General features: G+C 50.0%; 4 protein-coding genes across 12 annotated transcripts in view; 2 read left to right on the forward strand and 2 right to left on the reverse strand.

Moving 5' to 3' along the window:
- Positions 1–9,600: 9,600 nt before the first annotated feature.
- gmip (GEM interacting protein) lies at positions 9,601–98,523 on the reverse strand. Of its 5 annotated transcripts, none has more exons than XM_067973172.1 (22): positions 97,789–98,523; positions 95,049–95,195; positions 56,616–56,709; positions 52,996–53,071; positions 51,351–51,420; positions 45,884–46,006; positions 37,848–37,912; positions 36,722–36,832; positions 34,442–34,522; positions 32,838–33,032; positions 28,988–29,125; positions 27,885–28,075; positions 27,661–27,767; positions 24,476–24,577; positions 22,441–22,533; positions 20,845–21,008; positions 19,242–19,430; positions 18,110–18,247; positions 16,588–16,808; positions 14,813–15,110; positions 11,826–11,946; positions 9,601–10,806 (listed from the first exon to the last, which is right to left on the reverse strand). In XM_067973172.1, exons 1-22 carry the CDS (start codon positions 97,940–97,942, stop codon positions 9,917–9,919), a joined length of 3,768 nt encoding a protein of 1,255 aa, XP_067829273.1. In that variant the 5' UTR covers positions 97,943–98,523; the 3' UTR covers positions 9,601–9,916. The 5 variants fall into 5 exon arrangements, with proteins under 5 accessions (XP_067829273.1, XP_067829272.1, XP_067829274.1 ...); XM_067973171.1 differs by having other exon boundaries at positions 45,884–46,009; positions 97,789–98,522; XM_067973173.1 differs by lacking the exon at positions 22,441–22,533 and having other exon boundaries at positions 45,884–46,009.
- A 7,487-nt stretch (positions 98,524–106,010) lies between these two features.
- trappc5 (trafficking protein particle complex subunit 5) lies at positions 106,011–111,312 on the forward strand. Of its 4 annotated transcripts, none has more exons than XM_067973176.1 (3): positions 106,011–106,110; positions 108,023–108,133; positions 108,953–111,312. In XM_067973176.1, exon 3 carries the CDS (start codon positions 108,959–108,961, stop codon positions 109,523–109,525), a length of 567 nt encoding a protein of 188 aa, XP_067829277.1. In that variant the 5' UTR covers positions 106,011–106,110; positions 108,023–108,133; positions 108,953–108,958; the 3' UTR covers positions 109,526–111,312. The 4 variants fall into 4 exon arrangements, with proteins under 4 accessions (XP_067829277.1, XP_067829279.1, XP_067829280.1 ...); XM_067973177.1 differs by having other exon boundaries at positions 106,035–106,102; XM_067973178.1 differs by lacking the exon at positions 108,023–108,133 and having other exon boundaries at positions 106,022–106,110.
- An 11,155-nt stretch (positions 111,313–122,467) lies between these two features.
- mcoln1a (mucolipin TRP cation channel 1a) lies at positions 122,468–190,309 on the forward strand. 2 transcript variants are annotated; one of them, XM_067973180.1, is made up of 14 exons: positions 122,468–122,652; positions 131,308–131,540; positions 151,769–151,936; positions 154,897–155,053; positions 158,312–158,393; positions 161,887–161,983; positions 163,956–164,055; positions 168,118–168,227; positions 170,237–170,386; positions 174,507–174,608; positions 175,353–175,475; positions 176,136–176,342; positions 188,637–188,767; positions 189,724–190,309. In XM_067973180.1, exons 1-14 carry the CDS (start codon positions 122,628–122,630, stop codon positions 189,758–189,760), a joined length of 1,722 nt encoding a protein of 573 aa, XP_067829281.1. In that variant the 5' UTR covers positions 122,468–122,627; the 3' UTR covers positions 189,761–190,309. The 2 variants fall into 2 exon arrangements, with proteins under 2 accessions (XP_067829281.1, XP_067829282.1); XM_067973181.1 differs by lacking the exon at positions 122,468–122,652 and adding an exon at positions 126,586–126,765.
- Positions 190,310–230,360: 40,051 nt separating this feature from the next.
- LOC137304313 (uncharacterized) overlaps positions 230,361–237,321 on the reverse strand; it is a 10,316-nt gene continuing 3,355 nt past the window's right edge. Inside the window, exon 2 of the mRNA XM_067972854.1 lies at positions 230,361–231,367. Coding sequence (XP_067828955.1) covers positions 230,618–231,367 — 750 coding nt within the window. The 3' untranslated portion in view covers positions 230,361–230,617. The remainder of the gene's footprint in view (positions 231,368–237,321) is intronic.

Below are 237,321 nucleotides of genomic sequence, written 5' to 3' on the forward strand. Positions count from 1 at the left end.
TACAGGGGGTGCTGGGGTACGGTTCCCTGGGTACAGGGGGTGCTGGGGTACGGTTCTCTGGGTACAGGGGGTGCTGGGTACGGTTCCCCGGGTACAGGGGTGCTGGGGTTCAGTTGCCCGGGTACAGGGGGTGCTGGGGTTCAGTTGCCCGGGTACAGGGGGTGCTGGGGTACGGTTCCCTGGGTACAGGGGGTGCTGGGGTACGGTTCCCTGGGTACTGGGGGTGCTGGGGTACGGTTCCCTGGGTACAGGGGGTGCTGGGGTACGGTTCCCTGGGTACAGGAGGTGCTGGGGTACGGTTCCCTGGGTACTGGGGGTGCTGGGGTACGGTTCCCTGGGTACAGGGGGTGCTGGGGTACGGTTCCCTGGGTACAGGAGGTGCTGGGGTACGGTTCCCTGGGTACTGGGGGTGCTGGGGTACGGTTCCCTGGGTACTGGGGGTGCTGGTGCTTTCACAGAGGGATTTTCTCTCCAAGTGTAGCAACAACCTCCCCTAACCCTCGCGAGTCAGATCCTGCTCGAACCTACATTCTCACCCATTCCTCCCAGACTAAGGACAACTAACTGAGCAGAGAGCAGCCTTGGAACCTGGGACCTTTGTAGTCCATACTCTGTGTAGCACACTTACTCTCAGTTCTTTCAAAGGCGCTTCACTAAATCCTTTCCAATCACAAGTGTGATCTGATTGGCTCTCTACTATACATAAACAGGTGTCTCTTGAAATCTCAAATCACATGACCCTCATTAGCTCGCGCCCATATACACTGGCTAACACCTCAACATGGCAGATGAGAACTCTGGCCTCTTGTGCACCCTCCCTTCCTTCCACCATTGGCGGTCGTGCCTTCAGCCATCTAGGCCCTCAGCTCTAGAATTCCCTCCATAAACCTCTCGGCTTCTCGACCTCCCTCTCTACTAAGACCCTCCTTAAAAAGCATCTTTTTGGCCAAGGTTTTGCCCACCCCTGATATCACCTCCTTTGGCTCGGCGTCCATTTTTGCCTGATTAGACTTCTGTGATGTTGCTTAGGACGTTTTTCTATGTTAAAGGCACTATATAAATGCAAGTTTTTGCTTGAGTATTTGCCTGAAAAATGCAAATACAGAGAATAAGATTCTGTGCACAGTTGTACAGATTTGCACTTGTGGTTTTCACACATGTATTGAATGCCCGCAGCTCTACATTGATGGGGAGGAGGAAGTAACAGATCGAGTTGTCTCTCGGCCCAAATCCAAGCACAAGCCGGGGGGGGGGGAAGGGGGCGGTGGTTAGGATCAGGGCTCGTGTTAAGGCCTATTTTGCTGCTAATGGAATTCCATTGAAAACCTCAATAATTAATAAATGGCTAGGAACAGGAAGGTTAGAGAAATCAATGCAAATCATAGGGATGGTGTAAGGAAGAGGAATTCCACTTTGTTGGCATTCGCACCAATTCAGGGTCAGATGGGAGTTATTCTGCAAGGACGAGCTACATCTGTCGAGGGAGCGAGCTGATGTACTAGCAAAACGGTTAAATAGGGAAGTGAAAAGGTGTTTAAACTAGGAGAGGGGGGATGCTGGGAATATAAAACCAAGTGGGATCAACTAAAAGTGAAGGTATGCAGAAAACGATTTAGCAAGAGGGATATGGAATCGAGGAATACAAGTACCTGGACTGGTTATAAACGGGGAAAAGACTGAAGTAAAAGTTGGCTGTGGTTTAGACAAAGATAAATCATGGGAAATGGAGAAGTGTTTTAAAAAAAAATGCATTTATTGTCATGTGAGAAATAAATTGGGGGAACTGGAAGTAATTATTTAAAAGGAAAATCTGGATGTAACAGCGTTTACACAAACCTGACTGCAAACTGGAGCAGAATGGAAAATGAACATTGCGGGATGTAATGAGGGATAGAAAAGGAAGGAGGGGAGAGGCAATAATGATAAAAGAGGGACTGTATGCTGTAGAGAGGGGCGATGTAGATGTGAATGGGTACAGACTGAGTCAATATGGTTGGAGCTCAAAGATTTTTTAAAAAAGGCTTGGGAAAAAATTTGGAGGGCTATGGGGAAAGAGCAGGAGAGTGGGACTAATTGGAGAGCTCTTTCAAAGAGCCGGCACAGGCACTATGGGCCGAGTGGCCTCCCCCTGTGCTGTACCTCCTATTACACCATGTAGTAGGGGTGTATTACAGGCCTCCAAACTGTGGGAAAGAAACAGAAGATGAGAGGGAAGAGTAGGAATAAGAAAATGATTGTTCTGGGAGATTTTAATTGTCCACTAATCGACTGGCACAGAGAGGAAGTAAAAGGGAGACAAGGGGATGGAATTCTTAAAATGCGTACAGGACTCCTTCCTCAAGCAGTGTGTTAGTCAGTCTACAGGGCAGAGGTGGTGCTAGATCGGGTGCTGACCAATGAAATAGATCAGGCCGACGAGCTAAATGTGGGTTAGCACCTTGGGGAGTAGTGACCACAATATGATACAGCTTAAGATCAAACTACAAAGAGAAAAAGTCATTACAAAATCTAGAAGACTGCACTGGATTAGGGCAGGTTTTTTTTATTAAGAAAGGTGAGGAGTGAGCTTGCCGAGGTGAAGTGGAAGCTGGAAGGAGAATTTGGCACACAGGACTCAGCAATAATGGGGTGTTATTGACAAAGAGATTGCAAAGGTACCATAATAAGTATATTCCATTGAAAGAGAAGGAAGCTGCTTATAGTTTTAGGATGGATAAATAAAGAGGTTAGAAACTAATTAAAATTAAAGATTATAAAAATAACAATTTAAAGGAGAAAATAAGGAGAGAGATTGAGCGGGATAAAGAAAGCCAAGAGACAGTGTGAGGGAAAAAAATCCAAAAGCACCAAAAGGAAGTGTCAGTAAAAAGAGAATTGCTAAGGTCAGGTGGGACTTCCAAGAGGAGAGAATTGCCAATTTATAGATGATCAAAAATGGCAGAGATATTTAATAAGTACTTTGCATCAATCTTTTCCAAAGAGAATTTGGCGAGATGAATCCTGAAGAGGTTGAAAGTGAGATGAGTGATATATCCTGATGGATACAAAGGAACATTTTGGATGTTAGTTAGGGTAAGGGAAGCCAAATCGCCAGGGCCCGATTGGACACATCCTAGAATCCTGAGGGAGGTGAGGGAGGAAATTGCTGAGGCCCTAGAAATTATATTCCAGGCTCTATTTGAGTGTGGATGTGTGCTGGAGGACTGGAGAGTGGCCAGCGTAATATCCATTTTTTAAAAAAGGAGGCAGAGCTAATCTGGGTAATTATAGTCTTTAACATCTGTGGTAGGGAAAATTTGAGTCTTTAATTGAGGAGGAAATTACCACGGGCAAAATTTTAACATGGTGGCGGGAGCTCAGCGGGGGGCGCACGGTCGGATGGGAAACCGGGAAAAAAAATTCCGTGAGTCAGCTCGAGCGATCGCGAGTAAATTGAAGGCCTTTGATGTAACTTGCAGGTTCGCGTCTCAAGCTGTGCAGCGGGCGTGCTGTGAACTGGAGTATTTAAAGGGCCATCGCAACCACGGATTTTGAGGGTGAAAGGAGGAATGTGCAGAGATGCAGCATCGAAGGAATAAGGCAGCACCCTGCTTTAACGACCCTTCTACTGACTGGTGTGAGGAGCAGGAGGGAGATACTGTACCCGGCTGACCGGAGGAAGCACCCTGCCTCGAGGTGGCAGAGGAGGTGAGCAGCAGGAGCGCTGTGGTCATGGGTGCAGGAAACACTTTAATGACCTCACCAGGTCAGGAAAGGTGAGTACAGTTACTGATTCACCCATATCCTGTGGTGTGCATTACCACTCCCCCCTCACTCTGTCTTGCCAAGCCTACTCCATCACATCACTCCTCACACCCACTAAAGTCTCATCAACAACTGACCTTCACTTTCTGTGCATTTACTCACCTCCCCATTTGTGAATCCACCACTCCCACTCACCCCAATCCTGAGGCAATGTGATGAATCTGTCTGATAGTCACCCTCTGATGCATCTGCTTCATTGTCAGCCTCACCCAAATCAATGCACCCATCGGGTGACCACATTATCTTCACTCACTTACACGTCTGTTCTTTCTCCCCTTGTAGAAGAGAGTGCAAAATACATGGGAGAGGGGTAGGACTGGAGGGCTGCCACCATTAATAGTGTCCCTGACAGAGGCGGAGGAGGCAGCCTTGGAGCTCAGCCGCATGGTTGAATGCCTGGCCGTCTGATGGATCAATAATTTACATTTAATGTAACAAAACATCGCAAGGAGCTTCACAGGTGAGGGTCAGAGCCAAGCAAGGAAGGAGTTGGGGAGGTGGCTGAAGGCACACTCAAGGAGGTTGATTTTAAGGGAAGGTTTTGAAGACGGGGAGAGATGTAACCAGGTGAAAGGGATTGGGTGGGGAAGTTTGTAGAGTGTGAGACTGAGCTGGCTGGGGCCTCTGCCACTGGTTAGAGAAGAGTGAGGGGGAAAAAACATACAGCGAACCAGAGCTGGAAGAGCAGAATGGGATCAGCGATGTGGGACTGTAGGAGGTCGGGAGGGGAGAGGCCGTGGAGGAAGCTCCAGACAAGGACGGGGATTTTAAATTTATTGTGGGGCAGGGAGGGGGGGGAAACAGGTCATCGGTGAGCAAGACTTAGTGCGGGATAGGAGGTGGGTGATGGACTTCAGTTGGAGTTTGCATGGGTTGAGGAAGGCAGTTCTGGAAGTGAAGAAGCCGTGGATGAGGGTTTCTGGAGTAGGGATGGAATGGGCAATATTTCAAAGGAGGAATTAGGCTCCAAGTCACAGGCAAGGAAAACAGAAGGACAGTTTTTTTAATGTATTTTTGATGGTTTCCGTCTACAAACCGTCCTTGCAAAATTGATTTAACTACAGATAATTCTATGCTTACCAGGAACTGGGCTGAGACTGCCCAACCTCATTTCACACAGGATACGTACATCCAGCAGAGAGAGAAAACTTCCATCCTTTGCATCTGGGCTGGGTTTGAGCCAGGTCCCAGATGTGAAAGGGTCTTTTAACTTGAGTAATTTTAGTGGGTTGTCTAACTGTGACACCCAGCCTTTCCCAAACACAATCAGCGACTCTGGACAATTTTGATCAAACTGACGGCATCTATCGACATGGCAACCAGTTAGGTCTGCGCCGGCTTGTACGTGGGCGCCCGTAGCAGCAGCGATGGCAACTGCCGAGGATCCCACACCGTCCCCCACCCCTCGAAACAAAAAAAATACTGACAGAGAGAACGTCACAGTCCAGAAGGAACTGGAAAATGACGAACATTTTTTTTTAAAAAAAGGAAAGCAGCTCGATGTTGGTCTTTAATAGGAACATAGGAACAGGAGTAGGCCATTCAGCCCCTCCTGCCTGCTCCGCCATTTGATAAGATCATGGCTGATCTGAGATCTAACTCCATATAACTGCCTTTGGCCAATATCCCTTAATACCTTTGGTTGCCAAAAAGCTATCTATCTCAGATTTAAATTTAGCAATTGAGCTAGTATCAATTGCCGTTTGCGGAAGAGAGTTCCAAACTTCTACCACCCTTTGTGTGTAGAAATGTTTTCTAATCTCACTCCTGAAAGGTCTGGCTCTAATTTTTAGACTGTGCCCCCTACTCCTAGAATCCCCAACCAGCGGAAATAGTTTCTCTCTATCCACCCTATCCGTTCCCCTTAATATCTTATAAACTTCAATCAGATCACCCCTTAACCTTCGAAACTCCAGAGAATACAACCCCAATTTGTGTAATCTCTCCTCGTAACTTAGTCCTTGAAGGTCCGGGTATCATTCTAGTAAACCTACGCTGCACTCCCTCCAAGGCCAATTTGTCCTTCCAAAGGTGCGGTGCCCAGAACTGCTCACAGTACTCCAGGTGTGGTCTAACCAGGATTTTGTATAGCTGCAGCATAACTTCTGCCCCCTTGTACTCTAGTCCTCTAGATATAAAGGCCAACATTCCATTTGCCTTATTGATTATTTTCTGTACCTGTTCATGACACTTCAATGATCTATGTACCTGTACCCCTAAGTCCCTTTGGACATCCACTGTTTTTAACTGTTTACCATTTAGAAAGTACCCTGTTCTATCCTTTTTTGATCCAAAGTGGATGACCTCACATTTGTCTACATTGAATTCCATTTGCCACAGTTTTGCCCATTCACCTAATCTATCAATATCGCTTTGTAATTTTATGTTTTCATCTACACTGCTTACAATGCCACCAATCTTTGTGTCATCGGCAAAATTAGATATGAGACTTTCTATGCCTTCGTCTAAGTCGTTAATAAATATTGTGAATAATTGAGGCCCCAAGACAGATCCCTGCAGGACTCCACTAGTCACATCCTGCCAATGTGAGTACCTACCCATTATCCCTACTCTCTGTCGCCTTTCGCTCAGCCAACTTCCTAACCAAGTCTGTACTTTTCCCTCGATTCCATGGGCTTCTAACTTAGCTAACAGTCTCTTATGTGGGACTTTATCAAATGCCTTCTGGAAGTCCATATAAATAACATCCATTGACATTCCCCTGTCCATTACTTTAGTCACCTCTTTAAAAAATTCAATCAGGTTTGTCAGGCACGACCTACCTTTCACAAATCCATGCTGGCTCTCTCTGATTAACTGAAAATTCTCGAGGTGTTCAGTCACCCTATCCTTAATTATAGACTCCAGCATTTTCCCCACAACAGATGTTAGGCTAACTGGTCTATTATTCCCCAGTTTCCCTCTCTCTCCTTTCTTAAAAAGCAGAGTGACATGTGCAATTTTCAAATCTAGAGGGACAGTTCCTGAATCTCGAGAACTTTGAAAGATTATAGTCAGGGCATCTGCAATGTGCTCACCTACTTCCTTTAAAACCCTGGGATGGAAACCATCTGGCCCTGGGGATTTGTCACTCTTTAGTGCTATTATTTTCTTCATCACTGTTGCTTTACTTATGTTAATTTTATCGATTCCCTGTCCCCGATTCAATATAAGTTTTCTTGGGATTTCCGGCATGCTATCCTCTTTTTCTACTGTAAATACTGACGCAAAGTAATTGTTCAACATGTCCACCATTTCCCCATTGTCAATGACAATATCCCCACTTTCAGTTTTTAAGGGGCCAAAACTGCTCCTGACCACCCTCTTTTTCCTAATATAACTATAAAATTTCTTCGTATTGGTTTTGATATCCCTTGCCAGTTTCTTTTCATACTCTCTTTTTGTAGCTCTTACTATCTGTTTTGTGACCCTTTGTTGATCTTTGTATCTTTCCCATTCGCCAGGATCTGTGCCATTTTTTGCCTTTTTGTATGCCCTTTCCTTATGTCTTATACTGTCCCTTACCTCTTTAGTTGTCCATGGCTGTTTTTTTTGGCAAGTAGAGTTCTTGCCCCTCAGGGGTATAAACTGGTTCTGTATCACGTTAAATATTTCTTTAAACATTTCCCACTGATCATCACTAATATCTTATAAACTTTGATCAGATCACCAATTAACCTTCTAAACTCTGGAGAACACAACCCCAATTTGTGTAATCTCTCCTCGTAACTTAACTCTTGAAGTCCGGGTATCATTCTAGTAAACCTACGCTGCACTCCCTCCAAGGCCAATATGTCCTTCCGAAGGTGCGGTGCCCAGAACTGCTCACAGTACTCCAGGTGCGGTCTAACCAGGGTTTTGTATAGCTGCAGCATAACTTCTGCCCCCTTGTACTCTAGTCCTCTAGATATAAAGGCCAGCATTCCATTAGCCTTATTGATTATTTTCTGCACCTGTTTATGACACTTCAATGATCTATGTACCTGAACCCCTAAGTCCCTTTGGACATCCACTGTTTTTAAACTTTTTACCATTTAGAAAGTACCCTGTTCTATCCTTTTTTGATCCAAAGTGGATGACCTCACATTTGTCTACATTGAATTCCATTTGCCACAGTTTTGCCCAATCACCTAATTTATCAATATCGCTTTGTAATTTTATGTTTTCATCTACAGTGCTTACAACGCCACCAATCTTTGTGTCATCCACCTCGTGCACCAACACATGGTTCTGGGCACGAGTAACCATGCTTGGCATGGGGCAAATTCAAACAGTAAACCAGATCATCGTCATGCTAAAATCAAAATAAAAACACCCGCCCCCCACCCCCCAGATAGAGTCGCCTACATATTAGAGGGTTGGATATATTCTCAGAGGTTTCCTCACATGACTCCCGCCTCAAACTAGGCAAACAGCTACTCCCCCCCCAATCTTCAATATTTTTATAATTAAGTGTCGAAAAAGAAGCACAATTTTCTCAATGCCCCTGTGATTTTTGTCCTGAGTTGTTCGCGGCAGTGTCCAGGGGATTAATCTTTCATTCCTGGAGACTCCAGGACAATCCTGGAGAGTTGGCGACCCTACCTCTGTGACATCGCACGTACGTGATTGGTGTTCATTGTTACTCATTGGGGACAGGCAAGGTCTGTTTATTTTTTTGGGGTGGGGGGGAGGGGAAGGTTTTACCAAAATGAAGTTCTCCCTTTATGTTCTGAATTTGTTTTACGTCCCAGGCTTTATTGACCTGAAGCCAAGGAAATGGGGCAGACATTCAGGCCTCTTCCAAGGTCACTGGCAAAGCGTCTCAAGGAGTCACTATTGTCCCCATCCGAAGTTGTCCCACTGCCTGGTGAGAGAAGAGCAGTCTCCACTCAACGGGGGAACTGAATGGATTGCAATTTAAACCCCTGGTCTTCCCCACCCTGCAGCGCACTGACCCTCTGCCCTGCCCGTGTGCCTTCCTTTTAGTTACCACCTTTTCCATTGATGCCAACAACTTCCTTAGTTTTAGAATAGAATCACAAAGGTTACAGCGTGGAAGGCCATTTGGCCCATCGAGTCCATGCCGGCTCTATGCAAGAGCAATCCAGCTAGACCCACTCACCCGCCCTTTCCCCAACTCTTTTTGCCTTTCAAGTACTTCTCCAGTTCCCTTTTGAAGGCCATGATTGAATCTGCCTCCACCACCCCCTCGGGCAGTGCATTCCAGATCCTAACCACTCGTTGTGTAAGTTTTGGAGAGAAGCCTCCCGTCCTATGCCTGGAACTGGCGAGTTACTTCACGTAGAATTTTTTTTCAATTCATTCTCGGGATGTGGGCGTCGCTGGCATGGCCAGTATTGTCCATCCCTAGCTGCCCCTGAGAAAGTGCTGGCGGTTTTGATACAACTGAGGGTCTTGCTAGGCAACCTCAGAGCGCAGTTAAGAGTCAACTAGTGGTTGGTGTGGGACTGGAGTCACATATAGGCCCAGACCGGGTATGGACGGCAGGTTTCCTTCCCTAAAGGACATCCTCACAGTTTCATGGTCACTTGTACTGATGCCAGCTTTTTATTTCCAGGTTTTAAAAACTGGATTATAATTCTCGAGCTGTCCTGGTGGGATCTGAGCTCGCGTTCGCTGGGTTATTAATCCAGTAACACAATCATAATTACAACAGGGAAACAGGCCGCTGAAAACCAACCAGGTCTACCCTCCACATGAGCAACTTAAAACAGCCGTGGGTGAGTGGAGTCCCATTAATAATTGCCCAGACTCAACCGGTGATGTCAACATAATATAATTAAAGAAAAGCGGTTAAATCTTTTTTGAAATTTATATCGATGCAATATAAAAAAAAAACACAGCTTGAGGTAAAGCGTTGGAAACATGGCACGAGAGGAGAACATTTGAGTCTTTTAGGATAGAAAAGAGTTTGGAAAAATATACATGAAATACTTTGACTGGGCTCCTGAGAAGCGTCTTCTTCACTGTTAAAGACGGCGTCCATTTTCTCTTCTCCCGCTGTCTCAACCGTTCTTGCAGTTCGTTGGACAGTCGCCATGATGAGGTCAGAGGTCAGCAGGTGACAAGAGGTCGGCGCGCTCACGAGGCCCCGCCCCCTCCCCACCATTCACACAAAGTGGGCCTCCCTTGCCTCGAGGCTCTGCTGATAACGCAGCACGTGCAGCGCCCGCCCTGCCTCCTCGTGCTGCGGGAGCGCGCGCTCGCGCCACACGTTGTTTGATTGGTTCGTGTTGCGTTGGGCGGCCGCGTGCTGCGGACGCTCCGTTTCCGGGCCCCCCGGCCGGTCATCGGCGGCGGCCGCGTGCTGCGGACACTCCGTTTCCGGGCCCCCCGGCCGGTCATCGGCGGTTGCTGCGGCCGCGCGCTCCGTTTCCGGGCCCCCCGGCCACTCCGCGTCGTCAGTTGCTGCGGCCGCGTGCTCTGTTTCGAGGCCCCCCGGCTGCTCCGCCGCGGCCTCACTGGCTCTGTCCCCGTCCGAGGCGCGTTGGAGCCCGGCCGCCGCCGCGCCGCCGCCGCCTTGGGTCGCGCCCCCACTCTGAACCGCGACGGTCTCGTTGCTCTCCACCCGCCTCCTGTCTTGCAGCTTCGACACGAGCCTGGCCGTCCCGACCGTCATCTCGAACCGTTTGTGCTTGCCGCCCGATCGCCGCAAGGTGCCGCCGTCCGGCGACGAGCTGCGGCTACTGCCGGCCGTTTTACTCCGCGCTCTCCTCTCCGTCTCCGTGCCCGCTCCCGCCGCGCCGCCATTAGCCGCGTGGAGTTCGGGACACTCCTCCTCCGCCGCCGAGGGCACGTTTGCCGTGATGTTGGGAAGAGCCGAGGGCTTGGGGATGACGGGCCGGGTTTTGGCCTGGCCGTACCGCTGGTATTTCCCCAGCTGCCGACTGAAGGTGCAGCGCGGCGAGGGGTCGGCGTTGCTGTCACATTCCGAATCCTGCCCGTCCAGGGACTGCGAGTCGTCCGAGACCCTTCTCGTTGCATCCGCCGAGCCTGCAGCTGAAGGAAGGGGGTATTAATGGCGGGTCTTCAGGGGGGGGAAGAGCCCCAGAAACCAAAACTGTCAACAAGGACCGTAGGTCACACAGGGTGAGAGGGAGAGAGGGGGGGGGGGGGTGTTGGAGGTAAGAAGGTACCCGAGAAAGAGGGGCGGGCAGCCGTGCCTTCCGCTGTCTGGACCCCACTCTCTGCAATTGCCTCCCGAAACCCCTGTTCCTCTCCACCGTTAAGACCTTCCTTAAAACCCACCTCTTTGACCAAGCTTTTAGTCATCCTGCCTAATCTTTCCTTCTTTGCCTCTGAGAAGCGCCTTGGAACTTTTTTCTTTCAACGTTAAAGGTGCTACAGAAAGGCAATTGTTACTGTGCTTGTCCCTGAGCTCCCAGATCCTCCTCTCTCAGTTTAATTTGAAATAGTGTCCTAGCATTATCTTTCCTATACCATTTACTATTGTGTATCTGTATATTACTGTTATGATTTTTGGTCACATTTTTATGTCAACGCTTAATTTTGTATTTAGAATGGAATTCCTGTATGTAAACAGTTGTCTGTAACAATGAAGTTACAGGCTCTGGCCATTTGGTGGTGCTGCAGAGCACGTTTCTGAATTCTCTCCCAACTCCGTTGCCATTTTGTATATTAAATTATAACCTTTCATTTATTCACTGACTGCGGGCGACACTGCAGGCAATGTACTATTTTAAGGTCCTAACTGCGGCCTCCTTTCATGGCTGAAAAGCCGAAGTTTCTCAAGTGTGCCCTCAGTCCCTGAGACTAGTGATCAGCCTAGTCATTCTTGCAACTGCCTTTCGGATCTGAATGACTCCTTTTATAATCTAAACCCGGACCCAAATGTGATTCTGACACCTCCCAACACAGCTCTCTTTCGGAGAATATCCAAGACTGGAACCCACATGCAAAGCTCTTGATCCCCAGATTCACTGCCCTTTACCCTTCTGTTTGTTCACTCTCACACTCACTCACTCACACACAGTGAGAGCCGAGGCTCCATCACACACCTGCCGTGTCACTGCTACCAGAGCTCTCTCTCCGTTGGTCTCGAGAGTCATCGAGCGCTTCGTTCGATGAGGATTTGTCCGACACGTACCCTTCACTCGAATGTCTCTTCAGAGCCAGACTCTGCAGCAGGAGAGGTGAAGCAGTGAACACAAGGTGGACAGCAGTAGTCACCCAGATTTACCAGTGACGTTCCCCATATACCCAAGCCGCCCCCTCTCCCCTATATTCACTGACCAGGGAGGATCTACTTTCCGTTCCCCAGCCTGTGTCATGAACAGGTGCAGAAAATAATCAATAAGGCAAATGGAATGCTGGCCTTTATATCTAGAGGACTAGAGTACAAGGGGGCAGAAGTTATGCTGCAGCTATACAAAACCCTGGTTAGACCGCACCTGGAGTACTGAGAGCAGTTCTGGGCACCGCACCTTCGGAAGGACATATTGGCCTTGGAGGGAGTGCAGCGTAGGTTTACTAGAATGATACCCGGACTTCAAGGGTTAAGTTACGAGGAGAGATTACACAAATTGGGGTTGTATTCTCTGGAGTTTCGAAGGTTAAGGGGTGACCTGATCGAAGTTTATAAAATATTAAGGGGAACAGATAGGGTGGATAGAGAGAAACTATTTCCGCTGGTTGGGGATTCTAGGAGTAGGGGGCACAGTCTAAAAATTAGAGCCAGACCTTTCAGGAGCGAGATTAGAAAACATTTCTACACACAAAGGGTGGTCGAAGTTTGGAACTCTCTTCCGCAAACGGCAATTGATACTAGCTCAATTGCTAAATTTAAATCTGAGATAGATAGCTTTTTTGGCAACCAAAGGTATTAAGGGATATGGGCCAAAGGCAGGTATATGGAGTTAGATCACAGATCAGCCATGATCTTATCAAATGGCGGAGCAGGCACGAGGGGCTGAATGGCCTACTCCTGTTCCTATGTGTCAAGTTAACTGAGGTGGCTGTGGAGCTACTGCATTTGGCCTCAATGCCTTTGAGCTCGGGGAGAGGTGGGAAAAACAAGTCATCCAGAGGTCTCGCACTTAGTCACTCCCATTGGAAGTGCAGGTGTGCACGTCCATCGTTGTGTGGATGTCAGATGAGGACGGGTTGAGGCTCGGCTGTGATGCCCCTCACGGACGCACAGCCAGCATTCACTGAAGAATGGCCACTGGATAAGCTATTGGGCAGAAGCTGGGACCTGTAGCCCAGTGAGAACGAGCACCTTTGGGGTTGAAGACATTGATTACGTTCTTCTGTATATCATTATCCTGTAAATTCTTTGAATCTTACAAGGGATTGGTTAAGGTGCTCGGGTGGGTCACTGCACAGGGCGATACGGGAAAGGACGAATGTGCATTCATATAGTGTCTTATCACACCTCTCACACGTCCCAGGGTGCTGCACAGCTCATGATGTGTAGTCACTGTCGTTATGTAGGCAAACGTGGCAGCCAATTTGTGCAGAGCAAGATCGTGCAAACAGCAGTGCGTTAAAATAATCTGTTTGCAATGGGATTGGTTGAGGGATAAAGGCATGTCAGGATGTGAGGAACTCCCTGGTCTCCAAATAGAGCCATGGGATCTTTTACATCCACCTCAACAGACACAGAGGGCCTCGGTTTAACACCTCATCGGAAAGAGGGCACCTCTGACAATGTACTGCACTGAAGTGTCCGCCTCGATTGTAAGCATCTGACCTGTGAGAACGGGCTTCGTACCTTCTGCTGCTGAATACCTGACATTCCTTCACTGTATCTGGAGGATAAATGTCGGTACTTTAAAGCCTGAAGGGGAAAATCAATGTGTTTGTGGCGCAACATGGTGCATTTTTAGGGGGGATTGGGGAGGCTCACCTAGAAAATTTTGAATTTTTAAATTAAAAATTATGGACCCTGGTTAATTTTAAACACTTTTTAAATGGAACAATTAATCTAGAAAAAGGAAAAACACAGTGACATCTGGACTTCCAACAGCCCAACCAGGCTATCACTTCCCCAAAAGTTACCTCACGCTCACTCCAATCTCTGCACCACCCCAGACACTGCACCCATCTAACTCCCCGTTACAGATACTGGCAACTCTTCAAACCCTCCACTCAGGCAAAACTGATGCTGGCACCCGGCACCCTCCCATCCCCCCCACCCTCCCATCCCCCCCACCCTCCCTCCCCCACTTCATGCTGGCACCCTCCCATCCCCCCCACCCTCCCATCCCCCACTTCATGCTGGCACCCTCCCATCCCCCCCACCCACCCTCCCCCACTTCATGCTGGCACCCTCCCATCCCCCCCCACCCTCCCTCCCCCACTTCATGCTGGCACCCTCCCATCCCCCCCACCCTCCAACCTCCCCTAAAGCTCTGCTTCCACTTCTCCTTTTCCCTAAAAGCATCACTTCCAACTTCCCTCTCCTCTTCATTCCCATTATTCCCCCTTCACTCTCCCCCCTTCTTTCCCATCCATTCCACCTTCATTCCCAACTATGGCCCCTGCCCCATCTTTCCCATCCATGCCCCATCTTTCCCATCCATTCCCCATTTTCTTCACTTCTTTCCCATCCATGGCCCCTCCCCTTCATTCTAATCCAATGCCCCTCCCCTTTATTCCCATCCATTCCTCCCTTTCCTCTCCTTTTCCCCCCTCCTTCATTCCTATCCTTTCCCTCTGCCCTTTCATTCTCAGCCAATTCCCCTTCCCTCTCCTTTTCGTTCCCATTTCCCTCGTCCCGTTTCCCAGTCCATTCCCACCTATCCTCTCCTCTCTCCCCCCTCAGTGCCATCCCTACAGGAGTTCTGCTGCCAGCGGAAGTGATTCTAACCACTGTGCACTGTTGATGGGAACTGCTCTCTCCAATGTTCCACCCACAGGATGCAGTGATTCAACCATTTCCACCAGCAGTAGGACCAGGATAGGGGGTGGCACTGAGAGGAGTGCTACCCACTGAGCCAAGCTGACACTTTGTCCTTATTGGGTTAATTCGATAACACTGTACCTCGGAGGATTTGCACCTGCCCTTTGCTGAGCTCAGTTCCTCCTCCGCTTGGTTTACCATAGTTTCCAACGGGGAATTCTTGGGTAAGAGGGGCCAAGACTTGAGGCCTTGCTCGGTCTCAAAGATCTGATTGTATTGCATGATGAGGAAGTCTACAACTTGAGCCTGGTGCTCAGAGTTCACCAGGGAAATCATTGAGATTGTACCCTCCAGAGCCTGCGGCCTAATCAGCGTTGGGCCAAAGATTATTCCCAGGTTATTAGATGACATCTTGTTTTCTTCGCATCGTTCTGCCACTCTAAGAGAAAGAGAGATCGATTTTGAGGCAATCAACACAGAGGTTTATAACCATTCCCCCACCCTACACACAGGGATGGTTTTTATAGGCACCCACTGCCCTCTGGGACCTCACTCAAGTGGCCATTCTTCACGCGTGAGCCCAGACGGATGGTGTTGGCAGGCTATTCGACCGTAACGGACTTCACAGCTGAGCCTGCAGTCCTGTCCTCAGGCAGACGCCACTTTCCAGCGGGGGGCAATGGGTAGCGATCGGGAGCTGATTTTTAACCGCCTCGGCCCGGAGACCAAGTGTAACTCTTCTGCCCGCCCCCACCCACCCCACCCGAGACCAGCTAACTCGTTCCACAGGTTAGTCAGTTGGGGAAGCCCTGCAGAGGCCTCTCAATAGGCATTCAAGATTCAGAATTAGACACCCATTGTGCCCAGACCGATGCAGGTGGCTGTAAGGTGGATTGTGAGACAATTTGGTGTCCAAAATGGATGTCGGTCTCACTCGACAGTTAAGGAGCCGGTTAGCTGGGAATCCAACAACCAAGCAGAGGCTCTCACCCAGACAGCAAAGACACCACCTCCCGTTAACCCACTGCACTCTCTGCAAATTGAGTCTCAACTAATATAAACTCTTAAATCAGTGCTGGTTCAACAATTGTAGACCTGCAGGGAAACCCTTTACCGCCTTACACTGGCATTCAGCTCCTTCATGGAACTGGTGATGGGGCAGTGTCCTGGCAGACTCAACCTGCAATATTCCCTCCTTCCACTCAGTCTTTATGTCACCGAGCTCACCCCCTCACCCCCACCAGCTTCCACTACCCCAACGATGGCACAGCAGAGATGAGTACCTGGTCAGGGTGGCACCATGAGAGCAGACTCTGGCACTCTGTGCCACAATGCGTTAGTACAGCCTTGCCCATGTCCCCAAGGACAGCACTCAATATATCAGTTTTTCCTCTTATAAAGGCTGTCCTAAAGGAGCTGACCTCTCGATGGGGTATGGGTTCCATAGCGCTCTTTATGCACAAGCCTGGACAGTGGCGGTCAGCAGGCTGACCCTCCATGGAAGGCATCGCAGCCAACTTTGAGCTCACCTGCGAGGCCACGTTTATTACACCGAGCACATTAGCAGTCAACCACATAGTGTGGGGTTGGAATCAGGTGTAGGCCAAACTGGTTAGAAATATCCCTCCCCTCAAGGACATTAGTGAACCGGTTGCCATGGTGGAATTGGAACTCACAACTTCCAGTTTTCTGGCACCATACGGGGATCAGACAGGAAAGCGGAGCTGAGGTCGAAGATCAGCCATGATCTTACTGAATGGCGGAGCAGGCTCGAGGGGCCGTATGGCCTACTCCTGCTCCTATCTCTTATGTAACACTACCAAACCTGTTACGATCCCTTGCATTTTATATCCGTTGAGTCCATAGTGAAGAGAATTGCCTCTCCCCACTAAGTGAGTAGCAGGCCCCGGGCCTACCTGTGGAGGTGCCCAATGATGTGCTCCAGAGTGTTGTAATTGGAGGCCGGGAGATTCTGCAGCAATGCCTTGGCCTGCTGGATGAGCTGAGCCACTTTCTCGGTGGCCACCAGCGTTCCCTTGGCCTGACCGTCCTTCAGCTTCTCACAGGCCTGCTGTAACTCTTTGGCAAATTCCATAAAATCGTCGTAGAGGCTGAAGAGAACCACCGGCTCGGGGAGCTTCAAAGAAAAAAAAAATTAAAAAGCACAATCTTAAAACAATTTTTCACTAACATCTCCCTGGCCCTCCCCCCACCATTTGCTGGTACTGCCCAGTATTGCGGCTAAATTGCCAACTTAATGAGCGGGCCTAGACCGCGCGCGTCAGCGGGATATTCGACTAGGTGAGGGGGCCATCACGGCTCAGCCTAATCCCAACACCCGCACTTCCAGCAGGAGTTTCGGGAAAGCTGATAAACACCCCCCACCAACCTCCCTCTCCCCCAACCTAGGAGAGGTACCCCCAAGGCTGAAACCAGCTGACTCGGTACAGAGTGGACCTCCTGGTCTGTGTGACTCAGTACCCCCGTAAGTCTACAGTGGGAGCTCCAACATCATTTTATTCTGACTTACAGCATTTCATCAACACCAATAATTTGATCTTCTCATCTGTTGTCAGTTTGTCTCTGGCTGGTGCAGGAGTGCCCAGACCTTCTTGTCTTTAGGAGGCACTATAGAGCTTCAGGGGCCTAAATAAAGTTTATGTCCCCGTCGCCATTAATTCCCAGGACCTCAAGTTGCTGAAAGTAACGGATCTTGGTGTTCTGATTTAGGATTTATTTATCAATGAAGCAACCGTGCCAAGATTAGGCCTTTCCAAACCTCTAGGCCCATGAAATGCAAACAACAAACCAGCCAGTAAAAAATGAGTAGGGGTGACTCCGCGACGGAGATGGAAAATCACAGCTCCGCACCCGCGATATCCCAAGAGGCGTCCCTGGGGGTGTGCGACTGCCCGCAGTGCTGGAGCGTGGCATCACCCTTTATAAGAGCAAAAGGACTGAGTTGTCACGGTTCACGGGCCCTGGTTTAACTCCCACTCCCCGTGTGAGTTCATTCTAGTGCACATCAACAGAACGGGCATTCCTGCCATTAGGGCAAAAAAAGCTCGTGCCGTCAGCCCGCCCGGCGCCCGGCCCCCAGATCTCGCGCCCTCATCCCGCCCGGCCCCCCGGAGCTCGCGCCCTCATCCCGCCCGGCCCCCCGGAGCTCGCGCCCTCATCCCGCCCAGCGCCCGGATCTCGCGCCCTCATCCCGCCCGGCCCCCCGGATCTCGCGCCCTCATCCTGCCCGGCCCCCCGGAGCTCGCGCCCTCATCCCGCCCGGCCCCCCAGAGCTCGCGCCCTCATCCCGCCCAGCGCCCGGATCTCGCGCCGTCAGCCCGCCCGGCCCCCCCGGAGCTCGCGCCGTTATTTCCCCGGATATGCCGCTTTGAGGATGATGGATCGGACTGTGTGTGGAAGCTCAGTGTTGCGGCTCACCTCTCGAAGGTACAGGGTTAACACGTTGGTGATGTCGTGAGGAGAGTTCTCGGACATGTCAGTGAGATCCCTCCCATTCTCGAAGGACTGGCGGAGTTTGGAGATGCGTATCTTCGACCCGTTCACCCGATAGATTCCCTGAAATATCAGAAGAGGAACAAGCTTTGTACCACAACACTCCGACATCAAAATGGAAATTACTGAAAGGAGAAAACAGCTGGACAGTCAGAGTGGGGTGTGATAGCAGGGGGTCGTGGAATGATGGGATGGGGCAATGCTTTCTTATGTAACTGAGGATGGGGAGGGAGACTGGTACAGTCACCCTGGGGTGGGGGGAGGGTTGACTGGTACATTTGCCCCTTGGGGGAGGGGAAACAGGTACACAGCTCTGGGGGAAGGGGAAGACTGGCACACTTGGCCAACTATCATTGGTGGTGGTAAGTGTCCGCCAGGCTTCCTCTCTGTAGACTCAGTGCCCGTCTCCCTAGCTCCGTGCCCCTGCCCGAGGCACCCTACTTGTAGACTCAGTGCCCGTCTCCCTATCTCCGTGCTCCTGCCCGGGATGCCCCTCTCTGTAGACTCAGAGCCCATCTCCCTATCTCTGTGCTCCTGCCCGGGATGCCCCTACCTGTAGACTCAGTGCCCATCTCCCTATCTCCGTGCTCCTTCCCAGGATGTCCCAACCTGTAGACTCAGTGCCCGTCTCCCTATCTCCGTGCCCCTGCCCGGGATGCCCCTACCTGTAGACTCAGTGCCCGTCTCCCTATCTCCGTGCTCCTGCCCGGGATGCCCCTACCTGTAGACTCAGTGCCCGTCTCCCTATCTCCGTGCTCCTGCCCGGGATGCCCCTACCTGTAGACTCAGTGCCCATCTCCCTATCTCCGTGCTCCTTCCCGGGATGTCCCAACCTGTAGACTCAGTGCCCGTCTCCCTATCTCCGTGCCCCTGCCCGGGATGCCCCTACCTGTAGACTCAGTGCCCGTCTCCCTATCTCCGTGCTCCTTCCCAGGATGTCCCAACCTGTAGACTCAGTGCCCGTCTCCCTATCTCCGTGCCCCTGCCCGGGATGCCCCTACCTGTAGACTCAGTGCCCGTCTCCCTATCTCCGTGCTCCTGCCCGGGATGCCCCTACCTGTAGACTCAGTGCCCGTCCCTCTATCTCCTCTGTGCATTTTCTGATGATGAAGGGCACCTCATCAGCCGTCTCCCTCGGAGCCTGCGCCAAGTCGACTCCAAACAGAGACACCTTGTTCTGCAGCTTTCGATGCCCGCACAATATGGCAACCGACTCGAGGCATTTCCTGTGACACGCCAGGTAGCACTGTGAACAGTAAACACCAGAGTAAGGGCACAATACAGCAACTCAAACACTCAGCACGGGCCAAGCCCCGAAGTCTGCCACCGAGGAATACACAGCTTGGAGTGGGATTAGCAGTACACAAGTTTGCTTTCAACAAAGGCCTCTAAATTCTTCTTGTACGTGCCTGGAGAACACTCCGTTACTGGCACAAAGGGACTAATGATGCTGCATCATTGCGGCAATGTAAAGGAGGAGGAGGTGTCCCCAGCTCTCTAGCCTCAGGTTTGCCAGAAGTCTGGTACCAAAGTCCACCTGGTACCATCCCCAGACCTAATGGTCTGAGAGAGCAGCAAAGTGAGGCGGCTCTCAATCTAACAAGGGCCCATCAGATCCTCGGGGCTGGAGGCCTTCGGGCTCCTGCATGTAGACAGCAGCTAGAAGATCCCAGACGCAGCTCCCACCAGGGGGTGGGTTCTGGGCCGAGGGTACATCAGGAACATGTCAATAACCTGTACCCGCAGCAGGGAGAAAAAGCTACAAGGGCAGAATCTCAAATCTTCAGACCGGTTTCTTCCCCTCTCAATTTTCCTCTGAAGGCCCCAATTCTCGGCTGGAGTGCAGTTCCTCGGGCGCCCGCTGGGATCCCTCCCGAGCAGCCATTTATTACACGACTGCTGGCAGGCTATTCTATCGTGAGGGCCTCGCGGCAGAGCCGATCTTGCTCTCACCCAGCATCCGCACACAAACACACACACACTCCAGCAAGGGGAGAAAGTCACCAGATAGCCAGTCAGGAGTGGAAGCCTAGCGCAGGGCAATCCAACCCTACCTGGACAGACTAGATGCAGGCAGGATGTTTCCCCTGGCTGGAGGGCCCAGAACGAGGGGTCACAGTCTCAGGATACGGGGTAGGACATTTAGGACTGAGATGAGGAGAAATTTCTTCACTCAGAGGGTGGTGAACCTGTGGAATTCTCTACCACAGAAGGCTGTGGAGGCCAAGTCACTGAATATATTTAAGAAGGAGCTAGATAGATTTCTAAACACAAAATGGGGGTATGGGGAGAGAGCGGGAATATGGTATTGAGATAGAGGATCAGCCATGATCATATTGAATGGCGGAGCAGGCTCGAAGGGCCGAATGGCCTACTCCTGCTCCTATTTTCTATGTTTCTACCACCTTACTAGCAGAGATCAGCTAACACAATACAGACCAGGGATGGTTCTGGATTGGGACCACCCTCCGCTGTTCATTTATACCCCCCCCCCCACCCACCCCGAACCAGCAGTGACTCCTTTCCTCAAAGTTTTCAATCCACTGATCCGAGTTCCAGTGGAGCAGGATTAAACGACCGAAGCCACGGGTTTGTGCCCGAACCTCAGATTGCTCTCAGCCGTGCCCGCGGTCAGTACTAACTAACCAGGTGGCTCTCACCTCCTCACACTCAGCGCCATTCACCATGATGCGGCCGTCACACTCTCGGCATTTGGTCGGGGCTTTGAGTTTCCGTAGTCGGTGTGTCTGTGCTGCTTTGGAGAGTGAGACATTCTTGAAGGGCCCTGGTGTTCCAGAACTTTCATTGGTCAAGTCAGTCAAGTCTGAAAGAAGTTTTTAAGATAAATGGAGTCTTGATTTATATTCCTCCCTCCTATTTCTTTCCCTCTCATTCCCTCCCTCCCTCTTTGCCATCGCTTTCACCCCTCTTCTCTCTCTGTCCCTCTCCCTTCCCTCGCACTCCTATCTCCCCTCTTTTCCTTCCCCCTTTCTCTCCCTCTCTCCATCTTGCTAAGACCCTCTCGTCCATCATTCTCACTCAACCCCCCCTTTCCCCTCCCCTCTGTCTCATCCCCTACTTTTTCCCCTTCTTTCTCTCCCACTCCTTTCTCTCATCCCCTCTTCCCCCTTACCTCTCTCATCTCCACTCTTTTCCCCTTCCTAAGAACGTAAGAAACAGGAGCAGGAGTAGGCCATACGGCCCCTCGAGCCTGCTCCGCTATTCAATAAGATCATGGCTGATTTATCTCAACTCCACTTTCCTGCCCGATCCCCATATTCCTTGATTCCCCTAGAGTCCAAAAATCTATCGATCTCAGCCTTGAATATACTCAGTGACTCAGCATCCGCAGCCCTCTGGGGTAGAAAATTCCAAAGATTCACAACCCTCTGAGTGAAGTAATTCCTCCTCATCTCAGTCTTAAATGGCCGACCCCTTTCTCGAGACTATGCCCCCTAGTTCTAGACTCTCCAGCCAGGGGAAACAGCCTGTCGAGCCCTCTCAGAATCTTCTATGTTACAATGAGATCACCTCTCATTCTCCTAAACTCCAGAGAGTATAGGCCCATTCTACTCAATCTCTCCTCATAGGACACCCCTCTCATCCCAGAATCAATCTAGTGAACCTTCGTAGCACTCCCTCTAAGGTAAGTATAACCTTCCTTAGGTATGGAGACCAAAACTGTACACAGTACTCCCCTCTCTTTTCCGCCTTTCTCTCATCCCGTCTTCTCTCTCACCTCTGCTCTTATCCCCTTCTGTCATCCCCTCTTTTCCCCTTTCTCTCCCTTCTTTCCTCTTATCCCTCTCCCCTCCCTCTAATTTCCCCCTTTTCTGACACACCTATTTACCCCTTCCCCATTCTTGATACCTACCTCTCTCCCTCCCCCATCCCTCTCATCCTCCCCGTCTTACGCAGGGGAGGTGCTGCCGAGCTGCCATATTCACTGGTGCCTCCCCCCATTTCTCCTGTGAGCCCAGACAGCGAGTGTCAGCGGGCTGTTGGGAGGGGGGGTTGCTGGAAAGCAGTCTGCCCCAGGCTGGCTGGAAAATGGAGTTTTCCTGCCCAGGCCATCGGCAAGTCGGCTTTGATAACATCACACAATTTGCACCAATTTTCTCCAAACATCAGGCGCGAAGCTCGACCACCTTCATTTAGACATTTTGTTATGAATTTAACAATTAGAGATACTCGGAGATCCAACCTGATTCGATTTTCAAATGCCTTATCCTTTAAAATTAGCCCCTGTTACATACCATTATCCTGCAACTGGTTCCCATCCCCCTCTTCCAAATCATCTGGAGACATCCCTGAAGTTATGGCTTTTGGTAATTTCCTACCAAAGTGAGCTGAGAAGGCAAAATACAAAGTTTTTTTTAAGCATTCAACCATGACTGAAGCAAATCCGATTCTGATGGCCAGCTGCACTATCGCATTCGCGCCAAGAACTGGGGCAAAGCTGGAAACTGGGTGGCCCAATCGCCCCTCTCACATCTCAAAAGGGACAGGGCAGCACCTCCTCAAACCAGCGCCCGAGGGGGTAGACACTGTCAAGAGGCAGCTGGACATTACGGTGTGGGGACGATCCGAGGGATGAACCAGTTCTCATTTGTGCTCATCTTTTCATCCCTGACCCTGAACCCCCGCCCCACCCTGGCAGGGTTTGAACCCAGCCCTGTTGATATAGGAACAGGAGTAGGCCATTCAGCCCCTCGAGCCCGCTCCGCCATTTGATAAGATCATGGCTGATCTGTGATCTAACTCCATATACCTGCCTTTGGCCCATATCCCTTAATACCTTTGGTTGCCACAAAGCTATCTATCTCAGATTTAAATTTAGCAATTGAGCTAGTATCAATTGCCGTTTGCGGAAGAGAGTTCCAAACTTCTACCACCCTTTGTGTGTAGAAATGTTTTCTAATCTCACTCCTGAAAGGTCTGGCTCTAATTTTTAGACTGTGCCCCCTACTCCTAGAATCCCCAACCAGCGGAAATAGTTTCTCTCTATCCACCCTATCCGTTCCCCTTAATATCTTATAAACTTCGATCAGATCACCCCTTAACCTTCGAAACTCCAGAGAATACAACCCCAATTTGTGTAATCTCTCCTCGTAACTTAACCCTTGAAGTCCGGGTATCATTCTAGTAAACCTACACTGCACTCCCTCCAAGGCCAATATGTCCTTCCGAAGGTGCGGTGCCCAGAACTGCTCACAGTACTCCAGGTGCGGTCTAACCAGGGTTTTGTATAGCTGCAGCATAACTTCTGCCCCCTTGTACCCCAGTCCTCTAGATATAAAGGCCAGACAAACAACCCTGCCCTAATTAATAGACCTGCAAAGGGGGTCCTCCGTGCATCTCAAGTACAGTGGACAAGTTTTCAAGTCCGCCTCGCCCGCAATCTCCTGACGCAAGTGACTGGTGGAGAAATGTGCCTGCCTGTACAATCGGGCCCAGTAGTGTAACATATTCCCCCTCTCATACCCTGAATGAGGCCACCGTATGGTGACTGAATAAATCACATTATGTTTATTGCAGGACGTTACCCAGTATTTCGGAGTGTGGGGAGGCGGGGGGAGGTTGTGTTCCGCAATTTATTCCCATTTTCCCATGAAAACTGCAATCCAGTGGGCCCCAAGACGTGCCAACGCACTGGAACTTTGGTGCAACTTTACAAATCATTTTTTAAAAGCAAACAAAGTTACAGTGTTAACACTTGGTCAGCGTACTCACAGGGTAGCCCTAGACTCTGCCACTCCTCGTCCTGCATATCTGAGACACTACAGGATCTCAGACATCCATGTTCTTTTAAATGGGAGCTGGACTGGTTTCCAAGAGCTCCCTACATGGATGCTCCTCTCCTCCCAAAGATGCCGACTCTCGCTGGGCTACAGGTTCCACCGTTCTCCGATCCCACAGCTAAGTGCCTGTTCCTTGTGTTTTGAGCCCAGAGAGTGTGCCGGCAAGCTATTCGACAGTGGGTGGCCTAATCCTGTCCTCAGCTGAAATGCATTCACATCCACTGCATATAGATCAGGGAACAGGCTGATTCCGAAAACAGGATGCTAAACTTCAATTGCATTGCTCCCAACCACCACTCCCTGTTGAGCTCAGCGACAGACCTGAGGCCTTCCTGCTCTGTGTGGCAAGGTACCATTAACCCAATGAACCAATGGTGGAACCTGCCCGAGGTAAGTTACTGAAAACACATGCTGAGGATTTATTAAAATTTAAATGCTGTAACTAAGTCCCCACAGCACCTGCTACCAGACGACTCGCGCTGACACATACCTGGACTGGACATCGGGGAATCAAAGGAGCGCAGCTCACTGTTGGCTCCCGTGGTTTCTGAATCACTTAAGCCAGGCTTGCTCCCGGCTGCGTTACGAAACACTGCAATAATAAAAGAAAAGCACAGAATGGGGATGAGCTGCTGGGGGCATGGCGAGAATCGGAAGAATAGATTAATAACAAGAGCCATTACACCCGCTCCAGTGGTCTCAATAACCCTTCTCAATCGCACTGATTATAGTTGAGTTTTTTTTATATTTGTTCATGGGATGTGGGCGTCGCTGGCGAGGCTGGCATTTATTGCCCATCCCTAATTGCCCTTGAGAAGGTGGTGGTGAGCCGCCTTCTTGAACCGCTGCAGTCCGTGTGGTGACGGTTCTCCCACAGTGCTGTTAGGAAGGGAGTTCCAGGATTTTGACCCAGTGACGATGAAGGAACGGCGATATATTTCCAAGTCAGGATGGTGTGTGACTTGGAGGGGAACGTGCAGGTGGTGTTGTTCCCTTGTACCTGCTGCCCTTGTCCTTCTAGGTGGTAGAGGTCGCGGGTTTGGGAAGTGCTGTCGAAGAAGCCTTGGCGAGTTGCTGCAGTGCATCCTGTGGATGGTACACACTGCAGCCACTGTGCGCCGGTGGTGAAGGGAGTGAATGTTTAGGGTGGTGGATGGGGTGCCAATCGAGCGGGCTGCTTTGTCCTGGATGGTGTCGATCTTCTTGAGTGTTGTTGGAGCTGCACTCATCCAGGCAAGTGGAGAGTATCCCATCACACTCCTGACTTGTGCCTTGTAAATGGTGGAAAGGCTTTGGGGAGTCAGGAGGTGAGTCACTCGCCGCAGAATACCCAGCCTCTGACCTGCTCTTGTAGCCACAGGATTTATATGGCTGGTCCAGTCTGGGGGGTAAAGCAGCAAACCTTGTGTCAGCTTTGGCTCTGGGGGCACTCTCGCCTCCGAGTCAGGTGGTCCTGGGTCCAAGCCCCACTCTCGGACTTCAGCTCATAATCTAGGCTGAGATTTCGGTGTAGTACCGAGGGAGTGCTGCACAGTCGTCGGGTGAGGCGTTAAACTGAGGCCCTGACCACCTTTTCAGGCGGATGCTGCAAATCCAATGGCATTATTGGAAGAGGAGCAGGGGCCTTCTCCTTGTGTCCTAGCCAACATACATCCTGACACCAACACCACCAAAAACAGACTAATTGGTCATTCATCTCATTGCTGTTTGTGGGGGATCTTGCTGTGCACAAATTGGTGCTGCATTTGCAAATGTAACAGTGAGCGTGCTTCACAGTAAGTTATTTTTGTGAAGTGCTTTGATATGTGGCTCAGCGGGCAGCATTCTTGACTGAGTCAGAAGGTCGTGGGTTCAAGACCCACTACAGAGACACGAACACAAAATCTAGACGGACACTCCCAGTGAGGGAGTGCTGCACGGCCAGAGGTGCCGTCTATCGGATGAGTCGTTAATCTGAGGCCCCGTCTGCCCTCTCAAGTGGAGGTAAAAGATCCCATGGCACTATTCGAAGAAGAGCAGGGGAGTTCTCCCCGGTGTCCCGGCCAATATTTATCCCTCAACTAACATCAGTAAAGCAGATTATCCGGTCATTATTTCATGGCTGTTTGTGGGATCTTGCTGTGCGCAAATTGGCTGCCGCGTTTCCTAACTATAGCAGTAATTATACTTCAAAAAAAAAGTACTTCATTGGCTGTAAAGAGCTTTGGGTCATCCTGAGGTCGTGAAAGGCGCTATATAAATGCAAGTCTTACTTTCTGAGATTTGATAAGGCATTATAAAAATACAAGTTCTCTCTCTTCTATAGGATCATCGAATGATACGCTCAGAAGGAGGCCATTCAGCCCATCGTGCCTGTGCCGGCTCTTTGGAAGAGCTATCCAATCAGTCCCACTCCCCTGCCCTTTCCCCAGAGCCCTGCAAATTTGTCCCCTTCGAGTATTTTCTGATTCTCAAATGAAATTAACCAAAATTCCCGAACATTCAGCCCCATCTCACCCTGCGTTATTCAGCCTTCTCCTGCTACAACAATCCCCACCGCAGCAGGACAGGAGTCGTTGTGCGTCCAGTCCTCTCTCGGTCTGTACGTTATCCGTGTGAAACTTCCAGTGCCACTATCAAGCAGATACCTGCCCAGCTCCTCTTCGAAGGAATCCGTTGACGAATTCAGCTCTTTGTGCCGAGACACCGCTGTGTATCAGTCCAAAAGGAAAGGCAGAGGCGCAATATCGGGGCTGCTCAACAAATTCCTGCCCGTGAGTGGTGGCGGTGGGAGTACTGCCCGGGGCGGGGAGGCGATCGATGTGGGGGTGGGGACGGGAGGGGCGAGAGTGTCGGCAGGCTCACCCTGGTCTCCTGGCGCTCTCCCAAAAGACTGCTCGTCCCGCCCCAACTGACCAGAGCCGGAAAGTAGCTCTCCCCAGGCTGGTTGACATGGGAGATGTGTTGGAGGGTGGGACTGGGCAATACAGATTCCCCCCCACCCCCCCCACAGCAGGGTCTACAGGTCTCTCCTGTCCCCTTTTCCCAACAGATTCTCGCGGAAATTTTCGATTGGAGAAACAAATTTGAGGAATAAGCTGCAAATTTCAACGTGGAACCAAGTTCTAGAACCTTCTTATTTTCGAAGGAGTTCAATCCCTTCTAATTGGTCCCTTCACTGGCCCATGAGGACTCCTCTCCCGTCCCCTCAGAGATTGGGTCGACTCGGCCTGTATTCACTCGAGTTTAGCAGAATGAGAGGGGATCTCATTGAAACGTATAAAATTCTGACAGGGCTAGACAGACTGGATGCAGGGAGGATATTTCCCCTGGCTGGGGGGGTGGGTCCAGAACGAGGGGTCACAGTCTCAGGATACGGGGTAGGACATTTAGGACTGAGATGAGGAGAAATTTCTTCACTCAGAGGGTGGTGAACCTGTGGAATTCTCTACCACAGAAGGCTGTGGAGGTCAAGTCACTGAATATATTTAAGAAGCTAGATCGATTTCTAGACACAAAAGACATTAAGGGGTATGGGGAGAGAGCGGGAAAATGGTATTGAGATAGAGGATCAGCCATGATCATATTGAATGGCGGAGCAGGCTCGAGGGGCCGAATGGCCTACTCCTGCTCCTAGTTTCTATGTTTCTATAACTCAGGCTTCCCTGCTTTTGAAAACCGCTGTCATCAACTTACTGAGTTTGCTTTCAGCCTCGTCTGTCAAACTCGGGAGGTCACTGGAGGATGTTGACGATCGATGGAACAAGATGGCACCACTTTTCCTTCTTACAGTAGGGGAGGACCTGAAAGTTTAAAAAAAAAATTAACATACAGTTTACCAATGGACCAAACCCTCCCGTTCAACCCCACTGTACAGAATCCCAATGGGCCAAACCACACACTCCGACTGCATCACTGACCTCCTGCTGGGTGTAGCAAACTCCTCAAATTCATACGTCTCCACCTTCAGCACCTTCTTGTCCAGGTTTTGAATATACTCGAGATATTTCTGGCCGGGTTCGTAAGGTTTGATATTCTCGTGCAGTGACTGAAAGGCAAATGGCGCTTGCTCGATCTGCTCCTGCTGCATTTGGAACAGGTTCACAGAGACCTGGTGAGACCAATATAGGGAAGGTTAGATTTGGCTGATCCAGGTCTGTAACCATAGTAATTCAAGATCCCTTGCTTCCCAGCGAAATCAATGAGTTGAGGGACGTCTGTGTGAAGGATGGACCAATTTCCACTTCAGGCACCAGTGCAGGCCGCACTGTCCCATCAAATACCTCCTTGCCTACACAGTTCCACAATGTATTATATGTGAGTCGAGACAGTGGCATGCTATTTGACCACTGTAGGCATCACAGCTGAGCTGTCATCCTGTCTGATTTATTTATCTCACCTTCCCCAACACAGGGGGGCAAATCCCAGCTCTGGTCAGCGAACTCCACCCTGGGCACCATACAGGATGGCTCAGTGGTACATTAAGCTATTAAGAAGGTGAGTAAGAGGTAAATTTGATTACATGTTCAGATAGCTTCAGATCTGAGCTCACCGCTCGTTATGGGTTCAGTGCCCAGAGTGGCCTCAATCGGGACGACATTTGCCGAACTACCAGATGGGCTTTGTGACTGAGCACCTTCTGTTAACGGGCCGAGTCAGGAGACAGTGTTACTGGTGGAGCCCCGTGGGAGAAAATCGACCTGTCCAGGTGACAGGGGCTGTTTTTGAAAGTGAACCCTCGCAGGAGGGCCAGGGAGGAGCGTCAGAGTACAGAGGGGGACAGTGACAGGATGGAGAGATAGCGAGAGGATAGAGCGGGAGATAGAGCGTGAGAGAGAGAGAAAGAGACTGACAGAGTGAGAGACTGTCAGAGAGAGGGCAAGGGTGGGAAAGTGAAGGCGAGAGAGAGAATGTGTGAGGGTGAGGCAGTGGAGGAGAGTGCGAGTGAGAATAAGGAAGGAGAGAGCTGGAGAGTGAGTGTGTGACAGAGTGAGAGCAAAAAAATGTCAGTTGTTGGTCTCACCGCTTTCAGTGTGAGGTCGCCCTGGTCAATGAGTTTGCGAAGCTGTGTGATGATCCTCACTTTCATCCTCTCCAGCTCCTTACGCCTGAAGTTGGCCTCGATGACACAGCTTTTGTATTGATGTTCAGTCTCCTGAACCTAGCAGGGGAGGGGGAGGAGAAACACAGCGAGCTTAGCACTGAAAAGCCGTTGGGATGAATACGTCGCCAGGTACTGTATGGTGTAACTGAGTGGAGCACCGGCTTGTCCACTGTGAGACTGCACTTCAGTTCAAACTCAGCGCGATGCAACGTGCTTTCCCTCTCTGTCAGAGGCCCAAGAGAACGGCCTGTGGAGCAGAGACCCTCGCCCCAGAAAACTGGCCTCCCAAGGCCTCTGGAACCCGATCCGGTAATTGACTGAGAAAATAAAACCCGAGGGGCCTCCTGTACACTGACCAGAGCTGTGGTTTGCCCCCCTGGGTTGGGGAAGGGGAGATAAATAAATCAGAGAGGTTGACAGCTCAGCTGTGACGCCTACAGTGGTCAAATAGCATGCCACTGTCTCGACTCACATATAATACATTGTGGAACTGTACCCAGAAAGGAGTAAAAAACGAACTCACAATTGAATCTGCTTCCACAGAAAAACGTCGAGAGGCGAGAGAATGTTACACAGAGAAAAAAAGATAGATAAAGAGAGGAACATTACGTGCATTTATATAGTGCCTTTAAAGATGGCCAATGTGAACAAATAGCGGAGTGACTGGGATCCAGAGCTGGAACAGGCCAAAAGGGCAGGGCCTGTGATGGAGGCCCTTTTAATTTATTTCCACAAGAGTCAGAAAAACATTCCAAGGTGCTTCACAGAGCTGTAGTCAGACAATGAGGAGATATTAGGAGGGGTGACGACAGGTCTGGTGGGAGGGGTGCATTTTCAGGAGAGTCTTAAAAGGAGGAGAGGGGTTTCGGGAGGCATTTGCAGAGTATGGGGCCTGTGGCTGTAGGCTGAGTTGGAGCAGAGGCAGGCGGATAGAAAGAAAGAGTGAAAAACAATTACAAATGACTCTCGTGGAAATAAATTAAAAGGGCCTCCATCACAGGCCCCGTGGGGCGCTTTTGGCCTGTTCCAGCTCTGGATCCCAGTCGCTCTGCTATTTGTTGACATTGGCCATCTTTGAACTGCAGGTTCCGCCCGCATGCAACCCCCCCCACAGTGATAGTTTTGATTAATTTGGTCACCAGGCAACTAATGTGGCCTCCCACAGCCAGAAAGGAGGTGCTGCACTTTAATAGTGAGTGGCCGCGGTGGCTCGATGGTTGAATACGCCGCCCAGTGTGGTCCTGAGCCGCACAGACCCAGGAGGTTCCCGGCCTGCACAGGGTTAACTGATCTCATCTATGGCAGCGGTGGGGTTGCTAAATTTGGCCGAAATGTCCCTCGGCTGCAGGGGGCAGCGGGGCAAAAATTAAATTAGCCGCCCTTCCCGCCCCTGATTGTCACCCACTTCCCCTTGTGATGCCCCCCAAGGTCAAATAGCTTGATGACATTCACTGTGTGGACTCACACATGGAGAATGGTGATTTGGGCGAAGTAGCATTGTCCGTGGATATTCAGAGGCCAGCCAGCGTCTGCACTTTATGGGGGGGGGGGCAGAGGAGGAGGAGGAGGAGGAGGAGGAGGAGGAGATAGAAGATAAAACATCTGGGCTTTCCGGATCTTTCCACACAAAGAATTAAAAAAAAATCAGCACAGGCTGAGGGTTGAACGCAGGAACGTTCCTGGTCTGTTTGGCTCAGTATCCCACACTACCCAGTGCCATGTCACATGGCACCTCAAATTCAAACACACCCACCCCCAGTAAAAAAAAACTCTTTCGTTTCCTGGTCAACCACAAAAGATTCCTTGTCCTCCAGGCCTAAGTCATGTGGCCGCAGCCTATCTACTGCTTCCCAGCATTGGTGAGCCTCCCACTAGAAACGGTGACAATTCAAAGGTGCAATTATTTAACCCATCGACTGCTAGGGTTGCCAACCCTCCAGGATTGTCCTGGAGTCTCCAGGAATTAAAGATCAGTCACCTGGACACTGCTGCCAGCAACACCCAGGAGAAAAATCCATCTCTGATACTTTCATTTATTAGTTATATAAATATTGGAGATGGGGAAAAAGGCTGTTTGATTGGATGGGACAGTTGGAGACGGGTGGTCGTATGACGAAGACTCCAGCAAGACTTAGCAATCCTATCATTTCGGTGGGAAGGATGAGGAGAGGCAATATAAACTAGAGGGCACAACGCTAAAAGGGGTACAGGAACAGAGAGATCTGGGGGTGTATGTACACAAATCATTGAAGGTGGCAGGGAAGTTTGAGAAAGCGGTTAAAAAAGCATACGGGATCCTGGGCTTTATAAATAGAGGCACAGAGTACAAAAGTATGGAAGTCATGATGAACCTTTATAAAACACAGATTTGACCACAACTGGAGTATTGTGTTCAGTTCTGGGCACCGCACTTTAGGAAAGATGTGAAGGCCTTCGAGAGGGTGCAGAAGAGATTCACTGGAATGATTCCAGGGATGAGGGATTTTAGTTACGTGGATAGACTGGAGAAGCTGGGGTTGTTCTCCTTGGAACAGAGACGGTTGAGGAGATTTCCTCTTGCAAAATTCTTATAAACAAATTATTTTCTCTCATATTAAAAAAAAGTTTCCTCCCCTTTAGGGCTTCTTGTATCAGCCACTATTCTCTGACAGAAAGCAGGCTGAACATCCTACTGCTAGGCCTCAAATATTGCTGTGCTATAACCAGGTGTTGCTAGGATACGATGCCTTGTTCTGGAGAAGGATCTGCCCTCTGCTCAGAACCTTCCCAACAAGGCCGAGTTAGCAAACTCGCATCCTACCACCACATGCTACAATACTGCCCCGTACTGCTACTGGTCAGACTGCCGCTGAATCTCCCCCCTACCCCCATGTAAGGTCGCCAACCCTCCAGGATTGGCCTGGAGTCTCCAGGATTGGCCTGGAGTCTCCAGGATTGGCCTGGAGTCTCCAGGAATTGAAGATTAATCTCCAGGACACCGCGAGCAAACACCCAGGAGAAAAATCATAGGGGCATTAAAATAAGAGTAATTTCTTTCATTTTCTTTGAACACTTCTGTTTATTAGTTATAAAAATATCGGAGGTTGGGAAAACAGGTTGTTTGACTGACAGCCAAGAATCATCCAATTGGGTAACGAAGAGTCTTTCCGCTTTCCAATTGGCCACGGGGCACCGTGAGGATGGACGTGTCGGGCGACCAATGGTGGGGGCGGGGCAGTTGGAGGCAGGAGGTCATGTGATAGAAACATAGAAAATAGGAGCAGGGGTAGGCCATTCGGCCCTTCGAGCCTGCTCTGCCATTCAGTATGATCATGGCTGATCCTCTATCTCAATACCATATTCCCGCTCTCTCCCCATACCCCTTGATGCCTTTTGTGTCTAGAAATCTATCTTGCTCCTTCTTAAATATATTCAGTGACTTGGCCTCCACAGCCTTCTGTGGTAGAGAATTCCACAGGTTCACCACCCTCTGAGTGAAGAAATTTCTCCTCATCTCAGTCCTAAATGTCCTACCGCATATCCTGAGACTGTGACCCCTCGTTCTGGACCCCCCAGCCAGAGGAAACATCCTCCCTGCATCCAGTCTGTCCAGCCCTGTCAGAATTTTATACGTTTCAATGAGATCCCCTCTCATTCTTCTAAACTCGAGTGAATACAGGCCGAGTCGACCCAATCTCTCCTCACCCGACAGTCCTGCTGATGAAACTTCCAGGAATACATTCAGCCAGCCCCCTAACCCCCCCACCCACCGCGAGGCGCCCTCGCTCACCTTCACCTGCGCCTCGTCCTTGGACCGCCTGCGTTTCTCCAGGTGTTTGCTGGTGTTACCCGGGCTGGCGCCGCTCACGCTCAGCGACTGCTGCTCCTCCTCGGCCTTGGCGCTGTGCAGCTTCGCCTTTTCGAAATCCTCGCAGCGCTGGAGGTACGCCTGCTTCGACTTCCGCAGCGCTGTCAGCGCGTCATGCTGCAGAACGGAACAAGACGACAGGCTCAGGTCACCAGCCACCCCGCTGTACCTCCTTCACTCATTCAGCTCCATCATTGCCGACACGCCGACGTTTTTAACGGATTGCCTTGCTCTCTCCTGTGCGGGTCAGTAGGTGCGAGCCAACAGTCCCGCTTTTATATTGCATCTTATCACGTCCTCAAAGTGGTTCACGTAAGCACTTTTTGAAGTGCAGTTACTAACGTAATGTAGGGATACGCCTCAGTCAATTTAAGCACAGCAAGATCCCACAAAGAGTAAATGAGATAAACAATCAATGAATCTGGTTTTTGTTGGCCAGGACACTGGGGAGATACAGTGCCCCACGTGATGGGGCAGACAGGGGCCTCATCTGACGTCTGAATCCTCCGATCGTGCAACACTCTCCCAGTACTGTACTGTCAGCCTGGATTATGTGCTCCAGTCCTGGAGTGGGACTCGAACTCACAACCGTCTAACTTAGAGGTGAGAGTGCTGCCAACTGAGCCAAACTGACAGAGACAGGTTTGGTCCCAGTCTGCGCTGAGTTAGTTGATCTTGGGAAGGGGCGGGGCACTGCCAGCACAGTTGGGCAGTGGGACAGCGGCACAATTTACCGACTGAGCTCTCATGGGAGCTGTGCTTTTTTTTAAAAGAAAGCTTCTCCCTTTAACTACAATTGACCTCAGTGACTATTGGGCAGCGGGGGGGGGGGCAAAACAAAATCAGGCCTGGTTCCCACTCTCATAGGTAATGCCAGCTGAAGGGTGAGTGTGTGTGGATGTCGATGTCGGCACTTGTCCATGACGCAGCCTGCGGGCACGCTCTTGGGGGGGGGGGCGCAGCCTGCGGGCACTCTCTTGGGGGGGGGCGCAGCCTGCGGGCACTCTCTTGGCGGGGGGGCGCAGCCTGCGGGCACTCTCTTGGCGGGGGGGCGCAGCCTGCGGGCACTCTCTTGGGGGGGGGTGCAGCCTGCGGGCACTCTCTTGGCGGGGGGGCGCAGCCTGCGGGCATGCTCTTGGGGGGGGGCGCAGCCTGCGGGCACGCTCTTGGGGGGGGCGCAGCCTGCGGGCACTCTTGGGGGGGGGCGCAGCCTGCGGGCACGCTCTTGGGGGGGGGCGCAGCCTGCGGGCACGCTCTTGGGGGGGGGCGCAGCCTGCGGGCACTCTCTTGGCGGGGGGGCGCAGCCTGCGGGCACTCTCTTGGCGGGGGGGCGCAGCCTGCGGGCACTCTCTTGGCGGGGGGGGCGCAGCCTGCGGGCACGCTCTTGGGGGGGGCGCAGCCTGCGGGCACTCTCGGGGGGGGGGGGCGCAGCCTGCGGGCACGCTCTGGGGGGGGCACAGCCTGCGGGCACGCTCTTGGGGGGGCACAGCCTGGGTGATGTACTTTGCCAGCAATGTTTGACTCACCATTTTGCGCTGTTCCCTCTGCCACTGCTCCTTGCAGTCTCGGCGACCTTTCTCCACCTCGTTTTTTCTCGTCATCAGAGGCTGTTGGCACAAAAAAAAGGGAGAATCTTGTTTTTAAAAATAAACCACAGCTCCCTAGAGGGCTCAGTGGGTGAATGTGCGACCAGTTTGTCGTGGGACGGAGCAGGTCTAAAGTTAGCTCTAAATCCCAGTCAATACAGATCTCACTCACGAGGCACTCGGGGTGCTTCCTACAGAATTCCTCACCTCCCGCAGTGACCCTGGGTTAGGGAGGGGGTAAATCAGCCAAGGGCCCCGCCTAGCTCTCCTGATTACTATCCAGTGACCCCCCCACCCCGCTGCAAGGTGCAGATTGGATTTCTGTTTGCACTTGGACAGAGGGCCTCAGACAGCGCCTGGCTTATTTCCCCTGTAGGCGTTCGAAGCTCTACGGCAGGATGCTGAATCTAGCAGTGGTTGATTGGACATGTCGTGAGGATAGAATCAGGCACCTGCGATGCCCACTATGGGCGAAAAGGTAACTCGGGCTAACACATGGCCATTTTGGAGAGAGCACCAGAGGGAGAAGTCAGTGTCTCCAGGAAGGAACTCCTCACCTCTTTCAGTCTTCCCTTCCTCCTACAGGCTTTTAAAACCCAAGCACGACGTCACCGAATCGTTACTTCCCGACTTACCTCACCTCTGCTGCTCTTTTTAGCCCTTCGTGCCATCCTGTACTCTGAGCCTTGACCCTTCACCCAGATAGATCAATTCACACCTTACAGGCCCTCTGCTCCAACCAGTCACCTTGAAAATGGAGGCTTCATTGACCTGACCCCCATTGAGTCACTGGCACCCACAGTGTGTCACTGGGGACCGACACGCAGAGGTGGCTAGCCAGGCAAAGGAACAGCTTTCACATCCTCAGGATATCCCAAAGCGCAATGAACTACTTTAAAAGGTAGCCATTGTCTTGTAGGCAAATACAGAGACCAACTTGTGCACAGCCAGGTCCCACAAACAGCAACGGTAGATGACCAGTTAATCAGTCTTTGGTGGTGTTGTTTGAGGGACAAGACACAAGGAGATTTCCCCTGCTCTTCTTCGAATAGTGCCATGGGATCTTTTACATCCTACCCGAGAGGGCAGCATGGCCTCGGTTTAGCATCTCATCTGAAAGACGGCACCTCCAACAGTGCAGCACTCCCTCCGTTCTGCGCTGACACGCCAGCCCAGATTATGTGCTCGAGTCCTTGAGTGGGGCTCGAACCCATGACCTTCTGACTCACAAGGTGAGAGGGCTACCAGCGATCCAAACTGATTCTCAAATGGGACAACGTTCAAAGGAAGCAGCTGGAGTGACCGGTGGTGCTGAAACAGGCCCCAAATTATTATTCTTTGCGTTGAGGGAAAATGACTTGTGACATTGTGCAACACATGCTGTGAATTTCTGCACTCACCACATGAAGCTGCCCAAGTACTTTGGAACATAGGAATTGCTAGACGAGAAAAGACCAAGGTCCATCTAGTCCCCTTCTACCATCCTGGTGGTCCCATGATACAACGATAATGGAATTGTTGACTAATCAGAGCAATCAATCTCGATCAATTAGTCTCCAACAGACCCAGACATGAGGTGAGGAAAACCCCAGTGATGGAGAGATTTGGGAACCATAGGTCCAAAGCCACCTGTTCCTCCCGATCCTGTTACACTCACCACACGTCACGTCTCAAATTACTCATATACCACATCCCAAAATGTTATTTGCTGAATTACTTCAGTTCGACACAAGAACGGGCTGCGGCTCTTTCCTCTAGAAAAGCAAAGCTGAGGGGTGACCTGAAAATTATGAAGAGGTTTGTAAGGGTAGATGTAGAGAAAATGTTTCCACTTGTGGGGGAGACCAAAACCATAAATATCAGATAGTCGCTAATAAATTCAATAAGGAATTCAGGAGAAACTTCTTTACCCAGAGAGTGGTGAGAATGTGGATCTCGCTACCACAAGGAGGCAAATAGAATAGATGTATTTAAGGGGAAGCTAGATAAGTACATGAGGGAGAAAGGAATAGAAGGTTATGCTGATAGGGTGAGATGAAGTAGGGTGGGAGGAGGCTCGTGTGGAGCATAAACACCGGCATAGACCAGTTGGGCTGAATGGCCTGTTTCTGTACTGTAAATCCTATGTCAAAGACTCAGGCAGTTAAAGACGCTGGTTTCTGTGTGATATTAGACCACCTGCCCTAACTGCAGAGCGAAACTCGTCACCACAGCTCTCACCTGGATGTATTTATTTTGCTGGAGTGAAGTCCCGGTTTCAATCGTCCTTTTTCCGTGTTGGATGTCATGCTGTAGGGCCATCGTATAGACGTATAGGAAAGGCATGAATTTCTGTCCGAACAAGGAGGTGATGAGTTATCCGTAAACATCTTAATCACTCCCTGCAAGCTCCAGAATCTTTGATATGCCACAGTATTCTGAACGACTCACCCTGGCAAAGGATCTGTTCTCAGAGAGTATTCTCTCCATTTTATTGTTCAGATGCGGAGAACCTCTCTGCCAGGCCTCGATTAGGAAAGACCCCGACCACAATGCACTGACGGGCTGGAATTTGACGCGGCACTCGAAAGGGGCGGTGTGAAGAAACGGCAAGTAAGCCAAATTTGCCGCCTCGTGCCTGCTGTTAGGTCATGGGTTCAAGCCCCAATCCAGGACTTGAGCATGTTACCCAGGCTGACACTTCAGTGCAGTACTGAGAGAGTGCTGTGGTTTAATGGCAGGACAACCCAATTGAAAGGGGACAGTCGAGAGGCGCAGCTCGTACAGACCAGATGACCGCCTGTTGTTGAGCTGCTTGGAGGTCTCACATCCTCTCCTATTCTGGGTGTCAAACCTTGGCACTCGAACCCAAATCCAAGTTCAGACCTGACCAGGGTAGACACATAGGGAAGACCGTGATGCTAACCTGGCCTCAGCAAGAAAACATCTCAAAGTGTTTCTCGTACAAGGAATCATTACTCTTCTCTGTAGTCACATCACAAGATCTCACAAACAGCAGTGAGACGAATGGCCAGTTAATTTATTCTTGGTGCTGTTGGTTGAGGGAGGAATGTTGGTCAGGACACTGGGAGAACTCCACTGCCCTTCCAATAGTCCTACGGGAGTTTTTACATCTACCTGAACCGAGGGGGCCTCCGTCAATGTCTCATCCAAAAGACGGCCCCCTTCACTAATGCAGCACTCCCTTGGGCCTTCTTGACTCAAGAGGCAAAATGGCACCAACTGAGCCAAGCTGACCTTGAATCCCCCCTTTCAAATAAAGGGGGAGGAGGTATACTGCCTCACCAGGCCTAAAACAACCAACTAAACACAACACTGTTCGATGTTATACCATGGAACACCTTACCTCTTGGCTGATCACATTCTTGGCCGACTCGGCCATTTTAATCACGTTCTTTGAGAATTCATTCTCTGCAAAACAAGGACATCACTCATAGACACTTCTGGAAGGAAATAGATTTCCAGCCACTTCTGTTCTAGAGTTGCATTATAAAGAGAGAGAGAGTGGGGGCTGGGATGGGGTCAGGGATACGTGTAAGAGGGCAGATAGTTCTGTGCCTGAGAGCCATCAGCATTGAAAGAACTGGAATAAAATAGAATGTAACAAGACAGATAGTGAGGGCTCCCCCAATATTATATCGAATTTTACACACAGAAAGACAGAAACAGGCCCAACTGGTCTATGCCGGTGTTTACACTCCTCCCGAGCCTTCTCCCACCCTATTCCCTAACCCCATCTGGATATCCCTTCTATTTCTTGCTCCCTCATGTACTTATCTAGCTTCCCCTTAAATATATAATTTAATATCACCAAATGACTCAGCCAAACAGCGCAGAAGGCATGAGCTTTCATCCTGGTCTGTGCTGAGTTACTGATCTCAGTTGTGGTGACAGTAGGTACAAGAATTGGTGGTCGGGTGGGAGACAAACTCAGCCAGGGCTCCTGATTGCTATCCAGTGACCTCTTCCACGTTGGGCAGGGAGGTGGGACATTTGAGGACATTGGGTTAGGACAGAATCAGCCTGAACAGGCTCGGCTGTGATGTTCACCGTTGTCAAATAGTCTACTAGCCTTCACGGTCTGCCTTGGACACAAGGGAAGCCAGCAACTGCTGCAAATTACATAGAATTTACAGCACAAAAACAGGCCATTCGACCCGACTGGTCTGTACTGGTGTTTATGCTCCACCCGCGCCTCCTCCCACCCTAATTCATCGACATAAAAACTGGGGAGGGATGAGGTACCAGAGCATGGTGGAAGGGCCCAAACCCAGCGAGAGCAGGCACTAAGGATTACACAACTGTACAGAAAAAAACCAGAATGACTCCACACCAGGTAAACACAACTCCCCTAGTCGCTCCCCAATAAACGCCACCATCCGCATGGAAAACATCCCCCCCTCCATCATTTCCAGGTGAACAAGCCCATCCCACCCCCAGGGAAACTCGGGCCCCACCTCCCCCAATCACTTCCGGGCAACCGGGCCCTGCCAGGATGTCAGCACATCTGCTTCCTCACCACCCCTTCAACCAATATCAACCGCCAGAAGCCCAGCTGGGCCAGACTGCCCTCGGCCGCTGCCGTCTGCAACCGGGTCCATAGGGGCTCGAGTGCCCAGAAGTCACCAGCCACGAGCATCTGAACAGCAGCCTTCTCCCAGCTCTGCTGAAGCCGCCTGGGGGAGCACCTCATGGGAGTAGTAGAGTTAGGAAATTACAAAGGGATATTGATAGATTAGGTGAATGGGCAAAATTGGGGCAAATGGAATTCAATGTAGGCAAATGTGAGGTCATCCACTTTGGATCAAAAAAGAATAGAACAGAGTACTTTCTAAATGGTAAATGTTAAAATCAGTGGATGTCCAAAGGGACTTAGGGGTTCAGGTACATTGATCATTGAAGTGTCATGAACAGGTGCAGAAAATAATCAATAAAGCTAATGGAATGTTGGCCTTTATATCTAGAGGACTAGAGTACAAGGGGGCAGAAGTTATGCTGCAGCTATACAAAACCCTGGTTAGACCGCACCTGGAGTACTGTGAGCAGTTCTGGGCACCGCACCTTTGGAATGACATATTGGCCTTGGAGGGAGTGCAGCGTAGGTTTACTAGAATGATACCCGGACTTCAAGGGTTAAGTTACGAGGAGAGATTACACAAATTGGGGTTGTATTCTCTGGAGTTTCGAAGGTTAAGGGGTGACCTGATTGAAGTTTATAAGATATTAAGGGGAACGGATAGGGTGGATAGAGAGAAACTATTTCCGCTGGTTGGGGATTCTAGGAGTAGGGGGCACAGTCTAAAAATTAGAGCCAGACCTTTCAGGAGTGAGATTAGAAAACATTTCTACACACAAAGGGTGGTAGAAGTTTGGAACTCTCTTCCGCAAACGGCAATTGATACTAGCTCAATTGCTAAATTTAAATCTGAGATAGATAGCTTTTTGGCAACCAAAGGTATTAAGGGATATGGGCCAAAGGCAGGTATATGGAGTTAGATCACAGATCAGCCATGATCTTATCAAATGGCAGAGCAGGCTCGAGGGGCTGAATGGCCTACTCCTGTTCCTATGTTCCTATGAAACATTCCTTTAAGAAAAGCAGTGAGTGTTCATTACTTGGGTGGCAGAAGAATTCACTACAATATTGCTTTGTATTAAATATCATTACAATCACACACCAGTTAAACATTGATGGCATGGAAGGCCGTCCTGTTGATAAAAGCTACTGACCCGTCTTCTGGAGTCCTGATAGCTACAGCAGACAGTCTATTCTGCCCTGGACACAAGGGAAGCCAGCAACTGCTGCAAATTAAATAGAATTTACAGCACAGAAACAGGCCATTCGACCCAACTGGTCTGTGCTGGTGTTTATGCTCCACCTGAGCCTCCTCCCACCCTAATTCATCTCACCCTATCAGCATATCCTTCTATTCCTTTCTCCCTCATGTGTTTATCCAGCTTCCCCTTAAAGGCATCTATACTATTCGCCTCAACTACTCCTTGTGGTAGCAAGTTCCACATTCTCACCACTCTCCCGGTGAGGCCTGACCAGAACTGGAATCAGTGCCCACAGAGCGGTCTGACCAGAACTGGACCCAGTGCCCACAGAGCGGTCTGACTAGAACTGGACCCAGTGCCCACAGAGCGGTCTGACCAGAACTGGACCCAGTGCCCACAGAGTGGGGTCTGACCAGAACTGGACCCAGTGCCCACAGAGCGGTCTGACCAGAACTGGACTCAGTGCCCACAGAGCGGTCTGACCAGAACTGGACCCAGTGCCCACAGAGCGGTCTGACCAGAACTGGACCCAGTGCCCACAGAGCGGTCTGACCAGAACTGGACTCAGTGCCCACAGAGCGGTCTGACCAGAACTGGACCCAGTGCCCACAGAGCGGTCTGACCAGAACTGGACCCAGCGCCCACAGAGCGGTCTGACCAGAACTGGACCCAGCGCCCACAGAGCGGTCTGACCAGAACTGGACCCAGTGCCCACAGAGCGGTCTGACCAGAACTGGACCCAGTGCCCACAGAGTGGGGTCTGACCAGAACTGGACCCAATGCCCACAGAGCGGTCTGACCAGAACTGGACTCAGTGCCCACAGAGCGGTCTGACCAGAACTGGACCCAGTGCCCACAGAGTGGGGTCTGACCAGAACTGGACCCAGTGCCCACAGAGTGGGGTCTGACCAGAACTGGACCCAATGCCCACAGAGCGGTCTGACCAGAACTGGACTCAGTGCCCATGGTGGGTCTGACCAGAACTGGACCCAGTGCCCACGGTGAGTCTGACCACAGCCCTGTACAGTTTGATCACTGCCTCCTCTGACTTGTATTCTATTGGTTCGATGATGTAATTAAACCCCCTATTGGCTTTGTTCATTGCTGCATTGCATTGGTTGGATAAGTTGGCCTGGAAATTCGTTCACGCCCGTTATCAGGCACGAACTGAGTGGTGGCAATGACCATTGGACCTAAATGAACGGGCGAGAGAACAGCGTGATAATTGCCCTTTTGCATCATCAGGAACGCCTGAAAGCAGCACAGTCCAATATGGCGACGGCCATATCAGTCACAAGACCCTGGCACACAATATTGGACCCTTCAGTGCCCGTTTTTTGCCCAAAAAACAGACACTGAGTAATCCGACTCCTGGGCCATTGAGTCTACTAAAGACTCCTGGATCGAATTCAACTTCATCCCTACTTATTTCAACAGCCATCATAAAGTATGTGGGTGGTCTATTTCTCCTTCCTATGTGTAGCATTTGACATTGGTATGTATTAAACACCATCTGCCATAGTTCTGCCCACTTACATATTTTAACCACCACATTCTGTAATTACTGAGCTGCCTCCTCAGATTCCATTGCCCCTCCCAGTTTGGTGCCGTCAACAATTTTGACCACTTTGCATTGAGTTGCTGAATCGTATAAATTAGGAACGGTTACGGTCCTAACCTCGAGCCCCCGTCCCAAAAATAGTGTCTTACCCCCCACCGCCCCGCCAAAAAAAAACAGCAACAGGTAACAGCGGTCCATGCCCCTCTCACCCCCCCTCCCCACACTGTGAGGAATGCAGTATGTCTTGCCTTAGAGTGACACTGCAGGAATAGCAATGTTAATTGAGAGCTGCATTAATCCCAACTCAGGCCGACAGGCTGTTAAACAGACCGAGTGGAATACAAAACAGCCAGACCCAAAGAGTGAAACACTCCCCAAGAAAAGATCAAGAACACAGTGTGCAGACAGGGGCACCAGCTCAGTGGTGAGCTGGGTTTTTCAGACTCTTCGCTCCTTGGAGGCCTAGTCTATTTAATGGACATCCACCCCAGTGTTATACAGTGACAGACCTGAACCCCAGTGTTATACAGTGACAGACCTGAACCCCAGTGTTACACAGTGACAGACCTCTACCCCAGTGTTACACAGTGACAGACCTGAACCCCAGTGTTATACAGTGACAGACCTGAACCCTAGTGTTATAGAGTGACAGACCTGTACCCCAGTGTTATACAGTGACGGACCTGTACCCCAGTGTTATACAGTGACAGACCTGGACCCACCAGTACTGTACCCCAGTGTTACACAGTGACAGACCTGGACCCACCAGTACTGTACCCCAGTGTTACACCGGTACAAAAAAAATCTGCCCAGTCACAGCCGAGGTTAGGAATGATAGAATCTAGCATCGTGCTGCTGGGTCTTTATCCCAGAACGAGTGGACACTGTGTGTAATTTCCATACGACGGGTAATTTTGTGATCCCGCACTCCAAGAGAGGAAACTGAATCAGAGGGAGGACACGGGGGAGGAAATAACAACCTATTCTCCGACCCGCGAGCCCTGTGAGTGCAGCTCCCACTGAGATTACTCTCATCATTCCACAATCCTGAAATCCCAGTGACAGTACAGCGGCCCCAGTAACACCAACTCCTGAGCACGCACCCCCTCCCAGCAATCATAGAATGATACAGTGCAGAAGGAGGCCATTCGGCCCATCGAGTCCGTTCCGGCTCTTTGAAAGAGTTATCCAATTAGTCCCACTCCCCTGCTCTTTCCCCATAGCCCTGCAAATGAAAATCCTAGTAAGTGAGAGGGCAGAGTGATGCAACAGATTGGTACTGCTCATCCACAGTGCAAATTTGGCTGTAATCAGGCACCGTGGGCACCCGCCACCAGAGTCCAAAAGGATGGCGAGGTGTGAGACAGGGTAAATGTCACATTGTCGGAGCACAGCAGAGGGGAGTTGGTAAAACTTTACAGCCGGCAGTGCTGCACCTGGGAGCGGCCGATGCTGATACCTGGCACCAAAATGGGGAAAAAAAAGTCCTCCCTCCCCCCAAACAACCGACATCACAACTCAAAACATTCACCGAAAAAAAATGCAATAAGACAAAGGTTCAGAAAGACAACATGAAGAACTAAAAGTGACAAATTTCTGTCATTCTGTAGGAGTCATTTACAAGCCTGACTCCTACTCCTCACTTCACCGAATGGTAATTTAGGTTCAAACAATTAACCTGTACAACATACGAACATAAGAATTAGGAGCAGGAGTAGGCCATTCGGCCCCTTGAGCCTGCTCCGCCATTCAATAAGATCATGGCTGATCTTTGACCTCAACTCCACTTTCCCGCCCGATCCCCATATCCCTTGATTCCCTGAGATTCCAAAATTCTATCTATCTCAGCCTTGAATATACTCAACGACTCAGTATTCACAGCCCTCTGGGGTAGAGAATTCCAAAGACTCACAACCTTCTTTGTGAAGAAATTATTCCTTATCTCAGTCCTAAATGGCCGACCCCTTATCCTGAGACTATGCCCTCTAGTTCTAGACTCTCCAGTTGGGGGAAACAGCCTCTCAGAATCTACCCTGTCAAGCCCTCTAAGAATTTTATACATTTCAGTGAGGTCCCCTCTCATTCTTTTAAACTCCAGAGAGTGTAAGCCCATTCTACTCAATCTCTCCTCATAGGACAACCCTCTCATCCCAGGAATCAATCTAGTGAACCTTCGTTGCACTGCCTCTAAGGCGAGTATATCCTTCCTTAGATAAGGGGACCAAAACTGTACACAGTACTCCAGGTGAGGTCTCACCAAAGCCCTGTACAATTGTAGTAAGACTTCCTTACTCTTGTACTCCAGCCCCCTTACAATAAAGGCCAACATGCCATTTGCCTTCCTAATTACTTGCTGTTCCTGCATGCTAACTTTCTGTGTTTCGTGTACAAGGACACCCAAATCTCTCTGAACATCAACATTTAATAGTTTCTCACCATTTAAAAAAATATTCTGTTTTTCTATTCTTCCTACCAAAGTGAATAACCTCACATTTCCCCACATTATACTCCATCTGCCACCTTCTTGCCCACTCACTTAACCTGTCTATATCCCTTTGCAGACTCTTTGTGTCCTTCTCACAGCTTACTTTCCCACCTAGCTTTGTATCGTCAGCAAATTTGGATACATTACACTCAGTCCCTTCATCTAAGTCATTAATATAGATTGTAAATAGCTGAGGCCCAAGCACTGATCCTTGCGGCACCCCACTAGTTACAGCCTGCCAACCTGAGAATGACCCGTTTATCCCTACTCTCTGTTTTCTGTCCTTTAACCAATCCTCTATCCATGCTAATATATTACCCCCAATCCCATGAGCCCTTATCTTGTGTAACAACCTTTTATGTGGCACCTTATCAAATGCCTTTTGGAAATCCAAATACACAACATCCACTGGCTCCCCTTTATCTACCCTGCTAGTTACATTCTCAAAAACCTCAAATACAATTTCTCTTTCATAAAACCATGTTGACTCTGCCTAATCATACCGACACTGAGATGCCCCCCCCCCAAGGAATACCAACAATGAAGCCCTCTCCAATGTAATACCGACCCCTGTGCACGCCCCCCAACATTCAGTAATACCAACACCAAGAGCTCCCCCTCCCCCATTAATACCAACACCGAGAACTCCCCCTCCTCCAGTAATGCCAACACCGAGAGCTCCCCCTCCCCCATTAATACCAACACCAAGAGCTCCCCCTCCCCCATTAATACCAACACCGAGAGCTCCCCCTCCCCCATTAATACCAACACCAAGAGCTCCCCCTCCCCCATTAATACCAACACCGAGAGCTTCCCCCTCCCCCATTAATACCAACACCAAGAGCTCCCCCTCCCCCATTAATACCAACACCGAGAGCTCCCCCTCCCCCATTAATACCAACACCAAGAGCTCCCCCTCCCCCATTAATACCAACACCGAGAGCTTCCCCCTCCCCCATTAATACCAACACCGAGGGCTCCCCCTCCCCCATTAATACCAACACCAAGAGCTCCCCCTCCCCCATTAATACCAACACCGAGAGCTCCCCCTCCCCCATTAATACCAACACCGAGAGCTCCCCCCTCCTCCATTAATACCAACACCGAGGGCTCCCCCTCCCCCATTAATACCAACACCGAGGGCTCCCCCTCCCCCATTAATACCAACACCAAGAGCTCCCCCTCCCCCATTAATACCAACACCGAGAGCTCCCCCTCCCCCATTAATACCAACACCAAGAGCTCCCCCTCCCCCATTAATACCAACACCGAGAGCTCCCCCTCCCCCATTAATACCAACACCGAGAGCTCCCCCTCCCCCATTAATACCAACACCGAGGGCTCCCCCTCCCCCATTAATACCAACACCGAGGGCTCCCCCTCCCCCATTAATACCAACACCAAGAGCTCCCCCTCCCCCTTTAATACCAACACCAAGAGCTCCCCCTCCCCCTTTAATACCAACACCAAGAGCTCCCCCTCCCCCTTTAATACCAACACCAAGAGCTCCCCCCTCCTCCAGAAATAGTGACTGCACCTTTACCATTCCACCACTCACCCACAGAGATCCGCCTCTCCAGCCATGACAGCAGGTCCTTTGTGTACTTGGCCCAGAGCTTGGCGTACAGCAGAGCCGACTCGACGCCTCCTTCACACTTCACCAGCATTCCATCAGCATCTTCTACTGTAGAGAGAGTGAAGGGAAATGGGATCATGAGGTTGGACGAGCAGGTCCTGACAGGCAACTCCAGGCCCCTCGATGAGCCTGACCTTGGGCGAGGCCGTCAGGAGATTAACAGCACTAAGTAGAAACATTGAGATGACTGTCAGAGGGAGGATACTGAGGAAGGGATTAACCAGCAGACTGTCTGCAAAACACAGCAAAAGAGAGACACATACGGAGTGTGTGTGAAAGACAAGAGACAGTACGTGAGAGAGAGATCAACAGAGATAGGGAGGACAATTGTAAACAATATTACAACACCAAGTTATAGTCCAACAAATTTCGGAGGCTTCCTCCTTCCTCAGGTGAACGGTAGAGACACACATTATATTTGTGAGACAAAGAGAGAAAGAGATAGGGAGAGAAACACACTGTGAGAGAGTGAGCAATAGAGAAGGGGAGGGTGATGCATACAATGTGAGAGACAGCGAGGCAGAGACCCAAGGGCCGATATTAACTCCCGGTGGGAGCGAATGGTAAACCTGCCTGGGAGTGTGAGTCAGAGACTGGGTAAATTTTAACTGCTAGGCGGCATTTCAGTCCCACCAGTCAGCTCTTAGCCATTTTCGGTGGAAATCGGCAGCTGCCCACTGGAAAAGGACAAAAATCAGGCTCGACACTGTCCCATCAAACACTCCCATGGCAGGGACAGCATGGGTTAGATACAGAGTAAAGCTCCCTCTACACTGTCCCATCAAACACTCCCATGGCAGGGACAGCATGGGTTAGATACAGAGTAAAGCTCCCTCTACACCGTCCCATCAAACACTCCCAGGTCAGGTACAGCACAGGTTAGATACAGAGTAAAGCTCCCTCTACACTGTCCCATCAAACACTCCCAGGGCAGGTACAGGGTTAGATACAGAGTAAAGCTCCCTCTACACTGTCCCATCAAACACTCCCATGGCAGGGACAGCACGGGTTAGATACAGAGTAAAGCTCCCTCTACACTGTCCCATCAAACACTCCCAGGATTAGATGCAGTATAAAACCCCAATCTGAAAAGCATGACCCCCTCCTGCCACGGCTGAGAATTTCCATCTCCCACACAAGATGTACTGTCACGTCCCTGAGTGAGATTCTCTGAGTTTTGAATTAGGAGCTGATTTGTGGACCAGCGCCTTCAAAATAAATTCTTGTACAACCAACAGAACCAAGAGACTGCCATCCCTTCAGAGTGGGCCGAATTTGAGGCCAGGCTCTCGGGGACGGGAGTCTGAATGAACTTCTTTGGGCTCCTGCTCTGTAGATGAGTGTGCATTTTGGTAGCCGAACCCAGTTAGCTCGTGTGCAAGAGAGTGTCAGACGCTAGCGAGGACCTGACCCACTCGAAACAAGATGTTTTACCACATCGTTCACCTGAGGAAGGAGGAAGCCTCCGAAAGCTTGTGAATTTAAAATAAAATTGCTGGACTATAACTTGGTGTTGTAAAATTGTTTACACTCGAAACAAAGCAGGAATGTGTCTGGATTATTGTTCTGCTATCTGTCCACATCGCACTAACGATGAGTATAGTGTCTTGTTACAGGCCACCACATTGGCTCCAGGCTGTGGCTGGCGTGTGCTGATTAATTCCCAGATACTGCTGGACTAACTCCTCCCAAAACCCTGAAACACTCATTAAAAATGCAGGAGAGCCAGACAGCCCAGTTCAGTCAGTAACTCTCATACGAGGAGCATGCCTGTGTCAGACAAAGGAAGCCTCTGTAAATCACCGAGGTGACTATCTGATGGTTGGTTGAGATTAATTCATTAAGTAGATCATCAAACTCTTTAGCAAAAGCAAAATACTGGAAACCTAAAACGGAGTTAATGTTTCAGGTCGATGACCTGTCGTTAGAACTGTTCCGATAAAAGGTCATCGACCTGAAACGTTTGTTTTTCGCTCAGTGGATGCTGCCTGACCCGCTGAGTGTTTCCAGTATTTTCTGTTAGCATTTTCTGTTTTAATTTCATCAAACTCTCTCACCGATAGTCTGACGCTGCGTGCAGATTAACCTCTGCCTACACTTCGTAAACACTTTTTCTTCCTTGTTTTCAGCTGATACGGGGAATCACAGCCAGACTGGTGCCAGGCTCGCCTCCAGTGTTGGGTTCCAAAGTATTTGGGCACTGATGGCATCGCCTGTCTGGTTCCAGAGCGGTGGGTGGTTGAAGCTGGCGATACATTTAGCGGGTACCCCAGCTCTACACTCACCCACGACTGGACAGGCTCCTGTGTAGATCTTAGGCTGTGATAACAGGTACAGAGTTAGATACGGACTAAAGCTCCCTCAAACACTCCAAGGGCAGGAAGAGCATGGGTTAGATACAGAGTAAAGCTCACTCTACACTGTCCCATCAAACATGCCCAGGGCAGGTACAGCACGGGTTAGATACAGAGTAAAGCTCACTCTACACTGTCCCATCAAACACTCCCAGGGCGGGTACAGCACGGGTTAGATACAGAGTAAAGCTCCCTCTACACTTTCCCATCAAACACTCCCAGGGCAGGTACAGCACAGGTTAGATACAGAGTAAAGCTCCCTCTACACTGTCCCATCAAACACGCCCAGGGCAGGTACAGCACGGGTTAGATACAGAGTAAAGCTCCCTCTATACTGTCCCATCAAACACTCCCAGGGCGGGTACAGCACGGGTTAGATACAGAGTAAAGCTCCCTCTACACTGTCCCATCAAACACGTCCAGGGCAGGTACAGCACGGGTCAGAGACATGCATTTAAAGGTATTAAGGGATATGGGCCAAAGGCAGGTATATGGAGTTAGATCACAGATCAGCCATGATCTTATCAAATGGCGGAGCAGGTATGAGGGGCTGAATGGCCTACTCCTGTTCCTATGTTCCTACGTTCCTATTTACTGTGTACCCTGTATTCCTGCCCTTCCCCCGGTCTTTAAAGGGACATGCCCGTGTTCCCCTATTGTTCAGTTGGTAAATGCACTGTCCATTTGTAACGGTGCCATTCAGGGCAGGACAGCACGAGTTCAATCCCCAGCCTGTGCTGAGGTCATTTCAGCTGAAGGTGCAGCAGGGTCACTGCTAATGGCCTCGGCTGATGCTCTAGGCACAGAGATGAAGAATGGGCCCCTGAGCAAGGGGTTATCAGCACTCTTGGGATCGTACAGTGGAGAGGTGACATTTTCTAGAGTAGGATGAGAGCAAGATGGCAAGAAAATAAATTAGACACAGTGTCCAGCACAAAATGGGACAGTGCCTGCCTTCAATCCACTCACACTGAAGGCTGGAGGGAGAAAAGGGGTCGGGAACGGGGAGGGGGAAGAGGAGAGGACAGAGTAGTGAAAAGAAAAAGGGGGAATTTTGGATAGGGCGGGGGTAGTGCGATCCGCTATTACCCCGCGCCCGATGGTCCCTGCGCAGGCAGGACGAGACTTTGATCAGGCCTGAGGACTGAGCTACAATCTGAGTTGGAAATCAGTGTTGAATGAGGATTCCATGCAATTCGCACTTTCCAGCAGCAGGGGGAGCTTCAATCTCTTAAAGGCAGGCTGTCTGATAGAAATCTCTTAAAGGTAGCTGGTACCTGTTATTTGTCTGCACGGAGATCAGGCATGGCACACGTAAAACATAGATGCAGGTCCCGTCCCTATGTTTACAAACTGATAAGTTATGTTAATAAAGGTTGCGCACCACTAAATCCCACATCCTCCAATCTGCCGATTTGAGTTTGAACCAGGCCTGCAAGAGTCCGTGCACCTGAGAGTCCGTGGACAGAAGGAGGGACATCCTATATCTGCGGGGGGGGCCCAAGAGGCCCTCCAGACATATACCCAAAAGGCAGTGGGAGGCATTAGAGGACGAAGTCAATGCCGAGCGCACAGCATCATGAACATGGATACAGTGCAGGAAGAAGTTCAATGCTTTGACATGAGTGGTCAAGGTGAGTGAGGTCAACTGTCAAGTGGTGTCTCCTACTAACTACACCACACACTACACCCCCATCACCCACATACCAATAAACTCTTTCCATCAGTACTCAACTCTTCCAACCAGATGCTTCCTCTCACCCTCACACATTGCCACTGTTTCAAACCGCCCACCCACAACTCTCAGGCCACACACACTGGCAGCTATTCAACCACGACAGGCACATCACCCAGACACATGTCCCGCTTTCTTGCAGGAGAAGGTGGAGCATGTCAGGAGGCAGCAAGTGGCAGTGGCATTCAATGAGATCATGGTTGACCTGTGACCTAACTCCATATATCCGCCTTAGCCCCATATCCCTTAATACCCTTGGTTCACAGAAATCTATCAGTCTCAGATTTAGAATTCACAATTGAGCTAGCATCAACTGCCGTCTGCAGAAGAGCATTCCAAACTTCTCCCACCCTTTGTGTGTAGAAGCATTTCCTAACTTCACTCCTGCACGTCCTGGCTCTAAATGTTAGGCTATGTCCCCGCGTCCTAGTATTCAAGTTTAGGAGACCTCCAAAAACAGTTACAAATATCTCAGCAGCCAGAAGCAATAATCCAGCCACTAACTTGTAATCCTGCATGGTCCCTTTAAATAGCACTGGTGGGGGTCCTCCAGGCACTTTCAGATGGTCGGGGTTAAGACTGTGCGTTGAGTTGAGCGTTAAATCCCAAAATGGTGTCTATCACTTTAAATCAGCGTTGCACACTGATTGTATCCATTTTCTCCTTACTTTACACAATTCCAGCGTGCGTTATCTGCTCCTGCTCTAACTGCTATACCAAGATGGCGTCCAGCGCATGTCACGCTGGAAACATGCGTGCGCAGCCAAGACGCCATCTTGGCACTTCGGGAGGCCGCGGAGTGCCGAAACAACGGGCGCCAGACGGCCCAGTTTAGCGCCCAAAGTGTCTGCGTGCAGATCTCGCACAGGATGGGAATGGGTCAAAACCGACAGAAATTTAGAGAACCGTTCACAAAATACTCGTCTCAATTTTCCCCTCTGCATTTACCTCCTACTCCTGAGAGTTTATCTCCTGCTGGAGTTCAATGGTTTGTTTCCCCCCCCAATCTTCTCGGAGTCAACTGTTGCTAGCATACAGTTCCACCAACTCCAGAGCTGTGAGTGGTGGGCTATTCGCTTCTGGGGCAGAAGGCGGCCTCACACTTTCCAGCAGGGGGGCACTGTCGGGGCTCGCCTAGGTGGGCACGGTTCAGTTACTCACTGGGCGATGCATTAATTCACCGTGCCAAGCCGGGCAAGGTGGATCCAGAAGCTCTGCTGTATCAGCTTCGTCCCATCCTAACAGCCCTCCCCTCCCCACCAGTGCCTGGAACGAGCCGTCAGGCAGTCAGGTTCTGTACCGGAAGTTTGGAATTCATCCTGCTCCTCGATCATGTGATCGCGACATTCCGTGAAGAAATCCTCGTTCGCCTGAAGGAAAAAACAGAGAGAACGTGAGTCGCTGACCGAAACTTTGTTCTCCAGGTCCCACAACATCTTAGTTAAGTGATACTTAGCCTCACAGGCCTCAAGGTTCGATCCTTGACGTGGGCGGAGTCTGCTGATCTTAGCCAGGGCAGTAGTTGGGAGGGGTGGGGGGCTCGGGACTACAGTTGGGCTCAGTACCCTTGGACTAGGGAGTAGGGAAGAAAAATAAGTATTAACCATGATGCCTCCCAGGATGGAATAGCCTGTTGACATTTACACTCTGGGATCGTACACTAAAACTAGATGGGGGGGTGGGGGTGGGTGAGGGCTGTTGGTGGCGTGGAACTGTACCCCGGCAAGTCAGTAGCTTTGGACGGGACCAAAAGGGGATGGAAGGAGGGGGAATGGATGGGAGAGGGGAATATGGAACACAGAGGGTGCCTAGAGTCCCAGAGCGGGTGAAACATGAGTCCCGTCAAAGCCGTTGAGCTGCGTGTGCCCATTAGCGGGCGCGAAACGTTGGGTCGATCTCCGCTCGCCCGTGGAGCCTCGCTAGCGGTGAGTACGCGCGAGGAAAATGGTGGCTACAGTGGTGGTGCCATCTACATTATCATACCTCGTGCGGGGCAGAACAATCCATAATGGCACCCAGAAGGATCCGTAGAGGATTCAGGGCAAGGGTTGGCACGATGGGTAAGTACCGCCCCCACCTTAAAGAGGCAAACACTTCAATGTCACTGTAAGGGAGGTGCTGGGGGCATGATTGGAGGTGGAGCAATTGCCTCTTTGGCTGTCGGCAGGAGAGACTGAATGAAACTCTCTCCAAGCTGTCCATTCCCTCCTGAATATTTTTTCCCCCATTCCCTCGCCCCCTTCTACTCTTGCTGGGCATGGCTGCCCTCACGCCAGCATTTCCCCCTCGCCACACCCCCTCCTTCCCCACAACTACCTCACCCAACTGGCTATTCATCACGAGCGAGATTGTGGGGGAGGGCATCACAGCCGAGCCCTGACCCCGTCCTCACACTTTCCCAGGAGGATGGTGATCCGGAGCGGGCTCCGTGGATAATTTCCTCCCCCCCGCCCCCCCCCCCTCCAAAATCTGGGAGCCCCAAGGCCAATTGTAGCTCCCTTCCAGCATCCAGCTGGGATCAGCCAACTCAACCCCTTCTGGAGATAGAAACCCCACTTTCCTCATCAGTGTGCCTCAGTACCATTCTGGGCACCAATCCCTTTTACCACCCATCAAATCTTTATTTTTAAACAGTTTCCCGTCTAATATTTTAATAAAAGACGTCAGATTTGAGAGGCAGCCCCTCCCCCAGCGGTGACATCATAGGTCGCCCAGTGGTTCCAAATATCGCACAGTTGAAATCAATTCCATAACCCCAAGGCCCAACTGTTTCTTACAGGCTCAGCCAGCGGTCAATATTGGGCATTATTGTGTCTTTGAAAAGGTGCCATCTATTCAGACTCCCGCCTCCAATATCCAGGAATCTGACTGTGGGCACAGGGCAGGAATGCCGTGTCCCGGTCTTCTTGGCAACGGTGATTATGACGGAGACACTCGGGACTCACCGGAATCACTTCATCTGGAGATGGGTCTGGGGAAATGAAGCTGTTTCCCGTTTCTGTCATGAAAAGGTCGACTGTGCTGTAAGAGAGAGAGAGAGAGAGAGCCACGGTGTGAATCTATCAGAGATTAAGGACTTGTCGACAGTTACTTAGGATGAACCAGACGCTCTGGTTTGAGGGAAGGGAGGAAGTTGGGGGGGGGTGGGGATTAATGATCTATAACTTCCCCATTTTCAACTGTTGACGATTAAAGATGATGTGGAGATGCCGGTGATGGACTGGGGTTGACAATTGTAAACAATTTTACAACACCAAGTTATAGTCCAGCAATTTTATTTTAAATTCACAAGCTTTCGGAGGCTTCCTCCTTCCTCAGGTGAACGATGTGGACGATTTCCACATCGTTCACCTGAGGAAGGAGGTAGCCTCCGAAAGCTTGTGAATTTAAAATAAAATTGCTGGACTATAACTTGGTGTTGTAAAATTGTTTACAAACGACGATTAAAGAGGCTGGGCACAATCTAACCCATTACTCACCTCCACAGGGCGGGGTTTTGGAATGCCCCACTCCAGTCCGGTTTGGGACTGGGTTAAAGGCCACTCTTGCATTCACTTACTCCAGAAGCAGCACTTGATCTGAGAATTGGAAACTCCCAAAGCAAGTCCAGCTCTACTCAACAAGGAAAGGAAAATGGCGTCAGCTAGGCTTTCAAAAGAGAGTAGAGCTGTTGTATCTGCAACAGAAGGTCCATTAAACCTCTAGTCTTGCTGGAGCAGTACTCTGGTATTGTACACTAGTTGGGGGGGGGGGCGGGGACCATTGTCATGGAGCCTCTCCTTGGTCGCAGGTTTGATCTTCTCAGCTCCTGATCCCTTGCTTCACCTCCCTATCTGCCCCCAGCAAGGGAGAACGGCAAAATCAGAGGGAGAATCAGTGCCAGCTCACTCTGGACCGCTGGCGTCAGGGCAGCAGAGGGGTGGTCAGCAGCTGGTGGTGAGTGACACCGAGACCCTGCCCACCCCCGCAAAGAAAGAGGGGCAATCATCTCACCATCAACAAGGCACTTTGTGAAAAAAGCCTCCATTACCATGGTATAAATAAGGTGCCGATTTTAGTTAAATGGCAGGGACGACATGAACATGCCCGGTTTGGTCCATCGGGTATCAGAGGCACCCCCTGGATCAGCTGGTAAATGTGATGCATGCGAACCAGAGCAGAGCCTCACAGACCAGAGTGCTTTGGATCACTGCTCCATACTGAGTTAACTGGTCTCAGTAAGGGGGCGCCACACATGGCATCATTATCCCCCCCGGGAATGGGCTTTTTAAAAATTCATTCATGGGATGTGGGCGTCGCTGGCGAGGCCGGCATTTATCGCCCATCCCTAACTGCCCTTGAGAAGGTGGTGGTGAGCCGCCTTCTTGAACCGCTGCAGTCCGTGTGGTGAAGGTTCTCCCACAGTGCTGTTAGGAAGGCAGTTCCAGGATTTTGACCCAGCGACGATGAAGGAACGGCGATATATTTCCAAGTCGGGATGGTGAGAGACATGGGGAGGGGAACGTGCAGGTGGTGTTGTTCCCATGTGCCTGCTGCTCTTGTCCTTCTAGGTGGTAGAGGTCATGGGTTTGGGAGGTGCTGTTGAAGAAGCCTTGGCGAGTTGCTGCAGTGCATCTTGTAGATGGTACACACTTCAGCCACAGTGCGCCGGTGGTGAAGGGAGTGAATGTTTAGGGTGGTGGATGGGGTGCCAATCAAGCGGGCTGCTTTGTCCTGGATGGTGTCGAGCTTCTTGAGGGTTGTTGGAGCTGCACTCATCCAGGCAAGTGGAGAGTATTCCATCACACTCCTGACTTGTGCCTTGTAGATGGTGGAAAGGCTTTGGGGAGTCAGGAGGTGAGTCACTCGCCACAGAATACCTAGCCTCTGACCTGCTCTTGTAGACACAGTATTTATGTGGCTGGTCCAGTTAAGTTTCTAATCAATGGTAACCCCCAGGATGTTGATGGTGGGGGATCTGGTGATGGTAATGCCATTGAATGTCAAGGGGAGGTGGTTAGACTCTCTCTTGTTGGAGATGGTCATTGCCTGGCACTTGTCTGGCGCGAATGTTACTTGCCACTTATCAGCTCAAGCCTGGATGTTGTCCAGGTCTTGCTGCATGCGGGCACGGACTGCTTCATTGTCTGAGGGATTGCGAATGGAACTGAACACTGTGCAATCATCAGCAAACATCCCCATTTCTGACCTTATGATGGAGGGAAGGTCATTGATGAAGCAGCTGAAGATGGTTGGGCCTAGGGCACTGTCCTGAGGAACTCCTGCAGCAATGTCCTGGGGCTGAGATGATTGGCCTCCAACGACCACTACCATCTTCCTTTGTGCTAAGTATGACTCCAGCCACTGAGGAGTTTTCCCCCAGATTCGCATTGACTTCAATTTTACTAGGGCTCCTTGGTGCCACACTCAGTCAAATGCTGCCTTGATGTCAAGGGCAGTCACTCTCACCTCACCTCTGGAATTCAGCGCTTTTGTTCATGTTTGGACCAAGGCAGTAATGAGGTTTGGAGCCGAGTGGTCTTGGTGGAACCCAAACTGAGCATCGCTGAGCAGGTTATTGGTGAGTAAGTGCCGCTTGATAGCACTGTCGACGAAACCTTCCATCACTTTGCTGATGATTGAGAGTAGACTGATGGGGCGGTAATTGGCCGGATTGGATTTGTCCTGCCTTTTTGTGGACAGGACATACCTGGGCAATTTTCCACATTGTCGGGTAGATGCCAATGTTGTTGCTGTACTGGAACAGCTTGGCTAGAGGCGCGGCTAGTTCTGGAGCACAAATCTTCAGCACTACAGCCGGGATGTTGTCGGGGCTCATAGCCTTTGCTGTATCCAGTGCACTCAGCCGTTTCTTGATATCACGTGGAGTGAATCGAATTGGCTGAAGACTGGCTTCTGTGATGGTGGAGATATCGGGAGGAGGCCGAGATGGATCATCCACTCGGCACTTCTGGCTGAAGATGGTTGCAAACGCTTCAGCCTTGTCTTTTGCACTCATGTGCTGGACTCTGCCATCATTGAGGATGGGGATGTTTACAGAGCCTCTTCCTCCCGTTAGTTGTTTAATTGTCCACCACCATTCACGACTGGATGTGGCAGGACTGCAGAGCTTTGATCTGATCCGTTGGTTGTGGAATCGCTTAGCTCTGTCTATAGCATGTTGCTTCCGCTGTTTAGCATGCATGTAGTCCTGAGCTGTAGTTCACCAGGTTGGCACCTCATTTTTCGGTACGCCTGGTGCTGCTCCTGGCATGCTCTTCTACACTCCTCATTGAACCAGGGTTGATCCCCTGGCTTGATGGTAATGGTAGAGTGAGGAATATGCCGGGCCATGAGGTTACAGATTGTTCTGGAATACAATGGATCCTGCCCAGTGACCTGCGACCGGAAAGTAGGGGCGAACGAATGGCGGGTCAGCAGAGGATTGGGGCCCTCTGACACCAGTTGACGCTCCCTTTCCAGGCTCACACATGTGAAGAATGACCTGTGGAATTATAACCCAGGAGTGCAGCAGAGAAAACAGAAAGAACAGTTTAACGCGGGGATCTGACCAGCCGTTACTCACGAGTTTCCAAATGAAATTTCTAGCGCGTCGAGTTCCCGGAATATTTCACTGTAACGTCTCGGCTTTTCATTTTCTTCGCTTTGAGCATTTAGACCTGTGTAGAGAATTGAGTTCGTTAAATGAGGGAGGGCTCTACAATTTTTTTTTCTACTGTTACCTTGTCCCTCCGAGGTCCTTTGCCCTCATTTTCCTCAGCAGGGAGAGCTGGTGGCTACACTGACTGGATCCCAACTGCTGCTCATCCCTGTCAGACCCAACTGGCTCCGGACGCAATGGAAAACGGAGCAGTGCGAGTAAACTGCGCTTATATACGAACTCCAGCAACACAACAGGGTACAGTATTATAACGGTTACAGTACTGGATTGGCAATACATTGATTATGAATTCAAATCCTGCCCTAGCAAGTTGGATTCAATAAATCTGGTAATTTGTGAGCACCGATGAAAGCTGCCAGATCATTGTAAAAACCCAACCAGTTCACTGGTGTCTTTCAGGGCAGGGAATCTGTCGGCCATACCTGGTCTGGCCTATACACGACAGATGGTTGACTCTTAATGCCCTCTGAAGTGGCCTAGCAACCCACAAATTGTGAGATTTTTCATTTTCTTTGAACGCTTTTGTTTATTAGTTATAAAAATATCAAATAGCCTTCTTTACCATCTCTGACAGTGAAGAATCATCCAATTGGGTAACAAAGAGTCTGTTCGCTTTCCAATTGGCCTTGGGAAGACGGTGTGCTCTGAGGATGGACGTGTCGGGTGACCAATGGCGGGAGTGTGGGGGTGGGTCAGTTGGAGGTGGACGGTCATGTGATGACACCTCCTGGAATACGTCCAACCAGAGTTGGCAACTCTAACTCCAGAACCTGAGTCCTTAACCTAGTGCTGCGCTGTCAGAGGTGTCGTCTTTCAAACGAGGTGTTAGACCAAGGCCACACCTGTCCTCTCAGGTAGATCCCAGGGCACTATTCGAAGAAGAGCAGGGAGTTTCCTCAGTATCCTGCCCTTCCTTTATCGCCCAACCAATATCACTAAAGACAGATTAACTAGTCTTTCATCACATCTGCTGTTTGAGAGACCTTGTGCAAAATTTGGCTGTCATATTTGCCTACAAAACAGGGACTATACTTCAAAGAGACCCATAGTTTGTGAAGCGCTTTGGGGGGCTAGGTCTTTGACGAATTTTTTGGAGAATGCATCCACAATACTTCTGAACAAACTCCTTCTCAAGGATTTATATTTTCAAGGGGTATATTGTGGTAGGCAGGTGCCCCCCAACCCCCAGTGTTTTATGAATGTGTGAATTTGTTTGATTCTGATTATCCTGAGGCTGGAATCCATTAACCTCAGCGCTGGAGCACTTGGTTCATTGTAGTACTTTTGGGATACAGTGTATGAGTAAATTGAGACATGACATGTGGTGAGTGTCCATGCTTGGTGGGGAGGTGGGGAGCATGCGGGAGGAAGGGGGAACAAGTGACTTTGGACCTATGGTTCCCAAATCTCTCCATCACTGGGGTTTTCCTCACCTCATGTCTGGGTCTGTTGGAGACTAATTGATCGAGATTGATTGCTGTGATTAGTCAACAACTCCATTAACGTTGTATCAGCGACTACCAGGATGGTAGAAGGTGAACTAGATGGATCTTGGTCTATCTCATCCTGCAATTCCTATGTTCTTATTAAGTGAGTCATTTGATGCAAGGCTTGGAATTAATCACCGCTCCCTGTTCCCATTCCAATGATCTCTGAACCAGCCACCTCACGGAGCTGTTTTGTTTTACATCCCAACTCTGAACAGTGTTCTTCTCCCCATTACCTCCCGTCGATCTTGTTGAATGGGGGAGCAGGCTCGAGGGGCCGTGTGACCTACTCCTGCTCCTTTTTCCCTTCACATTCTCCAGTTGCCTTTTGAACCCATTTATACAGTGGTTCCCGAGCAACTTCCTGTCCGATTCTAATACCCCTTGTGTTAAAAGGAAGTTACCCCTCCACTAACTACACATTAAAATGCCGCACCAGCGTACAAGACCTCAGCACCTCCGTCTGAAACCCCTTTGCCCATTAATTTAAGGGAAGAGTTTACTGAACACCTCTGTTAAAATAGCAAAGAATTTCTGACAAACTCGTTAAGCTTTTGCCCTCTAACATTCACATAACCAACTTCAAGCTCTCTCTTTTTAAAAAAAAACTCAGGTCTCCTGCTTTGAACACTCTGAAATGTAAACAATCCGTTCAAACCAACTTTATCTGTTCCCTTTCTACAACCCGGAAAATTTCTATCCGGTTACTAAAAGTCTCCTCTTTTCCAAAGATCCAGGTACCCAACTTCCTTAACCTTTCCTGGCAGGTTAAATTGCTGCCACCTGGCATTGCCTGGGTTGCTGATCACTGTGCCAAGTGCAGCAACACTGTCAGCTGTGGCTCAGTGGGCAACTCTCTCGCCTCGGAGTCAGAAGGTTGCGGGTTCAAGCCCCACTCCGGACACTTGAGCCCATGATCTAGGCTGACGCCCCAGTGCGGCACTGAGGGAGCGCTGCACTGTCGGAGGTGCCCCCGTCCTTCAGATAAGACATTAAACCAAGGCCCCGTCTGCCCTCTTAGGTGGATGTAAAAGATCCCATGGCACTATTCGAAGAAGAGATGGGGAGTTCTCCCCAGTGTCCTGGTCAATATGTATCCCTTGCCAATATCACTAAAACAGATTATCTGGTCATTTATCTCATTGCTGTTTGTGGGATCTTGCTGTGCGCAAATTGGCTGCCACATTTCCTACATTACAACAGTGACTACACTTCAAAAGTACTTCATTGGTTGTAAAGTGCTTTGGGACATCATGAAAGGCACTGTAGAAATGCAAGTCTTTCTTTAAGTAAATCACCAGGAAAAAATTTGGAGAGTGATACATCCAGCAGTAAACATCCAATTAGCGAGATGAACGCAGCACCCCAATTACTAACCCTCTGACTCAACGCAATGAGACTCTCTCATTATAAAATGATACCTGTGTTCGAAGTGCATTCTTCTTACAAACGTCAAGCAATCAAAATGTACAAGGTCTTCATGAAATATGTACGTGAATGTACACTTAAATATACAAAGGATTTGTTACAGATCTGTGGGAAGGTGTCAGCCATGGCTCAGTGGCAACACTCTTGAGTCAGAAGGTCATGGGTTCAAACCCCACTCCAGGACGGAGATAGCAGAGACACCATTACATATATATAAAAATTAGTTAGAAAGGGAAATAGTGCCTGAGGACTGGCGGACAGCTAATATTATTCCTATATTTAAAAAAGGGAGATAGAACAAGTCCAGGGAACTATAGACCAGTTAGCTTAACATCGGTGGCAGGAAAGATAATGGAATCTTTACTCAAAGATGTAATAGGAAAACATTTAGAAAATGAAAATATAATAAAGAGTCAGCACAGATTTCAGTACAGAAAGTCATGCTTGACCAACCTCACTGAATTCTTTGAAGAAGTAACAGAAAGAGTAGACAAGGGTAATGTAGTAGATGTAATATATTTGGATTTTCAAAAGGCCTTCGAAAAGGTACCACATTGTAGACTCATGACTAAGGTCAGAGCCTGTGGAGTCAGGAGACAGGTAGCAGAATGGATAGCAAGCTGGCTACAAAACAGAAAACAGAGAGTAGGAGTTAAGGGTAGCTACTCAGACTGGCAAAAGGTGGGAAGTGGTGTTCCACAGGGATCGGTGCTGGGACCACTGTTGTTCACAATTTACATCAACGATTAGGACTCGGGAATCGGAAGTACAATGTCAGAATTTGAAGACGACATCAAATTGAGGGGTGTAGTTAATACAAGGGATGAATGCATCAAAATGCAAGACGATATTAATAAACTTGCAGAATGGGCGTGTAATTGGAAAATGAATTTCAATATAGATAAGTGTGAGGTGGTGCATTTTAGTAGGAAGAGTAAGGAGGCCACATACTGCTTGGATAATAAGAGTCTAAATGGGGTAGAGGAGCAAAGGGATCTAGGGGTAGGAACATAGGAACAGGAGTAGGCCATTCAGCCCCTCGTGCCTGCTCCGCCATTTGATAAGATCATGGCTGATCTGTGATCTAACTCCATATACCTGCCTTTGGCCCATATCCCTTAATACCTTTGGTTGCCAAAAAGCTATCTATCTCACATTTAAATTTAGCAGTTGAGCTAGTATCAATTGCCGTTTGCGTGAGAGAGTTCCAAACTTCTACCACGCTTTGTGTGTAGAAATGTTTTCTAATCTCACTCCTGAAAGGTCTGGCTCTAATTTTTAGACTGTGCCCCCTACTCCTAAAATCCCCAACCAGTGGAAATAGTTTCTCTCTATCCACCCTATCCGTTCCCCTTAATATCTTATAAACTTCAATCAGATCACCCCTTAACCTTCGAAACTCCAGAGAATACAACCCCAATTTGTGTAATCTCTCCACGTAACTTAACCCTTGAAGTCCGGGTATCATTCTAGTAAACCTACGCTGCACTCCCTCCAAGGCCAATATGTCCTTCTGAAGGTGCGGTGCCCAGAACTGCTCACAGTACTCCAGGTGCGGTCTAACCAGGGTTTTGTATAGCTGCAGCATAACTTCTGCCCCCTTGTACTCTAGTCCTCTAGATATAAAGGCCAGCATTCCATTAGCCTTATTGATTATTTTCTGCACCTGTTCATGACACTTCAATGATCTATGTACCTGAACCCCTAAGTCCCTTTGGACATCCACTGTTTTTAACTTTTTACCATTTAGAAAGTACCCTGTTCTATCCTTTTTTGATCCAAAGTGGATGACCTCACATTTGTCTGCACTGAATTCCATTTGCCAGTTTTGCCCATTCACCTAATCTATCAATATCGCTTTGTAATTTTATGTTTTCATCAACACTGCTTACAATGCCACCAATCTTTGTGTCATCGGCAAACTTAGATATGAGACTTTCTATGCCTTCGTCTAAGTCGTTAATAAATATTGTGAATAATTGAGGCCCCAAGACAGATCCTTGCGGGACTCCACTAGTCACATCCTGCCAACGTGAATACTTACCCATTATCCCTACTCTCTGTCGCCTTTCGCTCAGCCAACTTCCTAACCAAGTCCGTACTTTTCCCTCGATTCCATGGGCTTCTAACTTAGCTAACAGTCTCTTATGTGGGACCTTATCAAATGCCTTCTGGAAGTCCATATAAATAACATCCATTGACATTCCCCTGTCCACTACTTTAGTCACCTCTTCAAAAAATTCAATCAGGTTTGTCAGGCACGACCTACCTTTCACAAATCCATGCTGGCTCTCTCTGATTAACTGAAAATTCTCAAGGTGTTCAGTCACCCTATCCTTAATTATAGACTCCAGCATTTTCCCCACAACAGATGTTAGGCTAACTGGTCTATAATTCCCTGGTTTCCCTCTCTCTCCTTTCTTAAAAAGCAGAGTGACATGTGCAATTTTCAAATCTAGAGGGACAGTTCCTGAATCTAGAGAACTTTGAAAGATTATAGTTAGGGCATCCGCAATGTGCTCATCTACTTCCTTTAAAACCCTGGGATGGAAACCATCTGGCCCTGGGGATTTGTCACTCTTTAGTGCTATTATTTTCTTCATTACTGTTGCTTTACTTATGTTAATTTTATCGATTCCCTGTCCCCGATTCAATATTAGTTTTCTTGGGATTTCCAGCATGCTATCCTCTTTTTCGACTGTAAATACTGACGCAAAGTAATTGTTCAACATGTCCACCATTTCCCCATTGTCAATGACAATATCCCCACTTTCAGTTTTTAAGGGGCCAACACTGCTCCTGACCACCCTCTTTTTCCTAATATAACTATAAAAGTTCTTCATATTGGTTTTGATATCCCTTGCCAGTTTCTTTTCATACTCTCTTTTTGTAGCTCTTACTATCTGTTTTGTGACCCTTTGTTGATCTTTGTACCTTTCCCATTCGCCAGGATCTGTGCCATTTTTTGCCTTTTTGTATGCCCTTTCCTTCTGTCTTATACTGTCCCTTACCTCTTTAGTTGTCCTTGGCTGTTTTTTTTTGGCAAGTAGAGTTCTTGCCCCTCAGAGGTATAAACCGATTCTGTATCACGTTAAATGTTTCTTTAAACATTTCCCGCTGATCATCAGTTGTTTTACCCATTAACAGATTTGCCCAGTTTACTGTGGACAGTCTCTGTCTCATCCCATTGAAGTCGGCCTTGCCCAAGTCTAGAATCTTAGCAGCTGATTCACTTTTTTCCCTTTCATTGAACTCGATCATGTTATGATCACTATTGGATAGATGTTCACGCACAGTTAAGCCGTTAACTAAATCTGGTTCATTACTCATTACTAAATCTAGTATGGCTTGCCCCCTTGTTGCCTCTAGGACATACTGCTGTAGAAAACTATCCTGGACACACTCAAGAAATTCACTACCTTTCTGACAGTTGCTAGTCTGCTTTTCCCAATCTATGTGAAGGTTAAAGTCCCCCATTAAGACCACTATGCCTTTCTTACACGCTTGTCTAATCTCTGCATTTATACAATCTAGCATTTCAGAGCTGCTGCCAGGGGTCCTATACACAACTCCCACTATAGTCTTAGATCCTTTCCTATTTCTCAATTCAACCCATAAGGTCTCTGTTGGCTGCTTACCTCTCGTACAGATACACAAATCACTAAAAGTAGCGACGCAGGTTAATAAGGCTATAAAAAGGCAAACCAACCACTGGGGTTCATTTCTAGAGGGATAGAATTGAAAAGCAAAGAAAAGTTATGTTAAATTTGTATAGAACCTTCGTTACACAACTCGTGGAGTATTGTGCACACTTCTGGTCTCCATATTATAGAAAGGATATAGAGGCATTGGAGAAGGTGCAAAAAAGATTCACAAGGATGATACCAGAACTGAAAAGATATATTTATCAGGAAAGACTAAACAGGCTGGGGCTCTTTTCTCTAGAAAAGAGAAGGCTGAGGGGTGACCTGATAGAGGTCTTTAAGATAATGAAAGGGTTTGATAGGGTAGACGTAGAGAAAATGTTTCCAATTGTGGGGGGAGACCAGAACTACAGGTCATCAATGTAAGATCATCATTAATAAATCCAGTAGTGAATTCTGGAGAAACTTCTTTACCCAGAGAGTGGTGAGAACGCAGAACTCGTTACCACAAGGAGTTGTTGAGGTGAATAGCATGGGGGCATTTAAGGGGAAGCTAGATAAACACATGAGGGAGAAAGGAATAGAAGGATATGCTGATAGGGTGAGATGAAGGAGGGAGGGAGGAGGCTCATATGGAGCATAAACGCCGGCATAGACCAGTTGGGCTGAATGGCCTGTTTCTGTGTTGTAGACTCAATGTAACTCGATGACATGAGCACATAATCTAGGCTGACAGTCCAGTGCAGTACTGAAGGAGTGCTGCAGTGTTGGAGGTGCCGTCTTTCAAATGAGACATTAAACCGAAGCCCAATCTGCCTGTTCAGGTGGAAGTAAAAAATCCCATGACATTGTTCAAAGACGAGCAGAGTTCTCCTGGTGTCCTGGACAATGTTTATCCCTCAACCAACACTACCGAAAACTGATTATCATTCTCTGCACAAATTGGCTGCTGCATTTCCTACATTACAACAGTGACTACATTTCAAAAGTACTCCATTGGCTATAAAATGCTTTGGGATGTCCTGAGATTGTGAAGGGGGCCGTCTTTCATTCTTGTTCCCTTGCTGTTTGCACCATTACTGGCAAAGTGTCAGCCACTCAGTGGTTGCACTCTCGCCTCTGAGTCAGAAGGTCGTGGGTTCAAGTCCCACTCTAGAGACGGAAGCACAAAATCTAGGCCCACACTCCCAGTGCCGTACTGAGGGAGCGCTGCACTGTCGGAGGTGCTGTCTTTCAGATGAGACGTTAAACCGAGGCTCCGTCTGCCCTCTCAGGTGGGCGTAAAAAATCCCATGGCGCTATTTCGAAGAAGAGCAGGAGAGTTCTCCTCAGTGTCCTGGCCAATGTTTATCCATCAACCAACATCACTAAAACAGATTATTTGGTCATTACCACATTGCTGTTTGTGGGATCTTGCTGTGCGCAAATTGGCTGCTGCATTTCCTACATTACAACAGTGACTACACTTCAAAAGTACTTCATTGGCTGTAAAGCGCTTTGGGGCGTCCTGAGGTCATGGAAGGCGCGATATTTCTTTCTGCACTTGTGACCCTGTCCCAGCCCTCTGCCACTGCTCAGGCATCGAGAGTGCTGTCAGGCTGCCTCTGCCTCCAATTCACCCTCCATGTGGAAGGGGTGGGGTGGGGGAGGTGGCCTATTGGTGTGACTCGTGTGAGTCAGCCCAGGGACTCCATTTAGAGAGGAAGGTGGACACAACTATTCGCCTCTCTGCTCGGAGCTTCCCACAAAAAGGCAGTCAAGCCAGAGTTGAAGTTTGAGTGATGGATCAAACCCATGTCCCACCCTGTTTTCCAAGACCCCGCAGCGAAGGATTAACGCGTTGAAATGTGAGGCCTAAACATCCGCTCACTCTGCCACCAGTGAGTGCACAGTGGCTGCAGTGTGTACCATCCACAGGATGCACTGCAGCAACTCGCCAAGGCTTCTTGAACAGCACCTCCCAAACCCGCGACCTCTACCACCTAGAAGGGCAAAGGCAGCAGGCACATGGGAACAACACCACCTGCACGTTCCCCTCCAAGTCACACACCATCCCGACTTTGACATATATCGGCCCTTCCTTCATCGTCGCTGGATCAAAATCCCAACCTAACAGCACTGTGGGAGAACCTTCACCACACGGACTGCAGCGGTTCAAGAAGGCGGCTCACCACCACCTTCTCAAGGGCAATTAGGGATGGGCAATAAATGCCGGCCTCGCCAGCGACGCCCACATCCCATGAATGAATTTTTAAAAAAAATCTATCTTGCAGTGCACCAGGAGCTTCCTGTTTCCTGTCAGACTAACGCAGCCACAATCCTTGGTTTGGGGAAGGGATCTTTGTTTGTCCCTTGGCATTTTATTTCATGATGTGGAGATGCCGGTGATGGACTGGGGTTGACAATTGTAAACAATTTTACAACACCAAGTTATAGTCCAGCAATTTTATTTTTAATCCCACAAGCTTTCGGAGGCTTCCCCCTTCCTCAGGTGGTGTGCAAATTAAAAATAAAATTGTTGGACTATAACTTGGTGTTGTAAAATTGTTTACAATTTTATTTCACGGCAGTCTCGCACACTAGGTCCCATCAGCAATGGACTTTCAACTTCACTCCCTCCAATTTCTCTGCTCATTTGCCCCCAAGAGCAGCAGTGCAATCTGGGACATAGCTCCATGAGCAACTGCTTCCTCACCCAATTGACTGTTCTTCAGCGTGTGAGCCTGGTCAGTGGGCTGTTCAACCGTGGGCGGGGGGAGGGGTGGGAAGGGGGTCATAGCTGACCCCAATCTTGCCTTCACCCCAACACCTCCTCCCAACAAGAGTCACTGGATTGCGACCAGAAGCAACAACCACAGCTGATTTTTCCTCCCCACCCGCCCCCCCATACGCACATCTGGACTTGGGGCACTGAGGCCAACTGGCACCCCACATCATCACCCCATTCAAGATCAGTTAACTCAGCACAGCCCAGGGACTGAACCTGGCACTTTTCATTCTGCACGTCTCAATGCCTGATTGACACCCAAATTTTACCGACTTCAAAACCACTGGACATATTTTCCAATCTTTGAAGTTCAGGTACAAACGTGGCCCTTGTCCTGCGTTACGTGCTGCGTTACTCTCTCGGCTGCCGTCCATGCAAATAGCCCAGAATTTGCTGCCAAAGTAATGGCGACTTTAATGGCGCTCGCCGTCATTAATATCTAAATCGTCCAGCGACTTTGTGGCGAGGAAGAGAAGCCCGGTGAGTTGCGAATCGTTACAAGTTGCTGGCCGACTTGCGTCGCTCCACCGTTAGCCCCGCCAAAATGGCGGCTCGCCCTCAACCTTCCCCGTGAGTTTTGTGAAATTGCTGCATTAATTACAAATTAAACTCACCACAGAAAGTTAGGGCTTGTACTCAACAGCGTAAGGACCTTTTTAAATGACGAGATTTATGTTCCTGCAATGCCACTCAACCTCTCCGGCCCAGTAAGGGAACAATTTAAACTGTGGTCTCATTCCTACAGGTAGTAAATTGTTGTTAGAGATTTTTAAAATTTAAAATGTTAAAAAAAAAATGTTTTTCTTTCTGTCTCTCTTTTTTCTCTCTCTCTTAATCCAATCTTTCTTCCCCTCCCTTTATTTCTTTTTCTGTACCTGATTTGACTCTTCCTTCTCTGTCGTTCCTCTGTTTCTTTCTCACTCCTATAAGGAGTGTTCCCGCCATTAACTGAGGTTCTAGATGTCCAGCTATCAGCTCGCACTTCCAGCAAATTACAGGAAAACTGAGGGAAAAAGTTTAACGAGCAGGTCACGCTGCGAGATCCCCTGTTCCATCAAAATCTGGGCCATTAACTTGCAACCCTCACGCCATCCCGAGCTTGTTATCTGCAGTACAACTGCACCAAGTGTTTGCAGCTAAACCTCACCGATGGGATAATGTACCGTCCCCAGTACTCGCTCCCTGAATCCTAACTTCCTGCCACCACCGAGGGTTTGTGCTGCCAGTTAAAAGCCAACGCAGCGTTCCGGATCGGAGTTTCGGAGCAGCTCTCTGGTTTCCTGCAAGGCGCAGACAGAGTCTAACCACAAACGGATGCGACGTTCGAGCAGAGAGGAAGGAGGGCTGAAAACCCGGGCTGCAACAAACCGCTTGCTTGCTGCTGCTTCCCGTTTACAGCGCGGAGACGGAGAAGCTGCAGGGCGGCCGGTCAATCAGTGCAGTCGGCGGCAGCTCTGCGGGGGGGGTGGGGGGTGGTGGTCGCGTGACGAAAAGCCGGAGAGATCCCCTCCCCCTCCAGAACCACGCTCTTGACAGGAGCGTCCCAGCTGGGGATGAGGGGGGGCCGGGGGCGATGGTGGGGTGGGGGTGGTGAGTACACGCACACACGACCAGTGACCTACATAAAACTTCTGCTTCCTCTCGACTTCAGGTCTCTCACACACACAGATCACCACAGATCCTCAGAAGTAGCGAGCAGAGTGGGAAGGGAAGGAAGTTTTTACAAAAACGTTTTGAATGCTCTCCTCGTTTCATCCACTGTTTCTATCTTTCTCTCTCTCTTTGGCGGTTGAATGAGGGTCACACGGATTACAAAGGCCCAATATGGTGATTAGACTCACGACCAGGATAAGAAATCCATTAAAAGCCTCTGTTCCTCCCCCAGGGGTTGGGGGGGTTCATGGGGTTCACGGGGTTCAAACACCACCCCCCCCACTAAAATGTCAACGATTTCTTTTTATTGAGCCGCTCCTTCAAGAAGAACGTGCCCGAGATTATTTGATAGAACTCAGATAAAGCAGATGTTCATCCACAGCTGGGCAGTTGCACAGTCCGACCAGTGAAAACCCAGTTTGTGCTTCTGAACGTTCCCCGGGATATCGCAGTGAATCGTACTGAGATTGTTGATAAACGAGCAACACATAACCAGCACTTGGTCTTCACGTTTTAGAGCTCTTGTCTGAAAGGACTGCCTTTCTTTTCATTTGCTTTATTCAAGTTGTAATAAATTTCTATTTGAACCTTATTGTGACATTCCTATTTGAGAACGACCTACTGAAGTAGTTTCGTTTGCCCTGCCAAGCTCATATCCAACAGCCCCCCAACCCCTCGAAAAGATCCTGCCTACACCACAGGAACAGGAGTAGGCCATTCAGCCCCTCGAGCCTGCTCCGCCATTTGATAAGATCATGGCTGATCTGTGATCTAACTCCATATACCTGCCTTTGGCCCATATCCCTTAATACCTTTGGTTGCCAAATCTCAGATTTAAATTTAGCAATTGAGCTAGCATCAATTGCCGTTTGCGGAAGAGAGTTCCAAACTTCTACCACCCTTTGTGTGTAGAAATGTTTTCTAATCTCACTCCTGAAAGGTCTGGCTCTAATTTTTAGACTGTGCCCCCTACTCCTAGAATCCCCAACCAGCGGAAATAGTTTCTCTCTATCCACCCTATCCGTTCCCCTTAATATCTTATAAACTTCGATCAGATCACCCCTTAACCTTCGAAACTCTAGAGAATACAACCCCAATTTGTGTAATCTCTCCTCGTAACTTAACCCTTGAAGTCCGGGTATCATTCTAGTAAACCTACGCTGCACTCCCTCCAAGGCCAACATGTCCTTCCAAAGGTGCGGTGCCCAGAACTGCTCACAGTACTCCAGGTGCGGTCTAACCATTCACATTGCCCACCTCAATGACTACGAACTACTAATGGGCTATGAGGTCCAGGCAAAGGACCCAGTGTCAATCCCTGATCTGTGCGGGATCGGCTGAAGATTTGGTGAAGTGGTACAATTGGGCCTTGGCTTCCCTGGGATAAGGAAGGGGAGAAAAAAATTAAATCAGCCGGGGATCCCGCCCCAGACGGTGACCCCCCCAGCTGGAAAGTGTGTTTCGGTGCCTGGTGCCGACAGGATCGGGCTCAAGCTCGATGCCTCCACCCTCTCCCGCCCAAGGTCGAGCAACCTGCCAACATTCACACACGAAGACCGGTGACCTGGATGATCGGGCGAAGAACACTCAATACTCCAACTGCTTTATCCCAAAAAAATAATCGATGGTTCCATTGGGACAACCCGCATCAAAATGCTGATGGATCGATACGATCCCAGATCAGACCACAGGGTCATCAAATCCTCCTCAATTTTCATCCTCCTCAATCCATCCTCAAGCAGCCAATTCGTTTCTTGGGAACATTATGAACAGGAGTAGTTGATTCAGCCCCTCGAGCATGTTCTGCCGTTCAATTAGATCATGACTGATCTGTATCTCAACTCCCATCATTTACCCACCTTACCCTCCCGACCTTTCAAAGTGAAATTTTGTTCACCTCCCCCACTTCTCAAAGCATGGTTTATTCACGCCAATTCTGATGGGTAATTGACACAGGAAGGGTTTGGATAGGACATGATCTCACAGCACATAGCTGATGAAGATGGCGCAACAAACAACACAGCCCAGCTATTTTTAAACAGAAGCAAGCAGTGTTTTATGATCACTCTCTAATCCCCTCCGAATGCCATATGCCAATCTACGTCCTGAATGACAGGCGGATGACCCAAACTGCCAATGGTTCTCTTGACCCAGAAAGTGTCTGGTAACCAGTACCAGCTCTTTCCTCACAGCTGGGACAACTCTCCGCGATCGAACAACCGAACTCACAACACAGGGGGGTGATCACAACGAGGAACTGACTGGGTACCAGACGCAGCACGGTGGTCATTTGGTCAACCTGAAGCCAGACTCAAGAAAGCTCAGTACTAGTTTCTGAACAATACAAGATACACAAAGCACCGGGTGTAGGTCACAGCTTACACTTTGTACAGACAGGCTTGTGGTTTATTAGCTTTCGTTAGCACAACTCAGTAACAATTAACCCATCGTCTGCCATTACACAGCCACTAAAACCTGGTCAAAGGAGCTGACAAGTGAAGATGGAAATGGGGGTCAGTGAGGCCTGATACGAGGTGGTCACTAGATTTACAAAAAAAAAGCAGTAATTGGTCACTCCACTCATGCTAGAGGCTCCCAAACTGGGGGGGGGGGGGGGGGGGGGAGACACGGCAAGTTATGGGAGGGGGCACGGGGATACATGGGGCTTTGTCCCTCAAATTACCGAGATTACCGGTGCATAGTGCCAAAGCATTATTGACCAAAGATCTTGGGTTCAGTTCCTAATCCGTGCTCTGCGGTAGAATAGCCAGCACACTGCCTAAGGCTCATGCATGATGAACGGCCACATGGCTGAGGCACCGGAGGGCTTCCAGGGACTGTGAGGTCCTCGGGATAGGAGGAGAGAAAGTTGGGGAGAGGGGAAAGGACGAGAAAGGAATGAAATGGGACTCGGTTAGGCTGCCCCTGGGCCGCGGCCCGCTCCCAATCACTACAAGCCAAGAACTGCCAGAAAATGCGTGTCTGCGCACAAAATTGGGCCCGGCCGCGATGCCTCGTGTGGTCGAATAGCCGGCCACTACTCACATAGGAATTATGGTCGACGGAATCCACAGAAAGGTGAAAGGAGAGTGGATCCAGTTTTGGCATTCTGTGGAAGGATAGGGCCCAAAAGAAAATACTGCAAGGCAGGTCAACCTGCACCTGCCTCCCCTACGCCCCTCCCCAGTTCAAAGGCTCACTGCTGGGATTCAGAACAATAGCGATTCAGGGCTGCGGCCTGCGACCCCTCTCTCCCCAACAGGACGAGCTGCTCATTCCATCAAAAGTCGGCACAATAATTGGTTCTTGGCTCACAGGCCCCAATCCCCTTTAAAAAGGTGGTCTCGTTAGTGATTAATCAAGTTACTTTCAGGCCCTGCCAAAAGACGTCCCAACCCTGGTATTTATAACAGAGCCCAGTCAGCCAGAGGTGAACATGCACCTACCTGAGCTGCTCCCTCTAACATACCGCCTCACATTCTGTTCATTCCTGCTCCTCACGAGCCACACGTACCACTTCATTTCATTCCTCGTCCTCCCCACCCCCCTCCCCCCTTCTCTCCTGACTGCACTGACTCTTGCTGCAGTTTGTGGGAAGGAGAGGGGGTCTATTGGAGAGTAATAGCAGACAGGAGTCACTGTCCAGTGGCACTTATTGCAAAGGCCAAAGTGTGCGGATGTTGGGTGAGGCCAGATTTGGACTTGATTTCCCCCCGTGGTCGAACAGCCTATGGTTGCTGAACAGTCTAGAATCTCACGTGAAGATCGGCTATTTGGGTGTGGTATTGGAGGGCTGCTAGGACCCCATGAGATTCTCTCTCTCTCTCTCTTCTTTGTGTGTAACAGCCTCAAAGGAATTGAGTTTGGAGCAGTCTCACCTACAGCTGACTCTGCCTCCACTTTTCCCCCTCCCTTTCCCCCCCTTCTCCTCGGGCTCAACAACCAGTGACTAGTTGAGTCACACAGACCAGGAAGGTCACGGGTTTGACCTTTGCTCTGTGTCGAGTCAGCGGATCTTAGCCAGCGCAAGGGTTGGGGTAGTTGGCCTCAGTGCCTTAGTGGGAGGGGGAAATCAGGCGGAGTTCCTGCTCCTGGACGTCACCCAGTGGACGCTGCTGGAAAGTGCGAGAGAGCATGAGCTTGGATGTGACGTCGCAGGTTGAATGGCCTGCCATCGAAGCTAACTAGCGAGGCCCACTCAGCGAGGATGGGCCACTAGAGTTGGTATCAGATTGGTGTCCATGAAACATATCCCAGTGGGAGTCAGCACCTTCAGGAGAGGGGAGGGCAAAACGGGAGAGAGTAAAATGCAGGCCAGAGTTCCCCGTGTAACATGGGTAAACAATCTGCTGGTATTTGCGTCAGACGTGATTCACCCTGTTCAGCCACACTTCCTCCTTCCATTACTGTGCATCCTAATATTACAGTCAGGCAAAAGGGCTTCCAGAATGAACGTGAGCCTGCGTCACAATCCCAAGGAGTTGTACGAGCTTCATCTTTTAGGTTTCTATTTAAAAATATTTCAACAAGACGTGTGTTAGAGGGGTCGCCCTCCCCCGTGAGGTCAGATATCGGAGGGGTCGCCCTCCCCCGTGAGGTCAGCTATCGGAGGGGTCGCCCTCCCCCGTGAGGTCAGGACTCGGAGGGGTCGCCCTCCCCCGTGAGGTCAGGACTCGGAGGGGTCGCCCTCCCCCGTGAGGTCAGGACTCGGAGGGGTCGCACTCCCCCGTGAGGTCAGGTATCGGAGGGGTCGCCCTCCCCCGTGAGGTCAGCTATCGGAGGGGTCGCCCTCCCCCGTGAGGTCAGCTATCGGAGGGGTCGCCCTCCCCCGTGAGGTCAGGACTCGGAGGGGTCGCCCTCCCCCGTGAGGTTAGGTCTTGGAGGGGTCGCCCTCCCCCTCGAGGTCAGCTCTCGGAGGGGTCGCCCTCCCCCTCGAGGTCAGCTCTCAGAGGGGTCGCCCTCCCCCTCGAGGTCAGGTATCGGAGGGGTCGCCCTCCCCCGTGAGGTCAGGACTCGGAGGGGTCGCCCTCCCCCGTGAGGTTAGGTCTTGGAGGGGTCGCCCTCCCCCTCGAGGTCAGCTCTCGGAGGGGTCGCCCTCCCCCTCGAGGTCAGCTCTCAGAGGGGTCGCCCTCCCCCTCGAGGTCAGGTATCGGAGGGGTCGCCCTCCCCCGCGAGGTCAGGTATCGGAGGGGTCGCCCTCCCCCGCGAGGTCAGGTATCGGAGGGGTCGCCCTCCCCCGCGAGGTCAGGTATCGGAGGGGTCGCTCTCCCCCGTGAGGTCAGGTATCGGAGGGGTCGCCCTCCCCCGTGAGGTCAGGTATCGGAGGGGTCGCCCTCCCCCGTGAGGTCAGGTATCGGAGGGGTTGCTCTCCCCCGTGAGGTCAGGTATCGGAGGGGTCGCTCTCCCCTGTGAGGTCAGCTATCGGAGGGGTCGCCCTCCCCCTCGAGGTCAGGTATCGGAGGGGTCGCCCTCCCCCGTGAGGTCAGCTCTCGGAGGGGTCGCCCTCCCCCGTGAGGTCAGGTATCGGAGGGGTTGCCCTCCCCCGTGAGGTCAGGTATCGGAGGGGTCGCCCTCCCCCGCAAGCCCTTTTTCTATTTTGTGAATTATGTTTGAGGTCATAAGAACATAAGAATTAGGAGCAGGAGTAGGCCATACGGCCCCTCGAGCCTGCTCTACCATTCAATAAGATCATGGCTGATCTTCGACCTCAACTCCACTTTCCCGCCGATCCCCATATCCCTTGATTCCCTTAGTGCCCAAAAATCTATCGATCACAGCCCTGGATATACTCAATGACTCAGCATCCACAGCCCTCTGGGGTAGAGAATTCCAAAGATTCACAACCCTCTGAGTGAAGAAATTCCTCCTCATCTCAGTCTTAAATGGCCGACTCCTTATCCTGAGACGATGCCCCCGAGTTCTAGACTCTCCAGCCAGGGGAAACAACCTCTCAGCATCTACCCTGTCAAGCCCCCTCAGGATCTTATATGTTTCAATGAGATCACCTCTCATTCTTCTAAACTCCAGAGAGTATAAGCCCATTCTACTCAATCTCTCCTCATAGGACAACCCTCTCATCCCAGGAATTAATCTAGTGAACCTCCGTTGCACTCCCTCTAAGGCGAGTATATCCTTCCTTAGATAAGGAGACCAAAACCGTACACAGTACTCCAGGTGAGGTCTCACCAAAGCCCTGTATAATTGTAGTAAGACTTCCTTACTCTTGTACTCCAACCCCCCTTGCAATAAAGGCCAACATTCCATTTGTCTTCCTAATTGCTTGCTGTACCTGCATGTTAACTTTTTGTGTTTCTTGTACCAGGACACCCAAGTCTCTCTGAACACCAACATTTAAAAGTTTCTCACCATTTAAAAAAATATTCTGTTTTTCTATTCTTCCTACCAACGTGAATAACCTCACATTTCCCCACATTATACTCCATCTGCCACCTTCTTGCCCACTCACTTAACCTGTCTATATCCCTTTGCAGACTCTTTGTGTCCTCCTCACAGCTTACTTTCCCACCTAGCTTTGTATCATCAGCAAACTTGGATACATTACACTCAGTCCCTTCATCGAAATCATTAATATAGATTGTAACTAGCTGAGGCCCAAGCACTGATCCTTGCGGCACCCCACTAGTTACAGCCTGCCAACCTGAGAATGACCCGTTTATCCTACTCTCTGTTTTCTGTCCTTTAACCAATCCTCTATCCATGCTAATATATTACCCCCAATCCCATGAGCCCTTATCTTGTGTAACAACCTTTTATATGGCACCTTATCGAATGCCTTTTGAAAATCCAAACATACTACATCCACTGGCTCCCCTTTAACTACCCTGCTAGTTACATAGAATCATAGAAAGGTTACAGCATGGAAGGAGGCCATTCGGCCCATCGAGTCGACATGCTCAAAAAACTCTAATAAATTTGTCAAACACAATTTCCCTTTCATAAAACCATGTTGATTCTGTCTAATCATATTATGATTTTGTAAGTGCCCTATTACCACTTCCTTAATAATAGATTCCAGCATTTTCCTGACGACCGATGTCAGGCTAACTGGCCTGTAGTTCCCTGTTTTCTCTCTCTCTCCTTTCTTGAATAGTGTGGTCACATTTGCTACCTTCCAATCCGCTGGGACCGTTCTAGAATCTAGGGAATTTTGGAAGATCAAAACCAATGCATCCACTATCTCTGCAGCCACCTCTTTTAGAACCCTCGGATATAGGCCATCAGGTCCAGGGGATTTATCAGCTTTTAGTCCCATTAGTTTCTCCAGTACTTTTTCTCTACTGATATTAATTGTTTTAAGTTCCTCACTCTCATTAGCCCCTTGGTTCCCCACTATTTCTGGTATGTTTTTTGTGTCTTCTACTGTGAAGACAGATATTTGTTTAACACATCTGCCATTCCCTGATTCCCCATTATAATTTCTCCTGTCTCAGCCTCTAAGGGACCAACGTTTCCTTTTGCTACTCTCTTCCTTTTTACATACTTGTAGAAGCTCTTACAATCCGTTTTTATATTTCTTGCTAGTTTACTCTCATATTCTATTTTCTCCCTTTCTATCAATTTTTTGGTCGTCCTTTGCTGGTTCCTAAAACTCTCCCAATCCTCAGGCTCATTACTCTTCTTCGCAACATTCTAAGCCTCTTCTTTTAATCTAATACCGTCCTTAACTTCTTTAGTTAGCCACGGGTGGATCATTTTTCCTGTGGAGTTTTTATTTCTCAATGGAATGTATATTTGTTGAGAATATTGAAATATTTCTTTAAATGTTTGCCATTGCTTTTCAACAGTCATATCCTTTAATTTGGTTTCTCAATCTGCCTTAGCCAACTTGCCCCTCATACCTATGTAATTGGCTTTATTTAAGTTTAAGACTCTAGTTTCTGACCTAAGTACATCACTCTCAAACTCAATGTCAGTTCACAGGGATCATAAATTGCACAATAAATGGGGCTTAAAGTCTTTAACCATTGCTCTGTGGCAGCAACGTGTCTATCTACAGGTCCATGAAACAACCAACTATTATGTGGGCCCCATAGATCTGTATACAGTCAATCCCAGAGTACAGGACCCTATAGATCTGTATACAGTCAGCCCTGGAGTGTGGGCCCTATAGATCTGTATACAGTCAGCCCTGGAGTGTGGGCCCTGTAGCTCTGTATACAGTCAGCCCAGGAGTGTGGGCCCTATAGATCTGTATACAGTCAGCCCAGGAGTGTGGGCCCTATAGATCTGTATACAGTCAGCCCAGGAGTGTGGGCCCTATAGATCTGTATGCAGTCAGCCCAGGAGTGTGGGCCCTATAGATCTGTATACAGTCAATCCCAGAGTACAGGACCCTATAGATCTGTATACAGTCAGCCCAGGAGTGTGGGCCCTATAGATCTGTATACAGTCAGCCCAGGAGTGTGGGCCCTATAGATCTGTATACAGTCAGCCCTGGAGTGTGGGCCCCATAGATCTGTATACAGTCAGCCCTGGAGTGTGGGCCCTATAGATCTGTATACAGTCAGCCCTGGAGTGTGGGCCCTATAGATCTGTAAACAGTCAGCCCTGGAGTACAGGACCCTATAGCTCTGTATACAGTCAGTCCCGGAGTGTGGGCCCTGTAGCTCTGTATACAGTCAGCCCTGGAGTACAGGACCCTATAGCTCTGTATATAGTCAGCCCTGGAGTGTGGGCCCTGTAGCTCTGTATACAGTCAGCCCTGGAGTGTGGGCCCTATAGATCTGTATACAGTCAGCCCTGGAGTGTGGGCCCTATAGATCTGTATACAGTCAGCCCTGGAGTGTGGGCCCTATAGATCTGTAAACAGTCAGCCCTGGAGTACAGGACCCTATAGCTCTGTATACAGTCAGTCCCGGAGTGTGGGCCCTGTAGCTCTGTATACAGTCAGCCCTGGAGTACAGGACCTATAGCTCTGTATACAGTCAGCCCTGGAGTACAGGACCTATAGCTCTGTATACAGTCAGCCCTGGAGTACAGGACCCTATAGCTCTATATACAGTCAGCCCTGGAGTACAGGACCCTATAGATCCGTATACAGTCAGCCCTGGAGTACAGGGCCCTATAGCTCTGTATACAGTCAGCCCTGGAGTACAGGACCTATAGCTCTGTATACAGTCAGCCCTGGAGTACAGGACCCTATAGCTCTGTATATAGTCAGCCCCGGAGTACAGGACCCTATAGATCTATATACAGTCAGCCCTGGAGTACAGGACCCTATAGATCCGTATACAGTCAGCCCTGGAGTACAGGGCCCTATAGATCTATATACAGTCAGCCCTGGAGTACAGGGCCCTATAGCTCTGTATACAGTCAGCCCTGGAGTACAGGACCCTATAGCTCTGTATACAGTCAGCCCTGGAGTACAGGACCTATAGCTCTGTTTACAGTCAGCCCTGGAGTGTGGGTCCTGTAGCTCTGTATACAGTCAGCCCTGGAGTGTGGGTCCTGTAGCTCTGTATACAGTCAGCCCCGGAGTACAGGACCTATAGCTCTGTTTACAGTCAGCCCTGGAGTGTGGGTCCTGTAGCTCTGTATACAGTCAGCCCTGGAGTGCAGGGCCCTGTAGCTCTGTATACAGTCAGTTCTGTTAGTCCAGTTGAAGCCTCCGGCCCATCGTGAGGCTCCAGTTAAAATCTGTTGTTCGCCGGTGAGACAGCCCCCGGCCTTTGATCATTTTTGTTTCGAACTCTCGTGTCTTTTTTCATTAAAAAAGGTTGAACTTCTGAACTTGTTCAGAAACCCGAGCCAGCAGCAGCAACGATCTACTTACTCAAAATACCGTGTCGCTGAAAAATTTGCCTCCAGGTTCAGTGACCTTTGGGCTGGTTGGGGGCGGAACAGTTCAAACCTAAAGAACAAAGGTTATTCTGGGCACTCTCCGGACCCCAGCGGCTGCCTGGTTATTTCAGTGGAACACGAGAGCCACTGACCCTCACGCTGTCCACACTCTCCGGAGGTAAATGTGACCTCACCCCCTTCCCGGAGGCAGTCTGACACAATCCGATTTGCCGCCTTTGACTTCAATGGAAAGTAAAAATCGGGCGGCTGATCTGATCGTGTCAGTTTCCCACCGGGCGGATTAGGTTAAAGTGACCCCCCCCCCCCTACCTCAGATTACATTCTGGCCCCTCACACAATGGGGCTCATTTGTATACCCGTGAGCCTAGATCTCATCTGAAAGACGGCACCTCTGACAGTGCAGCACTCCCTCAGTACGGACACGCCAGAGCGCCGCACTGTCGGAGGTGCTGTCTTTCGCATGAGACCCTGTCCGCCCTCTCAGGTGGATGTGAAAGATCCCACGGCCACTATTCGAAGAAAAGCAGGGGAGTTCTCCCCGCTGTCCTGGGCCAATATTTATCCCTCAACCAACACCACTAAAACAGATTATCCAGTCATTATCTCATCGCTGTTTGTGGGATCTTGCTGTGCACAAGTTGGCTGCCGTGTTTCCTACATTACAACAGTGACCACACTTCAAAAGTACTTCATTGGCTGTGAAGCGTTTTGGGACGTCCTGAAAGGCGCTATATAAATGCAATTCTTCCTTCTGAGTGTCGGCAAGGTATTTTACCATGGACGGGATCAGCCAAACGCAACTCTCCCCTCAACCAACAGGGCACGCGGGCTCACACTCTCCTGCAGGTGGTCAGCAATCGGGTGCGATCCCTCGGCCGGGAGCTCGGAGGCCAATCGCAGCGGCCCCTTTTACTGCCCTGGGTAGACGTGCAGCCCAGAAGTTCCTGTTCTCAGTGACTCAGTGCCTTAAGGGGAACTAGGGCCCAGATTTAGAGCAGTTTCCGCTGAGCTGAATCCTGATACTGTTGTTTCCTTTTCAACAACAGCTTTTCAAATACAGCACCTTTAACGTAGTAAAATGTCCCGAGGTGCTTCACAGGAGCGATTATCAGGCAAAATTTGACACCGAGCCACATAAGGAGATGTTAGGACAGGTGACCAAAAGCTTGGTCAAAGTTTTAAAAAACGTTTTTAAAAGGAGGAGGGAGAGGCGGAGAGGTTTAGGGAGGGAATTCCAGAGTTTTGGGCCTAGGCGGCTGAAGGCACGGAAAAGAAGGTTGGGAGCCTTGATTCCGTTTTGTATTTGTTTGTCTCAGTTTGATCAGATTTCTCTCTCTGGCACCGACCCTGTTCCTTTTTTTGGAATCAGGAAGAATCTCAGTCCCTTTCGCTCTTCATTTCCTGTCGCCTTTCACTCACGTCAGCTGATTCCCCCTCCCCCGCCAACCCCCGACGTCTTGTTTCTCAACTTCCCTTCTCGTTGTTTCTGTCGCCAGTTCCCACTTGCTCGTGCCAGGGGACGGTTCCATAGCGACCAGCCGTCGCCCGGGTGAGCACTGATGCAGCAAGTGTCGGCTGGCTATTCGACAGCAGAGGGAATCGCAACACCGTCTTCACGCCCATGTCCCCCCACACACACACACACACACACTTGTATCGAGAGTCTTCACGATCAGGAGCAGGGTACCCTGGTTGATTCCTCTCCCCATCCCCCTCATTGGCCCCTGAGGCCATTCGTACCACATTAAATACTGTTCCGGCTGAGACCAGTTGACCCATCAAAGGCCAGCAATTGAGCCTAGGCTCTTCCTGCCTCCGTATGGCACAGTACCGCACTGACCTCACACACTGAGCAGTCGGGGCACTTGTTTTAAGAGTCAGCAGGACAGTGCCAGACTTGACCTGTGCTGATCCCGGCCCGGGGGAGCTACACATACCCCACTCCCCCCCTCCCCAGGAGGTTAACGAGACTTGCTGTGCCTCCCACCGACTCCTTATCTCTGTGTGGAAGTGTGGCTGAAATCTTCAGCCCGACTCACTGTCCGACAACGTAGAGCTGTAGAACGTTCCAGAACGGACACTGGCCATTCGGCCCATCAACGTCTGTGTGGGTGTTTCTCTCCGCACGAGCCCTCTCGTCTTATCCCACACTCTGCTCGCTCCCCGCACCCTTCTGTGTTCCTTATTTTTCAAGCAACTAATTCCCTTTTAGAAGGAATTCCAAAATCACCTTTAATGGCAGTTTGTGGCAGGGAATTCCACATTCTGGCCACCCTCTTATGTAAATCATTTTCTCCCCCCCAACTTCCCCTTTAACTCTTTCTGGGATTACCTGTGCCCTCGTCACCGACCAGCGGAAACTATCTCTCACTAGTTACCCTACCGTGCCCCACCGTAATGAAGCAGCACTCTGACCTCCCCCGCAAAACAGACACCAGCTCGCAGAATGCATCGTCCATTGTGAATCCACAAACCCTTCCGATTTATTAGAATTTACAGCGGACGGGAAATCATCAGGTGACCCAGGTATTATCGAGGCGAAATCTCCAAATTGTTTTTCGCAATAAAGTGCGGAACATTTTTTGTGAAAAAAGGCACATTGCCAGCAGCCTCGATGTACGAGACGAAGAATATAGTGGGGGGAGCTATCTCAAACATTTTTGTTTATAAATCACATTGTCCATCCCTTTCCACTCAGCATCGTTAATCCAAGGCTCCGTCTACCCTCTCAGCTGGACGTGAAAGATCCTAAGCAGATTCACCAGTAACTTTGAAAAGGGAATTGGATATATATTTGAAAAGGAGAAATTTTCAGGGCTATGGGGAAAGAGCAGGGTGGGGGCAGGGGGAAAGAGGACTATGCCCCTCCCACTCACCCACCCTGGGCCCACCCCTCCGTCCCTGCCCAGCTCCATTAATTCCGTTTATTTTATTCAGCTCCTTCTACCCTCGCCCACGACTCCAGCCCCTCCCCGACTGCTCGCTCAGGCTGAACCGTACGGCGTGCAGTCTCCGTTTCCTCTTGAACTCTGACCTTCCACATCCTCTCCGTCGCCAAGACCACTTCCGCAAAACTGCCCACCTCCTCTAACCTCAACTTCTCCAGTGTCCTGCTCCACAGCCTCCCAAACTCCACTTATCTAAATCTCCACCCCCAAAATCCTGGCTCGTGCGTGCCCAGAATCCCTGTTCTCATTTACCCGTCCTCATCGTGTCCTTCTTTGCATGAACCATCGCCCCCACACTGCTACGTTACTGTGTCGACACCTTCAGTGCTCTCACATATCACCTGGGAAAGTCTTCCAGACCCAAATCATCAGAAATATCCTCAACTTGGAACTTGCTTCATTCAATTGGCCAGAAACGCAAGATCACAACTGACCTGCTAAACTATTTCGCATTTGCAAACTCTACCTGAATTTCCTATGGGATTGGAAGCTTAAAACGTTCCTTTTTAAAACCCAACTGGGATCCAAACAAGTTCACAGTTCACCGATCTCTGAGTGCGTAATTATTTTGTGACTTCCAATCATCACTCTATCAAGCCCTGTTTTTAAGTTTGCCTGCAGTGCACAGTGTATACTTTTCTGTATGGGTGTATTGCTGATCTGGGAATCCCCAGGCAAATGATTCATGCTTTTATTTCTTTATTAAAAGTGTTCCATACCCTATGTCACTTTGAGCCTTTACATCGAGTATCCATTCACTAGATCGTATTACTTGCACACTTCCACTTTTCAAGGCTGTAGCAGCCCTTCTGATCTGCACCACACTACTGATCATCTCAACCGTCTCTTGAAGCCGTTTTGCTCTCAGAGAGTTTGTTATCTGACAAGCCCTTTCCTTTATTAGTGACGCTGTTGGGTTGCAAAATTCACCGTGAGTCTTTAATTCAGTTGCATGCTGATTAATGGTCTCCTTGTGTGAAAAAGTCTGTGCCTTTCACACATCACATTTGTCAACGTCTGCAGTGTTTCTCAGACTTCACAAAGGAGGGGTTGTGGATGTAAAATTCATCGCTTCTTCCTCAGTAACATGTAGAAAAATGATGGCTTCTATCTTTTCAGTTTTTCTCCCCCAATCTGCTCATAACCGGCGTAAACAATTTAAAACTGTCGGCCAATTTTCTGCAAGATTTCCACTCACCTGCAGTCTAGGTAAAGTTTGCAATTTAAACATTTTTTTAAGCCCATTCCTCGAGCACCCTAACTCCCACTGAAGCCCATCCCTCTAGTACCCAAATTCTATTGCAGCCTGTCTCTCTGGTACCCTAACTCTCCCATTATGGTATCCAGCCTGCCTTTGAACTTCTCTGAACCTGATCCAGCTCAGGGACAGCAGTCCCGTTAGAGAGTACAGGCGCCAGAACAGCTCCAGCAGGGGCTGAAGCCCTGGGTGTGACTGGAACAAGCACCCAGAGGATATAGAGCAGCAGCAAGCGCAAGAGTGCAGGCCTGTGCCAGCTGTGACCGTGAGCACGCTGCATGTCTGTGCTCCCAAGAATTGCCACTCACGAGCTGGTGCATGGCAGCAGTTCAGCTGCAGGCCAATAGTGAGTTAGACTCAGTCCAACTGGCAGATGTTTATTGCACATCTGGCCTGAAGTGGCCTGGTCATCACCAGTGTAAAAATATAATTTGAAGGGGCAATAAAATGAAACATTGCACCCCACCCTCCAAAAGCTGTGAGCGGAATAAAAATGAAGGCGTGCCTCTCCTGCGGTGCCAGGATTGGGTATTCCAGCAACAGGAGGCGAGAGACAATTCGGATTGACGCACAACTGGAGGAGCCTAACAAACACATCCGGAACGACAAACGGTCATTCGGCCCATCAGTCCCACTCCCCCCAGAGTCCGTGTCCAATTATTCTGTCATGGGTTCTCCCTCACCTGTTGACCCATGACTTTAATGGCCACTAATCTTTGTGTGCCCGCCTCCCCTGAAAAAGGATTATGACCCCTTAATCCTCCATCTCAGTACATATCAATCCAGATCCTTTATGAAAGACGCTAATCAACTCTCCACAAGATAGTGGGGATGTGGAACCATATCTGGGAGTCTGCTCCACCATCCCACAGAGAAAATAGCCTTCATCATCTCTGACCTGTCACTTCTTCTTTTCAGATGTTGATAGATCAGCTGTGGTATTTTCTGTTTTGTTTCATTGACAGAGACGCACAATAACAACAAGAGTTAAAGGTCAGTGCCCCATAGTCACATGCACTTGGGGTGCTGCTGACTCCACTTTCCATGGTTGAATAGCCTAGTCAGGTAGGTTCACCTTCATCATAGTGCAGCACAAACTCTCCTCCCCCGCCCCACTTTCTCCCCCCTTTCCTGACTCTTGGCTTGGGGGACTGTCCCACTAGCGTTTGAAGTCCTCTGAACCCCCAACCACCCACCCCCATGGTCAGTCTTCATCTTTTAGGGTAGACTGACTTGGCAGGCTATTTGGACATGAGAGGCATCATAGCCGAGCCTAATCCTGTTCTCACCCAGCGCCCACTTCTCTGTCATGGTTCAACAGCGATCGGGAGTGGGACCTCCCCCCCACCAGAACACCAAGGAGAATGACAGCGCTCTATCACCACCTCGACGGAGATCAACAAACTCAGCACAGGCCTGGGATTGTATCTGGGACCTTCTCGATAAGTGTGCCTCAGTGTCACACTGGGCAGTGCAGGAGGACATTGGATGAAGTGGATGGAAGGTCAGGTAAGTTGGGCAATGGAATGCACTCCAACTTAAGGCATTTAATACCTCATTGGGTAACAAAAAGAGCTGAATGGGATGCATCAGTGAGCATCTCCAACCAGCGCCAAGCAATAAGACCTTTCCGATTGATTGTCACAACTTTTTCCACTATAAATTCCCGTGTCCACCTTTATAATGGAAACTGCCTATGTAAACTTGTCACACTGCACTTACACCCTCCCACCAATGGAAGTGCTGCAGCAGCACCACTGGTAGAAGGGTGTAATGGCAGTTTACATAGGCCGATTCCATTATAAAGGTGGCCATGGGAATTTATAATGGAAATATCAAAATAAGGCAAAATGGGAACTGAATTACATCTGCACCTTCTGGTCCTGCCCACTAACTCTGACCACACTTGGACTTTGACTGTCTCTGTGCAACGCCATAGAAGAGTGACCAATATATTATTAAAAATCCTGCATTGGGCACAAACTTACTGTCCACCAGCTCTACTTCCTGTTGTCACACTGCTCTTAACATTTACCATTGTGAATTGCTATGTCAACATTTCCCATTCAATTTTGCTGTCAATTGTCACAATATATAATTGCAGGCACTAGGTGGCTCTGTGGAGCGGCTTTGGGAAGGCTCTCTCCCTCAACTCTAGCACCATATATAAAAAAAATCTTATATTCATCAACTGACCGTGGGTAACGCAACAGGCAATTTATGAGTGAATGTACATTAGATGTATGGGTGTGTAAATGCCTTATGCCTCTCCACCTCCCATCTCTTAGCCTTCCTCCTATTTTAATTTGGTTATGGACATTTTGCAGAACTTCCCCTCGACAAGTGAGATGAGCTGGTTGGAGTCCACGATCAGGCGGACTGTCCCAGGTCTGTGAACGGCGCTGACCTATAGAGTTTGAACGGCTTCTCACCCCATGCCCACTTATTCGCTCCCACTTACAAACTGCGCATGGGCCCGACTGCAGGAGCCCTGTGGGCGAGCCCTGCAACAGTTACCGTGCAAGGGGAACTCTGTGGGTGAGTGCGAGTCAGCAACGGGACAGAAGGAACTCGATGGTTAATCTGACGGCAGTCGCTCATTTAGCTTCCTCGTTAACAATACGTCAGAACACGCCAAGGGCGTAACAAGACTGGTATTTCAGCACGATGAAGATATTTCTGGAATATATACCCATTGTTCAGGATGACAACACTTTTCGTCCAATGACAGATTCAGTCCTACAATCCCAAGGCCGTTGCCCGAGCAACCAAGCGATGACCCTTCACCTTATATCTATTACTGAATGAGGTCTGGCCTGGTCCTTAAAGATCTATTTCTCTCCACTCTCTAACTCTGGCATAACTATGGACAGCATCTTGGTGGAACCCGGTTGCTGATGTAGCCCCATCTTCTCTATTGTGGAGAACTTTGATTAATTCCCACAAGACCGTATGTGGTCTCTCTAAACCGTTTGCCTGTCGGAGTGTTGGGTGAGGGGTCCTTACCTCCATCTTCAACAATTTGCATTTATATAGCACCTTTAACGTAGTAAAACCTCCCAAGACGCTTCACAGGAGCGATTATCAGACAAAAAATTGACACCGAGCCAAAGAAGGAGACATTAGGACAGGTGACAAAGAGGTAGGTTTTAAGGAGCGTCTTAAAGGAGGAGAGTGAGTCGGAGAGGTTTAGGGAGGGAATTCCAGAGCTTAGGGCCTAGGCAGCTGAAGGCACGGCCGCCAATGGTGGAGCGATTAAAATCGGGGACGCGCAAGAGGCCAGAATTGGAGGAGCGCAGAGATCTCGGAGGGTTGTAGGGCTGGAGGAGGTTAAGGAGATAGGGAGGGGGGCGGTGAGGCCATGGGGGGGATTTAAACACAAGGATGAGAATTTTCAAATCGAGGCATTGCTGGACCGGAAGCCAATGTAGGTCAGTGAGCACAGGGGTGGTGGGTGAACGGGACTTGATTCAGGTTGGGATATGGGCAGCAGAGTTGAGTGCTTTCAACACTATCTGTCAAGGCTGAAGCTCTTTTGGTGAATACACTGCCCGGTGTGGTACTGAGCCACACAGGCCAGGTACTTCCAGGGTTCAGAGGGCACAGTATCAGTGATACAGTTAGTCTCAGTACCCCTGGCTTTGGGGGGAAGCGATCAGCCAGGGTCCCCCATACTGCTCACTACCCAGTGACCTCTGCTTGGAAATCCACAGGTGTGGAGGTCGGAGGTTAATAAGAGGGAAAGGTCAGATTGGGCTGAGCGGTGATGCCCCATGTGATTGAATAGCGGGCAGACACTCACCGTCTCGACCTCACACCCTTATGTGAGATGCTGGGGAGTGAAGGTGCCTGTGAGACTGTACCCAAGGTTGAGTCAATGACTTACAGAAAGGAGGAGGGAGCGTATGTTATTCCGTAATCAGTCCACAGCAGGTTCACTCCGAGGGGAAGGCGAGAGGTCATTTGGTCGCAGGATCTGTGACTGTCAGCCATGGCTCAGTGGGCAGCACTCTCACCTCTGAGTCAGAAAGTTGTGGGTTCAAGCCCCACCCCAAGACTTGAGCACAAAATCCAGGTCGGAGGTGCCGTCTTTCGGATGAGATGTTAAACTGAGGCACCGTCTACCCTCTCAGGTGGTCGTAGAAGATCCCACTATTCGTAGAAGAGATGGGGAGGTCTCCTGGCCAATATTTATCCCTCAGCCGACATCACTGAAACAGGTTATCCTGTGGGATCTTGCTGTGTGCAAAATGGCTGCCACGTTTCCTACATTACAACAGTGACTGTGCTTCAAAAGTACTTCATTGGTTGTAAAGCGTCTTGGGACGTCCTGAGGTCGTGAAAGACGCAAGCTAGCAAGTGTATAAATAGGAGGATAGAGCAGATGAATGCGTAGCTGGAGAGATGGTGCAGGAGGGAGGGCTTTAGATTCCTGGGGCATTGGCACCAATTCTGGGGAAGGTGGGACCTGTCCAGGCCGGACGGGTTGCACCTCAACGGAGCTGGGACCAATGTCCTCACGGGGAGGCTCGCTAGCGCTGTGGGGGGGTTTAAACTAATTTGGTGGGGGGTTGGGCACTGGAATGTAGCATTAGAAAGAGGAAACAAGGGGGCACAAAGGATCGGGAGAGAAAGATAGCACTAGAGCAAGAAATAGTACAGTATTAGGTGGGATCAGACTAAGAGAGAGTACAAGAAAGTCTAAGACTGGTTTGTGTGTAAATGCACGAAGTGTGGTAAACAAGGTTGGTGAGCTGCCACATGGGAATATGATGTCATGGCGATAACGGCGACCTGGCACAAAAAAGGGGCAGGATTGGGTTCTAAATATTCCTGGATACAAGGTGTTCAGGAAAGATAGGGAAGGAAAGAAAAGAAGGGGGGGCAGCAGTATCGATTAAGGAGAATATTGCAGTACTAGAGAGAGAGGATGTCCTGCAGGGGTCAAGGACAGAATCTATTTGGTTAGAGTTAAGAAACAATAGAGGTGCCATTGCACTACTGGGTGTATTCTATAGGCCACCAACTAGTAGGAAGGATATAGAGGAGCAAATTTTCAGGGAAATTACAGAGAGGTGCAAAAGCCATAGAGTAGTGATAACTGGGGACTTCAACTATCCTAATATAGACTGGGATAACAATAATAATATAAGGAGCAAAGAGGGGGAGGAATTTTTGAAATGTGTTCAGGATAACTTTCTTGACCAGTATGTTTCTGGCCCAACGAGGAAAGAGGCATTGCTGGACTTGGTTCTAGGGAATGAGGTGGGCCAAGTGGAGCAAGTGTCAGTGGGGGAGCATTTAGGGAGCAGCGATCATAGGGTTTAGAATAGCTATGGAAAAGGACACGGACCACTCTAAAGTAAAAATACTCAATTGGAGGAGGGCCAATTTCAGTGGGATGAGAGCAGATCTGGCCCAGGTAAATTGAAATCAGTAAATGGGTAGTAAGAGGAGGGGTGGGGCCGATTAGGGACTATAAAGGAGATCTACTCATGGAGGCAGAGGGGATGGCCGAGGTACTAAATGAGTACTTTGCATTTGTCTTTACCAAGGAAGAAGATGCTGCCAGAGTCTCAGTAAAGGAAGATGTAGTTGAGATACTGGATGAGCTAAAAATTGATAAAGAGGTACTTGAAAGACTAGCTGTACTTAAAGTAGATAAGTCACCTGGTCTGGATGGGATGCTTCCTAAGTTGCTGAGGGAAGTAAGGGTGGAAATGAGGTACTGGCCATAATCTTCCAAACATCCTTAGATATGGGGGTGGTGCCAGAGGACTGGAGAATTGCAAATGTTACACCCTTGTTCAAAAAGGGTGCAAGGATAATCCCAGCAACTATAGGCCAGTCAGTTTAACCTCAGTGGTGGGGAAACTTTTAGAAATTATAATCTGGGACAGAATTAACAGTCACTTGGACGAGTGTGGATTGATTAGGGAAAGCCAGCACGGATTTGTTAAAGGCTAATCACGTTTAACTAACCTGATAGAGTTTTTTGATGAGGTAACGGAGAGGGTCGATGAGGGCAATGCAGTTGATGTGGTGTATATGGACTTTCAAAAGGCGTTTGATAAAGTGCCGCACAGTAAGCTTGTCACCAAGATTGCGGCCCATGGAAAAAAGGGGGCAGAAGCAACGTGGATACAGAATTGGCTAAGTGACAGGAAACAGAGAGCAGTGGTGAAAGGTTGTTTTTCGGACTAGAGGGAGGTGTACAATGCTGTTCCCCAGGGGTTGGTGCTGGGACCACTGCTTTTCTTGACCTGTATTAATGACTTGGACTTGGGTGTACAGGGCACAATTTCAAAATTTGCAGATAACACAAAACTTGGAAGGGTATTGAACAGTGAGGAGGATAGTGATAGACTTCAAGAGGATATAGACAGGCCGGTGGCATGGACAGACACATGGCAGATGGAATTTAACGCAGAAAGATACATTTTGGTAGGAAAAATGAGGAGAGGCAATATAAACTAGAGGGCACAATTGTAAAAGGGGTATAAAGGATCAGAGAGATCTGGGGGTGTACGTCCACAAATTGTTGAAGGTGGCAGGGCAGGTTGAGAAAGCGGTTAAAAAAGCATACGGGATCCTGGGCTTTATAAATAGAGGCATAGAGTACAAAAGTAAGGAAGTCATGATGAACCTTTATAAAACACTGGTTCAGTCACAACTGGAGTATTGTGTCCAGATCTGGGCACCGCACTTTAGGAAAGATGTGAAGGCCTTAGAGAGGGTGCAGAAAAGGTTCATTAGAATGATTCCAGGGATGAGGGACTTTAGTTACGTGGATAGACTGGAGAAGCTGGGGTTGTTCTCCTTGGAACAGAGACGGTTGAGAGGAGATTTGATCGAGGTATTCAAAATCATGAAGGGTTTAGACAGAGTAGATAGAGAGAAACTGTTCCCATTGGCGGAAGGGTCAAGGACCAGAGAACATAGATTTACTGTGATTGGCAAAAGAACCAAATTGCGCCTGTAATTGGCTACGCACCGGGGCCCAGCGTTGCCGTGGACACATGCTGAATGGGATCCAATCTTTGACACTGCAAGAGAGGCAGAAACTCAGAGGGCCCAGCTCCCACAACAGTCCCTCGTCCTCAGTCCTATACTGTGTTGCAGGCCTGGGATCAAGGCTCGACCTGACTGGGGAAGGTGCGGGGGAGGGAAAGGGGCACAGTGAAGGAGGAAAAAAAGAAATCTGTGAAAGGATTTGACTTCCACCAAAATGGCGACTGGTTTCTTAAGAACCAGAGAATGAAACAGACTAGTCAGCAGTTCGATGGAGGTCCCCCACCTCCCTGTGCCCTCACATGTCCCCCAAGCCCACTCCCACCCTCCCCCAACCCCGGTCCCACTCCTTCTTGTTCCTCCCCCCTTCTGGTCCATCCCCTTTCACCTCCCCCGCAACGCCCCCTCCTCCGGTCCCACCACCCCACGCCCTTCACCGGTTAAATCAGGGACACCACGGTGAGCAGATCTGGTGAAAACCCCCCCCCCCCCGGTCACCTCATTGAAAGGGGAGTCAAGATTTTCTGGACGAGAAACAAAAAAAAAAAATCACTTTTGCCAAAAGCACCAATCTCCAAAGCCCCAGACACTCTCACACTGTTCTATCAACACAAAGACTGTCACAGGATGTGGTCGGCATGACCTAAATGGAGACTAGAACCCAACATTTGGAGGAAAAAAACCTACGATCATTTTATCTCCGAACAGACACACAAAATCTGTTTGTAAACTTCAACAAGAAGGTCTAAGTTACAAGCGTCAGTGATTTCAGGCCATTGTACCCTTACCGTTCTCCTCTGTATCCTCCATGTCGATGTTAATTCCAAAGCCCTTGTTGTCGGTCGCTACAGCAGGCTCTCTGCCCTCTGTCTCCAGCATAGGAACCGTAACAAACAGAAAAAAAGGGGAAGTCTGGGACGGGGCTCACGGACCCTGGTCGTTGACGGCTTGGTTCCTCCGCCGGCCGTCGCTGCCCAGCTGTGAGCGAGGGGCAGAGCAGAGGCACTCTGGCGCTACGTACACCTGGGCACGCGAGCATTAACCACCGCAGGGGGGCCAGCTGCACCGTCTCGCCTGTCGTCTGTGACATCAGCAAAGCTGCAAAGCCAGTGCGCTTCCTGCTTGCAAAACGCCTGTGAGGTTTTAGTCACTGCAGAGTCCTCGGTTCAAGCCAGACTGGGACCTTCCAGTAAGGTCCCACTTATATAAAAAGGGGCAAACTGAAGGGTAAGGAGGATCTGTGAGCGGGGAACTGTGCGTAATCTGGTTTTCCAGGACTTTGGAAAATTTTGCGCTTTTCGATTTGTTTCCCTCTTTGCCCCAGATGTTTACTATCCTCCCCCCACCTCCCCTCAAACCCCCCCCACAAGACCAATCCCCCCAGAGACTTTCAGGCCTGTGTCTTGTTTTCAAATCCTTCCATGGCCTCGCCCCCTCCCTATCCCTTTCTATCCTATGGATAGCTCTTTCAAAGAGCCGGCGCAGGCACGATGGGCCGAACGGCCTCCTCCTGTGCTATACCTCCTATGACCTCTGTGACCTCCTCCAGCGAGATCTCGGCGCTCCTCCAATTCGGGCCTCTACAGCATCCCCGATTTCCTTCGCTCCACCATTGGCGGCCGTGCCTTCAGTCACCTAGGCCCTAAGCCTCTAGAATTCCCGCCTTAAACCTCTCCACCTCTCGCTCCTTAAAACCTACCTCTTTGACCAAGCCTTTGGTCACCTCTCCTAATCTCTCTTTATGTGGCTCGGCGTCAATGTTTGTCTGATAATCGCTCCTGTGAAGCACCTTGGGACGTTTTACTATGTTAAAAGGTGCTATATAAATGCAAGTTGCTGGCGACTCGGGATTGCAATGGGTGTAGGGTCGCCAACCCCCCAGGATTGACCTGGGGTCTTCAGGAATTGAAGATTAATCTCCTGAACACTGTTGCGATCAACACCCAGGGAGAAAAGTCATAGGGGCATTAAAAAAGTGGGACTTTTTTGCCTCCTTTGAACACTTTCATTTACTAGTTATCAAAATATTGGAGATGGGGAAGAAGACTGTTTGAAGTGGGCGGAAGTGGTTGGAGGCGGGAGGTCATGGGGGGGGGGGGCAGGGTCGAAGAGGAATTTTCCAGATTTTGTCTCCCCTAATTGTCTATGGGTTTTGAATCTGGTTTTTTTTCACCTCTCCCAGGACCCAGGGGAAGGGAATGTCCTTAATTGTGGGGCATCGAGACTATGAGGGGCTGGAGAGCAAATCCAGTCTTTCCCTCTCTGGCGTTCTTCAACCTGTTCATACGCGATGAAAACCTCCAGGAAGAGTTGGCAACGCTAAATGGGTGGCCTAATCTGCAACCGAGCCATTGGGGAGGAGGGGAGCAAGGTCGGGGGGGAGGGGATTTAAAGTGTTAAAACAGTTCCAGACAGATTCAATAGAAAGGCCACTAGCAACCCATGAGCTGCCAATTGATAATCTCAGCTACAAACTCAGTCCAAGCTCCTGAAATCTGCTGTTGCACCCACAAGACCCTCCCGCCCACCCCACTACTCCCCGCCTCAAAAGACTACACAGATCTGGGCGGGAACGATAGTTCAGTGGTGGTGATGCTGGACTGGTAATCCAGAGAACATGAGTTCAAGTTCTGAGAATTTGAATTCAGATTTAAAAATTTTTTTTTAAGAAGTAATAAACTTGTAGTAACCAACTGGTTCACCAATGTCCTTTAGGGAAGGAAACCTGCCCACCTTACACCTATGTGACTCCATTCCCACACCAACGTGGTCAACTCTTAACTGCCCTCTGAAGCGGCCTAGCGAGCCCCCTCAGTCGTAACGAACAGAAGGCCCACCACCACCTTCTCAGGGCAACTAGGGACGGGCAATAAATGCCGGGCCTTGCCAGCGACGCCCACATCCCGAGAAATGAATTTTTAAAAAAACTATCCCAGTCAGCGTACATGTTTCTTTCTCAGAAGCCTCTTGACGGGAACAGGGAGGGGGGAGGTTGTGCAGAGGCACGAGGTTTCCTGGCAGTTACTATAAACAGAAATGGTGCAGTGAAGCCACAGCGAGGAGGCAGCAGTCACAGGGAGCGAGCAACGAGGGAAACACCGTTTTAACCGTCACACACTCCTCCGATATTTAAATGCCAGGGTCCTCTCCAGCATTCCCAATCCCTAAAGGGAGCAAAACTCCTGATGTGTCGGTCAGTCACCAACAAGAAAATCACGGCATTTTGACTGCGTGATGAGTCGCTGGATCAAAACTTGTCTTCCTTCCTCGATATCCCTCCTCAATTTCGCCCCTCGTCCCGAAGCAGCTAGCACCGCTCCCGAGTGTGGTTTCACAAGCCCCCTCTCCCCGCCTCCGGGGTCCTCCAGTTCCTCACCCAGGTACCCATCCTTCATGGCTTTTCCCCTTCCTCTGAGGAGATGAGGAGAAATGAGGAGGGTGCTGAACCTGTGGAATTCTCTACCACAGAAGTCAGTGGAGGCCAAGTCATTAGATGTATTCAAGAAGGAGATGGATATATTTCTTAATGCTAAAGGGGTCAAGGGATATGGGGAAAAAGCGGGAACAGGGTACTGAGTTAGACGATCAACCTTGATCATTTTGAATGGCGGAGCAGGCCCGAAGGGCCGAATGGCCTACTCTTGCTGCTATTTTCTATGTTTCAATGGCTTGACAGTACAAGGTTATACAACTGTGGTAGGCATCACAGGCAAACCCATTCCAGCCTTCAGCCAAACACCACACTTGCAGGGGTCACTGGACAGCTATAAGGAGCATGAACTCTGGCTGACTCCCCCACTCACCCCCCCCCCCCCAAGATATGGGCAATGAGGACAATTGTAGATGGGGTGAGGAGGAAGGAGAAAAAGGGGGAGAGGGAGGGGAAAAGGGGGAGGGAGCGAGAAGGGGGAAAAGGGGGAGGGGCCAAGGAGGAAGGAGAAAAGGGGGAGGGGGCCGAGGAGGAAGGGGGAAAGGGAAAGGGAAGGGGAGCGAGGAGGAAGGGGAAAAGGGAAGGGGAGCGAGGAGGAAGGGGAAAGGGGGAGGGGGCCGAGGAGGAAGGGGAAATGGGGGAGGGGCCGAGGAAGAAGGGGAAAAGGGGATGGGGGCCGAGGAGGAAGGGGGAAAGGGGGAGGGCCGAGGAGGAAGGGGAAAAGGGGGAGGGGGCCGAGGAGGAAGGGGAAAAGGGGGAGGGGGCCGAGGAGGAAGGGGAAAAGGGGAAGGGGGCCGAGGAGGAAGGGGAAATGGGGGAGGGGCCGAGGAGGATGGGGGAAAGTGGGAGGGGAGCAAGGAGGAAGGGGAAAAGGGGGAGGGGCCGAGGAGGAAGGGGGAAAGGGGAAGGGCCAAGGAGGAAGGGGAAATGGGGGAGGGGGCCGAGGAGGAAGGGGGAAAGGGGGAGGGGCCGAGGAGGAAGGGGGAAAGGGGGAGGGGGCCGAGGAGGAAGGGGAAATGGGGGAGGGGCCGAGGAGGATGGGGGAAAGTGGGAGGGGAGCAAAGAGGAAGGGGAAAGGGGGAGGGGCCGAGGAGGATTGCGGAAGGGGGAGGGGAGCGAGGAGGAAGGGGAAAAAGGGGGAGGGGAGCGAGGAGGAAGGGGAAAAGGGGAAGGGGAGCGAGGAGGAAGGGGGAAAGGGGAAGGGGAGCGAGGAGGAAGGGGGAAAGGGGGAGGAGGGGCGAGGAGGGAAGGGGAAAAGGGGGAGGGGAGCGAGGAGGAAGGGAAAAGGGGGAGTGGGCAAGGAGGAAGGGGAAAGGGGGAGTGGGCGAGGAGGAAGGGGAAAAGGAGGAGGGGAGCGCGGAGGAAGGGGAAAAGAGGACGATTTTTATCACAATCAGTCATCGTACCTGACAACCAAGCCTGAGGCTCCCCGAGAAAAGTTTGTTTTAAAAGTTTCTTGCAATACCCATGGATTCATATAACCAGGAGAACAAGGGCTGGAGAAAGGATTACTGGGGCCAGAAGCTGCAAAATGCACTGGTAACCAACGGACATTCTGCATTCGCACGTACATCACCTCTCTGTTCAGCACGGCAGTGTGATTCTCTCTCTCCCTCTCTCTCTCTCTCTCTGTCTGTCTGTCTCTCTCGCGCCCGCCCTGCCTCTCTCTCACCACCTCTGTCTCTGTCTCCCTTGCCCTCCATCTCTCTTCCCCATTCCCCACCCTCCCCATCTCCCTCAACTTTCATTCACCACAGAAATGGTTTCACTGAGGCCAGCCTGACTCGACAGATACTGAATAAGCAGAAACTAGAGAGAATGCTGCTGCAGAATGACAGGATGTGATCCGACCCAGGGTGCCTCGCAGTCAGTCACCAGTTGCTGCCGTCCTTTACTGTTGCGTTTTTAAGGATGCAAAGTTTTCCCAGTAACTTCTAAGGCCCTTTTCCCTCTGCTTCCCACCCCAGCCGACAGCCGGAGCTTCCAACCTCGCTGTTGGGATCGGTGGAGTGCATGGGCCGGGCTCCTGACACGCGGATCTCGGACAGTCGGCAGCAGAAACTTGCTCGATTCAACAAGGCCGCCCGCCGTAGAAGGCCCAGGTGGGCAGCAGGACACTCGCAACATCGGGAGCAACCCGACACTGGCCCCCGGCAAACCCGCAGTCAGTGCACCTTCACTGGGTCGCCTGTATCTCAAGCCACAGGTTAAACATCTCAGCATCAAACATCGAATTCAAGGAATTGAAAGTCCCTGTATTTATATAGTGCCTTTCACATCCTCAGGACGCCTCAAAGCGATTTACAGCCGGTGAGTTAATTTTTGAAGTGTAGTCACTGTTGTAGTGTAGGGAAACAGGCAGCCAAATTTCCGCACAGCAAGATCCCACAAACTGCCATGAGATAAATGATCAGATAATCTGTTTTTTAGTGATGTTAGTTGAGGGGTGAATGTTGGCCAGGACACCCGGGAGAACTCCCCTGCTCTTCTTCCAATAGTGACTTGGGATCTTTTACATCCACCTGAGAGGGCAGACGGGGCCTCGGTTTAATGTCTCACCTGAAAGACGGCACCTCCGACAGTGCGGCACACCCTCAGGACTGCACTGGGCCGAGATTTTGTGCTCAAGTCTCCGGAGTGGGACTTGAACCCACGAGCTTCAGGTGAGAGAGCTGAGACTTTGCCACGGCTGAGATATGACGTAGAAACACCAGCTGCCAACTAACCGTTAGAATTCCCAGCTCAATTTCAAGAGCGGACCGTCAGGAAGCAGAGTCACGTCCCCAGGCCTAGGCCAGCTGTGGATTGTAGCCCGCGTGGGCCCCACAGTTTGCGCTCCGTGTAAAGCCCGCCGCCCGCATTGTGTCAGCGGGAAACCCGAACTCTTACCGTGCACCTTATTCGCAACCACGGCCGCAGCCTCCACCAGGGAGTTGTTGGGATTCAGCGACGGGTAGCGGCCAACGATGAGCTCCACGGCCTGCAGCACGGCCGCCAGCCTCTCCCGAACCAGCTCCTGATCCACGGGGACATTGGCTGAAAGAGGAAAACACGCCCGTTGGTCACTAGGGGGCGGTGCAGTGGGGGGGGGCAGCAAAGCGGGCACCGCGCAGACGGTATGGCAAACCCCCGCCCCTCCCCCTCCCCCACACCCCCCACCCCTCCCCCCGCCCCCCCACACCCCCCGCCCCTCCCCCAACCCCGCCCCCGCACCCCCCGCCCCTCCCCCACACCCCTCCGCCCCTCCCCCACACCCCTCCCCCCGCAACCCCCCGCCCCTCCCCCACACCCCACCCCCCGCCCCTCCCCCTCCCCCACACCCCCACCCCTCCCCCGCCCCCCCGCCCCGCCCCCGCACCCCCGCCCCTCCCCCACACCCCTCCGCCCCTCCCCCCGCAACCCCCCGCCCCTCCCCCACACCCCTCCGCCCCTCCCCCACACCCCTCCCCCCGCAACCCCCCGCCCCTCCCCCACACACCGCCGCCCCTTGGGCGAGGTGGCAGAGCGGGACCTGGAGCCACATCCCAGCTCTCCGGGAGAGGCCGGTGGGAGGGAGGGAGGGGCGGGGAAGGAAAACCTCTGGGAGGTTACCAGAGGCCCTGGGCATCGTGCGGACAACTTACAGACTCGGGACAACATTGTATTTTTGATAACAAGAGGTGAAAATAATAAAAGGCTCGTTTCGGGCTCTCCTCTTTCCCCTCCAGTTCTCACTGGTCGTCTCTTGGACACGTTCAGGGAGAGCGCACTGCACAACCTGCTCTGCCCTATTCTGGGTCAGGCACTACATGGAGCAGGTCCCAGAGCAGATTCATCTTCCAAATGCGTCTCCCAAAATACTGCAGAGAAGGTCGGGGGGGGTGGTGGGAAGGTGCGGAGAGCTGCGAACTGGAATCGCTCTTCAGTGCTGTTTCCCGATATAACCCCTCTCTACCCGTGGTGACTACCTTAACCGGGCATTAAAACACCAATTTGCATTTATATAGCACCTTTAACATAGTAAAACATCCCAAGGCGTAATCAGACAAAATGTGACACTGAGCCACATGAGATATTAGGACAGGTGACCAAAAGCTTGGTCAAAGAGGTAGGTTTTAAGGGAAGTCTGAAAGGGGCAGAGAGAGACGGAGGGGTTTAGTGCGGGGGAGTTCCAGAGCTGAAGTCATGGCCGCCAATGTTGGAGTGAAGGATATGGGGGATACGCAAGAGGCCAGAATTAGAGGAGTGCAGAGATCTCGGAGGGTTGTAGGGCTGGAGGAAGTTCCAGAGATAGGGAGGGGCGAGGCCATGGAGGGATTTGAACACGAGGATGAGGATTTTAAAATCGAGGCATTGCCGGACTGGGAGCCAGTGTAGGTCAGTGAGCACCGGGGGTGATGGGTGAACGGGACTTGGTGCGAGTTGGGATACGGGCGAATTTTGGATGAGCTCAAGTTTACGGAGGGTGCAAGATTGGAGGCTGGCCAGGAGAACATTGGAATAGTCGAGTCTAGAGGCAACAAGACAAAAACATGTCAAGTAATCCAGTAAAAATGTGAACAATGAAAACCAAATAAGAATAATGACAGCATCTGACAGAAAGCATTGAGACACAACTCGCTGGGAGCGACTCACGTCACTCGCCTGCAGTTTGTACTTAGCCTGTGTTGTTACTATATTCACAGGTATATCAGTAATGTCATAGGTCACTGACGTACCAGCCACAGGTTCGTTTAAGTCAAGAAAGTACCATTTGCAAGTTCGGCCTGCCAGTGTTAACAGGCCTGTACGACGTCATTCACCGCAGCTCTTAGTCAGTCTCAAATAAAGAGTTTCAAGACGTTCGATTGTGATAACTTGCTTTAAAAATTATAATTAGACAATTTCAGTGCAATTTTTCATTCCATGACATACACAGGTCTGTCACTGTATAACACTGGGGTACAGTACTGGTGGGTCCAGGTCTGTCACTGTATAACACTGGGGTACAGTACTGGTGGGTCCAGGTCTGTCACTGTATAACACTGGGGTACAGTACTGGTGGGTACAGGTCTGTCACTGTATAACACTGGGGTACAGTACTGGTGGGTACAGGTCTGTCACTGTATAACACTGGGGTACAGTACTGGTAGGCACAGGTCTGTCCACCAGTACTGTACCCCAGTGTTATACAGTGACAGACCTGTACCCACCAGTACTGTACCCCAGTGTTACACAGTGACAGACCTGTACTGTACCCCAGTGTTATACAGTGACAGACCTGGACCCACCAGTACTGTACCCCAGTGTTATACAGTGACAGACCTGGACCCACCAGTACTGTACCCCAGTGTTATACAGTGACAGACCTGTACTGTACCCCAGTGTTATACAGTGACAGACCTGTACTGTACCCCAGTGTTATACAGTGACAGACCTGGACCCACCTGTACTGTACCCCAGTGTTACACAGTGACAGACCTGTACCCCCCAGTGCATCAATCAATACTCCTTCAAATCACAACCCAATTATGGAACGACTGAATCTGTCACTGTTCTGCTGGATGTTTTTCACAGTTGAAATGGACACAGTAGAAACGTTTCACTCAATGTTAACCCCTCATCGAAACCACCGCACTAACACTGTGTGACAGCCCGGAGCAGGACCTACCTTCGATGAGAAGTGCGTCTTTAAACAGACCCAGGGTAGCTGCGAATTCCCTGACCAGCGCCGTCAGCTGAGAGGTCCCTCCTGGACCACATGTCTCCCAAGCCCCAGGAGGCGGCTGTTGATCACTGGCAATCTTCCCCAAGCTCCCATCCATGGCCTTCCACTATTCCAGTCCAGGAGAGAGTCAGAGAGTCACATCAGCAGTGGGAGGGAAGAGAAGAAACACATCCAGAGGTGGAGTCCTCAGTCCTGGAACATCTTGCCTACAATTCCCAGATCCATTGAAAGTTCCTCAGTCCCAAAGTCATGAGCAAGTCCCACCTTGAACAGATCCTCCTTCACCTGTTCCTTACTTCAAGTCTTCAGAGCTTATGCAACGTTTAAAATATTAAATATCATCACATAAAAACTCAACACTTCCACATCAAAAATAGTTTTGGTTTCATTTAAGGGCCATTGGATTTTCTCTTACACCTGCCAAAACTTTTCTAAAGTTTCAGTCACTGTTTGTTTTATTTTGTCACGGCGCCTTTCTTCAACAGAACCTGTCCAAGAGTTTTTAAAAACTAAGTTTCATTCACCTGGAGCACTTGGCAAGGTTTAAACTCCCTCAAGCCTCACCCTCTGATTTAATCCTCATTCATTCATTCATTCATTCCCCTCCTTTACTGTCTGAACCACTGGCATCAGCTTTGGGACAAGTTGCAGACTCGCATTCCCCACGTATCCGCAGACAGCAGCAATTCCGCACTTTGCACAACCCACACCCCTCCTTTCAGGGTGTTTAAAGGGAAAGGTGCGTCCCCGCACATGGAGCCGACACAAAATGCTACTGAGAGCACGGCTGCCCCCTGCTGTCCGGCTGCAGCATCTTCCGACCGTTTCCTTCTTCCAGAGGGTCACCTGTAACCATTGCTCAGTCTTTATTGTGCAAAGTCTCCAATACTTTAATGTTCTTGGATTAAAGGGGGCATTACAATGTGGGGGGTTCAGTGCCCCTGGGCTCCGGAGGAGGAAAATCAGCCGGGACCCCTACTCCCAATCACTATCCAATCACCCCATGCCGGAAAGTCCGTGTGCAAATGTCTCTCGGGGTTCCCAACCCTCCAGGATTGTCCTGGAGTCTCCGGCAATTAAAGATTAATCTCCAGGACACTGCCGCGAGCAAACTGGGTGAAAACTCATAGGGGCATTAAAACAAAATTGTGTTTTTATTCATTTTCTTTGAACTTTCGTTTATTAGTTATAAAAATATCGGATCGGAGTGGAGGGGGGCGGAGAAAGGCTGTTTGACTGACAGTCGAGAATCATCCAATCGGGTAACAAAGAGCCTGTTCGCTTTCCGATTGGCCGTGGGAAGGCGGGGCTCCGCGAGGATTGGGCGTGTCGGGCAACCAATGGCGGGAACCTGGGGGGGTGAGAGGTCATGCGACGAAAGCTCCAGGAATATATCCAACCAGAGTTGGCAACCCTAACGGTTGTGATCAGATTATATAAATGGGGTAGAGCGTGCCGGAGTGAAGGGTAATGAGAAACTTGTGCGAGGCAGTGTTTGTGTCACAGAGTACTGTGTGCAGTTCTATAGAAAGGCCATTAAAGCCATTGAGAGCAAGAAAGAGGCTGTTTCCAGTGACTGGGGGCTCTCGAATGAGAAGGTATTGATATAAGATTAAAGGTGAGAGATTAAGGACAGAGAGCAGGAGAAAATTTCTTCACACAGAAGGCTGTGGAATGCACGACCGGAGTTAGTGATTGAAGCAGAGACCGTCAACACTTAAGAATGGGTCAGATAGCCGGCTGAGGAAAAGGGGAATACAGGGATATGGGAACGTGGCGGGTACATGGGATTAGCACACTGCTTGTCTAGAGGATAAACACCAACATGGACTGATTGGGCCGAATGGCCTGTTTCCATGTTGTAATTATATATCATTCTACGTGGAGCGTACAACATGTATTCGCCAGGGATGGGCAACTATAGTTATGAGGAGAGTCTTGAGGTACTGGGACTGTCTCCACTGGAACTCAGTAGGTCAAGAGGAAATTTAATAGACTGTTTTTAAATTATGATGGGTTTTGAGAGAGTGAATAGGGAAAGATTTCTTCCTCCCCCCGGATGTGGAGAAAATTATGAGGGTTCGTCATTTTAAAATGATCACTGAGAGAGTGAGCGAGGGGTCAGGAGACATTTTTTTTTCATAGAGGAGATTGTTGGAGCTTGTGTAGATAGATTGAGGGATATGGGGAGAGAAGGTGGGTAGGTGGGATTGGGGGATATGGGGAGAGAAGGTGGGAAGATGGGATTGAGGGATATGGGGTGAGAAGGTGGGAAGATGGGATTGAGGGATATGGGGAGAGAAGGTGGGTAGGTGGGATTGGGGGATATGGGGAGAAGGTGGGAAGATGGGATTGAGGGATATGGGGAGAAGGTGGGAAGATGGGATTGAGGGATATGGGGTGAAGGTGGGTAGGTGGGATTGAGGGATATGGGGTGAAGGTGGGTAGGTGGGATTGAGGGATATGGGGTGAAGGTGGGAAGATGGGATTGAGGGATATGGGGAGAGAAGGTGGGAAGATGGGATTGAGGGATATGGGGTGAAGGTGAGTAGGTGGGATTGAGGGATATGGGGTGAAGGTGAGTAGGTGGGATTGAGGGATATGGGGTGAAGGTGGGTAGGTGGGATTGAGGGATATGGGGTGAAGGTGGGTAGGTGGGATTAGGGATATGGGGTGAAGGTGGGTAGGTGGGATTGGGGGAAATGGGGAGAAGGTGAGTAGGTGGGATTGAGGGATATGGTGAGAAGGTAGGTAGGTGGGATTGGGGGTATGGGATGAAGGTGGGTAGGTGGGATTGGGGGTATGGGATGAAGGTGGGTAGGTGGGACTGGGAGCATGGGGTGAAGGTGGGTAGGTGGGATTGGGGGATATGGGATGAAGGTGGGTAGGTGGGATTGAGGGATATGGTGAGAAGGTGGGTAGGTGGAATAATCTGTCAAATATTGATGGGTTTGTTGAGCCAAATGGATCTTCCTGATCCTATAAACTGCTCTGATCACTGTTCACTCCCGACCGTAAGGAGTTGCAGAGATTGACTGGGTGGCATCAGACATTCCACAAGTTCCTGCTTATAATTAGGAGGGTGGCAGCAATAGGAGAGGAGGCAGTCTGTTTGAGACTGGAGGTTATTCCCAGGTTATGTACAATCTGCTGGTAGCAGTGAGACAGTGAGGTGAATGTTATTACACAAGATAATGGCTCACGGGGTTGGGGTAATATATTAGCATGGATAGAGGATTGGTTAACAGACAGAAAACAGAGAGTAGGGATAAACGGGTCATTCTCAGGTTGACAGGCTGTAACTAGTGGGGTGCCGCAAGGATCAGTGCTTGGGCCTCAGCCATTTACAATCTACGTTAATGACTTCCATAAAGGGACCGAGTGTAATGTATCCAAGTTTGCTGACGATACAAAGCTAGGTGGGAAAGTAAGCTGTGAGGAGGACACAAAGAGTCTGCAAAGGGATATAGACAGATTAAGTGAGTGGGCAAGAATGTGGCAGATGGAGTATAATGTGGGGAAATGTGAGGTTATTCACTTTGGTAGGAAGAATAGAAAAACAGAATATTTTTTAAATGGTGAGAAACTATTAAATGTTGGTGTTCAGAGGGATTTGTGTGTCCTTGTACATGAAACACAGAAAGTTAACATGCAGGTACACCAAGCAATTAGGAAGGCAAATGGTATGTTGATCTTTATTGCAAGAGGGTTTGGAGTACAAGAGTAAGGAAGTCTCGCTGCAATTGTACAGGGCTTTGGTGAGACTTCACCTGGAGTACAGTGTACAGTTTTGGTCTCCTTATCTAAGGAAGGATATACTTGCCTTAGAGACGGTGCAACGAAGGTTCACTAGATTGATTCCTGGGACGAGAGGGTTGTCCTATGAGAAGAGATTGAGTAAAATGGGCCTATACTCTGAAGTTTAGAAGAATGAGAGGTGATCTCATTGAAACTTATAAGATTCTGAGAGGACTTGACAGAGTAGATGCTGAGAGGTTGTTTCCCCTGGCTGGTGAGTCTAGAACTAGGGGACATAGTCTCAGGATAAGGGGTCGGCCACTTAGGACTGAGATGAGGAGAAATTTCTTCACTCAGAGGGTTGTGAATCTTTGGAATTCTCTACTCCAGAGGGCTGTGGATGCTCAGTCGTTGAGTATATTCAAAGCTGAGATCGATAGATTTTTGGACTCCAGGGGAATCAAGGGATATGGGGATAGGGCGGAAAAGTGGAGTTGAGGTCAAAGATCAGCCATGATCTTATTGAATGGCGGAGCAGGCTCGAGGGGCCGAATGGCCTACTCCTGCTCCTATTTCTTGTGTTCTTAAGTCACAGAGCCCTCTGCTGGCATCAATAGCTCCAGAAAGTCTTTCTCTGCACAGAAATCAGGTTCATACTGATAAACAACCCGTTTACAATCACAGCAGACATAGGAGCTCAACCTGCCCCTCCCCTAGAAACAGGAGTAGGCCATTCAGCCCCTCGAGCCATTCTATCAAATCATGGCTGATCTGTACCTCAGCTCAATTTACCCGCCTTTGCTTCATATCCCTTGATACCCTTACCCAACAAAAATCTATCGATCTCAGTCTTGAAAGCTCCAATTGTCCCCAGTATCTACAGCGTTTTGGGGAAGAGAATTCCAGATGTCTATCACCCTTTTGTGAAAAAGTGCTTCCTGATTTCCCTCCTAAATGGCCTAGCTCTAATTTTAAGGTTATGCCCCCTTGATCTGGACTCCACCACCAGAGAAAATAGTTTCTCTGAATCTACTTTTATCATTTTTAATGCCTCAATTAGATCATCCCTCAACCTTATAATCTCAGGGGAATACAACCCAAGTCTATGCAACCCGTCCTCATAATTTAACCCTTTTAGCCCCGGTACCATTCTGGTGAATCTGGGCTGCACCCCCTCCAAGGCCAATTTATCCTTCATGAGGTTCAGCGCCCAAAACTCAACAGTCTCCAGATGGGGACACAGAAATACTTGTTAATGGACCAATTTAACAAAGAAAAACATAGACGACGGGCTGGACTCTGATTTTTATCTCTGGAATCAGGCCCTGCCTAGACTGTAGGGTGAAAGACCGCACTGAATAATGACCCACGTATACTGTCGGAGCAGACTCCAGCTAAACCCAAACTAATTTCCACCCCCTCACCCCCCATCTCTCCTGAAGGTGCTGTTTCATGCAGGCTGCAGGCCTGTGAGCATCAGGATCTACAGTGAGAAGGTGGGTAGGTGGGATTGAGGGATGTGGGGAGAAGGTGGGTAGGTGGGATTGAGGGATATGGGGAGAAGGTGTAGGTGGGATTGAGGGATATGGGGAGAAGGTGGGTAGATGTGATTGAGGGATGTGGGGAGAAGGTGGGTAGGTGGGATTGAGGGATATGGGGAGAAGGTGGGTAGGTGGGATTGAGGGATGTGGGGAGAAGGTGGGTAGGTGGGATTGAGGGATATGGGGAGAAGGTGGGTGGGTGGGAGTTATCTGTCAAAATGGGATGGCCTTGTTGGATCTACTGACTTCCTGTTCCTGTAATCTGTTCTCTTCCACGTTCAGTCTGGACAGCAAGGAGTTTGCACAGACTGTTGAATTGGCACCAAATATTGTGGGTGGGAGAGGTTTGGACAAGTTGGAGCTTGTGTAGGGTGGAGCTCGAGATGCCAGTGAGTTTTGAGGCTATGGTTTCAGCAGCAGTGGGGCTGAGGTAGGGCCAGAGGCACGCCGTGGTTTGAGGATTGGAAGTAAGTGTTCAGTGATGGACAGGAACAAGGAGTTTGAAACTCAGCCCAAGGTTAATCAGGCACTGAGGTTATGCACCATCTGGTTCAGCCTCAGTGAGCAGCTGGGAGGGTATGGACCCAGGGTGCTCAGTTATGATGGGAGCCAAATAAGAATTTCTCAATGTTCAACTGAAGGAAGTATTTTTTTTAACATTTGTTCTCAGGATGTGGGCATCGCTGGTAAAGCTGGTATTTATTGGCCGTCCCTCATTGCCCTGAGAAGATGGTGATGGGCCTTCTTCTTTGTAGTTTGATATAGCTGAGGGGCTCGCTAGGCCACTTCAGAGGGCAGTGAAGAGTCAACCACGTTGGTGTGGGACTGGAGTCACATATAGGCCCAGACCGGGAAAGGACAACAGGTATCCTTCTCTAAAGGACATTAGTGAACCAGTTGGGTTTTTATGACAATCCGACAGCTTCATGGTCACTTTTACTGATACCAACTTTTTAAAAAAAATGAATTCAAGTTGTCAAACAAGGGGATTTGAATTCACGTTCACCTGGATCACTGGTCCAGTAATATAACCACTACACTATCGTGCCCTCTTATCCACAGCTTGAGGATGGAGAGGCTGTCTGACCACACGCCAGTAATCTTGGCATCGACGGCGTTGGAGGAGAGGCAGAACATGGTGTCATCAGCCTACATATGAAAACTGATCCTGTTTCCACAACTTCATGTATCGGAGGGACATTGTGTAAATGAGGGAGGGAAGGCGGCCAAGATAGAACTTTAGGGCACTCTAGGGATGACCATGTTGGGGCAAGAGCAGAAACAATTGTGGGCTCTGTTGGGACAAGTAGGAGTGAAACCAGGCAGTGCAGTCCCTGGAGCTGGACCATGGAGGAGATCTGGTGGAGGAGGACAATCATGTTGAATAGGGCTGATAACCCTGGTTGGACATATTCCTGGAGGTTTTTTTTTATTGCCCCTATGATTTTTCTCGCAGCAGTGTCCAGGAGATTAATCTTTCATTCCTGGAGACTCCTGGACAATCCTGGATGATTGGCAACTCTAATGATGAATGGCGCAGAGAGGTCAAGCAGGGCTAACATGCCCTGGTCAGTCACTGCGGACGTTGTTCGAGACTTTGACCAGATTGGGCTCCGTGCTGTGGGCATGATGGAAACCAGATTGAACAGATTGGAAAAAGGAAGTGAAGAGAGATATGAGCATGGAGCTAGGGAACATTCATGGACTCTCAGAGAGGGGAAAGAAAGGATAGAGATGGGACAGTAGCTGGAAAAGATGGAGGAGCAAAGGGTGGGTTTTTAAAGGGGGTGTGGTGTGATGATGGCAGTTTTGAAGGGGAGGGGGATAGGGTTGCCAGCCCTGCAGGATTGTCCTGGAGTCTCCAGGAATTACAGGTTCATCTCCAGGACACTGCTGTGAGCAAACGCCCAGGAGAAAAATCATAGGGACGTTTAAAAAAATTGTTTTTTTTAAATGCTTCTATAAAAATATTGGAGTTGGGGGAAAAAGGCTGTTTGACTGGGTGGGACAGTTGGAGGCTAGAGGTCATGTGATGCAATCTCAAGGAATATGTCCAACCAGAGTTGGCAACCCTCGAGGGGAATGGTGTCTGAGCAAACCACTATGGCCACTTATGACATTGATGAGCAAGGAGAGGTAGATCCGAGTGCTCAGGAGTTGGGTGGGTTGAGGAGGGGAGAAAGCTGAAGGAAAACATATTCCGCACGTGGGGGAATTTGGGGTGCAGGTCTGCACAAAGCAGGAGGTGGAGCTCCCACTCTGCTGCATCATTGCACCCCCAAGGGACCCAAGGTTAATGGAGCTCGAGGCTCACTTTGTGCCTTTCCCCATGTAATCTATTCGGTCTCCTGTCCGAATCTCTCCTTACGTGGCTCGGTATCAAATTTTGTCTGATAATCGCTCCTGTGAAGCGCCTTGGGAGGTTTCACTGTGATACAGGTGCTGGTCCTTGCTGTAATATCAACACAAGCCCATTAGCAGATTGATGGTCCTTCTTGTATATTCTTATCTCCATCCATTCTTTACCTTTATTGGTTGTTCCAGGTTGGCTGCCTTTCCCTGCCTGAAGGTGAGTCTCATTGATCCCAATCCCAATCCCAATCCCTGCAAACTGGGAAACTTTCCCATTCACACCAACCAGAACTTCCTGCACCAGCTGGAGGGCCACGTGACTTGGGAGAGCCAATGAGATGAGACCATCGGTTCGGGGGGGGGGGGGCGGGGCCAGCGTGACCCGGAACCGAATGATTTTTAAAATAAGAAAGTGTTTCCAACTGGCAGAGAGAGAGGGGGCGGGAAATAGGGGGGAAAATAGGGGGGAAAATAGGGGGAAAAAGGGGGAAAATCCGAGAGAAATAAAGGGCGGGGGAAGGAAAATACAGAGGGCGGGTTAAAGAGAGGTCAGTGACCCGGATACAGACTGTGGGAACCGGGCGGAAGAGAAGAGAAAAACAGAGCGGAGCCCAGAGACTGGACAGGTAATAGGGTGAGTATTAATAGTACAGGGGGTTAGTATTAATAGTACAGGGGGTGAGTATTAATAGTACAGGGGGTGAGTATTAATAGTACAGGGGGTGAGTATTAATAGTACAGGGGGTGAGTATTAATAGTACAGGGGGTTAGTATTAATAGTACAGGGGGTGAGTATTAATAGTACAGGGGGTGAGTATTAATAGTACAGGGGGTGAGTATTAATAGTACAGGGGGTTAGTATTAATAGTACAGGGGGTGAGTATTAATAGTACAGGGGGTTAGTATTAATAGTACAGGGGGTTAGTATTAATAGTACAGGGGGTTAGTATTAATAGTACAGGGGGGTTAGTATTAATAGTACAGGGGGTTAGTATTAATAGTACAGGGGGTGAGTATTAATAGTACAGGGGGTGAGTATTAATAGTACAGGGGGTGAGTATTAATAGTACAGGGGGTGAGTATTAATAGTACAGGGGGTGAGTATTAATAGTACAGGGGGTGAGTATTAATAGTACAGGGGGTGAGTATTAATAGTACAGGGGGTGAGTATTAATAGTACAGGGGGTTAGTATTAATAGTACAGGGGGTGAGTATTAATAGTACAGGGGGTTAGTATTAATAGTACAGGGGGTGAGTATTAATAGTACAGGGGGTTAGTATTAATAGTACAGGGGGTGAGTATTAATAGTACAGGGGGTTAGTATTAATAGTACAGGGGGTTAGTATTAATAGTACAGGGGGGTTAGTATTAATAGTACAGGGGGGTTAGTATTAATAGTACAGGGGGTTAGTATTAATAGTACAGGGGGTTAGTATTAATAGTACAGGGGGTTAGTATTAATAGTACATGGGGTTAGTATTAATAGTACAGGGGGTGAGTATTAATAGTACAGGGGGTGAGTATTAATAGTACAGGGGGTGAGTATTAATAGTACAGGGGGTTAGTATTAATAGTACAGGGGGTGAGTATTAATAGTACAGGGGGTTAGTATTAATAGTACAGGGGGTTAGTATTAATAGTACAGGGGGTTAGTATTAATAGTACAGGGGGTTAGTATTAATAGTACAGGGGGTTAGTATTAATAGTACAGGGGGTTAGTATTAATAGTACAGGGGGTGAGTATTAATAGTACAGGGGGTGAGTATTAATAGTACAGGGGGTTAGTATTAATAGTACAGGGGGGTGAGTATTAATAGTACAGGGGGTTAGTATTAATAGTACAGGGGGGTGAGTATTAATAGTACAGGGGGGGGGGTGAGTACTAATAGTACAGGGGGGGGGTGAGTACTAATAGTACAGGGGGGGGTGAGTACTAATAGTACAGGGGGGGGTGAGTACTAATAGTACAGGGGGGGGTGAGTACTAATAGTACAGGGGGTGGGGTGAGTACTAATAGTACAGGGGGTGGGGTGAGTACTAATAGTACAGGGGGTGGGGTGAGTACTAATAGTACAGGGGGTGGGGTGAGTACTAATAGTACAGGGGGGGGGGTGAGTACTAATAGTACAGGGGGGGGGTGAGTACTAATAGTACAGGGGGGGGTGAGTACTAATAGTACAGGGGGGGGTGAGTACTAATAGTACAGGGGGGGGGTGAGTACTAATAGTACAGGGGGGGGGTGAGTACTAATAGTACAGGGGGGGGGTGAGTACTAATAGTACAGGGGGGGGGGTGAGTACTAATAGTACAGGGGGGGGGGTGAGTACTAATAGTACGGGGGGGGGGTGAGTACTAATAGTACTAGAGGGTTATTACTGATTGATTGCAGACGGGGATAGTAATAATAGTACAGGGTGTAGTAAAACTGCAGTCCTAAAAGAAGGTGCACCTATTAATGTGTAGGGCGGAGGGGGGAAACATTTACTTTTCAGTCCCACTGATTAGTTTGCTGAATCTCTCTCTCTCTCTCTCTCTCTCTCTCTAGCTGTCAGTCGGGGGAGAGTGAATCACACTGGGCCCCTACAGCCCCCTGCAGTAACCTGTGTCCAAACCAGCAGAGTGTAGAGGAGAGAATTGGTGATTGCTCTGTGTTAATGTGAGTTATGGAGTAATGTAATAACATGAAAACTAACAGTTTGAGGGGGGAGGCACCCTCCACCTTGTAGCTCCTTTATATTTTGAATTCACTCGCTGGGGCATCAGTCGCACTGCGCTGCCCCTCCAAGTCGCAATTCTTCCTGTGTGAGAATCCAGTGAGTGTCGGCCTGATACTTAACTGGGATGCTGTGTAATTATAAACGATGACCACACATGCCGATTTCCAAATCCCCATGATGAAGATGGAGATCAGGAAGACAGACTCATATTTTATATAGCACATTATCGCATCTCACAGCCTCATGCAATAAAGCAGATTTTGAAGTGTAGCCACTGTTGTTACTTAGGGAAATGCAGCAGTTAATTTTCACACAAACAGCAAATGAGACAAATGACCATTTAATCTGTTTTTAGTAGTGTTGTTTGAGGGATAATTATTGACCAGGACACTGGGGAGAACTCCCCCACTCTTCGAATAGCGGCGTGGGATCTTTTACATCCGTCAGAACGGGCGAACAAAGCTTCGGTTTAACGTCCCATTCGAAGGACGGCACCTCCGACGGTGCGGCACTCCCTCAGTACTGCGCTGGAGTGTCAGCCTAGATTATGTGTTCAAGATAGTGAGAGTTAGACAAGGAGGCATAGGTTCAAACTCGTACAAGGCCAATTTGGGACTGATATCAGGAAGTTCATAAAACGGTTGGATGCAGTGACGGGGTGATCTGTGAGGTCTTTCTGGTTGGATATATCACATGGCTTTCCTCATCCGTTCAGTCTTGCGATGCTTCACCGTTGTTTTGTTTTTGTGTTTCCAAAGACCGCCATGGACACTCGTTTCACCAGGGGCAAGTCGGCCATCCTGGAGCGATCGATCACTCGCCCGAAGACCGAGGTCAGCCTGAGCGCCTTCGCCCTGCTCTTCTCCGAGATCGTGCAGTACTGCCAGAACCGGGTGTACTCCGTGTCCGAGCTCCAGAACAAGCTGTCGGAGCTGGGCCAGCAGGTGGGCGTGCGCATCCTCGACGTGCTGGTGATGCGGGAGAAGAACGGCAAGCGCGAGACCAAGGTCATCAACGTGCTGCTCTTCATCAAGGTCAGCGTGTGGAAGGCCCTGTTCGGCAAGGAGGCGGACAAGCTGGAGCAGGCCAACGACGACGACAAGACCTACTACATCATCGAGAAGGAGCCGCTCATCAACGCCTACATCTCCGTGCCCAAGGAGAACAGCACGCTGAACTGTGCCTCCTTCACGGCCGGGGTGGTAGAGGCCATCCTCTCCTACAGTGGCTTTCCTGCCAAGGTGACTGCCCACTGGCACAAGGGCACCACCTTGATGATCAAGTTCGACGAATCAGTCATTGCACGCGACAAAGCTTTGGACGGACGATAAAATGTTCTATTTATGTTTGCATCACTTTGGCATGTGTGGGGACATCACCCCGTCACTTTTTTTCTCACTGATTTCCCCGCTCCCTCCACTGCTTCCCAAAGACCTGAAACCAGTTCCCCTCTACTGCAATCTTGCAGAGTTGAGATGACCTGTTTGCACCCTCGCCCGCTCCCCCGCTCCCCCGCTCCCCCGCTCCCCGCTCCCCCGCTCCCCCGCTTCCCCGCTCCCCGCCGTTCTCAGCCCTCGTTGACCATTCCACGTGTGCAAGATTCATCTCTGCTTGTGTTGTTTGACTGGCGCTCTTCCTGACTCTGTCCTGCAGCAGAATCCTGGTGTTCTGGGACTTCGCTGCTGTAGGCAGCCCCCGAATAACTATAGACCCCCCGCCCCCCACCCCCTCCCCAATGGCTGGTATTAATTATCTGAAGTTGTATCTGAAAGTTAGCAGAATTAGACATTTTATAAAACGAATGAGCTGTAGAATCCAGGCCCCAGTGATGGGGGGGAAAGTCTCTCCTGGCTGTGGGGCTTCCACGAGAAATAAGCCAGGAACAATCTCCATCCAGGTATTAGTTGGCACGGGGCAACAGCACAAATTCATTGTAAATCTCACTGAGGGGGACCACAGTAAAGGTGGTGTGGGAAATGGAACAATGTCAGCAGTACGGTAAGGGCTGCTCTTCTGAGGTTGGGACAGCCAGATCCTCAAATATTCTTTTTTTTTGTGCCCATGATTTCTGGGTCACGTGAGTTTGAAGCCATCTGCAGCCTTCTCCCTAGCCTCCGCTGGGAAAAGGTGCCATCCTCGCCCGCCTTCCACACCTCCGGTTCCCAGTGCTCGAAGATTCCGCTGGTGACACTTCCTGAACCTCACTATGTACATTTCCCCAGGTGGAACTCCTTGGGCTGGTGCCTGGGAGAGAGGCAGCAACTTTTACGGGTGATAAACTGAGGGGGTGGGGGAGGGGGAGCTTTACTCTGTATCTAACCCGTGCTGTACCTGACCTGGGAGTGTTTGATGGGACAGTGTAGAGGGAGCTTTACTCTGTATCTAACTCTGTATCTAACCCTGTACCTGACCTGGGAGTGTTTGATGGGACGGTGTAGAGGGAGCTTTACTCTGTATCTAACCCTGTACCTGACCTGGGAGTGTTTGATGGGACAGTGTAGAGGGAGCTTTACTCTGTATCTAACCCTGTACCTGACCTGGGAGTGTTTGATGGGACAGTGTAGAGGGAGCTTTACTCCGTTTCTAACCCGTGCTGTACCTGACCTGGGAGTGTTTGATGGGACAGTGTAGAGGGAGCTTTACTCTGTATCTAACCCGTGCTGTACCTGACCTGGGAGTGTTTGATGGGACGGTGTAGAGGGAGCTTTACTCTGTATCTAACCCTGTACCTGACCTGGGAGTGTTTGATGGGACAGTGTAGAGGGAGCTTTACTCTGTATCTAACCCTGTACCTGACCTGGGAGTGTTTGATGGGACAGTGTAGAGGGAGCTTTACTCTGTATCTAACCCGTGCTGTACCTGACCTGGGAGTGTTTGATGCTGACACTGGGTGCCTGAAATCACTCACATTTGACCAAAAAATTTACACAACAGTTTTGTAAATACTATACAGCTGTTATGTGCCCGCATTGGGGTTTGTTTTTTGCTCCCCTGCCGAGACAGTTAGTTTGTCCGTTCTCTGTGTGAAGTTACATTCTATTACTTGAACCCAGCTGCAGCAAAAATGGGACTAGGAGCAAATGTGTATATTGTTCGGATAAAATTGTTACAAAATTAATTTATGTTAAGAGAATGCATTTTTCCAGAATTTGTGAGATAAAATGAGTGTAGCCAGTGCAGAACTGGCTGCTTGCTTTTGATCCAGCCCTGTGTACTGGACTGAAGGTCCTACCCTGCACTGAGCAGGAGCTGGACCGATCAGCAGTGAAACTATTTGTGGTGCTTCCTATTCCAGCCTCTAGTTCTCGCACATATTCTGTGTGTCTCGCGGTGTGTGTGTGTCTGTCTCTGTGATAAATATTGACCAGGACACCGGAGAGAACTCCTCTGCTCTTCTTCAGAATAGTGCCATGGGGTCTTTTATGTCCACCTGAGAGGGCAGAGGGGGCCTCGGTTTAACGTCTCATCTGAAAGACCGTGAGGCGAGCACTGCTGGAGCTATTTATACTGCTCCGAGTGTCACACTTGGATATCGCCCTTTTCTATATGTGAACCTTGTGTCACACCAAGGCACTGCAATCTACAAAGAAACTGCTCCAGCAACAGAAAATACTTTAGAACTCAATACCTGCAGCTTATAATTGACTTTGAAAAGAAAGTCAGCCTGACCTCTAATTGACCCAACCCTCCACTAAAGCAGACAGCATCCAATTGATTCTGACCAGTTGCATCAACGCAGCTACACTTTAACAGCGGAATAATACAGTGGGGTTTGTACGTATAACATCTCTGTCCTTACAACACAGCAAGTCCTCTAACCGGGAGCAGTGCCACGAGAGGTCTGCTAACATTGCAATAGGAGAAAGGTCATTATAAGGGCTTGTGTGTTGTACAGCTCTAGGTCCTGAGCTCACACTTACAGTCCGATCCTACAATTACTGACCAGTAGGGTGGAAATTTTACTTCAGCTGTGTCAAAACGAGTTCTCTCATAATGGAGCAGTTTCTCCTTTCCCCTGCCCTCTATTGTTGCTGGGCACAGTTCCATGAGTGCCCTCTTGTACCTCACCCAACTGCCCATTTCTTCATGCGCGAGCCCTGGCTGCTGGTCCACCAACGTCTTGATTTAAAAATTTTTATCCTCGTGTTCAGATCCCTCCATGACCTCGCCCCTCCCTCTCTCTCTAACCTCCTTCAGCCCTACAACCCTCCGAGAACTCCACGTTCTTCTGACTAAACTTCGCCACCTCTCTTGCCCCTCCTTTAAGATGCTCCTTAAAACCTACCTCTTCGGCCAAGCTTTTAGTCACCTATCTTAATATCTCCTTATTTGACTAGGTCTCAATTTTCGCCTGATTACTCTCCTGTGAAGCGCCTTGGGGTCGTTTTACTACGTTAAAGGCGCTAGTTGTTGTAGACAGTGAGTAGTAACGAGCTCTCCGACCGTTCGCAATCTCAACGTCCTATTTGACCCTGAGCTGAGCTCCCGACCTTACATCCTCCATCACCTAAAGCGCTTACTTCCACCTCCGTAATATCAGCCTTCTCTGTCCCTGCCTCAACTCATCTGCTGAAACCCTCATCCATGCCTTTGTTACCTCTAGACTTGACTGCATAAGAACTAGGAGCAGGAGTAGGCCATACGGCCCCTCGAGCCTGCTCCACCATTCAATAAGATCATGGCTGATCTTTGGCCTCAACTCGACTTTCCCACCCGATCCCCAGTGGACTATTCCAATGCTCTCCTGGCCGGCCTCCCACCTACCACCCTCTGTAAACTTGAACTCATCCAAAACTCTGCTGCCAGTATCCTAACTCACACCAAGCCCCATTATCCCATCACCCCTGTGCTCGATGACCTACATTGGCTCCTGGTCTGGCAACACCTCAATTTTTAAAATTCTCATCCTTGTGTTCAAATCCCTCCATGGCCTCGCCCCTCCCTATCTCTGTAACCTCCTCCAGCTCTACAACCCTCCGAGATCTCTGCGCTCCTCCAATTCTTGCCTCTTGCCCATCCCTGAATTCCTTCGCTCCACTATTGGCGGCCGTGCATTCAGCTGTCTAGGCCCCAAGCTCTAGAATTCCCTCCCTAAATTCCGCCTCTCTACCTCTCCTCCTTAAAACCTACCTCTTTGACCAAGCATTTGGTCACCTGTCCCAATTTTGTTTGATAGCACTCCTGTGAGGCGCCTTGGGAGATTCTCCTACGTTAAAGGCGCTATATAAATGCAAGTTGCTGTTGTTGGAAGACGTTGCAAGCTGAGCCTGGTCCTGTTATATCTGACATCCACACTTGCTCTGTATGCCAGTGACCCAGTTCCACAGCGGAATGCATAATTTACAGTATTCCTATTGTCAACCATGTTGGTGATGGCTGGGCATGTATTTCTCAACTGTAAGGATGTGTATTCAAAGGTAATTGCTTCTAGGAACAGGTGGAGGCCATTCTGCCCCTCAAGCCTGTCCCGCCATTCAATGAGATCATGGCTGATCTGTATCTCATCTCCATGTAGCCACCTTTGCTCCATAGCCTTTACCCAACAAAAATCGATCGATCTCAGTCTTGAAAGTTTCAATTGATCCACGGCCTTTTGGGGAGAGAGTTGTGATTTCCACTACTCTTTGAGTGAAGAAGTGCTTCCTGATTTCACTCCTGAATAGCCTGGCTCTTTCTAAAGATTATGCCCCCTTGTTCTGGATTCCCTCACCAGAAGAAATTGTTTCTCTTTATTTATCCTAAAAATCCTTTTATCATTTTAAACATCTGTTTAATAGTATTGGACCATTTGGCTGTTAAATAGGGGGAACTTCCTGCTAATGTGGTTCCATTTTGAAAGTGAGTGTAACTGCGTTAAATGTCCCCACGAGGCTCCTGCATTTCCACTTTCTGAGACTGGGACTGCAATCACCATTAGAGTTAGGCTGTGAGATTTACAAATCGGAAAATAAATAGTCTGATGATGCAGATTTCGACTTCTTTGTAAAAGAGCAATTGCCCAGACTGACTGAGGGTGTGCAGCTGATGATCAGTTGCATTGCGTATTTCAAAGCTTTGCACTTTTCCTTCAGGCAGAGGTGATGAGCACATTCTACAATATGAGACTCTGACTTAGAAGGCACCATATCACACCTCAGAAATATACCAATACGCTCCCTGTGCGATTAATCACTTTGAAGTTATGTTGACAAACTGCACTGGCTGTTTTTATGCACAATAAGATCCCACAAATAGCACTAAGGTGAATGGTCAGCTATGGTGAAGGGAGGAACATTGGCCAGGACACTGGTTCGCTGCACTCCCCTTTGAACAGTGCTGGGGGGATCTTTTACGTTCACCTGAACAGGTGGGTGGCAAATTGGTTTAACGTCCCATTCAAAGACTGGCACCTCCAACAATGCAGCACTCCCTCTGTGTGGCACTGGGGTACCAGCCTAGATTATGTGCCACAGTGACCTAGTTTTGTAACATTAGTAGGATTAAACCAGACATGTGAATGGCCAATTCCTACACCCCAAACTGCCCCCCTGCTCCCTCGGACTCCTGGCATGAGAGCTCATGGATTTCTTCATCTTCAAAATTGCTTGGCTGTCTCTGTCTCCTGCTGCTCCTGTCCCTGAGTCCCTCCCCCAGGCCTCCCCAACTCTTACCCCTGAGTACTCTGCAGTATCTCCAGCTCTGAGTTCTCACCAACATGCTGCCTCTGAATGACATTATTTGATAACATGGGGTCAGCTTCTATGTGTAAGATGGCGATGCTCACCTTTACCTCTCCTACAGCTCCGTCAGACCAGCGTCCTGCTCCCTTGACCAGCTCCTAACCCAACTCCTGACCACTATCTCTCCTTGGTTCGATGTTCATGGACATTGTTAGCAGTTTAGCCGTTGTCCCCACTTCAAAACCCTCCCCTTTAAAAAGCCCAACCTTGACCCCCTCTGACCTCTTTAGTTGTTGCCCCATTTTTAACTTTATTCACCTCTCTTAAGGCCTTTGAACTTATTACAGTCCCCTAGCTTCATACTCATCTCTCCCATTACTCCCTGTTCAAAGCCCTTCAGTTGAGCTTCTGTCACCAATGGCACCGAAACTGAACTGGTCAAAGTCACCAATGATGAGCTCTAACAGCTGACAGGAACACCATGTAGATGAGAAATAGGAGGGGGCCAAGGATAGATCCTTGGGGGACTCCAGAAGTAGGTGCGGGAGCAGGAAGAGAGGCCATTGCAGGAGATTCTCTGGCTCCGACTGGATAGATAAGAATGGAACCAGGCGAGGGCAGTGCCACCCAACTGGACAACGGAGGAGGACGGTGTGGTCAACCGTGTCAAAGGTTGCAGACAGGTGGAGAAGGATGAGGAGGGAGAGTTTACCACGGTCAACAGTCACAGGATGTCATTTGTGACTTTGATAAGGGCCGTTTCAGTACTGCGGCAGGGGCGGAAACCTGATTGGAGAAGTCCAAACGTGGAGTTGCGGGAAAGATGGGCACGGATTTGGGAGGCGACAAGAGACAGCGTTGTGTTAGTCCTCCTTGTCCTTCTCTCTGGTCTTTGATGTGATTGAACACTCCATCCTCCTTCATTGTCTCAGGGATGCACCATTCATCACCCCATCGCTACCTGTCCCAACACACCCAGTACAGCTCGTGCAATGGCAGCGCCTCTTAAATCTGCCCAAAGCTCCATTCTCGGCCTCCTCCTGGTGCTCTTCTAGGTGCTGCCTCTTGATGACTTTATCTGGAAGCAGAGGGTCGGTTTCCCCGTGTTGCTGGTGACGCTCGCCGTTACCTCTCCCGTCACCCACAACTCCACCATTGCTTTCTGCAGCTAAACATTGACAGAGTCAAAGCCATTGGCTTCAGTCCTCTGCACTCTAACCCTCGACTGTATCCCCTCCTCACTCGGGCTGAACCCACCTTTGCACAACTTCAATGCCCCCCCCCCCGACCCTGAGCTGAACTTCAAAGAAAGAAGAGCTGGAATTTCTACAGCGCCTTTCACTACCTCAGGATGTCCCTAAGCGCTTTACAGCCAATGAAGGACTTTTGAAGTGTAGTCACTTGTAATGGAGGGAACAATTTGCGCAGCAAGATCCCACAAACAGCAAAGTGATAATGACCAGATAATCTGTTTTTAGTGATGTCGATTGAGGGATAAATGTTGGCCAGGACACCAGGAAAAACTCTACTGCTCATCTTCAAAATAGTGCAGTGGGATTTGTTATGCCTACCTGAGAGAGCAGACAGGGCCTCGTTTAACATCTCATCCAAAAGACAGCACCTCCAACAGTGCAGCATTCCCTCAGCACTGCAGTGTAAGCTTATATTTTTGTGCTCAAGTCTTTAGCATGGGGCTCAAACCCACAACTTTCTGACTAAGAGATGAGAGTGCTACCCACTGAGCCACAGCTGACAACGTATCCAGTCAAACTCCTCACCAACACATGCCTATTTTCACTTCCAAAGCATTGCCCGACTCTGCACATCATGCCATCCTTTACCACTTCCAGGCTCAGCTTCTCCCACACTTTCCCAAGGCCTCCAGAGACCTGCCCTGTGCAAACTCCAACTCCTCCAAAACTTTCTTTCTATCCCATGTAAAGTCCATAACCTCAATCTTCACCAACCTCCAATGGAGGATTTTGCAGTGGTTTATGGCCTTCGATTACATGAACCCTCCATGACCATGCTCATTCCTACCTCCGCAACCTCCCTCAGCCCCACGTTCCAGCTCGAGCCCTCCATTTACCTGAATCTGGATCACTGTGCACCACACCCCCACCCCTGCTCCACCAACATTGGTGGAAACATCACCCCTCACACCCCCATATATTGGGACTCCCTCCCGACACCCGTCCCCCAGGCTCCATCTCTCTCTGCCATCAAAAGTCTCCTCTAACTCTACCTCTTCAACCACACCTTGTGTCATTGTCACAACCTCCTGGGGACCCTCTACAAATACAGACACAAAGGGTAGACTCGCTGTAAACATTGACACACTCCCGGGGACCCCCCTGTAAATACTGACACACTCCCGGGGACCCCCCTGTCAATACTGACACACTCCCGGGGACCCCCTGTAAATACTGACACACTCCCGGGTACCCCCCTGTAAATTCTGACACACTTCCGGGGACACCCTGTAAATTCTGACACACTCCCAGGGACCCCCTGTAAATTCTGACACACTCCCAGGGACACCCTGTAAATACTGACACACTTCCAGGGACACCCTGTAAATACTGACACACTCCCAGGGACCCCCTGTAAATTCTGACACACTCCCGGGGACCCCCTGTAAATACTGACACACTCCCGGGGACCCCCTGTAAATTCTGACACACTTCTGGGGACACCCTGTAAATACTGACACACTCCCGGGGACCCCCTGTAAATACCGACACACTCCCGGGGACCCCCCTGTAAATACCGACACACTCCCGGGGACCCCCTGTAAATACTGACACACTCCCAGGGACCCCCTGTAAATACTGACACACTCCCGGGGACCCCCTGTAAATACCGACACACTCCCGGGGACCCCCTGTAAATACCGACACACTCCCGGGGACCCCCCTGTAAATACTGACACACTCCCGGGGACCCTGTAAATTCTGACACACTCCCAGGGACCCTGTAAATTCTGACACACTCCCGGGGACCCTGTAAATTCTGACACACTCCCGGGGACCCTGTAAATTCTGACACACTCCCGGGGACCCTGTAAATGCTGACACACTCCCGGGGACCCTGTAAATTCTGACACACTCCCGGGGACCCTGTAAATGCTGACACACTCCCAGGGACCCCCTGTAAATTCTGACACACTCCCGGGGACCCTGTAAATACTGACACACTCCCAGGGACCCTGTAAATACTGACACACTCCCGGGGATCCCCTGTAAATACTGACACACTCCCGGGGATCCCCTGTAAATACTGACACACTCCCAGGGACCCCCCTGTCAATACTGACACACTCCCGGGGACCCCCCTGTCAATACTGACACACTCCCGGGGATCCCCTGTAAATACTGACACACTCCCGTGAACCCCCCTGTTAATACTGACACACTCCCAGGGACCCCCTGTAAATACTGACACACTCCCGGGGATCCCCTGTAAATTCTGATACACTCCTGGGGACACCCCTGTCAATACTGACACACTTCCAGGGACCCCCTGTAAATACTGACACACTCCCGGGGACCCCCTGTAAATACTGACACACTCCCGGGGATCCCCTGTAAATACTGACACACTCCCGGGGATCCCCTGCCAAAGATGAGGAAGACGGTGTCGGAGCTAAGTGCAGAAAGTGCTTTTTTATTAATGTTGATGCACAGTGGTCATTGGAGAAGCTGAGAGTTACCCAAACACTGGACTGCCCTGGTGACCTGGCTGTGCCCTGGGGAGAGGCAGAGTTTGAGGGAGAGGGAGAGCCCAGAATAAACTGGCTGCAGTGAGGATAGGTTAGGAAGATTGACAGCAGGAACTGGATTCTCTTCCGGATGTTTCTGCCTCTCTCTGTGTTTTTTTTTCTCTCTGTTTTTTTTCCCTGTTTGTTTTTTTGTTGAATGTGTATTCGGAGGTTCTGCAGGTAACACCTCTCTGTCTGAACACGGTGATTGCCTTGGCAACGGGCAGTTGCAGGGGCAGTCTGTAAACACCATGTATTATTGTTCAATATGTATAAATGCGTAGGCTTCAAGGAGATCTTGAAACATTTGCCTGAGGAAGGAGAAAATCTCCGAAAGCTTGTGAATTTAAAATAAAATTGCTGGACTATAACTTGGTGTTGTAAAATTGTTTACAATTGGATTCTCTACAGCAGGGGTAGAGATGTGACCTTTGTTGATTGACAGTCGCTGTCGGAAGGGATGAAGGGGCGGGGCCTGGGTTGACTGACAGTCGCCGTTGGAAGGGTTGAAGGGGCAGAGTGCTGCTTGGTAGGCTTGTCATCAAGATTGAAACCCATGGAATAAAGGGGTAGCAACATGGATACAGAATTGGCTATGCAACAGGAAACAGAGAGTAGTGGTGAACAGTTGTTTTTCAGACTGGAGGGAGGTGTACAGTGATGTTCCCCAGAGGTTGGTGCTGGGACCACTGCTTTTCTTGATATATATTAATGTCTTGACTTGGGTGTACAGGGCACAATTTCAAAATTTGCAGATGACACAAAACTTGGAAGTGTAGTAATCAGTGAGGAGGATAGTAATAGATTTCACGAGGATATAGACAGGCTGGTGGAATGGGCGGACATGTGGCAGATGAAACTTAACGCAGAAAATGCGAGGTGATGCATTTTGGTAGGAAAGATGAGAGGCAATATAAACTAAAGGGCACAATTCTAAAAGGGGTAAAGGAACAGAGAGATCTGGGGGTAGATGTACACAAATCGTTGAAGGTTGAGAAAGCGGTTAAAAAAGCATGTGGGATCTTGGGCTTTATAAATAGAGGCATAGAGTACAAAAGTATGGAAGTCATGATAAACCTTTATAAAACACTGGTTCAGCCACAGCTGGAGGACTGGAGTACAAGGGGGCAGAAGTTATGCTGCAGCTATACAAAACCCTGGTTAGACCGCACCTGGAGTACTGTGAGCAGTTCTGGGCACCGCACCTTCGGAAGGACATATTGGCCTTGGAGGGAGTGCAGCGTAGGTTTACTAGAATGATACCCGGACTTCAAGGATTAAGTTACGAGGAGAGATTACACAAATTGGGGTTGTATTCTCTAGAGTTTAGACGGTTAAGGGGTGATCTGATCGAAGTTTATAAGATATTAAGGGGAACGGATAGGGTGGATAGAGAGAAACTATTTCCACTGGTTGGGGATTCTAGGAGTAGGGGGCACAGTCTAAAAATTAGAGCCAGACCTTTCAGGAGTGAGATTAGAAAACATTTCTACACACAAAGGGTGGTAGAAGTTTGGAACTCTCTTCCGCAAACGGCAATTGATACTAGCTCAATTGCTAAATTTAAATCTGAGATAGATAGCTTTTTGGCAACCAAAGGTATTAAGGGATATGGGCCAGAGGCAGGTATATGGAGTTAGATCACAGATCAGCCATGATCTTATCAAATGGCGGAGCAGGCACGAGGGGCTGAATGGCCTACTCCTGTTCCTATGTTCCTATGTCCAGTACTGGGCACCGCGCTTTAGAAAAGATGTGAAGGTCTTAGAGAAGGTGCAGAAGAGATTTACTAGGATGATTCCAAGGATGAGTTATGTGGATAGACTGGAGAAGCTGGGGTTGTTCTGCTTGGAACAGAGACGGTTGTGAGGAGATTTGATTGAGATATTCAAAATCATGAAGGGTCTAGACAGAGTAGATAGAGAGAAACTGTTCCCATTGGCGGAAGGGTCAAGAACCAGAGGACATAGATTTAAGGTGATTGACAAAAGAACCAAAGGTGACATGAGGAAAATCTTTTTTACACAGCGAGTGGTTATGATCTGGAATGCACTGCCCGAGGGGATGGTGGAGGCAGATTCAATCATGGCCTTCAAAAGGGAACTGAATAAGTACTTAAAAGGAAAAAATGTGCAGGGCTACAGGGGATAGGGCGGGGGAGTGGGACTAGCTGGATTGCTCTTGCATAGAGCCAGCATGGACTCGATGGGCTGAATGGCCTCCTTCCGTGCTGTAACCTTCCTATGATTGACAGTCGCTGTTGGAAGTCATGATGTGGAGATGCCGGTGATGGACTGGGGTTGACAATTGTAAACAATTTTACAACACCAAGTTATAGTCCAGCAATTTTATTTTAAATTCACAAGCTTTCGGAGGCTTCCTCCTTCGTCAGGTGAACGATGTGAAAATGAAATCCTCGAAATGAAATCGCATTTATAATTCACAGAACAATGCTTGGTGATTACAGACAGTTTTTTCAACTGCCCGTTGCCAAGGCAATCAGTGTGCAGACAGACAGGTGTTACCTGCCAGGTCTCAGAATATACAAATCACCAAAAAAAAACAACAAACAAAAAAAACAGAGATAGAGAGGTAGAAACATAGAAAAGACAGCAACTGACCCGTTATATTAAAAACAGATAACATTTGTTCGCTGGTGGGGTAACGTGTAGCGTGACATGAACCCAAGATCCCGGTTGAGGCCGTCCTCATGGGTGCGGAACTTGGCTATCAATTTCTGCTCGACGATTTTGTGTTGTCATGTGTCTCGAAGGCCGCCTTGGAGTACGCTTACCCGAAGGTCGGTGGATGAATGTCCATGACTGCTGAAGTGTTCCCCGACTGGGAGGGAACCCTCCTGTTTGGCGATTGTTGCGCGGTGTCCGTTCATCCGTTGTCGCAGCGTCTGCATGGTCTCGCCAATGTACCATGCTCTGGGGCATCCTTTCCTGCAACGTATGAGGTAGACAACGTTGGCCGAGTCACAGGAGTATGAACCATGCACCTGGTGGGTGGTGTCCTCTCGTGTGATGGTGGTATCCGTGTCGATGATCTGGCATGTCTTGCAGAGGTTACCGTGGCAGGGTTGTGTGGTGTCGTGGACGCTGTTCTCTTGAAAGCTGGGTAACTTGCTGCGAACGATGGTCTGTTTGAGGTTGGGTGGCTGTTTAAAGGCGAGTAGTGGAGGTGTGGGGATGGCCTTAGCGAGGTGTTTGTCCTCATTGATGACATGTCCAAGGCGGCCTTCGAGACACACGACAACGCAAAATCGTCGAGCAGAAATTGATAGCCAAGTTCCACACCCATGAGGACGGCCTCAACCGGGATCTTGGGTTCATGTCACGCTACACGTAACCCCACCAGCGAACAAATGTTATCTGTTTTTAATATAACGGGTCAGTTGCTGTCTTTTCTATGTTTCTACCTCTCTATCTCTGTTTTTTTTTTGTTTGTTGTTTTTTTTTGGTGATTTGTATATTCGGAGACCTTGCAGGTAACACCTGTCTGTCTGCACACTGATTGCCTTGGCAACGGGCAGTTGAAAAAACTGTCTGTAATCACCAAGCATTGTTCTGTGAATTATAAATGCGATTTCATTTCGAGGATTTCATTTCCACATCGTTCACCTGAGGAAGGAGGAAGCCTCCGAAAGCTTGTGAATTTAAAATAAAATTGCTGGACTCTCACTTGGTGTTGTAAAATTGTTTACAGCTGTTGGAAGGACGGAAGGGGCGGGGCCTGGGTTGATTGACAGTCGCCGTCGGAAGGGGCGGGGCCTGGGTTGATCGACAGTCGCGGTGGGCGGGGCTTGCGTTGATTGACAGATACCCGCAGGCCCCTGTCACGGGACCATGGAGGTGCTGGGCGCGGCTTCACCGCGTCAGGCGGACCGGATAACAACAAGCGGCGCCGGCAGGCCCAGCCCGGGGAGAGGGAGCATCGAGAACCGGCGAGACGGAGCAGTGAGAGCCGGGGAGACAGGCCGGGGGCTGGAGCCCACCGCCAGCCAGCACCATGGGCAGCAACTGCCGGCTATCAGGTAGGAGCCGGGCCGCCCTGTCAGTGCTGCGGGACGGCAGTGAGGGCGATGGGGGTACAGTCTGGGGCGATGGGGGTACAGTCTGGGGCGATGGGGTACTGTGGTCCCCGGGGGTACAGTTATTGAGGTACAGTGTGGTGCCCCTGGGGTGCAGTTACTGGGAGTGATGGGGGTACAGTGTGGTGCCCCTGGGGTGCAGTTATTGGGGGTGATGAGGGTACAGTGTGGAGCCCCTGGGGTGCAGTTATTGGGGGTGATGGGGGTACAGTGTGATGCCCCTGGGGTGCAGTTATTGGGGGTGATGGGGGTACAGTGTGATGCCCCTGGGGTGCAGTTATTGGGGGTGATGGGGGTACAGTGTGGAGCCCCTGGGGTGCAGTTACTGGGAGTGATGGGGGTACAGTGTGGTGCCCCTGGGATGCAGTTATTGGGGGTGATGAGGGTACAGTGTGGAGCCCCTGGGGTGCAGTTACTGGGAGTGATGGGGGTACAGTGTGGTGCCCCTGGGGTGCAGTTATTGGGGGTGATGGGGGTACAGTGTGATGCCCCTGGGATGCAGTTATTGGGGGTGATGAGGGTACAGTGTGGTGCCCCTGGGGTGCAGTTATTGGGGGTGATGGGGGTACAGTGTGGTGCCCCTGGGGTGCAGTTATTGGGGGTGATGGGGGTACAGTGTGGTGCCCCTGGGATGCAGTTATTGGGGGTGATGAGGGTACAGTGTGGTGCCCCTGGGGTGCAGTTATTGGGGGTGATGGGGGTACAGTGTGGTGCCCCTGGGGTGCAGTTATTGGGGGTGATGGGGGTACAGTGTGATGCCCCTGGGATGCAGTTATTGGGGGTGATGAGGGTACAGTGTGGTGCCCCTGGGGTGCAGTTATTGGGGGTGATGGGGGTACAGTGTGGTGCCCCTGGGGTGCAGTTATTGGGGGTGATGGGGGTACAGTGTGGTGCCCCTGGGGTGCAGTTATTGGGGGTGATGAGGGTACAGTGTGGTGCCCCTGGGGTGCAGTTATTGGGGGTGATGGGGGTACAGTGTGGTGCCCCTGGGGTGCAGTTATTGGGGGTGATGTGAGGGGTTAGTGGTGCAGAGAGGAAAAGTGGGTATATGTCATATCTTGGCTGGAGAGGTGGGCAAATGTTAGGGTGTCTGGGCACTACCGCCTGTGTCAGTCGGGTTGATGTGTGGTGTGGCAATGAGTCCATTCTAGAATGGGTGTTGTTGGGAATGGGAGATTTTACATCACAAAACCAGTGTCACCTGTTCAATCGTTTTGTGCGATTGGTGTCTTTGTTCGTTGTTCCGTGTGATCTTTTATTTTTCTACCGTTCTCAGTGTACGGAGTTCCAGAGCTGATATCCCTTGTGTTTGAGTGTTTCCTGAGGATCGGAGGTCATCTCCCTACTCCCACTCCACTTAACACATTCTGTTGGTTGGTTTCAGAGCTCCTGTGGATGCAGGTCATCTCTTACGGCGTCGGCTGAGAATTGGGATTTTTGGGTGACAAAAAAAAGGAGAAACCTTGACCCTGACAGAAAAAAAGGTTTCCTCCCCCCTGTGAGCTTCTGTGGAGGGAGGTTATAGGGGGGGCAAATGATATGTTGGCATTTATTGCAAGGGGTTTGAGTACAAGAGTGAGGAAGTCTTGCTACAATTGTACAAGGCTTTGGTGAGACCACACCTGAAGGACTGTGTACAGTTTTGGTCTCCTTACCTAAGGAAGGATATACTTGCCTTTAGAGGCGGTGTAGTGAAGGTTCACTAGATTGATTCCTGGGATGAGAGGGTTGTCCTTTGAGGAAAGATTGAGTGGAATGGGCCTATACTCTCTGGAGTTTAGAAGAATGAGAGGTGATCTCGTTGAAACGTGCGTGACAGCGTAGATTCTGAGAGGCTGTTTCCCCTGGCTGGAGAGTCGAGAACTAGGGGGCATAGTCTCAGGATAAGGGGTCGGCCATTTAGGGCTGAGATAAGGAGAAATGTCTTCTATCGGAGGGGGGTGAATATCTGGAATTCTCTACCCCAGAGGGCTGTGGATGCCGAGTCATTGAGTATGTTCAAGACAAATTGATAGATTTTTGGACTCTAAAGGAATCAAGGGATATGGGGATCAGGCAGGAAAATGGAGTTGAGATCAAAGATCAGCCTTGATCTTATTGCATGGCGGAGCAGGCTCGAGGGGCCGTATGGCCTACTCCTGCTTCTGTTTCTTATGTTATGTAAAACTGGAGTCTCTGGATGGGTCCTTGGAGGTTTTACCTACCTGGTTTGGAGGAGTGTGAGAGTCAGTTGCATAGCATGGGTTCCCAAAGAGGCTAGAGACTCCACATGTGAGAAATAGTTCTCTGCTTCTCATAGTTACAGGAGTAGGCCATTCTATTAGATCATGGCTCATCTGTCCCTCAGCTCCATTTACCTGCCTTTGCTCCATATCCCTTGATATCTTTACGCAACAGATATCTATCATAACTTAAGGAACAAATGTTATGATGAGCATGCAACATCAACTTGCATTTATATAGCGACTTTAATGTAATAAAATGTCCCAAACTTCACAGGAGTGTTAACAAACAAAAATTTGACTGAGCCACATAAGGAGACGTTAGGACAGTCAAGGAGGTAGATTTTTCAGGAGAGTCTTAAAGGAGGAGAGGTGGAGAGTCGGGTGGGAGGGGGGGATTAAGGGATGAAATTCCAGAGCTTAGGGCCTAGGCAGCTGAAGGCACGGCCGCCAATGGTCGAGTGATTGAAATTGAAATCGGGGTTGCACAAGAGGCCAGAGTTGGAGGAGCGCAGAGATCTTGGAGGGGGTGGAGAGTCCTGGTAATTGGATATAAGACTTCTAGAGTGGGAAGGGACAGACCAAGGCTCGAGCCCCTGGCCGTCTGTCTGTTGTGTGCGTTGTCTATGCGACACTGAGTGACGGATCTGCTGTCGCTTGTGGAATTGTACCCCAGAATGAGGCATCGCTTTGAGAAGGGGAGAAAACTGGGAGGAAAACTGGTGCGAGTGACCGTGTGTCGGTGAGTTTGCGGGCGAAAGTTGGGTTTCACCACTCGCTTCCTGTTGTCAGATCACACGGAGTTTCTGTGCCGTTTCTCAGACGTTCTCTGATACGAGCAGTGACGGACAGGGAAAGACCCTCTGGTCCATCCTGCCTGTTCCATACAACCGAGGTGCCTTGTACCTCACAATACTGACACTCCACCCGGAAGCCGTGTGATCTCCTGGGAGAGGCGAAAAGCTGGATTAAAAAACCAGGCCGATTTGGGGAGGAAACAAAAATCTGGAAAATTCCTCTTCGACCCCCTAGGAGATCAAACTTAGTCCAGATGCGGTACGCACGTAGACTGCGTATTGATGGCGTGCGTGCATTTGGGTCATTTCTTGGCTCCTGGAATCGCGACACTTGCAGTGACTCCAGACCTTTAAACTGCCCAACTGCCCCAGTTACATAGGCTGCCCACCTCTGCCGCTGTTTTTACATCCAGCAGCTCGCGCCCTGGGTTGTTCCCTAACAAAGTCCCTTTTCACGTGGGCAGGCTGTTAGCCTGACTTGCAACCCCCTCCCACGGGGGACCGGTTAGATTGAGGAGGGGGGGGTAGCAGAGTCCAAGTATCCTGCTAGATGTCAACCAGTACTCGGAGGCCTGTTCTTCTGCTCTCTGGGAAGTTATTTACTGGGGCTGATTAATTAATCTCCGTTCCAATGTCCGGTCTTTGGCTTACTTATTAAGCGACTTTTCTCCTACTGCCCTTTGACTTGTTTATCACCCTGCCCACCTCGACACTGAGCTCACCAGCTATTTAGTATGGTGTGTGTGGTGAATCACTGGGTGGGGGGCTCGTTTGCACTGCTCGTTTCCCGATTGAAACTCTCGTGCTGACCTTTTCCGAAAAAGAGAAACCAAAGGTCCCAGGCTGAGCCTCTGGCCTGTGTTTGGTCAGTAAATCTCAGCTGGACACTGTATTTGGCCTCCGCTCCTCTGGGGATGAGGTGGGGAGGGGGCGGGGGCTGAGGAATTCAGCCAGACACCCTGCTTCTGACGATCTGCTGGACCGTGAGTGTCGGCCCCGCGGAGTGGAATTGCCGTTTGCAAGCAAAGCAAAAAATAGTAAGACTAATTTTGATGTAATAAATTGGACTCAATTTATGGAAGTAAAATAAACCAAATAAATCCCCCCGGCCCTGCCAAAGCCCAGGAGTACTGAGGCCTATCCTACTGTTGCCCCAGCGACTATCAGCTGACCGGGCACAGATCGGCCCTGGGGCCTCCCTGGCCTGTTTGGCTCCGTGCCACATCGAGCACTTAAATGCTATCCCGATCGGCCTCCCTTCTCCCATCTTAATGTCCAACCTGGTGCCTGAATTTAAGTGAACGTAATTCCGGAATGTGATTGATCAGCAAGAGGCAAATCATGGAGGCCATCCCGAGGTCGGGCCCGTCCCACGAGCACCTCGAGACAGAGATTAACGTTAACGAGTGAGCTAGCACAAGAGGCACTCTGTTAAACCGTGGCTGTTAATCCTCGAGGCCGTGTTTGTGTTTTCTCAGTTGTCTGACACTCTCTCTCCTTGTTTGTAAGATTGTGCTCGTGGGCTGTTTATACCTGTGCTCGGAACCGTTTTCCACGTGTTTCATAGAATCTTAGAATGTTACAGCACAGGAGGAGGCCATTCGGCCCATTGTGCTGAGCCTACTTTCTGAATGACTGATTCCCCTGTCCTTATAATCATTTAAAACTTTTCTTTTTCACAGACTTGTTCCGTTGGTGAAGAGCTTAAATTTCAGGCCCATTAATTGCTGACTCATCGACCAGAGGAAGTAGTTTGTTTCCTGATTTTGCTTTATCGAAACTTCTTGCAGTGGCTTCCACTTACACTGCCCCTTTTATATCCCAAAACATGGTGCTTCACGGGTTGGGGTTGAAAATGAGGAAATTAGGGGGAGGAGGTGGAAGGTATAGTTAACAAGGCTTTTGAAGGATGGAGAGATCAGAAGGCAGTTGAATTTATATAGCGCCTTTTAGGCCCACAGGATGTCCCAAAGTACTTTACAGCCCATAAATTACTTTATGAAATCCAGTTGCTGTTAGACAGGCAAACACAATAGCTAATTTATGCACAGCAAGATCCCACGGACAGCAATGAGAAATGACAAGATAATCAGTTTTAATGATGATGGATGAGAGAAAAATGTTGGCCAGAGAGGACTCGCTGCTCTTCTTCGAACAGAGTCTTGGGATCTCTTGTGTCCCCCTGAAAATGCGGTGCTCCCTCGGTGCCGCCCCCTCCCTCCCTCCCTCCCGACGGCGGGGCGCTCCCTCGGTGCCGCCCCCTCCCTCCCTCCCGACGGCGGGGCGCTCCCTCGGTGCCGCCCCCTCCCTCCCTCCCGACGGCGGGGCGCTCCCTCGGTGCCGCCCCCTCCCTCCCTCCCGACGGCGGGGCGCTCCCTCGGTGCCGCCCCCTCCCTCCCTCCCGACGGCGGGGCGCTCCCTCGGTGCCGCCCCCTCCCTCCCTCCCGACGGCGGGGCGCTCCCTCGGTGCCGCCCCCTCCCTCCCTCCCGACGGCGGGGCGCTCCCTCTGTGCCGCCCCCTCCCTCCCTCCCTCCCGACGGCGGGGCGCTCCCTCGGTGCCGCCCCCTCCCTCCCTCCCTCCCGACGGCGGGGCGCTCCCTCGGTGCCGCCCCCTCCCTCCCTCCCTCCCGACGGCGGGGCGCTCCCTCGGTGCCGCCCCCTCCCTCCCTCCCGACGGCGGGGCGCTCCCTCGGTGCCGCCCCCTCCCTCCCTCCCGACGGCGGGGCGCTCCCTCGGTGCCGCCCCCTCCCTCCCTCCCGACGGCGGGGCGCTCCCTCGGTGCCGCCCCCTCCCTCCCTCCCGACGGCGGGGCGCTCCCTCGGTGCCGCCCCCTCCCTCCCTCCCGACGGCGGGGCGCTCCCTCGGTGCCGCCCCCTCCCTCCCACAACTTTCTGACTCGGCCAAGAGTTCTATTGACTTATTCACTGTTACTCTCTGTCCTTGTTTGGGACAGTTGAATGGATAAAACTGCTTTAATGCTGCCAGGTCACCAGGTGGAAGAAATACTCTGGCTTTTTATTTTACCGGCACCATTTCTTGTCAGCTTCTTCTCAAGACTCTGGATACAGTTGTGTATGTCAGACTCTCTCTCCGATATTCTACCAGTATGCCTGTTCTTCCTGTGCTAATCCAGGTACCAAATCAACAGGACATTGGACCATAGGTGGGCCTCACTCCAACCATTCCAGCACAGTCAATGGACACTGAGCAGGACAGGAGACCCTGGGCTCTCCTGTCTTGCTGAACACAAAATATCTTCTGCGTTTGCCTGTGTAACAACAATTCATTGCGTGTGAGCAGTGTATGAATGCAGGTTGTTCAATCTGCGGTCTCGGGGAGGGGGAAGTAGCTGCTTAGTAATTACTGTGTTTACAGAGCCTGCAATCTGGAACGAATATAACTACAGTCATTGTTATTCTTGTGAGCTCGAATTGGCCCTCTTTACTGCAGTTGTAGGATCAGTTTTACAGTTGCGATGTCATAAAGTGTCAGGATCAAGTATACTGTTCTGTATTTTAACCCTGTGCTCGTACAGTGCCCAGGTGTGAGTTGGACCGTTGTGTGCACTATCCCTGTGCTCGTACAGTGCCCAGGTGTGAGTTGGACTGTTGTGTGCACTATCCCTGTGCTCGTACAGTGCCCAGGTGTGAGTTGGACCGTTGTGTGCACTATCCCTGTGCTCGTACAGTGCCCAGGTGTGAGTTGGACTGTTGTGTGCACTATCCCTGTGCTCGTACAGTGCCCAGGTGTGAGTTGGACCGTTGTGTGCACTATCCCTGTGCTCGTACAGTGCCCAGGTGTGAGTTGGACTGTTGTGTGCACTATCCCTGTAATAGTACAGTGCCCAGGTGTTGGGTTTAATGTGTGGATTTAATCCTGGATTGCATTTACGTGCCTGTAAACATACTGGGAACTGCCTGTACTGGCTGGATGTTTGTTTGGCTGTCCATCTGTACTTTATACAAAAGTTTTTTTTTGAAAATGGGCATGAGAAGTACGCAGTGGGGAGCAAAGGGGGGGGAGAATCAGGGGGAGCAAAGTGGGGGGGGAGAATCAGGGGGAGCAAAGTGGGGGGGGAGAATCAGGGGGAGCAAAGGGGGGGGGAGAATCAGGGGGAGCAAAGGGGGGGGGAGAATCAGGGGGAGCAAAGGGGGGGGGAGAATCGGGGAGCAAAGGGGGGGGGGGAGAATCAGGGGGAGCAAAGGGGGGGGAGAATCAGGGGGAGCAAAGGGGGGGGGAGAATAAGGGGGAGCAAAGGGGGGGGGGGAGAATAAGGGGGAGCAAAGGGGGGGGGGAGAATCAGGGGGAGCAAAGGGGGGGGGAGAATCGGGGGAGCAAAGTGGGGGGGAGAATCAGGGGGAGCAAAGTGGGGGGGAGAATCAGGGGGAGCAAAGGGGGGGGGAGAATCAGGGGGAGCAAAGGGGGGGGAGAATCAGGGGGAGCAAAGTGGGGGGAGAATCAGGGGGAGCAAAGGGGGGGGGAGAATCAGGGGGAGCAAAGGGGGGGGGGGAGAATCAGGGGGAGCAAAGGGGGGGGGGGAGAATCAGGGGGAGCAAAGGGGGGGGGGGGAGAATCAGGGGGAGCAAAGCGGGGGATCACAGTGTAACAGATTTGGACGTGACACCAATTGGTAATCAATGTCTCATTTATTAATAAATCAAACATGTAAAGGTATCAAATATTTAGACAACAAAGATCAAAACAATATTACCTCGTTTGATCTCTGGGCAGAGGTCATAATTAAGTTGGCGACGCGGTCATTTTGAGTTTTCCCACGGTGAGGCAGTCTTCGTAAAGCTGGGTGGCCTTCGCTGATTCCTCTGCCCTCAGCTCAAAAGACTTTTATGGTTTTGATGTCTCCCGTCGCAGGAAACTCACGATATATGGAACAACGCTTATAAGACCCTCATAGATTAACAAAGTTGGTTTTCAAAGAATTCAAGATGGTCAGCTTGTTTTTAACATTACTCATTTAAGCACAAGACCATTTTCAAGGTTGTTTTTCAAGGAGGCCAGTTTGTGTGACCGCATTGCCGAGCTATCTCGTCATGATCCTGGTCTCATTGCTATCTGTGGATTATTGTTCTGCTTTTTGGGTCATTGTTCCTCTTTTATCACGTAGCTTCCTTGTCCAGCAATGAAGGTGACACGGGTCAGTTACTAGTCAAAGGTTAGCAGTTTACAATTCAGCAAAATATGCAGCACAGCCTGCAGAGCATGATGGTTAGTGATATTAAGAGGAAGATGTCAATTTTTCCCTATTACCAATATTCTTGCTCAAAGGAAGGGGCACTGGGCCACGCGTCTGACTGTAGAGTTAGCTGTGCGACCTGTTGGAATGCAGTGTCTGTGGTTATGGTTTCACCATATTGTGCCAGTATCGTCTCGCTAACGGCAGTGAGTTGAATGGCCGGATAAGCTGCTTTTTTTGGTAGTTGTGGGGGGAATGTTGGCCACAAACCATTGGGGGAAGATCAGTATCTTCTCCAAGTCACATACCATTGTGCCGACAGTTGCTTCTTTATAGAAAATGTAACTTCAGATCCTGATTGTTGGATTCTTTTTCTCGTCCATTTAGAAAGAGAGAAGCTGCTGAGTTCAGTGAACAATTATGGCTCCCAGGATAATGTCCGTGTGGTCAGTCCCAGCTCCAGCCTGCCGTCCCAGGCTTCTTTGGAGATGCAGGAGGAGGAGCTGAGGAGGAAGCTGAAGTATTTCTTCATGAGTCCCTGCGATAAATACCGAGCGAAAGGCCGGAAGCCCTTCAAACTGCTGGTGCAGATCGTCAAGCTCATCATAGTCACGACACAGGTAAGGCCTAACATCCATAGCCATCCGCTCCATCAGAGTGGCCATGAGTTGAAACGTACACTGGACTGACTCTGGGGCAGCCCTGTCCCTGGCTAGTAAACAGAAACCCTGGGCTTGCTGTCTTGCTGTGCTCCCTAGGGGTGCTGGGACACTGGCTGTTACCCCAGTTGAGGTCAGCTATCTCTGCACAGACTGGAGATTGATCCTGGGACCTCCCTGGTCCATGTGGCTCGATACCACCAAAGGGTGTTTTGTTTAGCTACGGAAGTCTGTGCACTTCGGATGAGTGATTCATTTGTGCGAAGCGCTTGGAAACGTTTTGACACGATATGGAATCATACCGCAAAGGAGGAGGCCGTTCGGCCCATCGTGCCTGTGCCAGCTCTTTGAAAGAGCTGTCCAATTAGTCCCACCCCCCCCCTGCTCTTGCCCCATAGCCCTGCTAATTTTCCCCCTTCAAGTATTTATCCAATTCCCTTTTGAAAGTTACTATTGAATCTGCATCCACCGCCCTTTAAGGCAGTGAATTCCAGATCATAACAATTCGCAGCGTAAAAAAAGTTCTCCTTGTCCTTCCTCAAGAACAGCTTTATAAATTTAAGGTTTATTTAACCACAAACCATTGAGGAAGTTCATTACGAACTTTGTATTTAGGAGAATACAATCACCTCCGAGTCACACACCATCCTGACTTGGACATATATCGCCGTTCCTTCATCGTCATTGGGTCAAAATCCTGGCACTCCCTACCTAACAGCACTGTGGGAGAACCGTCACCACACGGACTGCAGCGGTTCAAGAAGAAGGCCCACCACCACCTTCTCAAGGGCAACTAGAGATGGGCAATAAATGCCGGCTTTGCCAGCAAAGTCCACGTCCCAAAAAATATGTATGACCCTAGGGGTTGTGGAAGTGAGTTTAGCAAATGGACATGCAGACCTGGCTCACTGACTATAATCCACTCAAATCACTGCTCGCTGGCATTAAACACTGTAATATTCTATTGTGCTGCTAAGTCTGAAAGAGGATTTTGAATTTCTGTAGCGCCTTTCACAACCTCAGGACATCCCAAAGCACTTTACAGCCAGTTAAGCCAATATTGTAATTTAGGAAATGTGACAGCCAATTTGCGCACAGCAAGATCCCACAAACAGCAATGAGATAAATGACCAGATGATCTGTTTTAATGATGTTCACTGAGGGATAAATATTGGCCAGGACACTGGGAGAACTCCCCTGCTCTTCTTCGAATAGTGCCATGGGATCTTTCACGTCCACCTGAGACATCAGATGGGGCCTCAGTTTAACATCTCACTCGAAAGACGACCCCTCTGACAGTGCAGCAGTCCCTCAGTACTGCACTGGGAGTGTCAGCTTAGATTGTGTGCTCAAGTCTCTGGAGTGGGACTTGAACCCACGACCTTCTGACTCAGAGCGAGAGTGCTGCCCACTGAGCCACGGCTGACACCTTTGCACAGAACGCACTGAATGGCTTCTTCCCCCTTCTTGCTGTGACATGCTGCATTCGTTTAGCTCCAAGAATGCTCCCACTCAGCATGAGCGATTTTTTTATTTATTTTTTTTTCTTTCCCCCCCCGCCCCCCAGATTTAATAACTCTATGTGGGGTGGGTTATAGGTGAGTATCTGTCTCCTGTCATTGTATAGAATAGGCTGCTGCTATTCCAACACTGTTCTTTCTTGGGGCTGTACTGTTCCTCAAATTTCATCACGCGCTCAGAGTCACTGACCTTGTGCATTGGTGTAAATCTTGGAATTAATATAATCCATAACAAAGTTTTCGTGGCATAATTGAACTGTCATAAGCACAGCTCGAGTAACACTCAACATCAGCTGGTTCAAGTCAGCAGATTGATAGTGCTACAACTGAAAAGAGTCGTAGAACAATCCTCTGATCAGTTACATCAAGCCTACAGCACAGAAACAGGCCATTCGGCCCAACTGGTCCATGCCGGCGTTTATGTTCCACACAAGCCTCCTCCCACCCTACTTCATCTACCCCTATCAGCATATCCTTCTATTCCTTTCTCCCTCATGCTGATCTAGCTTCCCCTTAAATGCATCTATGTTATTCGCCTCAACTACTCCTTGTGGTAGCGAGTTCCACATTCTCACCACTCTGGGTAAAGAAGTTTCTCCTGAATTCCCTATTGGATTTATTAGTGACTATCTTATATTTATGACCTCTGTTTTGGTCTCCTCACAAGTGGAAACATCTCTATGTCTACCTCATCAAACCCTATCATTATCTTCAAGACCTCTATCAGGTCACCCCTCAACCTTCTCTGTTCTAGGGAAAAGAACCCCAGTCTGTTTAGCCTTTCCTGATAAGTATATCCTCTCAGTTCTGGTATTATCCTAGTAAATCTTTCTCGCCCCTTCTCCAGTGTCTCTATACCCTTTTTATAATATGGAGACCGTGGGGTAAATTTTAGCATGGAGCTGGGAAGGGATCGGGGGTGGTGGGGAGGCAGTCGGATGGGCTGGGATTTGGAGGTTTGGTGACGAGTTGGATGTAGGTGGGGGTCCACCACCGGTGGGGAGGGTGTGGGAGTGGGTGGGGGGTGTGGTCGGCCGATTGGAGGGGGTCCTGTCGGCCAGGTGAGCTTGTTGGGCCTTGGTGAAGTGCTCCTGCTCCTCCAGGCCCACGAGCAGTGCCATAAAGGCAGTCACCTCATGGATCCGGCCCTTCCTGCCTGTTTTCACCTGACGTGATTCGGAAGTGATGGGAAACCCGAATAGGTGAGGTTTAAATTCATTTTAACGTTCCAGTACACAAAATATTTAAGTACCTCAAGTATTTCAGTGAGGTACATTGTATTTTTAAGTACCAGCCTGTCGGCTTTAAGTGGGGGTGGGACTTCCTGGTGCCACGCATGCAAACCTGCCTGGGTTAAACCCAGAAGTGGGCGAGTTGGAGTCGGAATGCCCATCCTGCTCTGAAAACGCAGGATTTTTACTCCCTGCTCACCCGTTCTTGGAATTTACCCCCAGAACTGTGCACAGTTCTCAAGGTGTGGTCTAACCAAGGTTCTAGACAAGTTTAACACAACTTCTCAACTTTTCAATTCTATCCCTCGAGAAATACCTCATCGTGCTCAGTCACAGAACTATCCAGGCCAGCAGGTCTCAGGTTCCTTCCTTGCTCTCTCTGCTGACTTACCTGGGCAGAGCACTGGCTGTGGGTTAGGTTGATCATGGTGCCCCTGAGCTAGGAAGAGGGGAGAAAATCTCAGCCAAGGCTCCCACCTGATTGCAACGCAGTGACGCTTCCTACAAAGGGTGATGTTAGGAGAGGCCAGGGTCAGGTTTGGCTCCGACTCCCCCCCCCCCCCCCCCAATGTTGGACAGTGTCTGTCACTCGCTGTCTCGACTCAGAGTGGCCACTTGTTAAAATCTCTCCATTTTTAGCCGGTACCAGTTGGGTTTCGTAACTTGTGTGGTGTTTAGAGTTTTTGTTTGTTTTCATTCCCACTGTGGCTTTGTGATCGGCTGTTCCTGTGCAACGTGCCCGGGATTGAACGGTAGCTGAGCATTTGAACCACTGCCAAGTGGCTGATGGGGGTGTTTTGCACACTGCCAAAACATTGCATGTAAGACACAGCAATTCTTCCAAATTAGATCTCCTGTGGAGTTGCTTGTAGTGTGTAAGAATATGGTGGCACTGGATACAGTGGCGCTCCAACACCATCTAATGGCCCCACCCTGCAATGACATGTGTCACGGGACCCTGTTTACATAGGGAATTCCCATTGTAACGGATTACATAGGCATTTTAATGTTAAAACAGTATGCCTAAAAATGGTGACAACCGGAAATGGAGTTTCCGGACAGGATATGTGTGTGTGTGTGTATAGAAGATTTTTAATATAAATAGATTTACATTTTTCCTTAACTCCAGTTTGTCCCACTCCTCTCCTGAAGGCAGTGAGACTTGTTGGAGTACAGTTTCGTGGGTGCTGGCTATCCTTCAGTCCCTCATCTGAGTGGCCATTCTCCACATGTGACCTTGGCTACTGAGAGTAATTGCCTATTCAACTGTATGGGGCATCACATCTGCATCTGGTTCCTCCCACTCCAACATCTACAAATCCACTTTCCAGCAGAAGTCACTGGATGGTGATCAGGAATGAGAATCTGGCTGATTTTCCTCTCCCCTAGCTCAGGGGGTGCTGAAGCTCCATTGTTGACCCCCAACTGCTGGGCCTGGTCGAGATGCGCTAACTCCTCACAGGCTCTTGGCTGAGCCCGGAACCTCCCTGTCATTATATCTCAGTTCTACGTTGGGCAGACCACTAAACAACTGAACCTTTAGGAATGCTCAATATGGGAGATTGGGTCAAGTGTTTCTGACCTATTGAACAAAAATTCCATTTGCACAGATTCTGTGTCTGGGAATTATGGAAAGAAAAACTTGCATTTAATAAGGCCATAAAAAAGGCAAATCAAGCATGGGTTCATTTCTAGAGGGATAGAATTGAAAAGTAGAAAAGCTATGTTAAACTTGTATAGAACCTTGGTTAGGCCACATTTGAAGTATTGTGTACAGTTCTGGTCTCCGTATTATAAAAAAGGATATAGAGGCACTGGAGAAAGTGCAAAAAAGATTCACAAGGATGATAACAGAACTGAGAGGGTATACTCATCAGAAAAGACTAAACAGGCTGGGGCTTTTTTCTCTAGAAAAGAGAAGGTGACCTGATAGAGGCCTTTAAGATAATGAAAGGGGTTTGATAGGATAAACGTAGAGAAGATGTTTCCACTTGCTGGGGAGTCCAAAACTAAAGGTCATAAACATAAAACAGTCACTAATAAATCCAATAGGGAGTTCAGGAGAAACTTCTTTACCCAGAGAGTGGTAAGAATGTGGAACTTGCTACCACATGGAGTGGTTGAGCCAAATAGCATAGATGCATTTAAGGGGAAGCTAGATAAGCATATGAGGGAGAAAGGAATAGAAGAGTATGCTGATAGGAGTAGATGAAGTAGGGAGGGAGGAGGCTCATGTGGAGCATAAACGCCGGCATAGACCAGTTGGGCCGAATGGCCTGTTTCTGTACTGTAGAATTAATGTAACTCAATATATAGCACCTTTCACGACCTCGGGACGTCCCAAAGCGCATTACAGACTATGTAGTATCTTTGAAATGTAGTCACTGTTGTAATGTAGGAAACGTGGCAGCCAATTTGCGCACAGCAAGATCCCACAAACAGCAATGACACAATGACCATATAATCTGTTCGTGATGTTGGTTGAGGGATAAATATTGGGCAGGACACTGGGGAGAAGTCTCCTGTTCTTCAAAATAGTGCCTCAGGATCTTTTATGTCTCATCTGAAAGCCGGCACTCCCTCAGTACCGCACTGGAGCGTCGGCCTAGATTTTTTGCTCAAGTCTCTGGAGTGAGGAACCTTCTGACTCCGATGCAAAAGTGCGACTCACTGAGTCAAGGCCGACACCTATCAACACAACTCTGCATTTACAAGATGAGGAAGCAATTCTGAAGAGCACACTTTAGTGCGACTGCACCACTCTAGCTAGGAATGACAATTATGTGGCACGAGATTTTTGACTCATTAGTTACGGCAGAGATACTTGTTTTCAGTCTTCTTGGAAAAATGGGTGGGGTGGAATGTAAACCCCAAAACTTATGCAAGAATCCTTTGTGCTAAAACCAGCACAAAGTATTGAGTATTGAGTCATTGTAAAAAGAAGTGTTCCTGATTATAAAAGGCAAGGCACCTTCCAGCCTTTCGCAACTTCGTATCGTCAGCAAACTTGGATACATTACATACATTCATCTAAGTCATTAATATAGACTGTAAATAGCTGAGGCCCCAGCACTGATCCTTGTGGCACCCCACTAGTTACAGCCTGCCAACCTGAGAATGACCTGTTTATCCCTACTCAGTTTTCTGTCTGTTAACCAATCCTCTATCCATGCTAATATATCACTCCCAACCCCTTGAGCCCTTATCTTGCATAGCAACCTTTTATCTGGCACCTTATCGAATGCCTTTTGGACATCCAGATATACTACATTCACTGGTTCCCCTTTATCTACTCTGGTACTTACATCCTCAAAGAACTCTAAATAAATTTGTTAAACACAATTTCCCTTTCATAAACCACGTTGACTCTGGCTATTATGATTTTCTAATTACCCTGTTACCATAGAGTCATAGAGTTATACAGCACGGATCGAGGCCCTTCGGCCCATCGTGTCCGCGCCGGCCATCAAGCCCTGTCTACTCTAATCCCATATTCCAGCATTTGGTCCGTAGCCTTGTATGCTATGGCATTTCAAGTGCTCATCCAAATGCTTCTTGAATGTTGTGAGGGTTCCTACCTCCACAACCCTTTCAGGCAGTGAGTTCCAGACTCCAACCACCCTCTGGGTGAAAAAGTTCTTTCTCAAATCCCCTCTAAACCTCCCGCCTTTTATCTTGAATCTATGTCCCCTTGTTATAGAACCCTCAACGAAGGGAAAAAGCTCCTTAGTATCCATCCTATCTGTGCCCCTCATAATTTTGTACACCTCAATCATGTCCCCCCTCAGCCTCCTCTGCTCCAAGGAAAACAAACCCAATCTTCCCAGTCTCTCTTCATAGCTGAAGCACTCCAGCCCTGGTAACATCCTGGTGAATCTCCTCTGCACCCTCTCCAAAGCGATCACATCCTTCCTGTAGTGTGGCGACCAGAACTGCACACAGTACTCCAGCTGTGGCCTAACCAGTGTTTTATACAGCTCCATCATAACCTCCTTGCTCTTATATTCTATGCCTCGGCTAATAAAGGCAAGTATCCCATATGCCGCCTTTACCACCTTATCTACCTGTTCCGCCGCCTTCAGGGATCTGTGAACTTGCACACCAAGATCCCTCTGACCCTCTGTCTTGCCTAGGGTCCTCCCATTCATTGTGTATTCCCTTGCCTTGTTAGTCCCTCCAAAGTGCATCACCTCGCACTTTTCCGGGTTAAATTCCATTTGCCACTGTTCTGCCCATCTGACCAACCCATCTATATCGTCCTGCAGACTGAGGCTATCCTCCTCGCTATTTACCACCCTACCAGCGAACTTACTGATCATACCTTTTACATTCATATCCAAGTCATTAATGTAGACCACAAACAGCAAGGGACCCAGCACCGATCCCTGTGGTACCCCACTGGCCACAGGCTTCCAGTCACAAAAACAACCTTCGACCATCACCCTCTGCCTTCTGCCACTAAGCCAGTTTTGTATCCAAAGTGCCAAGGCACCCTGGATTCCATGGGCTCGTACCTTCTTGACCAGTCTCCTGTGCGGGACTTTATCGAAGGCCTTACTGAAATCCATGTATACCACATCCACTGCGTTACCCTCATCCACACGCCTAGTCACCCCCTCAAAAAATTCAATCAAATTAGTCAGACATGATCTTCCCTTGACAAAGCCATGTTGACTATCCCTGATTAATCCTTGCTTCTCCAAGTGGAGACTAATTTTGTCCTTCAGAATTTTTTCCAATAATTTTCCTACCACTGATGTTAGGCTCACTGGCCTGTAGTTCCCTGGTTTTTCCCTACTCCCCTTCTTGAATAATGGTACTACATTAGCGGTTCTCCAGTCCTCTGGCACATCCCCTGTGGCCAGAGAGGTTCTGAATATGTGTGTTAGAGCCCCCGCAATCTCCTCCTTTGCCTCACACAGTAGCCTGGGATACATTTCGTCCGGGCCTGGGGATTTATCCATTTTTAGGCCTGCTAAAACCGCCAATACCTCCTCCCGCTCGATGTTAATATGTTCGAGTATATCACAGTCCCCCAGCCGTATTTCTATGTCTACATCGTCCTTCTCCATAGTGAAAACAGATGCAAAAAATTCATTTAGAACCCCTCCTACATCTGCCGGCTCCACACACAGATTGCCATTTTTGTCCCTAATGGGCCCTATTTTTTCCCTAGTTATCCTCTTACCCTTAATATACTTATAAAACATCTTAGGATTTTCCTTTATTTTGCTCGCCAGTGTTATTTCATGGCCCCTCCTTGATCTCCTAATTTCTTTTTTAAGTATCCCCCTGCACTTTTTGTACTCCTCTAGGGCTTCCTCCGTCTTTAGCCTTTTGTATCTGCCAAAAGCCCTCCTTTTTTTCCTAATCCATTCTCGTATATCCCCTGACATCCAAGGTTCCCTGGAGTTCTTGGAACCACCCTTGACCTTTACGGGAACATGTTGCCATTGTATGGTCTCAATCTCCCTTCTGAAAGACTCCCATTGCTCCGATGCGGATTTTCCTACAAGCAGCTGATCCCAGTCCATTTTGGCCAGATCCTGCCTTATCCTATTAAAATCAGCCTTCCCCCAATTTAGAACCTTTATTTCCGGCCCCTCCCTGTCCTTTTCCATGACCACCTTAAATCTCACCGAATTATGGTCACTGTCACCAAAGTGCTCACCTACTAGCACTTCTTCCACTTGGCCGGCCACATTCCCTAGAATTAGGTCCAGTACCGCCCCCTCTCTTGTAAGACTTTCTACATGCTGGCTCAAAAAGCTCTCCTGGATGCACGTTAAGAATTTTGTACCCTCTAAGCCTTTTACACTCTGAGTATCCCAGTTAATATTGGGGAAGTTGAAATCCCCCACTATTATTACCCTATTATTTGCACAATTTTCTGAAATTTGCCTACATATCTGTTCCTCTATCTCCCCCTGACTGTTTGGGGGCCTATAGTACACTCCCATCAAAGTGCTTGCCCCCTTTTTGTTTTTAAGCTCCACCCATATGGCCTCATTAGAGGAACCTGCTAATATATCATCCCTCCTTATGGCAGTAATTGATTCTTTAATTAATATTGCGACCCCCCCCCCTCCTCTTATACCTCCCCCTCTGTCTCGCCTGAAGATTCTGTACCCCGGAATATTGAGCTGCCAGTCTTGCCCCTCCCTCAACCATGTCTCTGTGACAGCAACAATATCATACTCCCATGTGTTTATCAACACCTTCAGTTCATCCACCTTATTCGCAAGACTCCTTGCATTAAAATAGATGCCATCCAGCCTTGCCCTCACATATTTGCCCTGTCTTCCAAGCTGACTTGTTTTTTTCTCTATATTTGGCTGCACATCACCCCCTATTGTAGCTCCACTCTGTATCCCATCCCCCTGCCAAGTTAGTTTAAACCCCCCCCAACAGTGCTAGCAAACCTCCCCGCAAGGATATTTGTCCCGCTCTGGTTCAGGTGCAACCCGTCCGACTTGTACAAGTCCCACCTTCCCCAGAAGCAGGCCCAGTGATCCAGGAAACTGAAACCCTCCCTCCTGCACCAACTCTTTAGCCACTCATTCATCTGTTCTATCCTCCTATTTCTATACTCACTAGCCCTTCCTTAATAATGGATTTCAGCATTTTCCCTACTACTGATGTCCGAATAACTGGCCTGTAGTTCCCGGTTTTCTCTCTCCCTCCTTTATTGACTAGAATCATAGAAAGGTTACAGCACAGAAGGAAGCCATTCGGCCCATCGAGTCCGAGCCGGCTCTATGCAAGAGCAATCCAGCTAGTCCCATTCCCCTGCCCTATCCCTGTAGCCCTGCAATTTTTTTTCTTTCAAGTAATTATCCAGTTCCCTTTTGAAGGCCATGATTGAATCTGCCTCCGCCAACCCCTCGGGCAGTGCATTCCAGATCCTAACCACTCGCTGTGTTTAAAAAAAAAAGTTTTTCCTCTTGTCATCTTTGATTCTTTTGCCAGTCACCTTCAATCTATGTCCTCTGGTCCTTGACCCTTCCACCAATGAGAACAGTTTCTCTCTATCTACTCTGTCTAGACCCTTCATGATTTTGAATATCTCTATCAAATCTCCTCTCAACCATCTCTGTTCCAAGGAGAACAACCCCAGCTTCTCCAGTCTATCCACGTCACTAAAGTCCTTCATCCCTAGAATCATTCTAGTAAATCTCTTCTGCACCCTCTCTAAGGCCTTCACATCTTTCCTGAAGTGCGGTGCCCAGAACTGGACACAATACTCCAGTTGTGGCTGAACCAATGTTTTATAAAGGTTCATCATTACTTTTGTACTCTGTGCCTCTATTTATAAAGCCCAGGATCCCATATGCTTGTTTAACCGCTTTCTCAACCTGCCCTGCCACCTTCAATGATTTGTGCACATATACCCCCAGATCTCTCTGTTCCTGTACTCCTTTTAGAATTGTGCCCTCTAGTTTATATTGCCTCTCCTCATTCTTCCCACCGAAATGTATCTCTTCGCATTTTTCTGCTTTAAATTTCATCTGCCACATTCCCCCCATTCCACCAGCCTGTCTATATCCTCTTGAAGTCTATCACTATCCTCCTCACTGTTTACTACCCTTCCAAGTTTTGTCTCATCTGCAGATTTTGAAATTGTGCCCTGTACACCCAAGTCCAAGTCATTAATATATATCAAGAAAAGCAGTGGTCCCAGCACCGACCCCTGGGGATCACCACTGTACACCTCCCTCCAGTCCGAAACAACGATTCATCACTTCTGTCTGTTTCCTGTCCCTTAGCCAATTCTGTATCCATGTTGCTACTGCCCCCTTTATTCCATGGGCCGCAATCTTAATGATAAGCCTACCATGCGTCACTTTATCAAACTCCTTTTGAAAGTCCATATACACCACATCAGCTGCATTGCCCTCATCTACCCTCTCTGTTACCTCATCAAAAAACTCTTATCAGGTTAGTTAAACATGATTAGCCTTTAACAAATCCGTGCTGGCTTTCCCTAATCAATCCACACTCGTCCAAGTGACTCTTAATTCTGTCCCGGATTATCGTTTCTAAAAATTTCCCCACCACTGAGGTTAAACTGACTGGCCTGTAGTTGCTGGGTTTATCCTTGCACTCTTTTTTGAAAAAGGGTGTAACATTTGCAATTCTCCAGTCCTCTGGCACCACCCCTGTATCTACGGATGTTTGGAAGATTGTGGCCGGTACCTCTGCAATTTCCACCCTTACTTCCCTCAGCAACCTAGGATGCATCCCATCCGGACTCATCTACTTTAAGTACAGCTGCTGTCTACTTTCAAGTACCTCTTCTTCATCAATTTTTAGCCCATCCAGCATCTCAACTATATCTTCTTTTACTGAGACTGTGGCAGCATCTTCTTCCTTGGTAAAGACAGATGCAAAGTACTCATTTAGTACCTCGGCCATCCCCTCTGCCTCCATGAGTAGATCTCCTTTATGGTCCCTATAGCGGGTTTACATGAGTGATCTTCACCCGTCAAAACTCTTTTAGTTTCTACTTGTGTTTCCCTCCAGTGTTGTGCAGATGCTGACCCTTGCGGAACAGTTCCACAGGATCCACTACCCATCAGTACTTTGCCCGAGTGACAATTCTTCACGTGTCACCCTTGAAGATAACCAGGGCTTCTTGACCATGGCAGGTCAGGGCAGTGACGCACCCCAAGCTATCCGGACCTTCACGGGCAATTACTTTCTAGTAAGGGTCACAATGTAGGTTAGGCGTAGGATCCTCCGCCCGATCCAGGAGCACCAAGTACAATTATAGCTCCTCTGGAGATCAGTGAACTCTGGGTAGACTGGGGAGTGAAACCACGGACCTTCCTGTATGTCTATATTACAGTGCCATTATTGACTGAGCCATCGGGGAGCAATATTAAGAAAGAACTGTCCTTTGTAAGTCTGCGAGGAGAAAGAGGGAAACTGATTAAAATGTTTGATGTTTTCTCCTGGTGGGGGGGAGCTTCTCCTCTCCCTGTGGGGAAGCAGTACATCTGTTTTACATCTGGCAGTTTTGAGAGGAGACCATGGATGGACACTTGCGGGAGGCTGGACACTTGATCCGAGCACCATCTCTCCAGCAATGGCCAGTGACTCCCCTTGAAAAGAGCCAAGTATTTGTGGAAGGGAATCTTGCAGCGAGTTACCGGTTATTCAGACACGAGATCAGGTGGATCTGGAGGTCAAATTATGATCTCTGGTTTAATCTCACTCCAGTGTTGTCCAATAGAAATTGCTTCCTAGTCAGATGTGGCTGCAGCTCCACCATTTTAGCCACATGCACTAATTTTAGTAGCAAATGCCTTACACACGATACAGGTAAACGTACTTCACGTGTACATTTACTTAACAAACATCTACCACCATTCAGTATACAAATAAAGCACTCAACGATTAAAAGACGCTCACACGCTCTGCTTTTCATCTTACCAACATACACAAAAAAGGATTAAAATTCATATGGCACGTGAATGAGTATTGAAATCACAGGCCCAACGATGGTATCGATTACTCAATTCTAAAAATTTACTGATCAGAAATGCATCTGGATTCCTAATTAGCCACATTTGACTAGGGCTAACGTATTGGACAACTGTGTTGTAGATGAATTGAGGCCACTTTCTAGTCCAGGCCCCAATTACTGAGCGGTGACTCCTTGCTGGGGTTCGGTGATTTACTCCCCAGGATCTTGACCAAGTGACAATTGCTCACGTCTGATTTTTGACGAATGTTAGCAACAATAACACGCCTCTAACGTAGTAAAACATCCCAAGGTGCTTCGCAGGAACATTATCAGACAAAATTTGACACCAAGTTACATAAGGAGGTATTAGGGCAGGTGACCAAAAGCTTGGTAAAAGAGGTAGGTTTAAAGGGAGAGTCTTAAAGGAGGAGAGAGAGGCGGAGAGGATTAGGGAGGGATTTCCAGAGCTAAGGGCCTAGGCAGCTGAAGGCCTAGCCGCCAGTAGTGGAGTGATTAAAATAGGGGATGTGTAGGAGGCCAGAATTGGAGAAATGCAGAGATCTCGGAGGTTATAGAGATAGGGAGGGGCGAGGCCATGGAGGGATTTGAAAACAAGGATGATAATTTTAAAATCGTGGCGTTGCCAGACCAGGAGCCGATGTAGGTCAGCAGACGTGAGGGCACGGGAGGCGTCACAACTAATCCTGATTTACACCCGATGTCTGCACATGGGTGCTTCAAAGGTGTCACCGGATCAGGACCTGGAACTCTGGCTGATTTTTCCCCTAAGACCATAAGAGATAGGAGCAGGAGTAGGCCATTCGGCCCCTCGAGCCTGCTCCATCATTTAATGAGATCATGGCTGATCTGATCTTTACCTCAACTCCACTTTCCCGCCTTTTCCCCATATCCTTTGACTCCCTCGCTGATCAAAAATTTGTCTAACTCAGCCTTGAATGTATTCAATGACTCAGCCTCCACAGCTTTTTGGGGTAAAGAATTCCAAAGATTCACGACCCTCTGGGAGAAGAAATTCCTCCTCATTTCCGTCTTAAACGGGCGACCCCTTATTCTGAGACTATGCCCCCTAGTTTTAGATTCCCACATGAGGGGTAACATCCTCTCAGCATCTACCCTATCGAGTCCCCTCAGAATCTTGTATGTTTCAATAAGATCTCCTCTCATTCTTCTAAACTCCAATGAGTATAGACCCAATCTGTTCAATCTTTCTTCATAAGACAACCCTTCCATACCCGGAATCAATATAGTGAACCTTCTCTGAACTGCCTCCAATGCAAGTATGTCCTTCTTTAAATAAGGGCACCAGAACTGTACGCAGTACTCCAGGTGTGGTCTCATCAGCACCCTGTACAGTTGTAGCATGACTTCCCTGCTTTTATACTCCATCCCCCTAGAAATAAAGGCCAATATTCCATTTGCCTTCTGGATTACCTGCTGCACCTGTATGTTGACTTTGTGTTTCATGTAGGAGGACACCCAGATCCCTCTGTACCGCAACATTTTGTAGTATTTCTCCATTCAAATAATATTTTGCTTTTTTATTTTTCCTCCCAAAGTGGATGACTTCACATTTTCCCACATTATATTCCATCTGCCAGATGTTTGCCCATTCGCTTAACCTGTCAATATCCCTTTGCAGACACTTTGTGTCCTCATCGCAACTTGCTTTTTCACCTATCTTTGTATCATCAGCAAATTTGGCTACAAGACACTCTGTTCCTTCATCCAAGTCATTGATATATATTGTAAATAGTTGAGGCCCCAGCACTGAGCCCTGCTGCACCCCACTAGTTACAGATTGCCATTTTGAAAATGACCCTTTTATCTTTGTTTTCTGTTTGTTAGCCAATCCTCTATCCATGCCAGTGTATTACCCCCAACACCATGAGCTCTTATCTTGTGCAGTAATCTTTTACGTGGCACCTTATCGAATGCCTTTTGGAAATCCAAATATACTGCATCCATTGGTTCCCCTTTATCCACCCTGCCCGTTACTTCCTCAAAGAACTCTAATAAATTTGTCAGACATGATTTCCCCTTCATACAATCAAGGAGAGTCAACATGGTTTTATTATGAGTCTCCAAATGTCCTGCTACTACTTCCTTAATAATGGATTCTAGCATTTTTCCAATGACAGATGTTAGGCTAACTGGTCTATAGTTACCTGCTTTCTGTCTCACTCCCTTCTTGAATAGGGGTGTTACGTTTGCGGTTTTCCAATCCGCTGGGACCTTTCCAGAATCTAGTGAATTCTGGAAGATTACAACCAATGCATCCACTATCTCTGTAGCCACTTCCTTTAAGACCCTCGGATGCAAGCCAACAGGTCCAGGGACTTGTCAGCCTTTAGACCCATTAGTTTACCTAGTACTTTTTCTCTAGTGATTGTTTTTAGTTCCTCCCTCCCCTTTTCCCCTTGATTTTCTACTATTATTGGTATATTATTAGTGTCTTCTACTGTGAAGACAGATACAAAATATATGTTCAATTCCTCTGCCATTTCCTTGTTTTCCATTATTATTTCTCCAGTCTCATCCTCTAAGGGACTAATGTTTACTTAAGCTACCCTCTTCCTTTTTATATACTTGTAGAAGAACATAAGAACATAAGAACATAAGAAATTGGAGCAGGAGTAGGCCAATCGGCCCCTCGAGCCTGCTCCGCCATTCAATAAGATCATGGCTGATCTGATCCCAACCACAAATCTAAAGAACACAAGAAGTCGGAGCAGGACCCGGCCACATAGCCCCTGGGCCCTCTCCGCCACCCACAGGGCATTGACCGATCCGAACTCAGCTTCATGTCCAATTTCCTGCCCGCTCCCCATAACCCCTAATTCCCTTTACTTCTAGGAAACTGTCTATTTCTGTTTTAAATTTATCTAATGATGTAGCTTCCACAGCTTCCTGGGGCAGCAAATTCCACAGACCTACCACCCTCTGAGTGAAGAAGTTTCTCCTCATCTCAGTTTTGAAAGAGCAGCCCCTTATTCTAAGATTATGCCCCCTAGTTCTAGTTTCACCCATCTTTGGGAACATCCTTACTGCATCCACCCGATCAAGACCCTTCACAATCTTATATGTTTCAATAAGATCGCCTCTCATTCTTCTGAACTCCAATGAGTAGAGTCCCAATCTACTCAACCTCTCCTCATATGTCCGCCCCCTCATCCCCGGGATTAACCGAGTGAACCTTCTTTGTACTGCCTCGAGAGCAAGTATGTCTTTTCTTAAGTATGGAGACCAAAACTGTATGCAGTATTCCAGGTGCGGTCTCACCAATACCTTATATAACTGCAGCAATACCTCCTTGTTTTTATATTCTATCCCCCTAGCAATAAAAGCCAACATTCCGTTGGCTTTCTTGATCACCTGCTGCACCTGCATACCAACTTTTTGATTTTCTTGCACTAGGACCCCCAGATCCCTTTGTACTGCAGTACTTTCCAGTCTCTCGCCATTAAGAAAATAACTTGCTCTCTGATTTTTCCTGCCAAAGTGCATAACCTCACATTTTCCAATATTATATTGCATCTGCCAAATCTCCGCCCACTCACCCAGCCTGTCTATATCCCCTTGCAGGTTTTTTATGTCCTCCTCACTCTCTACTTTCCCTCCCATCTTTGTATCATCTGCAAATTTTGATATGTTGCACTCGGTCCCCTCCTCCAAATCGTTAATATAGATTGTAAAGAGTTGGGGACCCAGCACCGACCCCTGTGGAACACCACTGGTTACTGGTTGCCAGTCCGAAAATGAACCATTTATCCCAACTCTCTGCTTCCTGTTCGATAACCAATCCTCCACCCATGCCAGAATATTACCCCCAATCCCGTGATTTTTTATCTTAAGTAATAATCTTTTATGTGGCACCTTGTCGAATGCCTTCTGGAAGTCTAAATACACTACGTCCACTGGTTCCCCTTTATCCACCCTATACGTTATATCCTCGAAGAACTCAAGCAAATTTGTCAGACATGACTTCCCCTTCATAAAGCCATGCTGACTTTGTCCTATTAAATTATGCTTATCTAAATGTTCCGTTACTGTCTCCTTAATAATAGACTCCAAAATTTTACCCACCACAGATGTTAAGCTAACTGGCCTATAATTTCCAGCCTTCTGCCTACTACCCTTTTTAAATAACGGTGTTACATTAGCAGTTTTCCAATCTGCCGGGACCTCTCCTGAGTCCAGGGAATTTTGGAAAACTATCACCAAAGCATCCACAATCCCCACTGTCAGTTTTTATATTTCTGCTAGTTTACTCTCATAATTTATTTTCTCCCTCTTTATTATTCTTTTAGTCGTCCTTTGGTTTTTAAAGTTTTCCCAATCTTCGGGCTCACCAGTAATCTTTGCCATGTTGTATGCTTTTTCTTTTAACCTGATTCCATCCTTTACCTAAAGATGTTGAGGCAAATTGTAGCACCCCAATCGACCCTCCTCCCCTAGTTCATCTGACTGGGAATTCGGCCTGGTCTGTGTGCCTCAGTTACTCAATAAACTCTGGACCAGCATGGAAACCAGTGATTTACAGCTGGATGGTGACCCCAGTAAGTCTACACCTTCTGTCAGATTACAGTTCTTGCCTCCGTGTCCTCACCCACTCAACTCCTCAACCCTTCCGGTTCAGGGAAAAACATCTGCTTCACGTTAAGGTTTGTCCCTGTTACTAAACTACTCTGAGAGGGCAAGATTTCCCATAGACCACCCCTTCCAGACCTGCGTACAGAGTGGAGACTAATGTACTGGAGCAAAATGTCGATCTTTTCACCCAAATTCTCCCAATGAGGATGCTCTTGTTTCACCAGCATTCCATTCATGTTGGGGCCGGGATTTTAACCTGTAGCCCTGTAAGAATGTGAGGTGGGAGGGGTTAATATTTGAAACTTCTCTCTCCCGGCTCCAACCCATCGCGTTCCCGAACTCTAAGATATTAACAGTGGCGATCCAGGCCTTCGAAGAGTCTCCCGCTAAAGGCAGGCGGGGCCTACTTAACATGCGAAAGTTGCGGCTCGATGACGTCACCAGCGCAGTGACGTACCGTTAACGTCAAGCCAGGGGGAGTTCCGCTCTGTCTGCTACCCGGCAACAGCTACGGCGGGAGGGGCTGACTGGCAGGAGTGCTGTCTCCTCCCCAGGTCCCGCAAGGAGTCCATGGGCCTCCCAGTGCCCCCTCCTTCCACTGACTGCCGGTGACCATTCCCACGAATCCCTGGCTGCGGCCTCCTGTTGCCAAATTCCCACTCCCGCCAGCTGGTCAGGTAGTGGGTTTGGCTGGGTGTCAACAACAACTTGCATTTATACATCTTTAACGTAGTAAAAAATCCCAAGGCGCTTCACAGGAACGATTATCAAACAAAATTTCACACCGTGCCACGTAAGGAGGTATTTGGACAGGTGACCAAAAGCTCGGTCAAAGCGGTCGGTTTTAAGGAGTGTCTTAAAGGAGGAGGTAGAGAGGTGGAGAGGTTTAGGGAGGGAATTCCAGAGCTTAGGGCCTAGGCAGCTGAAGGCACGGCCACCAATGGTGGAGCGATGAAAATCAGGGATGGGCAAGAGGCAAGAATTGGAGGAACGCAGAGATCTCGGAGGGTTGTAGGGCTGGAGGAGGCTACAGGGATAAGGAGGGGGCGAGGCTATGGAAGGATTTGAAAACAAGGATGAGAATTTTAAAATCGAGACGTTTCCGGATCGGGAGCCAATGTAGGTCAGGTGATGGGAGAACGGGACTTGGTGTGAGTTAGGATACGGGCAACAGAGTTTTGGATGAGCTCAAGTTTATGGAGGTTGGAAGATGGGAGGCTGGTTAGGAGACCATTGGAATAATTTCAGTCTGGAGGTAACAAAGGCATGTCGGGAACTTTTATTTAAATGAGGCCCAGCCGAAAAGATTGGCTGGGCCTCTGCGTCCCCGAACTCTCTGGGTGTGCCATCTGTTACCGGTTCTCATCGTACCCATCCACCACCCCGTAAAAATCAAGGCCTCAGGGTCGGTGACCAAACTGTCATTTACTGACATAGCAGTCCCTGCACTACAGAAGTAATTCATTGCCTGCAGCCCTTTGAGGTGGTTTGGCAACGTGTTAAAGTGAGTTATGACAATGGTTTGTGGAAACACAAATCACTCCCAGTTCTGGCGATGTCTGAAAATGTTTCTGACATAAATAGAGAATCGATCGCTCACAGCCAATTTGTGCTGGATGACTGAAGTTATCAGATGAGACATTAAACCGAGGCCCCATCCGCCCTCTCAGGTGGACACAATATCATTTTGAAGGAGATCAGGGGAGTTCTTCCCTATGTCCTGGCCAATATTTATCCCTCAACCAATGTCACTAAAACAGATTGTCTGGTCGTTATCACAGTGCTGTTAGTGGGATCTTGCTGTGCACAAAATGGCTGCTGTGTTTCCTACATTACAACAGTGACTGCACCTCAAAAGTACTTGATTAGCTGTAAAGCACTTTGGATCGTCCTGAGGTCGTGAAAGACGCTATATAAATGCAAGTTCTTCCTTTTACATTGCTGGAGTAAAACGAGGCTACAGATTCCAACTAGTAAAAGGCCAATTTAGTACAGACATCGGGATATTCTTTACACAGAAAATGACCAGCGGGTGGAATGGACTCTGCGTTAAGAGTAATGGAGGCAAAACCTCTGGAATCATTTTGGAACAATTGGAGGTTTATTTGCCCCCATTGCAGTGTGCTTTCCTCCTCTGTAATTATCTTGTGAAGAGTTTCTTTGGAGCAGTGAAGGGTTTGGTGTGTGCTTTTGTGAAGTGGCCTTTAGGATGTTGTACATGGAGCCCAGACCCTGTTGAACTTTCTCCTGCAAATCATTCCACGAGCGCTGTAGGCCTTTGAAAATCCATGTGAAAATAGAGGCTGCAGTGGTGCGGAGAAAAGTGTTGGAACATTAAAAGCCCCCAAGATGGGGGCGGGGGGAGTTGGGGGGAAAGTTAAATTGTTTACACCATTAGATAATCGAGGGAAATCCTCGAATACAGGTTTTGGACAACCTTCCCCTGGATGTTCATTTAAGTAGTAAAAAAAACACCTCCCACTGTCCAAGCACGTTGTCAATCCTCACTCTCACTACATTTTTCTCAGCCATCTGCTTTTGTAGCTGTTCTCGAGTAGAATAATTCTGGGCATGGTTTACATGACAACTCGCTACCACAAGGAATAGGTGAGGCAAATAGCATAGATGCATTTAAGGGAAAGCTACATAAGCACACAAAGGAGAAAGGAATAGAAGAGTATCCTGATGGAGAGAGATGAAGTAGGGAGGGAGGAGGCTTGTGTGGAGCATAAATGCTGGCATAGACCAGTTGGGCCGAATGGCCTGTTTCTGTACTGTAGAATGAATGTGACTAATATATAGCACCTTTCACGACCTCGGGATGTCCCAAAGCGCATTACAGCCTATGAAGTATCTTTGAAGTGTAGTCACTGTTGTAATGTAGGAAACGTGGCAGCCAATTTGTGCACAGCAAGATCCCACCAACAGCAATGTGGTAAATGACCAAATAACCTGTTTCTTTTTTTTGGTGATGTTGAATATTGGCCCAGGATGAAGCAGGCTGTCTGCCCCCTTTAGCCAGTGCGCTCAGCATGATGCAACAAGTCGTGTCCAATATTTATTTCACGCCCCATTCTGTTTGTTCAGACCTTGGCATTTAGGGACCTTCCCCAGCAAAACTATCCTGGGACCTTGCTGCTCTACAAGGCTCCATACCACAGCGGACCCAACAGCCAAACCACCACGAGAACCTGTAGAAAGTGACTGAGTAGCATCCCAAATTTATGCCAGCTCGCTTGCTGCAGGGGCGATCCAGGGACATCCAGAGGCTAGGATACCCAAATGGCAGAGAGCGCCCCGTTATCAGGGCAGTAAATTCATGTTTAGAAACTGATACCTCTTGCCATTTTTCCACAGTTGATCCTGTTTGGGTTGAGTAATCAGATGATGGTGGATTTTACAGAAGAAAACACAATGACCTTTAAGCATCTCTTCCTGAAGGATTACACTGATGTGTCTGATGATTCCTACGCTGTGTATACACAGAAAGATGTCTATGATTCTATTTTCTACGCAGTTGAACAGGTTTGTGGCTGAAATTAGAACATGCTTTCTTCCTCTTGTTACGATTTGGACTCTTTCCCAGTTTTCTCTCTTTGTTATCGCTCCAAATTGCAATTTCTGCAGGCAACCCATGCTCTTTGAGTCAACTTGCTATTTTAGAATGTAGGCTGAACTGGAAAAATGTACCTCAGTGCACCCTCTTAGATACTACCACGGTGTTGAAAGAGTGAAAGAAACACTTGCATTTATATAGCGCCTTTCACAACCTCAATGTCCCAAAGCGCTTTACAGCCAATTAAGTACTTTTGAAGTGTGGTCACTGTTATAATGTAGGAAACATGGCAGCCAATTTGCGCACAGCAAGATCCCACAAACATAAATGTGATAATGACCAGATAATCTGTTTTAGTGATGTCGATTGAGGGATAAATATTGGCCAGGACACTGGGGAGAACTCCTTCGAAATAGGACCATGGGATCTTTTACATCCACCTGAGAGGGCAGACGGGGCCTCGGTTTAAAGTCTCGTCTGAAAGAGGGCCCCTCTGACAGTGAAGCACTCCCTCAGTACTGCACTGGCGTGTCAGCCTAAGTAATGTGCTCAAGTCTCTGGAGTGGGGCTTGAACCCACGACATTCTGACTCCGAGGCAAGAGTGCTGCCCACTGAGCCACGGCTGACACTGTAGAACACAACACTTTGGAAGATGGGTACCATCAGCAAGACACTTCTTTTTATAACAGGCTAATCTCCTAATCAGATTTATTTACAAATATAACTTGTACAAGCAAGGTATAAACATCACAATGCAGCCTGGAAAGAGTTAACGAAATAAATCACTCCAAGTCGATTGTTACAATTCTTCTTTCAAACTTTGAACTGAAATGCTCCTTACAAAGTAGTGTGCAGGCTTGTTCCTCCACGCCCTTTGGAAGAATTGGCTTACGGTGTTTAGTTTATCTTTATGCATCACAGAATTGCCCAATGTGTGAAGTGCCCTGTTTTATACTAAGAGTTCTTTTGACGAAAAGGCATTTTCTTCAAAATTATAAAGGGTTTTGATCAGAGTAAATAAGGAGAAACGGTTTCCGCTGGCAGGAGGGCCGGTAACCAGAGGATATAATTGGCGAAAAAGCCAGAGGGGAGATGAGGAGACATTTTTTTACTCAACGAGTTGTTATGGTCTGGAATGCACTGCTTGAAATGGTGGTGGAAGCAGATTCAATAGTAATTTTCAAAAGGGAATTGGGTTTATACTTAAAGGGAAAGTTTCGAAGGGCTATGGGGAAAGAGCAGGGGAGTGGGACTAATTGAATAGCTCTTTCAAAGAGCCGGCACAGGCACGATGGGCCGAATGTTTGACATCTAACTTGAGTGTAGTATGGAAGGAGTCTGCATTGTTGGAGATGCCATCAATCTGTGGATATAAAAAAAAATCCCATGGCACGATTCAGAGGAGAATGGCAGGTCTCGAGTGTCCAGGCCAACATTCCCCCTCAACCAGTACTACTGAAACAGGTTAACTAGTCAGTTATCTCATTTACTGTTCCTGGGACCTAGCTGTGCACAAGCCAACTGTAAAGTTTGCCCACATAAAAGTGACTACACTTCAAAAGTAACTCACTGGTTCGGGGGGTTACCTCCCAGTGATGTCGTAATGTCGCTCTTGAATTTCCATCTTGTGTCTTCTGAAGGTTCTGATTCATAAAGAGCCAGCTTTGATCCCAAAGGATTATTCTTCAGTGTGTCAGCAGCACCTTGTGTTTAACATGGAAAAGAAAATCCAAAGGTTTCAGACGTGTAAGGATAAAAATGGACAATGAGACAAAGAATGATATTGGGAGGAGTTGGCCAAATGCATGGTCCAAGAAGAGGATCTTGAAGAACGACAGGGAGGTGGAGAGTTGGACGGCTGGGGAGAGAATTCTAGAGCTTAGGGCCTCAGCAGATGAAAGAGCGGTCGTCATTGATGGGCAAAGGGGTTGGGGGCTGCACAGGAGGCTGGACTCAGGTTATTTAGCCTTGGGTTCTGGAGGGGAATGGGGAAGAGGGGGCAACAATGCTGAGCCCGACCCTGATCCTGGGAGTAACTGGGCTGTGTTCCCATTCCTGATCATTGTCCAGTGGCTCCCACTGGACAGTGTGATGTGTAGCCAGAGGGTGCAGAGTGGTGCTGGTCAATCTGTCTCCCCAGCGAGGGGAGAGCCAGCACCATCAGGAGAGCATGGGAGAAAGGGGCAAAACCTAAACACGCAGATATTGTTGGTTTTAGACAAATAAATTGAAGCGGTGCGTGCCCTCCCCCGTCCCGGGTCTCTCAGGGTCCTTATCTCCTGTACTTTCCGCTCCCAAACACGCTCTGAGCATCACAGTGACACCTCCAGTGCAGTACTGAGGGAGTGCTGCACTGTTGGAGGTGTCGTCTTTTGGATGAGACACTAAACCGAGGCCTTGTCTGCTCTCTCAGGTGGATGTAAAAGATCCCACGGTACTATTTGAAGAAAAGGGGAGTTCTCCCTGGTGTCCTGGCCGATATTTATCCCTCAATCAACATCACCAAAATTGATTATCTGGTCATTATCACGTTGCTGTTTGTGGGATCTGGCTGTGTGAAAATTAGCTGCTGCGTTTTCCACATTACAACAGTGACTACACTTCAAAAGTATTTCTTCGGCTGTAAATTGCTTTGGGACCTCCTGAGGTGGTGAAAGACGCTGTATAAATACAAGTCTTTTATTTATAGTGCTGCTTCTAGTGCCCTTCCCTGGTAACATTCTGCACCTCTCTTATCCCTCGAGTGTTTCCGTCCTTGCTGCTAACATAATTTTATTTTTAACTTGTGAGCCACCATTATTTGACCCCGTTTGTCAAATCCCTTGGTTGTCCTGAAAGTGCCGGGATTGATCCTGCATAATATAACGGGATGGATCTAAAGTAACTGCAGTGCAGCCCGAGTGAGATGATTTATTTTCCTTTTTTTAGTACCTGGCTCTGCAAAATATGTCTCTGGGACGGTACGCCTACGGGTTTGAAGGTGACAATAATGGGACCGCTCTGCAGCTCTGCCAGCGCTTTTATAAGAAGGGCAGCATCAATCCTGCGAATGACACCTTCAACATCAACCCACAGGTGGTGACAGGTGAGAGATTCACGGACTGTGGCTCAGGAAACCCAGCTCATCACTTTTCCTCACCACAAGCCCATTGTTGTTCAGAGCATTTACGCATTAGCTGAGTGCCTCTCCCCACTCTCTCCACCCTCCTACCTTCCACATTTAAAAATTTTTTTTTCTTAGGATGTGGATGACGCTGGCAAGGCCAGCATTTATTGCCCATCTCCCCCTGCCCACGTGGCCATGAGAAGGTGGGCCTTCTCCTTCTGGTAAAAGTGCTCCCACAGTGTTGGGAGTTTCAGGATTTTGACCCAGCGACGATGAAGGAACGGCCAATATATGTCCAAGTCGGGGATGGTGTGTGTGTGACTAAAGGGAACTTGGAGGCAATGGCGCTCCCACGACATTGCTGCTCTTGTCCTTCTGGGTGGTAGAGGTCCCAGGAGAAGGAGGTGCTGTTGAAGTAACCTTGGCGAGTTGCTGCAGTGCGTCCTGTAAATTGTACACACTGCAGCCACAGTGCGCTGTTGGGGGAAGGGTTGAATACTGAGGCCAGGGGCACAGATCAAGCAAACTGTTCTGAGCTGGATGGTGTCGAGCTTCGAGTGTTGCTACGGCTGCACCTTCTAGGTGAGTGGTGAATATTCCATCACACTCCTGACTTGAGCCTTGTAGATGGTGGAGAGCCTTTGAGGGGTCAGGAGTAACTCGTCACACAGTAACCGGCCTCTGCCTTGCTCTTGTAGTCACGGGGTTGAAATGGCTGGTCCGGTTCAGCTTCCGGTTTTGTTTCCCCTCAAGATGCTGACTTTGTGCTCCATGGGCTTGGTGTCCCCCTGTACCTTTCTCAAGTAACCCTCCCTTCACGTGTGGAACTGGACTGTGAGCACCGACAGGTTTCACCGTTGGAATTTGAGTCCACGTGCACCGTGTTGTCATAGGAACAGTGCCGAGCCACAGCAAGCGACACACCTGGGCTCCCACTGGAGGTACCAGAGGGTGACCCAGACCTGCGGAACCCAGCGAGAATCGGCACCTTCAGGAGAGGAGAGGCCTGGAGGGCACTGGGGAAAGAGGCTCTCGTTCTCCCTCCTTGACAGTCTCACTTTTTTTAATGCTGTAATTTCTATTAAATGGTCTCCAACTACAGGAGTTTAATTTTCCCTGTCACTGGGACTACAAAGGCAGATGATGCACAGAGCAGCAAACTATCTCAGCAGTGTAGCACAATATCTCAGCGGTAGAATTGCTAACCACGTTAAACTCGCCTTTGCTTTAAGAAAATCTGCAAAAATCCATTTTATGTATTTACAAATAAACAACAACAACTTGCATTATCTCACGCCCTTAACGTCCCAAGGTGCTTCACAGGAGTGTTATCAGACAAAAATTTGACACCAAGCCACATTGAGGTATTAGGACAGGTGGGTTGGTTTTAAGGGGCTCCTTAAAGGAGGAGAGAGAGGTAGACAGACGGAGAGGTTTAGGGAGGGAATTCCAGAGCTTAGGACCGAGGCAGCTGAAGGGACGGCCACCAATGCTGGAGCGATTAAAACTGGGGCTGAGCAAGAGGCTAGAATTGGAGGAGCGCAGAGATCTCGGAGGGTTGTAGGGCTGGAGGAGGTTACAGAGGTAGGGAGGGACGAGGCCATGGAGGGATTTGAAAACAAGGATGAGAATTTTTAAATCGAGGCGTTTCCGGATCTGGAGCCAATGTCGGTCGGCGAGCACAGGGGTGATGGGTGAACGGGACTTGGTGCGAGTTAGGAGACGGGCAGCAGAGTTTTGGATGAGCCTCTAAATCAAGTGAAGCTCCACCCTTCACAGGCTTGCTATCTGTGATGTCACTTGCTGTACCGCAACACTGTTCCACGGCAGCAAGAATCCGATAGCGACTGCTGCTGTATAAGAACATAAGAAATAGGAGCAGGATAAGGCTGTACAGCCCCTCGAGCCTGCTCAATCAGATCATGGTTGATTGTCTACCTCAACTCCACTTTCCTTCCCGATCCCCAAAAGAGTCCAAAAATCTATCTATCTCGACCTTGAATATACTCAACGACTGAGCATCCACAGCTCTCTGGGGCAGAGAATTCCAAAGATTCACAACCCTCTGAGTGAAGAAATTTCTCCTCATCTCAGTCTTAAATGGCCGATCCCTTAGGCTGCGACTATGCCCCCTAGTTCTTCCTCCTCCGAAATACACGTGAGACAAAAACCCACCCAACCCACATCGTGGTAGCTATTGAGGGGGTGGTGGGGAGACACGTGATGGGGGGGTTAAGTGGATTGGGGTGTCTGTTTTAATGTTGAGGCCAGGTTGCATAAACTAGACTTGAATAGAAGATTAAGGGGTGACCTAATTGAGGTGTTTAAGATGATTAAAGGATTTGATAGGGTAGATAGAGAGAAACTATTTCCTCTGGTGGGAGAGTCCAGAACAAGGGGGCCTAACCTTAAAATTAGAGCCAGGCCGTTCAGGGGTGATGTCAGGAAGCACTTCTTCACACAAAGGGGAGTGGAAATCTGGAACTCTCTTTATTCCCCACCCCCCATCCTAAAAAAGCTGTTGAGGCTGGGGGTCAATTGAAAATTTAAAAACTGAGATCGATAGATTTTTGTTAGGCAAGGGTATTAAGGGTTACAGAACCAAGGCAGGTAGATGGAGTTGAGATACAGATCAGCCATGATCTAATTGAATGGTGGGACAGGCTCGGAGGGCTGAATGGCCTCCTCCTGTTCCTATATTCCTATGAGTGGAAGAGAAGAGTTGGAATTGGATTGGGGGCAAAATTCCACTGTCACATGCTGATTCTCAGCACTGAGATTCGAGAAAGCACAGACTGGAGATCTGAAATCGTACTGGAAACGCACTGTGGGTCCACTGGCATCTGAAGGAGGAAGGTAAATTCATGTTGTGGATGGGCCCTTCATCAGAATCTGAAGGGTCCAACCATACTGTCCCGCTCAACATACTGGAGTGAGGGGTTCACCTTTTGGGTGGGACCCTTCAAATTTAGATTCACCTGCGACACTACCCACTCCTTCCAGCTGCTGACTGGCCTGTTGAGCACATCCAGCGTTTTCTGTTCTGATTTTGTGGCTTAAAACATCGAGTGAGGGGCAGTATTGTGCGATGGGAGTAATGACTCTCCCCTCAGCCCCTTCACACTGTTGCTGCTAACCCTCGGGCCACTGTTGAATGACTGACGATGCAAGGGGCAGATAAGTTGCTGCGATGGGTTTGTTACATTCTTGTATGTAATTATCCTCCTTTTCTTCCAGAGTGTGTGAGTGTGAGTCCCAGCACGCACGTCTACCCCAGAGAGATACAGATCCTCAGGAACTTCACACTGAAATTCTACAAGTAAAGTCATCTTCATTTTAAAATAAGATTTGTGATTAATTTGTTGAGCCCAGTGTAATTGTCTGCATGCGGCCTTTAGTCTGAATACGTAATGCCATTGATCAGACCAAAGAGCTAATGATAAGCCTGTATAAAACATAGAGTACTGTGTGCAGTATTGGGCTCTGCACTATAGGAGGCTTTAGGGAGGGTACAGTGTAGATTCACTGGGATGCTGCTTGGTATGAGGAAATACAAATAGGAAGAGAGACTTGTAAAAACTGCCGCTTTTTCCGTTCGAACAACTCAGAAAACTGGGAGATACACTACTGTTTAAAATCATGGAAGGATGGGACAGGTTGGTAGAAGCAGACTGCCTAGGACTAGGAGCCATGCCTGCCAGACTCTATATAAGAGAGATAGAACAGTGCAGGAGAATCTCCTTCACACAGAGAGCGCTGAGAGGCTGTGGAATTAATTTCCAGGGTTAGTGGTCAAGGCAGAAATTGTGAAGATTCAAGATTAGATTGGATAGGTGGATGAAGGGGAATGGGAATGGGGTGGGTAAATGCGATTAGAACTATTTTCTCGGGTGGAGGTTAAACTCCGACACGGACTGGTTGGGCCGAATGGCCTGTATTCGTGTTGTCACTTCTATGTATTTCAGTGTGCAGTAGGTATTAAAGTGGTTACTCCCCCGCGCCCCCCCCCCGCCCCTTTAAATATATGTAGTACATGAAAGTCGTTGTTGCCATGATGTAGGGATGCATGTCACCAGACACTGTGACACTGATCATCTCCAAGGCCCTACCACAGTCAACGTCCCAATGTGCTCCGGAGGCCAATTGTAATCTGCTTCCCTTTCGCCCGTTGGCCTTTCTCAGTCACCCAGTGTCCATTCTCAGTCCTCCCAGCTGGGAGCTGATGCAAAAGCTGTCCCTCCCTGCAGATTTCATGGCTCTGTCACTTTTTCTCTGCCTCTTCTGCAGCCTTTACTTAGCCAATGCTTGAGGGTTGGCATGTTTCTAACTCTGGTGCCCATTGTGTGGGTGACCAGTGTGTCGGAGCCTTCCTGACGGCGGCTGTAGAGGAAGTGCCACTCGGGACTGCAGCCCTCGATAAAGTTCACGTTACCCTGGTCTACCCTGTCTCCCCTTCGCGCACTGGGGTTCAGAAGCCTGGTGGGGTGTGAATGGAGTCTCACTCCTGGTTTAACCTGTACTGTGTTCTGTACCTGCGGTGAGGTTTCACTGACAATGCTGCTGAGGCAGTTGGTAGTTCCCTCAGTGACTCGGTTGGTAAGTACAGCCCTGTGTGGAACAGACTAGGAAGATACTTGGTTCAACCCCTGGTGTGTGCTAAGTTAGCTGGGATGATAGTTCCCACTTTTAATCATCTCGTGACCCTTGCTGCAATGTAGGTGTCAAATGAAGACAGGATGTGGTACATCAACAGTTGAATAGCCTGCCAACACGTTCTGTCTTGGTCTCGAAGAATAGCACTAGTGCGAGGTACAGATTTGTGGCCATACTCCAGGGAGAGTCAGCACCTTCAGGAGAGGAGGGGACCTGTACCCCAGGGAGAGTCAGCACCTTCAGGAGAGGAGGGGACCTGTACCCCAGGGAGAGTCAGCACCTTCAGGAGAGGAGGGGACCTGTACCCCAGGGAGAGTCAGCACCTTCAGGAGAGGAGGGGACCTGTACCCCAGGGAGAGTCAGCACCTTCAGGAGAGGAGGGGACCTGTACCCCAGGGAGAGTCAGGAGGAAAGGGAGAAGTGACTGTTTAAAAAAAGGTATTGAGTTGGACAGCGACACTTGATACTGTTTTAGTGGTGCTTAGAATCTTGGCAGGTTAAGGTCCCGTCCTGATCGAACCAGTTGTAGATGTCATGATTCAGGCCTGATGAAAAGTTTAGATCACTCTTTTAAGATTGGGCTGACCTGATGTTGCACACAGCAACGTAATGGGTTTGGCGACACAATCTAGGGAGTGTGAACCAGACCTCGAGCTTAAAGCTGGGCTGCAACTAGACGCCTGTGGAACCTGGAAACCAGCCACGTGCACATTGTATGGCAAATGTGAAACTGCTCTGAGGTGACAGTCCAGATATCCAGACCCTCCTGGTCACCGGACTACAACCCCCCCCCCCACCCCCCTTCAATTACTCCCATACTTGAGTCCTGAGTTCCATTTTTCAACAAAGGGAGAACAGCACCTGTCGATTTTAGTGAAAGATTCAAAAGAATTAAATAGCAAATGCCTTTTGTTCTTTTCCCAGTGCCTCAGTAAGGTTAACATGAGGGATTTCCATGGGTGTATTAATGTGATGTGTCGAAACAATCTGAGGGAGCTGATAATTATAGTTTTCTGATGAACCTAAGGTTTGTACATCATGCTGAATAACTGCAGGGAGTGTTTGGTGAGGTGATGTGACGAGTATCTCTCCTGCCTGAGGTCGTGGTGTACCCTAGTTTGGGCGCCATGTCAATCTGGTTTAAACGGCACAATAAAATGTGGTGAGACGTTAGCGAGCTCGCTGATGTCTCATTGAGTAAATAACACCACCAATTGTAGCTCCGCTACTACAGAGCACAAGTCTCCGATACAACCCCTGGTCTGCGCTGAGTTAGCTGATCTGAGTCCGCGCGCACACTGGTGCTAAAAAAAAATAGCTTTGGGCTCCTGGGAGGGGAAGGGGTAAATCGGCCATGACTTCTGCTTCTTGCATCCTGTGCTCACTGGAATCATGTGATATGATGCTCCTTACTGTCGAATGACCTGTCTTAGCTCACTCGTGAAGAATATGGCCACCAGGGTGAGTGTGACCAACACACACAAAACCGTAACCCAATGCGAGTCAGTGCCTTCGAGAGAGGAGGGAGAAAATTAGTGATATGGGGGAGTTATTGGTTATATCTTGTTTTGTTGCAAGTTGTCTATACTAGCCCTTCTCTTGCTGTTCCCTAGGTGCCAGTTAGAATCATACAGCACAAAAGGAGGCCATGCAGCCCATTGTGCCAGTTCTGTCTCTTTGAAAGAGCTATCCAATTAGTCCCAGTGTCCCAGTCCCGGGCTCTTTCCCCAGAGCCCTGCAATTTTCTCCCTTTCAAATATTCAATTCCCTTTTTGAAAGTTACTATTGAATCTGTTTCCACCACCCTTTCAGGCAGGTCACTGTTCATGTGTGAGCCCTTGAGCATGTGTTGGCAGACTATTCCACCGTGTGGGGCATCATCGCCGAGCCCAATCCTATCCTTCCTCGACACCTATGCACTTGGAGGAGGAGGAGGAGATGGGGAAGAGGGCACTGGATAGTGATCAGGAGTGGGAGCACGGCCCATTCTGCACTCCCTAACCCACCAGCACCAAGGCCAGTTTGAGTCTCTAACTCCCTGACTGAGATCAGCTAACACTCAGTTGGTCACTGGAAAAACTCACTGACTAGGCAGGGTAAGGGAAGGGGAGGTACACACAGCCAGCTTGTTAAAACCTATTCTCATTTTCTGTTCTCAGGCTTATAAACGTCTCCATTAGGTTTAAACTGAAGGCCATCAACATTCAGACAATCATTAACCATGAAATCCCGGATTGTTACACATTTCAGATTCTAGTAAGTGCACCCTCATTCTTGTTTTGTGAATAACCTGTACCTCTCTCCAAGTGGCTAGCTTAATATTAAGATCTCTTGCATGTGAACTTGTGCAATGAGGCAGTTCATATGACTGGGCGATGATGTAGGAATCAATCTTGTACGGCAAAATGCTTAACATCCAGAAAGCCTAAATATCCCTCTCCGCCATCGACGCACCATGGCTGCAATGTGTACCATCCACAGGATGGACTGCAGCAACTTGCCAAGGCTTCTTTGACAGCACCTCTCACCTAGAAGGACAAGGGCAGTAGGCACATGGAAACACCACCACCTCCACCTCCAAGTCACACACCATCCCGACTTGGAAATATATCGCTGTTCCTTCATCGTTGCTGGGTCAAAATCCTGGAACTCCCTACCTAACAGCACTGGGGGAGAACTTTCACCACATGGACTGCAGCGGTTCAAGAAGGCGGCTCACCACCACCTTCTCAAGGGCAGTTAGGGATGGGCAACGCCCACATCCCAAGAATTATTATTTTTTAAAAAAGTAATCTTTTGAACTTCCCTCAGTTGAGCATTTTTTTAATGGTCAGGACTGCCTGTGTCTGGGGAGCGAGGAGTCTCTCCCCGATTGAGGGAGTTTGTCAGGCTGGGTCCCTCTGCTTCTGGGCTGAGTGTGTGATGGTGACCTAGTTCTCTTGAACAGCAGCCTTCATCTTGCAAGATAGAAACATAGAAAATAGGAGCAGGAGTAGGCCATTCGCCCCTTCGAGCCTGCTCCGCCATTCAATATGATCATGGCTGATCCTCTATCTCAATACCATATTCCTGCTCTCTCCCCATACCCCTTGATGCCTTTTGTGTCTAGAAATCTGTCTTGCTCCTTCTTAAATATATTCAGTGACTTGGCCTCCACAGCCTTCTGTGGTAGAGAATTCCACAGGTTCACCACCCTCTGAGTGAAGAAATTTCTCCTCATCTTAGTCCTAAATGTCCTACCCCGTATCCTGAGACTGTGACCCCTCCAACCAGGGGAAACATCCTCCCTGCATCCAGTCCGTCGAGCCCTGTCAGAATTTTATACATTTCAATGAGATCCCCTCTTATTCTTCTAAACTCGAGTGAATACAGGCCTAGTCGACCCAATCTCTCCTCATACGACAGTTCTGCCATCCCAGAGATCAGTCTGGTGAACCTTCGCTGCGCTCCCTCTATGGCAAGTATATCCTTTCTTGGGTAAGGAGAGGAGCTCCTCCATTAGTTCAGTGGGTAACTGTGCTGCCCAGCGTAGAAGTGACCCACCCAGAATAAAGGCCGCAGGTTCGACCCCTGGTCTGTGATGAATTCGCTGATCTCAACTGGGGCAGCAGTTGGACTCCGTTGGACATTGAATTACTCAATGTACAGCACAGAAACAGGCCATTCGGCCCAACTGGTCCATGCCAGTATTTATGCTCCGCACGAGCCTCCTCCCACCCTATTTCATAACCCTATCAGCATAACCTTCCAATCCTTTCTTCCTCATGTGTTTATCTAGCTTCCCCTTAAATGCATCTATACTATTTGCATCAACTATTCCTTGAGGTAGCACTCTCCACGTTTTAACCACCCTTGCAGTAAAGAAGTTTCTCCTGAATTCCCTATTGGATTTATTAGTGACTATCTTATATTTATCGCCCCTAGTTCTGGTCTCCCCCACAAGTGGAAACATCTTCTCTACATCTATCCTATCAAACCCTTTCATAATCATAATTATGGAGGATTTCATAATCCTCTGCAGTTGAATAGCTCACTGCCATTCACTGCCTGGGCTCTTGGATAAGGACGAATGGCTCGTGGAGCCACAACCCCAGCAGAGAGTTGACACATTCAGGGAGGTGGAGGTGGAGGTGGAGGTGGAGGTGGAGGTGGAGGTGGAGGTGGAGGTGGGGGGGAGGGTGGGGTGGAGAAGAGGAAATTGTGACTAATGACTTCAATTCTATTGCAGATCCTGTTTGATAATAAAGCACACAGCGGCCGGATAATGATCAGTCTGGATAACGATGCGGTTATTAATCAGTGTACGGATCCCAGTATATTTGGATATGGTGAGGATACCTAATAGAAAGGCCTGTAAATAAAAAATCTGCTAACTTAAAAAGGGTAACCTCTGCCTGATGCGGTCTTGGGGAGAGAGCGGGGCAGTGGGATTAGTTTGGGATTGATACAGGGCTATGGGGAGAGCGGGGCAGTGGGATTAGTTTGGGATTGATACAGGGCTATGGGGAGAGCGGGGCAGTGGGATTAGTTTGGGATTGATACAGGGCTATGGGGAGAGCGGGCACTGGGATTAGTTTGGGATTGATACAGGGCTATGGGGAGAGCGGGCAGTGGGATTAGTTTGGGATTGATACAGGGCTATGGGGAGAGCGGGCAGTGGGATTAGTTTGGGATTGATACAGGGCTATGGGGAGAGCGGGCACTGGGATTAGTTTGGGATTGATACAGGGCTATGGGGAGAGCGGGCAGTGGGATTAGTTTGGGATTGATACAGGGCTATGGGGAGAGCGGGCAGTGGGATTAGTTTGGGATTGACACAGGGCACTTTGGGAGGGAGCGGGGCAGTGGTTTCGGATTAGCCGAGTACAGACACGATGGGCCGAAAGGCTGCCTCTGGCACTGTAAACCTCTCTGGTTCTCTGGCCTCGGGGTTTCTTCTCCTGATCGTGGTCCAGTTACCCTGATGCATGTGATGATGTCGGGCTGGGCTGGGACTATCCTGCCGACACTCTGTTGCGATTCACAGCCAAGGAATGGCCACTTTGGGAAGATGCTGGTGACCACGGGAAAAAGGGGCTAAGGCCTTGGCGAGGAGTGTACACCCCATGGATTCCACGTTGCTGCCTCTGCTGTCAATGTGTGATCCCATTGCATCTGGAAAGGCTGTCTTTCTCCCCAAACCCCTGAGATGCTGACCCCCGCTGGGGTACAGTTCCACAAACGCTTTCTTTACTTTGTCCAAGTCGCCATTCTCCGTGTGAGCTTTGATCGTATCAACAAGCTATTTGACCATGGAGGATGTCACAGGTGAGGCAGATCCAGTCCTGACATGCGTATTTTCCAGCAGGGGCTACTGGGGTGAGATTAGGAGCAGGGACATGGTGGATATTTTTTTCCCTCCTCGGGCGCTGAGGGGCGAATTGTAGAATGTCTACGGCTGAGATCAGACTTCTAGAAAGACATGTATTTATATAGCGCCTTTCACTACCTCAGGATGTCCCAAAGTGCATTACAGCCAATGAAGTACTTTTGAAGTGTAGTCACTGTTGTAATGGAGGCAACGCAGCAGTCAATTTGAGCACAGCAAAGTCCCACAAACAGCAATGTGATAATGACCAGATAATCTGATTTAATGATGTTGGTTGAGGGATAAATATTGGCCAGGACACCGGAGAGAACTCCCCTACTCCTCTTCCAAATAGTGTCACGGTATCTTTTACATCCACCTGAGAAGGCAGACGGGGCCTCAGTTCAACATCTCAACCGTAAGATGGCACCTCCGACAGTGCAGCGCTCCCTCAGTACTGACCCTCCGACAGTGCAGCGCTCCCTCAGTACTGACCCTCCGACAGTGCAGCGCTCCCTCAGTACTGACCCTCCGACAGTGCAGCGCTCCCTCAGTACTGACCCTCCGACAGTGCAGCGCTCCCTCAGTACTGACCCTCCGACAGTGCAGCGCTCCCTCAGTACTGACCCTCCGACAGTGCAGCGCTCCCTCAGTACTGACCCTCCGACAGTGCAGCGCTCCCTCAGTACTGACCCTCCGACAGTGCAGCGCTCCCTCAGTACTGACCCTCCGACAGTGCAGCGCTCCCTCAGTACTGACCCTCCGACAGTGCAGCGCTCCCTCAGTACTGACCCTCCGACAGTGCAGCGCTCCCTCAGTACTGACCCTCCGACAGTGCAGCGCTCCCTCAGTACTGACCCTCCGACAGTGCAGCGCTCCCTCAGTACTGACCCTCCGACAGTGCAGCGCTCCCTCAGTACTGACCCTCCGACAGTGCAGCGCTCCCTCAGTACTGACCCTCCGACAGTGCAGCGCTCCCTCAGTACTGACCCTCCGACAGTGCAGCGCTCCCTCAGTACTGACCCTCCGACAGTGCAGCGCTCCCTCAGTACTGACCCTCCGACAGTGCAGCGCTCCCTCAGTACTGACCCTCCGACAGTGCAGCGCTCCCTCAGTACTGACCCTCCGACAGTGCAGCGCTCCCTCAGTACTGACCCTCCGACAGTGCAGCGCTCCCTCAGTACTGACCCTCCGACAGTGCAGCGCTCCCTCAGTACTGACCCTCCGACAGTGCAGCGCTCCCTCAGTACTGACCCTCCGACAGTGCAGCGCTCCCTCAGTACTGACCCTCCGACAGTGCAGCGCTCCCTCAGTACTGACCCTCCGACAGTGCAGCGCTCCCTCAGTACTGACCCTCCGACAGTGCAGCGCTCCCTCAGTACTGACCCTCCGACAGTGCAGCGCTCCCTCAGTACTGACCCTCCGACAGTGCAGCGCTCCCTCAGTACTGACCCTCCGACAGTGCAGCGCTCCCTCAGTACTGACCCTCCGACAGTGCAGCGCTCCCTCAGTACTGACCCTCCGACAGTGCAGCGCTCCCTCAGTACTGACCCTCCGACAGTGCAGCGCTCCCTCAGTACTGACCCTCCGACAGTGCAGCGCTCCCTCAGTACTGACCCTCCGACAGTGCAGCGCTCCCTCAGTACTGACCCTCCGACAGTGCAGCGCTCCCTCAGTACTGCGCTGGAGGGTTAGCCTAGGTTATGTGCTCAAGTCGCTGGAGTGGAACTTGAACCTTCTGACTCGGGCGAGAGGGCTGCCACTGAGCCAGGGCAAGTTTTATGCAGAAGTCCAGCTTGCTGTGAATTCCTGAGGCTGCATCTTACTTATTATATTGAGTATTATTTCAAGTATATTAAATCATCTCCAGTCTATTCCCAGGATTGCACATTGTGCTGTCACCTGAGTGACTTGATGGACTCCTTCTGTTGCACAAGAGGAAATCCCACTTATCCCAACACCGTTTGATGTGCCAATACATCTCTTGTTTGGCGCTCGATTCATTCCTCCATAGCCCCCAGCCTCCAATAGAGACTGGCCTGTTACCCACCTGTACTGCACCCTAGTCTTGCATAGCTCAAAATAACCTCTCCAGATATGACCCAAGTATTGCACTACCTGAAAGGGTGGCAGTAACTTTCAAAAGGGAATTAGATAAATACTTGAAAAGGAAAAATTTGCAGGGCTATGGGGAAAGGGCAGGGAGAGTGGGACTAATTGGACAGCTCTTTCACAGAGCCAGCTGAATGGCGGCCTCCTGTGCTGTAGGATTCTATGCCTTAGAGAGGATGCAGAAGAGATTTACTGGAATGATTCCAGGGATGAGGGACTTTAGTTACGTGGATAGACTGGAGAAGCTGGGGTTGTTCTCCTTGGAACAGAGACGGTTGAGGAGATTTGATGGAGGTATTCAAAATCATGAAGGGTCTAGACAGAGTAGATAGAGAGAAACTGTTCCCATTGGCAGAAGGGTCGAGAACCAGAGGCCATAGATTTAAGGTGATTGGCAAAAGAACCAAAGGTGACATGAGGAAAAACATTTTTACACAGCGACTGGTTATGATCTGGAATGCACTGCCCGAGGGGGTGGTGGAGGCAGATTCAATCATAGTCTTCAAAAGGGAACTGGATAAGTACTTGAAAATTTGCAGGGCTACGGGGATAGGGCGGGGGAGTGGAACTAGCTGGATTAATCTTGCAGAGAGCCGGCGGGGACTCGATCGGCCAATGGCCTCCTTCCGTGCTGTAACCTTTCTATGATTCTATGGTAAGTTTGGAAGGATAGAATTTATAGCTGTATTGGGTGTTTTGTTTTTAAACAGTTCAAGTGGACGTGAATAATTCACTCACTTACTGAAATCCCAGTGGCAACACTAATAATACACACATGAACTGTAGTAGCCTCCCAGACTTGGAATACTGCAAGACTGCACACTCGCACTCACTCCTGTTTGTCAAGATCCCACAGTGGTTTTACTCACTTTTTCAAATTGTTGTGTAATTGAAAGCTTCTTCTCTCTCGCTCTCTCTCCCCCTGACACAGCTGACAATGACGCGGGGCGACTAATCTTTGACATTTGTATCATTGGGTTTTGTGCGCTGTCCTTTGGCCTGTGCATGAGGTCGATCATCCGAGGAATCACGCTGCAACACGTGAGTCATTTTTATTTTTCTTTCACCCAAAGGTGCGGGGTATCGACTGTGGGGCGTGCAGCAGTTTTATGCGGTTTCTAACCCAATGTTGAAATCGAGCACGGCCAGCTCAAGTATACGGGGGGGGGGGGCTGTCCAAACTATGGTGCTTGTCCCTCCATTTTCTCACTCCCTCTGCACTTCCATTTTTCATTCGCTAATTTGTCCTGTTTAAATTCCGTGGCCCTGGAGCTTCGGAATGGACTTCTGTCTGCGCTGTCTCATTGGTGGTTAGATCTAAAGCCCGAGATCTGTTAGCAATTTGAGATATCTGCAAATTAATGGGAACTGTTGGGATACTTTTTCCACAAGAATTTGGTAAAGAGTTGCACTTAAATGTTGGGTTTTAAAGTAAAGTGTATTCAAGCAAGTTCTTGGGCAAGGGTTTATTTAAAATGCTGATGAATGACATAGAATTTACAGCACAGAAACTGGCCATTCAGCCCAACTGGTCTATGCCAGCATTTATGCTGCACACGAGCTTCCTCCCTCCCTACTTCACCTAACCCTCTAAATGAGCTTGACGTTGAAGGTGTTTTCTGTCACTGGCCTTCCCTTTGGTTTATGAACACCGGGAGATAAAAACAGAGATAAAAACACGCTCAGATGGTCAGGTTTTTAAACAGAAAATGACGAGGGGAAGTTTTCATCAGGCTCAGACGGTCAGAAAGCGGGAGAATAGTTAGAAGTTACTTTGTTTCAAGTTGAACAAGATGACTCATTATTGTCGGGAAGTGTAGTGTGTTTATTATTTTGTATTACTACGCTAAATTAGGTCGCACTGATTGAACTAAATGAATCTGATCATAATTGTTGCTCAGTGTGTTCACTTGATAAGACGATGGCCTCGTCTTATCAAGTGTTTTAAAGATCCACCTTCAAAAACATTGGAGATGGGAATGTGCGAAAGACATGATATCTAGTTCAGATTACAAGGGGGCGTTATAGTTACGCCTCGGGGTACGCTATTGTATGGTCAGGTATTGGGCAGCGCGGGTGCACTCCTGAACATGAGATGCTCAGACCGCTTCAGGGAACGACCAGCACTGTTATAGCGAGAGAATATCTAAGGTAGTTCGTAACAGGAGCATAGTTTTGACCTTTATGTGTGGCCCTCAAGGCTCACAACTCCCCCAGGAAGGCAAAAAGTTTGGACTCTCCTGAAGTTTGACACTGATTAGCTTCAGAGTGCGGTTCCCTCTGCTTTGCCCAAACAATGAGGAACTATTAGCTCTGGTTAATACCGTAAACATAATTAAGATTTCTTGTATTTCCCATTTCTTTTGAAATTGTGAAGGTCTGGCTGTGGGGGAGGGGGAAGGTTTTAACAATGACCTGCTAGTCCCACCCCCTACTGTGACCTGTTTCCTGCACCAGTCAGCCTCACAGTCTCTCCATGGGACTTCCAACTTGTGTCAGAATCTGGTCCTGTTGTGCTCACTAGTTAACGGTTAGAGAACGTTCTCCACGCCTTTTAGCTGGGAGCTTTAAAGCTGGCAGAGAGGAAACTTTAATCCATCAGTCTGGGCCGGGCAGTAGAGATGGAAGGGCAGTCTCCTGATGGGACAATACTGTCCAAGTGTTCGCTGATCATACTTCTCATCCTCGACATTGAGTGAGTATGTTCCGAAACAATGCCCTTACATTGTCCTCTGCTTTTAGTGCCTGCAATTCATTGGGACAGTCCCCCAACTGCATCTTGTGTCCGGTCCATAAGTGGTTTGATTGGAAGTGCCCCAGTCTTGGTCTCTCTCTTAACAAACCTCGTTCTCCACCTCTCCTGTCACCTGTCGGGTGCCTCGTTCCTCACCTTTCTTGACCATTTCCCCAATCTGTGGTGCTCTGTAATGTGCTCCCACCTCCCCCAGCCCAGTACCCAGCCCCCTTTGCCCTGGGTCAGTGACGATGTGAAGCCGCAGATCCCGGAGGAGCCAGTAAACCTCTCTCTCTCTCTCGACCTCTTCCCCCAGGAATTTGCCAACTTTTACCGGCTGAAGCACAAGAAGGAGGTGTCTTACGCGACCCGCATGGAGTTTCTCAATGGCTGGTACATCCTGCTCATCGTCAGCGACATTTTCACCTTCTTGGGAACAATTATGAAGATAGCAATCGAATCCAAGGTAAAGGAGCTTGTACCGTTTGATGCTGAACGCTGTCTGGTCCATGAGGTCACCCAGTGCTGGAGTCGCAGCACGGCTAGAATTTCATCAAAGGATGATTTTAATTCACGAGGAAAGGGTCGTGTCCTCGATCGCTCGACGGAATTACTGTCTTTAACACTTTACAGTGAAATAGAAACAGCTGTATGTTTTGTGACTATGTTTTGTGTTAATTTAGTAATACTTGTTACTGTGTGTGTGGCTGGGGAGGGGGACAGGGTATTTGGGGGCTAAGGTGGGGTATAATTGGGGGTCTTTGGAGGCTGGGGCGGGGGTGATTGGGGCGGGAGGTAATTGGGGGCTAAGGTGGGGGATAATTGGGTGCTTGGAGAAGAGGGGGGATTGTATCTGGGGATCGCAGAGGAGGGTGGATTGGGCCTGGAGGTTGGGGGCGGTGGCGCAGGGGAGGATTGGGAGCTGTTGCATGAAATGCAATTAGAAATTAGAGACTTGCTTTTTTTAACACTGTAAAATTATTCAGTGTAGAAGTGACTGATGGACCTTCAGGTATTGGAAGTGGGCTGGATAGCCTTTTGCTGTCCTATAAACGCCTGAGGTTTTCCCTTGTGCTTTTTTGCAGTGTGCTGGTTTGCACCTGGAGCACTCCAGGTTCCTCCAATGTTCCTAGTTCATATATCAGTCTCTGAAATCTGGCTCCATAAAGTGAGACCAGGGGCCCGATTTTACCAGGGGTGCGGGTTCTCGGCGGGTAGGCCAGCTGAAATTAGTGAGTTTCCCTCACGATCGTAGCAGGCAACACACTAATTGGATTCACTTACCTGCTCCTCCGGGTTCCCCGACGCTGATCTGCGCGTCGGGCGGGCTGCGCATGCGCAGTAAGATCTGTCAGCTGGAGGCGCTCTATTTAAAGGGGCAGTCCTCCACTGACAGATGCTGCCACAAACAGCAAAAATTACAGCATGGAGCAGCCCAGTTTAATGATGCCTCACTCCAGGTATCAATACATGGGGTGAGGAGGAGGGGGAGGACAGAGATCTTCCCCCCCACCCCCCCCCCACCCCAGCGGGCGGGAGGAAGCGGCCCGCTGCCGCCACCAGGAAGGCCTGGCTCGAGGTGGCAGAGGGGGTCACCTGTGGCACCAACATATTACCCACCTGCATACAGTGCAGGAGGCGCTCCAATGACCTCAGTAGGTCAGCCACAGTGAGTACACGTAGTCTTTCCCCTACACTCCGTCTGCCACAACACTGCCCCCACCCCACATCTCCTTCGGCACCGCCAACACTACTCTGTCACATCACCCCTCATACCCACTCAAACCCCATCCTCATCGTACCTGCACCTACTCACCTCGCCAGTACTCACCCCGCCACTAACACGCAACCCAATCCTCATACAATCTCATGGCTCTATCCCATACTCACCCTCTTGTGCATCTCTCTCACGGCCAGCCTCACTCAACCTGCCACCACCTGTGCTGCAGCCACAGGGCATGCACCACATATGTGCAGTAGGCAGCGTAAGGCAAACGTGTCGTGAGCATGAAGGGGATGCACAAGGGTGTTTGAGGGTTTGTGATGGTTCTTACTTATATTGAATTTCAGAACAACTCACATCACACATTATATTGGCACCACTACTGCCATGTCTTTGCGAATCCTGTCCAGTTTGTGCAATAATGTCCGCTCCTGGGTATCCCTACGAGGACCCACCACTGATGCCACCCAGTGTGTCACTGCAGAGTGGGTGTAGGTGTATTTGCAGGGCTCTTCTGCGCAGACGACTGAGAGACATCGGCGATGTCCCCGGTTGCACCCTGGAAGGCTGTGGAGCAGAAGTTCGGGAGGGCAGTGGTGACTTCGACAGCGACAGGTAGGAAGATGGTGCACGGGCCAGCCAGGAGCAGCTCGGCATGAAAGAGGCTGCAGATGTCCATGGCTACATGTCGAGTGACTCTGAGCCTCCGTGTGCACTGCTGCTCAGAGAGGTCCAGGAGGCTGAGCCTCGGTCTGTGGACCCTGTGGCGAGGGTAGTGCCCTCTGCGACGCATCTCTCTCTGCGGTAGCCCTCCCTCCTGCTGTACAGGTGGATGTGTCACAGCACTCTGTTGTGGAGCTCCACGTGTCAGAGGTGGACGGCGTGGATGGCGAGGCTGGTGATGCTGTTCGCCCTCCGAGGAGGTCATGACTGCAGCTACGGCGGCCCCCATCCGCAAGATGTACATCTGAGGGGGTCCGCAAGGTAGGTACATGTCTCCGGACCCCGGGGTAAGTGTGCAGGTTGGTGACTTCTACCATCAGGAGGAGGGTGGTGGAGGCCAAACTTTGTCCCAAGTGACAGAGCGGCCTCCTGCAATGGCTGAGGGTCTCCCCCGCCCCCCCCACCTGTCAAATGGACCTTTGCAGCTGCCACAGGCTGACGGCTGCAACACGTCCATTTCAACTGGGAGTGTTTCCCCCAGTGTGTGAAACAGTCCCATGTTTATCCAAAATCACACACAGTCCCTTAATCAGGTCAGTTAATGACCTGAACAAGCAAAATAAATACACTCAAGTGGATTCCCGCTGGCTTTAATTGCCTGCGGGATTCCCACCAGCGGGGGCTGCGCACGCACCCCCGCACGTCAGCGCGGAACCCGGAAGTGAGCGGGATCGAGGCGCGATCCGGTCCTGCACCTGGATTTCGGGATTTTCGGGCCCCCCCCGCCGAGAACGCACCCGGTAGCGGGTGCTAAAATCGGGCCCCAGGAGTCGGAGTGGGAGTGCCGTGTTGGGATCCACAGTGTCACCCTGTGGAATGTAGTGGTACTGTAATGCCATTGCGAAAGGCACTGCAATAACAACTTGCATTTATAAAGCACCTTGATCATGTTGCAACTTCTTAATACGACGTGCCTCACACAGTGAGTTACTTCCGAAGTGCAACGATTGCTTTGTAGAGAAGTGCAGCAGCCATTCTCAAACAGCAAATGAGTTGGTGGTAGTTGAGGGCGAAATGTTGATCAAGACCCCTTGAATAGTGATGGTTGAGGGATAAATATTGTCCAGGAGACGGAGGAGAACTCCCCTGCCCTATTTCATTTCCACCCATTGCCAACAGGCAGAAGGGGCTTCACTTTAACAGCTCACCTGAAGACACGCCTCTCTCCCTCAGAACTGCACTAGAGCGCGGCCCAGATCATGTGCAATTTGTTAGCTTGGCTCAGTTGGTAGCACTCTTAGAAGGTGGTGGGTTCGAGCCCCACTGTGGACTTGAACACGTAATCTAGGCTGACTCTTCAGTGCAGTACTGAGGGCACCTTGAATGGTCAAAAGTGGTTGTCCTTTGGATGAGACGTTAAACCGAGGGCTTTTTGCCTTTTCAGTTGGATGTTAAAGATCCCATGGCATTATTCGAATTAGAGCAGGGTGTTCTCCCGGTATCCTGGCTAACGTTCGTCTCTCACCAGAAAATGGTCGTTCACTTTCGCACTGCTGGTGTAGAAGGAAGGCTGCGTTTGTTTCCGTAACAGTAACTGCTGTTCAAGAGGTGATTCATTGGCTGCAAAATGCTTTGCACCTTTCCCAAGAGATGTGATAAATACAGGTTTGTTCTTTCATGTCCTGACTCGAACGTTCAGGCCCTGAGGTGGGACTACTGACCGCTGGGCCCAACACATTGATGAAACATCATGAATTATGTTGTCGTATAGTAAAGAAAGAACTTGCATTTATATAGCGTCTTTCACGACCTCAGGACATCCCAAAGCCCTTTATAGCCAATGAAGTACTTTTGTAGTTACTGTTGTAATGTAGGAAACGTAGCAACCAATGTGAGCACAGCAAGATCCCACAAACAGCAATGCGATGAGGACCAGATAATCTGATTTTTAGTGATGTTGGTCGAGGGATAAATATTGTCCAGGACATTGGGGAGAACTCCCCTGCTTTCCTTTGAATGGTGCTGTGGGATCTTTTACATCCACTTGAGAGGGCACTTGGTTTAATGACGGCAAAAGATTTTTAAAAAAAGTTTACAATATTTGAGTCTTTGGAATGTTAGAGACTGCAGAAAGCCACTTGCTATTCCACACCTATTTAATGATCCTCACCCATTATTCCAAACTCTTGGGCTTTTTCAGAATTTTGCATCCTATGACGTGTGCAGCATTCTACTCGGGACCTCCACCCTGTTGGTTTGGGTTGGAGTTATTCGATATCTGAGTTTCTTTCAGAAATATAATGTAAGTATGAGCAGTGTGCATCCCCACAGATTGTGGTGAAATCTGAACCGTCACTCGATTTCAGCCCCTCGAGCCTGCTCCGCCATTCAGTTAGATCATTAGATCTGCATCCGAACTCCATTTACCCGCTGCGGTTCCAGACTAAATTTTCAATTGACATTAACAGCTTTTTGTGGGAGAGAGATTTCCACTACCCTGTGCTTCCTGACATCGCCCCTGAACGGCCTGGCTCTAATTTTAAGGTTATGCCCCCCTTGTTCTGGACTCCCCCCACCAGAAGAAATAGTTTCTCTCTGTAAAATCTTTAATCATCTTAAACACCTCAATTAGATCACCCCTTAATCTTCTGTACTTGAGGGAATTCAAGCCTAGTCTATGCAACCTGTCCTCATAATTTAACCCTTTTAGCCCCGGTATCATTCTGGTGAATCTGCGCTGCACCCCCTCCAAGGCCAATATATCCTTTGAGACGCAGTGCACAGAACATAAACACCTTTGCCTTGCTCCCTGTTTCCCTCCTTCAAAACCTCCGAGACTTCTTTCTGACCCATGCTTTCAGTCCCCTAACTCCACCCTGACTTTCTCTGTTTTCTAACACCCCCCGCACCCCCCCTAACCCCCGGTAAGACCCTTTGCCTTGTGAAAGGCTCTAAGTGTATGCTTGTAGTCACGGTGTACGCGGCTGTATGAAGTACACTGTGCCCTTGTGCCTGGGTTACTGATGTGACGTTGCTTTCTCCGCAGATCCTCATCGTCACTCTCCGAGCTGCGTTCCCCAACGTGATCCGATTCTGTTGCTGTGTGGCAGTTATCTACATGGGCTATTGTTTCTGTGGGTGGATCGTACTGGGCCCTTACCACGAAAAGGTATGTGGGGAAACACTGGTCCGTGTGAGACCAGGGGTATAGAAAGAAAGAACTTGCATTTCTATAGCGCCTTTCACATCCTCAGGACATCCCAAAACCCATTACAGCCAATGAAGTACTTCTTGAAGTGTAGTCATTCTTGTAATGTAGGAAAGGTGGCAGCCAATTTGCGCACAGCAAGATCCCACAAGAGCAGCAATGAGATAATGACCAGATAATTTTTTTTAGTGATGGTTGAGGGATAAATATTGTCCAGGACACTGGGGAGAACTCCCACTGCTCTCATGGGATCTTCTACATTCACCTGAGAGAGCAGACGAGGCCTCGGTTTAATGTTTGATCCAAAAGTCCGCACCCCCGACGGTGCTGCACTCCCTCAATACTGCATAGGAGTGTCAGCCTGGATTATGTGCTCAAGTCTCTGGATTGTGAATTGAACCCACAACATCTGACTCGGAGACGAGAGAGCTACCCGCTGAGCCAAGGCCGACACTGTGAAAGGCAGGCTAATGTTTTGAGTGGCAACCTTTTGTCGGTCTCTTGAATCGCTATCGGCATTTGAGTGCACTCAGAGTGAGAGAGCTTTTCGACCCGACCCACGCTGGAAGCGGGGAGGGACTGTTGAATTTGTAATGACGCTTCTTTTCATTTGTGTTGCAGTTTCGCACACTCTCCATGGTCTCTGAGTGTTTGTTCTCGCTGATCAACGGGGACGACATGTTTGTGACGTTCTCTCACATGCGGCAGAAGAGTGCCCTGGTGTGGCTGTTCAGCCAGCTCTACCTGTACACCTTCATCAGCCTCTTCATCTACATGGTTCTCAGCCTCTTCATCGCCCTCATCACTGGCTCCTATGAAGCCATAAAGGTTCGTACGAGCAGATTTTAAGGATAGGGACATAGGAACAGGAGAAGACCATTCAGCCCCTCGAGCCTGTTCCACCATTCAGTTAGATGATCTGTATCTTAACTTCATTTACCTGCCTTAGTTCCGTAAACCTTAATCCTCTTGCCTAACAAAAAAACCTCAGTTTTAAAATTTTCCATTGGCCCCCAGCATCCACAGCTTTTTGGGGGAGAGAGTTCCAGATTTCCACTCCCCTTTGTGTGAAGAAGTGTTTCCTGACATCACCCCTGAATGGCCTAGCTCTAATTTTAAGGTTTTCCCCCCTTGTTCTGGACTCCCCCACCAGAGGAAATAGTTTCTGTCTGCCTATCTTATCAACTCCTTTCATCATCATAAACACCTCAATTAGGTCACCTCTTAATCTTGTGTACTCGAGGCAATACGGGCCCAGTCTCGACTATTCCACTGCTCTCCTGGCCGGCCTCCCACCTTGCACATTCATAAACTTGAGCTGATCCAAAACTCTGCTTCCCGTATCCTAACCCACACCAAGTCCCGTTCTTCCATCACCCCTGTGCTCGCTGACCGACATTGACTCCTCGTCTGGCAATGCCTTGATTTTAAACTTCTCATTTGTTTTCAAATCCCTCCATGGCCTCGCCCTTCCCTATCTCTGTAACCTCCTCCAGCCCTCCGAGATCTCTGCGCTCCTCCGATTCTGGCCTCTTGCGCGTCCCCGATTTTGGTGGCCGTGCCTTCAGCTGCCTAGGCCCTAAACTCTCCCTAAACCCCTCTACCTCTCTCTCCTTCTTGAAGACGCTCCTTAAAACTTACCTCTGACCAAGCTTTTGGTCGCCCGTCCTAATAGCTTGTGGCTCGGTGTCAAATTTTTTTTTCATAACGCTCCTGTGAAGTGCCTTGGGACATTTTACTACAACGAATGAGCTGAGGCAGGCGGAGACGGGCGATATTATGGAGGTCGAAGAATGCGGTCTAGGCGATGGAGCAGATATGGGGTCAGATGCTCATCTTGGGGTCAAATAGGACACCAAGGTTGTGAACAGTCTGGTTCAGCCTCAGACAGTGTCCAGGGAGAGGGATGGAGTCGGTGACGAGGGAACAGAGTTTGTGGCGGGGACCAAAGACAATGGCTTCAGTCTTCCCAATATTTAATTGGAGGAAATATTTGCTCATTCAGCACTGGATGTCGGACAAGCAGTGTGACAAATCAGAGAGTGGAGGGGTCGAGGGAGGTGGTGGTGAGGTAGAGCTGGGTGTCATCAGCGTACATGTGGAACCTGACGTGTTTTCGGATGATGTCGCCGAGGGACAGCATGTGGATGAGAAATAGGAGGGGGCCAAGGATAGATCCCTGGGGGACTCCAGAGGTAACAATGCGAGAGCGGGAAGAGAAGCCATTGCAGGTGATTCTCGACTACGACTGAATGGATAAGAATGGAACCAGGCGAGGGCAGTCCCACCCAGCTGGACAATGGAGGAGAGGCGTTGGAGGGGGATGGTGTGGTCAATGTGTCAAAGGCTGCAGACAGGTCGAGAAGGATGAGGAGGGAGAGTTTCCCACGGTCACAGTCAAAGAAGATGTGATTTGTGACTTTGATAAGGGCTGTTTCAGTACTGTGGCAGAGGCGGAAACCTGATTGGAGGAATTCAAACATGGAAAGATGGGCATGGATTTGGGAGGCGACAACACGTTCAAAGACTTTGGAGAAAAAGAAACTATAATTATGAGGGACGTGTGGTAAGCAAGAAAATACAACCTGGCCCTGACCAGTATATTGTACAATGTAAGGACTGAACGTTGAGGCATTGATGCAAAGCGATCCGACCGAATTAAGTCAGAGTGTGGAGAATGACCAGAAACAGAAGGGAGAGTGGTTGGAGGTGGAAGCCAAGTACCAACAGCTCTGGTCAAACAGACGCACCAACAGAAGGACGAGAAAGAGCAGCAGAACGTCCAGCTGCAGGGTGAGGTCAAAACCTCGGAGAATTGTAGGGTAACTTGAAAGAGCAGAGACAGCTGTTGGGCGAGAAGTTGAAGGAGCAGCAAGAGAGTGCTTCAACGAGAGGAGAGAAGTCAGCTCCATGACCCTCGGCAGCCTACAGAAATCAGTCCACGAGATGGTGGATCAGAAGGAGCTGCTCGAGCAAACTGCGTGGGTTCAGGAGGAAAGGCTGAACGGACAGCCTGATGTAGGACTGAGTGATTCAGACCACAAGGTCCCGGGTTTGATCCCTGGTCACCGCTGAGCTGGTTCAGTTGGGCCTGGGGGCAGCCTTGGGCCTCATTGCCCTCCCTGTGGAGGGCGGTCAGCCGGAGATTCTGCTCCTGACGGCTAGCGATTGACCCCTGGGTGAGGACAGGTTCAATCATGGCTGTGATGCCCCTAGAGTTGAATGACCCCTTGATCACTCGCCGTCTAACTTTGGACATGATTAATGACCACTTGGGGGAGGTGCCCACAAGCCTGCCAGTCCCAGTGGAACCAGACTCTAGAACGGGTCAGTACCTTCAGGAGCTGGGAGGGCAGGGACTGAGGGTGGCCCTGTTAAATTGGCAGGGAGCAGGCACGGTACATGGAACTTATAAGGATTATGGTACGGCCCCACGTAGTGATTCCAAATGAATTATTTTATACCCCAGTGGTTAAGCCCCAGCTGGAATATTGTGTCCAACTCCAGACATCACACTTAAAGAAGGATAGCTCTTTCATGGGCACGATGGGCCAAATGTACACCACCTGTGCTGTAAGATACTTTGTGTTTAAATAGTCTGTGCTAGAATCATAGAAAGGTTACAGCACAGAAGGAGGCCATTTGGCCCACCGAGTCTGTGCCGGCTCTGTGCAAGAGCAATCCAGCTAGTCCCACTCCCCCGCCCTATCCCCGTAGCCCTGCAAGTTTTTTCCTTTTAAGTACTTATCCAGTTCCCTTTTAAAGGCCATGATTGAATCTGCCTCCACCACCCCCTCGGGCAGTGCATTCCAGATCCTAACCACTCGCTGGGTAAAAAAGTTTTTCCTCATGTCACCTTTGGTTCTTTTGCCAATCACCTTAAATCTATGCCCTCTGGCCCTTGACCCTTCCGCCAATGGGAACAGTTTCTCTCTATCTTGTCTAGACCCTTCATGATTTTGAATACAAACGAACATACAAATTAAGAGCAGGAGTAGGCCATTCGGCCCCTCGAGCCTGCTCTGCCATTTGATAAGATCATGGCTGATCTGATTGTGACCTCGACCACACTTTCCCGTCTACCTACTATAACCTTTGACTCCCTTGTTAATCAGGAATCTATCTAACTCAGCCTTAAAAATATTCAGTGACCCTGCCTCCACCGCTCTCTGGGGAAGGGAGTTCCACAGATTCACAACCCTCTGAGAGAAAAAAATTCTCCTCATCTCCATCTTAAATGGGAGACCCCTTATTTTTAAACTGTGGCCCCTAGTTCTAGAATTTCCCACAAGGGGAAACATCCCCTCGGCATTTACCCCTTCAAGTCCCCGCAGGACCTTATATGTTTCAATAAGATCACCTCTCATTCTTCTAAACTCCAATGTATACAGGCCCAACCTGTCCAACCTTTCCTCATAAGATAACCCTCTCATCCCAGGAATCAGTCGAGTGAACCTTCTCTGAACCGCCTCTAAAGCAATTATGTCCTTTTTTAAATAAGGAGACCAAAACTGCACAGTGTTCTAGATGTGGTCTCACCAATGTCCTGTACAACTGTAACAAAACATCTCTACTTTTATATTTCATTCCCCTTGCAATAAATGACAGCATTCCATTTGCCTTCCTAATCACTTGCTGTACCTGCGAACTAACTTTTTGTGATTCATGTACTAGGACACCCAGATCCCTCTGTACCTCAGAGTTCTGCAATCTCTCTCCATTTAAATAATATACTGCTTTTCTATTCCTCCTGCCAAAGTGGACAAGTTCACATTTTCTCACATTATACTCCATCTGACAAATTTTTGCCCACTCACTTAACCTATCTATATCCCTTTGCAGACTCCTTATGTCCTCTTCACAACTTACTTTCCTACCTACCTTTGTATCATCAGCAAATTTAGCAATCATACATTCAGTCCCTTCATTGATATAGATTGTAAATAGTTGAGGCCCAAGCACTGATCCCTGTGGCACTCCACTCGTTACTTGCCAACCTGAAAATGACCCATTTGTGCCTACTCTCTGTTTCCTGTTAGCTAACCAATCCTTTATCCATGCTAATATGTTACCCCCTACACCATGAGCTCTTACTTTATGCCGTAGCCTTTGATGTGGCACCTTGTCAAAAGCCTTCTGGAAATCCAAGTACACCACATCCACAGGATCCCCTTTATCCACGTTGCTTGTTACTTCCTCAAAGAACTCTCATAAATTAGTCAAACTTCTTTCAAATCTAATAAATTAGTCAAACCCCTGTCAAATCTCCTCGCAACCATCTCTGTTCCAAGGAGAACAACCCCAGCTTCTCCAGTCTATCCACATACCTATAGTCCCTCATCCCTGGAATCATTCTAGTAAATCTCTTCTGCTCCGTCTCTAAGGCCTTCACGTCTTTCCTGAAGTGCGGTGCCCAGAACTGGACACAATACTCCAGTTGTGGCCGAACCAGTGTTTTATAAAGGTTCGTCATGACTTCCATATTTTTGTACTCTGTGCCTCCATTTATAAATAAGAACATAAGAAATTGGAGCAGGAGTAGGCCAATCGGCCCCTCGAGCCTGCTCCGCCATTCAATAAGATCATGGCTGATCTGATCCCAACCACAAATCTAAAGAACACAAGAAGTCGGAGCAGGACCCGGCCACATAGCCCCTGGGCCCTCTCCGCCACCCACAGGGCATTGACCGATCCGAACTCAGCTTCATGTCCAATTTCCTGCCCGCTCCCCATAACCCCTAATTCCCTTTACTTCTAGAAAACTGTCTATTTCTGTTTTAAATTTATCTAATGATGTAGCTTCCACAGCTTCCTGGGGCAGCAAATTCCACAGACCTACCACCCTCTGAGTGAAGAAGTTTCTCCTCATCTCAGTTTTGAAAGAGCAGCCCCTTATTCTAAGATTATGCCCCCTAGTTCTAGTTTCACCCATCTTTGGGAACATCCTTACTGCATCCACCCGATCAAGACCCTTCACAATCTTATATGTTTCAATAAGATCGCCTCTCATTCTTCTGAACTCCAATGAGTAGAGTCCCAATCTACTCAACCTCTCCTCATATGTCCGCCCCCTCATCCCCGGGATTAACCGAGTGAACCTTCTTTGTACTGCCTCGAGAGCAAGTATGTCTTTTCTTAAGTATGGAGACCAAAACTGTATGCAGTATTCCAGGTGCGGTCTCACCAATACCTTATATAACTGCAGCAATACCTCCTTGTTTTTATATTCTATCCCCCTAGCAATAAAAGCCAACATTCCGTTGGCTTTCTTGATCACCTGCTGCACCTGCATACCAACTTTTTGATTTTCTTGCACTAGGACCCCCAGATCCCTTTGTACTGCAGTACTTTCCAGTCTCTCGCCATTAAGAAAATAACTTGCTCTCTGATTTTTCCTGCCAAAGTGCATAACCTCACATTTTCCAATATTATATTGCATCTGCCAAATCTCCGCCCACTCACCCAGCCTGTCTATATCCCCTTGCAGGTTTTTTATGTCCTCCTCACTCTCTACTTTCCCTCCCATCTTTGTATCATCTGCAAATTTTGATATGTTGCACTCGGTCCCCTCCTCCAAATCGTTAATATAGATTGTAAAGAGTTGGGGACCCAGCACCGACCCCTGTGGAACACCACTGGTTACTGGTTGCCAGTCCGAAAATGAACCATTTATCCCAACTCTCTGCTTCCTGTTCGATAACCAATCCTCCACCCATGCCAGAATATTACCCCCAATCCCGTGATTTTTTATCTTAAGTAATAATCTTTTATGTGGCACCTTGTCGAATGCCTTCTGGAAGTCTAAATACACTATGTCCACTGGTTCCCCTTTATCCACCCTATACGTTATATCCTCGAAGAACTCGAGCAAATTTGTCAGACATGACTTCCCCTTCATAAAGCCATGCTGACTTTGTCCTATTAAATTATGCTTATCTAAATGTTCCGTTACTGTCTCCTTAATAATAGACTCCAAAATTTTACCCACCACAGATGTTAAGCTAACTGGCCTATAATTTCCAGCCTTCTGCCTACTACCCTTTTTAAATAACGGTGTTACATTAGCAGTTTTCCAATCTGCCGGGACCTCTCCTGAGTCCAGGGAATTTTGGAAAACTATCACCAAAGCATCCACAATCCCTACTGCCACTTCCCTCAAGACCTTAGGATGGAAGCCATCAGGTCCAGGGGATTTATCCGCCTTGAGTCCCATTATTTTACTGAGTACCATCTCCTGAGTGATTTTAATCGTATTTAGCTCCTCCCCCCCGAGAGTCCCCTGTTTGTCCAGTGTTGGGATATTCTTAGTGTCCTCTACTGTAAAGACTGAAACAAAATATTTGTTCAGCATTTTTGCCATCTCCATGTTTCCCACCATTAATTTCCCGGTCTCATCCTCTAAGGGACCTATGTTTGCCTTAGCCACCCTTTTTCTTTTTATATAACTATAGAAACTCTTGCTATCTGTTTTTATATTTTTTGCTAATTTCTTTTCATAATCTAACTTCCCTTTCTTAATCAATCCTTTAGTTACTTTTTGCTGTCTTTTGAAGAATTCCCAATCTTCTATCCTCCCACTAAGTTTGGCTACCTTATATGTCCTTGTTTTTAGTCGGATACTATCCTTGATTTCTTTACTTAGCCACGGATGGCTGTCATTTCTTTTACACCCTTTTTTCCTCAGTGGAATATATTTATTTTGAAAGTTGTAAAATAACTCCCTAAATGAACACCACTGCTCATGTACCGTCTTACCCTTTAATCTATTTTCCCAGTCCACTTTAATCAATTCCGCTCTCATACCATCATAGTCTCCTTTATTCAGGCTCAGTACGCTTGTTTGAGAATCAACCTTCTCACCCTCTAATTGGATATGGAATTCAACCATGTTGTGGTCGCTCGTTCCAAGGGGATCCTTAACTAGGACATTATTAATTAATCCTGACTCATTACACAGGACCAGGTCCAAGGTTGCCTGCCCCCTTGTAGGATCAGTTACATACTGCTCAAGAAATCCATCCCTGATGCACTCAATGAACTCGTCCTCAAGGCTGCTCTGCCCAATTTGATTTGTCCAGTTAATATGATAATTAAAATCCCCCATAATTATGGCTGTTCCCTTATTACATGCCCCGACTATCTCCTGATTAATACTTCTTCCAGCAGAGTTGCAACTATTAGGAGGCCTATATACTACGCCCACTAATGTTTTTTTTCCCTTATTATTCCTTATCTCCACCCAAACTGTTTCATTATCTTGATGCTTTGTCCCAATATCATTTCTCTGTATTACAGTGATTCCTTCCTTTATTAACATAGCCACCCCACCTCCCCTTCCTTCCTGCCTGTCCTTCCTGATTGTTAAATACCCTGGCATATTTAATTCCCAGTCGTTGTCACCCTGCAGCCATGTTTCTGTAATGGCCACAAGATCATACCCATACGTAGTTATTTGTGCCGTTAACTCGTCCATTTTATTACGAATGCTACGTGCATTCAGATAAAGAACTTTCAAATCTGTTTTGTGACGCTTAGTTCCTGCTTTTTCCTTTTTTAACACTTTACCTATTACTCCATACCTTCTGTCCCTTCCTGTTACGCTTTCCTCTCTCTCCCTGCTCAGGTTCCCAACCCCCTGCCACTTTAGTTTAAACCCTCCCCAACAGCACTAGCAAACACTCCTCCTAGGACAGCAGTCCCGGCCCTGCCCAGGTGCAGACCATCCGGTTTGTACTGGTCCCACCTCCCCCAGAACCGTTTCCAGTGTCCCAGGAATTTGAATCCCTCCCCCTTGCACCATTCCTCTAGCCACGTATTCATTTGAAATATCCTCCTATTTCTACTCTGACTAGCACGTGGCACTGGCAGCAATCCTGAGATTACTACCTTTGAGGTCCTATTTTTTAATTTGTGGAGATGCCGGTGATGGACTGGGGTTGACAATTGTAAACAATTTTACAACACCAAGTTATAGTCCAACAATTTTATTTTTAATCCCACAAGTTTTCGGAGGCTTCCTCCTTCCTCAGGTGGTGTGGAAATGACACCTCTATTTATAAAGCCCAGGATCCCGTATGCTTTTTTAACCACTTTCTCAACCTACCCTGCCACCGTCAACGATTTGTGCGCATACACCCCAGATCTCTCTGTTCCTGTACCCCTTTTAGAGTTGTGCCCTCCAGTTTATATTGCCTCTCCTCATTCTTCCTACAGAAATGATTCAGTTCGCATTTTTCTGCTTTAAATTTCATCTGCCACGTGTCTGCCGATGCCACCAGCCTGTCTATATCCTCTTGAAGTCTATCACTATCCTCCTCACAAAACTTGGAAGGGTAGTAAACAGTGTCATCTGCAGATTTTGAAATTGTGCCCTGTACACCCAAGTTCAAGTCATTAATATATATCAAGAAAAGCAGTGGTCCCAGCACTGACCCCTGGGGATCACCACTGTACACCTCCCTCCAGTCCGAAAAACAACCGTTCACCACTACACTGTTTCCTGTCACTTAGCCAATTCTGTATCCATGTTGCTACTGCCCCCTTTATCCCAAGGGCCGCAATCTTGATGACGAGCCTACTGTGCGGTACTTTATCAAACACCTTTTGAAAGTCCATATACACCACATCAACTGCATTGCCCTCATCTACCCTCTCTGTTACCTCATCAAGAAACTCTATCAGGTTAGTTAAGCACTATTTGTCTTTAACAAATCCGTGCTGGCTTTCCCTAATCAATCCACACTTGTCCAGGTGACTGTTAATTCTGTCCTGGATTATCGTTTCTAAAAGTTTCCCCACCACTGAGGTTAAATTGACTGGCCTAGTGGTTTATCCTTACACCCTTGTTCAAAAACGGTGTAACCTTTGCAATTCTCCAGTCCTCTCGCACCACCCCAGTATCTACGGACGTTTGGAAGATTATGATCAGTACCTCTGCAATTTCACCCTTACTTCCCTCAGCAACCTAGGATACACACCCCATTCGGACTGGGTGACTCATCTACTTTTAAGTACAGCTACTGTCTACTTTCAGGTACCTCTTCTTCATCAATTTTTAGCCCATCCAGTATCTCAACTACATCTCCCTTTACTGAGACTGTGCTGATGGTTTCCTATGGCTAACTTGGTACAGCCTATTAAATGCAGCCTCCGTGGTTGGCAGGTCCTTGTATTTCCCGGTACGATGTTTGTCCGCTGTTTGCTGGATCCACAGTCGTTGCCATTCTTGTATCCCCATTTGACCATGTTGACTCCGTTCTGCTGTGCAAGTGTCAGCCTTGGCTCAGTGGGTAGCACTCTCTCCTCTGAGTCACAAGGTTGTGGGTTCAAGTCCCACTGCAGAGACTTGCGCCCATAATCTAGGCTGACACTCCAGTGCAGTACTGAGGGAGTGCTCATTCAGATGAGACGTTAATCTGAGGCCCCATCTGCCCCCTCAGGTGGGAAAGACCCCATGGCATTATTTGAAGAGCAGAGGATCCTCCTGGTGACTTTGTCAATACGTGTCTCTCAGCCAGCACTATCAGATGATGATAAACTGGTCATCCTTCTTATCGCTGTTTGTGGGATCTTGCTGTGTGCAAAGTGGCAGCCGCCTTTGATTACCTAATCCAGTACACTTCAGAGCAGTTCACAGAGTGTGAAATATTCTGAGAGACGTGATAATCTACAAGTACAAGTCTTTCTTTCGCTGCTGTCTTTGCGCGACTCGTGAGCCGCCGTTGCTGCCTTGATCGGTCTTGCTCGGACGCTTCCCACTGGCCGGATCGAATCCCAGGCCCAAGGGGCAGTGTTGGGGCTCCACAGACCCAGGTCTGCACTGCATGTCTGTGTGCGATAGTTGAATGGGGAGCTTGTGTGGGTGGCCTCCTCAGCCCAGCCACATGAGGGAGCTGTTGCACCAAATACAATCGCTGGCCAATTTGCCTCAACATCTGCTCGGCCCTGGAAACACTTCCTCCTCATCGTCATCCTTACCTTTCAGTCCAAACCACCAGGAAAGTTGAAATGGTGTGTTTAAAGATGTACTCCCTATTTAAAGATGACATATAAAAGTGGCAGCATCACTATTTGAGGTTTCTGGTGAACTTTGACCAGCTTCCTAACAGCACTGTGGGAGAACTGTCACCACATGGACTGCAGCGGTTCAAGAAGGCGGCTCACCACCACCTTCTCAAGGGCAATTAGGGATGGGCAATAAATGCCGGCCTTGCCAGCGACGCCCACATCCCGTGAACAAATTTTAAAAAAAGTAAACGTACTGCCTTGAGGGGGGGGGGATTGTCCAGCTCCTAATATTAGCCGACCCCTTATAAGATGGGCTTCAAAAAAAAAATGTGGGAAAACAAAGGGGCAAAATCTGGGCCCTTCCATCGCTCATCTATTTTGGAATGGGGAGAATGGGCTCTCTCTAGCACTGTGAAGGGTTGGTGAGAGGGAAGCTTCTTCGAGTTTCGTGAAGGGTCGGAGAGAGGGCTGGGGGCTCCCATGATGTCCCGTGAAGCATTGGCGAGTAGGGGGTCCCTCGAGAGAATGGGAGAGCTCCCTGGTGGCCGGTGGAGAGTTGGCGAGAGCGTTGGCTTCCTCGGGTACATTGAAGGTTTGGTGGGTAGGGGCTCACTCGAGCCTAGTGGAGTGTTGGCAAGGGGGGGGGGTGGGGGAGCACCCTAAAGAGAAGGGGACTGGAGGCTCTGAATGGGAGTTGGCCTTTGCTGATTCTGCATGGCGCTGGGCAGCACACTCCGTACCTGCAGATACCAAAGACGAAGTGGAGACACCAGGTGCAGGGACCAAATAAGCAGTGCCCAACACCAGGTTACAGGCTGGCACTGCTATAGTTCGTCTAATCGCGATGGATTCTCAGCTCTACACCATACTGACCACCAGTGTTGCTGCACAGTGACGAGTGTCTCAGTAAAGACTCTGACGAGGCTGTTGTACCGAGTCTGCTAAACGTCGGCTCGGTCACCGAGCTCCCATGAACCAAGTATAAAGTACCAATAGAAGAAAGACACACTTGCATTTATATAGCGCCTTTCACCACCCCAGGACGTCCCAAAGCTCTTTATAGCCAATGAAGTATTTTTAAAGTGTTATAATGTAGGTAAACATGGCAGCCAATTTGCTCACAGCAAGGTCCCACAAACAGCAATGTGATGATGACCAGATAATCTGATTTTAGTGATGTTGGTTGAGGGATAAATATTGGCCAGGACACCGGGGAGAACTCCCCTGCTCTTCTTCGAAATAGTGGCCGTGGGATCTTTTACATCCACCTGAGAGGGCAGACGGGGCCTCGGTTTAACGTCTCATCTGAAAGGCAGCACCTCCGATGTCCTCCATTCAATGTTCAGTTCAGTATATCCACTATTCAATGTTCAGTTCAGTATATCCACTATTCAATGTTCAGTTCAGTATATCCTCTATTCAATGTTCAGTTCAGTATATCCACTATTCAATGTTCAGTTCAGTATATCCTCTATTCAATGTTCAGTTCAGTATATCCTCTATTCAATGTTCAGTTCAGTATATCCTCTATTCAATGTTCAGTTCAGTATATCCACTATTCAATGTTCAGTTCAGTATATCCTCTATTCAATGTTCAGTTCAGTATATCCTCTATTCAATGTTCAGTTCAGTATATCCTCTATTCAATGTTCAGTTCAGTATATCCTCTATTCAATGTTCAGTTCAGTATATCCTCTATTCAATGTTCAGTTCAGTATATCCTCTATTCAATGTTCAGTTCAGTATATCCACTATTCAATGTTCAGTTCAGTATATCCTCTATTCAATGTTCAGTTCAGTATATCCTCTATTCAATGTTCAGTTCAGTATATCCACTATTCAATGTTCAGTTCAGTATATCCACTATTCAATGTTCAGTTCAGTATATCCACTATTCAATGTTCAGTTCAGTATATCCTCTATTCAATGTTCAGTTCAGTATATCCTCTATTCAATGTTCAGTTCAGTATATCCACTATTCAATGTTCAGTTCAGTATATCCACTATTCAATGTTCAGTTCAGTATATCCACTATTCAATGTTCAGTTCAGTATATCCACTATTCAATGCGATTAGTTCCCTTTGTCTCCTAAGTTTATGTTGTTTCTGTTCCAGCACCACGGAATCAGTGGGGTTCAGCCCATCGAGCTGCGTGAGTTCATCGCTGAGTGCAAGGACGCTCCAAACTCGGGCAAGTTCCGCCAAGTGGAGAGTTCCCTTTGCTCCTTTTTCTGCTGCTGCGACAGGTAAAGTAGAAGTGGAGAGGCCGTCGTTTCTGTGCCCCTGGTAGGATGGGCGTTCAGCGGGGAGGTGGCGCCCCCCCCCCCCTTAAGCGGAACTGTAGGCCTGTGAAGTGTTAACAACCTTGGGCCCACTGATAATGAAGATGTCTTGCCAGCCTGCTGAGCTGCTCCTTCTGCCAGTCTCTCGCCTCCTGTGTTTTACACCTTAAAGAAAATAAGAAAGACTTGCATTTATATAGCGCCTTTCACAACCTCAGAATATCCCAAAGCACTTTACAGCCAATGAAGTATTTTTGAAGTGTAGTCACTGTTGTAATGTAGGACAACAAAGAAATGCGGTAGCCAATTTGCGCACAGCAAGATCCCACAAACAGCAATGTGATAACGAATAGATATTCTGTTTGTGTTGTTGGTTGAGGGACATATATTGGCCAGGACCCCTGCTCTCCTTCGAAATAGTGTCATGGGATCTTTTACATCAACCTGAGGGGACAAATGGGGCCTTGGTTTAACGTCTCATCCGAAAGACAGCACCTCTGACAATGTAGCACTCCCTCAGTGCTGCACTGAAGGGTCAGCCTAGATTACGCGCTCGAGTCCCTAGACTGGGGCCTAAACCTGCGACCTCTGACTCAGAAGCGAGAGAGCTGCCCCCTGAGCCGCGGCTGGTACCGACCGGCTGCCCACCTAGCGAGGGCTCAAACCCACACTTACCAGTTGTCTAATGATGAACTCTAAAACCTATGGCACATGATCTCCCATCGAAGTACCAACCAAACCTAACTCTGAGATCTTCACCGAGTGGTGCAGCAGTTGGCAGCATGGTCTTGGGATCAGTGTTAATCCCGGATTTATTGGAAAAAATAATGAATTGTTCCGTGAGTTGTTCAGGAGCTGTGCATGTGCGGCAGAATCTAATCAATACCCGTCTCTGTTCCCTCCCCCCACCGCCCTTGCAGGATGACCACCTACGAGGAGACCCTCTTGGTAAACTGAACCAGCGTAAGCTCGAGGTGTTGCCTGGACCTTGCACAGTGAGCACAGCTGGTCATACGCAGTGTACAACAACTGCAATCTTCCAATCGAACACAGAATGTTAGGGAGGATTCACAAAGGCTGTGCTTTCAACTAACACTGCTGGATCAGCACAGAGTGGATCGGAGGGAGCTATGTCTTCATTAACAGAAACCCCCCCTCCCACCGTACCACTGATCAAAGGAATGGAGTGAACGCTTATCATTCAGGAGGGTATTTTCGGTTGCAGAGATATGATTTATAATTTTTTTAATGTATTAATTTTAAGGGAACATTACTGAGAGACTATCATGTTATTTAATGATGATTTTAATGCAATGAACTAGAGGGCATTGAAATCTCTCTGCCTCCCCATTTCTCACTGGGTGACATGAAGTCTGACAGTAACTGCCCCTCTCTCCAGATTGTACGATAGACTCGACCAAGCGTCCATTGTTAGAGGCTTCAATAATGTCCCGCTCTGTGTCGGAGTCCACTCCCTGCTCGTCACTACCTTGCATTGGGTAACAATTTTTTCCTCCTTTCACCTGCATCAGTAAACTGGATCAATGTGTTGGTAAATGGCAACAGAATTCAACTTTGTGGGCTGTGTGGCTCAAGGAGGTCAGTCATCTCGCTGCATTCTGCCCATCGGTCAGTAATCTCGCTGCATTCTGCCCGTCGGTCAGTAATCTCGCTGCATTCTGCCCGTCGGTCAGTAATCTCGCTGCATTCTGCCCGTCGGTCGGTAATCTCGCTACACTCTGCCCATCGGTCAGTAATCTCGCTGCATTCTGCCCGTCGGTCGGTAATCTCGCTGCATTCTGCCCATCGGTCTGTAATCTCGCTACATTCTGCCCATCGGTCAGTAACCTCGCTGCATTCTGCCCGTCGGTCAGTAACCTCGCTGCATTCTGCCCGTCGGTCAGTAACCTCGCTGCATTCTGCCCGTCGGTCGGTAATCTCGCTACTCTCTGCCCATCGGTCAGTAATCTCGCTACATTCTGCCCATCGGTCAGTAACCTCGCTGCATTCTGCCCGTCGGTCGGTAATCTCGCTGCATTCTGCCCGTCGGTCGGTAATCTCGCTGCATTCTGCCCGTCGGTCGGTAATCTCGCTGCATTCTGCCCGTCGGTCGGTAACCTCGCTGCACTCTGCCCGTCGGTCGGTAACCTCGCTGCACTCTGCCCGTCGGTCGGTAACCTCGCTGCACTCTGCCCGTCGGTCGGTAACCTCGCTGCACTCTGCCCGTCGGTCGGTAACCTCGCTGCACTCTGCCCGTCGGTCGGTAACCTCGCTGCACTCTGCCCGTCGGTCGGTAACCTCGCTGCACTCTGCCCGTCGGTCGGTAACCTCGCTACACTCTGCCCGTCGGTCGGTAACCTCGCTACACTCTGCCCGTCGGTCGGTAACCTCGCTACACTCTGCCCGTCGATCAGGTTGTAGGCCAGTCAGCCCCTCGAGCCTGTTCTGACATTCAGTTAGATCATGGCTGATCTGTACCTCAACTCCGTTTACCCGCCTTGGTTCTGTAACCTTCAATTCTCTTACCCAACAAAAATCTATCAATCTCAGTTTTGACATTTTCAATTGACCCCCAGCCTCAACAGCTTTTTTGGGGGTGGGGAGTTCCAGATTTCCACTCCCCTTTGTGTGAAGAAGTGTTTTTCCTGACATCACCCCTGAATGTTTTAGTTCTCATTTTAAGGTTTTTCCCCTTGTCCTGGACTCCCCCACCAGAGGAAATAGTCTCTCTATCTACCCCATCAAATCCTTTAATCATCTTAAACACCCCTTAATCTTCTACATTCAAGTGAATACAAGCCTAGTCTATGCAACCTGTCCTTTATAATTTAACCCTGGTATCGTTCTGGTGAATTTGCGCTGCACCCCCTCCAAGGCCGATGTGTCCTCCCTGAGTTGCGGAGCCTATAACTGAACACGGTACTCCAGATACTTACTTTGCTGGATGTAGATTTTCCCACCAGTCTGGTTTTTGAGTGAACTCTGCAGCAGTTTCTGGAATGTAAACTGGGCATCAGAAGTGTCTCAAAGACCAGCCCTTTTTATTTTCCATTTGCCTCTTGTGTTGCATGATGCGGAGACGGTAAGGATTGAGGCTATTCGGGTTTTTGGTGAACGTTCACATAGGAGCCCAGGACTCCGGCCCCTTGTCAGGTTTTGGATTTGGGTCTAAGGCCCTTTTACCACACGGTACTGCTGGATGATTTTCCTTGGCTTCTTCCAGCAACAGGATCTCCTTCAGCACTTTTTCAAATCATGTCTTAACTAAGATTAGATCAAAGTAGAGAGGGGGGCCCTATTTATTTGGCGCCCTGTAGTCGAGCTGATTGAACCTCCGTTGGTAGCAAAGGAGCTGAAAATTTAAGGAGACTAAATTTTTTTTTGAAAAACTTTTAAAAACTTTTTTTAATTTTTAAAAAACATATGGTTTTCGGTTCCATTTTAAGGTCAGACTATGTAAAATAGAATTCTAGGTGCTATCAGACCCCAGCTGTGGTGTAACTTGGGGGGGGGGGGGCGGGATTCGTGGGGGGGTGTTGTGGATTTGGAGGGGACAGGGAGGGTTGAGGGTGGGGTTTGGTGGGGGCAGGGAGTGATGGGGGTTTGGTGGGGGCAGGGAGTGTTGGGGGTTTGGTGGGGGCAGGGAGTGATGGGGGTTTGGTGGGGGCAGGGAGTGTTGGGGGTTTGGTGGGGGCAGGGAGTGTTGGGGGTTTGGTGGGGGCAGGGAGTGATGGCGGGTGTGGTGGGGGCAGGGAATGATGGCGGGTGTGGTGGGGGCAGGGAGTGTTGGGGGTGTGGTGGGGGCAGGGAGTGTTGGGGGTGTGGTGGGGGCAGGGAGTGTTGGGGGTGTGGTGGGGGCAGGGAGTGTTGGGGGTGTGGTGGGGGCAGGGAGTGTTGGGGGTGTGGTGGGGGCAGGGAGTGTTGGGGGTTTGGTGGGGGCAGGGAGTGATGGGGGTTTGGTGGGGGCAGGGAGTGATGGGGGTTTGGTGGGGGCAGGGAGTGATGGGGGTTTGGTGGGGGCAGGGAGTGATGGGGGTTTGGTGGGGGCAGGGAGTGATGGCGGGTGTGGTGGGGATTTTCTTTTTTACTTGAACACTAAAAGGGTAAGAAAAGACAGTCACTTCCCCCCTCCCCTGGCCACGTGATGGGGAAAAGGGCAAATATTGTAACCAACTACCAAAGTCCACCGCTTTTCCCCCATTCTCCCCTAAGCTCCCTGCTTTCCCCCGAGCCCATCCCATCCCATCCTATAGATAGCTGGATAGATTGTACCGTTGTATCAGAGTGATTAATTTTGTACCACGTCAGTTTCTCAACGAGGGGAAACCTGGGTCATTCTGGAAATTTAGGATCCAATGTGTTGTGGATTTCTGGTCCATTAAACCAGGATTCACATCATGCCCCTTCATGGTTTGGGATCATCTATAGGTGTAAACAAAGCACTTTAGAGAATGAGAATACTTTCAGCTCATGTATTGGACTTGACAGCATTTTAGGTGCATTTTCCAGCCACATATGTGTTTTTTTTCTGCCTCTGCTATGCTGCTCAGAATCCCGGAGTACTCTGTTCCGCGATAATATGGTGTACAATTTCCTGTGTGGTTCTTCATTTCCCAGACGCACAATTAATAAATGAAAGTCTATTGTATTTGCTCTGTTCATTGTTTTGGGGTTTTACTCTAGATGTCGTCTCGGGTCCGTTATCGCCAGTAACTGCTGTAAGTGACCTCATGTCCCCTACGGTCTGGAGTGTGCCTTTTTTCTTACTGCCCAGTATCTAATTAAATGATCATGTAATGTACACCCTTTATTGTATAATCCACCTACTGTAATCTCGTATGCTGCCACTGTGCTTTTTCCTATCTTCACAGACGGCGAACTGAAAAGCATTCTCGTGCGATGAGATGTGATGGGAAACCAACAAACTAGTTTATTTCACATGAAATATACAAATAAGCAGAAAATATGCAGGGGGTCACCATTGACCAGAAACTTAACTGGACCAGCCATATAAATACTGTGGCTACAAGAGCAGGTCAGAGGCTGGGGATTCTGCAGCGAGTGACTCACCTCCTGACTCCCCAAAGCCTTTCCACCACCTACAAGGCACAAGTCAGGAGTGTGATGGAATACTCTCCACTTGCCTGAATGAGTGCAGCTCTAACAACACTCAAGAAGCTCGACACCATCCAGGACAAAGCAGCCCGCTTGATTGGCACCCCATCCACCACCCTAAATACTCACTCCCTTCACCGGCGCACTGTGGCTGCAGTGTGCACCATCCACAGGATGCACTGCAGCAACTCGCCAAGGCTTCTTCGACAGCACCTACCAAACCCGCGACCTCTACCACCTAGAAGGACAAGGGCAGCACGCACATGGGAACAACACCACCTGCACATTCCCCTCCAAGTCACACACCATCCCGACTTGGAAATATATCGCCGTTCCTTCATCGTCGCTGGGTCAAAATCCTGGAACTCCCTTCCTAACAGCACTGTGGGAGAACCTTCACCACACGGACTGCAGCGGTTCAAGAAGGCGGCTCACCACCACCTTCTCAAGGGCAATTAGGGACGGGCAATAAATGCCAGCCTCGCCAGCGACGCCCACATCCCATGGACAAATTTTTAAAAAGGCGGCCATTCGGTGCATTGAGCCTGTGCTTTGTAAGAACAATTCAGTTAGTCCTATTCCCCCACTCATTCCTCATAACCCTGCAAATTTTTTCTCTTCAAATAATTATCCAATTCCTTTTTGAAAGCTACCTGTTCTTCATTCCCTGAAAATAACAAAAAAAAGTAAACTCTGCTAGCACTTCGGGTGAAAGCCCACTTTCGAGCCCTGCATTCTGTTTTTCTGTTATGATCTGTATGCGTCATTCTATGATTCGGGTATCTCTCAGCGAAAGAGAAAAGATTGAGTGTCCTTCGCCCTCCTCCCTTAACTCTGTGCATTTGGGGGATTGGCCTGCGAGCTGCCAATCAAAGTTACCACAGATTGATATGTCTCCCCTTTTGAAGTGGGAGCCTCATGTATCTGAATGTCCGCTCAGCTAAATCCCCTGCTGGGCACATTGAATGAAAATCATTCTTGGCCATTTAGGTGCTATAAAGAAACCATTTCATTATAATGGCATGAAATGCTTAAGACTATACACAATAATTCCTATTGTTTACTAAATTACGACGGCGACAGTCCAGATTCCATGCCTGCTGGTTTAAGAGTTTTATATAAAAATTACAACATGGAAACAGGCCATTCGCAACCAATCCATACTGACTCCTTTAAACTTAAATCTGGTTGTTGTTATAGCAATATCGTAACAGCGATTAAAGAAAATCCTGCATAAAATGCTACAAATGCCCCTAACCCTCGGATTGTGACGTGCACAGATCAGGAACAGTGCAGGTTTGATCCTTGGTCCCTGCTGTTGGTCTAGGTTAGCGGTAGAGGTTCTGCAATCAGCCCTGGTGCCCCTCCCAGTTTAGAAAAGGGAAATATTAGCCAGGGTTCCTGCTCCTGATCGAACAAGCCTGCCTATCCCTGTACTATCGGCTTTGTGGTCATACTGTCCAGGCTCCAGTTTGAAGAGTGAGGTACCAGCAGGTTCTCGCTACCCAACAAATGATGTCGGAGGAAGGGCATTCCCTGCCTGTTCTCCATCCCCCCCCCCCCCCCCCTTTTATCCACAGGGTGCTGAGGCCAAGTGCAGCCCTGAAATTGGCTGACTCACAGTGATCTCTTGGTGAGACTCCTGATCTGTTGGGCTCAGTCCCACACAGGACTGGGAATATAGCACGGTCCCATCATCCTGATGGTGATAGTTGTTCTGAAAGGGTGTCTGCTGGGTACTAACTGGTGTGGAGTGTTCAACGGCCAAGTTTCTTGTGTACAGCCTCAGCTTCGCTACTTGGCCTTGTGGGGCTGACTTGTTCAAATACTCACATAATCTGTGGCTGCTGAGGACCATGTTATTTATTCTTTGTTTTCTCCTCCCTAACTCCCCTCCACTCCCTTCCTGACTGTTGCTGAGGTATAGTTCTACGGACCTCAGTCAGGCCTCTGTCCCCTAACTGTCGACTCCATCCCTCTCCTTGGCCACTGTCTGAGGCTGAGCCGACTGTTTGCAACCTCGGCGTCCCGTTTGACCCTGAGCTGAGCTTCTGACCCCATATCCGCTCCATCACCAAGACTGCCTACTTCCACCTCCGTTATATCGCCTGTCTCTGCCCCGTCTCAGCTCATCTGCTGCTGAAACCCTCATCCATGCCTTTGTTATCTCCAGACTCGACTACGTAAATACTCACCTGGTCGGCCTCCCACCTTCCACCCTCCGTAAACTTGAGCTCATCCATCACCCCCGTGTTCGCTGACCTACATTGACTCCCGCAACTCCAGCAACACCTCCTTGTTTTCAAATCCCTCCATGGCCTCGCCCCTCCCTATCTCTGTAACCCCCTCCAGCCCTACAACCCTCCGAGATCTCTGCGGGACCTCTTACACATCATTCCACTCCCTTCATCCCACCATTGGCGGCTGTGCCTTCAGCTGTCTAGGTTCTAAGCTCTGGAATTCCCTCCCTAAACCTCTCCGCCTCTCTCTGCCCCTTTAAGACGCTGCTTAAAACCTACCCACCTGTCCTAATGTCTCCTTCTTTGGCTCGGTGTCGAATTTTGTCTAATTACACTCCTGTGAAGTGCCTTGGGACATTTTACTATGTTAAAGGAATTATATAAAGGCAAGTTGTTGGTGGGATATTCGGCTGCAGAAGGCATCACGGCTGGGCCTTAACGACCAACGCAGACCTGCGTTCTAGAAGAAGTTCGCAAAATAACAAGCAGGGAGGCGCGGAAACTCTGGCTGCTTTATTTTCTTCCCCTCCCCCCAGATCTGGGAGCAATGAGACCAATTGCACTGCACTGGTAACCCAGCTGAGGTCTGCTATCTCAGCAGAGGCCGGGTATCAAACCGGAGGCCATCCAGTCATTTGGGCTCCGTTACATGTTGCCTTCACTGAGTGCCCTCGGGGTTTTAAGGGAGTTTGGTGCAAAGTGCTACCTCACTAACTGCAATCGATGACGCTCGTAAATCGTTGCCTCTAGTGTTGCTTTCAAGATTCATGGCTTTTCTTTATCCGGTTATAAAGTCTGAGGAAGTTGTAAAACACAAGGCCCCACTTTGATTCGAGGAATGTTTTGCTGTTTGTCAGCTATCTGCCATTGCCCTTTGATGTAATGAAGAAGTGATCTTTTTTTCTCTTTGTATGGCCGCCTTTGCTTTGATGGCAGCAGCTGAAAGTCATTACTCGATTCCTCACGGCAGATTTCTCAGCAGTGTTGCTCCCCTTTAGTGTCTGACCTCATTCTGGAGAGACTTAGCCCGGGGGAATCAGCCATCCTGCTGCTGATCATCGTCCAAGTGACTGGGCTGGAAAGTGTCTTGGTGTGGCTTTTAGCTAAGGACGGGACTGGACTCTGCTGTGATGCCCTGCACACGGGAAAATTAGGAGCTTGGACGAGCTTCCCCGGGAGGGGTCTGCCAGTGTCCAAGGAGCTGTATTCCCCCAGGGGTCAGTGCCTTTAGGAGGATTAGGGGGCAGAACTGGCAAAGATTTTAAATAGACAATTCACTGCTGGGTGTTAAAGGGTGATGAACACCCTACTGAGTTTAAGGCAGAGATCCAGCAACCAGATCGGAAAGCTGCTTCATTCTCTTTCGCCTCCCCCCTCTCCCCTGGCCCCTTCCCCTTCTGATGATGCTGACTCCTTGCTCCAGTGTGATCCAATGGCCTCCTTCACTCCCAGTTTGGGCCCACGCAGGACAAATGGCCACCTGGGTGATGTACCGGAGATGGGTGAGGTATGGGCGAGGGGTGAGGTACCGGAGATGGGCGAGGGGTGAGGTACCGGAGATGGGCGAGGGGTGAGGTATGAGCGAGGGGTGAGGTACCGGAGATGGGCGAGGGGTGAGGTATGAGCGAGGGGTGAGGTACCGGAGATGGGCGAGGGGTGAGGTACCGGAGATGGGCGAGGGGTGAGGTACCGGAGACGGGCGAGGGGTGAGGTACCGGAGACGGGCGAGGGGTGAGGTACCGGAGATGGGCGAGGGGTGAGGTACCGGAGATGGGCGAGGGGTGAGGTACCGGAGATGGGCGAGGGGTGAGGTACCGGAGACGGGCGATGGGTGAGGTACCGGAGACGGGCGAGGGGTGAGGTACCGGAGATGGGTGAGGGTTGAGATACCGGAGATGGGTGAGGTGTCAAAGACGGGCGAGGGGTGAGGTACCGGAGATGGGCGAGGGGTGAGGTACCGGAGACGGGCGAGGGGTGAGGTACCGGAGACGGGTGAGGTACCGGAGACGGGCGAGGGGTGAGGTACCGGAGATGGGCGAGGGGTGAGTTACCGGCATGGGCCGAGGAACCGGTTTTTCAGCATGAGCCCTGCCTTCAGAAGAACTGTGGAGAAAAAACGTGACTAAGAAACGGTGATCAAGGTGCTCACTGTCTCTTAACCAAATATTAATGCTGGGTCATTGGGTTGGACACCAGTAATAATGCTATTATATTGGTTTCAAGCTGGTAATAAAGAAGGGTCATTGAATTACAAACCAGTAATATTGCTGGGTAATTGGATTATGAACTAATAATAAAGCAAAGTTACTTGATTATAAATGAGTAATAATTTTCTGTCCTTGTGTAAGAAACCAGTAATTACACTAAAACAAAAGCAAAATACTGTGGATGCTGGAAATCTGAAATAAAAACAGAAAATGCTAGAAACACCCAGCAGGTCAGGCAGCATCTGTGGAGAAAGAAACAGAGTTAACGTTTCAGGTCGATGACCTTTCATCAGAACGGGAAGTAAAGATTTAACAGTTTTTAAGCAAGTACAGCCTGGGAAAGGGGGAGGGGAGAACAAAAGGGAAGGTCTGTGATAGGGTGGGGGCAGGGGTGATTAAATGACAAAAGGATGATGGTGCAAGGCAAGGAGGGTGGTAATGGGACAGGTTAAGAAACAAAAGACGGGTCTAGAGGAGCTGTAAATGGCAACAGCAGAACCATTACCAGCACCTGTTATCCAAAAAATGGGAGCAGTGTTTTATGATCTGAAGTTATTGAAATCAATGTTGAGTCCGGAAGGTTGTAAAATGCCTGAACGAAAGATGAGCTGCTGTTCCTCGAGCTTACATTGAGCTTCATTGGAACAGTGTAAGAGGTCGAGGACAGAGAGGTCAGAGTAGGAGGTGGGATGGGGAATTAAAATGGCAAGTGACCGGCGGGTCAGGGTCATGCTTATGGATTGAACAGAGGGGTTCAACAAAGCGATCACCCAGTCTGCATTTGGTCTCGCCAATATAGAGGAGACCGCATTGTGAGCATTGAATACAGTACACTAAATTGAGAGTGTTTGGACAGATCTAGTAATTACACTCGATCATTGGGTTACAACCACTAATAACACTAGGTCATTGGGTTAGAAACCAGTAGTAACAATTGGTCATTGGGTTAAAAGTCAGTAATAATACTTGGTCATTGGTTACAAACCAGTAATAATGCTGGGTCTCTGTTACAAACCAGTAATAATGCTGGGTCTCTGTTACAAACCAGTAATAATGCTGGGTCTCTGTTACAAACTAGTAATAATGCTGGGTCACTCTTACAAAGCAATAATAATGCTGGGTCACTGGGTTACAAACCAGTAATAATGCTGGGTCACTGTTACAAACTAGTAATAATGCTGGGTCACTGGGTTACAAAGCAGTAATAATGCTGGGTCATTGTGTTACACACCAGTAATGACTGAGAGACTCTTGAATGATGAAGCTTTGTTCTTGTGATTTTTCAGATCTGTGAATTCCTGGCAGGAATTACTGCCAAACAGCGCCCCAGGAATTAGTTTTTGATTAATTCCATCAAGATGACAAATCCCATAACACATTGAGTATTGTTTGTAAAGTTCACTTTATCCTCTCAGTAAGGGAGCCGTATCTGCCGAGCAGTCAGAGTGAAGCAACGGGAATACGAGAAAGAATTAAAGGGGGAGGTCAGAAAACATCTGTTTACACAGAGGCGGTGAGTATCTTTAAAAGGGAATCAGTTGCTTGAGAAAGGGGAGCGTGGAATGGACAAGAGAGAGTGTGGGATTAGACTAAGTGACTCATGGAGAAAAACCCCAGCACAGACTTGGGACAAATGGGCTCTTTCTGTGCTGTGCCATTCTATAACTCAGAGCCAGTTGGTGTCGGTGAGCTGGCTGTGTGGTTCTGGCAGATGGCACAGTGTTGGTAGAAGCAAAGTGGGTCTGACTCCATACAGGAGAGGTCATTCACTGCTGCAGCAACCAGAGGGACTGGATTGGGTCATCCTGCGAGAAGGAAACTATACTTGATGTCCGTGATTCTTCTATTGAGAGGCCTGAGTGAAGGGGTGGAAAGAGTAAAGGGGAAGAGCAGGTAAATCAGGACGCAGTGGTTAGGTTGGGTTTAAAAGCCAGTAAGTTGTGGGGAGAGGGGGGGGAATGGGGGACGAGTGGGAGAGGAGACGAGTGGGAGTTGGGGAGGGAAGAGGAGAAGGGGCGGGGAGAGGAGTTCTGCAGTTTTGAAGTCACAGGATGGAATAAACTAGTGTAAGAGACTGTGTGATGAGTCTCTATTTCAAGATGTAGGGGGAGGAAGTGTAGAATTTGGAGCGACAAAAGAGGAGAGTTCAGAGCAGCCTCGACCCCAGTGGTACAGTTAGAATAGAGAGAACTATTTTATCTCTGGGATTGAATCTTGCCTCACTCGCAACTCCACTTACTCCCATCTGTGTTTTTCAGTTTTCTCCCTTCTCCTCCTCCACCGTCCCCTTGTCCCCTTTCTCTCTCCCTTCTCCTCCTCCACCGTCCCCTCGTCCCCTTTCTCTCTCCCTTCTCCTCCTCCACCGTCCCCTCGTCCCCTTTCTCTCTCCCTTCTCCTCCTCCACCGTCCCCTCGTCCCCTTTCTCTCCCCCTTCTTCCCTTCTGCTCTCCTTCTCCTCCGCCTCATTTCCCAAGGGCCCTGATTTTTTGCGACAGTTCCGTGCTACCTGGTCCAGACAACCATTCTTCACCCATGAGCCTATTCAGTGGTTCAGGGCAAGCTGTTCGACCATCGTTGCCCAGTCCGGTCCTGTCATCAGTCAAGGTGAGCTCACAGGTGCGGTCTGCAGCAGGAGAGACTGGATGGTGACCAGGAGTGGGAACCCTGCCTAGTCCCCTCTCCCCAACCCAGGGGGTGATACTGAGAACGATCCCAGTGCCTCAGCTACTGGCTCAGCACAGAGCGAGATACAGTCCCGTCACTGTCATATCTGTGATGTCATCGTCCGTCACTCACAAATCCATCTTTGCACATCTGTGTGTGTTTATTCCCAACTGGCCACATTCACCTTGTGCAGTTCAGGTCCACCTGTTGTGCCTTGCATTATTATTCCTTTTGTCATTTAATCACTCCTGGCCTCCAGCCTATCACAGCCCTTCCCATTTATCCTTTCTCTGCCCTCCTTTCCCCTGGCCCTGCACTTGCTTAAAAACTGTTAAATCCCCATCTTCGTCCAGCTCTGACGCAAGGTCATCGACCTGAAACATTAACTATCCATCCACAGGATGCACTGCAGCAACTCGCCAAGGCTTCTTTGACAGCACCTCCCAAACCCGTGAGCTCTACCACCTAGAAGGACAAGGACAGCAGGTACATGGGAACAACACCACCTGCACGTTCCCCTCCGAGTCACACACCATCCCGACTTGGAAATATATCGCCGTTCCTTCATCGTCGCTGGGTCAAAATCCTGGGACTCCCTTCCTAACAGCACTGTGGGAGAACCTTCACCACACGGACTGCAGCGGTTCAAGAAGGCGGCTCACCACCACCTTCTCAAGGGCAATTAGGGATGGGCAATAAATGCCGGCCTCGCCAGCGACGCCCACATCCCATGAATGAAAAAAAAACTTTGTTTCTCCCTCCTCTGATACTGCCCTTGACCTGCTGAGTGTTGCCAGCATTTTCTGTTCTTATTTCAGATTTCCAGCATCTACTCATGTTGCTCTGACTCTCTGTCGTTCCTTGTTGCTTTCTCTTGCCTGCAGTAAAGTGCGACAATGTGATGATATTAGACTTCCTGCCAGGCAGCGAGTTATAGCGAGGAGCAGTGTTAAAACTGCCAATCCGAGGCCGTGACCTTTGTCACACTTAGAGCTAAGACTTGTTGACAGAACTCGCTAACTGGCCACTTTTTAAATGGGTGAATTTAAATTCCTGGACTCTGGGGGAGCGGCCAGTCGATCCCTTCGACCATCCCTGGTCGTGGGAGATTTGAATCGGCCGGTTTAAATCCATGGGCTGTGCCTGTAACACCAGGAGCCCGTAACACCAGGAGCCCACTGTCACTCGGGCTCCTTTAAAGGCAGAGCTCGCGGTCTGGATTGGCTACTTCCTGCCCTGAACTGGCCCAGATTTACCCCTCGGGAAGACAGACAGGGGGGCACGGTCATAGGAACAGGAAGAGGCCATTCAGCCCCTCGAGCCTGTTCCCTTATTCAATTAGATCATGGCTGATCTGAACTCCATCTCCCCGCCTTGGCTCTGTGACCCTTAATACCCTTTCCCAACAAAAATCTATCGACATTTTCAATTGACCCCCAGCCTCAACAGTTTTTTGGGGGAGAGAGTTCCAGATTTCCACTCCCCTTTGTGTGAAGAAGTGCTTCCTGACATCACCCCTGAATGGCCTAGCTCTAATTTTAAGGTTAGGCCCCCTTGTTCGGGACTCCCCCACCAGAGGAAATGGTTTCTCTCTATCTATCCTATCAAATCCTTTAATCATCTTAAACACCTCAATTAGATCAGCCCTTAATCTTCTGGGAATAAAGCCTGGTCTCTGCAACTAGAAACAGTTAGGAAATGTCTGATGGACAGTTTTGTCCGAGGCCTCCTGGACTGGGGTGGACAAATGTAAGGAATCTTACAACACCAGGTTATAGTCCAACAGTTTTATTTGAAAATCACAAGCTTTCGGAGTTTACCTCCTTCGTCAGGTGAGTGGTTGGTGTTTGGTGTTGGAGATGCTTCACCCCAATACTGTCTGAGACATGATGGTGTGAACTTTGCAACAAAGGCATCTGGAGCGATACTGGAAGTGGATTGGAATGGAGATAGAGGAGGCAGAGAGAGGGAAACGAGAACGAATATGCAAGATGTGTGGATAAAATGTCCAAATAAAACTTACTGTGCCTACCTGTGGGCAGGGCCGGGTCTGTAACAGGGCTGGGCCTAACAGTGAGCGTGCAGCTGGATCCTGAAATGAAAGATTTGCATTTATATAGCACCTTTTGTGACCTCAGGACATCCCAATGCGCTTTACAGCCAGTGAAGTATTTTTGAAGTGTAGTCACTGTTGTAATGTAGGAAACACGGCAGCCAATTTGTGCACAGCAAGATCCCACAAACAGCACTTAGATGAATGAGCAGGTCGTAGCCCAGAAATTACTCATCTGATGACGCCATCTTGCAATGGCGCCCTCTCTCCGCTGGCGAAGACCCGGAAATCGCAAATTTGTTTTGCCAGTGGTTTGACAGGTCCGATTAAAGAGTTACTAAACTACAATCAATAAAATCATTAAACATCTGTAAACCTACCCATCCGCCCAGCTGGAACGAAGATACTCAAGCCACCAAAAGGCACGCTGGAAAATACCAGCCCTGCATTACTTTTTCAAAGCGGATGACTGAGAAACAACAAATTAAATTTTTAAAATGTGGAATGTCATATTTTATTTTAATATTTTTTGATCATTAAAATATTTTTTTAAAATTAAAAATTTGTTTTTCACTTTTAACTTCTGTAAGTTTAATCACATTAAATCATTTGCTTGGCTTTTAATAAGATATGGTAATTTTTTATTTAAACTAATATACATTTTAACTAAGTTTACTTTAAACGAATGATTTCTGGTTGCCCGCTTGTGGACGTGACTTTCTTTTGACAGATCCTGCGGCCATGTCCTCCATTCCCACAGTATTGGTTCCAAATCAACCTGCACTGAAACCGCAGCACTGAACGTAAAAAAAAAAGTTGGAAAGGTAGCAAGTGGACGTCGGAGACCACGAGGTAAGTTTGTCCGCAGGATGTGTGGACATCCTTGCCATGCTGGTCCGTGCAAGTTCCGGCCCTATCTGTTTTAGTGATGTTGGTTGAGGGATAAATATTGGCCAGGACACCGGGGAGAACTCCCCTGCTCTACTTCAAATAAAGCTGTGGGACCCTTTTACGTCAAACTGAAAGGGCAGACGGGGCCTCAGATTAACGTCTCATCTGAAAGACGCCATCTCCGACAGTGCAGCACTCCCTCAGTACTGCACTGGAGTGTCAAGTCCTGCTCCTCTAAGTTGGCACTTGTGCCCCGGTACAATTTGTAGCGAAGAGTATTATCCCTCCTCCGCAGGGAATTGCCTGGAATGTAACCGATCCATTTGGTCAATGATTTGGGAATTCACAGGTCAGACACAGAAATGGCCACCCCTAGCACAGTCCACGTGAGCTAGTTTGAATTGATTCGGTCGCAGTGACTCTGACTGTCCTTATTAAATCCAACTGTTTACAATTCCATGACTCGCTGAGTAAAACTCCATTAAAACATAACACGACCCAAACCTCCTCCCAATCAATCAGAGCCCTCGCCGGCAGTTTTACAGCCAGCCGTGCCCTCGGCCTCTGGCTGAGTCTGTCAGAAATTCTACGGCCAACAAAATATTCCCTGTCTCTGAAAGATTCGACTTTTTCCTTTTTTAATCTCATTTCAACAAACTCTAAATGTTGCCGGTTTGTCCGCTATCTGCAAGGAGGCTGGGATATCAGTCACAGGAGAATGTCGACACAACTCTGTCAGCAGTTATACAGATAGATGGGGAGAGAGACTGGGAGGGAGAGAGAGAGAAACTAAAAGAGAACAAGAGATAGAGAGACTGGGAGAAACCGAGAGAGACTGAGGGAAGAGAAAATAATAGGGAACAAGAGATACAGAGGGAGAGACTGTGAGAGACCGAGGGATAGAGAGAGAGACCAAGAGAGAGAAACTAATAGAGAACAAGAGATACAGAGAGAGAGAGAGAGACTGCGGGTGCGGGAGAGAGACTGGGGAAGAGAGGGAGAGACTGGGGAAGAGAGGGAGAGACTGGGGAAGAGAGAGAGAGACTGGGGAAGAGAGAGAAAAAGTTTGGGGGGCGGAGAGAGAGACTGGGGGGGGAGAGATTGGGGGAGGAGGGTGAGAGAGAGAGACTGGGGGGAGGGGGGAGAGAGAGAGAGACCGAGAGAAACTAATGGAGAACAAGAGAAACTGAGAGAGAGAGAGACCGAGAGAGAGACTGATAAGAGACTGTGGGAAACTAATAGAGGCCAAGAGACACAGAGAGAAAGACTATAAAAGGCCATTGGAACAACGAGAAGAGACCATGAGAAGATGGGGAAGAGAGAGAGAAAATGGGAGGAACAGAGAATGAGCAGGAGTCACTGAATAAGAATGACTGGCAGTGACCGAGAGAGAGAGAGGAGGGAATTGGGAGGGGGGTGGAGAAAGGAAGGAATGGGGGGGGGGGATAGAGAGAGAGAGAGAGACTGGCAGATAGAGATTATTGAGGGCATTCAGCATTCTCTTATTGGGGTTCAGATGTTATGAACTGAGCTTTGTTGTGGGGTCAGATGGTTGGTTGGCTGTGGGACTGGTTGATTGGTTGGCTGTGGGACTGGTTGATTGGTTGGCTGTGGGACTGGTTGATTGGTTGGCTGTGGGACTGGTTGATTGGTTGGCTGTGGGTCTGGTTGATTGGTTGGCTGTGGGACTGGTTGATTGGTTGGCTGTGGGACTGATTGATTGGTTGGCTGTGGGACTGGTTGATTGGTTGGCTGTGGGACTGGTTGATTGGTTGGCTATGGGATTGGTTGATTGGTTGGCTGTGGGACTGGTTGATTGGTTGGCTATGGGACTGGTTGATTGGTTGGCTGTGGGACTGGTTGATTGGTTGCTATGGCGTTGATGGTTACAGCCAAGTCAAATCCGAACACCCACGTGTGCACACTCTGCAAGGGATCACTTCATAGTGATCAGGAGCCAGAATCCCGACTGAATTTTTCGCCCTCTGTAGTCCAGGTTCAGTGACGTCAAACATTGCAACCCCACCAAGGCCATCTAACTGAGCACGGGCTGGGGAGTGAAGCTGGAACCAGGCCTGCCTGACTCAGTTCCTCATTAGCAGTGGACAAACTGTTCTTGAAAACCAGTGATTCATCCCCTTCACATTAGGACAGGCTGGGCTGCCAGCAGACACTGATGGAGATCCTGCCACAGATGGCTGGTCTCCAGCTTTCTGTGATTGCTTTCAGTCCCTGTGTTGGGAGGTTAATGGAACACTGAGCTGCTAACACAGGGTGACCATGATACCAGTGGCTGAGCTACGTTCTGTACAGATAGCATTAGGCACGTGACGGCAGACGTTCTGGCTACAAGCAATCTGACCCAGGAGTCCAAGAGTAAACAACAGTTCTGTTTACCTCGAGCTCATCAATGGAGTGCTGGGGTTTCAGGGATTGGGGGAGGGGGACGGCTTGGTGCTACTGTGGAGACCTCTTCCCCAAGGGGTCGCCAACTCTCCAGGATTGGCCTGGAGTCTCCAGGAATTGAAGATTAATCTCCAGGACAATGCTGTGAGCAAAACACCCGGGAGAAAAATCACAGGGGTCTTAAAAATTGCGTTTTTGAGCAATTTTGTTTATTAGTTATAAAAATATTGGAGCTCGGAGAAAGGTTATTTGATTGACAGTCAAGAATCTTCCAATCAGCTAATGATTAATCTGATCACTTTCCAATTGGCCGTGGGAAAGTGGTGCACTGTGAAGATGAGCGCGTCGGGCGACCAATGGCGGGAGTATGAGGGCGGGGCGCTTGGAGGCAGGAGGTCATGTGATGAACCCTCAAGGAATACGTCCAACCAGGGTTGGCAACCCCACTCTTCCCTGGTGTAGAACGTTTAACAGCAAACAAACAAAGTCTTCTTTCTCCTCCCCTCTCCCTCTTTCCTCGTCTCCTTCAGCCTCTTCTCAGGTCACGACAGATATTGAAGCAGTCCGTGCCCGCATGCAGAAAGGCTCGGGGTTTCCAACCGTCCAATATTGTGCTGGGGTCTCCAGGAATTAATGATTAAATGAAAGATCTTGCATTTATATAGCGCCTTTCACGCTCTCAGGATGTCCCAAAGCGCTTTACAGCCAATGAAGCACTTTTGAGATATAGTCACTGTTGTAATGTAGGAAACGCAGCAGCCAATTTGCGCACAGCAAGATCCCACAAACAGTAATGAGATACACAACCAGATAATCTGTTTTAGTGATATTGGTTGTGGGATAAATATTGGCCTGGACACCGTGGAGAACTCCCCTGCTCTTTTAAAGAGTGTCGTGGGATTTTTAACGTCCCCCTGAGAGGGCAGACGGGGCCTCGGTTTGACGTCTCCTATAATCAACTCCGCATTAGATACAACACAGCAAACAATAAAGAACAAAATACTTAATTTTCTCAACCCTACGACACCACAGATCGATGGCTGGTGCCGTGTGGGGCTCTGTCTCATCCGAAAGACGGCGCCTGTGACAGTGCAGCACTCTGTTGGGAGTGTCAGCCTAGATTTTGTGCTCTGGAGTGGGGCTTGAACCCACAATCTTCCGACACAGAGGTGAGAGTGATCCCAACTGAGCGATGGTTGACTCTGCCAATTTTAACCACTGTGGGCAGCACTTTTCAGGTTCTAAAATCCTTCGATTTTCTCTGCCGTCTCGGAAACCTCTGGATGACTCTGGATCAAGGGCCTGACACCCTTTGGTGTTTTAACCATGCCGGGGGGGGGCGTATGTGGGCAGCTATGGGATGCCCCTTCCTCCGATGTTGCCCGAGCTCCTTGCAAAGCCCCTGTCCTCAAGCCGGGCCTCTCTGCTGGTTTCCAATGCAGCACGTGCCGTGGGACTGTGCTGGACGGATCAGGAACTCCCCCCCAGGTTTCCGTCTCTCGCCGAGTCAGCTGATCTCACCCAGAGCTGGGGCTCTCCAACTGGTCTCAGCACCTCCGGGCTGGAGAGGGAGAAAATTAAAATCAGCCAGAGTCCCTGATCCCCGTCTCCGCCTTAGGGCGTGTGTGGACCGAGGGGTGTGGACGGGAGCGGGCTCGGCCGCGATGCTCTCCATGGTTGAATAGCCATGTGTTGAATAGCTGACACTGTGCGGGCTCGGGCACATAGACTGTCAGCAGCCGCGGACCGAGCCCTGGCAAGAGAGGAAGAGGAGGCGTCCAAACTAGCGGCAGAAAGTCTGTCCGTCTCACCGAGGCGCTGTGACGTCCCCTTTAACCCGCCATTAACCCTTGAGGCTACGTGGCGCGGTTGGAGAGCTGACCTTTCACCTCCCGCCCATGGACACCCAGCTTCCCTCGGGCTCAGGAGACAGGAAATTCCCTGGGGGGGACGGAAAAAATACGACAACAACCAAAAAGAACCATTATTTTTTTCTGCGCCTCAATCCTTCCCCCCTTTCGAAGGCGTCGGCCTCTTCTGGTTCCATGGGCACTGACAGGCCTCCAGTGGCCACAGCTCACGGGCGCCCGACGACAAGAGTGAGTGTCAACAGGCTGTCTGACTGTGGGGGGCATCACTGCTGGATTTTCCTGCAGGAGTTACCCAAGAGTGGGAAGGTCTGGCAGATTAGATCTCCTCTATTGGCAAGTGGGGGGAGAGGGGGTCTGAGAACAATTATAACCCACCCACCCCACTCTGGCTGGAAGCAGTGGACTCAGCACACTTTGAAAGTGTGATCTGGTCTCCAGGACCCAGCTCTTACACTTTGCAGCAAACATACCAACCACAGCATCTTGCAAGCAGGGACCTGTTTTAAGTATCATTAACACGGCAGATTAAGAAAGAATGCCCTGTATGGTTAACCACCCACTGCTCGGCTACACGATGATTAGGCAACTAACCTCAGACTCATGAAGAAAGAAGGAATTGTATTTCTATCGCATCTTTCACAACCTCAGGACGTCCCAAAGCGCTTTACAGCCAATTAAGTACTTTTGAAGTGTGGTTACTGTTGTAATGCAGGAAACTTAGCAGCCAATTTGCGCACAGCAAGATCCCACAAACAGCAATGTGATAATAATCAGATAATCTGTTTAGTGATGTTGGTTGAGGGATAAATATTGGCCAGGACTCCAGGGGAGAACTCCCCCTGCTCTTCTTCAAATAGTGCCAAGGGATCTTTTACACCCACCTGAGAGGGCCTCAGTTTAACGTCTCTTATAATCAACTCTGCATTTGATAGAACTCAGCAAACAATAAAGAACAAAAGACCCGACAACATCACAGATAGACGACTGGTGCCATGTGGGCTGATTCGGGCCTCTGCGCCCCCTCCCACTGCTGTCACACACATGGATTACTCGTGCTATGGAGAAGTTGTACTGAAAAACTTCAATTCCTCCCTCCCCGTTTCCTGGTCTCTCGCCAGGACAGGCCCGGAAGAACCAGCTGCCTTCAGTCACCTCGCTCCAATTGCCCATTCCCTGTCCGTGACTCTAGCCAGTGACTGTCAATTCAACCATGGGAGGCATCGCAGCTGAGCCGGATCCTGCCCTCACCCCACATTCACACATGTGCAAGTCCCGGCTGGATAGTGAGCAGGAGCTGGACCTCTGGCTGTTTTGGCCCTCCCCCCTTACCCAGTGCACTGAGGCCAATTATAGCAACTCTACTGCCTGCGATCAGATACTTCAGCACGGACCTGCCTGGTTTGTCCGTCCCAGTACCACAACTGGAGATACATTTAGTAATGGCAGCAGTGGCTCAGTGGCTCACTCTTGCCTCTGAGTTAGAATGGTTCTGGGTTTAAGCCCCACTCCATGAGGTTTAAGCACAAAACCTAGGACTGACACCCCTTGCTGCACTATCAGATGGTGCTTTCTTTCAGATGAGACATTAAACCAAGGCCCCCCCATCTGCCCTCTCAGATGTGTGTAAAAAACCCCATCGCACTATTTGAAGGAGAGATCTCCCTGTTTTAATCCTCAACCAACATCACTAGATTGTCGTTAATCTCGTTTCTGTTTGTTTGCAAATTGCCTGCTGCGTTTGTCTAGAAAACAACAGCGACCGCACCTCAAAGGTAATCCATGGGTTGTCAGGTGCTCTGGGATGTCCTGAGGAGGTGAGCCCAGCATGAGACGTCTACTGAGAATAAACTCTTGGGAAGGAGGGGGGGGGGGGGGGGAAGTGGGTTTGATTGACAGGTCTACTGGCGAATCGCTGAATGAGGAAGGAATTGCAGGCACCGCCTTTTGGGATTTTTGATCATTTCCTTTCTCCCCGGAGTGGATTTGGGATCGAGTTGTTTGCATTTTAAAACAATGTAAATTCGCACAGTTTGAGAAAGCCACACGTTCCAGCCAATGGGATGGGGTGAGGGGGTTTGAGATGATTTGCACAGTGACGGGCGACATTAAACATGTTGTTAGCTCAGACGGCCTATCAAACCCATGATGGGAGAGGAGGGGGCTTTCTAGCCATGTCAGACCAGCATGAGGTGTCGACTGAGAATAAACTCTTGGTGGGGGGGGTGGGGGCATTTGGCTTGATTGACAGGCCTACTGGCAAATCCGTGAATGGGGAAGGAGTTGTAGGTACCACCCTTCCAAGCCCTCACTGACGGGTGCCATGATGTGGAGATGCCGGTGATGGACTGGGGTTGACAATTGTAAACAATTTTACAACACCAAGTTATAGTCCAGCAATTTTATTTTAAATTCCACAAGCTTTCGGAGGCTTCCTCCTTCCTCACCGTTCACCTGACGAAGGAGGAAGTCTCCGAAAGCTTGTGGAATTTAAAATAAAATTGCTGGACTATAACTTGGTGTTGTAAAATTGTTTACAACTGATGGGTACAGTGCTGCATTGGTTCTGTTACTGGACCAGAGATCATGGGCCCGATTTTAGCACCCGCTATCGGGTGCGTTCTCGGCGGGGGGGGGCTTCGAAAATCGGAAAATCCAGGATCCCGAACGGATCCCGCCTCGATCCCGCCCACCGGCGCGCAGCCCCCGCTGGTGGGAATCCCGCAGGCAATTAAAGCCAGCGGGATGCCACTTGAAGGTATTTATTTACCTATTTCAGGTAATTAACTGACCTGATTAAGGGACTGTGTGCGATTTTTGAACAACGTGGGACTGTTTCCCCCAGTGTGGAACCTGTGGCGAGGGTAGTGCCCTCTGCGATGCATCTCTCTCTGGACGTGTTGCAGCCGTCAGCCTGTGGCAGCTGCAAAGGTCCATTTGACAGGTGGGGGGGGGAAGACCCTCAGCCATTGCAGGAGGCCACTCTGTCACTTGGGACAAAGTTTGGCCTCCACCACCCTCCTCCTGACGGTCAAAGTCACCAACCTGCACACTCACCCCGGGGTCCGGAGACATGTACCTACCTTTGCGGACCCCCTCAGATGTACATCTTGCGGATGGGGGCCGCCATAGCTGCAGTCATGACCTCCTCGGAGGGCGAACAGCATCACCAGCCTCGCCGTCCACGCCGTCCACCTCTGACACGTGGAGCTCCACAACAGAGTGCTGTGACACATCCACCTGTACAGCAGGAGGGAGGGCAACCGCAGAGAGAGATGCGTCGCAGAGGGCACTACCCTCGCCACAGGGTCCGCAGACCGAGGCTCAGCCTCCTGGACCTCTCTGAGCAGCAGTGCACACGGAGGCTCAGAGTCACTCGACATGTAGCCATGGACATCTGCAGCCTCTTTCATGCCGAGCTGCTCCTGGCTGGCCCGTGCACCATCTTCCTACCTGTCGCTGTCAAAGTCACCACTGCCCTCCCGAACTTCTCCTCCGCAGCCTTCCAGGGTGCAACCGGGGACATCGCCGATGTCTCTCAGTCGTCTGCGCAGAAGAGCCCTGCAAATACACCTACACCCACTCTGCAGTGACACACTGGGTGGCATCAGTGGTGGGTCCTCATAGTGATACCCAGGAGCGGGCATTATTGCACAAACCGGACAGGATTCGCAAAGACATGGCAGTAGTGGTGCCAATATAATGTGTGATGTGAGTTGTTCTGAAATTCAATATAAGTAACAACCATCACAAACCCTCAGACACCCTTGTGCATCCCCTTCATGCTCACGACACGTTTGCCTTACGCTGCCTACTGCACATATGTGGTGCATGCCCTGTGGCTGCAGCACAGGTGGTGGCAGGTTGAGTGAGGCTGGCCGTGAGGGAGATGCACGAGAGGGTGAGTATGAGATAGAGCCATGAGATTAGATGAGGATTGGGTTGAGTGGTAGTGGTGGGATGAGTACTGGCGAGGTGAGTAGGTGCAGGTAAGATGAGGATGAGGTTTGAGTGGGTGTGAGGAGTGATGTGACAGAGTAGTGTTGGCAGTGAAGAAGGAGATGTGGGGTGGGGGCGGTGATGTGGCAGACGGAGTGTTGGGGAAAGACTACGTGTTCTCACTGTGGCTGACCTACTGAGGTCATTGGAGCGCCTCCTGCACTGTATGCAGGTGGGCGATATGTTGGTGGTGCAGGTGACCCCCTCTGCCACCTCGAGCCAGGCCTTCCTGGTGGCAGAGGCGGGCCGCTTCCTCCCGCCCGCCGGGGTGGAAGATCTCTGTGTTCCCCCTCCTCCTCACCCCATGTATTGATACCTGGGGTGAGGCATCATTAAACTGGGAGCAGCCTACCCCCTGGGCTGCTCCATGCTGTAATTTTTTCTATTTGTTGCAGCATCTGTCAGTGGAGGACTGCCCCTTTAAATAGAGCGCCTCCAGCTGACAGATCGTACTGCGCATGCGCAGCCCGACCGACGCGCAGGCCAGCGTCGGGGAGCCCGGTGGAGCAGGTAAGTGGCTCCAATTAGTGGTTTGCCTGCTACGATCGCGCGGGAAACCCACTAACTTCACCGGGCCAGCCCATCCGCCGGGAACCCGCACCCCTGGTAAAATCGGGCCCCATGAGTTCAAATCCCACCCTGGCGGATTCAGAATTTGAATTCAGTTTAAAAAAAATAATGTGTAAATAAAAAGCTGGTCTCAGTAAAAGTGACCGTGAAGCTGTCGGATTGTCGTAAAAACCCAACTGGTTCACTAATGTCATTTAGGGAAGGAAACCTGCCGTCCTTACCCGGCCTGGGCCTATATGTGACTCCAGTCTCACACCAACATAGTTGACTCTTAACTGCCCTCTGAAGTGGGCCTAGTGAGCCCCTCGGTTGTATCAGGACCATGACCAAGAAGAAGGCCCACTGCCCATCGTAGGCCAACGAGGGACGGGCAATAAATGCCAGCCTTGCCAGCGATGCCCACATCCCGAGAATTAATTTTATAAAGAGGGGTGTGTGTAAAGTGAGCGAACCAGCGAGAGTTAGGAAGCCGGTCTGGTCCTAGTGAGGGAAAACTCACAGCTTTCAAACCAGAGCTAGTCCAGGGTGACGGGGCGGACAAGCAGGCGTTAAGCTGGCCTGCTCACATTATTACATGCTCTCGAGGAGGGAGGTGAAGTTAGTTACATTAGGATGAGATTTGATTACAACTCTCGCTCCATACGTTCTGTCTGTAACATAAAGCTGCTTCACGACTCTCCCCCAACCTCCTCTCACTGAGATGTTACCGGCCTGCTTTCGGAAAGATTGCAGGATCGTTCACAAAGGCAAATGCAAAAGACATGATATCCATTTCAAGGGGGTCCTACTGTTATACCAGAGGGTAATGCTGTCGTATAATTAGATATTGGATTAGTGCGGGCGCATTCCTGAACACAAGACCCTCAGACCGCTTATGGAAGTAACATTGAGTTACATTGAAACTACAGCACAGAAACAGGCCATTCGGCCCAACAGGTGACGTTCATGCTCCATACGAGCCTCCTCCCTCCTTACTTGATGTAACCCTAACAACATATCCTTCTATTCCTTTCTCCCTCATGTGTTTATCTAGCTTCCCCTTAAATGCATCGATGCTATTCCCCTCAACTACTCCTTGTGGTAGTGAGTTCCACATTCTCACCACTCTTTGGGTAAAGAAGTTTCTCCTGAATTCCCTATTGGATTTATTAGCGACTATTTTATATTGATGACCTCTAGTTTTGGTCTCCCACAACTGGAAACATTTTCTCTACGTCTACCCTATCATTATCTTAAAGGTCACCCCTCAGCCTTCTCTTTTCTAGAGAAAAGAGTCCCAGCCTGTTCAGCCTTTCCTGATCAGGATATCCTCTCAGTTCTCTTATCATCCTTGTGAATCTTTTTTGCACCCTCTCCAATGCCTCTGTATCCTTCCTATAATATGGAGACCAGAACAGTGCACAATACTCCAAGTGTGGTCTAACCAAGGTTCCATACCCAGTTTAAGGCAAGACTCGAAACTGGTAACAGCGCTACAGAAATGCAAGTCTTACACCCCTCGGGGAGTTTGGCCTTAAATGTCATTCGCAGTAAGTTAGTGCAGCCCTTAGTATAGAGGAGAGGCTGGGCAGTGTTTCAACAGAGGATTGGACACAGCAAGGAATCAGCGGCAAGCGAGACCCGGAGAGGTACAGAATGATACCAGTCGCAGGCTGGCTCTGTGTTTTTCAGTCTGATCGAAGCCCTGACCTAGCTGGCAAGTGGAATTTTCCAAGTATGGTTCTAGCAAAAAAAAAAAGTTTTTTTTTCCGTCTCGGCTAAACATTGCTGCGCTTGTGCTGTGCGACTAAATGTACCTTTCCCACTGGCTTCTCCACAGGAAATAACAAGTTTGCGGCTGGGTTCTGGCTCCAGGATCCAAGAGCTTGATCGAGTGTCCGAAGCCAGCTCAGTGAAGCCGACCCCCAGTCTCTGGGTCCGCGGTGACCCGGTGTCAGAGCGAAGCCCCAACGATACGCTCGACACTAACCCCTTTTTACGAGGAACTGTTCTTTACTGCCAGGCTTGCTATCTCTTAAAGGGGCAAAGTATCATGGAAAAAGTGTTTGACATACTTTTTATTTACCTGTTGACAGACACAATACTTCAATGGTTGTTAGCTGTGGTTTATTGAGTAGCTCGCTCACCTGTCAGTCAGAATGTCATGGCTTTAAACCCCACTCCAGAGACTTGAGCTAAAAATCCAGGCTTTCGCTCCAGTGCAGTACTGAGGGAGTGCTACACTGTCGGAGGCGCCATCTTTTGGATGAGATGTTAAACCGAGGCCCCGTCTGCCCTCACAGGTAGACGTAAAAGATCCCATGGCACTATTTTGAAGAAGAGCAGGGGAGTTCTCCCCGGTGTCCTGGCCAATATTTATCCCTCAACCAACATCACTAAAACAGATTATCTGCTCATTATCACATTGCTGTTTGTGGGATCTTGCTGTGCGCAAATTGGCTGCTGTGTTTCCTACATTACAACAGTGTCTACACTTCCAAAGTACTTCATTGGCTGTAAAGTGCTTTGGGATGACCTAAGGTTGTGAAAGGCGCTATATAAATGCAAGTCTTTCTTTCTTTCACCAAATCCTGTCACCTGGGCCTGGTGTAGTTCTGGTGAAATTCTCCCTCGGCTTTTCTACCTCCCAAACAAAACCGCGTTATTCCCCCCCTCCCCCGATGTTTCCCCCACTCCTGAAGCCCCTCACTCCTCCCCGGTGTATAGTTTCACACTGTTCACACCCCTGCAGTTCCAGCACCGCTGGCTAGATGGCGATCAGGAGAGGGATCCTTGGCTCACTTTCCAGTCCTGAGTCCAATGGGTGGGTGAGAGTGGGCACTGAGGCCAATTGTAGCTCCTCCTACCAGCACCCCAGCTAGCCCAACCCAGTCTGGGCATTGAATCGGGGAACCTTCCTGCTCTGTATGGCTAACCACCCACTGCCTTGGCTACACATGAGAACTAACTTCAGACACATAAAGAAAGACTTGCATTTATATAGCGCCTTTCATGTCCTCAGGACGTCCCAAAGCGTTTTACAGCCAACGAAGCACTTTTGAAGTGTGGTCGCTGTTGTAATGTAGGAAACGTGGCAGCCAATTTGCGCACAGTAAGATCCCACAAACAGCACAGTGATAAATGACCAGATAATCTGTTTTAGTGATGTTGATTGAGGGATAAATAATGGCCAGGACACTGAGGAGAACTCTCCTGTTCTTCTCCGAAATAGCGCCATGGGATTTTTTTACATCCACCTGAGAGGGCAGACGGGGCCTCGGTTTAACTCCTCATCTGAAAGACGGCACCTCCGACAATGCAGCACTCCCTCAGTACTGCACTGGGTTTTGTGCTCAGGTCTCTGGGTAGGGCTTGAACCCATGACCTTCTGACTCAGAGGCAAGCAGCTCAGGCACAGCTAGCACCATAGACAATGAAGAATTTGGGGAGGGTCTCCATCAGGACCCCTTTCAAATGTCAAACTGTGGCCATGGATTTATATCACCACATTGACCCTGACATCGGGAACTTAATGTCACGAAGAGTTGCTGCATTTCGGTGGGACAGTGAAGGGGGGTTGGTGTTGGCTACGGGAATCTTACCTGAATTCGCTGAGACACTTCTCTCTCAACAACTTGCATTTAAATCCCAAGGTGCTTCTCAGGAACGTAACCAGACAAAAACTGACACCGAGCCACTTATGGAGATATTAAGACAGGTGACCAAAAGCTGGGTCAAAGAGGTAGGATTCCCTCATCCCTAACAGGTTCTCATATTGAGATGTGCAAATTGAAGACTTTGAAATACTCAGGCCGCCTGGAACAAACCACCACCAGCAACTCCTCCACCCCCTCCCTTTGCACAAAACACGCATGTACCCATTGCACACACTCCCAGTGGGTGGCATCATGTCTTGGGGCATTCATGACGAAACACATGAAAGGGCGAATTCACAAAAGGGACTCAATAATGGCCAAGACATGGCAGTGATGGTGATATTGATTAAATTTAAGGTACCATAACAAAAAAATATATAAATTAACATGACAGCTCGTCAGACACCCTTGGTGATTACAAAACCTTTGCCTTTCTCTCCCTACAGCTTCTACAGGGTGCATCTCCTATGGCTTCAGCAGAGGTAGTGGCAGGTTGCTCAGGTCCTTGCCCTGATTGATGAGATGCTCTCAGCCTACGGCCTCTGGGTTTTGGAGCCCATGAGGGCCCCGCCAAAGACTGCTCCACCTGCACCTGTGCAGGGGCAGACTTGGCCATCGGAGAGGAGGCAGCCTTACGGGTACTGGTTGAGGTGGGTGGTGAGACGTAGGAGTGCTTTGAGTGGAGTCCCCACTTCCATGTCCCCTTTCGCCATCATCTCTTTCCTGGGCCAGCGCCACATCACTCCCACCACTCTGCTGGAGAGCAGCTTGGTGAGCAGGTGTGCCACGCTGTAAGGCCACGGATAAGGTATCTGTCTGCCTGTTCAAGGCGGCAGACATGTTGGCATCCAGAGTCCGCACGGCCGTTGTCATGGCCTGAATGGACTCATTTGTGAGCTGTGCTTGAAGGCCAATGGAGGTGAGCGTTCTCTCAATCGCAGACATTCCAACACTAACCTGCGCCACCATTCCACAATGCTGGAGGTGGACTCCTCTATCCTCTCCACTATTGTGGCGAGTGTGCGTGGCACATCTTCCAGTACATCGCAAAACTGCTTCTGTACCTCGATCATTCTCCTTCTCAAGGATGGCCCCCAGGGTTCAGCTTCTGTGTCCAGTTGAGCAGAGCTTGGAGAGGAGTGTGTCCCCCGAGTTGGACTCTCCACAGCTGTCCCTGCCACCAGTGTCTGCTCGTGCTCGCTTGTGAGTGGTGAATCACCAGGTGACAACCCAACTAACTGTCTAACAGGTCCCACCGAAGGTGGTCCATGGCTGGATGTCCTGTGACGATGTGCCCTCAGAAGGAATGAGAAGACAACAGAAAGCAAAATTAATGATCCATTACAGAAGTGACAATCTTTCCAATGACCGTACTGAGGTTTGGCACAGTTACATTATTGATAAAATCAATTCATCATGTGCGTGGAAGATGTTAAAGTTCAGTCCCCAGCCATCTGTGGGTTCCCAGTCTCTCCATCTCCGATGGATTGGCATGCGATGGTCTGACTTATTTCCATGGCCTCCTCCTCCACATCTGTCACCTCCACCAAATGGTCGGCCACCTCCAGTTCTGCTCCTCTCCCTTGCGTTTTGCGCTCTCTTCTACAAGGGGAGAAAGAACAGACCTGTGAGTGACTGAAGGTGACGTATTCACCCTGTGAATGAATTGCTTTCGGAGAGGCTGATCATGAAAGAGATGCATCAGAGGGTGACTGTCAGACAGATACATCACATTGCATCAGGATCGGGGTGAGTGACAGTGGTGGGTGAATAAACGGGCAGGTGCGGAATGGTATAGAAAGTGAAGGATGGCTGCTGCTGCCGACACTGAAGTGGGAGTGAGTGAGTGATGTGACAGGGTAGGCGAGCCAACACAGAGTGATGGGGGAGAGGGACTTTTGAACGACAGGATGTGGGTGAATCAGCAAATGTACTCACTTTTTCTGACCTGATTAGGTTATTAAAACGCTCCCTGCACTGAACCCAAGACTTGGGCACCGTGCTGCTGCTGCTCACCTCTTCTGCCACCTCCAGCCAAGCATTTATGGTTACAGAGCCTGGCTTCTTCCTGCCATCCATTGGAAACATTATCTCCCTCCTGGCTCTCACCTGCAGCCAGCAGTACATCCAGGGAGGCATTAAATCTAGGGGCAGCCTTTGCTTTCCTGGACTCCATTTTGCCTTCAAAATCCATTCTTGGACTGGCCCTTTAATTAGCATGCTTTAAATCGCGCAGTGGGCCCGCCATGCAGCTTGGAGACGCGAAACCTGGCAGCAAAGATTGCCTGCAATCGAGTTGCGATCGCAGATTTAAACACGCACACTCCACTGAGTTCCCGACTCCGAGTTAAAGTCACGCCCTGGATTTGTCAGGTTCGAACCCGGGTCTGCACCGATAGTTGTACAGGACTGATATCTGAGTGGGGTACTGAGTGGGACCCCCCCCCTCTTCCCCCCCCCCCCCCCGACAAGGGATCATCGCTGGGACCCCAAATGTTTCGAATTCAAATGTTGATCTTCCGACTTTGTGTTGGCAGTTGGGGAAATTCTCTTGTGGCGGGAATCCGGGCTCGAAATGGTGGGAAGATCGTGTCCCGAAGTGGGCCAGCATTCCCGAACTTCCTCCCCCGACGGCAGCCCGGAATCGGAACACACTGCCGCCTAAACAGGGCACCAAAAAAGGCCACCGTTCCGTTGCTTTCTTCTCCCCGCGGGAGAAACGGACGGAATCGCGGAATGTGAAACAAAAGGAAGAGAGGCGGAGAGGTTTAGGGAGGGAATTCCAGAGCTTGGGGCCCAGACAGCTGAAGGCACGGCCGCCAATGGTGGGGGTAAAGGGAGTGGGGGACGCGCAAGAGGCCAGAGTCGGGGGGACGCGGAGATCTCGGAGGGTTGTGGGGCTGGAGGTGGCCTAAAAGATTCTCTCCTCAAAAAAAAAATCGCCAGTCAGAAGATTTGAACGATTTGGTCTCCCCAAAGTTTGTTTTAATGAAGAGATTGTTGAGAGAGCAGACAGCTGCCACGAGAGAGGTGCTTCAGACTATGTCTCACTTTGATCCACAGTGTTTATCAATCAGGTGAGAGAATGAAAGAGCTTGCATTTATATAGCGCCTTTCACAACCTCAGGACGTCCCAAAGCGCTTTACAGCCAATGAAGTACTTTTTGAAGTGTAGCCACTGTTGTAATGTAGGAATCACAGCAGTCAATTTACGCACAGCAAGATCCCACAAACAGCAATGTGATAATGACCTGATAACCTGTTTTAGTGATGTTGATTGAGGGATAATTTTGGCCAGGACACCGGGGAGAACTCCCCTGCTCTTCTTCGAACAGCCTCAATGGGATCTCTCAACTGAGAGGGCAGACGGGGCCTCGGTTTATCGTCTCATCTGAAAGACGGCACCTCTGACAGTGCAGCACTCCCTCAGTACATCTTGCATGTTGACATAGTTTCTGCCCCAACCCCTAACCTTGGAGGTGAATTCCACAGCCTCACAACTCTCTCCGTGCTGAGTTAGGCGGCAGGGGGCTGGGGAAAGCGGGGGGAATCAGCCAAGGCTCCTATTCCTGACTGATGTCCAGCAACCCAATGCTGGAAAGTACGTGTGAGTGTGGATCGGACGAGATCGGACTGGGCTGTGATGCTCCCTGTAGTTGAATAGCCCAGTCGCACTCACTGCCTGGCCTCTCCCGTGTAAAACGGGGCGTTGGGGTGAGGTTTTGTAAGGTACCTAATGCCCCTTGGAGCTGTTTCCCTGCGACAGTCGGCATCTTCAGGAGAGGAAGGAAAAAAGCAGAACGATTGGCTGCTAGCAGATTGTCCGCAGGAATTCTGAGCTTTTGGCCAGAATTTCCTCACAGCCACTCACCTTTAAGACAAGTACCTTTAAGGGCTGTGTTTAGAAAAGATAAAAGCTGAGGCAAACTTGGCAAAGTGATCTCATGCTTCCTTCTCTCAACAGAGTGATAAACAGCGGTTCAAACTGGAACATTGCCCAAATCACCTCATCCATTGACGCTCGTGTCAGCCAGGGCTCAGTGGGTAGCACTCTCACCTCTGACTCTGAAAGTTGTGGTTCCAGTCGCACTCCATGAGACTTGAGCGCATAATCTCGGCTGACACTCCCTGTGCAGTACTGAGGGAGTGCCGCACTGTCGGAGGTGCCGTCCTTCGAATGAGACATTAAACCGAGGTCCTGTCTGCCCTCTCAGGTGGACGTAAAAAAATCCCATGACACTATTTGAAGAAGAGCAGGGGAGTTCTTCCCGGCGTCCTGGCCAATATTTATCCCTCAACCAACCCCCATAAACAGATCATCGGTTATTATCACACTGTGGGATCTTGCTGTGCACAAATTGGCTGCCGCGTTTCCTACATTACAACAGTGACTCCACTTCAAAAATACTTTATTGTGTGTAAAGCACTTTGGGACGTCCTGTGGTTGTGAAAGGCGCTATATAAATGCAGGCTCCTCCTTTTCTTTTGGCGATGATTTTGAAGGTGAGACCCAGGAGGATGTGCAGTGCCCTTTTAAGTGCACAGTGGGCTGTCTCCTGTACCTCAGCGACAAACTTAAGAGAGTGACGAATTACTCATTGGAATCGGCCACAACTTCCCACCGTTCAGGGTCCTGCTTCCTGTACGGTTTTCCCTGTTTACCTTGAGAGAAGATTCGTGCGAAAAGTTTGGCCAGAATGTTGCTACAGGACACAGCGAGGGATGCAGTGTTTGCCCTGACCGCGGCCCCCTCACCGCCACTGACCGAGGGCTCCGTCACTGTCTGTGACAAGCACCCCCACTCTACATAGGGACATAGGGACAGGAGGAGGCCATTCAGCCCCTTGAGCCTGTTCCGCCATTCAGTTAGATCATGGCTGATCTGTATCTTAACTCCATCTGCCCGTCTTTGCTCTGTGACCCTTAATACCCTTGCCTAACAAAAATCTTTCGATCTCAGTTTTGACATTTTCAATTAACCCCCAGTCTCAACAGCTTTTTAGGGGAGAGAGTTCCAGATTTCCACTCCCCTTTGTGTGAAGAAGTGATTCCCGACATCACCTCTGAACGGCCTGGCTCTAATTTTAAGGTTATGCCCCCTTGTTCTGGACTCTCCCACCAGAGGAAATGGTTTCTCTCTATCTACCCTATCAAATCCTTTAATCATCTTAAACACCTCAATTAGACCAGCCCTCAATCTTCTATACTCGAGGGAGTACAAGCCTAGTCCATGCAACCTGGCCTCATAATTTAACCCTTTCAGTCCTTCTACACGTCAGACAGTCCGGGCTCTCCCACTACGTCTCGAGCTGAGAGTTGGGGGGGAGGGGGAGGTTTGAAGAATGGAACGCCCCGATGCCTCGGTGGATGGATCAACTTCCCAGTGAGGCGCTGAGCTGATCAGACAAGGGACCTTTTAGCTCTCAACTCGGTGAAGGGCATCAGGTACCTCTGGGTTTATGGGGTGGGGGAGGGGGAGCATCAGCCAGGGTTCCCGCTCCCGATTGCTGTCCACCCCTCCCCTCCCCCCACACTGGAAAGTCCAATGTACCTGGGCTTCCAGTGAGGGATGGATGGGGCTTGGTGGTGCCGCCTCCACAGTCGAATAGCCACACTCATTGCGCATGAAAAATGGCTACTTGGGTGAGGTACATGGCTGTGACACCCACACCCCAGGAGAGGTGGGGTGGGGGGAACAAATGGTGCGAGTTTGGGGAGGGTAAACAGAGCTCTCTTTTCTCCTGTACAATTCGTGGGAGTTAAAGGCATCAACTTAGGAACGATTAGAGTGCCCTCCAGCTCCCACCAACTGCCGCTCGCTCCCTCTGGAAGCCTTTTAATCTGCTCATCCCACAAGACCTGGACCTGCCCTCGGGCTATCAGTCTGTGTGAAGGAGACGGAGTTGGACAGATACAGATCTGTCCAGACGGCAACAGGCATCTGTTTGAAAGTAGCTGTGACGCCAGTCAAACAAACATGGCTTACATTTATACAGCGTCTTTAGAGTAGTAAAACGTCCCAAGGCGCTTCACAGGAGAGTAACCAGACTACATTTGACACCAAGCCACATAAAGAGATATTGTGGCAGGTGACCAAAAGCTTGGTCAACGAGGTAGGTTTTAAGGAGCGTCTTAAAGGAGGAGAGAGCGACGGAGAGGTTTAGGGAGGGAATTCCAGAGCTTAGGGCCTAGGCAGCTGAAGGCACAGCCGCCAATGGTGGAGCGATTAAAATCGGGGACGCGCAAAATTCCAGACTTGGAGGAGTGCAGAGATCTCGGAAAGTTGTAGGGCTGGAGGAGGTTACAGAGATAGGGAGCGGCGAGGCCATGGAGGGATTTGAAAACCAGGATGAGATTTTTAAAAACGAGGCATTGCTGGACTGGGAGCCAGTGTAGGTCAGCGAGCACAGGGGTGAGGGGAGAACGGGACTTGGTGCAAGTGCTCCAAATTTCTGTGCAGTGACATCTCTCTCTCTCTCTCTCTCTCTCGCTTTCCTCAGGGTCGGGCGGGAGTCACCTGATGATGGATGGTCCTGCTTCATTCCGGAGTCACGCAATGCGTCGAGGGTGAGGGGCTTATTCAGCAAACATCACTGGTGGTGTCAGGGTCTCCCTCACCAGTCCGCTGCTCTCTGCCTTTAACTCTTCGCTCTCTCTCCAGACGTGGAGATTAACTCTTTTAGAAAGAAAGAACGAACTTGCATTTCTATAGCGCTTTTTGTGACCTCAGGACATCCCACAGCTCTTCACAGCCAATGAAGTACTTTTGAAGTGTAGCCACTGTTGTAATGTAGGAAACGCGGGAACCAATTTGCGCACAGCAAGATCCCACAAACAGCAACGTGATAAGTGACAAGATAATCTGTTTTAGTGATGTTGGTTGGGGATAAATATAAGCCAGGGAGGGAGACAGGCCAAGACAGGGAGAAACTATGTTTTGTTTCACTGAATAGTCAGTGCTGCTGGCTATTCAACTACAGCAACCCGATCCCGATTCCTGTGCAGTTTTCAGCTCGAGTCACTGGCAGTGATCAGGATTGGTTCAGAGCTGTATGACTCAGTTGCCGCCTCTTCTGACGACCAGTTCCTGTGATGTTTGCCGGATAAACCCACCTCTGCCGGGATATTGGAAAGCACTTGAGAGGGGCAGAGTCGTCCAACATCAAAGGACCCTCCCATCCCTCCTCTCCCCTCTCTAATCCTCTCTCCCCTTCTCTCTCCTCCCCCCTCCTCTCCCCTTCCTCTTCCCTCCCTCCTCTCCTCATATCCCCCCTTCCCTCCCCTCCCCTCTCTCCTCTCCTCTTCACCTCTCTTTCTCCTCCCTCCCTCCCCTCCTCTCCACCTCTCTTCCCCCCTCCCAAGATATCAGCCAGGGAAACAGATATCGCTCAATAGAAATTCAAAGTTTTTGATCAATGTGAGTGTGCGAGCTCCTCCTGGTCACCTCTCCAACACGTACCTGCTCCCACACTGAGTGACGCTTGAACCCCTGAGGTAACTGGACAAGATTTGGATTGGAGGACAGACTTGTGTCACTTCATCAAGTCTCTGCGAAACATCCCAAAGCCCCTCTGATAGAATAAATGACTTTGAAGAGCAGTCATGGTTGTTATGTGGACAAACACAGCAGCCATATTGTACACAGCAAGATCCCACAAATAGCAACGGATGACCAGTTAATCTGTTTTAATGATGTTGGTTGAAGGAGGAGCTCCCCCTGCTCTTCTTCGAATAGTATCGAGGGATCATCAAATAACTCAGTGGGATCTTTGAATATTCCTAATGGACTTGAACAATTGAAACAGGCAAATGGGGCCTTGGTTTAATATCTCAACCAAAGGTTGCCAATGTCAGTTCCATATTAAAGCCCAGCTCTTTGATCAAACTTTGATCAAACCCCTCCTATTATCTCCTTCCTTCTCGGAGCGATTCTTGCCTGTGAAGCACCTTGGCATCTTTCGCTATATTTAAGATGATACATCAATATCAACCTAGAAAATGAAGTCAAGTCTTGGGGTGAGGCTTGAACTCACAACCTTTGAACTGAGCAGTGAGAGTATTACCCACCGCCGACGCCAGGTTGGAAGAAGATTAGACAAATGATGAGCCAGGAAAATGAGGCTCTGCGGCCTATGTAGCTCATAGTAACCCTCCTGAAGAGGGGACTAAGCAACGCCAATGATGCCGTCACTGTCTTTACCTCTTGGTTCCACCAATTGTAGGGCCTCACTATAGACCATCGTGTTGCCACTACCCAGAAGATCACCATCACAATCCATGAGCTGCTCACTGTGATGTAGGTGTGACTACCCATGTTGACCAAAATGTGTTTCACTCTCTATGACCATCTATGGCTGAACCATCTTTGCCAATACTTTGCCCCTGATTACATCGCCGTAGTCTATGAGGTCACAACAGCAACAACTTGCATTTATATAGTAGTAAAACATCCCAAGACGCCTTACAAAATTTGACACCGAGCCACATAAAGAGATATAAGGTGACGGAGAGGATATGTGGTCAGAAGCTTGGTTCGGGGTCAACTAGGACCAAGGTTGCGAACAGTCTGATTCAGCCTCAGACAGTGGCCAGGGAGAGGGATGGAGTCAGTGGCCAGGGAACGGAGTTTGTGGTGGGGACTGAAGACAATGGCTTCAGTCTTTCCAATATTTAATTGTTGAAAGCAGAACTTTCTACAAAGACTGTACCATAAGGTGACAGCGAGGCTGATTGTTCCTCAGTTGGATGATGCCAACCATCCTTGAGATCATTAGAACGTACAAAAAGGACAAGGGAAAAGACCAACTGGTCCATCCATCCTCCCCATCTGAACATGGTGCAGCCTACATACACCATCAACCCACCCCTTCACTCCTCCCAGTCACACAATTTCCTGGATGAGGCAACAAAGGAAAAGTCTCAAGTTAATTTAAGAAAAATAACAACAACTTGAGATTATATGGTGCCTTTAACATAGTAAAATGTCCCAAGGTGCTTCACAGGGGTGATTATCAAACAAAAATTGACACTGAGCCAAAGGAGATATTAGGACAGGTGACCAAACGCTTGGTCAAAGAGGTGGGTTTTAAGGAGCATCTTAAAGGAGAAGAGAGAAGTGGAGAGGTGGAGAGGTTTAGGGAAGTAAATCCAGAGCTTAGGGCCTAGGCAGCTGAAGGCACGGCCGCCAATGGTGGGGTGAAGGGATTGGGGGATGCAGAAGAGGCCAAAGTTAGAGGAACGCAGAGTTCTCGGAGGGTTGCAAGACTGGAGGAGGTTACAGAGATAGGGAAGGGGCGGGAAATTCCTCTCCGACCCCTGAGGGCCGTCATACGAAGCTCTAGAAGACCATGGTGATCGATATTGATAATCTCAGCTCCACTTCACTTACCTCCTATAACTTGGGATGTTCTGCACGTTGAGGAACTCGTCCTGCTCCCTTCTGAAGGACTATAGTGGACAGATACTTGCCACGTGATCTATTCCAGGCATCGATGACTCTCCATGAAAAGGACTTCCCAGAGTCTAACCTCGTTGCCCCCTAGTTCTCCCATCTCTATCCAGCTCAAACAGCCAATCCACTGCTATCCCCCGTGAATTGTGCCTGCCCAAATGTGGCATCACCAACTAGGAGGGACAGTTATGCCATCAATGCCCAGGAGGTGACCATCGCTTTCCATCAGCGTGTGGCCACAGTGTATGTTCCTGCAACCAGTGCCCACAATGACGCTGCCAGCCACCCACAGGGGAATAAGCACCACCCACAGAGAGTGAGCACCACCCACAGGGAGAGTGAGCACCACCCACAGGGAGAGTGAGCACCACCCACAGGGAGAGTGAGCACCACCCACAGGGAGAGTGAGTACCACCCACAGAGAGAGTGAGCACCACCCACAGGGAGAGTGAGCACCACCCACAGAGAGAGTGAGCACCACCCACAGGGAGAGTGAGCACCACCCACAGGGAGAGTGAGCACCACCCACAGGGAGAGTGAGCACCACCCACAGGGAGAGTGAGCACCACCCACAGAGAGAGTGAGCACCACCCACAGAGAGAGTGAGCACCACCCACAGGGAGAGTGAGCACCACCCACAGCAGTTCAGCCCCTTCCCTCCTAGGGCCTCCCCATCACTCAGACCGCCTCATGCTCAGAAGCTGCTGCCAGCTCCGAGCAGGGAAATGGCACCAAACAAAACTTACCCGACTTCCGTGAGTGCCAGTCTCCCTGAGGTAATCCCACTCAATGGTGGTGGCGCCACTATTCCAGTGCCCAGCCGCCATTGTCCACAGGGACATCACCATCCAACGCCACTGACACTAGTCTCACTGCGATGTCGACAATTTGTTTATATTTGTTGGGTTTTGTTTGTTGTGCTCGTCTCTCACTTTTGGGAATTGAAATTTCTACTCTTGGCAACTGAAGTAAACATCAAACACTCCCAGGGCAGGTGCAGCACGGGTTAGATACAGAGTAAAGCTCCCTCTACACTGTCCCATCAAACACTCCCAGGGCAGGTACAGCACGGGTTCGATACTCTATTATGCACAAACTGAGAAGTGCATTTCTTCCTGTTTCCATTTCCCAGCTGAGTGTTCCACTTTCTTTTAGTCACTGTCTCAGGCTGAACCAGACTGTTCACAATCTTGGCATCCTATTAGACCCCAAACTGCACTTCCAGACCCATATCCTATCGCAATGACCACCTACATCTGCCTGACATAACCTGCCTCTACCCAACCTCAGCCCATCTACTGTTGAAACCCTCATCCCTTTGCCACTTCCAGACTTGACTATTCCAATGGTCTCCTGGCCGGACTCCCATCCTCCGCTCCATAAATTTCAGCTCATCCAAAACTTTGCTGCCCGTATTCTATCCTGCACCAAGTTCTACTCACCCATCACACCACTCCTTGCTGACCTACGTTGGCCCCCAGTCCCCCCAACGCCTCAAATTTTAAAAGCTCATCTTTGTGTTTAAATCCCTTCAGAGTCTCACGCCTCACCTTAACCTCTTCCAGACCTACAAACCTTCTACTGAACTCAGTTCCTCCGACTCTGGCCTCTTGTGCATCTCCCCTCCCCTCCCCTCACCCACCATTAGTGGCTATGTCTTCAGCCACCGAGTCCCCACGTTCTGGAATTCATTCCCTAAACCTCTCCTACCCAACAGCTCTCTCTCCTCCTTTAAGTCCCTACTTAAAACCCAGCTCTTTGACCAAGCTTTTGGCCACCCTTACAAATATCCCCTTCTTAAGCTTGGCACTCTATTGTTTTTGATTGAGAGGTGAGAGTGCTACCACCGAGCCACGGCTAATGTTGAAAGTGTGAACTCAGGGGAGGTGGGGCAGCTCCAAGGACACTGCTGATGCCTCCCCTGGTGGGCCTTCCCATGTCTGGCTAGACGGTGTTGAGAGGGGAAATAACTAAGAGTGGGCACCACACCCTGCATATTGTTTCCCCCAGAATCGATGGATATTTGGACTCTAGGGGAATCAAGGGATATGGGGATTGAGCGGGAAAGTGGAGTTGAGGTCGAAGATCAGCCATGATCTTGTTGAATGGCGGAGCAGGCTCGAGGGGCCGTATGGACTACTCCTGCTCATATTCTTTATGTTTGGACCCTGAGGGCAATTGCAGAATGAATAAACTTGGATTGTTGTCGCACATCTCTCTGAAACATCCCAAAGAGCTTCACGGACAATTCAGCACTTTTTTGAAATACGGTCCAATTTGCACTCAGCAAGATCCCACGATGAATGACCACTTAATCCATTCTTATTGGTGGTGGTCGAGAGAAGAGCACCGTTGGCCAGGACACCAGAAAACTTCCCTGCTCTTCTTCAAATAATGCCATGGGATCTTTTACATCCACCTGGGAGGTTTGATGCCTCATTCGAAAGACAGTGCAGCTCACCGTCAGTACTGCACCTCTGACAGTGTACTGGACAGTGCAGCTCACCTTCAGTACTGCCCCTCCGTCAGTGCAGCACTCCCTCAGTGCTGCCCCTCCGACAGTGCAGCCCTCCCTCAATACTGACCCTCCGACAGTGCAGCACTCCCTCAGTGCTGCCCCTCCGACAGTGCAGCCCTCCCTCAATACTGACCCTCCGACAGTGCAGCACTCCCTCAGTGCTGCCCCTCCGACAGTGCAGCGCTCCCTCAGAGTCCAGCACATGAGTGCAAAAGACAAGGCTGAAGCGTTTGCAACCATCTTCAGCCAGAAGTGCCGAGTGGATGATCCATCTCAGCCTCCTCCCGATATCCCCACCATCACAGAAGCCAGTCTTCAGCCAATTCGATCACTCCAAGTGATATCAAGAAATGACTGAGTGTACTGGATATAGCAAAGGCTATAGGCCCTGACAACATCCCAGCTGCAGTGCTCCAGAACTAGCCGCGCCTCTAGCCAAGCTGTTCCTGTACAGCTACAACACTGGCATCTACCCAACAATGTGGAAAATTGTCCAGGTATGTCCTGTCCACAAAAAGCAGGACAAATCCAATCCGGCCAATTACCGCCCCATCAGTCTACTCTCAATCATCAGCAAAGTGATGGAAGGTGTCGTCGACAGTGCTATCAAGCGACACTTACTCACCAATAACCTGCTCACCGATGCTCAGTTTGGGTTCCGCCAGGACCACTCGGCTCCAGACCTCATTACAGCCTTGGTCCAAACATGGACAAAAGAGCTGAATTCCAGACGTGAGGTGAGAGTGACTGCCCTTGACATCAAGGCAGCATTTGACCGAGTGTGGCACCAAGGAGTCCTAGTAAAATTGAAATCGATGGGAATCAAAGGGAAAACTCTCCAGTGGCTGGAGTCATACCTAGCACAAAGGAAGATGGTATTGGCTGTTGGAGGCCAGTCATTTCAGCCCCAGGACATTGCTGCAGGAGTTCCTCAGGGCAGTGTCCTGGACCCAACCATCTTCAGCTGCTTCATCAATGACCTTCCCTCCATCATAAGGTCAGAAATGGGGATGTTCGCTGATGATTGCTCAGTGTTCAGTTCCATTCGCAATCCCTCAGATAACGAAGCAGTCCGTGCCCACATGCAGCAAGACCTGGACAACATCCAGGCTTGGGCTCATAAGTGGCAAGTAACATTCGCACTAGATAAGTGCCAGGCAATGACCATCTCCAATAAGAGAGAGTCTAACCACCTCCCCTTGACATTCAAAGGCATTACCATCGCCGAATCCCCCACCATCATCATCCTGGGGGTCACCATTGACCAGAAACTTAACTGGACCAGCCACATAAATACTGTGGCTACAAGAGAAGGTCAGAGGCTGGGTATTCTGTGGTGAGTGATTCACCTTCTGACTCCCCAAAGCCTTTCCACCATCTACAAGGCACAAGTCAGGAGTGTGATGGAATACTCTCCACTTGCCTGGATGAGTGCAGCTCCAACAACACTCAAGAAGCTTGACACCATCCAGGACAAAGCAGTCTACTTGATTGGCACCCCATCCACCACCCTAAACATTCACTCCCTTCACCACCGGCACACAGTGGCTGCAGTGTGTACCATCCACAGGATGCACTGCAGCAACTCGCCAAGGCTTCTTCGACAGCACCTCCCAAACCCATGACCTCTACCACCTAGAAGGACAAGGGCAGCAGGTACATGGGAACAACACCACCTGCACGTTCCCCTCCAAGTCACACACCATCCTGACTTGGAAATATATCGCCGTTCCTTCATCGTTGCTGGGTCAAAATCCTGGAACTCCCTTCCTAACAGCACTGTGGGAGAACCGTCACCACACGGACTGCAGCGGTTCAAGAAGGCGGCTCACCACCACCTTCTCAAGAGCAATTAGGGATGGGCAATAAATGCCGGCCTCGCTATTAAAATGATCAATAACCAAAAAGAAAGGAATCTTACAACACCAGGTTATAGTCCAACAATTTTATTTGAAAATCACAAGCTTTCGGAGATTATCTCCTTCGTCAGGTGAGTGAGTGAATGAGAGCTTCTCAAATCGCATATCTTATATTAGGCTGGGACACCATCACACCAATCAAAGGTGTCGTTGGTGTTCAGACAGGTTAGCCACGGAAAACAGTAGGTCCCAGTATACTGAATACACATTGTGTCAAATTATACAGACAGAGAGAAAGAGACCCGAAAGGCAGAGAGAGAGAGAGAGAGAATTTTCAGTTATATTAAAAACAGATAACTTTTTTTTCCCTTTTTGCTGGTGGGGTTACGTGTAGCGTGACGTGAACCCAAGATCCGGTTGAGGCCGTCCTCATGGGTGTGGAACTTGGCTATCAATTTCTGCTCGACGATTTTGCGTTGTCGTGTGTCTCGAAGGCCGCCTTGGAGAACGCTTACCCGAAGATCGGTGGCTGAATGTCCTTGACTGCTGAAGTGTTCCCCAACTGGGAGGGAACCCTCCTGTCTGGCGATTGTTGCGCGGTGTCCGTTCATCCGTTGTCGCAGTGTCTGCATGGTCTCGCCAATGTACCATGCTCTGGGGCATCCTTTCCTGCAACGTATGAGGTAGACAACGTTGGCCGAGTCACAGGAGTATGAACCATGTACCTGGTGGGTGGTGTCCTCTCGTGTGATGGTGGTATCTGTGTCGATGATCTGGTATGTCTTGCAGAGGTTGCCGTGGCAGGGTTGTGTGGTGTCGTGGATGCTGTTCTCCTGAAAACTGGGTAATTTGCTGCGAACGATGGTCTGTTTGAGGTTGGGTGGCTGTTTGAAGGCGAGCAGTGGAGGTGTGGGGATGGCCTTAGCGAGGTGTTCGTCGTCATCGATGACATGTTGAAGGCTGCGGAGAACATGGCGTAGTTTCTCCGCTCCGGGGAAGTACTGGACGACGAAGGGCACTCTGTTGGTTGCGTCCCGTGTTAGTCTCCTGAGGAGGTCTATGCGATTCTTCGCTGTGGCCCGTCGGAACTGTCGATCGACAAAAAGAAAAGCATGATAGGAAATGAATGGCTGGCAATGCAGAGATGGGATTGGCCGCTGGGGATGTGAGTGACAGCCGGGGAGAAAGTGGGGGCGGATCCTCAGCTGCCGGACTCCCAGACAACCGAGAGCCGGCTCCGGAGCCGGAGTCACAGCCAGTCCCAGTCCCAGTCCCGGACCCGGTCCGAGTCTTCCCTCCAGCAGCCGCTGTAAGTAACTTTGCTCAAAGTTATTTGACGCGTGTGTTGATGACTTTAATTTTTTTTTGGGGGGGGGAGAGAGACAATTCTACTGAACGCTTTTGGAGGCGAGGAAGGCAAGTTCTGTGAAGAGCAAGAAAGTTTGTAACTTGCGGAGTGTTTGCTGCAGAGCAGCAGGTAACGAGAGAGTGAAAGCAGCCAGGCTGAAACTTTTGTTGAACTTTGTGGAAACTTTTCCGTTTGGATTCCCAGCGGTTTCTCGCTTTGTTTTCCGAGTTCTACCTGAAAGGATTAAAAGAATCTCAACTTTTTCTGATTTAGGGGTGGAGTTTGGGGTTCCGTTAGAAAAAATGTGGGATTAAAGCTAGATTTTTGTTTTAGGCTGTAAAGACTTTGTAAACTCCAATTTGTGTTGAAAGGGGTGTGTCTGTGTCTCTGTCTGTGTGTGGGGGTCTCACTCCTCTTCAGGGGGTCTTTTCAGTTACCTGGTCCAGTTAATTCCCACCCAAAATCATCTTGTACCAACACAGAAGTGGTGCTTTTGAAAGTATATGTGAGAGAGAGAGGAGGGGTCCTACAACTGACATCCTGTGTCGAGGCAAGTGAGGGCGGATATGAAACTTTTTACAAGGTTTTTGAGAGCGTTGGGGACAGAAACTGATATCACAGCGTGAAAAGAAATCTCAGGGGAGTCTCCATCACAGGGGCTGGACAGCGGAGACTTCCTGATTCCCGCAGAGCTCCTTCATCGCCCCCATTCAACACCCAAAACACAGGTTACAGGCGGACCTGCCCACTCTGCATTGGCTCACTGCGGGAAAGGGGCTGAGGCTGGCCGCCCAAGGGGGGAAAAGATCCTCCCCCCCCCCCCCCCAAACCGGGTCTCCCCCCCCCCCCCCCCCCCCAAACCGGGTCTCCCCTCCCCCCCCACCCCAAACCGGGTCTCCCCTCCTCTCCCCCCCCCTCCTCTCCCCCCCCCCCCCCAAACCGGGTCTCCCCTCCTCTCCCCCCCCCCCCCCCCAAACCGGGTCTCCCCTCCTCTCCCCCCCCCCCCCCCCAAACCGGGTCTCCCCTCCTCTCCCCCCCCCCCCCCCCCAAACCGGGTCTCCCTCCTCTCCCCCCCCCCCCCCCCAAACCGGGTCTCCCCTCCTCTCCCCCCCCCCCCCAAACCGGGTCTCCCCTCCTCTCCCCCCCCCCCCCAAACCGGGTCTCCCCTCCTCTCCCCCCCCCCCCCCAAACCGGGTCTCCCCTCCTCTCCCCCCCCCCCCAAACCGGGTCTCCCCTCCTCTCCCCCCCCCCCCCCAAACCGGGTCTCCCCTCCTCTCCCCCCCCCCCCCAAACCGGGTCTCCCCTCCTCTCCCCCCCCCCCCCCAAACCGGGTCTCCCCTCCTCTCCCCCCCCCCCCCCCCCAAACCGGGTCTCCCCTCCTCTCCCCCCCCCCCCCCCAAACCGGGTCTCCCCTCCTCTCCCCCCCCCCCCCCAAACCGGGTCTCCCCTCCTCCCCCCCCCCCCCAAACCGGGTCTCCCCTCCTCTCCCCCCCCCCCCCCCCAAACCGGGTCTCCCCTCCTCTCCCCCCCCCCCCCCCAAACCGGGTCTCCCCTCCTCTTCCCCCCCCCCCCCCCAAACCGGGTCTCCCCTCCTCTTCCCCCCCCCCCCCCCAAACCGGGTCTCCCCTCCTCTCCCCCCCCCCCCCCCAAACCGGGTCTCCCCTCCTCTTCCCCTCCCCCCCCCCCAAACCCGGTCTCCCCTCCCCCCCCCCAAAACCGGGTCTCCCCTCCCCCCCCCAAACCGGGTCTCCCCTCCCCCCCCCCCAAACCGGGTCTCCCCTCCCCCCCCCCCCAAACCGGGTCTCCCCTCCCCCCCCCCCCAAACCGGGTCTCCCCTCCCCCCCCCCCCAAACCGGGTCTCCCCTCCCCTCCCCCCAAACCGGGTCTCCCCTCCCCTCCCCCCCAAACCGGGTCTCCCCTCCCCTCCCCCCCAAACCGGGTCTCCCCTCCCCTCCCCCCCAAACCGGGTCTCCCCTCCCCTCCCCCCAAACCGGGTCTCCCCTCCCCTCCCCCCCAAACCGGGTCTCCCCTCCCCTCCCCCCCAAACCGGTCTCCCCTCCCCTCCCCCCCAAACCGGGTCTCCCCTCCCCTCCCCCCCAAACCGGGTCTCCCCTCCCCTCCCCCCCAAACCGGGTCTCCCCTCCCCTCCCCCCCAAACCGGGTCTCCCCTCCCCTCCCCCCCAAACCGGGTCTCCCCTCCCCTCCCCCCAAACCGGGTCTCCCCTCCCTCCCCCCCCAAACCGGGTCTCCCCTCCCCTCCCCCCAAACCGGGTCTCCCCTCCCCTCCCCCCAAACCGGGTCTCCCCTCCCCTCCCCCCCCCCCCAAACCGGGTCTCCCCTCCCCCCCCCCCAAACCGGGTCTCCCCTCCCCCCCCCCCCAAACCGGGTCTCCCCTCCCCCCCCCCCAAACCGGGTCTCCCCTCCCCCCCCCCCAAACCGGGTCTCCCCTCCCCCCCCCCCAAACCGGGTCTCCCCTCCCCCCCCCCCCCCAAACCGGGTCTCCCCTCCCCCCCCCCCCAAACCGGGTCTCCCCTCCCCCCCCCCCAAACCGGGTCTCCCCTCCCCCCCCCCCCAAACCGGGTCTCCCCTCCCCCCCCCCCCCCCAAACCGGGTCTCCCCTCCCCCCCCCCCCCAAACCGGGTCTCCCCTCCCCCCCCCCCCAAACCGGGTCTCCCCTCCCCCCCCCCCCAAACCGGGTCTCCCCTCCCCCCCCCCCAAACCGGGTCTCCCCTCCCCCCCCCCCCAAACCGGGTCTCCCCTCCCCCCCCCCCCAAACCGGGTCTCCCCTCCCCCCCCCCCAAACCGGGCCCCCCCCCCTCCCCCCCCCAAACCGGGTCTCCTTCCCTTCTCTTCCCCCCCCCCCCCCCCAAACCGGGTCTCCTTCCCTTCTCTTCTCCCCCCCCCCCCCCCCAAAACCCGGTCTCCTTCCCTTCTCTTCTCCCCCCCCCCCCCCCCCCCCCCCCAAACCCGGTCTCCTTCCCTTCTCTTCCCCCCCCCAAACCCGGTCTCCCCCCCCCCCCCCCCCCCCAAACCGGGCCCCCCCCCTCCCCCCCCCCCAAACCGGGTCTCCTTCCCTTCTCTTCTCCCCCCCCCCCCCCCAAACCCGGTCTCCTTCCCTTCTCTTCCCCCCCCCCCAAACCCGGTCTCCCCCCCCCCCCCCCCCCAAACCCGGTCTCCCCCCCCCCCAAACCCGGTCTCCCCCCCCCCCAAACCCGGTCTCCCCCCCCCCCCCAAACCCGGTCTCCCCCCCCCCCCCCCCCCAAACCCGGTCTCCCCCCCCCCCCCCCCCCCCAAACCCGGTCTCCCCCCCCCCCCCCCCCCCCCAAACCCGGTCTCCCCCCCCCCCCCCCCCCCCCCAAACCCGGTCTCCCCCCCCCCCCCCCCCCCCAAACCCGGTCTCCCCCCCCCCCCCCCCCCGAACCCGGTCTCCCCCACCCCCCCCCCGAACCCGGTCTCCCCCACCCCCCCCCCCGAACCCGGTCTCCCCCACCCCCCCCCGAACCCGGTCCCCCCCACCCCCCCCAAACCCGGTCTCCCCCCCCACCCCCCCCCCAAACCCGGTCTCCCCCCCCACCCCCCCCCCCAAACCCGGTCTCCTTCCCTTCTCTTCCCCCCCCCCAAACCCGGTCTCCCCCCCCCCCCCCCCCCCCAAACCGGGCCCCCCCCCCTCCCCCCCCCCAAACCGGGTCTCCTTCCCTTCTCTTCCCCCCCCCCCCCCAAAACCCGGTCTCCTTCCCTTCTCTTCCCCCCCCCCCCCCCCCCCAAACCCGGTCTCCTTCCCTTCTCTTCCCCCCCCCCCAAACCCGGTCTCCCCCCCCCCCCCCCCCCCCAAACCCGGTCTCCCCCCCCCCCCCCCAAACCCGGTCTCCCCCCCCCCCCCCCCCAAACCCGGTCTCCCCCCCCCCCCCCCAAACCCGGTCTCCCCCCCCCCCCCCCCAAACCCGGTCTCCCCCCCCCCAAACCCGGTCTCCCCCCCCCCCCCAAACCCGGTCTCCCCCCCCCCCCCCCCCCCAAACCCGGTCTCCCCCCCCCCCCCCCCCCCAAACCCGGTCTCCCCCCCCCCCCCCCCCCCCCCAAACCCGGTCTCCCCCCCCCCCCCCCCCCCCGAACCCGGTCTCCCCCACCCCCCCCCCGAACCCGGTCTCCCCCCACCCCCCCCCCCGAACCCGGTCTCCCCCACCCCCCCCCGAACCCGGTCCCCCCCACCCCCCCCAAACCCGGTCTCCCCCCCCACCCCCCCCCCCAAACCCGGTCTCCCCCCCCACCCCCCCCCCAAACCCGGTCTCCTTCCCTTCTCTTCCCCCCCCAAACCCGGTCTCCCCCCCCCCCCCCCCCCCCCAAACCGGGCCCCCCCCCCTCCCCCCCCCCAAACCGGGTCTCCTTCCCTTCTCTTCCCCCCCCCCCCCCCAAAACCCGGTCTCCTTCCCTTCTCTTCCCCCCCCCCCCCCCCCCCAAACCCGGTCTCCTTCCCTTCTCTTCCCCCCCCCCCCAAACCCGGTCTCCCCCCCCCCCCCCCCCCAAACCCGGTCTCCCCCCCCCCCCCCCCAAACCCGGTCTCCCCCCCCCCCCCCCCCCAAACCCGGTCTCCCCCCCCCCCCCCCCCAAACCCGGTCTCCCCCCCCCCCCCCCCCAAACCCGGTCTCCCCCCCCCCAAACCCGGTCTCCCCCCCCCCCCCCAAACCCGGTCTCCCCCCCCCCCCCCCCCCCAAACCCGGTCTCCCCCCCCCCCCCCCCCCCAAACCCGGTCTCCCCCCCCCCCCCCCCCCCCCCAAACCCGGTCTCCCCCCCCCCCCCCCCCCCCCAAACCCGGTCTCCCCCCCCCCCCCCCCCCCCCCCCAAACCCGGTCTCCCCCCCCCCCCCCCCGAACCCGGTCTCCCCCACCCCCCCCCCCGAACCCGGTCTCCCCCACCCCCCCCCCCCGAACCCGGTCTCCCCCACCCCCCCCCGAACCCGGTCCCCCCCACCCCCCCCCAAACCCGGTCTCCCCCCCCACCCCCCCCCAAACCCGGTCTCCCCCCCCACCCCCCCCCCAAACCCGGTCTCCTTCCCTTCTCTTCTCCCCCCCAAACCCGGTCTCCCCCCCCCCCCCCCCCCCCAAACCGGGCCCCCCCCCCTCCCCCCCCCCAAACCGGGTCTCCTTCCCTTCTCTTCCCCCCCCCCCCCCAAAACCCGGTCTCCTTCCCTTCTCTTCCCCCCCCCCCCCCCCCCCAAACCCGGTCTCCTTCCCTTCTCTTCCCCCCCCCCCCAAACCCGGTCTCCCCCCCCCCCCCCCCCCCAAACCCGGTCTCCCCCCCCCCCCCCCCCCAAACCCGGTCTCCCCCCCCCCCCCCCCAAACCCGGTCTCCCCCCCCCCCCCCCCCCAAACCCGGTCTCCCCCCCCCCCCCCCCCAAACCCGGTCTCCCCCCCCCCCCCCCCAAACCCGGTCTCCCCTCCCCCCAAACCCGGTCTCCCCCCCCCCCCCCCCCCAAACCCGGTCTCCCCCCCCCCCCCCCCCCCAAACCCGGTCTCCCCCCCCCCCCCCCCCAAACCCGGTCTCCCCCCCCCCCCCCCCCAAACCCGGTCTCCCCCCCCCCCCCCCAAACCCGGTCTCCCCCCCCCCCCCCCCCCCAAACCCGGTCTCCCCCCCCCCCCCCCCCCAAACCCGGTCTCCCCCCCCCCCCCCCAAACCCGGTCTCCCCCCCCCCCCCCAAAC

The sequence above is a fragment of the Heptranchias perlo genome, chromosome 37 (assembly GCF_035084215.1).
Source record: "Heptranchias perlo isolate sHepPer1 chromosome 37, sHepPer1.hap1, whole genome shotgun sequence".
NCBI classification, from domain to species: domain Eukaryota; kingdom Metazoa; phylum Chordata; class Chondrichthyes; order Hexanchiformes; family Hexanchidae; genus Heptranchias; species Heptranchias perlo.

Bases quoted from the DNA above. Each gene is read 5' to 3' on its own strand.
- mcoln1a (XM_067973180.1), top strand. From the start codon at position 122,628: ATGGGCAGCAACTGCCGGCTATCAG. The intron at 161,984-163,955 runs GTAAGTGCACCC...ATTCTATTGCAG, and splicing joins GTTACACATTTCAGATTCTA to ATCCTGTTTGATAATAAAGC. The intron at 164,056-168,117 runs GTGAGGATACCT...CCCCTGACACAG, and splicing joins TCCCAGTATATTTGGATATG to CTGACAATGACGCGGGGCGA.
- trappc5 (XM_067973176.1), top strand. From the start codon at position 108,959: ATGGACACTCGTTTCACCAGGGGCAAGTCGGCCATCCTGGAGCGATCG.
- gmip (XM_067973171.1), bottom strand. From the start codon at position 97,942: ATGGATGGGAGCTTGGGGAAGATTGCCAGTGATCAACAGCCGCCTCCT. The intron at 29,126-32,837 runs GTGAGCGAGGGC...CTCCCCTGCTAG, and splicing joins AGGACGAGGCGCAGGTGAAG to GTTCAGGAGACTGAACATCA. The intron at 24,578-27,660 runs GTAAGTTGATGA...TTATTATTGCAG, and splicing joins CGAGGCTGAAAGCAAACTCA to TGTTTCGTAACGCAGCCGGG.